Source organism: Oreochromis aureus, linkage group 22 (genome assembly GCF_013358895.1).
Source record: "Oreochromis aureus strain Israel breed Guangdong linkage group 22, ZZ_aureus, whole genome shotgun sequence".
Lineage (NCBI taxonomy): Eukaryota > Metazoa > Chordata > Actinopteri > Cichliformes > Cichlidae > Oreochromis > Oreochromis aureus.
In genome coordinates, this window is record NC_052962.1 from 29117110 (window position 1) to 29381459 (window position 264350).

The 264350-nt window shown below is 39.8% G+C and overlaps 15 protein-coding genes and 3 long non-coding RNA genes across 22 annotated transcripts in view; 12 read left to right on the forward strand and 6 right to left on the reverse strand.

Annotated features, from left to right (window-relative positions):
* Positions 1 to 6125, forward strand: part of LOC116326666 (cyclic GMP-AMP synthase) — an 11316-nt gene extending 5191 nt beyond the window's left edge. For both annotated transcript variants that reach the window (XM_031748030.2, XM_039605292.1), the window contains exons 6-9: positions 727 to 871; positions 3514 to 3613; positions 3816 to 3938; positions 5088 to 6125. In XM_031748030.2, the coding sequence (XP_031603890.1) occupies positions 727 to 871; positions 3514 to 3613; positions 3816 to 3938; positions 5088 to 5478 (759 nt within the window). In that variant the 3' untranslated portion in view covers positions 5479 to 6125. The remainder of the gene's footprint in view (positions 1 to 726; positions 872 to 3513; positions 3614 to 3815; positions 3939 to 5087) is intronic.
* A 1837-nt stretch (positions 6126 to 7962) lies between these two features.
* rpl11 (ribosomal protein L11) lies at positions 7963 to 11788 on the forward strand. Its single transcript, XM_031748029.1, has 5 exons — positions 7963 to 8176; positions 9011 to 9117; positions 9407 to 9538; positions 10909 to 11019; positions 11707 to 11788. The coding sequence occupies exons 1-5, from the start codon at positions 7978 to 7980 to the stop codon at positions 11734 to 11736; spliced, it is 579 nt and encodes a 192-aa protein (XP_031603889.1). The 5' UTR covers positions 7963 to 7977; the 3' UTR covers positions 11737 to 11788.
* Positions 11789 to 13180: 1392 nt separating this feature from the next.
* klhl43 (kelch-like family member 43) lies at positions 13181 to 27601 on the reverse strand. Its single transcript, XM_031748031.2, has 8 exons — positions 27429 to 27601; positions 19641 to 19772; positions 19231 to 19551; positions 18681 to 18829; positions 17909 to 18255; positions 16853 to 17152; positions 16459 to 16634; positions 13181 to 16143 (listed from the first exon to the last, which is right to left on the reverse strand). The coding sequence occupies exons 3-8, from the start codon at positions 19542 to 19544 to the stop codon at positions 15348 to 15350; spliced, it is 2082 nt and encodes a 693-aa protein (XP_031603891.1). The 5' UTR covers positions 19545 to 19551; positions 19641 to 19772; positions 27429 to 27601; the 3' UTR covers positions 13181 to 15347.
* Positions 17047 to 18057, forward strand: LOC120435710. The gene is made up of 3 exons (XR_005609855.1): positions 17047 to 17177; positions 17622 to 17781; positions 17916 to 18057. It is a non-coding gene; the product is annotated as an uncharacterized LOC120435710 (long non-coding RNA).
* Positions 27602 to 29036: 1435 nt separating the features above from the next.
* Positions 29037 to 46126, forward strand: eloa (elongin A). The gene is made up of 12 exons (XM_031748033.2): positions 29037 to 29152; positions 34876 to 34932; positions 35133 to 35245; positions 35440 to 35987; positions 38194 to 38525; positions 42210 to 42321; positions 42818 to 42970; positions 43723 to 43820; positions 44279 to 44459; positions 44620 to 44749; positions 44953 to 45095; positions 45199 to 46126. The coding sequence occupies exons 1-12, from the start codon at positions 29081 to 29083 to the stop codon at positions 45258 to 45260; spliced, it is 2001 nt and encodes a 666-aa protein (XP_031603893.1). The 5' UTR covers positions 29037 to 29080; the 3' UTR covers positions 45261 to 46126.
* A 3296-nt stretch (positions 46127 to 49422) lies between these two features.
* pithd1 (PITH (C-terminal proteasome-interacting domain of thioredoxin-like) domain containing 1) lies at positions 49423 to 57890 on the forward strand. Of its 2 annotated transcripts, none has more exons than XM_039605150.1 (6): positions 49423 to 49900; positions 51670 to 51713; positions 53069 to 53146; positions 53374 to 53478; positions 55301 to 55409; positions 57413 to 57890. In XM_039605150.1, the coding sequence occupies exons 1-6, from the start codon at positions 49679 to 49681 to the stop codon at positions 57512 to 57514; spliced, it is 660 nt and encodes a 219-aa protein (XP_039461084.1). In that variant the 5' UTR covers positions 49423 to 49678; the 3' UTR covers positions 57515 to 57890. The 2 variants fall into 2 exon arrangements, with proteins under 2 accessions (XP_039461084.1, XP_031603885.1); XM_031748025.2 differs by having other exon boundaries at positions 49433 to 49870; positions 57413 to 57882.
* Positions 57891 to 60630: 2740 nt separating this feature from the next.
* On the forward strand, positions 60631 to 81782 carry lypla2 (lysophospholipase 2). Its single transcript, XM_031748023.2, has 10 exons — positions 60631 to 60716; positions 69510 to 69602; positions 71862 to 71893; positions 74817 to 74882; positions 75136 to 75183; positions 75334 to 75404; positions 76872 to 76945; positions 77065 to 77166; positions 77335 to 77505; positions 79535 to 81782. Exons 2-10 carry the CDS (start codon positions 69525 to 69527, stop codon positions 79583 to 79585), a joined length of 693 nt encoding a protein of 230 aa, XP_031603883.1. The 5' UTR covers positions 60631 to 60716; positions 69510 to 69524; the 3' UTR covers positions 79586 to 81782.
* Positions 81783 to 84555: 2773 nt separating this feature from the next.
* sfpq (splicing factor proline/glutamine-rich) lies at positions 84556 to 104723 on the forward strand. Of its 2 annotated transcripts, XR_004199939.2 has the most exons (12): positions 84556 to 85479; positions 86071 to 86262; positions 86350 to 86651; positions 86773 to 86868; positions 87373 to 87569; positions 87678 to 87762; positions 87860 to 87971; positions 88058 to 88106; positions 89124 to 89227; positions 104121 to 104169; positions 104395 to 104514; positions 104626 to 104723. XR_004199939.2 is itself a non-coding variant. In XM_031748032.2 (10 exons), exons 1-10 carry the CDS (start codon positions 84697 to 84699, stop codon positions 92398 to 92400), a joined length of 2031 nt encoding a protein of 676 aa, XP_031603892.1. In that variant the 5' UTR covers positions 84556 to 84696; the 3' UTR covers positions 92401 to 92798. The 2 variants fall into 2 exon arrangements, 1 of the variants encoding a protein (XP_031603892.1); XM_031748032.2 differs by lacking the exons at positions 104121 to 104169; positions 104395 to 104514; positions 104626 to 104723 and adding an exon at positions 92290 to 92798.
* Positions 104724 to 112542: 7819 nt separating this feature from the next.
* Positions 112543 to 131081, forward strand: zmym4.1 (zinc finger MYM-type containing 4, tandem duplicate 1). 2 transcript variants are annotated; one of them, XM_031748024.2, is made up of 27 exons: positions 112543 to 112759; positions 114560 to 115283; positions 115682 to 115795; positions 116709 to 116785; positions 116935 to 117087; positions 118605 to 118831; positions 118986 to 119181; positions 119356 to 119559; positions 120032 to 120191; positions 120279 to 120394; positions 120494 to 120673; positions 120990 to 121140; positions 121232 to 121404; positions 121510 to 121654; positions 122950 to 123048; positions 123153 to 123190; positions 123429 to 123573; positions 124541 to 124653; positions 125239 to 125467; positions 126285 to 126512; positions 126670 to 126779; positions 127168 to 127345; positions 127472 to 127623; positions 127796 to 127910; positions 128003 to 128251; positions 128415 to 128544; positions 129751 to 131081. In XM_031748024.2, the coding sequence occupies exons 1-27, from the start codon at positions 112694 to 112696 to the stop codon at positions 129968 to 129970; spliced, it is 4692 nt and encodes a 1563-aa protein (XP_031603884.1). In that variant the 5' UTR covers positions 112543 to 112693; the 3' UTR covers positions 129971 to 131081. The 2 variants fall into 2 exon arrangements, with proteins under 2 accessions (XP_031603884.1, XP_039461715.1); XM_039605781.1 differs by having other exon boundaries at positions 112543 to 112610.
* Positions 131082 to 131468: 387 nt separating this feature from the next.
* LOC116326658 lies at positions 131469 to 155972 on the forward strand. The gene is made up of 35 exons (XM_039605168.1): positions 131469 to 131585; positions 133036 to 133159; positions 133632 to 133791; positions 133879 to 134071; positions 135187 to 135258; positions 135699 to 137592; positions 137702 to 137779; positions 140509 to 140622; positions 140882 to 141038; positions 141330 to 141522; positions 141715 to 141780; positions 142376 to 144230; positions 144410 to 144475; positions 144731 to 145267; positions 145363 to 145442; positions 145584 to 145733; positions 146570 to 146730; positions 147137 to 147290; positions 147542 to 147736; positions 147848 to 148004; positions 150021 to 150061; positions 150171 to 150418; positions 150675 to 150855; positions 151093 to 151296; positions 151999 to 152149; positions 152283 to 152353; positions 153215 to 153307; positions 153500 to 153732; positions 153895 to 154075; positions 154224 to 154418; positions 154788 to 154938; positions 155162 to 155277; positions 155462 to 155587; positions 155705 to 155855; positions 155944 to 155972. Exons 2-35 carry the CDS (start codon positions 133051 to 133053, stop codon positions 155970 to 155972), a joined length of 8562 nt encoding a protein of 2853 aa, XP_039461102.1. The 5' UTR covers positions 131469 to 131585; positions 133036 to 133050.
* Positions 155973 to 155980: 8 nt separating this feature from the next.
* On the forward strand, positions 155981 to 161544 carry LOC120435537 (zinc finger MYM-type protein 4-like). Its single transcript, XM_039605318.1, has 13 exons — positions 155981 to 156113; positions 156256 to 156391; positions 157074 to 157196; positions 157373 to 157410; positions 157592 to 157709; positions 157810 to 157925; positions 158186 to 158384; positions 159098 to 159180; positions 159261 to 159432; positions 159714 to 159865; positions 160931 to 161036; positions 161118 to 161366; positions 161477 to 161544. Exons 1-13 carry the CDS (start codon positions 156054 to 156056, stop codon positions 161542 to 161544), a joined length of 1620 nt encoding a protein of 539 aa, XP_039461252.1. The 5' UTR covers positions 155981 to 156053.
* A 2351-nt stretch (positions 161545 to 163895) lies between these two features.
* Positions 163896 to 164399, reverse strand: LOC120435490. Its single transcript, XR_005609765.1, has 3 exons — positions 164346 to 164399; positions 164038 to 164189; positions 163896 to 163938 (listed from the first exon to the last, which is right to left on the reverse strand). It is a non-coding gene; the product is annotated as an uncharacterized LOC120435490 (long non-coding RNA).
* A 20787-nt stretch (positions 164400 to 185186) lies between these two features.
* Positions 185187 to 188681, reverse strand: LOC120435486 (C-type lectin domain family 4 member M-like). Its single transcript, XM_039605169.1, has 10 exons — positions 188642 to 188681; positions 188463 to 188537; positions 187960 to 188070; positions 187463 to 187540; positions 187092 to 187160; positions 186855 to 186914; positions 186590 to 186649; positions 186282 to 186433; positions 185843 to 186170; positions 185187 to 185691 (listed from the first exon to the last, which is right to left on the reverse strand). The coding sequence occupies exons 2-9, from the start codon at positions 188491 to 188493 to the stop codon at positions 185865 to 185867; spliced, it is 867 nt and encodes a 288-aa protein (XP_039461103.1). The 5' UTR covers positions 188494 to 188537; positions 188642 to 188681; the 3' UTR covers positions 185187 to 185691; positions 185843 to 185864.
* Positions 188682 to 206152: 17471 nt separating this feature from the next.
* LOC116318649 (zinc finger MYM-type protein 4-like) lies at positions 206153 to 218984 on the forward strand (the record flags this gene model as incomplete). The annotated part of the gene is made up of 5 exons (XM_039605174.1): positions 206153 to 206188; positions 217471 to 217576; positions 217658 to 217906; positions 218017 to 218146; positions 218398 to 218984. Coding segments are annotated over 5 exons (711 nt in total), but the record flags the coding sequence as incomplete, so codon positions are not given.
* Positions 218985 to 219442: 458 nt separating this feature from the next.
* On the reverse strand, positions 219443 to 222995 carry LOC120435487 (C-type lectin domain family 5 member A-like). Its single transcript, XM_039605170.1, has 10 exons — positions 222958 to 222995; positions 222780 to 222854; positions 222292 to 222402; positions 221584 to 221661; positions 221255 to 221323; positions 221020 to 221079; positions 220675 to 220734; positions 220367 to 220518; positions 220132 to 220256; positions 219443 to 219982 (listed from the first exon to the last, which is right to left on the reverse strand). The coding sequence occupies exons 2-10, from the start codon at positions 222808 to 222810 to the stop codon at positions 219820 to 219822; spliced, it is 849 nt and encodes a 282-aa protein (XP_039461104.1). The 5' UTR covers positions 222811 to 222854; positions 222958 to 222995; the 3' UTR covers positions 219443 to 219819.
* A 9989-nt stretch (positions 222996 to 232984) lies between these two features.
* On the reverse strand, positions 232985 to 236159 carry LOC116318648 (lactose-binding lectin l-2-like). Its single transcript, XM_039605173.1, has 6 exons — positions 235982 to 236159; positions 235472 to 235582; positions 234358 to 234435; positions 233999 to 234150; positions 233775 to 233899; positions 232985 to 233339 (listed from the first exon to the last, which is right to left on the reverse strand). The coding sequence occupies exons 1-6, from the start codon at positions 236010 to 236012 to the stop codon at positions 233180 to 233182; spliced, it is 657 nt and encodes a 218-aa protein (XP_039461107.1). The 5' UTR covers positions 236013 to 236159; the 3' UTR covers positions 232985 to 233179.
* Positions 236160 to 240478: 4319 nt separating this feature from the next.
* Positions 240479 to 242259, forward strand: LOC120435489. Its single transcript, XR_005609764.1, has 3 exons — positions 240479 to 240727; positions 240801 to 240862; positions 241607 to 242259. It is a non-coding gene; the product is annotated as an uncharacterized LOC120435489 (long non-coding RNA).
* Positions 242260 to 251042: 8783 nt separating this feature from the next.
* Positions 251043 to 254895, reverse strand: LOC120435488 (CD209 antigen-like protein E). The gene is made up of 8 exons (XM_039605172.1): positions 254733 to 254895; positions 254234 to 254344; positions 253509 to 253586; positions 253223 to 253291; positions 253025 to 253084; positions 251777 to 251928; positions 251568 to 251677; positions 251043 to 251302 (listed from the first exon to the last, which is right to left on the reverse strand). Exons 1-8 carry the CDS (start codon positions 254761 to 254763, stop codon positions 251158 to 251160), a joined length of 756 nt encoding a protein of 251 aa, XP_039461106.1. The 5' UTR covers positions 254764 to 254895; the 3' UTR covers positions 251043 to 251157.
* Between the last annotated feature and the right edge of the window lie 9455 nt (positions 254896 to 264350).

Genomic DNA, 264350 nt, shown 5'->3' on the forward strand with positions numbered 1-264350 from the left:
TCCAGTTTAAGCTAGTGTTATTAAAATAGTATTTTCATTATCATTTCTTAATGGTTATTTTTAATAATTTCATGTTGCTTTTAATTTTTTTTTTAATTTTAAATCAGTCTTGTGTTTCTAATGTTTCCCTCTCAGTAACGTATAATTTTTAAGTCTTTTGTCAAACCTATCTTGTGCATCAACTTGAGACTTTTTGTATGGTTTGACAGTTTGAGGCTTGTTTTTTTGACTAGAAAAGTTTGCTGATAAAGTGAGACACAGAGCAGTGAGTTTAAGGCGTTTATTCACTTGCAAGGGAAGAAATGCCATACACATTTATTCTGGGAGCAGATAAGCTTCAAAAGAAATCAGTTTAGTCACCACAAGGAGTAACTACAGGAATATTTACTCCTTACCAGACAGCAACAGCACATAACATAGCCCCCAGTATGCACCTACATTTTTGTCCCACTACACAAAGGTCACAAAACTAATTTTGAGGGGATAGAATCACTTGGAAATCTAACAATGACATCTCCCAAAGGGCAAAACAAAACAGGCATCCCAAAAGAAGTTTGACAGAGGAATAACAACATCAGGATGCCATTGAAACCCACCAAAAAAATAAATATTAAACAGTGAACCGGGACAGTTACATGACACGTGGCAAAAAAGTTAACTGTGTTAACAGCAGCAGCACTTTTGCACCTGCTATGAGGTAATGTTCCTCCTTGTGTTTGTTTGTAGGTTCAAAGTTGGCCGGCTGCGGTTCGTAATGGCCCGGATGTAACCAACTGGCTGGGAAAGAAAGCTCTCCAGGAAATCCGAGGTTTGCCAGTGTATTTTGTACCGAAGAGGCAGAAAGGACGAAACCTCAGCGAGGACGCAAAAGGTGAGAGGAAGCTGACTCCTCTCCAGACCCCAAACTCAGAGAGGCGTTTCTGTGTGGTTTGTTTTTAAAAAGACTCGCAACGCAAAACACATTCATTTCATTTCATTTCAATTCATTTTTAGTTATATAGCGAAAACAGAGAAAACCAGAACAATCACATGACCCCCTATGAGCAAGATCTTCAACGACAGTGGGAAAGAAAACCTCCCTTTTAACAGGAAGAAACCTCCAGCATAACAGCCTGAGCGTTTGGCTCATGGTGATATAGTGATACATACAACCAGATCCAGTTTCATTTTCATATTAATGAGAGTTTGGTTCAATTGTCTACTCTCCACCTGATATTTCTGACAGTGCAATATCACATGCTCTATAGTTTCCTTTTCTCCACAGAAGGCACATTTCCCCGTATTATGTTTCCCAATCAAGAATAGCGTAGCATTCAACCCAGTATGACCAAATCTCAATCTCGATATGACCACCTCCTCTCTCCTGCTCCTTCCAGTGGTTCTCATTTCTCCTACCCCCCTTTGTATTGTATACAACCACCGTCCTCTCCTATCCTCCTCCTACTGCTTTTGCCATCTACTCCCCATTTCTTGCCGTATGATATTCTTTATTTCAGCTTGACCAAAACAAACAGCCAGGTCAACTGTCCCATGTTTTGTGGCTTGCTTCGCCACTCTGTCTGCCATTTCATTCCCCTTTATTCCATAATGCGCTGGAATCCATAGAAACACGACTGTAAGACCCATCATGTTAATTCTGAAAAGTGTCTGCTGAATCTCTGCTAGAATATCTGCTCTCGCTTCTGAGTGACTACACTGTAAACTAAGCAATGATGCTTTAGAGTCTGAACAAATGATAGCTTTTAATGACCTCATATCTTCCACCCACTGAACAGCCAACAGAATTCCAAGCAGTTCTCCAGTGAATACTGACAGTCTATCAGTGATCCTTTTTCCTTTTTCCCATGAACTCCGGGACCACAACTGCTACACCAATTTGACTGGCTGAATTCTTTGATGCATCTGTATATAATTGAACATAACCATAAAACTGGTAGGAGTTTAAAATAAATGCCCCATCCTTATTCTTCTTATCCAGTAGAGTGAAATCTACTATAGCTTCAGGAAGTATCCATGGATGTATTGCTGGTAACGGTACTCTCTGACAAATGTCTAACTGATCCAGTTTAAATTCTCTTGCTCTTCCACCCACAATCCACACAAAGCTCTTTGGATTTCCGCCTTTCTTTCTCCCAGCTAGGGTTGAGAACTTGTTGTGTTGGGTGATCCTGTCCATGGCCCTGAAGATTTGCCCAATAATTAAGTATAAGCTGTGTTCTTCTCAGTCGTAGTGGCATCTCCCCCATCTCCACCTGCAAAGCTGCAGTAGGGGTTGTTTTAAAAGCACCTGTACAGAGTCTTAGCGCCTGATGTCTGCAGCTGAATAGTATGCTACACACTCATAATCTAACACAGATCTGACCAACCCCACGTATATGGTTCTCAAAGACTTCCTATCTGCTCCCCACTCCCTCCCAACCAAACACCTCAATATATTTAATACTTTTTTGCATTTATCTACCATTTTCTGAATATGAACACCCCATGTCAGCCTTTCATCCAACCACATTCCCAGAAACTTAAATTGCCTAACTCTTTCTAACTCTAAACCATACAACGTTAGCTTAACTTCCTCACTAACCCTTTTCCTTGTAAAGAACATTGTCTTGGTAGATGTATTCTTGATCCAACACAGCTGATTTAAATGGCTAAACTACCTCCTCAACATGTCTTGAAGTTCTCCAGAGGCCTGGTAATGAACTAATCATTTGATTCAGGTGTGTTGACCCAGGGTGAGATCTAAAACCTGCAGGACACCGGCCCTCGAGGCCTGGAGTTCGACACCCCAACTGGACAGTTCAGCTAACAGTAGCTATATGACAGAAAATAAGGAAAAGCCTCATAGATTCACTTCAACAACAGCCAGAAAGTTTAAAAAATTATTATTTTTCTGTAAGATGATACAAATGTTTTGTTTAGGATAAAGGTCGGGGTGTTTCTTAGTGTTTTTCCAGCATCATAGCTTTAAAGATTCCCATTATGTTGGAAGCTTCTTCAGCTAGGTCCTTCAGTGTTTTAGGGCAAATATCTGGTGCTATGTGTCAGTGACTCTCAGGGGTGGAGCTCATGTTAACAAAATGATGGATGCTTGAAGTCACTAAAATATTTGGACATCCAGTTTATGACAGCAGGTTTGTATATGTGTAGAAATCACAGTTTTGCAGGTAGACGACTGTTTTATTTACATCTTCTCATGGACAAGACATATAATAATATTTAAAACAGTCCAAATCACGTGAATGGTTTCAGAGATATCGAAGTTTAAGTACTGGGGGGGGAAAAAATGAATACATTTTGATCCATCTTCAGTGTACGGGTATGAACGAAATCCAAAATAACAACAAGAACCTGACAACGGCTAAGAGCAAAGACAAAATATAAAATAAGACAAACTATGACAGGTCATAGATAGATTTTGAATCTCTGAAGCTTTATTGCACAATAGACAGTGCTCAGTTTTGTTGTGTGCTGTCTGAATACGTGGTGATATTATGTTTTGCCTTCCCTCATCAGAGAGCTGGAGGATCTCTTTCTCTCACATTGAGAAGAAAATCATCACGTCTCATGGCAACAAGAAAACCTGCTGTGAGAGTAATCCCACCAAATGCTGCCGGTGAGACATCTTCTTACACAAAATCTGATCATCTTGTAATCACAGGTCGGAGTATGAACAAATAACTGAGTAATGCACAGCTGGGATCAGCTCCAGCCTCCCTGTGACCCTACTCTGTCTAATTGGTTAATGAAGTGGATGGACAAATGTCACAGATTATAAACATTTGGATTGTGCCTTTCTGCCATATGTTTTCTTGCAGAAAGCAGTGCTTAATGCTCCTCAAATCTCTGATTGAGGGTCTAAAACAACGTTTTCCCGAAAAGCTGGATGACCTCTGCTCGTACCATGGGAAGACCACCTTCCTGCACACCCTGTCCACCAGGTATTTCTCAAAACTCTCATTTCAGGGGTAGGCTTAAGGTAGAGATAATGATGGTTGGCTTAAAGTCCTGATTTCTCCTGAAGTATGTGTGGGTGATAAATTCATGTAAAAAAGAAATGCGATGTACTGGTGGTAAAACTTCAACATAACTAGTTTCCATCTAACTTTAAGTGGACCCGTTATGTTTTCCCTTTTGTTCTGTCATATATATATAAACCCGCTTGGCTCCAAGTGAAGTAAATGTGGTGATCAGAGGGTGAGTGGGAGGCTCTGTGCAGCCACAGAGACACTACTGTGGAGGATCAGAAGAGTCACGGAAATGCTAAACGTGATAGCTGATCCAATAGTTAATCTGTTAGCTCATCTTTGTTGTTATTTGAAATTGAATTGTTCAATCATAAATGAATTTACTATTATCTAAATAAATTAAAGAACTACAAAATGAATTCCTAAATGAATTTGCTAATACCTATTTTCTTGCACAAGTCATTGTTGAGGCACAAAATCAGCATCTGCAACGGATTATGTTCCCAGCTGTGAGAAGCTCCTCCCACCTCCTGTTCAAACCTTCTGTTAGTAAGGGACAGCCAATCAAAAGAAGGTCTAATGCAGTGGTTCTCAAACTGTGCAGTGGCCCCTCTAGTGGCACACAAAGCCACTGCCAATGGGTTGCAGACACACATGCCAATAATGGAAAGACACTAAGCTGAATACAATAATAACATTTTTATTTGTTTGTTTTTTAGGGAACATAAGTACAGGAGAGTATTTGATGCTAGTGCACTGACTTTTATTTAACTAAAGTCCAGCTTGGTCCCTGGTTTTGTTGTTAAAATCAAAAATAAAAGACAAAATTGTTGCATGTGGGGATGAATCGTGGCTCGTGCAAAGCTACCAAGAATAAAAAATATGTAAAGATTAGCACAATTGTTTCCTTTAAATTGAATAACAAGCAAAACATTTCCTATTTAAAGCTCCGCAAACTATTACAATTAAGTAAATATAACAAAGTAAAACTGCTTACTACTAATTATAATAATTATTAGATAATAATAATGAGTGACCTGTAACCTGCCCACAAACTGATATGACTCTTAATTTACATACATGATTTCTCTGATGTTTTCCTCCCTGCATCCTGTCTTTCAGGTACGACGATGCCAAATGGGACCCTCGGAACCTTCCTGTCTGCTTCCTGTATCTTGTCCGGGCACTGGAGGACTATGCAAGCAGAGGCAACCTCCCTCACTTCTTTGTCCCCGAATGCAACCTCTTCTCACCATCCTCCTTCTCCCGTAAATCTCTGGCTTTCCTCGTCAATGCCCTGAAGGAGCAGATGAGGGAGGGCCTGCCCCTTCTGAAGCCTCCAGCTCTGGTGTCACCTCTGATACCCAGGGAAGATTTAGATGAAACCTGCAATGAGACATTTGAGGAAAGGTCCTTCGTACTGGTTCACTCTGTGGACGCAGCACTGATGAATAAACTGGGTGTCGCATTTGCTGTCGTGGTGGGTTTTGCCTTCTATATCCTGTTCAATTAATGAGAAATGTGAAGTATGATGCTGATTAAGTGAAACCCTGTGACCAAAAACTGATTTCAGACATTTGAATTGAAATGAAATGAACGTCATTGTAGATAAACATTTCATTATCAATGAGGATATAAATAAAATACACCAAACATGCTTGATTAGATATGTTTTTAACTGCATAAGGAAAAAATGTGTCTTTGATGTTATGAAGTAGTTATAAAAAAACATTTTACATCCTGATATTTTCTTTACTTAATATTAGCATTAAACTTCCAGGTGGACCTATAGTGCATGTCGTAGAGCTATTCCATGGCAGCCTTTCGATCCATGAAATAGTTCATTGATGTCATTAAAGGTTAGGTTGTGTTCACATTGTTTACCTTTATTATTATCATTATTATTATTATTATTATTATTATTATTATTATTATCATTATTATTATTATTATTTCCCGTTCACTCACTTTTTCTATCTATGTAGAATTTTAAATCTTTTTGGAATATTGTGTTTTTGTGAAAATCGGATTTAATGTGACTGCCTTGCAACCTAAAAAAACCAAAAATAATTAACTTTTTCTTCTCTCCTCGTATAATATTGAAAAGATGGCTGGTGGGAAATAAATGTATTTTATAGAAAGGTATTTAAAGTGTAATAAAGGAAAATAATAATAATAAAATACAAAAGATTTAGTTTGAGTTTTTTTGTGTGCATGTGGCTCAATTCACCATTTTAAATGTTGTGTTTTTGAAAAAATTAAGTGTAATATTACTCAGCTTCATAAACAAAATTATTAATAGATCAAAAACTCATGCAACAGCTTTTCCATTAGGTGTAATTATTGCTCAATTAAATAGCACTATATAGAAAAGATAATACATTGGACGATAATTATTGTAATTTTTTAATTAAATTGTCTTACTTTCACAAATAATTATAAAAGAAATGAGGAAGGCTTGCTTCGTCTTGAAATTGTTTTGTCTGGTAAAAACTCTGAAGACAAAAATATATTTAATTAACATATATTTATTAATTAATCCTGTAAACAGATATTTACAGGATGGTAGTGAGACCTGCTAGTGTTTGTTTGGAAAGGGTGGCTCTGACAAAAAGACAGGAGGCTGAGCAGGAAAGCACAGAGTAGAAGATGTTAATATTTCACTGGGAATGACCTGAATGGACAACATAAGAACTGAGTGCATCAGCAAGACAGCTCAGGTTGAGCGGTTAGAGAAGCGACGCTGAAATGGTCTGGACATGTGCAGAGGAAGGATAGTGGATATACTGGACAGAAGATGTTGAATATGGAGCTGCCAGGCAGGAAGGATAGAGGAAGAGGAGGCTTGTGGTCCGTGGATGCAGCGAGGAAGGTGGTGGAGAGGGTTAGTGTGACAGAAGAGGATGTTAGAGGGAGGGTGAGCTGGAGGCAGATGATCTGCTTTGGCAACCCTTAAAGGAAGTAGATTGAAGAGACATAGTAGTTAACAGTGATACAGAAGAAATACACATGAGCATCTTTCAATAAACTTGAAGCACCTGGCAGCCAGCATAAATGCCTCCTCCTGCCTGTTAGTGCAGTTATGTTGAATTTTGAAGCATTGCCTGAATTATAGTGGGCAACGGGACATAAAAAGCACTGTGTGTCAATTTATCAGTCAAAACTGATGATTTTACCTTTAAAAAAAATTAAAAACTTTTATGACGTCTAATATTTTAGCTCTATTGTCATTTTAACTTTTTGATATATTTTTAACTTTATAATTTGTTTTTGTTTTGTTTTTGTTGTTTTTGTTTTTTTTAGCTGTTATTATTATTTTACGTTACACGGAACCTTGGCTCTCCCCATCGATGTTTCCTCAAGCCGCGTTTCGGTGAACCCACGGCTATAAATATACGTCGCCGGAAACGAAACGCCCTCTTTTAGTGATCCAACATGGCGGTGAGTATCGTCTCACATCGTACTGTGGCGATGAAATGTGAAGTTACGATTAAAATCTGCAGTCATCGGAGCAGCAGGCTCATCCTGATGGCTGATCCGTGAACAGAGCCATAGACCTCACTGTGGCTGATCACACTGGGGTCGTATTTGTACATAAAATTTGGAGAAAAGTGATTAAAAGTAGGAAAGCGAGTAATGCTAACCAGCTAGCCGCTAACAGACTCTGTCAACCTGTGTGCTTCCGCTATTAAAGCTCAGATTGCAGAGACGTTCAGGCCGCTTTTTGAGCGTGTCTTTATTTAATCGAGGTGTTTTTAGGTAGTTTAATATGGTTGCCAAAAGTCAGGACGTGTATGATTCTTGTGTCAGTGCTAACAGTAGCATTAGCAGCGGGGATATGTACGGACATGTTCTCCGGCCGGCATGTGTTGATCTCAGGCTGAAGTAGACCAGATCATTGACAGGACTTAGGAGACTGAAGGAATAAACTGAAGCTCGAGTTAGGCTGGTTTGTTAGCGGAACAGGAGCAGCTAAGATGGTGTGAGGACTTTGGATGATGGTGGTTTTGTCATGTTTTATATTTTTGAGTTGCTGATCCTATGTGTTGTTCCCTTTCAGGACCAGGGTGAGAAGAAGGAGAACCCCATGCGAGAGGTCCGCATTCGCAAGCTCTGCTTGAACATCTGCGTGGGAGAGAGCGGAGACAGACTGACCAGAGCTGCCAAGGTGCTGGAGCAGCTCACAGGGCAGACCCCCGTCTTCTCCAAGGGTAGGTGTCTGTGTCTCACTTTAGGAAAAAACACAACTTTGTCACTGTTACACAGTACAACCAGGTTCAAAGGTAAATTTCCCATGTATATGATAAAGGACAGTACAGATGTACAACAGAAAAGTTCAATATGGACAGGTGAGGGTAAGACAAAACAGAATCTAAGCTATTGGGATGAAACGGTCTCTGAGGCCTGAGTATTGAAGACTGTAGCGTTGTCATTATTTGTATTTTACTTTGAAAAATCACTCATTGCCAATGTCCTTGCGTTGGCAATGCATACTTGCTGACAGGAGATGGTGACTGTAGTCCTCATTTGGCACACTGGAACATTAGTGATATTGTCGCCTGTTGCAGGTTCTAGTCGGTGTGGTTCAGTCTTAGTTATTAGTTATACTGTAATAAAGTATGCATAATTCACTTAACTAACTTCTACAACTGGTGCTGATGAGTGAGGGCAACAAGCCAGCAAATCTGTCGGTAACCGCTCTAGGTTATATTTCTGTTCTCGGTTTGGTGTAAGCCTGTTTCTTAAATAAATCAAGAAAACTTCTTTGAAAAGTGTATTTAGCTTTTGAAAAGTAAAAAACAAAAATGATGGTCAAATGCAAGCAGCTGAACAGAGGTTTTGAGTAACCGCAGCACACATCCCTCCGTGTTTGATGGGCCAATAGCAGCTCAACTTTTTAAACTACTTCCTGTAGCTCCTTGCTATGTGTCTAATCTTAAATGTGTACCTCATTGAGGAGGAATGGACTGCATTTTGGAAATATTTCACTCCACTTCGTGACGTTATGGGGACTTAAAGGTTGTTTTTGTTTCCTCCTCCTGCAGCCCGCTACACTGTGAGATCCTTCGGAATTCGCAGAAATGAAAAGATTGCTGTCCACTGCACCGTCCGTGGAGCCAAAGCAGAGGAGATCCTGGAGAAGGGACTCAAGGTCGGTGTCTCCATGTCACGTTTTACCTGCATCCATGTGATCTTTTTCCACTTTTCAACCCTTGGTGTCGCTTACCCAGACTGATAAATGTCAAGGTTTTATATTGTAGTGTTTAAAATCTGAGTAAAACGTAAAATGATAGAAAACGTTTCAATAAAAGTTTATCGGTCTTCGCAAAAAATATTTGTAGTAATGTGCAGTTATTCAAATTAAATATTCAGATTTTCTGTCGTGTTTTGGGGGAATTTTCTTGTGCTTTTGCTGTAAATCAGTTCTCTGCTGCTTCCAGGTGCGTGAGTACGAGTTGAGAAAGAACAACTTCTCGGATACCGGAAACTTTGGCTTCGGCATCCAGGAGCACATCGATCTGGGCATCAAGTACGACCCCAGCATCGGCATCTACGGTCTGGACTTCTATGTGGTGAGGAAGACTCAAATGCCTTTAAAAGTAGATAATTGTAGCGCTTATGGTTGGACTTGGTGGGTCAGTAACGGCTACTTGTCTCCTTTTGCTTTGATTGTCCGTGTGTGGGTGCTTGGTGCTGTTTGGACCTGTCATTGAAGGTTTTTGAGGGTTTTATGGTTTTAGATGACACTAAGACAATAAATCATAATAAATACGATGTAACAGGGATTTATTTGACTCGTTTAATCCTCGGAGCAGCTTCCTGCAGTATTAGCTTATGTTTACTAAACCTAAGCAGTGTTTTCTATTCATCTCAGTTTATTTGATGCCATCATTGTAGTGTGGCCTTGGCAGTGAGGCACAGAGCTGCCTGTTGGCCTGTGTGTTTCAGCAAAGACTTTGTTCTGATGTCCTTTCATTTGTGTTTTTTAATTTTTTTTGCTCATTTTATAACCACAAAAAAATATTTTAAGCTTCACTAAATTAAATCAGCGAGGGGGAACAAAAGTTCTTTACCTTTTAAAACCGAAACCTAAAACAAATTGCATATGGGGGGGGGGGATAAAATGGCATACATGAATGCTTAACAGGTTTTTGCTGTATAATAAGATAAATGAGAATTAAAGTCTTCAGGGCTGCGATATGCAGATTTTCAAGTTTCAGATTTAAGTACTTTTAATGTAAATCAAACTGACTGAGGTAGGCAATTCTTTTGAAATCCCAAAGAATAAAATCTGAAACCAGTAATTCCAAAAGTTTGGCAATTATCAGGAAATCGACAGGACTTCAGTATGAATTTCTACACAGTGTAACAAACAGCGCAGTCACACAAATATAAGTGATGGAAATAGTGTAGGCTTCATCGTACTCTCTACACAGAACGCATTAGTTTAAATTGAGCTTTAGACCTCCCGCCAGAGGAGGTGAGCAAAGACACGAAGAGAAAGTTGATTTTTAACAGAATGAGACGTCCTTTTAGCCTAGTTTAATTTTAAAGTGGTGACAGCTGAATGTGAAGTGCGGTGCAGCTGCATAGACTGTCATTATAAAGCCCACTCACAGCTGCATGCTGTGAACTTGGATGTGATGTCTGATTTAAAAATGACACACAAAGCTGATCGTCTTTAACTGAAGCAGTACATAAAAAGTTAAGCTGTGCTTTAATGGAGTTTACTTTCTACTATTGAAGTCGTGCACTGTGCAGCCAATTTGCTGATATTTTTGTAACATTCATAAATATTAAATGGTGATTTTTATTTTATAAGCTAATGAAGTTTTGAAAACTGTTTTGGGGGCTGTGCTGAGGTCAAAGCTTTGGCTTCACAGACGCTCATCCATGCTGCTCGGAGCCTTTTCTGAAGCACTCTCCTGTTTGTTGTGTTCAGGTTCTGGGCAGACCCGGCTTCAGCATCGCCGACAAGAAGCGGAAAAGGGGCCGCATCGGTTTCAAGCACCGCATCCGCAAAGAGGAGTCCATGCGCTGGTTCCAGCAGAAAGTGAGTACACAGATCCTGATTCCTGCCAGATTACGTGTCCTTTATGGAAGAATTACCCTCTGTAGCGCTACACTTTCACCACCAGGGGGCAGAGTTTCCCACTGGGTGTGCTGCTGATTTCTTGTAGAGTCTTGGCCTTTTTATAAGACCACTGTTAAGAACGAGAATGTGCTGTTAGTGACCTGCATGAGTGAAGGTTGGGTTGATTTGGTCATAGCAGGTGCTTCTTTACATTTTTTTTTTAATAGCTGTCGTTAATTTTGGAAGTTTTAAAACATTTTCGAAAGAAAGAAATTTAGAAAACGCTCCTTTAAAAGCGACAAAGAGGAGGAACAGGATGTTTGACTCAGTTTGAGTGTCATCGACCTTTATAAAGTCCCCAGTCTGACCAAATGTTAAACCTTTATTTTGAAGGGGAAACCCTGATATTTTTTTTGAACTTCTAATTCAAGTTAAATGCTGAACATGTATCATAAGATTTGGAGGATAATTTGCTGAAAAGTAGCTCCTTTTAATCAGAGGAGGCTGATTTTATTATTATTTTTGAATTATTGAAAAGGGTAATTAAACTATTTTTAAAAGTTTTGCAGCTTTTCAAAAATTCACGTCCTTTTTGAGTGAAACGCTGCTTCTGAAAATTCAAATTTCTTCATGTGTAACCTCCCATTCTCGTCTCCTCTCTTTCAGTACGATGGCATCATCCTCCCCGGCAAGTAAAGGACCACCTTTTGATCTTGTTTGTAACAAAGTAATAAAATATAAAAAATAAGTTTTTGTCTCGTGTTTTTTTTAATTTCTCAGATCTTTTAATTGATTGTGGGAGGGAAAAAAACTGACATGCAGAAATTTTGTGCCAATTATGAGGGAAAAATTTAAGTGTTAATTTCTGAAATGCAGCAGCATTAGATTTTACTTGCATACAGTAGTACTACTTTAATGTGCTCACTTTAAATGCAAACATGTTTAAAACTGGAATAAAATTCTGATATAAGTACTAACATCCTTCAGATTATCAACATTCGAGTTATTGGGATTCCGAGTTGCAGTTTCCTTATTTTGCTAATAGTTTTTATTATTATTTAAGCTTTATTTATGCAGGTAGTCCCATTGAGACTCAGTGTGTCATTGACGAGACATTAAAATTAAACAATAAAATGAGTTCTGCTTAACATTCTCACAGCAGTAGAAGAGGAACATGAAACTGCTTAAAGGCAACTTCTTTAAAATACTAGAGGACAGTTTAAATGTACTCCTGCTGTGACACCAGCAATAATTCACGTCATGCAAAAGACGCATTAATGAAAAATAAAAATTTTAATGCGTGTTCTGCAAAATGAGTCCTTCAGATAAATCACATGCTAAAGAAAATGATCCTCACTGTGTAACAGGAAGTGTTGAGATGGTTGAGAAGCAGAAACCATGGCAACAAAAGACAACCCGTCACTTTGCAGAGCTCAGGCAGCGCTCTTCCTATTTCTCCAAGCACAGAGGAGCAGGTACAACTCCTGCTGGATTAGTGGGTGGATCCACGAAGGTTTATGCTTCATAACTGGGTCGTGATCAAAGACACTTGACTTCAGTAGGATTGCGACTTATCCTTAAGGCTTTAAATGCCTGCAAAATACTCAGTACAATTTTCAGGCTCCTGCACAGTGCCATGTTGCATGTGATAAACCTGTGTTTTTGCACATGATAAATAATCTCCCTCTCTCTCTCTCTCTCTCTCTCTCTCTATATATATATATATATATATATATACATATTTATGCCCAAAATGCTGACTTATTTGATTATGTGTAAATTCTTCATGTAACTCTGTTACACAAGTGTGATGTAAAATGTAAATTAAAAAGGAATCTGGTCAAATAAAATTTAAATTTTAATGTGCTTGTTTTATACCAAGTGCATACATCTATATAAAGCAAATACATTTTTAATTTTATATTTTTCTGTTGCATTTTACTCAAAATTATTGTTTCATGTTTACGAGGGACAAGGATAGTGAATTTTTTAGGTTTTATTGAAATCGTGCACAGTCATGTTTCCTGCACTGATTTTCTGTCCTATATTCTGCCTTGAAAAGCAGTAAGTCGTTCGTGTCTCAACTTCTAACGTGACGTCTAGAAAAGAGTGTCCACAATAAACAAGAGGCAGAGTCGACTTGTTTTGATCAGATTGTCTTTATTCAGTGAAACTCCACAGAAACCACCCAAACACATGTTCAGCCAATCAGATGAAGTGCAGGATGAAGAGTATTTATCTGTGAAAGTGCTCCACAGCTGCTTTAACCTGCTGGAGTCTCACTGGTTCTGCAGTTTGTCTTAGTTTCAGTTAAAACAGGTGAGCTGTGACACCACTTAATTCTTTATTTGTATCATTTTTATCCTTTTATTCAGATTTTTATGCTTTTTTTATGTTTTGGGGAAACTTAATTGTTTAGTGTTGAAGCCAAGTTGCTTAACCTTTTTTATATATTTTTCCAGGCACTGCATCTGCATATTTTGTCTTTTTTGTTACGTTTAAGCTACACTACTTAAAATTAAATATTAAATAAATAAATCCTTGACTACATGATCGTTTGTTGCTGGTTTTCTTGTGTTGATCTTGAGTATTTCAAGTTTCCTGAAGATAAGTCGTCATATTTTTTGCAGTTTTTGTCAGTTTGTTGTTTTTTTTTTCGCTGTAGCGGACACACACACTCCTGCCATCACACTCACACACACATTCACGCTTGTTTTGACAGCCACGCGCCGGCTTAGAAACATCTTTGTACACAACCTCCGGATTCACAGCGACGTTTGATCAAACCACCCCAGACACAGATAACCTTTTTTCCATCTATCCGTCCTTTATCATCCACCTGTCGCCTCTCTTCCTCCACCGGCTCCACCTTCCCAAGCATCCGTTACCTTTTCTGTTTTCAATCCACCTTAAACCTCCTTTGGACCATGCAGTCTCCAATTTTTTTCTTTTCAAACAGCTCGGGTGCTGTGGTTGTTTGCATCATCAGTAAGGCTCAGATTCTAACTTTGAGTCATAAAAATGGAGGACACACACACGTGGACAGAAATGTGTCTTTGAAGACGTTAAATTGGACAAATACATGACTGGAACTTTGAAACTGAGTTTCAAATCAATTAATTTTAAATTTTTAAAACAATAAAATAGATTATAGCGTCTGAGTCCGTGATCTTGTGATCTTATCTTTTTTGTGTTTTGGTTTTTTTTTTCACTACTTTTTGGATAAATAAAGTATTTCAACTTCTTATTCTTACATACATGTCCTGTCACTTGTACTGGATATTGCATGTTTTCATGTTAGCTGCCTATAATTGCAAGTTTAAATGTTTTAATCTCGGGTCAGATTGTCGATTTGAACGAAGCGAAACACTCTGGAGCCCATTTATTACTGAACGTCCATCACAGGAAACGCTGAGAGGCACTTTTAGTTCACCTTAATCAGATCAGATATAAGTTAACATGCAGATGAATGGTGATGGCTCAAAGTGTGGGAGTACTAGTCTGTGAACATGGAGAAGATGTGCGACTGTCGATCAGACGTCATTATATAAAAAACAAAAAAACAAAGACGTGTATTTAACTCCTCGACTGTCTGTGGCCTCTGTCGTACCTGGAAGCAACGTCACCATGGCTGTTTTAATCATGTTTGCTGAGTATGTTCACTTCTGTTAATATGCACGATAAGTGTGACTTTACCATGTCTACATTCACATTTGAGTGTTTGAGTAAATGTTTTCTCAGATGTTTACATTTATTTTGTCATTAATTCAGCACTTGCGGCAGTTTAAAGGTACTTTTTGTAATTACCCTTTAATTAAACCTGTCACCAGCAGGGGGCAGCACTCTACTGATGTTTGTTGAGATTTTAATTTAGATGTTTTACTTTTGATCTTTCTTTTTAAGTACCCCCATTTCCTCGACAGGCTTTGCCTTTTTCCTGACAGCCACATTAAATACGTTTAAATTAATTAAATTAGTGGCTGGTTAAGTTACGCTGACTCGCTGCAGCACATCGTGTTATTACACAAAAATCTGGCCCGGCCCTAGTTTGCCTCTTACACACAGAACACAGATGCTTTGGACATAAAGTCATAGCAGCTTCTCAGAACTTTAGATCGTTTTTCAAAAAGATTTGGAACTTTTTTTTAAATGTAGTAATTTACAACATGTACCTTTAAGTTTATCTGTTTTGTTCTTAAATTGTGACGTTCAGTAAACTTTTCAGAAAGACATCAGACATGATCCAGATGTTGACCTGAGGTTGACCTGCCCCTGCTCTCCCCTGGTCTCTCTCCTCCTCTGTGTTCCTATGCGGTGGTGCTCTGTGATGGAGACGTGCTGCTCTCTCTGCTTCGGTTCTTGGCGGCCTGCTGCTGGTCTTCGTGACCCGGGGTGTTGCGGTGCTGCCGGCGCGGTGTTTGGCGATGCGGGAGCGTCAGGGTGCAACAGGAGACTCCAACCGTGGGTTCGGGAAGATCCTCGGCCATAGACCAGCTGTCTGTGGCCGGGTCGTATTTCTGCACGGCCGCCTTGTAGCGTTTCTCCGCCTCATTCCAGCCGCCCAGCAGGTACAGCTTTTCTGCCAGCGAGGACAGACCTGCAGTGCTCACACCAAGAGGCAGCGGGGCGGCCCGGCTCCACGATCCGCTCTCAGGAGAGTAGACCTCCACTGACAGCACATCCACCCGCTCTCCACCGGGCCCCAGCTGGCTTCCTCCCACCACGTACACCTTCCCTCCGACGGTGGCGGAGCAGTGCCAGCCGCGGGGGGTCTCCATGGGAGGCTTCTCGGTCCAGGTGTCGGTCTCCACGTTGTAGCACGCCACAGAGCGGGAGTAGGCACAGTTGATGTAGCCACCAGTCACCAGGATGTCTCCGGAGGGCAGGGTGGCGCTGGCGTGGCAACAGCGGGGCATCTCCATGGGGGCACGCATCTGCCAGGTGTTGGAGGAGGGCAGGTAGCTCTCGCTGGTGGCCAGGAGACCCTCCACGTTGCGCCCACCGATGGCGAACAGTCGACCGCCACTGGCAGCCAGGGAGAAGTGTGTGCGGCGCTGACGCATGCTGGCCAGGTGGAGCCAGGTGTTGAAGCGAGGGTCGTATCTGATGGAGGGAAAGGGACAAGCAGGGAGTCAGTTAAAGGCTCGTTCAGGGCAAAGTGGGGCTCTAATATATCTGATTAGGTAAAACCAAAGTAGCAGGGAAGGATTACTGATCTCAAGGCCCTGTTGATGTATTGGCTATAAATCTTTTTCCAGATGTTCTGCACTAATATTCTTTTTATTGCTTTAATATTTTCTGAGACGTGATTTTCTATCAAAGTCACCATGATATGATCAAAGAGCAGCATTATCCACCCTGTGAGCTTCACTACAGTCAGATATCTGATAGGTTCCTGCTGGTTGTTCCTGCTCCCACCTGCTGAGGGTGCTGACGGCGTGTTTCGCCTGGTTTCGGGCGTCGTTCTGGTCCTCTCCTCCCGCCACATACAGAAAACCGTCCATCACAGCCACGCACTGGTTGAAGCTCTTTGCCGGCAGCTGGGTGAGGTGACGCCAGGTGGCTCCTCCATCACGAGGGTCCCTCCAGAGCACCTAAACGCCAAGGTCAAAGGTCAGTTTGGCATTTTATTAGTTTTAACTGAATATAAAGAGTACAAAACTAGCAAACAGTGTGTTTCCTAAGAAAGAAGTCCATCCCAGCCCCAGGATCAAACTACATGTCCTGTCACTCATATTTCCCCAATGGGGGACAATAAAGGATATTTCTATTCTATTTCTATTCAGTATAGTCACACATTTTTAGCACCGACCTCCCGGCTCAGAGCTCTCTCGGTGAGAGACGGACGGCCTCCGACGATGAGCAGAGTCTGATGCCCGGCGCGGACCTGTGTGCGTCGGGACTGCAGGGTGTTTTGCTGGTAGGGCAGCAGGTGGTAGTTCATGGCGTCCACCAGCAGGCGGTGACACTGGGGGTCCTGCATCATGCGGGGCACAGGCTGGATCTGGCTCACCAGCTCGCTGGCCGGGATGGTCTCAAAGCGAACATGCGACAGAAGCTCTGCGGCGTGAACCTGACGGGAGGCGTCAAAGTCGAGCCACTTCATGGCGAGCTGGGGGAGGAGATGACATCACTGGGTATGAGAGATTTAAAGATTTAGCATCAACTCTCTCATTTTCCAGTGCTGCAGCGGCCATATTTTTTCAGGACACCCACATCTCCTGATTTCTGTTTGTCATGAAACAGTTTTCAAATGTCTTGTTTTGGCACTTATGATTTAGGTTTAATTAATATGATTTGTGATGATAACTCACCCTTTGGATTCGGTGTGTGCAATTTGTTGTGCTAATAAACCAGTCTGGAGATGGTACCAGTTTAATGTATCTACTGAGATATTCACAGACTCACATATGGTCCAGTTTATAAATAAAATCACTTCTTCTCAGCTGTTTGTCTATTTAAGTTTGTAATGCGGCTGTATATTAATAAACAGGCAAGGAGTTATACTTGGGGCCTTATGCTCACAGCCGACCTGCAGCTGACTGGTTTGGATTGATGGGTCTGTGCTGGGTTCTCAACAGCTGGTCTGGGGCCTGTTTTTAGTCCTGGATGAAAATAGAAGGAAGTCCCAGAGGGTCAGCAAGTTAACACTGCAAGTGTCAGGAGTCGCCTCCTAGAAGACCCGACACTTCTTCTCAGTGAGGACCTGAGAAGTTGATATTATGTTCCCCCAAATTCACAGTAAGAAGCATTTTAGTAGAATTTGGATTCAAATAAACTTAAGATTAAACTGCAGCTGTGATTAATTTGGCTGGAGGTGCAGGAATGATGTTTTATTAACAAATAAACACGATGTTTGACCTCTGACCTTGAAGGCGGTGACCTCTGAAGGCAGCAGCAGTGAGTCGTCCTGCAGGAAGGCCGAGATCTGCTCCAGGGTCAGCTGGTTGAAGAGCGGTGTCTCTGCAAACTGCACAAAGTTCTCCAGCACAAAGCGGCGGGCGGCGTCGCACACGGGCAGGAGGCCGTAGGCGGCGGCGATGTTCCAGATGTAGACACAGGTCTGCACGTTGAGCTCGGCCAGCAGGAAGTCCACGCACATCTTGAGGAGCTGCGGGATCTGCAGGGTGGCGGCGGCGGACACAGTGCAGCTGATGGTGTACAGGGACATGTGGACACGACCCAGGTAGGCAAAGGTGATGACGTTGGCCAGACCTGCAGACGGGGAGTCGCCACATAAACTGAAGAACTTAAGAAAGTTGTTTAAACAAGGAGTGTCATGCATCAGTAGGAGTAATAGATTACTGTTAACTTTTTTATTGCCATTTATACTTGAAAAACTGATTTTTTTCTGCTTGTTAAATTCATAGGATGTAAATAGTCTGCAGCACGAGGTGATTCAACAAAAACATATAGAAGACAGAAAAGTAAACTATTAATGTGCAATGTGTAGCATCAGTATTAGAGATGCCGTGACTGACCATTGGAACAAACTTGGAGGAAGAAGCTGTACATTTGGCCTGATAACCGTCATGAGGTGCATGAAGTCTGTGGCCAGAGGAGTTTGACTTATGTCCTAAGCTTTATTTAAAGGTTACATGTAACAATCTAAGCTTTGGCTTAACACGAATTGAACCTACCAAGAGGTGAAAGGGAGGGGAGCTCGAGGCGCTTCATGCTGGGATCTTTGGCCAGAATCTCCCTGAAGTACTGACTGACTGAGGAGATCACCAGTTTGTGGACATCGAAGGCTTTTGTCTTACAAGCCAACTCCAGATCAGTCAGGAACCTGGGAGGAACAAAGAAGAAGAAAACTCTAAAGTTGTGTAGTACTCAGTGGTAATTTTTCCAGGTTGTATCGTATCATAACTGAATTACTGATGCATTTAATTGAAAGATTCATTAAATGTGTGGGTTTTGTAATGCACTGAATCATAGTTGTAGCCTAAGAAAGTTATATTGTGTCATGCTGTATTGGCACCTACTGTAAAATGCCAATAAAAGTTTTTCAATTCATTGAAATTTTATTGTCGAAATCATGCGTGAATCTTAGAGGTTACAAAAACGTGACTTGAAATGACCCTTGTGTGCCTCAGCAGCCTGTAAACTTAAATTATTGCACAAAAAAATGATTCTATCACTAGTTGAAAGTGTTTTATAGTGCGATGCAGCAGTCAGCGTCAAACTAACTTCTCCTGGCGCATCTTGCTGAGCTCCTCCAGCAGGGCGTTGCCGTGCAGGGGGCGCGTGAGCTCGCTGCCCAGGCCAAGGCCTCTCTCTCCGGGCTTGATGACGGGTGGCGGCAGCGGGAGGTTGAGGCTGTTCAGCTGAGCGATGTCCAGAGCCGCCATCTGCTCAATCTTCTTCACCCCGCTCTCCATCACCACAACACCGTCGCCACGGTTCTCCACTTTCAAGGTGGCTGAAACAGCCTCCATGGCGACCTGAGAGATGGTTTCCACGGCAGCCTTCTTCGGACGGGAGGCCTTCTTCTTGGGAGGCATCGCTGGACTGTGGACAATGTTTTTTTTTTTCCTTTGTTTTAGTCGATCTTTACTTTAATGACTGAGTTTATTAAATTCACCCACTGAGTAACTTACCTTTACAATAAAATGCACAAACGCGTTGGTTTGATCTTCTTTAGGGGAAAATCAGTGTTCAGTGGAGCAGCCTTGGATCAGTGTAGATAGCTGGGTAAGTTGGAGGTTTCACTCTAACACAGCACACAGCACCTGGAAGAAAACAGAAACAGAAATTTGGAGTTCACCATCTTGTCCAAGCACTTTGATGTTCAGCCTGGGGGAGCTGGTGACCGACCCAACAACCGTCCTGTTGGTCAATGACCAACTTTACCTCCTGGGCCACAGCTGACCACAAGTTTACAGCAGCTGCTCTTCCTAGGTGCTCTCAAATTCAAGTGCTGACCAGGCCTCACTTTGTGGAAAAATGGCCCTCAGGTCCCTCCCTCACTACCTCGGCAAACACTTTGCTGATCAGTTTTTGGATTATGGTCGTTATAAGAGTCAGAACGGATGATCACCTGGGATACACTCATTCACTAACAACCAATCAAATCCACCCCTCAGTCTTCACATCTAGTTTTAAAAGTCCAGGATGGTGACTCAGCCTGAAGCTTCATGATGTGATTTCCCTTATCAATCGTGGTGTTTTCATCCATCTTTTATATCGTCTGTGATGTGGATCTTAAGTTTTTCACCACAAGCAGAAAACACTCCCTCTCTGGTGTAAACAGTCCTGTTACCGCTTGTCGGTTACTAGAAAGTCTTGTTATGGTCACAGTTAACCTTTTAGCCAGTTTCATGGTTGATCTTATTTTATTTTCAGTATTTCTGCTATTGCTGTGTACATTGTTAATATACTTATATGACATGTTGGACTGGTTTGGAGGTGAGTTTGCTTTGCTGACAGGAGATTTTTGACTTTACCCTCGTCTGCTGTGTGCATCCTCTGGGCCATTTTCCTGTGAATCCCAATTTACTTTATAGTTATTGTTATCTTACTGTTATCTGGTATTTCCAGTATTTTATTCTCATACATTTTTTTCATTATTGCTGAAATTTTGTTTAACATTGCAGTTTTTATCATTTGTACATATCGACGAAGCACTTTGGATCCACTTGTTACATTTTTTGTTTACCGTATCACAAAATCCACAAGCTTTACAAAACTCTCTGTATTATGGTGACTTCAGTATCACTCCCCGCCTACTGACAGAGGACCAGTACTCTGACACAACACAACACAACAAACACTGACTGACCATCAGAACCTTTTCCAAATCCCGCAGAGGCTCACACGAGGACAAACTACACGTCTGTAGCTGTGAATGACAGCTGCATGTGTCCTCCGGCTCGGCTCAGGGTGGTGTTTGCGGTTTATAGTGGCCCACTGCTGCACATCACACGCTCCGTATTTCACCCACAAAGCAACCGGGGAATCTTAGTCATGCTCACAATGAGTCGAGCTCTACAAACTACCAGAGCAGTGAGGTGACCGAGAGGAGGCGATACATAGATGTTAGAGGGTGTCTGAAATAAACAAAGAGTAGAAATGTTGCATAGGGGACGTCCTGCATATGCTGAAAGCATATAGGTTCAGTTGTGCATGAAGGATGGAGGGTGTCATCTCCTCTTTTTAGTTGAAAACAATAATATCTTGTATATTATATGCATAAATGCTTTTGTGCAACTGGTCTTCAATACAAATAATGTTCACTGAAAGCTTTCAGATTCTCCATGTTCTGGTTTGATTGGTTTGTATCTTAAATCAGGGATGACAAACTAATTTTACATCGTGTGCCGGATCAGTGACTCGCCCCTTTCTGTCAGTGTAAAGAAGTTTGACTGCACATTTAATCTCTGAGAATAATATAAGAAGAAGAAGTGCAATATCAACAGCACATCTCAGTTTTTCTGCACGATAAAGAAAAGCTGCCGTGGTAAAACAAAAAATGTATCTGCACGGAGCTTTGGGCCAAAATTGTAAGAAATAAATGTGAAATGAGAACTGATTATTTCTACAGTAGATAGTAAAAAAAACAGGAACCTTTACATCATTTAATCATTTATCTATTACTTAATAACTTTGGTATGAAAATCTATTGGGAGAAAAGAGTATAAAACTTATAAAAATACAGTTAAAAGTCCAAAATAAATGCCCTCATTCCAGTGAGCCTGGATTGGAGTTTTTACCAGGCCGATTCTGGACCCCGGGCCTCGCGTTTGACACCCCTGCCTAAAATGTTTTAATGATATTAAACTATTAAACTTAATGTTTTTATTTTACTGGGAGTAAATCTTTCAGGAGGGTTTTTCTTTCTCCAGAGCTTCAGAAACAGCCGACAGCAAGGTGGTAAAATGTTGTACTTATTGGCCACATTTTCATTGTCGCCTAAATAAATAAAGTAAAATATTAACAAACTTTATTGCAAAGAATCTGTCTGTTTGTGTTTTTTGTCTTTATCTGGCACTGTTTGGTTTACACTGACAAACCCTTCCTTCTCTGACGATGCAGGAAAAAAAAAACAAATTTCAAATCTTTTGATAAAACCTCATCTGAAACTCGGCGTGTCTGCTTTGTGCTTTATATGCTGTGATTTTCTACGTCAGCTGCTGCACTCGTGTGTGATGCAGTGAATGAGTGAAGGTCGCACAGACCCGGTTATAAATGTTAGTGACACAAACGCGGAGGCCTCCCTGCTCTGTTTGCAGAGTTTTAAAGTGTTGTGGACATGCGGCGATAAACAGAGACGGTGATCTTTGTTCCTGGCTCACAGTTTGTTGATAATGAGCTGAGCCAGATTCAAACATGACCTGAGCCCAAACTCTGAGCTCTGCCAGTTATAAAACCACACGACCTTGGAAATATCAGCTTTGGCCTTGTTGTCATTCCAGAACATGTTCAGTAAGACCGCATTTCCTTTGTTTAGTGAAGAACTGGGCACGGGTGTAGATTTCAGGAGGGATAAAGGCGGCCATTAAAGCATTAAGAAGCAGAGTTTGTCATTTTTGGTGTAACTGTTGCTCTCTTAGCAAAATATTCTGCAAAATTTATGAATGTGTGCTTGCACAACGACTAGTAAGGTTTAATAAGTTAAAATATATTAGCTTATTTCTAACATGTTATTAATGTGATTGAAGTAAATTAATGATGTGGTGTCTCTCTGCCTCTGTTATGTTTCTCATGCTTCCTTTGCTGCAGCATGCGGCTGATCTAAATCTTTAACAACATCCTCTGATGCGACCACCAGTGTTACTGTATCTGTAATCTGATGCTGTCAAACCTCTCAGCTCATCAAAAAGACGGCTCGGCTAACTTCTAGCCTCATGGAAAAAGTATTCCTACACCAACAACTCAAACATAACTGCAGTGAAACCACCGAGACCACAGACGTATACATGATTCACCGCTCTTTCCGCCCTCCTCCCTTAAATAGCACCTTTGGGCTCCACATAAGGACGGGCCGCGGGTGGGAGATGGGATAGTACAGGACGCAGCAGCAGCTGTTGTGGGTGTCATATGAAGAGGAGGAGCTCACAGTTACAAATGGTCACTTGGAGTGTTGCAATCCCTCCTGAAACAGTTGAAACAGTAGCGATTAGTCGGCTGCTAAGATGCTGTATAACCTCATACATCAGAAGAAGAAGAGTGAAATCACTCCACAGACGTTCGGATCTGTGACTCTAAACAGGGTTTCTGTGACTGTGACCTTGGCCCCTCCCCCTCAGTCTGATGGTAACAGAGATATGAAGACAAAACCAAACGTAAAAGTAGAAAATTGAAAATTTACAGCCTGATCTTAGAAAATATGCAAACTTTTAATTGTAGAAATTTCAAATAAAGTAAGAATTTCTTTTTCAGTCCCATAAAAATCGCATAAACATGACACAGAGGCCCCAAGGGATGCACGATGAAGTGAGATTAGTGGCTTAGCGGGCCCAAGTATTCACTAATTCTTTTATTTAAAGCATGATTTAAGTGCAATACAGATTCTTCAAGCTGGTAATCGGAACATTAATGAAACCTAAACTGTGCGTGAGTCTCTTTCACACAGCTGGAGCTGCAGCTGCCAGAGCTCAGAACACACACCAGGAATACCTGCTTCTGTATCTGCTGACAACCTAAAGTGATTTCCACATCTCCTTATCAGAGCTCTAAGCCTCAGACACAAACAGCAGCACTGAGAGCGCACTCTGCCATAACATAAATAAACAATAAAATGTTTATTTTACTGCTCAGTGTGATAAATCACCAGATTAACCATTTTCTGTGACTTAATCTATTTTTGCAACGATTCTCCATTTGACTGATTTTTATCACCATTTTATCTTATGATCATGTCATAATGGAAGCCTAACAGGGAGAGCTGATAAGCACTGTCATACCTGTTAACTCCAGCTGGGATTTTACGTTTTGTCAGTTAACACAAGGAAAGTCTGTCTGTGTTTATAGCATACCATAGTTCATGAATTCTAATGAGCAAATGTGAAGCCGACAATGCAACAGCTGGTTACTGTGCCCCAACAGCTGGGACGCCTGTCAGTGAAGGTGGCCACGCCCCTCAGAGAGAAACTATCCACAGAAAACTGTAAAAAAAACTGCTGTGAAGCTGGATGTTTTAACCTGAAAGTTTATGGGGACTCACTCAGTTTAGGAGCAAGCCTCAAGTGGCTGTAAGAGGATCTGCAGTTTGTTTGTTTTTTTTTTTTTTTATCACATTCAGGCTAATCAATGCCTGCTATTTAGCTAAATCTGATTAAACACCTTTTTCTTGGTGTACATAATTTCATGCTCATGGTTGAACACCGGACAGTTTTTGTTCTTCCTCATAGGACGATGCCTCAATCCTAAATCCTAAAGGGAAAAACGTCAACCGGTATTTTAACCTAATTAGCTTAGTTTAGCTTCAGTCTCTGCAGGCTTTGAATTCTTACTAAATTTCATTCCCTTTCAGAGGTTAAACACAGTGTAGTGATTTATACATCTGTCTACCATATGAAAGATCCCCACTTCAGTCCATGGAGGATACACAAATCCCCTTGAGGTTGAATCAGGAAGGGAAAATCAGCCAAATCCTGTGTGGTGACTCATTTGAAAGAGGAAGCAGCTGAAAGTAGCTTAATTTAAATGTTCTAGCTTTATTCAAATGCATGTTTTTCAAGCTTAATTTACTAAATGTGGCCTGTCACAAATATTATTAAACCCACTCTCTTTTATATAAATGCATCTGGAATAAAAACAAGCCACTAGCTGACGCTGTGCTCTTGTAGATTAAAAATAAATAAATCCATCTGTCATTTACTTTAACATGTAATAGATTTAAAATCAACTTTTCAGACAAACTTGCTAACGAAGTGATTCAGGGCTGTGAAAATAATCTTTACTCTGTGTGGCTCAGCTGTCACAAATATCTGGGACCAAGGTTAGAGGTGCGAGCAGCTGCTCCGTCATCCACCGTACTGGGAACCAGACCTCCATCCCCAACTCCAACCACCACCAACAACAAATATACCTCTTTCAACAACACGACTGAGCATTAATCAGTTTGAGCAAAGTTTGAGCAAGTCAAAGAGCTCAGGTGTTATCGTAAAAACTTTGAGAAGATCCTGCCTCCTGTGGTTAAATAAAAGCTCTAAAGCGGATCAGCCCATATGTGTAATAGATTACTCTGAAAGCTATTAATGTAAACATGCAGCCGAACACAAATAGAGTTCAGTTTGAATCGCTGCCAGTGATCACATGATCCATCTGTGGGCTGATTATTTTCTTATTTACAAAAATAAACATTTTTAACATTGTTGACCGTTTTGGCTTCAGCTCTGCTTTTCTTTGAATTTGATTATTAAACTTATGGAGCTGTAATGAACCTCACAGCTTCTTCTCTGCAGTCTAATAGATGTTTGTTTGTGTCTGGTGGGAAAGAAAAAACAGCTTAAATGATGTTGAAAACACTTTGTAACTGTGGATTAATTTGCTGTTGCCACTTGTGCTTTTTCACCTGGAGAAATAGAAACTGTTTTACTGTGAAATACAAGGAGGAGGCTGGTAATCTAAGCACTGGAGGTCCAGCTTCAGCTCTGAAACTTTATTTTTAAACCTCGACCTCTGTGCTCCTGTGAAGCTGCTTTGAGTGTGTCGCACTTTGCAAAGAAGCACAAATCTTGCCCAATAACTGTCACTCAGAAAATGAGCAGCGTCTTTTCAGTTAAACGTGCAAGAGCTGCACAACACAACCACAGTCTACAGATTCTGATTCACCGAGTGTGCTTATTGTTCCTTTTTGTTGTTTTTAACCTTGATTAGAGATGTGTTTTCAATCAGCAGAGTCAGGAGTGAATAACTACTTATGAGAGGAAAAAATCACTAATGTGCCAATTTTAAAGAAAAACTATGTGTTAAGTGTGAATTTATCTGCACCTGTCGATGAGGAGCAGCAGGACTCCTCACATCCCCAGTGAAGACGTAGAGTTATTCTCTCTGACATAAAGAGCAGCTTAAGTCAGCAAACCTTCGTTTATTAAAGTATAATTTTGAATTTCTAACAGTGTTCTCCTCTAACTGTTGATAATAACACAAATAATTTCATAAACATATTACTTTAAAACATAAACCTGTTTATATATAATATATATAAACGCTCCGATTATTCGCTGTTTGATGCTCAGCAGGAAGTGACTGATTTTAGAGCAATTTCACTGATCAGCTGCCTGCTATAGTCTGAAACATAGGCGTTATTTACAGAGTTAAAACAGGTCGTTGATATTGTTTCCACAGACAGAAATAGAAAACCATCTGATTCATACCTGAATTGTTTGGGAACAACCGTCACACACGGTCTTCTCCATAGTGTGCGTGGAGAGGATATCCCTAATGTGATGTTTATGTGTAATCTGGATTACACATAAACAACACCTTTATACAGACATCTACAGTGTGTCTGTGTGTAAATTCTGTCTCATTTGTTGCCGGGTAAACTTTTTTATCTGGTCTGTCACAGCCTTCAGCTCTCATGTGCGAATTATAAAGATTAATGTGAGAATTTCACAAGTTCATAAGTTTGTTATTCTTCTCACAAGCTAGAATCTTCTGTTTGTTTCACTTTGTTTGAAATCTTGATCACAAATTTGCCCGGCTGGAAAATCCAATCAAACTTTTTAAACCAAGAGTCTCTAGAACAGGTGGTCAGCTCAATGTAGAAATTGTTGCATTTATAAAGTTCGTTAAATAAAGAAATGAGTGAATAATGAAAAGATTCAAAGCTGCTGAGGCCTCACCTGAGCTACAGAGACAGGTGGGCTCATGTTGTTTTCATGCTTGGGCTCCACAACCAACTACAGGCTCACATACTGTAACAGTAATAATAACCCATAATAACTGTGTGCTATACTTTGTGCTATACTGCATTTACATCACCTGTACCTGTGCAGCATAATTCATACGACACAACAGCAGCTCCTGACTTCTATCACCTTTCACATGTGGCTGAATTCCTCTGCTTATCTCATACGGGTATTTATAGATGCTGACCAGCACAACAGGCGTGTGTGTGTGTGTGTGTGTGTGTGTGTGTGTGTGTGTGTGTGTGTGTGTGTGTGTGTGTGTGTGTGTGTGTGTGTGTGTGTGCTCTAACACCCCCTGTGGTACAGTAATATCCCAGCAGCAACTGGCAGCTTCTTCACATTGTTTCCACTCAACAGTTAAATATAAACATCAGAATAAATTCTAGTTTTTATGATGATAGGATAATTACATATTGAGATAATTTCATATGCATTTTGTTTTTATTTCACTTTAATAAAATCTCCACTAAAAAAAAGAAGTGTTCACCCTCAACACGCTGTTATGCACTGAAATGAAATGTATTTTACCTCTTTCTCTGGCCTCGCTCCTGCTCTTCTATCCTTCCTTTTCTTCTTCTTTCACCGTCTTTCTTTGTTCTGGGTGGTTGTTCTCTCACAGGTTCCTCTTAGCTCCGTCCCTCTGTCCTCTGTCCATCTGCAGCAGTGCTGTGTGTGTGTGTATGTGACTGTTTGTGTGTCAGTATCAGGGTCCCCAACAAAGCTGTAACGTATGATTCAACCCCCATCAGACCCTCCTCTTTCGTTTCCCTTCTCCAGCATCCACCTCCATTTCCAAATACAGGCACCTCCTCATCACCCCTCCCCTCCTAGAATAGAATCCATAACAGGCCTGCTCTCTTCTCACCACCCTCCCTCCTTTAGGGCCTCAGGGTGTCAGGTGTTAGACTTGGCTTCTCTCTTGTGTGTCTGTTTTCTTTGTTAGTTTGTTGCTCACCTTTTTCACACCAGCAAACAGGGTTAGCATGGCTCAATAGTTATTTTATGATTACTGCAAACATTAAGTTGTCTAGTGTTTAGTGGATAGTAATAAATGTGCCTGGAATTTAAATGCAACAAAAACTGACAACTGGAGTCATGCACGGCATTGACATAATATAAAAATATCACCTGTGTTGTCTCACGTAAACATGAACTCAATAAATATCAGAAATTCAAATCCAAACAAACCAGACAGCTACAGGTTTGTGATTCCTGATGAGATGCTTGGATAATGCAGTGGTTCACATATCACATAACAAGCAAATGACTCCTGGTTTGATCCCAAGAAAAGACACATATCATCTTGGCGTTATGTCAGGAGGGCATCTGGTGTAAAAAATCTGCCAAATCAAACATGTGAAGCTAACTGCTGTGGTGACCCTTTGTCAATAAGGAGGTAGCTGAAAGTAGCTTTCCTTTGTATAAAAGAAAAAAATTAACAGTAAGTCAACCAACACTCTAGTTTTAAGAATGAATCTTATGGCATAACTCTGAGGAAAACATCCAGCTCCAAGTTATCGCATAATCAGTGGTACCAATACATTTAACGTGAAAGACAGTTGTGACTTTTTGCACAAGCTCTAGGAGACGCTACAGTATATGCAAGTGCATTCAGAAATGTTGAAGCTGGTCCCCTGGAAACAATTGTTGATAGAGGAATTCAATGAATGGGTGTTCTTGTTTTAAAGTGACCCTTCCAGTCAGTCTGTGGTTGACAGCATCTCTGCTTTGTCTGTGCTTATGAACATTTTATTATGTTACTTTAGTGAAGCTAAATCAGTTTGGGGGTATGGTAGCCAAACTGAAGAAGATGGTGTGAGTTTACGCCGTAAGCTTAGTATTTTTTAGTAGATATGTTCAATTTTTTTTGTGGAAAAAAAACTAATAATTTTATAGTTAGTTCACTGTATTGTGTTTATTTTGCTTTCAGATTGTTTTTAAATCATTAGGAGTTAAAAAAAAATGCTAAATCTTAAATTAATATACGTGTTGAATTACGTTTGATTTAAGTTTTGTTTTGTTTGGGGGTTTTTTGTTTTTTTTGTTTTTTTTCTTCCTGCCACTGGGCTTTTATTTTTTAAACTTCGGCGTCCCAGGTACCGGAAGTCGCCTCGGTTCTTCCCTTTCTCTGCTCGGTCTGGATCAAACCGTTTCCGGGCGACAGGGTACCAGCAGTAAACATGGCGGAGGAACTGCTGGAAACAGTGGAGAGACTTCAGTCCCGGCTGCAGGAGAACCAGGAGCCCCGAAAGGTAACGGCCCAGCAGGTCGACACGGACATGTTTGGTGGTCAGCACCGATCGTTCCGCGAAACGTGACCGACAGACGTGACGAAGCCGCGGTCACGGCGACGGCTCCCAGAAAGTCGTAACGTTTTTTAAATGCTGCGTTCACGGCTCGCTCTCCGACTCTGTCTTCTCACATTTCTCGGTTCAGACTGTGATGATGAAGCATCAGCAGTTTCCTGAATTGGCTGCTTTATTTGAAATACAATGCTAATCTAATCTAATTCATTTGCAGAGTATTAGATTAGCATTGGGATATCTATATGATAAAGAAAGTGTTAAAACAAACATTAGGAGAATAAGATCAACAGTTCACATTTCTAATACTTCTCATCATTTCTACATGTTGAAATCATAATATAAACTATAGTTGTACTGTAAATATGTCCACCGTCTGTTGCTGTCTACAGCAGATGTTTGGGGTTATGATTTGGGTGTAATTTATTGTAGGGATAATGAAAGTATACACCAGGAAAATCATACCTGCCACTAATCTGACACTGATTCTGGGCATTGATGTGTTTGGTATATAAACAGTTACTCTTGCCTCCTTAAACCAATATAGCTAATAGGATTTCCATTTCTCACTCATGTGTGAGGCTGCAGCTTCAGCTGTTAACTAGGCCAGTGAGGAAGACTCACTCTATAGGTCACTATAATGACAGAGGGGGGGGGGGGGTCTGTCAGTCAATTCAACATGTTTTAACACTACAATGCTTATGGCAGTGTCAACATGGGCCTTTAGGGGAGAATGTAAATGCAGGCATGATTGGTCCCAAGTCTGCAGTTTCCTGTCTTTTTTTTATACGTAATAATTAAACTCCACCTAAGCAGGTTGTTACTAATGTTTTAAACACAGTGCTGGTTATTTTTCCCTTTAGTGTAAGAGTTCTTTTCTTCCCTCTTGCATAATAATAACCGGTCGTGTACTTCCCAAAACGGTTCGTCACTCATTCAAGTGAGTTCTTCAGTCACTCAGTGAAGCGGAGACTGAAGAAGTCACTTGGATGAGTGACAAAACATTTCTCCCACTGAAAACGTCACATCCAGATTATCAGGGATTTTCTTACCTGGAAGATTGAGCATGCATCAGGTCATTTACTTGTTAACAGAAGCTGCTTCTGTGCACATTTCTAAAAAGCAACTTATTGAGTAATAGATTAACAAAATTTTTTGGCATGGTGTCGTTCATATTTGTGATTTTGTTTTGATGGGTTTTTTTTACTGTGTCATGCAGAAAACACCAGATTTACTAAACAGCTCTGCATTTTTAAATCTTACCTCATCACAGTAAGAACAATTCACACAGCCTGTCGCCTCCCTGGATGTTTTAAAATCTGAATCTATTTTTTGTCAACCATTTATTTTCAGTTATAGCAAGTAATTGTAATATATTTGTATATTGTAATATATATTGTAATATAATTAAACCTATTTAAATTAGTCATACACATTGATTATATAAACTGAAAATGTCATGACCCTCTGTAGCCCACAGAATTATGGGATTCATTTCAGAGATAGAATACATTCAATTTAAAGTGTGAGTGATACCAATATCTGATTAGATAAAAATACAATATTCTTTTATACGTGTAGATATTTTTAATCTTTAAAACACACAAAACATAAACAAATTTCCCTGACATCAGCCACGTTTAATTATTTATTTACTTGTTTGTTGTATTTGTCTCCTGTTACCAGCAGGGAAGCTGCAGAGCGCCCTCTGGTGGACAAACTATTGAACATCACAACTCATAATATGGTTGAATGGTGTTTCTCCCATCTCTTTAGTTTCTTAACTCTCATTTATTGATCATTGTAAATTCAGGCACCGATTCAAACACTGCAAATAGCTGATATTGGCTAATGGATCAGCCAGGCTCTGGTTAAAATAGATTAAGAATAAAAAGCTGAACATCTAGTAAACCATAAATATGTAGCAGTGTTTAAATTGATATTTCAGGGACCTTTAGGGACTTAAATTGAAATGCAAATGATTGAATAAAATGTAAATACGTGTTATTTGGCAATTTAGCTGAATCATTTGGCCAGTTTGGACAAGAAAATATCTCTGTATTTGTTGCTAAATGACCATTATTGGTTATTGCATCAATTCAAATTGTAGAGAGGCATTTATCGTGTTTATGTGATTTCTTATTGTGTCTAAAGTAATCCTTTTTTTATTATTTCTAATAACAATAGTATTTCAGAAGGGCGTCAGCACAAACACAATCATTTCTTAGTATTTCAGTGTGTCCGACAGCCTGTGAAGGCACCGTGTGGGACGTCACAGTAATTAAGGGGTTTTAACTTGTTATAACGTAGTTGTTTAACCCTACAGTTTCAGCTCAATGTAACGCTTGTCAGCTCGTTGTTAGCACATATCGATTGATTATCTGCCGTTTATCGAAGCAGCTGCACCAAACACGACATATTTTACCCGAAAACCAAACTCGAAGCTAGAGCAGTCGTTAGCCGTTCAGCTAGCTAACGTTTGAAAGTAGTGACAGCTCAGCGGCGACAGGCCTCTGAGATTTACCCGATTCTGGTTAACTGGAGCTGGGCTCCTACTCATGTCCAAACGCGGAGTCTATTGTTAAAGAAAATTGGAGATAAAAGCGTGTAAATGGTGACACACGGCCTCTTGGCTTCGCCTTTGTTTACTGCTGGTGTGTAACAAAGCAGCGTGGATGCGTGTGGTCCGTTTGCTGCGCACAAACAAGCTGCACAAGTGAAGCTTTTACTGCAAAAGAAGACGCAAAAATCAGGAGGGCAGAGGTTTTCTAACAGCTCTGCCACGTTAGGCCACCTCATCCTTCAGCAGTGATGGCGCAGAGCTGAGCGCAGATAGTGTGAGTCAGGCAGCAGCTGCAAGTTTCATATAAAGCAGGTCCACGGAGCAGATGGAGCCTCTCTACCGAGAAAATCTCAGGGAGGAAATGCACGAAAATCTGCTTTAACGCCCTGTTCACTTTTCCAGTTTTAATATATAATGAATTGTAATGTACCAGTTGTTTAAGTGACTCGGACTTTGCAGGAGAAACATACAAAAACACAAAGCCTTGCCACTGGGTCCCAAATAATGCAAACCTAATAATGCAATCATGTAATCAAGACACACTGAATCTTATCCCTGCCTTTATCTCATCATGCCTGACTGTAACAGACTGATTGCCTTTAAGATAGTCACTCTCAGCTACATCTCAGACCTTTTTTGAACTGTTTGCAGCAGTACCTTGAAATCCTCGGGCAGAGGACTTGTCTTCTCCAGAGGCTCAACTGAAACCTCACAATCTGTTACTGAACATGGAAAACGTTGAAAATGGAGAGTTAGTTAATAAATTAATTTATTTCAGACATATACAAGTAACAGATAGACATTTTAAGAGGTTGCCGATCCAAATACAAAGACTCAAAAGCAGTCAGCTCGTTGCAGTCTGACTGGTCAGGAACCAGGCAAACTAAAGACGACAGAAGATTAAATATTGATGGGCGACAAAATGTTTTAAAAATTGATGAATTAGAAAAAATGAGAATAATTATTTGAAAATAACTTAGAACCTCATTGCATTTCATTTTAGATTATTTTGAACTGATTCCTGTGTTTTCCTTTACATAAACAGACGTTTTAACTCTAAACTGATCTTGGAAAAAGTGCAAATTGAGGCATAAAATGTAGGAAATTAATTGTTGAATGCTCAAAATTTCCTTGAGAGCACACCAGCTTCCCCGGTTTATTGTTTTTTAATGTAATGTGTTTAATTTAAATTAAATGTTTTCAAGATGTGTTAGTTGGTTTTGCTGTCGTTGAATGGTTGTGTAATAACTTTTTGTATTGTTCTAAGTGTTCAGACTGTTATTACAGCTACCGTTCTATGGGATAACATCTTTGGATTTCAGTAGGGATCCATCTGTAGATGTGTCGACCTTTATTTAAACTAGAAATAGTGCAGGACATTTTTAAGGCAAGCACAAAAGGATAAGTCATCTTTGTGTTGCTTGTGAAGACTCTGCAGAGATTAAAGAGAAAAGTTAAGAATAAGTATTTAAAAGTGACACAGGAAATATACCCTGCTTCTTCATTTTATGTTTTTCTTATTCATTGTGACAAAATAACAGGAAACAGAACAAATTTATGGATAAAAATTCATCACCCATGATACCTTACTCATTATCCAGATGCACTCATTCCAGTGTATGTTATATTAAGGGTGACCACATGTCCTACTTTTTACCTAGGCCTGTACAGCATATCAACCCCCCACCCGTCTAAGGTATTCAGGCAATGTCCCACATTTTAATTGGCTCTGCTGAGTCTCAAAAGGAGGTGTTCTGTGGATGGATCCCTGCTGAAACCTAAAGATTAGCATCTGAAACCTTTGTTTTTACTGCAAAATAAAATGAAAATACAAAAGTGTACAAACGCAAAACCCCCCACAAACTTTAGTTCTTGTGTATGTTCATAAGAAATTCCTCACATGGTCGATGCCAAACCAGTGCCAAAGAATTTTAGACTGCTAGTAAATACATTATACATTAACGCCTGCCTCAAAGCAACGCAAGAAGAGCAAATCTCTTCCAGTGTGGATTCAAATTTAGGCCTCTGAAGGTTCTTATCTGTATCACGTTACGATTACATTATGTTGCCTAGCAGTCACCTGTTAACGGGCCACAACAGTCCCAGCAAATTTACTGCTATTGTCACAGTTCCTTATAAGGATCGTTTTTATGACACACTTGTGTATCTGTTTAAACCACAGGTGTCATGCGGGCCACACACTACAGCTCAATTTAATGTCACGTGGGTCAGACCAGTTAAACAGCTGTATAAAAATCAGCCTTTATTTTAATGTAAAGAAGTTCTAAATACATTTAATTAGCTGTCTTGAAAAAAAAAGCCTTTTTATGTGTATTTTAGTACAAAATAATAAAGTTTGTGGTCTTTCCATTTTTAGTCTTCACACCTCACAGTGTTCACTGTCCAAAGCCATTCACTGGGCCAGTTTGGACCATAGGGTTAGTTGAGGATGAGCTCTTTAAGTGTTTGAAATTTTTAAAGCAGGTTTTATGTGTGAAAACAGTAACAGTGGGATAATTAGAAGCTTTAGTAAAGTTAACAGTTGTAGCTGATGAATAGGCGCAGCGTGAGCTGGTGGAAATCCAGCCTGGGCTCCTGCTGTGTGTCATAGAAGCACCTCAGGTTCAAATGGATCTGCTGGACTTTTCCACTGCAAAGCATGAAGCACAGCAGCAGCCAAAGTCACAGTGATAGTCATCATATCTTCACGTGTTCAGTATCAGGCTGAGCTCACGACCAGCGGAGCCCAACCGTTATGTAACGAGCACTAAATGTACCATCAGGTTATTCCTTTAACTGTACAACACCAACACGCCAACTCTTCATGTGGATTAATGGACTCTACCAGAGTAGCTTTTACACGGTTCTTGATTCAAATGATCCTAATTATTCTTACACTCTGTCTCACTTTAGTCCAACTTTCTTGTGATTGGCTGTGTCTCACAAACAAAGGTTTGAAGAGCAGGTGGTCACATCTGCAGTATTTGAGTCTTTGGCTTTGTCTAATATGAACAACCATCACTGTAACATAAAATAAGGAAAGGCTCTGCAGTGGATCGGGACTCTTTCTCCAAATGATAAATTTGTTTTTCTTTTCTTTTTATTTCAGCTGCTGAAGACTCTCAAAAGACTCGGGGAGCTTCCTATGACTGTGGACATATTGGTGGTAAGGATGTGTTGCTTTATCGCCTCCAAACTGTCGATGCAAAAATTAGAGGCAAAAGAGGGAAAATATTCCAGATAAATGAGTGGGACAGCAGGTTGACAGCTTCGCTCCTGCTGAGCCTGAACTTGTTTCTGGCCAATTAAATCGCTCGCCTGGAGCTGCCAAAGCATGACTGTTAAATCTGGGAATTTCTCTCGTAGGAAACTGGAGTGGGAAAGGCTGTGAACTCCTTCAGGAAACACGAATTAGCTGGAGAGATGGCAAAAAATCTCGTAGCCAAATGGAAGAAACTGGTTCCTCAGTCTGGAGACAGGTATCGGCTGCACACCTCTGCCTCGACATGCAGGAGTTTAGCTCTCATGTGTCTGTACGCTGTGTGCTCTGTTTCTGCAATGGTCGTATGTAATGACTTTTCAGGACAGAAGATCCAAACCTTTAAAATAAAACCTCAAAATGAAATGGCATCATCTGCAAAAACTGAGTTATTTGTCCATCTTTCTTCCTCAGACCCAACAGCCACGGCTCCAGATCTCACACACAGGCTCGAGGCCACGAGGCGAGCGGCAGAGGAGACCATAAACGTCCCCGAGAGCCCTCGCCCGAGGAAGACCGCTCGTACATAGAGGAGGAAGAGGAGGAAAGAGGCTACCACACCAACTATTCGCCCTCACCTCCTCAGCACGACCAGTACAGTCCTCCACAGCGAGGAGGGTATCACTCAGACGAATACGAAAGCCCTGAACCCGAGCCCGAACCCGAACCCAGCCCACCACCACCTCCTCCCCCTGTTTCCCGCAAAGACGTCCGCCACACCAAACCAAACAAGGAGCCGAGCAAGAACCACCACCACCACAGCGACCGAAACCGAGACGAGGAGCGGCGGCAACGCCACGCACAGACGAGTAGCGAAAGAGAAGGCGGAGGAAGTCAGGGGAAGAAGCGAAGCGGAGACCGAGAGAGACATCAGAGTCCGGTACAGAAGGCTGCCAAACACAGCAAGAAGTCAACCATGCATGACAGCAGGAAGGAGGAGAAGAAGAAAGGAGGAGATGAAGGTGAGTTCAGTACTTTATTATTAATCTCTATCTCTTCCACAGCATGTCTTTTGTCCTGTCTTCCTACCGGTTGCGGCAGATGGCCCCGCCCCTCCCTGAGCCTGGTTCTGCTGGAGGTTTCTTCCTGTTAAAAGGGAGTTTTTCCTTCCCGCTGTCGCCTAAGTGCTTGCTCATAGGGGGTCATATGATTGTTGGCTTTTTCTCTGTATATATTATTGTAGAGTCTACCTTACAATATAAAGCGCCTTGAGGCAACTGTTGTTGTTATTTGGTGCTGTATAAATAAAACTGAATTGAATTGAGTTTGCTGGTCCTCACAAGAGCTACAGCACCTGCCTATGTAGGCAGCTGCCCCCAACCACTACAGGAAATAATAACCAGCTGCTCAAGTAACTTATAGCAGTGGTTAATCTAAAGATAACAGAAGAAAAAAAAAAAATCTGTAGAATTATGAATAGTTTAAAACAGTTTACAATCAAAACATCTGCAGCTCGCTGAGACACGTTCCTGTTGCCTTGCTTGTGGGCGCGTACAGGTGATTACATCACTCGAGTCTCATTTGAATAACAAATTAACCTTTTAAAAGCAGTGGACCAGTCTTTTTAATCTTTAAAAGATTGTAGTCAAATATCAGGTTCACAGAAATAATTTTCATTTTCCACTCAAGATCCCAATTTATCTTAAGATACCAAATATGTCAGAATTAATTTGGAGGACGTGTATGAATTAGAATATTTCCCTTCATCAGAGGAGGGGGACTTTAAATGTATTTTAAATGTTACAAATAGCCTCCTCACTAAAAGCCTATAAATATCTTGCTGAAAGATAAACATCTTGTTGTACTGTGTAATGTTTTACTTTACTATGAAGGAAATAAGCCATGAGATTTAGGGGCACTTAAATAATCTTTTTTCTGTCATTTTACTCTTGATTTCTGTTGCTTATACCACAGCCAAAACAAGGTTAAAGGCAATCATTGTGGTCATTTGTACAGCTCTGTGCAACAGGAAGTTTGTGTGTGTTTTATCAGCTTGGATCAAGAAATATGGCCACAACACAGAGTGACATCCTGTTCTGAGGAACTGAGCGATCGTTGAAACAGCACGAGAAACTCCTCTGACAGGAAGTGACAAAGTGAAATTTTCAAACAAAATAAATGAAACTGTTTCCTTGTTTGGTTCATTAACCTGGTGTGAAGCAGAAGAGGAGTGCGTGTTGTTAAGTGATTGGTTAATTAGTTAGTCACTAGTAATTAGGAGTTAACAATTTTTATAATGTAATAATAATTAAAACTTCACCGATGACGAGGCTGTAACGGCGTGTCGATTTACCGGTCTGCGTCCTCACCCTCACCTATAGTCATGATCGCTGATGCAATCAGCAGAAACGAGTTTCATCTAAAGGATGCCTGGGGCTCTACGTTAGAGATCGGACAAGAAGACGCTGTTCCTCCACATCGAAAGGAGCAAGATGAGGTGGTTTAGGCATCTGACTGGGATGCTTCCCGGACGCCTCTTAGGTGAGGTATTCAGGCGTGTCGGTGTTGGTGATGTCACTTTTGGTGCTCTTGCAAATGGCGGTGCATACAAAAAATTATGGTCATGAGGTTATGTCAGTTTGTCATGCACCTCTCGATTTTTAGCTCATCTGAAACGCTTATGCTGTGGCGAGGCATCCGTCTGTCTGTCTGTCTATCCACAGTTCAGAAGAATCACTACTCCTCAGGTTTTAATCTAGTTTACACAGAGTTGTCACCTAATGGGTCCTCACAGACATTGTGCTCAAAGGTCCAGGTCATATTTGTTGTTTTGTGAGTAGTAACATGTGAATTGTGCTGCACCGTTAGCCAGATAGCCTACTACGTCATTCCGATTGTGGCTTGAACCTCCAGACAAGAAATCCTCTGATTTCTTTGCTTCCTGCCTTAAATTCTACTCTTACAAAAGTGCTGATGTGGACGTTTTTTTTCTGTGTGGTGACATTACAGTTGGCACGTGATGTAACCACTGCCATAAATATCTTAAGTACCTTAAATTAGGCTTGGATCACCTGACAGTTCACACTTGCTTTCTCCTCAGTGTGTTTACACACATCCATAAATCCAAAATAAAATCCTGACTTAAAGTCTTTGTTTTATATTTGTCATTTGTTGAATATTTTAAGAGAAATTAATGCAGTGTAATAAATTATGATATTCATCTTTTAGGGCGACCACGAGTGCCGAAGGACTCTCCACCTAAGGAGGAAGAAGAGGACTTCGAGGTGCCCACCATGTCCTTCGAGTCCTTCCTCACATATGACGCCCCGACGTCTGTGAAGAAGAAGAAGAAGACGACGCTATCAGCTTCATCTTCATCGCACAGTCGGCCGTCTCACTCCTCCTCGTCAACATCATCTTCCCATCGCACGCGAACACCTCCACCTGCATCCTCCTCTTCGTCCTCCTCTTCCTCCAAAGCGCGCAAGGCGAACGGCGCTCAGAGTACCAAGAGGACGCATTCGAGGACAGCGGTGACGACACCATCAAAATGCAAGGAGGTACCAACTTTTTAAAAACATGTTATTTGTCTTTTTATTTAGTCAACATAGAAAATCAGCAAAATGGGGAAATTTGTCAGGTCTGTGCTATGCCATGATCTGTTCAGCTATTGTAAAGAGTAAACAGTGTGAAAAGTTAAACTAGACCTCTAACAGGCGTTAAATCGTCCTTAAGGATGACTTGGAGAGTAGAAGAAAATGACTGCCAAAACCCAGAGCAGATCTCTGATAGCATCAATGAGCATTTTTTTAATTGTTTCTTCAAGCATGAGTCAGTATTTAAACTGATGACTCAGCTTTAGTTTTCAAGGTCTAAACGTACTTTTCTAACCTCGGAGTGAGCAGTAACTCAAGCTCCTTCTCTGAGCATCTTCTGCAGCTGTCAGAGTTTGTTCAGTGAGAAAAACTGCAGCTGACATTTGTGTAGGGTTCCTTCTCTTCATTGATAAAGACTGACAGCTCAGAGGGTTCATCCTCTCATTGTGACATTGAAGGTGCTGCAGTGATTGTAGAACTTGTTGCTTGCTGCCGTCGGTGTTGCAGTTAGAACTCTGATGGGGTCATGTTGGTGAAAACATCAGATCTGTGAGATGCCTTGAGCCTGGGCTGCGTTTTTTCACAGAAAGCTTAGTTTTGCTTTTATCTTGTGGGATTTTGTTTCCTAGCAACAGATGATAACTCCAGTGTCAAGGTGATGCCGAGAGAAGCACAAACTAGAAACACCAAGCACAGATTGCAGATACAACATAGGTGTAGCCTCTGGGTCTGAAACGTGAGGCCTGCAAAGGAATGCTTTAAATCTGCATTGTTCATTATAACAGCCAGCAGGGGGCGACTCCTCTGGTTGCAAGAACATGTTTAACTTTGTAAAAATCTGTGGGAAAATTACCTATAAGCCCGCATAGTTTATGACTTCAGTAAACACTTTTATGATTAATTTATGGCCTAAATCACTAGTTTACGGTCTTATTTAATAAAAAATGTTCCTCATTTTGTAAATTATGATGCAACTGTGAGAAATGCAGATGATAAAGCAGAGAGATGCAAACAAAGGTCAGTCCATGTTTATGCTAAGCTAAACTAACTGTGTACTGGCAGAGCTTCATATTCAACATAAACAAATAAGAGTGTAAAAAGCATCTTTTGCAAGTGTCAAATGTTGGACAGTATTAATACGATTCATTTCAAACTTACAGGGAGTGCAGAATTATTAGGCAAATGATTATTTTGTCCACATCATCCTCTTCATGCATGTTGTCTTACTCCAAGCTGTATAGGCTCGAAAGCCTACTACCAATTAAGCATATTAGGTGATGTGCATCTCTGTAATGAGAAGGGGTGTGGTCTAATGACATCAACACCCTATATCAGGTGTGCATAATTATTAGGCAACTTCCTTTCCTTTGGCAAAATGGGTCAAAAGAAGGACTTGACAGGCTCAGAAAAGTCAAAAATAGTGAGATATCTTGCAGAGGGATGCAGCAGTCTTAAAATTGCAAAGCTTCTGAAGCGTGATCATCGAACAATCAAGCGTTTCATTCAAAATAGTCAACAGGGTCGCAAGAAGCGTGTGGAAAACCAAGGCGCAAAATAACTGCCCATGAACTGAGAAAAGTCAAGCGTGCAGCTGCCAAGATGCCACTTGCCACCAGTTTGGCCATATTTCAGAGCTGCAACATCACTGGAGTGCCCAAAAGCACAAGGTGTGCAATACTCAGAGACATGGCCGAGGTAAGAAAGGCTGAAAGACGACCACCACTGAACAAGACACACAAGCTGATACGTCAAGACTGGGCCAAGAAATATCTCAAGACTGATTTTTCTAAGGTTTTATGGACTGATGAAATGAGAGTGAGTCTTGATGGGCCAGATGGATGGGCCCGTGGCTGGATTGGTAAAGGGCAGAGAGCTCCAGTCCGACTCAGACGCCAGCAAGGTGGAGGTGGAGTACTGGTTTGGGCTGGTATCATCAAAGATGAGCTTGTGGGGCCTTTTCGGGTTGAGGATGGAGTCAAGCTCAACTCCCAGTCCTACTGCCAGTTTCTGGAAGACACCGTCTTCAAGCAGTGGTACAGGAAGAAGTCTGCATCCTTCAAGAAAAACATGATTTTCATGCAGGACAATGCTCCATCACACGCATCCAAGTACTCCACAGCGTGGCTGGCAAGAAAGGGTATAAAAGAAGAAAAACTAATGACATGGCCTCCTTGTTCACCTGATCTGAACCCCATTGAGAACCTGTGGTCCATCATCAAATGTGAGATTTACAAGGAGGAAAACAGTACACCTCTCTGAACAGTGTCTGGGAGGCTGTGGTTGCTGCTGCACGCAATGTTGATGGTGAACAGATCAAAACACTGACAGAATCCATGGATGGCAGGCTTTTGAGTGTCCTTGCAAAGAAAGGTGGCTATATTGGTCGCTGATTTGTTTTTGTTTTGTTTTGAATGTCAGAAATGTATATTTGTGAATGTGGAGATGTTATATTGGTTTCACTGGTAAAAATAAATAATTGAAATGGGTATATATTTGTTTTTGTTAAGTTGCCTAATAATTATGCACAGTAATAGTCACCTGCACACACAGATATCCCCTAAAATAGCTAAAACTAAAAACAAACTAAAAACTACTTCCAAAAACATTCAGCTTTGATATTAATGTGTTTTTTGGGTTCATTGAGAACATGGTTGTTGTTCAATAATAAAATTATTCCTCAAAAATACAAGTTGCCTAATAATTCTGCACTCCCTGTATAGCATCAATTCCCAACAAGTCACCTCAGGGTGCTTTTATATTATAACTACCCTATGTTATTAGAATGAAAACTCGATAAACAAGCCAGTCCTCGAAAAACAAACACTTGGTGAAAGTGGGGAGGAAGAACTCCATTTTTAATTAAAGGAAGAAACCTGCAGCAGGGACAGTGAGAGGAAGGTATCAGCTGCAACAGCTGAAAGCTGGGTCTCCAGCTGGAATAAAGCAGTTTCCAATGAAAGAGTTCAGTTTCAAAGCTTGACGTCAGAGCATCAGGTCAGCAGCACAACCAGGAGGATGCTCTTGTGTTTTACTGACATTCACAAGGTTCTGCAACATGAGTTTGTCAGACTGCAATATTCTTGATTGTTTGAGAGAGAAGGTTTAGCAGAAATGACCTTAACCGTGGAAATTCTTGGCCACACAAACAATCTTTACCTCCTACTTCCCTATGAGTTCATCTATTTTCCCAAAATAAAAACAAAGTGGATGTTTTCAAAAGCTAAAGGATAAAGAGCAGCTCATGAAACCATCTGAATGTGAAGACGAAGACAACCTTAAGATTGGCCAAATCTTGAACTTCTTGAACTCTCCTTATTCTGAGTAAATCCCTCACTTTAATGAGCTGTTTGCACATCACTGCATCCAGTTACTGTGCAGGTTTAATATCCATCTCATACCACAAGACCAGCATTCATTTTAGAGTCGTGCTTCTTCTTCTGTCAAATTTAGATTTTCTTTTATTGAGGTCTTGACTTTTGTTTGTATTTTCTGTTTAATTGAGCCTCTTCAAAGTATTTTCTTACCTTTCTGAGCTGTTTTGTTCTGTTGTGGTCTATTTTACTGCACTAAGTTTTTTCTGATTAATTGGCTGCTATAAGTCATTTCCCATCTTTTGGGATAAATAAATTGTTTCTCATCTTGTTGTAGGTTTACGAAGCTGTGCCGACTGTTCCTGAAATCCAGCTGCCAGCGATTCAGCCCAATTACAGACCTCTGCCCTCCATTGACATCACACCGCTGTCCCCTCAGAGACGCAAAGGTAAGGCCCTCACCCCAATATCAAAACTTTTTCATTATGTTGTTTGTCCTTTAAGTGCTATGAGAACACCAAACTCTGCCATCAAAAAGCTGAACCCTTACATGAGTCTTTCTGTCACTGTATTTGTGCATAAATTAAGCATCTTAAAATGTTTTCTTTCTTTTTTTAAGTAGCTGTTATTATAACTTAGAAACAAATCATTTTAGCTAAACTTTGTGACATAACTTCTCACTTCATGTAGAAACTTGAGTGCCGTTGTGGCTGAGGAGCAGGTGAAGAGAGGAACTGTTTCTGAGATGCTTTCTAGACTTCTTTTCCTCATTCTGTATCTTTGCACTTCCGAATCAGGTCGCACATGTACCTGCAAGCGATTTCTCACATTCATGCACATTGCGATCTGATCTTGATTTTCTTGCCAGCATCAGCATATCTGCAAACATTCTTCCTCATCCTCTACATTCAGGCTCACTCTGACTTTCACTCGCTTCACTTTCAGTTCCTGTGTGCAATGAAGAGGATGATGCAGGCTTCACGGGGAAGCGGTTTAACTCCAAGATGGTGGTCTACTCAGGATCGAAGACCACCTACTTGCCCAAGATGATGACGCTGTACGAGCAGTGCATCCGTGTCCTGCAGAACAACATCGACTGTGAGTGGATACGCAGTATTTTTCTCAGTCTCTGAGCCTCCCTGCAGGGGGCAGCAAAGGGCCTGATGAGGCCACAGAGTTTGAACATGAATATTAAAGCAGATGAGAGGAGTTTAATTTTATCTGTAGCATAGCATGTCGTTTTTGAAGTTTAATTTCTGTGTTTTACTGCCTGCTGCTTTTAAACAACTGCAGGTTTTTACGTTTTAGGGTTTTTAGTTTCACCACAGAGGTATGTGATTGGTTTGATCTGTTTCCCTGTTTGTTAGCAGGATTACTCAGATGGCGATGGACTGATTTGCAGGATAATTTTAGCAATGTAGGTCTTGGCGCACCTTGGAACAGAATAGATTTTGGAGTCAGTACAGTTTCAGATCAGGGTTAGTTTTTGTTTATTGAGAAGTTTAGTTTCTCTTTCCCTTTACGATAACTGTAATAACCTTGCCAGAGACTCAGTTCATGAAAGTGGGGGGCAATTTCGTAGCCTTGAAGGTGCTCTTGTTTTGCTCTTCACTCACTGTGATGGTCTGTGTAGGTGCCAGGTGATTAGACTTGACAACAAAGGATAAAAGTACAGCAGAAAGTCTCCACAGTCTTTGAAAGTCAGTATCTACTCATCTGTGGTCCTAACCTAAACTCCACCCACCTGCTTTTTGTGTAGTCGAATATGAATGTGTTTACAGTCTGCAACTGTGCAAGCACATAAACAAAAAGTGTAATCCCACCCTGACGATGCCGCTCTGCTCTTTCAGCGATCGCTGAGGTGGGAGGAGTGCCGTTCGATATCCTGGAGCCGGTTCTGGAGAGATGTACCCCAGAGCAGCTGTACCGCATCGAGCAGAGCAACCAGGTAACATGTCAGACTTCAGTAAACCTTTTAATCTTAGAGCTTAATCTGAGGAAGGAGCGAGGAATCGAAAAATGTTCTTAAATCTTAAATTTTCACAGTAAAAATATAAGGTGGATGAATTTTTCAGCATCATTTGCTTTCTTTTTTGCAAACTTTGTTAAAAACTATCAAGCTGTATTTTATGAAACTTAGGAGGATGAACTCTTTGAATGGCTGCTACACATGTAACAATTTTACAAGCAGAGCAGTTATTCATCATTAAAGTTCATATTCCTCATTAAAGTCGTTCGCCTTCCTCTTTGTCTCCATCTTTTCTGTCTGGCGCAAGTTTACAGCATTCCAGAAAATATTATAAAATATAAAGTTTGGACGCTGTGAAAGTTGTATTAATGTCACTTTGCATCATGAGAAATATGGGTATACGCCCCTTTTTGAACTTTCTTCTCGCCTCCTTTCAGTGGTTCACAGAGGAATCAGACGAGCTGTGGATGCGTCACTGTCGGCGCGACTTCAAGCGGGAGTCTCCGCAGGAGTACGAGTCGTGGAGGGAGTTGTACCTGAGGCTGCACGACGAGCGCGAGGAGCGACTAAGGATGCTCACGCAGAACATCACGTCTGCGCATGCCAACAAACCCAAAGGTGGGACGAGCTTTTGCAGTTTTGTATAAATCGACACATAAAGTGCAAAAGAAAAGCTTTTTGGGATTTTTTGTTAGTTTCTGCAGTTATGATGTATGATTATTTTTTATATTTTTAAGGCTGTTGAGTGTTTGACCGAGAGTGTTGTTTCCTCTAACAGGACGTCAGGTTAAGATGGCGTACGTAAACTCTGTTGCCAAGCCGCCCCGTGATGTTCGCCGCCGACAGGAGAAGTTTGGAACCACCAGCGGTTCGACAGCCAGCTCCACAGCAGCTGCAGCTCCTATCAAGTGAGTACAGAATAAGATCAGGGGGAAACTGAGAGGATGTTTAGATATTTCCTGATAAATATCACAGACTGAATTTGAAATCACGAGGTGTAAGATCTTCTCTCCACATCTGCATCGTGTTTATCGATGCACACGGCTGCAGACAGAGCTGTGTGGGGGTTTTTTATTATTCACCACAGCGTCTTTCTTCCTGTGTCCTTCAGAATAAGACCGGCTACCACTGACTACTCTGGAGAATCAAGCCAGTCATCTTCCTCCCAAAACAACCCTCCTTCCGCTGGTTCATCCCGCTTCTCTGCACCGAGCGGAGCAGGACACGCCGCCCGGGAAAAACCTCAAGTCAAAAGTAAGTCTTCCTGAAAGCACCATTGAGGATTTCTTTTTTTCTGTGTGTGTATGTTTCTTTTAATCTAACAAATGACTTCTTCCTGTTTCCTTCATCCCCACAGAAATCGCCCCCATGATGGCCAAAACTATCAAAGCATTCAAGAACAGATTCTCCCGCCGGTAGTGTGAAAGAGACTGAATGTATTTTATGTGATTTTAATTACAGTGTAGCGAAATTGGACTGGAGACCCTCCAACCCTGCGCACACACTTTCAGCCCTGCAAACACATCACATGAACTTTGCAGTATTTGTGGGAAAATGGTTAACTTCCTTTTTTTTTTTCTTTGTTTTTTGTGGGGGGAGGTTGATGTTTTTTTTCTGTGGTGACGTCTGTTTTTAAATTAAGTATTTAAATCCTAAACGATGGTACACATGGTAGAAGGACACACACAAACACAGTCAGTCTGTTACTGAATCATGTTTTCCAGCAGACGGTTTTTAAAGAAAGAGTTTTTGGGGGAATTCTTGCTGCGAGGTTAGATTAGAGGATTTTTCTATCGCTTTCTCCGGCAGCATAAAGACTGGAAAGAGGGGAGCAGCTCGTTTTCAGCTGTAACAAAATCAGCCCCAACAGAACCTTTAATTGTCATTAATTTACATGTACATTTGTACACAGCCAAAACGTGCACAAAAAAATTTGTGACCTTTTCAAAAATTTGCCTCGAACCTGCATTATTTCTAATGGCCAGTAGGGGGCGTCTCTGAAATGATATTGTATAGAAGTCCATGAGTAAATTCTTCTAACATGATCTGTAAACTCAGTTAAAATTTTCCTGAAGAGTTTATGGACTCAGCTGCTAATTTTAAGTCTTAATGAATGAAAAATAAAATTAATGCTGTAAATTATTTTTGGTTGGCTAAGTCACTATGGCTACGTTCACACTGCAGGCGAAAGCGCATCAAATCCGATTTTTTTGACCCTATGCGACCCATATCCGATCACGGTATGACAGTGTGAACGGCACAAATCCGATATTTTCAAATCCGATCTGGGTCACTTTCGTATGTGGTACTGAATCCGATACATATCCGATGTTTTAGAAAGCGACTGCTGTTTGAACGGTCCGTCTTTTACGTCACTGACACGAGACAGACGCCAATTATCAGCGCCGGAGAAGCGCCCGAGAAGACATCGCGAACGCTTCCTGGCCATCCAGTGTAGATGTCAGTGAAACTGTTGGGAAGACAACGTTGGAGAAACGTGAACATTTTATTTGTACTGTATAATCTGCAGATTCTGACAGAAATCTGCAACTATCCTTTGAAGCACCGCTCCTCTAAAACAGCAATAAGGATCATTATTAGGTTATCTACATTATTATGTAAATAACAAAATAACTTAAAGCAAAAATTGGGAAACGTAAAGTCTTTATATTAAGGGCCATCAGTCAAACAATATTGTTTGCTCTGGGTCTAAACAGAGCGCGTTGTGTGTGACATCTTCTTTTGCGCATGCGGGCCGCTTTGAGCGTTCACACTAGAGCGCGTTTGCTGTCGCATTTTATTTGTAGTGTGAACAAGCAGACAAAAAAATCGGATTTGATCCAAAAATCGTAATTGAGCATTAAAACCTGCATTGTGAACGTAGCCTATGTTAGCCACCCGAGTTTTCTCTCAGACTCTCAAACTCTCAGCTCAGTGCTCCACTAATCAGTGTTTGATGTCATGATGGCCACATCCAGCTTTTATATACAGTCTGTGACTAATTGCACTAATTTGTTTCAAATTTTCATTTTTTTTAACCCCTCACCTGTAAAAGGCTGACAGTATACTGTCATCACTTGGGTGGCAGGGAGGGCAGCGTAGGATTTTGAAATTGATAGCTTAGATGCATCTACTAAAAATCTCAGATGATTTTAAATCTCAGTGACCTTGACCTCAAGGTCAGGGCTAGAGGTCAAGTGTATGAATGTGATAACTCAAGAAGGAACTGACCTAGGATTTTCACATTTATAGCATAGGTGCAGTATTTTTACTGCTGTGACTAGACATTGAGCATCAATGGCTCAACCTTAATGCAGTTAATAACTGAATCAAGTTTTCCTTTCATAAATAATGTGGGGAAAAAAACATTTGAACAAAGTAACATTTCTGCAAAAGCTCCCCATCTGGTCAGAAACGTTAGACTTGACATCCAAAATGTTAATATTTATGCTTGATTTTCTTTTTTCATAACAATTAAAGAGATTAAATTTGTTAAACAGTGAACTTAAACGTTTGTTTTTCTCCCTTGTTTCCTGTCTTTGTGCCAAGCCAAGCGGTTCGTATTTATCATATGAAAGATGATAGTTTTCTGTCTTCTAATCAAACTAGTAATAAGCATATTTCCCAAAGTGCAAATCTTCCTTGTAAGGGACAGAAAAAGGGCTCTTATTTTAAAAACAGTCAGCTGTTGTTTTCCCTTATGACCAAATGATACACTACAGTGGGAAACTTTTACACTTTTACTCTTGTTTTGTCTCTTAATCGCATGCACCGTGCACGTCCCGACACCCGAGACATCAGCTGGATGGTGGGGGACTTTAATCATGTTTTGCCTGGTGCATTTTTAAAAAAATGTGTTTGGCTAAGATGAAATCACAGGTGAGCGTGCGGCATCGTAGACTTATTTTAACCCTCTTGTGGCTTCAATTCATGTTTCCCTGCTGTCGAATGTGTGCTTCCCTGTTTTTATCTGCTTCACTGTGACAAACTGATTGAGTGAGGGGAGATTAGGAAGAAGAACCGTAATAAGTTGTCTGCAGCTGCAGTCCATGATGGTGATGATGATGAGGAAATGTATTTATTTTCAACACTGGGACCTGGCACCCCTCAACATGGGTCTGAATGGAAGTAGATTACAAATTGTAATTTTATTAGATTTTAATAAATGTTATATGGTCATTTTTATTAAAATTGACTTTTTTCCCTGAAGCTGTTTGTGTGGGTGTCGCTGTGTCAGTCAGAAAATCTTGCAGAGCAGGAGGTTTATAGAAGTGATCCATCTTACCAAAACTACCTTATATTAAACATAAATCTGTATATATTTTTCTACTGTTATTATTCTTAACGGCCAGCATCACTTTTAGTAGTTTAGCAATCACTGAGCTTATTACAGGGCTCAACATGACTAAATGAATGAGAGACAAAAACGTTTTGTTTAGCAGCTATCAGGAGCCTCCTTTATTTTTGTTTTCAACCTGTATAATAGTCACTTTCTTTTACACATAACTTCTCCAGATTCCTTGTAATGAACGTGTTTTTGATATGAGGACATCATTAAATCCATTTGTTTTTTGTACATTTTGCTTTATGCTGATGTCGCTTTTATTTTTACGTGACACTTGTAAACAGTTTGCGACACTACCTGCGTTTTGGTGGTAAGACTCGTGAGCCAATCTGAGAGCACATCGCTTGTGTTTTCTTCTTCGCTTCGTAAAGTGGCTACATTGTAGCAGATGACAATTTCCTGTGGGGAGCTTTTTCTTTTCAAAATAAAGTGTCTTGAAAACTCAAAGTCCCATTGAAAAATCCCTGTTTGCGGTGGAAAGCTGAACTCACTGAATATACCATTTCTTTTCTTCAAATTAAGACTATTAACCCTTTATTTTATAACAGTCAAAATAAAAGGCTCCAGATTCACATCTTATGCTGAAAATCTACAAGTTCAATTAAATAATCAGTTTACTTTAAATGATCTTTATTATTGGGCCAGAATACAAGGACATGCAACACATTAGATATCTTCTCACCTACAAAATGTACAATGCATAGTATCCGAAGCACATATGAAGCATTTGAATTAAATTCAAAAGTCTTTTATTCTGTTCACCTGATTTTAATTTTAAAATTAGCCTATTTTTAAAACATCTCAGTCTTTTAAGTCTCAGCTGCATAATTTGATGTTTTTCTCATGGTTTTTGGTAATTTGAAGGTTCAGAAAGGGAATTTGGTCCGAATGCACGAAAGGAATCTGAAATAATTCAGTGCAAAAAGGGTTTTTTGTTTAGTTTTTTGGATGTTGAAATCACTTCAGTAGTGATAATGAACTGTGGAACAGACACTTACAGACTGCTCATTCTGGAAAGAAAAAAAGGTTAGACATTATTTCAAATTTAAAGAAAGACAAAGTTACTGCTTAGAATGAGAAGGATCAGTCAAGAAACGAATAAGAAACTATTTTTAATGGTAATCAATGTGGGACAGGTGATTTCAATCACACGACAAAGGCGCACATGAGCCAATCAGTGAGTTTGAAAAAAAAGTAAAGGAGATGTAGAGATGTTAAAAAAAAGTACTTAAAAGATTTTTTTTTTTAAGGTATAATTCATTACCATTTTTTTTTCACTGAGTGATAAATAATACTAAACCACGTTTCGGATTGAAATCCTTTTTTGAAATCCTTGCACCGGAACTTACCTCGTGACTTCACGTAGCTTGACGCAGACGTCACTTCACGCTTCCAAGTGAAACTTGCTGAGCTCATTTCACTTTATAAAAACGCTCCAGCGTGAACGCTACGTTTTATTTCTACCGGCGGTGATTAACGGAAACCGACCACGATGTCCGGGCACGGTCATGGGCACGGGCACGGCTGCGGGTGTGAGGGTGAGCACGAGCCCGCGGAGAGGGGCCTGGAGTACGGACTGTATCAGAAGATCGACCTGGAGAAGCTGCAGTGTCTCAACGAGAGCCGGGACGGAGACGGCAAGCTGGTGTTCAAACCGTGGGACCAGCGAAACGACCGGGACAAGGTAACGCCTCTCCCCCGGGCAGGCGGCCAGGTAGAGCCCACACTGCGGAGCTGCGCAATATCCAAACTAAACTTGACCGAGCTTTGAGGTGCAGGTTCAGCCTGCTCATGGAGTCAGCAGCTTGACTTCAAGTCCTGTAACTTTACCAGATATTGATCTATGAAGGTAAAGTATTGATTTTAGATTGGTTTGTAAATGGGTCCACCAGGAGGAGGGCAGCAAACACGCGCAAAAGACACTGATAGAAACAAAACGGCCACAAAATGGTCATAAAGAGAGAAAAACATTACCACAAAATGATCACAATAAGAGAAAACGACCACAGAATTGCCTTAAAGGCAGAGAGAGCATCAAAATGGTTACAATTAAACAACAAAATGACCAAAGAGGTGCATAAATTATCCACAAATAATCAAATAAAGCGTAAACTCAGAACATAGAAGCATCATGATCACAAAAGACTCACATTAACTCAAAAACAAACACAGAAGAATAGAAAATGACCACAGAGACATATAATGTGACCCCTGAGCAATAAAATTGAGATTCAAAGAAACCACAAAAAGAAGCTCCAAGTTGCCTCAATGTAGGACAGAATAACATTATGACCATTATAAGCAAAATTTGGTGCGTAGTGACTTCAAAATATCCAAATGAAAAACAAAAGAAGTGCATAAAGGTTAAAAGCAAACACTGGTATTTATAAAATGACCAAAGAGTGAAAAGCGACCACAGAAATACCTTTAGAAACATAGAGAGCATCAAAAATGGTTACCACACAACTAAGAGGCAAAATGACCGCAGTCAGGTGCATAAAGTCTGCACAAATAATCAAAGTAATGGGTAAAGCAACCAAACTGAGACGTAAAACAATCAGTGCTCTGTAAAGTGAGCACAAAAGTTAGAAACAAGACTCAAAGCACCTGCACAGAGGCACAAGAAATAACCCCAAAAAAACTCGAAATAACCACAAATTTACTTAAAATGACCTCAAACAATCAAAGTAAGATACAACATGACCACAGAGACGCGTGACGGGATCACAAAAGTGCTAAATAACCATAAATGATCAAAGTCAGGCATGAAATTACTGCAGAGAGCAGCAGAAAAAATCACCAAAACTCTACCCAAATTGACCTGTAAACAGTCAAGGACCCTAATCTGGAGCTGAGGGGTTTTAAAGTTTTCAGTCTTTTAAGCAGTCGAGAATAAATGTGAGAAAAAAACTGCATGTTTTCCACCACAGTTAACTGATCGTATTTGGAGGTTTTTAAAAGAAGACATTTTAAAAATCATGAAAGGTGATTTAAAAAAATAAATAAAATCTAACTGTTTTCTGAAACAATCATGACAAAATTGGTCACATTTAAATGGAAAATACCTTAAAGTCTTAGAATTTCTCAACAGGGACTTTAATGAAACCTCCCACACAGTCTTACAGATCCAAAAACACAGTTGTTGACTTCAGATATGAAATATTTTCATGTCATTTATAAAATATTTTTAAAAATAAGCCACATTTGACTCGGCGAGCTTCACAAGAAGCCTCGGGACAGCTGAGGAGGGATCAGCTGACCTGCTTTGTGAATATTGTTGTTTATGATTTTACACGTCCCACACAGCTGTCTGCTTTTTTTCACCTGAGCACAGTTTCAGTATGAGACACTGTTGTGTCCGCTTTAATTTTAGTGAAGCTCTTAATCAGATTATAGGCCGACGTGAAAATGGTGACGTCATATCAAACATCTGCGGCTGCCTCTGTGTTCTGTAACCATGACGCCTTGTTTTTCTGCTTGCAGTTTGTGGACAGTGACGCAGATGAAGAGCTGCTGTTCAACATCCCGTAAGTCCCAAAATGATAATCATCATCATCATCATCATCATCATGTCTGTTCTTCTATTTCTGTGTAACACAAAAAACACTGTATGCGTCTTGATGTGATTTAGTGTATAAAATCTGCAGGCAGATACTCAATGCTAAAATACAGAGAAGTGTAGCCAGCCCAGTACTTTGATTTAATCTAATTGATTAAATGCCCGGAGGATCTCAGCAGTTTAACCTCTCTTGATCCATCTCCTCTTTCTCTACCATCAATTTGATGTCTCGGTTTTTAATTTTACATTAAATTTATTTTATTCCTTTTTTAAATTTACCAAATTAATTTACCAAATCCATCATCATGTCAAAGTTTCTGTTTGCACATCAGAAGTCTGTAGCATACTAACGCACTTGTTGCAGATGTGAGACATGACAAATGGCTCAAAGGAGGGGTGTCAAACATGAGGCCTGGGGGCCAGAATCAGCCCTCTAAAGATCCCACTACCCCACTGGATAAGGACCAGAGTAATTAAGTAATGGATAAACAGTTAAATGTTTTGACATCCTTGGTTTTTAAAGGGATTCTCTGTTAGTCATGGGGCGCGCAGAAGCTCGGGGTTCAGGCAGCTCTGAGTTTCATTAATGTGTTCATCTTCTACAGGCAGCACAGTTCTCAGGTGCCCCTCAGCAGCCTTCCTGAAAGTGGTCAGTTAGATGAAGATGGGCTTTTCAGGATAGAGAGGCTGTATCAGTCATTTAGTCAGAGCCTGTATTCACAAATATAAGAATCTTCTGACTTGGGCTAAAAATATCAGCATTTTAAATCAATCAACAATCAGCCATTCAGAATCCTCTAAATATGAATTACTGTGATTATGTGAACTACAAATTCTGCCTTCTCACTTGGAGGGGCTTTTCAGCAGCACTAGACTTTTTGTCTTCCTGACATTTTCTCCTTTAAGAGCCTCTTCAGCCTCTTCGAGTCCTCTTCAACACTTCTCTCAGTATTTATCTTAGGATTTCATGTAAGAGCTAAAACGATTTGTGATTATCTTTCATCTTTACCAGATTTAAAGCCCAACTATTAGAGGGATTCTTAGAAAACTTCCCAGTATTAACTTAGAACTTCACCAGGATCTACTTTGTGAATACAGGCCCAGCTCCAGTGGATCCCCTGAATTAAAAATATGGAGCAGCAAAGGTCCCCTTTCATCAGTTATATATAAACTTTTAGCCCTGACTCTTGTCATTTTAAACCAAAGCTGGTTCTAATTTCATTTCTTTGTTTTCCCAGCTCTGCATTTGTTTATCATGACAGCTCCTGCTTCAGCGTCTCTGCGTGCGTCTGCACTAAAGTAACCGTGTGTCATCTCTTTCAGTTTTACTGGCAGCGTGAAGCTAAAAGGCATCATCATCTCCGGAGAAAATGATAGCTCTCATCCAGCTGAGATACGACTGTGAGTGCCTGTCTCTATGAGTTATTGCAGGAAAACGTAGATGGAAACTGGAGGCGGTGCATCTACATCGTTTGGCCATCGTTTCCCACTTAGACATTATACTTTCTCTATTTAAGAAAGGAAAACATTAACATTTTAGCTGATTTGTTGTAAGTTGGCTTGATGGTGGTGTCTTTTGGCTAAATTGTTGGACTTTTGGGGGCTTTTTTTTTTTTTGGTCTTTTCAGCTACAAGAACATCCCTCAGATGTCCTTTGACGACACCGGCAGAGAACCCGAACAAGCTTTCAGACTCAACAGAGATCCTGCCGCTGAGCTGGAGTACCCAACAAAGTGAGAGCACGAACGCCAGTAAATGACAGCGTAATACCCAGTTTTAAAAAAAAAAAAAAAAAAAAAAAGATGCTCCTGCATTCCAGAAGGATGGATGTTAATCTTTCTGTGGAAGAGCTATAAAACTCATCACACTCACTGCTACATTAAGCATCCAGTTTAATAGCTGCAGGAAGAAAACGCCCACGCAGAAGACGCTTGATGTGTAAATCGCTCACTGCAGTGCACGTGTTAAACAGACATTTTCATCCAAGTTGAGAGATCATTATTTTCACTTTTCTGTGGATTCATGAAAAGCAAGTTTTCCCGTGTGTTCTCATGCCACACGTAACAGACTGCCTGCGTCTCTACATAATGCAGAAATTGTGTGTGTTGGTGTGTTTTCAGCCGAGGTTCAGGGAACTACAGTATGCAAACGAACCTCCTACGATGTTGAGCCGAATTCGCAGTACTGAGTTGGTCTGTTTGAGGTGGCTATGCAGAGTGACGGTTTAGGGTGTAGGACGTTCTTAATTAATGATCCCCACGCGCCCAGCTGGGGTGTTGAGGTTGAATGCTGACTGGTTGTTCATCATGGGAAGAATGGGCGGGGGGAAAAAAACAGTAAAGATTTTAAGAAAGCAGCGGTAGAGAGACAGACCGTTACTGCAGTGGACACGTTTCCTTTTTAGTTTACTTCACTTCAAAGACAGTGGCTGTGTCCAAATTCAGGGGCTGCATCCTTCAAAGGAGGCCAGGTCCTTTGAAGGATGCAGCCCCCGAATTTGGACACAGCTGTTATTTATATATTTGTATATTCTGACTTAAGTTGTCTGAACGATCAACAACGGCACAAGCGAGAGTAACCCACAGACTCATTTGCTCATGACACTTCCCACTAGTGACAGTAAACGGCTCCTACATGCTGGAAAAGTCTGGAAAGCTCTCTGTAGGCTCTGCTTGGGTTCAACACACAATCATTTCCAGTCATGTATGGAAACTTGTTTCAGCTGTTAAAAAAAGCCTTTTCTGAATTTTTGAGATACTATGTCAAAATTTCAATTTACTGGCTCGAACAATTGAGAAAACAACTTGAGAATTTGAGATAATAATCCAAAATATTGACGAACGGATGGCAGAACATGCTTGTTTGAGTGGAAGAAACAAGCTTGCGTGCGAATGCACTTTCCATTCATTTTCTTTTTCTTTTCCCCACTCACAGATTTCTTTCATTTTCACTCTGGTTAGGTGTGGGCACGAAAAACATTCACCCCAGCCTCTTAAAACTTCTTGGTTAAGAGTAGGAATAGAAGGTGAAGTTCAGTTAAAAATCACCAGTTGGGAGGTGGCCTGTGTTTAGTCGAAATTTAAATAAAATTAGTTGCATTTTTCAAAGGCTATGAAAGCCATTGTGAGCATTAATTTTGACTGAGGTGGTTTTATTTTGGTTTGGTCTTTCCTTCCTCTCTGAAACTTGCAGTTAAAGCTCTGACAGTCTAACGGCTTTCGTTGGGTTCAAGACAAGATGACTGATGCTTGTTGTGAAACTTAATCTGGCCGAAGAAGTGTTAAAAAGATGAGAGGAGTCAGTTCTTTCATTTATTTGCATGTCTGTGTTCTTTTGTAGCATTAACACGCTCATTATAGATGTCATGAACACGCTTACATCATCCCATCATCCTTAAAATTTCCACCACTCTGTCAGTTTCTTTTCATAGACTTGTATAATAATATATCTAAACTTCTCACACTGAGACCATATGATGGTTTTCCTGGAGTACATTTGCATTTCTGCTGTCTTTGTCTTTAACTAAAGGCTCTCTACTTCTCTCTCCGTGTCTAGAATCGCTCGTTTTTCCAACGTTCAGCACCTCTCCATCCACATCTCGAAGAACTTTGGAGCAGAGAGCACCCGGGTGTACTACATCGGCCTCAGAGGAGAATATTCAGAGGTCAGTCTCAACTCCAACAACGATGAAGAAAAGCAGTGTTGATGAGCTGCTTCCTGTGTTTGTCTTTCTGATCAACTGATGTGCTATAAGGGACCATTTCAGCATGTTAATTTGTCACGACTGTGGCTTTAGTTTTTTTGCCCATGTTTCACTGGTTCAGTCATAATTTTGAACCACTGTTATCAGTGACTATAAGAAGATTCTGATGTAGACGAACCATTCTGTTAGTTATTTTGTTTGTTTTGGGGGGGGTTCCCCACCTGTGTTTAAAAAAACCCCAAACTTCCACTACATGATGTTTATTTCTCGAACTGTCGCAGTGAGGCTGGTTCTCTAAAATCCACTGAGGCAGAATCTTCCTTCAGGGTGTTGTCTGCATTTCCACCTTTTCCCTGAAGGTCCTCTGAGAGCTTCGCAGTTCCAGCTTTAATGAGAACTAAATATTGGTAACCTCTGTGTGACTAATCTACAGCAACCACAACCTGCAGGATAATCATGTTTACACTTTCCTAAGAAGGGACATTTGCAGGACAATTACATTAGATTACATTAAATTAAGGTGGGTGCACCTAATAAACAGACAGGTACAGCTAGGTTGTAACCTATGCATCATGGAAACAGGATACAAGTGTCTATGGATGAGGCTGTTTGGCTTATTTATCATCTTATGTTCGAGAATCTATAGTCATGGATGTTTCCAGGAATCAGTTCTGATAACATTAGTTTTATTCTGGCATTTCAATGCTTGATTTTGCCGTTTGCTTCACATCATTAGTACACTCCAACAAGATTTATTTTTTTGTGACTTATCCTCAGGGAAGCAGATTCATTCCCGAGTATTTTGCCATCTTTCTGACGTTACAGAGTCTCTGTGTGTCTGTCACTTGGCGTGATCCTGTGATAGCACTTTACACACATTTCATATTATCAAGACAATACAGTCATTTCTGTCCTTTGTATTATTCCTAAACATTTGTTGCCTCCATGCATTATTTGGTAGACAGCATTATGTGTGCATCAAAGGAGTTACAAAGCACGCTTAAAGATCAGTTCAGCTGTGGCACCATCGGTTTTTTTTTTCTTCTTTTTTTTTTTTTTTTTTAAAGTTGATTTTGATTAAGATTAAAGGTGTCTTTAGCTTCCCGATCATCATTGAAGATCTAAACATTTAACTATCCAATGGAAATCACTGAAAATCAGTTAATGATTAATTCATCAGCACCTTTTGCAGACGTTACTCCAGTTGAAAGCATTTACAGGTGACTGGAGAGATGATGGCAGAGAAACATTTGCAGGCACTTCATGAAGTATTTAAAGCTCTTTGCTTTTTGCCCGCTTTGTGTTGTTCCTACAACACGTTGTTTATTCAAATGCATGGGTAATCGTACAAAACAAATGTTGGATAACTTTACCTGATCATCTCAGTGTCCTCAAGCTCTCACTGCTTGTTAGATCGCAGTGTATGTATGTCTCTATTTACCCTAGCTCCTGCTCAAAGGGTAAACCAGTCTGAACGAAACGGCACAAACAGCCTCACAAATACATTAATTATTAATGGCCTACGTTCTGTGTTTGCATGTCCTCCATGTATCCTCCACGTATCATGTTTAGCGTACGTCACCCGTAGAGAACTTAACGTTCATCAGCATTTGTATCTGTGACGGAGTCTTGTTCGAGTCGCTGCTAAAAGCAAAATAAAGACTTTGAAGAAGTCTTTATTTTGAGCTATGCAGGCCTGCATAGCTCTAAACTGAAAAACTTGTGTCGGCTGCTATTTTGTTATGTGAAATGCAAACAGTCTCCCTAACAAGTCTCCAACTACACATCACTGCTGCACAGACTCTGGGACCAGATTACATCATCTCACACTTCTGGTTTAGTTTGGGGCTTTGTTTCTTTGGAGTTGTTATGTTAACGTCTTTTTCTTTTTTCTTTTCTTTTTAACACTAAATCTGCAGTTTTAACACTGTGTGAATTGTTTCTTCTGGTTTGCCCCTCTTAAGGCTCACAGACATGAAGTGACCATCTGTAACTACGAGGCCACGGCAAATCCTGCAGATCACAAAGTGGAGAGCATCATCCCGCAAACCAACTTCATTTCCTGAGAGCTCAGAGAGATGGGGAGAAGAGGAGGAGGCTGTTAAGGGTTGTAGTGACATCATTCTGACCGTCACAAAGTCAAAGATGAGTTCAACGCTGCGTACTGGCAGGTTGGTCGAGATCGACCGGGACTGAGCACCGATGTCTGAAGACCAGTGGAGCTTATATGCATCTGGAAGTGCTAAGCTGTATGTCTGATTTCTATGGCAATAAAGTGTGAAGGCTTAATGTTGGCAAGCACCTGAATAATAAATGCATGAAACATTTCAAACTCAAACTCTGCTCTTCTCAGTTCAATTGAAAGATAATTACCTCTATAATAACATTACAGGAACTCAGAAATAAAACATTAAAACCTGAAAATTAAACCAAACAAAGTTATGTTTTGTATTTTATTAAAGTCCTGATTGCCATGTTTACACCTTGGTTGAAAAACTAGCCTCACACAATAAGGCTTTCAGGTATAAAACCTACTAACTAACATGCATAATAAACATAGATATACCGATTTTAAGTTATTGGAGTTGCTTAAATAATTTTAAAGACTTTTGTAAAGCCAGCAAATTGTTCTTTACCAAATGGAAGCTATTTTGTGCCATCTAGTGGATCCTTTTGTCACCTCAGGCATGTTTCACCAGTATTTAAGAGCCTTTTCTTACCTAACAAATTTCTTTCTCTTCCGTTTGTCTCTACAATAATATCACAGTGCTTGTTTGAGTGAAAGGAAGTTTATGAAATCAGGAAGGAAAAAAAGCTGCAGTCAGTATTTTAGTTCCTCTTTTTCTTTCACAGCTCTATAATACAATAAACGTGTCACATCCATTTTGCAGTTTCCCAGAGCTTTTCAGTGAATACTTATTTCTATTATACCATTAAGAATGAGCTATACAGTCTTCCCCTCCTGCAAATACATCATGGCACTCTTAGTAATAGTGTGCTAGTAAAAATAAGTTGAGTCATCAGTCACTCTGTGAGAGTCATTTACAGGAATGTGTGAGCTCGGTATGAATGGCTTTTTGTTAAAAAATTACCTTTTGGGTGTATGTTTATGTTAATGAGAAACTTATTCTTAAAAGACTGATGAGCTCATTTTAGGTCAACAAAGAAAAAAGTGTCAGTTCTTGTGATATGATATAAACTAATAACCTATACATGTGTAAACTATACTAGAGGCATTTTAAATTATGCATTTTTTAAAAAGCAATTTACATACAGGAAAATGTTTAAATTCTGAGAAGGAAATTCTTCCAGAAGGAAAATGCTCGATGTCACAAAGCTCAAATCATCTCAAACTGGTTTGTTGAAGCATGACAAGGAGTTCACTGTACTCAAACGGCCTACACAGTCACCAGATCTCAATCCAATAAAGAACCTTTGGGATGTGGTGGAACAGAGATTCATATCATTGATATGCAGCCAATAAATCTCTCGGGAATGCTTTCCATGAAGAATTAAGGCAACTCTGAAGATAAAAGGGAGATCCAGCCCAGTACTAGCAAGGTGTACCTAATATAATTTCCAGTTAGTGTATAGGCCTTAATTTTATTGAAATTGTCCACATATAGTCACTACATTGTATGTTGTGTGTGCAATGAACCATGTTAACAGACCTAGAGTAGCAAAATATACTGGTACTGAATATTCTGGGTGTTCTGCACAAAATATTTTAAATATGACATCTAAAAAGGCCAGAGCATCCAGCTATTAAACTGGATGCTCTGGCCTCTGCTCCATGGCAGCTGGGTGACCTCTCATTTGGGGCTCTCCTCAGCTCTTCCCAGGAGGGTGGCACGGTTGCCCCCCCGGTGGTCCTCCTTGGGTTCTCGTATTCTGGGGCCTCTGGATGTCTGGAGCCTGGATTTCCTCCATACCTGCTTCATGCCCTGGGGGACGGGGCTATGGCTCCCCACACTCAAAAGCAGATCGTTACATGTAGAAACCTTTTGAATATAGGCGTGCCGACCCACACAGGTGTACACACGGGTGTTCACAGACACAAACTACACCTTTCTTGGCTGCTACCTCAAAGCACATTGTGCACTGTCGATCTTGCGTACTGCACAATAACATGTAATATTTAGTATCTACTGTTATCTACTGTTAGCTAGTTTATTGTGATGGTGTTGTATTTATTATGTTGCTCTTTCTTGTTTGTTTTCTCTTCTGTTTTTTCTTATCTCCATACAGGTGATCCAGGTGTTTTGTTTGTTTTTCTTTTTTTTCTTTCCCCCTTTCTCACCATCTCTTCTCCCCTCTATTTTTCTTTCTTTCCCTCTTTTTCTTTCATTTTTTCTCCGTGTCCTATACCCCAGTCATGTCTGTCCCGTCTGTAACAACCGAAAATTAAATAAAATAAATACATAATTATAATAAAGGTCAATCAAATGGACCAATATGGCGAGGCCATGATGATCCAATTGGTAAAGTAAATCCACCCCGGATCTTTCTTGACCTTCAGACGACAATTCTGATGGCTAAAGATCCAAACGGGACAGGCAAAAAAAAAATAAAAAATAAAAACGAGGTGTTTATTTATATTGTGTTTGAAACAACAGCCTGGAAGTAGCAAAGGATATATTTAAAAAACAACCTGAATATTGACTTCACTTGAATCTGTGGTTGCAAAGTGGTGCAGTGTCAGCAGTTCATCTAGATAAATATTAAAATGACCCTAGCATACACTAATACACATTTTATTCAAACACATCTAGAGTTTTAATGTTTTATTCTAGTGACTAATGATGTTTGATTTTTTATAAAAATGATCGAAAACCATAGTTAATTAAATTGGAACATTTTAGAATATCTTTTATAGATACAGAAAAAAGTATATGTGTGTTAAATATAAGCATAGTCATTCAAAAAAGACGTTTGTGTAATAACGGTGTTAACAGTGTGCGGTTAGTAAAGCTATATATGCAGTTAATGGGATTATTTGTGAGGATTTTTTTTTAACTCGAAGTAAAAATATAGAAACGTTCATTTACTTACTAATTTTGATATAAATGTAAAACTGACCCAAAACGACAAAAATAAATAAATAAATAAATAAAAATAATAAAATTTTGACTAAAACCCTGAAGCAAGAGGATGCGGACCATAGTGGGCGTGGTTATATGATGACGTCTCCACGCACTGTACCGCCCCTTGCTTGTGAGCGGCCAGTAGCGGAAGTTCCGCTCCGTCGTGAACTGGGACAGCAAAGCGGTGAGTGTATGAATCTGTATTAGCTAGCGGGCCGTGGGTGTAATTTTAAATCATTTATCCTTACTCGAATTGGGCCTTAACGGGGTCCTTTTAGTGCTTAAAGGGTTTCCTAAAAAACGGGCGGGGTTTGGGGTCTGAATTTGATTTGTATCGTTTGTCCGAAGTAACCGAAGACAGAGACACACCGGTTGGAGACAATACAGTTAATGTGTGTGTGTGTGTGTGCGCGCGGCGTTAGCTAGTAGCAGCTGTACTCCCACTGTTCCCGGTTATTGTGTGTGTGTGTGTGTGTGTGTGTGTGTGTGTGTGTGTGTGTGTGTGTGTGTGTGTGTGTGTGTGTGTGTGGTCGGCTAAACCTGGATTAAACCCGAGCGCATGGTCGGGAGTCAGGCAGTGTGTGTTTTTGGGGCAGCAGAGGCTTTGCGCTGCTGAATGCCATCACTACTGAGGATGAGGCGCATATCAGTGCTAAGCTTCAGCCATTCATTGTCTCCTTCCTGTTCGACACCACCCGCTTCCTCTGCTTCACACACCCATATCAAGTCATTTTATCCGATGCCGTAAGGCGTTCTACAATTTTCACTTTGCCTCCTTTGACATCAGCTAGCCAGCCGAGCTGTAACCCTCCATCAGCAGGCGGGGAGCGGGGTTAGCTGCTGCTACTGCTGGTGGTGGAGGGGGAGTAGGATGGTGGGGTGTTTGGTGGTGGTGGGGGGTGCCTGTCACTCACTGCCGCATATTATCCTGTTGTTTGCCAGCCATCCGTAGCCACTGAGCTGAGTGCAGCAGCCTGCTCTCGTGTGTGTGTGTGTGTGTGTGTGTGTGTGTGTGAGTGAGTGAGTGAGTGAGTGTGAGTTTGACGTGCACACGCGCACACACTGCAGCACGCCTCTGGTTTTTGTGTTTGATTTAAATGTAATTGGAGTCACGCAGGATGGAGACTCGTGATGTCCAACACAGGCTACATTTTCTTTCTTTTTTTGGCCTGTTTTACTTAAAAGTAGTGGTGGGAGCTGCTGCTTTTCATTGAATATAGTTAATCATTCGGTCAGTCAGCACTGGAGTAGTGCTTTTTCACTTCATCACATTACACCCTTTAAAATGAGGGAAAGATGAACTAAAAATCGAGATACTATGATGTGATAATGCAGTGTGGTGTTACAGCATTAGTGGTTATATTTCCTGTCTGATTCAGTAACTTTTGAGTGTTCTGCATAGGCAAAAATAGCAAAATTATAGCACGAAATTGTAGTGATTTTGATCAATGGTGAGGTCAAATTTCTTTAATATGATATCCAACGCGACTGATGGAAAATGTGTATTTATTATACTTTAAGAAGAACAAACAAGTCTTGTTAACTCTTGAGACGAAGGTATTTTAGTGACTAAAAAGACAGTTTTTATATTTTATGTAGATGTACCTTTTATATAGAAACATTTTTTTGTCTACGAAAGATGTCTAAAATGTTTCTAATAACTAAGTGATTATGGTTTTTAATAATTTGTATGGAAAAATAAATTTTAAAAAATTATCAGAAGCAACTTTATTTATGCAGTCTCTGCTGCTCATTACAAACCTGTGGTTAGTCTTTGTTTCAATAAAAGTGGTAAAGAAAAATACATTTTAAAACAGAAAATATGTTTGAGAGTTTTATGTATTGGAATGTACTTGTGTTATTTTTAATTCCAAAATAAAGAACAGATGGAGTGGTTATTAAAGGAACAGTTTGATTAATAACACATTGCTAGCGGGGGAGTTTTTAAAAAAAAAAAAAAGTTTTATCCTTTACTACCAGGTGTCTGCATCACACCAAATCTTAACAAACATGTTGTTTGTAGATGTGTTGTATTTAAAACACTAATTCATCATCTCTTTGGACATCTGCCCCAAGGCTTCTACTGCAGCGCATGTTTTTATTGTATGTCTGTTAGTCATGGTTCACTGTAGTGAATAGAAGTGGAAAATTACAATCATAGCATTCAGTATGAAAAACATGCATAAATTATATGTGTGTATGTTACAAAAAGTACCTTTATGCTATCCTCTCCACATCAGTGTACCAGTTATTGTAAAATACTCCGAAGACACTGTGAAAAATTGCAGGAGAAATAGACTGATAAAGTTCATGGTAGGAATTAAAGGCATCACAATAGCACATATAAATTTACAGCTGGGTTCATAAATGACCACGCTTGGTCACTTGAAGTGTTTTTAATAGCGTTTTCTCACCTATAGTTTGTTTACTTGGGGGGGGAGCAGGAAAAGTGCTGTTTTCTTGGACTACAGTACGAGGTGGAGAAGTTAATTCACTTGGTTCATTTTACGGCTAGTTGTTTCAGTTTGTGTACTCCATACATCTATGGTACTCAGCCACATCCCAGGATGCTAGGATTTGACAACAGGAAGGTATTTAGCTCAAACTTGCAGCATTGAACTCTTCACTATAACGAACCTCTCTGGAGTTCTTTCGAAACGGACTCAGACTACCCCCTCCAAGCTCTTCTCGGTGCAGTTGCTTCAGTCTGTACCTGAGTGTGATTACCGTGTTCACATCTGCTCAAATGCACCACACCATGTGTGAAATAAACCACAGTTTGATTTAAACAGACTGAACAGTGACACAAAATAAACATGCTTTGAATTAAAGCATCTACTTCCTGGTGGGGAGTTAAGGTTTAACGAGAGATGAAATTAGAGGGAATTATTTCAAATTGTGATGGGGCACGGCAAATAATAAGAATTGCTCATACACGATTAAAGTAAGTATCTAAGTAAGTAAATAAAGTATCTTTTCTCTGAACGCAGTCCACTGTAGAATGGAGGGAAGCAGTTGTTTATGATGTTTAGCTTAGCTTAAACTAACAGGTTAGAAACACTGCCACCAGTTTTTGAAAATACAATGAAAACCTGTTTGAACTTTTTTTTAAAAACTGTTCAGAACCGGGAATGCTAGAATTTGCAGTCAAACAAAACAGTGAAAAAAAACAACAGATCCTCATTATTTTGGAGATAGAACCAGAAAGACTTGAACTGATGTAAATCTGAAATGCAATTTGGGATCATTTTTAATTGAACATCAGGAAACAGATCTTCAGTTTTGATGCTGAGGTGTTTGTCCTGGCTGTAAATTTTTGAGTATTGGCATGTTATTAGTGGTTTCAGCTTTAGTGTTTATGAGCTTTAAACATATAATCAAGCTAAACATTTAGTGTAAAGGCAACAAACTGGCCCCTGGAGCACATGATTTGTAAAATTTCTGGCATATTTTAGATGCCGTTCTTCTCGTCATTCCATAACTGGTTACCATTTGTGGCATGATGCATAAATATGCAGGTTTTGGCTGCTTTGTTTTACATAATTATTGAGTAAAGTGAGAGATTTTTGATGATAGAAACTGCAGAGTTAAATAAAACGAGGCTTGTTTCATTTTTTTAAGACGCAGCTTGAATTGGACTTGATGGTGGTACACTATTTTTAACCAGCAGCCTCCTCCAGAAGCACATAGAGAGTGAGTGAGCCGTTGTTTCTTGGAGCCTACTTTGAAAGCCCACACAGTGCTTTATGCTGGGTCTCTGGGTTATGGGTCATTGTAAATCTGCTGAACAATAACGGGTAGAAAAAACTGTATAACAGAGACTAATTGTTTCTTTGCTTATGCTACATGTTTCCTGAGCTTGTCCTACTTGTTTGAACAGATTGTCCGATTGTACCTGCACTCCTCCGTTTATCTTCTTATCATCTTTCTTTCTTTCACTTCTGCATTCATGCTGCCTGCTTTCACTCTGTCTCTGCCTGTTCCCTGTCAGCGTCTAGAGTGCAGCTAAATTCAGTTTGTTAATGCTGGATTAGTATTTATTTAAAGCAAGCTCTTTAATTGCATTTTTGTGTGTTTTCTTAAAAAACAAAAGAGCGATTCCTACTCAGTTTAAAATCTTTTGCAGAAGAAATTCAGAAATGAGGTCTGTTTTCCATTTTTACTTAACCAGGAGAAAAAGTTTATAAGACAAGGTGCACTATTTTATATTTGTATTTAGTTGCGACATTTTCATGTTTGAGCAGCCAAAATATGATGTAAAATAGCACAATATGTATATAATAGAAATGAAACAAAATGTAAAAATTGCTCAGGGGTTTTTAGATGTTCTTCTAGCATCATGATTTTAAAGTTTTTAGGGTAAATATCTGGTCTGTGAAGTTGGACTGCAGGAGTGGAGCTCATGTTAAGATGGAATGATGGATGCTTGAAGTTCCTGAAATATTTGAACAGATGGTCTTTGGCTTTTAGAGAATATTTTATTCACAGTTTCTTACATACAAGTCACATAATATTCTTAAAAATGGTCAGGTGAATGATTTCTCATAAATGAAGGCTTGAATATGAGGGGAAAAATAATTTTTATTCATCTTCAGTGTAGGGACTTGGTGGGGATTTATGCTTCAGATGAATGTCTACATCATAACTGGAAACCTCTCTGAAACCCCTATGCTATAACCCGACCTCCAGCTCTCTAGAAATGTAATGTAAATGTCACATTGACGCAGACCAAAACTATTGTGAGTGGCCTGTTCAGTACTGTCAGTTCCCCCAATAATAATAATAATAATGATGACTCCAAAAATGATGGCAATTCCTTGAACGGGATTGCTGAAGCTACCAGAAATGGATGTTAGGGAAATGTACAAGGAATCGGAAAAACTTGAGGGATAAATATGATTCACAGAAGGGGAAAGAAGCCCCAGCATTTTGTGTTTCTATTGAGTGTTGCTGCATATAAACATGACCACAAGGTAGCTGACACGTAATGCACTGACATGTAATGCATTACCACATGCGTTGGCCGCTTACGGATACTTCATAGGCTCTACACTGAACTTTTAGAGTCCATATTCGTGAGGCCATAGCACCAGTTAAAGTAGTTTTAAATAGAATTTAATAAAAATATTGAATAAAATGGCTGCTCAAAAATAATGTTAGTGGTATTTTTAGATATTTTTCTATCTTTATCTCTTGAGAAAAAGATAGATACCTGAATTTTTTTGAAATTCCCATTAAGAAGTTTATTTTTACCCTGGATTTTTTTCAGATAGTTAGGTGAGAAGTATTTGATGAACCAGCATGGAATGACCCAGAAGAAAGGAGCTTAATTACACTGAAAAATTCAAAAATGAAATTTGGGATTTTAGTCAAATTGCTTCCAACCTTGAGATCAAGACTGTTTTAACCTGTTCATCAAAAGTTAAGTCAAATAAGAAGTTTAGATAAGAAAAATGTCATTCTTTGATATTTATAAGTTGTAAGGAATGAGTTATTAATCTGGTGTGTGGTTGTTTGTTTGTTTTTTTTTTAGCATAAATAGTTCAGTGAACATATTATTTTGTATATTCAGGTTTTGAGAGCTAAGCAGCAATATTCTTTTAGTTTTTAACAAGTCGTTTGAATGTAGAAGTACTTTTTTCATGCATATTCACTCTGTACAAAAAAGCAGCACAATTTGTTGGAAAACACAAAATGTTAACTTTACAACAAATTTTCACACTTTGCCCTGCTAAACCTGTTTACTATTAAAAAAGGGGGTATTTCCTGCAGCTTGCCCATTCATTATTAATCTAGTACTCATTTATCAGATGATGCAAAAAACGAACAGACTTCTCTTGTCCACACTTCGGATTTCACCTATTTCGGCCGCAGATATGACCTTCAGCTAATGATTTGTCACCTGGTACAGACAGCACATGCAGCATTTAGCTGCTTGATCTCAACATCTGTGAAATTTTAACAGTCAAGGCGCTGAAGGTTTATACATTAACCTTTGTGCTTCCACATTTCCCCCTCTCCTTGTTGCCTGTTTACCAATCGGACAGTGTGCCGTCTGACCCACCCGTCCCGTCTCCCATATCCTGTCCGACAACATCAGGACGTTAGAGGCTTTTACTGCTGGACTTTACTGTAAAACAACAACCTGATCTCCTGCTTGTTATTGACGCTGAATCGCGCCAGCCAGCTATCCATTTTACAGTCAAGAGAGGGCATTTAGTTTATTTGATGAGTCTATTCACTTGCTGACTACAGAAACCTGCATGGCACAAATGCTTTTATTTACTGACTGCTTTACCTTCACCAGCAGCTTCATTATGTGTTTGCATGTGTGAGCAATATGTTGACCTTTGTTGTTCCCGTGTGACAAATGAATGGCTGCACTGATAATGAGGTTTTTATAACTGACAGAGAGAGCTGTTGAATGTCACCGCTGATGTCCAAATAACATCCAGTCCTTCTGAGCTACACGCAAATAACTCTCGACATGCGTCTGCACAGCCCCTGGTTTGAATAGGCTGTGCTCTATTTAAATATTTGAATACATCCTGGGGAGGTGAACATGTGGTATTGAATGAGCAGTGAAGCTTAGAGAAGGAGAAATGTAATGAACTTCATAATCCAGTGTAAATATAGCTCTACCAGCATGATTTCCATATATTGGCCTGTGTTCTTTATAATACAGTACACCCAACTCGGTGTTTTTAGTGATGTTCTTGGCTACTGATTTACCGGTCAGTTAAACAGGAGACGAAAATAAGAGTAATAGTTGAGTAAGAAAATAAGAAAGCATTCCAAAAGGAGGCTAAATTAACCCCAGTGTGCCAGTCCAAGTTCAGATATGTATGTACAGATAATGTGTGTTTATTTAAGAGCCTTTTCAAATCATTAAATATGTTTTTCAGTTATCAGATCATATTTGAAAGACTCATAAATTGCTTGATGTCAGATTAGTTAAACTGGATAACCTTAGCAATGCTACTAGCAGCATGTCTGTACATCTGTTTACTCTGTCACAGCTGAGGTAAAACAAACTTACAGTAAAACCAAGGTTACTTAAAAAACATCGAAACAGTCGGCGGCTGCCAGATGATTTCATTGAATTTTGTTTACAATCTGCAACCAACTGGAACTTGCGGTGAATAAATGGTTGCTCGCAGGTTTGAGGACATTGCACACTCATGACCACTTGCGATTGCACAGGTCGCCTGATAGGAGTCAACCTTTGTGTAGTGGTCACAGTCACAGTCTGACTTGGTTTGGAAATCATTACTAATTTATAACTGTTGTAGATTAAGAAAATATGAATAAGTAGTTTAACCATGTGAGATCTAAGAGATTTATGCTTCTGCGCTATGTCTGTGTTGTAGGTTGGTCATAGCTGCAAACCCTTCTGTTGCTGACTAGCAAGCAGAACTGTTCTGGTCGTGCATATCTCTAATTTTATTGCCAAATAAATTTACAGTTGCACATTATATTAACAGAACTATTTTAAGTTCACGGGACTCATACAGCACAGTTTGCTCTTAAAATAAGTTAGCGGTCATTGCATTGGTGGTTGGCTTCTCCACCTGTGATGATATCACAGCCTAGTAACCATTAATGCTGACACTGATGATTGCACGTATGAATGGCAACACTCATAAAAAAACACACATTCACAAACAGAAAGCTGTCTCTTCCTTTTTGTAATCTGACAGCATCTGAGCTTCAATAGTGATTTATCATTGAAATCGTAGCAAAGACTGACAGTAACGTACGCTCGCACCTTTCATCTCAGCCGAGCCTCCCAAGGTACAAAATCTGAGAGCTACAGAAAAAGCCCAAACTACACCAATGCGCAACAAGTATAAACTGAGCTCTGAGTGGACTGGACCACTAAAGCTAATGTTTTGTAACCTAGTAAAAAAAACAAAAACCTTCAAGTTGGTCACTTTCTTTTATTGTGAGTACATTTAAATTCTTCTGAAAACATTGTAGGAAATAACTGAATCTTCATCTGGTTCCTTTTAGTTTTTCCACATTCAGCCAGGTAAAATAAATCCTGCTGCAGTAAATCAAAGAAACCAATCAGCATGGTTTAAACACCTCACTTTGGTGGAGTGTGGTATACCGTGGGTAATGTCAGTATGAAGGCTGCATGTATTAAAGCTGACAGTGATTCAGACCTATGCCTCTGATTAAATTAACTATTAAGTTAACCTGGTTCATCTAGATTAATTTTTGTTAACTTGGTTCCAGAGAACATGTCAGAGTCCAAAGTTTAAGCCCTCCTCCTTTGTAATTTTTGTCTTCTGCAAAGCCATCCAATATGCCAGATCATGAGCAGTTTCAAGCCCCTGGGGCACATTCAAGATCCACAAGGAGGCTGTTGGATGACAATGACAAAGATAGAAAGAGAAAGTAAAAGCAAGAACTGCACCATCAGAGATTTCCGAATATAAATGAAACAGAAAAACTAGAATATGAATGAAGAAGGTACTTTCAGGTGCTCCCTTATTCGTGAGAGGTCACCACAACACCATCAAACTGATGATCTTTTGCTTGTTAGGCGAATATGAAAATGTTATATGATTAAACCAGTTTGATTTGAGATTAGAGCTGATTCTGTTGCAGTAAAGGAGCCGTGTGATATCCAGTGATTTCTAGTATCAAAAACATGTATCCTCCAGAAAAAACTCCGGAAGATTAGTGTCATGACTTAACTTCCTTCTCTGCTACAGGAATAAAAGAAGCTACGATGAACTTTGAGGGGATTTTACAGTTTTGATCTGCTGTGTAAGAAGTCTTAGAGTTAACGCGAAGGACTGAGAACTGTGAAAATGCTTAAATTATCTGAAAATGTGTGACTGTTAAATGAAGCATTTTTGTTTAGCTTCATTGCACATGACACCAGACTTTAAGTAGCTTCCCACTCTGCAATCTGCAGGCAGCTGAAATCTTCTTCTTTTTTTTCTGTTCTCGTTTTTGTCTCCAGCACCTCTTACAGTGTATGTGTGGCAACAACATGTCTGTGCCGCTGCTCGCCGAGGCTGTGACGGTGTCTGGGGTGGAGAAGGAGACCGCGGCGGTGAGTGAAAGCACAAAACCTGACATAACTTTATTTACCTCAAACGCTGCTGGAGTCTTTTTTATGGCCTTAATCAAACAGTGCTTTTAATTTTGACTTTGACTGCTCGGGCAACTCCGCCCAAATAGAAACAGAAAAACGGGTGAGACAAAGATTATGAGGTACTCAAAGCTGTCACTTGTGACACGAAGTTTGGCGTAAGACCGAATGGAAATTGTTTCAGAGTGGCACTTCACACTTCTGTGAAGTATGGTAATCCTTGGTGTCACATCTGTCCTGTGGAAACATTCAGGCTGACAAGACAGGTGTAATTTAAATTTCTAAAAAACATAACAGTCGCAAAAAAAATGGTGTTTATATACTTACCTAAAAGCAGAACAAGCTGCCGATTAAGTGCGGTTTTCTCATTTAATTTTTTTGTTTGTTTTTAGGATCACATTAAAATGTTATTTTTAAAAATTTTATTTATTTTACATACACCTGACTAAATGAGCCTAAATAAATAAGCCACTAAAATAAATAAGACTAAATAAGCCACCTACACAAAGACCCACAAAACAATACTAGCCCTCAGACGGTCGTGGGGACATGTACTTGGGATCACGAATGTCAGTTTGTTTTATATCTGACAGCACGGAAAAAACAAAAATGCATGCAAATCAGTGTTGCTGCCAGCCATTGACCCATCTGAGGGCCTAATAAAAACAATAAGATAAGATAAGATAAGATAACTCTTTATTGTCATTGCACAGTCATACATAGTACAATAGTACAATGAAACTGGAAAACTGTCCTACGTCGGCACTACATGTAACACAACACGACACGATACGACACATCACAACGCAACACAAACAACACAACACAGTATAATAACTTAGTACTAAAAAAGAAGAATAAGTGTATGTGTATTGCACACTGTTATTATTGCACATTAATTATTATTGCACCTTGTTATAAATATAAATATAGCCAGTCAGGTCAGCTATTTGCATTGATTAAGGCTATTGCCCTGTTGTAAAAGCTGTCCTTGAGTCTATTTGTTCGGGACCTCAGCAGCCTGAACCTCCTGCCAGACGGCAGCAGCTTAAACACCCGGTGTCCTGGGTGTGTGCAGTCCCGTAGGATGCTGCGTGCCCTCTTGAGACAGCGAGTGCTGTACAGGTCCTTCAGGGAGGGAAGAGGATGTCCAGTGATTTTTTTGGGCCATACTGATGACCCTCTGGAGTGCCTTTCTGTGTGCTGTGGTGCAGCTGGAGAACCACACACTGATGCAATATGTCAGCACACTTTCAATGGAGCAGCGGTAGAAGACGGTCAGTAGCTCCTTCTTCAGGTCCATTTTTCTGAGGATTCTCAGAAAGTGGAGACGCTGTTGGGCCTTCTTTAAAACCGCAGAGGTGTTAGAGCTCCATGCACATTTCTTGAAATGTAGTTAGAACAAATATAGAACTGGCGGGTGCTGGCGCCTATCCCAGCTACCATAGGGCGAGAGGCAGGGTACACCCTGGACGGGTCGCCAGATACAAATTTCCACCCAGCACTGTGATTAATATCAAGAAATTGGACTTTTTGTACTTTACTTCTGTAGCCATGCTAGTCCTGTTTTATGGCTCACCTGTAGCTTCACCTGCAGCAGCACATGTAACAAGTGTTACAGCAGAGTAATCAGGCCCATTGTGTCAACACTTAGCTGGAACTCAGAGTGAAAATTAAACAAGTCTCTTATCAGGCTGTTACTGGATACCGTGCAGGGTTTTGTTAAACATCAGGATCAAAGCTGACTGTTCCAGCTCTGAACGCTGCATGGAAGAAAAGTGTTTTGATCTGCGCAGAGAGCCACTTCTCTGACTTCTAGCCAACAAACATCGAGTTGCCAGTCTTCTGAACTGTCATTAGTCCCTTTCATGGTTTCTCTGCAGGGAGTATCATGTGTGGAAACTTGCAGTGAGAGTAGATCTTGGCAGGAATGTAAGACTGGCACCTGGTTTTCTTCTGCAAACTTGTAGCTGTAGCACTCTGTGTCCAGAAGGCTGGTAAATTGTATCGAAGATCAAAGAGAGTTTTTTGTTTTTTATCTGTGAAGTGCAAGATGGACTTGAACATACTGTCCAGATCACAGGAAGCAAAGTTTCTGTTACCAATCAGTACTGGAAACAGATAAGGCCTCTGTGTCTGCATTTAGAAGGACGTGTTTCCCATTTATTTGTGAAACCTGTGTAAGAGAAAATAATTCTGCTGTCTCCATCTGTCCTGCAGGTGATCTTCCTTCATGGTTTGGGAGACTCAGGGTGAGTAACTTTTATTTCTGTTTTCTGTGAGGTGCAGTTAAAAAGTTCAGTTTCAGTTTGCAGTTAAAAAGTTTCTGATCATACCTTGAAGGATATCTTCTTGTGCACCTTTGGGCCACTTTCAGCATAGCTGTTTTTTTTTTTTTTTGTAGATCGCCCTGTTGGAGTTCTGTCTGACCACTTGTATTTTTACCTCTTTTCTCAAAACAGTCATTTACCTAGATTTGTATTTTGGGCCAAATCTGAGGGAGATGCTTTTGGTGAATAGGACAGGTGATGAGCAGAGATCACTGTGGCCTCAAATGCCATCACCTACAGACCACATAATTTCTGGTTAAAGGTTTCCCTTGCACAACTCAAAATATTACAGGGACAAATTCAGAGTGTATGGTGGAGGAAAAACCCAAAAGCATTCATGTAGGAGCATAAAGGCATAACAAACTTTCAGTGAGTATGCTAGGGCGCGCTTGGGTCAGAGGGATGCAGTTTTCATTATCGAATGGTGAGTGTTAGGCTCTCTTAGTGCGGATTCATCTCTGGAGACACTACACAACAGTGCAGCAATTGTGAATACAACCTACAGGCATACATCAAGCAAGCTGCTAAATATAATGCCTGCTTTAACCCCACAACACTAACGTCCAGTTTTCTAACACTATCACTAATGCTGGGTATATTTTTATCCGATATAATATACCCAATAAAACAAAGAAATGATGAAACTGGGAAGTTGTTTTTCTGTCCACTCACTCCTGGGACATGTGAGCCTTGTCAAGTAAAGGTGCATTCTCGCTGAATCTCTGACATCTGTGGGAAAGATTTAAAAACAAAAGACCAGCTGATTATAAATGTTTTACCATATGAATTCCCTTGGAAATTACCACTAAGTAATTTTTATTTAACACTTGATGAAAATCACGCGACATTAGTGTTCTAGGGTTAAGAGGCGTCCACACAGGAAACAGCTAGCAGTAACATGGAAACAATGTAGAAGGTCAGCGATATTCAGCGATTTCATGTGATGGCAGGCAAACATGAAGCGAGTCTGCAGTTTCTCAACTTTAAGGCGAGTGATTGAAGTGACTACCACTGAGAGCAAAGATTACCACTGATTGACATACCGTATTATAGGGTAGTAAATATATTAGAGGGTTGCCTAGGCAACCAGAGCCTGAACTATCTGCTAGCAACCACCTGTCAGCTGCAAAGCAATTTGCAAGTGAATTGCTTTCTCTGTGGACGCCTGTTCAGGCATGGACACTGTGAGCTCTGCAGGATTTACTGGTCACCCTGCATTCCTGCTCTCACCTGTGGACACAAACTGAGTCGCACAAAAAGAATTGAATGGCAGATACAAGTACTTTTCTCCAAAAGGGTGTCTGGACTCTCTCTTAGAGGTAGGATGAAGAGCTCCATTATTCAAGAAGGGCTCAAAGTAAGAGCCAGTTGAGGTGGTTTGGGTATCTGACCAGGATTCCTCCTGGGCGACTGGGCACTGCAGGCTCTTCAGCTGAAAACTGCTGTGTTGTGGTTCAGCTCATCACCAAGACTCTTGATATGTGCATAATAGTTAAAACCTTTTGCATTTCCATTTATGGAGTATAACTAGAACAGTTTTCCAGTGGGCCTGCAACAAGGTTCAAGCATTATTCAGTTCAAAGAATTTCCAAAACCTGCTTTTGGAGAAATTTGAAAACGATGGCTGATAGTGTGTGTGTGTGTGTGTGTGTGTGTGTGTGTGTGTATATATCTATAGATATATATATATATATCTATAGATATATATATATATATATATATATATATATATATATAATTTTTTTTTTTTTTTTTTTTTTTTTCTCTTTTGTGGGGCAAGTGTATGCAAGTGCAAAGGGAAGTGGGTGTGCTGATGATCATGGTAAACCAATAGAGTGTTGAGCATGGGGTAGGGATTAATATTTATGTACAGGCTCCTTCCTACTCCAAGTCGGACATTATGATTAAATTGTTATTTCATGTCACATAGATTTTGTCGATTTTGTATGCACACATATATCTGTGTACATCTATATGCAGATATGTGTGTAAATATAGGTATATTTTTTATATGTCCAAAATAAAAGGTTATCATCATCATCATCATCATCATCATCATCACACACAAACTGTGTCACTTTGAAAGAGAAGCTGAGGTCTGTGATGAAGTGGTCAAAACAGGATTTCCAGGGAGCGATCTAAAAATGGGAGCCAGGCTGAAAGCAGGCCAGAGATGGAAGAGAAGATGAACTGATTCTTAAAAGCTGCCCAAACCTTTTGGATCACACTTTAAGCGGCACCTCATTGATTTTTTTCCCTTGTAATTGTAGTTCACATAATTTGAGTTGTCTTTCCCTTTTTTTGTTTAAATGTTTGTTTCATTGGGCTGAATGTGAGCAGAAAATTCACAGGAGAAACATTCCTACAAGTAAAAATCATTACATAAACAGCACAGTAGCAGAGGGTGGTGATGCAGAGTTAATCACAATAATTAATTTTAAAATCCTGCATTTGGCTCTTGCTGCTTTTGCACTTGACTTTAATAACATGCATTCAGTGGCCTTTATTCATGTGTAATTGGTGCCAACATTCATGTGGTTGAATTTCATAAAGCAGCACTTACGACATTATGAATGTCTAATTTAAAAAACTACTTAAATCAGTACATGATGACAGCTTGTCCTCAGTACAGTTTTAGTGCTCCTCCGTAATGGAGATGAAAAATCATTTCACTCGTGCTGATCGTTATACATCAAGAGAAATAATTTTCTACACGCGTTACTTCAGCGTAGAAGTGACTTTCACGGACTTGGTTGTAATGCTTTTGGGGTAGATGTACTGCATATTAGTGGTTTTACTGTAGCTTGATTAGGAACAAAGAGCTGCTCTCTCTGTTTTCTGTCAGGCATGGGTGGGCGGATACTTTGACGGGGATCCGGCTGCCTCACGTCAAGTTTATCTGCCCCCACGCGTAAGTCTTTTTTTCTCATGTCACGATTTGATTTATGCCTCTAAGAATTTTGTTTGTCGGGACTTATGTGGATTGATTTAACAAAAAAAAAAGACTTGTAGGCAAATAAATGCTCTGTAATGTTTATTTTGTGCATTTTAAGCCAAAGTTTTTCCAATCATTCAAGTCGTTTTGAGTTAATAATGTGTTACTGTAACGTAGCTCCTGGCTGCTGTTTTCCCGTCATGTTTTCATTGCCTCTCCTCCGCTGCAGGCCCCCCATTCCCGTTACACTCAACATGAAGTCGATGATGCCCGCGTGGTGAGTTGGCGTGATGAAAGAGGCGGCCTTTTAGCTAAACACTGGATGCCATTGTTTCCCTGGAAACCACAATAGCCTCCCATATCGCCATTGACAATACTGCAATTGTATCCATTCATTTTCCTTACGCTGGGCTTTACTTGTGTGCAGGTTTGACCTCATGGGTCTCAGCCCCGACTCTCCAGAGGACGAATCTGGAATCAAGAAGGCAGCAGAAAACAGTGAGTTTAATGTGTTTAAATATCGAACAAGGGCCACGTGTGTGGGTTGATAATAGCAGGGAAGCACTAATACGCTGTCATTAAACGGTGATTGGAAAGCTTCCAGACTGCTGCAGCTTCAATTTGGTTTTACATCCCTCTATTTAATGGTTAGTATCTTCTCTTGTATGCACCTTAACTCCTTGAATAATGGCTTAAGCTAAAGAGGGTGCTTACACCATTAAATGTATGAATGTGAAATACACTAAGTGCACCTATTATACTGATTTCCAGCTCTACTGCAATACATTTCTGTCACTAATAGCTCAATATAATCCTCTTTTATGTGATACTGGGCCTTGGTGCAGCCTTTTAGATCACTCTGAAACGAGCTGTTTTAGCTCCTCCACCTTAAGACAACTTTCTTCTGATTGGCTGCCCCTCACAAGCAGAATGTTTGAGCATCAGGAAGGCCGAGGTTCTGTAGGCACAGCTAGAGCTGCATGCCTGAGATGACCCTATAAATTATCCCCTCTTTATGACATTATTAACAGCCAAGTTTCGAAAATAAGTCTGTGGATCTGAAAATTTTAAGGGGAACTTGAGGGCAAAATGTTTAATGGTCATAAAAAAGGTAATCGGATTGTTCTTGTTCATAGACACAAATTGTCCCACCAGAGATTTGGGTCTCCTTCCAGCCTCCAGATTTGAGACTTGAGAATCTTTAGAAATGCTTTAAATGCTTATATCATGCATCTCTCTGCTGTTAAATAGATCAAAAACTCTGTCAGAGATTTTTGCCTAATGAGATGATCCTGTGTTTTTTGTGAGTTCTAACCAGTTTCTTGTATTGACATGTATTGTAGTGCTACACTGCAAATAAGTCAAACTGCTAAAATTTAAGGTTTAAAACCCCCCCACAATTTTTCTAATCATTTAATGAACATTTAAGAATACAGCACTTTGAGTCAACTGTAGTTGTGATTTGGTGCTATGTAAATAAAATTGAATTCAATTGTAAGACTATGAGAGGCTTGATTATACTTAATAGTAAGATTAATGTTATGTAGGCGATTTAAAACAGATGTTCTTGACACTGTGATTAGTTAGTTTGTGAAAGTGTTCACACTCTTGCATATGTACTTGTCTGTTTAAAAAAAACAACAACAACAACAACAAAAAAACAACTTCAAAGAGAAAATCCCTAAAGGTGTGTGCTATTATCCTCTTATTTAGACTGTTATAAAATGTCACTGCTCTGTATGAAGACTGTCTTCACCCTCTTCAGAGCAGCTGTAAAAACTTTTTTCTTTGAATATCCACATGCCAAGTATGGATTACATTTTTTTAAGCCAGCTGCAAAGTTGACAGGAAGTCAAGTGGAAAATTTTTGTTGGAAATTTGCCACATCAGACTCATTTCTTCTTTCTTCTGCGCTACCCACCCCTTTGTTTGGCTTCACTAACGGGTTATTCTTGCTTCTTAAAGTCAAGGCCATAATCGAGCACGAGGCCAGAAATGGGATCCCTCCAAACCGTATAATACTTGGCGGTTTCTCTCAGGTGGGTTTTTAATGTCTTGGTGTTACATGTTGTGAATTGCATTTACATTATTATATATACAAGATAAATATTATAAATGGATCTATTAAAGATTGTCTGCTTCCTGTGTTGCTCCTCAGGGTGGGGCCTTGTCCTTGTATACCGCCTTGACCTGCCAGCACCAGTTGGCTGGTGTTGTGGCCCTCAGCTGCTGGCTTCCACTTCACAGGAGTTTCCCATCGGTACAGTCACAGTTTCACTGCAGAGGAGAAACATCCTTCTCCTGCCTGCTCCTCTTTTCAACACAATGCTGATACCCTTATATGATTCTTAACATGTCACACTGCCAGAAGGTTTTAGTGAGAAAGCTAAGCTCAAAGCTAAATTCTACTTTTATGTCTGTCCCACAGGTGTCAAGTGGCAATAAGAACCTCCCAATCCTGCAGTGCCACGGTGAGATGGACGCCATGATTCCTGTGCAGTTTGGTGCCATGACGGCAGAAAAACTCAAATCCATAGTCAACCCTCAAATGATTACCTTTAAAACCTTCCCAGGGCTCCCTCACAGCTCCTGTCCTCAGGTACTGTTGTTCACAAATCACACTGATGACTTCTTCTTAAAAGCTTGTTTTACTTTTTTCAAGGTTGAATAAAATTTGTATTTTTTATTTTATTTTTTTAACATTTTCGTGACATCCTGATTACATTCACCTAAACAAAAGCATTGCATCATACACCTGGGTGAATAAGGCCATGTTAATTAAACTGATGTTAATTAATTTTCTTTATCTTTATTTCAAGAGAAAAATCTTAGATTTAAAGGGAACCCCAAAAATGAGGTCAGCTGTACAAGCTGTGAGCCAAATTCTCAGGTTTCAGAGTTGGTAAAAATTTGGGTCTCGCTGTTTCTCCTCTTGCCCTCTTGGTTTTGTATGACATCCAGGAGCAGGAATATACCTTATACTAACATCTCAGACACACCATTTAGCAGTGGTGGGAAGTAACAAAGCACAAATTATTCTGCTTAAATAGAATTTTCAGGTATCATTACTTTATTCATTATTATGATTATTTATTTTTCTGGCAACTTTTTACTCTTACTCTCTACATTTTAATGCAAGTAACTGTACTTTCTACTCCTTACATTTACAATACAGACTCATTATTTAGGTTAAGTTGATATCACTGCACTCCTAACATTAAACCAATTTGTGGTATACTAAGAGGTGTACTTTATGTTCTTTATGTTATTCTGAGGTTGTGTTAAAATATTGTGCAGTTTAATGGAGGATAAACATGTTAGCCTGGAGGTGAAGACATATTTTTATTCCCATGTACTAATATTGTTTTATTATTATATTACTATAGCATGAAGTTCAGTTAGCTTTGCAGAAAGATAGCTGGTAGAAATGTCCTTTAAATATCTTCTTTTTACTTTCTTACTTTGAGTACCGTACATTTCAGAGCCCGTACTTTATTCAGTGTTTACTTAAGTAAAGAAGTTGAATCCATACTTTAGCTTTTATTAGAGTATTTTGTTTTAACGGTGCTTTGACTTAAGTAAAGAATGTCCTTACTTTTGTCACCTCTGCCACTTTGGCTATAAGTACAGCAGTTTCAGGTTTTAAACCTTCTGTTTGTGAGTGGCAGCCAATCAAAAGAAAGATAAAGGGAGAGGAGCTAAATCAGTTTATGGGTGGGGATCTCCAGGCCTCAAGGGCCGATGTCCTGCAGGTTTTAGATATCACCCTGGGTCAGCACACCTGAATCAAATGATTAGTTCATTACCAGGCCTCTGTAGAACTTCAAGATAGTTTGAGGAGGTAATTTAGCCATTTAAATCAGCTGTATTGGATCAAGGATGCATCTAAAACCTGCAGAACACCAGCCCTTGAGACCTCGAGTTCCCCACTCCTGATTTAGAGGATAAACTCTAAACAAGGGGTGTTTTTTATCCATGATGCATTCTTCCAGCTGAAACTTTGCAGTTAGATCAAAACAGAACCGCTCAGGTCTCTGGTACAATTTTTATTACCAGTGGTTTTAAAGTTTCAGATTTGCTTCTAAAGCTGTTCTTTCAAATGTAGATGTCTCTAAAACGCTGTGATTTTAACAGTTTGACCCTTGAATCAAAAGAAAAGTCTTAAAGAAGGTTCGCAAATCAAACGTTTATACACATATATATGTAAAAAAAAAAAAAACAGGGTTGTAGGAGTTTACAGAACGTCCTTCTCTCAATAATGAGGTCTGTGGGATATATGCGAGTCTCCAGCACAGCTTGTTAAGCTTCCTAGTGTCACGGGCTCTGATGTTGTTAGCTCAGCAGATGGCTAGAAAGAAAATTGCACTAGCAACAGAAAAAGTGCAACATTTTGCTGCACACATTTAAAAAAAACAAAAACCCTAAGCTTCCTGAAGGAGTAGAGTCTGCTCTCTCCCTTCATGTGAACAGCCTCGGCGTTCACATGAAGGAGTAGAGTCTGCTCTCTCCCTTCATGTGAACAGCCTCGGCGTTACATTTCCAGTCCAGCCTGTTTTTCAGCTGAGATGAGTCCTGAATCATCTGTTCAGCTTCTCCACTGTACCAACATTTGGTTTGCTCTTTTGCAGGAGATGGCAGCTGTAAAGGAATTTATCGAGAAGCTTTTGCCCCGGATCTGACCTCACCTCATCCCCACTGTGACCCCCTTTGAGACACTGACCTTTCACCCCTGTTCTGCCATTCTCCCACAGGAAACAGCCATGAGCACCCCCTCCCACACACATCCACGAGACAGCAAACATACACGAACACGCACATATTTAGTAACGACGATAACGATGATTTGACCCACACTGCTAAACCAACCAAATGCTTCTCCTGCGATCCAGCAACACTCATACCTTAAACAGATTTGTCAAACACACTGATTTGAAGTGCTTACACTCACACGTCTTAGCCTACGGAGGGAGAAACACTGAAAACTCAAACATTAAATTTCTGTTTGGCTTCATTTTTACAACTTCTGTCTGTTGCTTCATTCCCATTTCCCCTCATTTTTACATCATTTAGCTTCTTTTTCCCCACTCATTGCTACACTTTCCCTTCTGGCATTGCTGTGTGACTTTGTAAATCAAGAAAATCAAGATTAACACAGAGCAAATAAGCAGGTTAACACTCGCCTGCAACTCTCTGCAAACACACCGCTGTTTAAAGGTGCAGTCAGACCAGATTATGCGTCCCAATTTTTTTTTCTGCTGTTTGACGTGCCTTCTTAGCTTCACAGGTGGAATCGCGTAAAACTTTGATATGTGATTGCTCTCAAGGTGCATGAGTTTGAGGGGAAAAAAATGTGGATTTGGCTTCTTATTCATTCTTGCTTTATGACTACAGCCTAAAAGTTGGGTGCATGAACATAAGCAGTAGAAACACAAATAAAATGCTGCATAATCTACAAGCTTGTGGAGGCCTGCCATGTAATTGCCCCATTTGTTTATGCTTGCAATCCTACCCGCCCTGTCTCCTGAACCCTTCTGTTATCTGGTCTGACTGCAGCTTGACTCCAGTGTTGGGTACCCAACAGAGTTTGACTCGGGGATAGTGAACGCCAACGCATCCATTCCAATCATGACTGCGGCCTGTCCAGGTCTTGCATCGTTAACAGCAATGGCTCTTTTTACTGAATCTTGCACACGAGGCTGCCATGCTGCTGCTTCTTTTTTTTTTCTTTTTTTTTAAATGTGATCAAACATGATGGAAGTATATGATCAGAGTCCAACAGAAATAAAACTAATCAGTGGATACTTGTGCTACCCTGTGCTGTTTCTTTCAAAGCGTGCAAACCTGCAGGTTGATCTGCTTTCTATGAATCTGTATGTGAAAGTACCTCAGTTTGTTCCTTTAGGCTTAAAGGCAAATGACTGATGATGGCTGCAGACCTGCACAGACTGCACACCATGACTGGTTTCAGCAGCAGTTCACCCCCACTAACAACCTCCTCCTCCTCCTCCTCCTCATCATGAATTCCTGTTGATTTCCACTATTTATTTGCTTTAAACCTCTGGTAAAACACACTTCCTCTACATTTTCTTCCATAACACCAACACAGTCCCGCTCCCTCCTTTGGGTCCCCACTAATAAAACATGAAAAGGTCAGCAACACTATTATATTCCACTTTAGAAAAAAAATGGCTATACAAAGGGAGCACTTTGGCAAGAAGATGGTCCAACATAATTGAAGGGTGAAAAAAAAAAAAAAAAGTTAATCTTTGAACAACTTGTGATCTTTGGACATAGGAGTGTAACTCTGAGGAGTCGTGTGTGTGCTTAAACATATATATATATATATATATATATATATCAGGTGTTTTACAGTTTTTCCTTTGTGAATGTTGATTTTGCTCTCCTCTTAATTTCCTGTTCTGCTGTATCGCTGTTCACAACCTGATTTTAAAACAAAAAACCAGTAGAGAAGGACGAAAGGCATCTGTTTTGATTGTTGTTCACAACTCGATGAATGTGTCTCTCATCTCCTCGGCTCCTTGTGTATTTTTCTTTATTTTTTCGCTCTAATGCGGTCCGTTATCTCCTCTTTGATACGTTTTCCATGTTTTCTTTCATCATTCCACTTGTTCCTCTCGTCTCGTCTTTTCTCCTGGGTTGTATGCTGTGGTTTGTTTTGGGGGTTTTTTTAATCTTTTTTTTTTTTTTAATGTTGTGTTTTGTCACTGTTGTCATCTCATCCTTTTTTGTGTTGGTTTATAATGATGAGCATTAAGGAAACATGTTCAGGTGAGGCTGAGGTGGTCTCTCCTCTTTTTTTTGTTTTGTTTCCAAAACACCTGTATGCGTAATAAAAAAAGAAAAAGGTCCATCTGAGTTGGGCGTCACTCTTTTTTTTTTTTCTTATGTGTATCTGCAGATTCATACACACTCATTCAAGGGGTTTCCATATTTTTACTGTCTTCTACCTTTTGAAAATAATACTTTAACAGTCATGGGCAGCGTTTCAAACACTTGATTATTTTGAATGTTTCTGTAATATAATAAAGAGAGATCAAAGACTTTTATTGATAAATAAATCACATCTATGCAGAGTCAGCATTAACCTTTGCTGACATGCTGCACACCAGCTTCTGGGTCGAATATTGATTGATGGTGATCCATTCCTGCCCTATCGGTGCTTGAACTTGATCATAGTTTGTGGGCTTCTTTATCCACTTGCTTTTTAAGGATTAACCATGGATTTGCAATCGGATTAACATCTGAGGAATGTGGCCTTGGATTCAAAATCTGAATTTGATGATTTTGCAGCCACAACGTTTGGTTTTTTACTCCATCATGTTGAAAAATGCACAGAAATTACACCTTGATCATTGGTAAAAGTTGGTCTTTGAGGATGTTTTTAGTCTGGTCAGTCCGTCAAAGATGTCTCCTTTTGCTCTAAAGAAAAGCTTTGCCCACTGAAGCCAGTTTTGAAGGAGTTCCCACATACTTGGAGCACATGTTGGTGGCTTTTCCTTCACATGCCTTGCCAGTTAGGTTAAGGGTGGCTGTGACTCAGGAGGGAGCCATGTGTGATGGAAAGAAGCTTAAAGACACTAAATGAAGTGCTTTATGACTAAGACTGGGTGACTGCAGGTCATAGTAAACACTGGATTCATATGTCAGTTTGTATAGATTCAGATCACTTTATTGATCCCAAGAAGAAACAATCTGTTGGGTTTATCTAGGCACAAACCCCGCTGGAACACGAGACCAATAACTACACGACAAAACAAGGCAAGAAGGCACTCTCCGTGTTTTCCGTGTTTCCAAAGTTGAGGAAAAGATTCCTTCACCTGAATTCAACCAATTTCAACTGATTCCTTCGCTACAGCCCTTTTTATTGTCAGCAAGCAATCATTCATGAATATGCAATTACAAATACATATGACATTCTTAAGCAGGCATATCTGAACAACATCAGTGTCTGTAAGCTAAATGATAAGAACAGGAACTTGCCATAGGTCATGTCTCAGACGAACATTTCAAGGTATGAAGTCTTGCACTTAAAAAAACAGAACAGTCTGATTTCTAAAACTATAATGGAAACTATAACGTTGAGGCTGCTTCCTCTCATCTCATGGTACACAAGTGCACACAGAATCTTATCAGACCTAATAAGGATATGATTTTTATCAGCATACAGATGATTATATACTTCTAAGCATAAATGATTATAAGTTTCTAAGCACAAATGACAATATATAAAAAAAATCACTCTTACACAATAATTTTAGCTACCCTACAAACCTGAAACATTAATTACAAACACTGTTACATGTCAAGTTACAGATCAACAAACACTGAGGTGAACAGACAAATCACAATAAAAAAAAAATTGTCTAAATGACACCTACCAGAGTTGTGTAATCTAATAGCCAAGGGACTGAAGTGGTGCAGTACTTCTATGGCACTTTTCTACTTAATTTGAGCACCCACATTTATTTAAGTGCTTTTTTTCATGCCTAAGCACTTTTAATCTAACAGCCACATTGGATACATCAGGGGAAACATGAGGTCTAGTGTCTTGCCCAAAGACATTTCAACATGCAGGTGAGTGACTCACTGAGCAGAGGTCTTTTTAGTTTTTTAGCAAGATTTTAAAATGTGTTTTTCTTCCTGGAAATTCTACTTATACCACCATGTTTGCTGTTGCACAATTCTCCCATAGAATTCAGTCCAGGATTTGTTGACTGCCATGTCTCTCTCTTGTGATGGTTTTTGCTTAGGTGCTTGTTGGTCAGACAGCCCTTACAGAGGCTGGACACATGCTAAAAGCAAAATAATTTCCCACTAAGGCAAACCCCAATGTCACTGCAGTGTGATATGAACGAGCAAGTTAAGAGTTACCTTGAATTCTCTTTAAATTGTTATGCCATACGTTTACTAATAAATCTAAAAATCAGCCTACTGAATTCTAAACAAGTCCTTAAGGATTTTTTTTCCTCAATAGTTTTCTCACTAATGTTTTTTTAAGCAGTTTCACTATGAAGGACTGATTAACACAAACCCCTACAAACAGCTGTCTGTTTTAAATGGGTCTGAAAGCTTAGTCTGAGGTGCTGGTAACTGTAAATTTATAAGCCTGATGACTTTTATAAGCTTCTTCTCTGTAGAGGAAAAACTTACTCTTACTTTCATTGGACAGTGCTCACTGGTGACCCGTTTAATCAGTGTTTGATTGTTTCAGTGACTTTTGACTATTTGGAGCAGGAGCGTGTCAGTTTCAGTAGCAGCCACACAGTGAAATGAAAATCACATCAAGGGCCAAATATATTAAGTGTATTCATATGCTTTAATTTAAAGTGAAATGCATATAAAAAGGATTCCCTTCTTATGCACAATCTGGGTCATAAAGTCAGCAATAGTCACTGAGGGCCTGCTCTACTGGGCAGGCTACAGTACCAACCAGATAGCTATGTGACACAGATTTCCTTGAGCAATGATGGAGTATTGTTTAACAGCTCTTTCATCAGAGCCGCCTCTTTACATACAAATAAGAGCAGAATTGGTGACTTCAGGACTGGCTCCTTCGAAAAACTCTTACTCCGCCTCCTGGGCAACGGACCAATCAGTGGGACCGGGCGGAGCCAGACGTCTGCGTACTGGAGAAAGAAAGACAATTCGTTGTTTAACTGTTGGTCGCCATTTTGAGAACCTGCGAACAGCCTTTGGAGGTGGTTGTTGAGCAGCAGGACCTTTAATTCTTTTGGTATTTTAAAAATAATTTTTGCCTATATTAGGACCAATGTCTCGATTCAACAATAATCGTGGCGGCTTTGGAATGAATCATTTCCAGCCGCGCAGAGGTGGGCCCGGCGGCCCCATGCGAGGTGGGCTTATGGGAAACCCAAATTTTAGGAATAATCCTTTCCAGAATCAAAATCAAAACCGAAGGGGGCACAACTTCAACAGACCACCACACCAAGGATCGCAGAACACTCCCCAGAAGCCGCAACAGAACCAGTCGCTACCCATCATCCCTCCGCCGACTCCAGGCCCGGCTCTCACGATGGAAGGCCCAATTAAGCAGCAGCAACAGCAGCAGAAACCGGCGCAAGAGCAGCAGAAATCCACAACCCCTGGGCCCCAGCCGAAGGTTCAGTCACCACCACCCAAACCTAACGTGACCTCCCCTCAGCCAAACCAGGCAAACAAGAACCTGAACCAGCAGCTGAAGTCACCCGTGGCAAATGCTAACGGACAGCAGCAGAAGCCGACTCCACACCCAAGCCCGAAAGCAGTTGGGCCGCAGCAAGGTCAGAAACCAAGCCCTCAACAAAGCCAGAAGCCAGGACCCCAGCAGGGCCAGAAGCCAGGACCCCAGCAGGGCCAGAAGCCGGGACCCCAGCTGGGCCAGAAGCCGGGACTCCAGCAAGGCCAGAAGCCTGGACCTCAACAAGGCCAGAGACCAGGACTTCAAGGCCAAAATGCAGGGCCACCGGCCATGAAAGTCAAAGTGGAGCCCAGTCAACAGTCACAAGAGACCATGAACACTGACGCAAGTCGGTCAGAAGAGAGCCAATCTAAGGTTTGCTTTATTTAATTTTATCTTAATTTTTATAAACGCCCAAGTGGCGTCGGCAGTCGCTATCTGCTAACACTAGCCCAAGCAGCCGCGTGGTGCTCGATATGACACTTTAAACAGCCCTGGCGGGCGGAGTTGTTTGTGTTATCCTTACAGTTATTAGGGAAGCCGTCGGGCGCTCGCTACGGCGGGCAGTCGGGGTGCATAAAAGAGCACATCCTTCAACGTTATTGCTTTTAGTTAGCGGCCATCTTGTTCAAGTATAGAAATTAGTTCTGTCTTAACGCTTTTAAAAGGACAAATATATTTTCAGTGATGGGTTTCATCTGTTAACCTGAACAATTTTGGATGAACTAGTTTGTCGACAGTGGTATTTCATATTATTTTCCGTGTTGGATTTTTTCTTTTACTACACAAAGCGAGTGAGGGGGATGGGCGAACGGACATCGAAATACGGACGCGAGCACAAGTCAAAACATAAAAATCATCTGAAAATGACAATCTATTGGGCGTAAAATATTTGTATAGTTTTTTCTTTTCTCTATATGTGTATATTTCTATGAATTAAAATTTGAATGGCGTTTTTTTTCTTAGGCTGAGTTCAAGGCGACGCTGTCCATGTTGCTGAAGCCAGGTGAGAAGTCCTACACACAGCGGTGCCGCTTGTTTGTTGGTAACCTGCCCAACGACATCACAGAGGACGATTTCAGGAAGATGTTTGCAAAATATGGGGAGCCCACTGAGGTCTTTATCAACAAGGGGAAAGGCTTTGGTTTCATCCGACTGGTAAGGGCTCACACACTTGAATTGAAACAGGTTTTTGTTACTGTAATAAGTAAAGGGACTCTTAAATAACATTTTTCTTTTTTCTAGGAATCTCGGGCACTTGCAGAGATAGCAAAAGCTGAGCTGGATGACACACCGATGAAGGGCAGACCCTTGCGTGTCCGATTTGCTACACACTCTGCAGCGCTGTCTGTAAAGAATCTGTCACCATTTGTATCCAATGAACTCCTAGAGGAAGCTTTCTCACAGTTCGGAATGGTAGAGAGGGCCATCGTGGTTGTAGATGATCGTGGACGCTCCACGGGCAGAGGAATCGTTGAATTTGCCTCCAGACCTGCTGCCAGAAAGGCTTTAGAGCGGTGTAACGAGGGGGTCTTCCTGCTCACTACGTAAGTCGAATTATATTAGTTGAATAGAAGGGGTGTATGTAAGTTGGAAGATATTTGTAAAAGGTTCTTGAAGCCCTTGCTCTTTTTTTTTTTTTTTTTAAATGTATTTCACCTTCTGCAGGTCTCCTCGGCCTGTTGTTGTCGAGCCTCTGGAGCAGTACGATAGTGAAGATGGTCTTCCAGAGAAGTTGGCGCAGAAGAACCCCAAATATAAAACGTGAGTACTGGTTTGTTCTTCTTGGTGTAACATCATGCAGATGGCAGTGAAAATTTTATTTTGTCCTCAAGTTGCACTAATCATACTAACACCACCATAGAATAGCCAGTAGGTCTTGAAGCAGGTGCATTTTGGTCTCTTGACGCAATCATCTTTATTATGCAAATTACTTTCTTCAGGTCATTAGGTCATTGTTTTGTGAGTAGCAGATGGTGGGATGGGGAAGGTGGGGGTGGTGGATTCAGCTGTTTAAAGGTCAATCTTCTCTGAGGCTCTGCAGATGTTAACCTAAGTGAAATCCCACATTGGCAAACAACAGAAAACCAAACCATTGCCTATAGTATAAAATTGAATTATTGTAATTGGGTAGTAAAGCTAAAGTAAAGTTTCACTTTGCATTCGTTTTATGTTAGATTTTCCAGTGGCATTTTTAGTAACTGAGGTGAATGCAGACATGTGCCTGTCAATCTAATCTACTCTACGTTGTGGTCTTTGTGTCTTCAGAGAGCGTGAGGAGCCTCCTCGCTTTGCCCGTCCAGGCACTTTTGAGTTTGAGTATGCAAAGCGCTGGAAATCCCTTGATGAAATGGAAAAGCAGCAAAGACAACAGGTGGAGAAGAACATGCGCGAGGCTCGTGACAAACTCGAGAGTGAGATGGAGGATGCTTACCATGAGCACCAGGCCAATCTGCTCCGTCAAGGCAAGTTTAGATTTGGAAGACCTGCAATTCTCATGATTTGTTATACATGTCACTCATTAGATGTGGGTTATCCTACTGTTGTAAATGTAATGCATTGTTTTCATCCAGATCTGTTGAGGCGACAGGAAGAGCTGAGGCGTATGGAGGAGATGCACAATCAGGAGATGCAAAAGAGGAAGGAAATGCAGCTCAGGTATTTTATGTCATTAAATTGCAGCTGGTTGTTGTTGGGAACGGCCTACTGAATTCTCATGGACCACATTTGACAAATGATCTGCATTTTTAAACAGACAAGAGGAAGAGCGGCGCAGACAGGAGGAGGAGATGCTTCGGAAGAGAGAGTTAGAAGAACAGATGCGCCGTCAGCGTGAGGAGAACTACAGGATGGGCAGCTTTATGGATGTTAGTTAAACTAAACTTTGGGATCAAAAACATCAGTTCAACAGCTAGTTACTGCCTACATTAATCTTAATTTCTTTGTTTTACAGAGGGACAGAGAAATGAGAATGCATCCTGGTGGAGCTTTGGGCATGGGTGGTAAGTGTCTTTTGTTTAAATTACAAAATTGTGACAGAAATCCAGACACCACAGTGGCTATAAAGTTGACCCAAACATTTTAAGCATTAGATGATGAAATGCACAGTGTTGCATAAGTTGCAAAAAGACATTTCCAGCCTATTCCTTCTTTACAGCAACCGAAGTATTAAACATTCTGTAATAAACATTCTGTAATAAATTAGCTTCTTATTTTAAGTAAAAAGTGAAATAAAATAGACAAAATAGTCCATTTAATAATAAATAATGACACAAAGTTAGAACAATTCCATAAGAAGAAAAAGTAAAATAAAAAAAGCGCTAAAACAATCAAATCTAAATGTAAAGTAGGAAGGAGCTCAACAAGTAAGTCTGTGTTAAAAATAAAAAATAAATAAATGTACATGTGGAGATATCAGGAAGGGTAGACTTGTTTTTGTTAGACCAGATTTGGTAGGAAATGTACAAACAACCTCGGGGGTGGGGGGGTGTGTGTGTGGGCGCTTGTCAGTAGTGTTACAAAAAAAAAAAAAACTTCTGCAAGCATGTAAATAGAAGCTGTTGGGGGTAGCAGGTGTTAAACGGTTCTAAACTGGTAGTTGCTTTGGTGTCAACTTCATTCGTGTTACATTACATTTCCCCCTAGCAACTAAATGACAGCTGGCTATATTAGCTTGTAAAGCTTGCTGTTAGCGGAGTCAAATATTAGATCAGTGCGTTCCCAGTTTCTATGCAAGTGTTGTATAGCTATTGAAATTCTGTTGAGCCAGCTTTACCATCAGCAGGATGCGCCTGAGTTTTTACTCCTCAGCTGTAAAAGACTGGAGGTTTATTGTCATCACGCAGATGGGCAGGCAGCATGGACTCAAGTCCTACATTGGAGACGTACGATTTTTGAAATGGATAAATAGGTGTGTGCAGTAGAAGGCTGAGGGGTAGCGTTGGTATTTTTAATTCGCAGGTATTTTTTAATTCATGTGCTGTATGAATACCTAACATGTTTTCCTGTTTGCTCTTTAGATATGTCCTTTGGTGGATCCTCACAGAAATTCTCTATGGGCGGACTTGGGTTTGAGAGTCAGCAGGGAATGGGAGGACCAGGAGGCCTGATGGGCAACGAAATGGTAATGTATCCCACCTGTGGGAATTTCAGTAGTTAATGTAGTTTTATTTTTGGCTTTCCCTTTGGTTGGAGACTCCTGGCCGTGTTTTTGATTTTTTTTCTTTCGTCTTCCTTTCTTCCTGTTAACACGATGTCCAGTTGTCTAAGCAGGATGGCAGAATGAGTGATTTGTGTTCCCAGCTATCACTGGATGGCTTTCTGGTTGTTGAATGTGACACATGCTCACTGCTTTTATAGGGTTTGTTTGTTTTCTTTTTTCCAGTAGCAAGCCAAGCCCCCTCAGTTAATATTCCCACAAGCCATTACTGCTTTTAAGCTATAAAACCGTCAGCTTGCACTAAATGATCATCTCAGTGTGTTTCAAACAGCTGTAGAAAAACTTCGCTGGCTCTGCTCACTCCTATCACGCTGTTTGTGTAGTGGACTGCTATTGCAAGCCCTGTCTTATGTGAGCTGGACAGGCACGTTTTCTTGATTGAGGAGAGCATTGGTATCCAGTATTATTTTTATTTGTATTTTTATTTATTTTTTTAATTTTCACATTTTTCTACTACCAATTTCATGCCTCATTTGTCTATCAGGAGAACTGAAGTTGTGTATGAACAGGCTTCCTTTTTTTCCCCCCTTAAATCTATTTAGTTATATTTTTGAGGGCGTGGGGCGGGAGTGTGGTGGAAAACTTCTGGACCAGCAACCTTTACCTTCTCATCAGTATCTCTTTTTGTAATTGAGTTTTCAAACTTTGTAACACTTTTAGTGCCTGATGACGGTGTAAAGCTTTGAGTTTGACAAAGATTACAGCATGATTAACTGATGGGGGCTGGCGTAGCCTTGTGACTTTGCTTAGATGATATCGCTGAAAACTGGACCGAGCCTGGGATTTTTGTTTCTGGCAGGATTTAGACCTGAAGTCATTTGCTTCTGTATTACAGTTGACGGATAAAAAGGTTCTATAGTCCTGAATAAAAAGTAATGCTTGAACTTAGGGTTCAAATAGGGTTTCTGTATTATTAAGAATTTTTACAAAAAATAAAAAAAGTCTTAATAATATTCCATTAATTTAGATCTTAAGGCAGGGGTGTCAAACATGAGGCCCATGGACATTTGTTTTTTATAATGGGTAGTTCATGTGTAGTTAAGCTAACTTAGACTGACGGAAATAGGAGTCTCTTGGTAAGGCCAACTTCAAAGTGGGTTATGTGGCCCATGGTACAAAATGAGTTTGACATACCTGCCTTAAGGCATTTTAAATACACTTTAGGAATTGCTTGCTTCATGGAGTTCATTTTACTTTTATAAGGTTATGCAATTTTGTTTGCAGCAAACCCACCTAACTTGGGTAGGTACACGTTCAGAGGGTCGGGTGTTTGATGTCTGATGGGAAATTAGAAAGGTGTAAAGCTGCCATTTAAAAATGACATGACCCACCCTGCACTAACTAGTTGAAATGGTTATATCAAATGAAGACTGTCAGTACTAGAGTATGTGAAGTTGGGAATCTAATGGTTTTTACCTAAACAGAAATGGATTACCCACTTTTTAAGAACAAGTCAGCACACCTGGAGAGTGGGCTCTGCTTAAGCTCTGGCCATCTCAACTTTTTTTGTATTTGAGAGTGGCCTAGTTTTGGAGATGAACAACTGGCTTCTCTTCTGCAATTAGAACTAAACACTTGGCCTGTGCTCAGAGAGCCAAATTTTTATTTTATTTTTTGAAAAACTATGCAAAACTTCAGAGCTGTATTGCTATCTTATTCTGGTTAATGGAAAAAGACTTTCATTTTGGGGGGCGTGGGATACTGTTCCTTTGAAATTCCTTAATTTGTGTTGTTAACGACAAAAAGCACAGAAATCAAATATCTATCAGACTTTATTCTTGGATAAAAAATTTTTACTCAGAATCTTGATACTTTTTTTGCTCATAGTTGTAAAATGGGTTGTAAAAGAAATTCTTTGTGCTTAAAGACATCTTAATTTTGACTTGAAATCATGAACCTTTACTTAATTTATTGTCTAGAAGATTATTTACTTTTTTAAAATTTAGAGCACAATTTGCTTTTGAATAGTTTTTAAAGACCATAAGTTTGAGTTTTAAGCCTGTTGGAAGTGACGCTGACAGCCCAACAGTTTTACAGTCTTTTCAGTTTGGTAAAATGAGCAGGAAGTTCATACACTTCAAGATAATAGTTATATTCTGCAATCTGACTACCTCACTTTGTTCTTCTTACCTTTGTTGTTCTTTGTAGCCTCATTTTGCAATTGAAAATTTCAGCTATTCTGCTGGATTTCTACAATGACACTCTTAGTTTCACAGAAGTTGTCTGAATTAGCATTGATGTGAATATTAATGAACTGCTTACTTATTGGGAAAATGTTTTACACTTCGAATATACTCATTCTGTCTGAGAGACCATACATTTCTGGTAGTTCCTATACTTTGTAGTCACATTTGGGAACGTTTAAAAGTTACCATACCCTTTTGTGATACCTGGGCAGCAGATTTGTAGATATGTTCAAGATGACTCTTTAAGTCATACAGTTTACAATATAAGTCATGATGCCATCAAATTGTATATATATTTGCAACATTTTCTAAGGAAATCTGACAAATGACTAGAAATATGAGGTTAAACCTCATGTTGGAAATATATTTTTAGCTTCCTATTTTCATGCCGCCTCTCAGAAGTTTAGGCATGTAGCTGTTGCCATTTTCATTAACTAGTAGATACGGCCAGCTGTCATTAATGCCCGGCTTAATCTTGGCATGCACTGGAGAAGAGACCACACTAGGTAGGCACTGACTAACGAAAGCATTACCCTCTCTTCCTTTTCTGTATGTTACCTGTGGCACCTGTGGACCTTCATATTGGAACGAACGGTTTCTCCGGATGTGTCTCCTGCTGGTTCTTTTGTTAACCACTCACAATATAAAACAAATCACACCTGTGCCATACCTTTTTTACACATCTCCATATGGACATGAACTATGTGCTTATGCACTGACCCTTCCCATACCTTATTACCACCCTCCTGTCTGCCTCCTTGGCACATTGACACCCAACAGCGCAATGAGCGCTTCACTCCGGGTGGTGCGAGGGGAATGGGTCCTGGTAACCCCGGGTATGGCAGGGTCCGCGAGGAGTTTGATGGTCCTGCTAAGAAACCCCGTTTTTAAACGCTGCTCTTTTGATGCTTCCAGCAGCACCATTTGTACAGTTTTTCTCTAAAAACAAAAATGTTGATTCAAATTTCTTGTATTTAAGTTTAAATTGTTACAACATTTTAGCCAATTTACTCAGTTATTGAAAGTCAATATTTTCATTTTTTACTTTGTCTCTAGTCTGAAAAGAGAAGTTACTCTTAGGTGATCCAGTTGTTCTTTTTGACCATGTATAATTTTCTTTCTTTTTTTTTCTTTTTTTTTTTTTTTTAAAGATGTGTTATGCTCTGTGAGTCGTCGTGAAGTGCTAACTGTAACATTTTTTCTGAACTTCCTATGGCTGTGTTTTGTGCCATGCATTTGGAGTCAACGCATGTACTATAATAAAGAGACATTGGTTCAATCAGGAAAAACCTTTAACCTTTTATTCTTAAAAATGAAACGTGTAGTACGTTCAGAAAGCAGCAATGGGCTGTTTGCGGAAATTGAATAATGTGGTTACCTCTGCCACATTAGCTCTTAAAGATTCTATGTGTTATTTTCTCAAGTCCTGCCCACTTTAGTTCAGTGATGCGTGCACAGTCTGAAAAGAATTAACTCATGGTATGACAGAAATTAGCAGCAAGTTTGACATGGCTTTATCAGCAAATTCCCACATTGATGAATAAGTATTTTTACAATATACTTCAAAGGAATAATCATATTTTTAACACCTGCTTTAAAAGACTAGACTGGGAAGCAGTGTTGAACAGGGTCCCCCAGATCATTGAAAAGTTAATAAAAATAAGATTTAACACATTTTAATATTTTTAAGTTTCCTGTAAATTAGCGATATCATTAGCAGGTATATATATTTTTTAAGACCAAGTTGTTAAGATTCATTTTTATAAATCGGTTATTAAAATGGTCTGTCTCGTTTCAAAGAATTTTATTTATTTTTAATAATGCAGGGTGGCTCTGATATTATAGCCCTGTTTTCAAACAAGTTCGCTTCCTTTTATTTTTTGAACAAGGGGAACTTTTAGGTTTTTTTCTTGGTTTTTCGGAGAGGCATTTTGTGAGTAACTCTGGTTTTACAGTCTTGCGTCTGGACAGAAGAAATATCACACATGGAACCTTTAAGAAAACCTGTGTAATACTGTGTGACTAACAGTGGTCTTACAGAAATCTAGTGCTGAAACCACACAGTCTGACCTAGACAGGCAAAATCCACTCAAGTGTGTGTCCTTGTGTGCATGTTTGGAAGCTGGAGTTATTGACTACATTTACATGCAGGTCATTCTGTTATTACTAGCATTTCAAGCACTTGTGAGGCATTCTTTCAGAAGGATAACTGTCATAAAAAAAATGCACAAAGCAATGCTAATTATCTTTAAAAATGGATGATGTTGTTAAATTGCGATGAATATCGTTATGTAAAGGATTACTTTTGATAATAATGAAGTTTTCGATAAGGGTGCACTGATGTGATTCTGTACTGCTATAGGTGCTTTAAGGTGTTTAAGTTTACCTTAAGTGGTAGTAGTGCAAACAGCACCACGTTTCTGCAGTAGCTGAAGTAATAAAATCGTATGTAAATGTAGTCAATAACGGTTATGGACGGACTTGAGGCATATTATAGGTCTGTAAAATTTTGTGTAAAATGTGTCTTTGGGGAAGTCCAGTGGCAAATCTTGACATCAGATATGCCCATACTATACTTAAACGCCTTGGAAGATCCATACTTGGATACGTATGTCAAGTCTTAGAATTTCTAAAAATCAAGTAACTAAGGACCAATGGTTCTTATCATCAGAGATCTGACTTTTCAGGCTGTGACGTTATAAATGACTGAGTCACTGTTGGATTTTGGAAAAGGATTTTCAGTTATAAAGCTCTAATTTTGCTAGAGCTGCACGAAGACAATAAGTCCCTTTGTAAGAGCGCATACGGTGCCCTAGTTTTCAAAACCGCATGGATGTGTGCAGTGGGGTTAAACGACAGTTTGATTTGCATCTTTTCTATTTCACATTTGCACTGATATGTTCTTGTGTATCAGTTAACTGTTGAAAAACCAGCACTACTGTCTCATTTAAAACTAGAGAGTCCAATGCTATTGTATCAACTTTGTCAACAGGGCTCATGTGCTGTTATTTTCCAAGGACCTGCCTTGTTTGTAGTAAATTTGTCACTATTCCCTTCTCAGACTGACTTGTATGACAAATTGGGTAACATTCAGGAGAACCCATTTTCCATCTCTGCAGAAATGTTTAGCTGTATCTGCATTAATGGCCTTAATGTTACTTGCCATTATAATGACAATAATATCCTGTACTATAGGGCTGTGCGATATGACCAAAATCTCATATCCCGATATTAAGACATCTATTGTCCGATAACGATATAAAATCACAAAAATGTAACATTTTCTGTAAATTCTGTGAATCTCGGGCAGCTCGACTTGTGTGAAGTGTTTCCAGCTGGGCGTCGCGTACCTGGAGTCGAGTGTTTTAACTGATGCATGAAACGATACATTTTTAGACATAAGTTGTTACGGCTGCTGTTTTCTTTGTGAGTATTTATTACACAGCGTGCTGCGGGGAAAAGCCTGTTCTAACCTTTGAGGCTAACGTTTATTTTTTAGCACCTGACGGCTCTTTTTTGCTTCTCATCCGTAAATACTCTGCATCTTTCACGTGATTCAGTTTATTTTGAAAAGTCTCAACAGGATCTTGAGCTTTATTGTGAAAGGTTTATGTGGAAAATAAACAAGCGGACACGAGGTGGTTTTACCGTCGTTGTTGCTAACGACAACGCATAAAAACAAGCGCGTGTCCGTCTGTAGTGTGGTTATATTAAATATAAGAGAGAGAACTTTAGGAAATTAATATATCAAAATAATGAAAAAATATTGCCGTAAACAGTTTATTTTGCGACACCACGAAACAAACGATAGCGTAAAATGAAACAATAGACGTTTTTCTACCGTCATCCGATATATATCGTTATATCGAACAGCCCTACTGTACTATTAGGATATTAACATTATGTCCAAACATGGCATGAGATCTAATTATTGGCTTTTTCATATAAAGAGAAATGGTCTTTGTTCTCTGGAAAAACATTTGACAAGAAGTCCAAATATTTGTTTTGTGGGACTTTGAGCGGTTTATTTTAAAATTTAACAAACAGTAATAATTAAATATTAGTTTACAGTTGATTATACTTTAAATTCTTCTTATGACTTTTCAAGATCCCATTGAAACTTTCCTTTTCACTCTGGCCCAACCAAAATTGAGTGCCGTAATTAAATGGACACCTTCCTCCATTCACAAGCCTACCTTTACAAGCTTTTGTCAGAGTTGTCTGGTAAGAGATGGCCTGAAAAGTGAATGTAAGTAATTTTAATCTTTTAATAATTTCAACTTTTGTTATTAAGCAGATTTTATTTTTTGCGTGTAATAACTTGGCTGTATTCTATTCCACTAGCTTTAACATTGACATTCTGTGAATGTGAAACTGAAAGTATTTTTCATTCGACATTAGTTACAATTTTGTAGTTGGTGAAAGCTGGTTAATTGCTGACCTTGCACAGCAACTAGCTGATCATTGTAGCTTTTTTTTTTTTTTTTTTTTTTTTTTCTTCATGTAGAAGAAAATGTCATCCATTTAACCATGGATTACATAAGACATCAACAATCAAATATTTTTAGCGCACCTGTTAATGTCCTTCACATAATCAAACATACAATGAAGGTAAGGATTTTAACTTAAATGTCTTCTCCTACCATGTGGCATCCCAGAATCCCACAAAACACACCTGAAATGGCCACAGAACAGAAGATTTGGATGTCTGGATGCATTCAGTAATGGAGAGGATATAAAGGAGTGTTTATCTCAAATGTTACGTGTGTTTGTGTTATGTACATTTTTTCTTTAACAGGTATGGCCGGCTTTAAAGATAATGGACTGTGGCTGAAGTGTGGCTGGGTAGTAAGGACTTGGAAAAGCTGTAGCTAAGAAACTCAAACGCTGGATCTGAAACTAGTGAAAGTAGTGAGATATAATCCCTATTTAATCATGTACATACTATACATGATTTCCTTCCAAGAGAGTAGTCTAATGAGGTACATTACTTAGATGCTTGTCATTGTGATATGGTAGTCAAACCCCTGGGAAGTCAGCTGGATTGTGATTCTAATCCATCCTTGTAGCATTCCTGATGAATTAAAAAAACTTCTTATTTTATCTAATATTTTGTACTTGTACTGTAGGGCTGCACGATTAATCGTTAGAAAATCGCGATCTCGATTCATACTTATGTGCGATCTCATTTCCAAATGACAACGATTTTAAAAAAAAAAGAAGAAAAAAAGACAACGATTGTACCGCATTTTGATCCGGGACGTAATCTGCATGAAAACAAGCGCTCACTCTTCCTGCTCAACAAATGACAAGGGCGGAGCCTTATACCATGTGATACAGAAGCTGTGCCGTGATGCTCAAATTGGCAGGAAAAAAACAACGGAGAACACATCAGGGATGACGAGAAAGTGACAGGAGGAAATCTGTCCCGGTCAACCACCCAAACATCAATAACGGGAACCTTATATAGCGCTTCCCTTTACACGTCGAACTCGAAATTACGGAGGCTATTACTTATCACCTAACCAAAGATATATCAACACTGTGCAAAACGAGGGATTTAGGAAAATGATCAACACCCTAGACAAACGCTACACAGTGCCGTCCCGCAACTATTTTTCTATTGTTGCACTACGGTGGAGACAGAATTTCAAGCAGTACATTTTGCGGCAACCACAAAATGTGAGGCATTTATTGTTTTTATGTGTATATATTGTTTTTATGTTCAGTTTCAACTGTTACGAAGTTGATGTGCAGTTAATAAGTGCAATAAATATTTATATTGGAAAAGAAAATCGTGAGAGAATCGTGATCTCAATTCTAAGCAAAAAAATCGTGATTCTCATTTTATGCAAAATCGTGCAGCCCTATTGTACTGTATATTTAGTGTATATTTTCTTATTCAATTTTGAAAAAAGTTTCAAAAATTCAGTAATAATAATTCACAATGGAATGCAAGAAATGCACAGATTAATATCTATAAATACACTTAAAGGCATTCAAAAATATCATAACTCACTGATTTGATGGTGGAATGGAAGTTAATGCCTTTAAAGTCCACAACACTAAATTTGTGTTGGTTGGTTATTTCTAAATATTCAAAAGAATAATGGTATAGGTTTAAGGCACAAATTGTTCTTTGCACCATCAGTGCTTTGAGTATAATTTCCACATAACAATCCATAATTAAGGTGTAGTGTTATGCCAGCTTTTTTCAAAAATATATTTTACAAAGAGACAGCCTGTCTACATGGTTTATACGCTTGTATTAAATGGTCGATTTTGGATGAGCAATTTTCATTGTAAAATGACCAAATCCTATAACTAATAGTTATTTGTAGAGATGTATTTGCCAAATTCTTCCTCATTCTTTAGAGGAATGATTCATTTTTTAGCACAGTGGCATGCACTCTGAATTTTTCTTTGACTGTATGCACAAATGACTGGATTTTCAGATTAAAATAAACGTTCCTCAAAGTAGTTGTGACATAACTGAAAAACCGAAAGGATGTTGGAAGTCAGATAATCTCCAACATTTAGGAAACAGTTTAGATCTGCAATCAGAGGTATGTAGGTACCTTTAAAATATGTCCTTTATACATCGAATTCCTTTTAGGTAAAACATTTAGAAATGCATAACTGCTTTTAGATTAAATTACATTTTACTGGCTTAAACATAGTTCTTTTATTTAATAACATAGTGTGCATTTTGAACTTTGTAACGCTGTCTGTGTTGTGTACAACTTGTTTTTCTTTAACAGGTTTGACCATCTGTTAAGGTGTTGGACTATGAAAAGGAAGTTGCCAAGCCAAGACATTAAGAGTCTGTAGCTTCTGTTGGAGCGGTTTTGTAAATAAAACTGTCACTCTAAAGGACCAGAGTGATCAGATAATAGTGGCTCTATAGCTTGGACTGTAGGTTAGAATATTTGGGGATTTAAATATTTGGCTATTGCTCTCGCACAAGTACATTTTTAAGGAAAATTCTTATATTTATGTCTATTGTATGTTTACAGTTGCTATACTATAATGCAGAAAAAAAAATCCCTTTCTGCCATTTTGCCATGAAAATAAACCCTTGACGTTCTTAAAGGGGCCCGGTTACCCCCTCCATATTTTTGTTCCACTTTGTCTTGTGCATATTATACGGACTCTTTTTGCAGCCATGCAATTCACTCCATCTTCAAGCTAGGTCTTCTCTTTAAGGTCCGTTTAAGAGTCCTTAGATTTTTCTTTATCCTTATTTGCCACCTTCTGGAAGGACCTTGTGGTTCTTGGTTGTACTGGTCACAGATGATAGATTCCAGATAACAAATAAAATGTGACAGAAGTAGAAAATATTCTGTAAAATGTATTGAGGGCCGTTTGAAGCATTTGACTCTGATAAATTAATTCTAAAATTTAAGTTTTAAGAAGAGCATGTGAATTTGTTACATTTTTATATATGAAAGAAATAACGGAACTTGTTCTAGTTCCTCTTTAAGAGATTAAGAGACTTTCAACATTTAACTCAAAAGATGGTAATTACTTAGGCCTAAAACTGTGAACTGAGTTTGATATTGCCTACGTGTTTTAATGTATTAAAGTAAAAATAGCTGTGATGCTTGCTTATACAGCACTATCAAACCAAAGCAAGTTACATTACACAAATACATGGATTACATGTTGTAAAAATGAACAGCTTTGGCAGTGGAATTATAAAAACAAAACAGGAACACATTTACTCAACATTCGAGTTCTGAAATCGATGTTTATAGATGTTTTTGACTGGAATTGTGGTGACAATGGAAAGCTTGGACGTTCAAGTAAAGTCGCAGCCACAGGCAAGTGAAACATTGCAGTTAACAGACTGTTCATGAATGGGGATCAAACTTTTTGACAGTCATTCTTAACAGCTTTAACAATTGTGTCTAATGATCACACAGCACAGGTAACAGACAATATAGCAACTAATTAAGATTCATGGTGGGAAAAATGACCTGCTGCCTTCAAGGGTTGTAATGGTACGTGTGTGACGTTAAGTGCTAACATGTATATGTTTCTCTGTAGGAGGAAAAAGACTGCCCGTACCAGTGATATCCACATACAATCTTACTTTTACTGCTACATACTTTAGGTTTGTTTGGGTTTTTTTTGCTTAATAGATAAAAATTAACGTCATCTGTTAGACAGTGAGCTGAATCCAGAACCAGTTTTAAGTATTACTCTAGTGACAACTTTCTAGGGGCAAGTAGCTCACAGCCTCTAACCTCATGTTTAACTCATGAGTTGGACTAAAATCCAAAAAATCTCACAGTGTACTAGTTACACTTCGACTACATGTAGCTCCCATGTTTCACAGCTCACTGAGCTCAGCTTTTAACATCTTTAGAAACTTTTATTGTATTTGTGCAGTGCAATCCAATCCAAGGTCTTTTTCTTGGTTCAGTAGAAAGGAGTTTGTTTTTTTTTTTCTTTCTGATGGCATTGACCGTCACACCATTAGGATTTCTAAATACACTCTTATAATGTGATTCTGCTTAACCTGTTAAGGAGCAGAAAGTCATTTTCTTTTCCAGAACATGTTTGCTTTACACCAGGTATGCATTGGCCATATACTCTGGTAGGAGTATTTTTGAAAGCTCAGCCAGTTTTAGAAGTCTTCCACTGGCTGAACACGACATATTTTATATTTAAACATTATATTTAACTGAAACATGAGTGCTCACAACAAACAATACCTATTCTTTTCAGGAGTTTTTTTTTAATTTTTTTTAATTATTGCTAGTTTTTATACCTTTTTGCGATGAAATCATTCCCCAAATATGGGAAAGTATTTCTCTTTATTCTCAATTGAGTTTCTATTGTTAAAGTAAGAATTATGGCCAACTTTTAATCAAAAAAAAGAAGAAAAAAAAAGAAAAGAGGCTGCTCATAGGATAATTTTGACTTTTGTCGGTCTTTTGTTGCCTCTGCCAAAAATATACCACACTGACTCTAAAACTCAAACACATACCAAACTGTTTTGTACTGTTACATCCCCACTCCCCACACTTACGTTGTGACTCAAGTTTTATGTAACAACTTTTTTTGTACTCCAGCACATAATCTCATCAGTTCTGTCTGAATTCTGACCATAATAAGAGCTACACCAGCAGACCGATCAAGCTCACATACCTGAGTGAGGCAGGAAGTTCGATGCCGTCTTACGGTTGAAGAGGCAGCGGCTTGTTGTGCCTGTCTGGTTGTGCGTGTTTCATGTCTTTGGGTAAAAGAGGTGCATTAGCTGCTGTCAGCCAGCTTGTCAAAGACGGGCTGCCCCAGTCCACAGTAGAGGCTCTTCTCTGCAGTTGGGTTACATTGACGATGAGTAGTTCTGCAGATGTCAGTGGACAGTAAAGCCTGGACTTGTTTGCACTGCAGCCAGAGGTATGCTTACACAGATCAGCTGAACAAGTAAGGTAAGTGTCCCATCCATGTTTATAATGCAAGATGCACAGTTGTCCCATGACTTAACTCTTCTGTCTTCTTATTCCACGTCACTGCTCACAGTGATGTCTTCAGGGCTTCTGGCATCACACTTTCAAAGAATGGCATCACAGTGCAGATCTCTCTTCTTCATACTTCTTGGCAATAGATTTGCTGTAGCCTGTGGAGTGTGTGTGTGGTTGTAGTACTTTGGCTCTTCTGTATGTGTGCATGAAAACAAGTGTTTGTGTGGATTCAAATATATGGAACACAGCGCTGAAATGAAAGCTATAGTCAAGTGAAAGGTGTTCTGCTTTTTTTAAGTATTGCCTGGTATATTTAAGCTCCCAAGTGGAAAAAGCAGAAGTCTTGTATACAACTGTACATGATGTTTTGCATTTTGTTTCGTTTTCTTGAAAACTTTCATATTTGAAAGTGATTAGTTTGGAAAAAGGCAGGGTGTTTGCAGCAACAAACTGGGGGGGGGGGCAACCAAAGCCCAGCTCTACCAGAGGCAAAAATACTATGAGAAACTGTTCTGTTTTGGCCATAACTTTGTTTTTTATGTTTTGATTGCTTTCTGATTGCAGTGAATTTATTCCTGCTTTGATAAAGTAATGGTTCCTTCTAAACACACAGTGGCCTTTCATCAGCACATCCTCAGTCAGTCACAATGCAGTTAAAATCAGTCATGAAGAGTACTTTCATACTGTGTAAGCAGCACTTTTATCTTTGAACCTTCTATCAGCACTACTCCTGACCCCCTTGCCCTCTCTACCTGTTTGAAATGACATACCGATTGTATTGGTACTGGGTTGGGTCTTTGAAGCATTGAAGTTACTGTACAGAATGCTGCGGTAAGACTTTTAACTGGCACTAAACTAAGGTCACACATCCCTTGGGTTTTGGCTTCTCTTCATTGATTGCCAGTAAATTTTAGGTTTCGTTTTAAAATTTTAGTTTTAACTAAACTGCTCTACATGGTGAAGCTCCCCAGTATATCTGACCTATTGAAACATCATGCTTCTTCCCGGTCACTTAGGTCTTCGGGTCAGAGGTTACTGTTTGTCCCACATATTAGGTTCAAAACACGTGGGCATCTGGCTTTTTAGGCACTGGCACTAGGTTGTAGAATTCTCTTCCACTGTCTTTACGCTGTACACACTCCACTGACTATTTTAAAAAGCAGCTGAAGACATTTTTATACAAACAAGCTTTTAAATTTTTTTTCATTGTTTCATATTATTATATTTATATTTCAGGCTTTATTGTGAAGCACTTTGGTTTTTATCTGTGAAAGTGCTATATTTAAGATGTCACATACTGTTCGGGTCACTTTTACAATTTTGTGCATAAATAACTGGTCAGACTTGTGTATGTGGAGGAAATAGAAACGGAAATGTGCACTGTTTTTACAAAGGACCACTCATGTTTCAGTAATCTGTTTTAAACAGAACAAGCATCAAAGTTTTTACTGTACCATTTCATCATGTAGAGCATTTGGGCTTTAAGTTACATAGTGCTTGTAGTCAATCTGATTTTAATTGCATCAAGACAGTGTTGCTGTTTCTCGTCTGTGGAATGCATTCAGTGTAAAACTAGTGAGAAAACTGTTGGTTTGAAGCTGTGAATTTGAACTATGAAATGACACATCACCATTTAAGCTTCTGAAACGGCATGAAGGCTAACCGTAGATTGGTTAGTAAGGCATGTCTGTATTCACTGTGAAATTAATCGTGATTCTCTGTTTTGCAAACAGTATTTTAAACAATGTACTGGCAGGGTGAAAGCTGAGCTGAACATCCCACTCCTGGGTGTCTTTTATTGTATTTGTTTGCTGAATAAAGACGCTTTTAGGCGAAGGACGCACTTAACATAAGACATGGGTTAATCTATATTTAAATCAAATAAAACACACATACTCAAAACGTTAGGGCACATCACCATATTCTTCTTTGATTAATGTACTTCAAACTCGCAAGGAAATTATTTGCTGAGGTCATAAAATTAGGTGCAGTATCGTTTTCTTGACTTCCATTTAGTCTGGCTTTTGTAATCGGGAGGATTTAAGCGGATTTAATTCACTCCCATATTAGCTTCACATTTAAAAACAATGCTCAGTCCATTGTGTATATATACAATCTGTATTCAAACACTGTTTTTAGGAACAAACTGATGGTTGTGTGGTTTGTCTGAGGAAATTTGGACAATTATTTTAAAGAGTGTGACCAGTGATCAGCTTCAAATGGAACTTTTCCTTTCTTCTCTCAGTACCTCTCATTCCTCATTCCTTCCTGTAACTCATGAATGGCATGTCATGCACTGACCAGCCAGCCATTTGAATAAATGTACACGACATGAAGACTGTGGCAGTTTTGTATGTTGCTTGTATTTAGATCTCTCATCTCTGTAGGGCTCCATTGCCCTTGGACCTCTCGAACTCTGGCTAGACTGTGTTCAGCCAATGGCGGCTGTGATGATGTCATCTCTGCACTGTGATCCATTTTCTAACCACACTCTGAGTCCTGATTGACTACAATCCCTTCTTATATCCTGTTGGAGTGTGATGCCAGAACTACCCTTCAGTCCTGTAATGGCCTCTTCAGAAAGGGCCTTGCCCAGAGTCCGAAAGACTGACACTGAAAACGACCACGGCTTTGTCAGTGCTAGGTTTATAGTGTAGCTCCAGTTTGGGGTACCTTTGCAGTAAAACACCTGATGTGTCAGTATGAAAGTCCAGCTTCACATGGCTTTGTAACAGATGGACCAACCTACCTCTCAAGGATTGCAACGGATTCGAACATTGTCATGAATTTGTCTGTCCTCCCTGCAGTTTCTAATAAATTATTCATCTTCTGGGTGCTGAGATGCCCTTCAGTAACAAACACATGCATACACGTGCACACACTTCATTCATTCACACTTTTTACTTATCCTCACACACGATTTACTTCTAATGAATGTTATAACTAACTCATTTTATTTTGAAGCTCTGTCACATGACATACAGCACATACAACACATGTACACACACCTACATATCTACACACACACAGGCTCTCACTTTTGTGTGTTTATGCATTGCAACCACAGTGAGTAGTGTTTGTGAGTAAACCTGGTGATCAGTCCACTGTCAGGCTCTCATTGTCTGTCTCTCGCTGCAGGATCCTCGACCATTAGAGGGAGGCTGAGGATCTGCACGGATTTACCACGGTAAGTGTCGGAGAAATGCAGTGTGTCTGCTTAACTTCCAAACATGTAAAATATCATCTGCAGCACTGTAATGCATCTTATTTAGAAACTTACCTTTGAGTGTTTGACATTTTGTTATAATGTTGGTTGTGAGGCTGCTATGACAAAACTCCTGAGTTACTTTGTTTGTCACATGACACAAGTCGAACATCACTGATATTTTTTTTGTTTGTTTCTGTGTTGTAGGGAAAATGAAGATTGTCTTGTAAAATGTCAAAGCTGGAGGAAGCTCGCTGTAACAGGATGCCAGGATGGCCTCCAGGCTGGCTCATGTGCAGCTCATCCTTCAAAACATGGATGTGAAATGTGCGTGCGCAGTTTTTTTTTTTCTTTTCTTTTTAAACATTTGAATAGAAACCTACTGTGAAATATCCTGTTTGCAGCACTTAAGTCTAATAACTCATTACTGTTTCTCAGGTGGCAGAGCAGTACCAGGACTCATCCAACAGAGGGCAGTCTGCAGTCCAGAGGAGGGATGCACTGTTTTCTCTTAATAATAAAAGATATGAACCTGAGTTTTGTTTCCATGTCTTACTTTTCACCTGATGACCACCTGTTTTGTGTAGGTTAGTTTCATTTAAGCGTTACACTAAATTTAAATTGCATATATTGCATTAAATGAGATGTCAAACTGTGTTTTTCTCTTTAGATTGAGGTTTGGTGCTCTCCACCAGCACTGGAATGTAGGTCATTAAAGTCTTTAGGCTTAATTTAACCAAGTGTATGGTACATGTTGCTCATTGAATGCTTGGAAATGTCAGAAAACTGTAAACTAGTAATGTTTACTTGGTAGACAGGCCCCAGAGGTTGATTCAGAGCCAGGAAAAACCTGCAATCACTCATCAAACTCACTAAACTCCAGCTGGACTGAGCAGCCTGCTTACTTGCTAGATTCAGTGCCTCGGCTGTGAAGCACCCTGGTAGGAGTCCAGTCCAATTACAATTAAGGGTAAAGGTGCAATGTTTCCGCTGCTGGCCCACACTTGCATCTCAAGTATTGGCTGTCAGTCTTGGAGCAGGTCCAGCCGAGAAGCAGCAAGATGATCCGGAGCAGTCTGAAAGCACGATCTGAGTATGTGTCGGATCGTTGTTGTCTGACCTGAGCTCCACCCTGGCTCAAAAACAGGCTCCTAACGGCCAAAAACACAAATTAAAGTGAAAACTAGACTTAAATTAGTGGTAAAGTGAGTCACCTGAGCTCAACCTGCCAGAGCATCTATGGAGGGTTAAAATATGTCTTACAAGCAACTTTGGGCAAGCCGGTGTGAATGAAACTCAAAACCAAACAATGACATGGTCCAGTGTGATTTAATCCCCCACAAGGTCAAAAACATGCTGTCCTCTTTTACCCTGAGGTTGAAAGTTCGCTATGTGGCATTATGTCAGTGCGGTTTGGTGCTGGAAGACTTTTTTTTTTTTTTTTTTTTTTTTTTAACTTTCACTAATGGATGTCAATTTTCAGAAATGGACCCATGAGCGTGAGTTGTAATGCCACAAAATAATCAATACATGCCTTTTTCCCCACCACCCTGCTACTGATGCCCTAGGACCGCTCCCATGCATGGTGCTGAGACTGCTGGGCCTAAAGCTGGAATCAGTGGTCATGTGAGGAGCTAGCAGCACAGTATTTAACGTACACGAGGGTGCTATGATAATGTGAATAACTCACCTTTTGTCTCACAACTAAGCTTGTGTAATGCACGTTACATAATTCTGTGATTTGTATGAGGGAGAAAGTGTTCTAGTTTATACTGATCGATTTAGATTTTGGTTAGCATTCACCTTTAGATGCACAAATATAATAAGCAAATCAGCGGTTTGTGATCTTAAGCATTTGCACAACACAAAAGGAAAGCTGCATCTCAAATATTAAAGATTAAGTTAAATTTTAACTAAACTACTGCAGTATAAATTCACTGTATTAAACATTATGAAAATCGTGAAATTGCTAAATTACAGTCCAATATATTTACTGACCTCACATGTAATCAAAAATAAGTTGTTTTTTATTTCAAAACCATCAGTCAAATGAATAAAAGTTACTGAAATAACTTAAAAGCAGAAAATGTTGTGATGCTTAAATCCTGAGATGAAGTAAACAATGATTAAGTGATGCCAGTTAACTGTATATACACTTGGGTTTATTCATTTACATCACAGCTTCTTATTTTCTAAGCAGCTCATGCTTTCTGTATGAAAACATCTAATAAATATAAGCTGTCAGATTGCTGTTGTGCAACTGAAGCTTAAAGTTTAATTAAAAATACCACACATACAAAGACAAATAAACAGCCAGTGAAGGAGCACCATTTTCCCAGAAGGAGTTAGTTTTTGGATAACGCTCAGACAGACATGAGACTGTTTAAAAAAAATAATAATAATATTCAAGTGGAATTTCTCTTGGATGCTTTAAATCCAAGAGAACAAATATTAACAAACCTTCATTGAGAACAAATAACAGGTTTCACATACATGTAGGGAACTAACAGCGGATAGGGGATTGTTTAAATAAAAAGTTGTTTGGATTGTATGGAATATGGTTTGCTGTGCTGTGTATAAATAGCAGGATCACTTTGTTGTTGTTTTTTTGTTTGTAAAAAGTTAATAATTATATTTCTGAAAGAAGAGCTTCCTGTTTGGGATCACCACTTAACCAGGGTCCCGGTTTATTCTCTCACATGAACGTTTCCTGGACACTTCCTCACCTACCACCTGCTCCCTCGACTGTAAGCCGACCTGGTGAAGAGGGAAAGGGAGCGAGGGAGAGTCGGTAGTGTCCACCTGGCCGGCTCCATTCATGCATCATTAATGGGCCTGCATCATTGATGCGGTCCGCTGCCCACAGATAGAAGTGGTACAATGTCCTCCTCATCCACCCCCTGCAGCCTGTAGACAGGCAGGCTATAGATCCAGGTCTTTAGGTGAAGCCATATCTGCCATCCACCTCGTGACCATGCTATCACTTTCACTAGTCTTCATGTGTTGCAGCAGAAATCAGTGTCTGGATTAGTTTTGAGAGCATATTTTCAGGTGTATTCTCCTGCAGGTGTGACACACTCACAGATAAATGAGCGGCACTGCTGGAGCTGCTCCCCCGACAGCTGTCCTGGGTTTGGACGCCGGCGGACCGTGGCGGCAGAGAGGCGCCCAGAGGAGCGGAGCTTTGGTCCAGACCTACCTGCTCACAGGCTCCATGCTCCCTCCACCTTCAGTGGTGGGAAACAGGGCAGCTAAAACCCCCCTGAAGCTGCCCTCGCTCGTAGCTGGAGCCAAAGCCCCCCGCGGGCGAAGCAGCATGGCTCGTCTCAGGTAAGTTCAGGCTGCTGTTGAGCATTAAATGATCTGCTGCTGCTTTGTTGTGTTTTCATATGATTTGATAGATGGATTTGAGTTACAGCTATAATTAATGAAGGCAACCAGTGACTGAAGCTCAAAGGCGTGGTGGAGGAGAAGTAAAGAAAAAAAACTGGCTCCTTTTTTTTTTTTTTTTTAGTAAAGCAGAAGTAGAAATAACTTAAAATTTTCCTGACTGTTGGTAAGATCAGAAGTCTTAGGCTGATTTCTTGATGCATTCTGACAGGTAACAGTCCATACACTATTAAAAGACAATAATGTGGAGAATAATTCAATAATTAATAAAACTATTTACTGATTAATACATGAATTAGATTGTTACACATCTCTTCTGTGTGTATCATGTTTTTGGAGGAGGAATAATCTCACTCTGCTATTTTGTACCCAGTTATTCTGATCTCAGCCTCTCTTTAGTTCTGTGTCAGTGACGCCTGCAGTGTTTTTCCTCATGAATGAAAAGAATAAAATCAACATGAAGTCTTAAACATGTTGTTTTTTGTTGTTTTCTGGGTTGAGCTGTTTAAATAAATTCTGGCTGAAATTTATGTTATCAGCATTAACTCACATTATAAGTGACTGATTTGCTTTCCTGATTTTCTGTTACAGACATTATATGCATACTGCTACAGTGGTGGATGATCATATTGAAAATATCCAAATAATGAGGTCTGCATATGTACAAGTACAATCAAGCATGTCTTTGTTTTTGTTGTGCAGTCAGCAGAAATCCCACAACAATAAAGCTAGATGTAATAAATAGAAAATAAATATACAAAAAAAAGCAACTTTAAAAATATAAGTCAGTTGTTTAAAAGATCACAAATTAGTTTTTCAGACTGTAGGTCCTGCATGATGGCATCCTGTACCTACGACCAGATAGAAGCAACTTTTATCAGGGATAGCTCAGTAGGTAGAGTGGTGGCCCCATGATCAGGTTGGTGGTTCAAATCCACTGAACAGCTACCCTTAGGTACCCCTGAGCAAGGTACCATTCCTACACACTGCTCCCCGGGCGCCCAATGGCTGCCCATTGCTTCACTGAGTGAATGGGTTAAATGCAGAGAGGAATCTCCCCACGGGGATCAATAAAGTATACATTATTATTATTTAAACTCTTCTAATAAGGGGTGGGTATCATCCAGGAGAGACTGGGCCTTCTTCAAAGTCCTGACCTTACACAGGTGAGGACAGTCACTCAGGGTTAGTCTTGCAAATTTGCTGCACACTGTGACTAAACCTTGAAGTGTACTTTTGTTTTTTTTTAAGTTCAGATTCACTAACCTACTCTCATAAAACTGCTGCCGATGTGACCATATTTTCTGCACACCTGAAGCTCAGTGGTCAGCTGGTAAACCCTGTGAGCCTAAAGCTCAGGCTTCAGGCTGCTCTGAACACACAGTTGCACACTTTTTCCCCCCCTGATCTTGGCTCTCTGTGATGTCGGTGAGAAGGGATGTACCTAATGTAGTCATCACAAGTGGACAGCTCTGGCTGTGAGAAGCTCCACCCACCTGCTGTTCAAACCTTCTGTTTGAGAAGAAAAGCCAAGACCCAATGTATGAGAAATAACAATCATTTTAACTGTGAGTCATGCAAGACTGGTCTAATAGAGTCCAAGAATAAAAATATGGAGCTGTGAACGTAGGATCGGTAAGGTTTATGTGTTTTCTATGTATGGATTCTTATCTAAACCCAGCATCTAATGATACAAATGGTATGTGGTACTAAAGATGTGGACCCCAGGTTGAGAATGAAGGCTTCGGTTATTTACAGTATATACTCAGTTATTAACGCAGTATTATTATCCATCAGTCAGGTGAAATCCTATGGAAAAGGAACATCAGGCGCATTAATAACATAAACACTAAAGCCGTCATGTAAATGATACCAGGATGTCCTGGTAACTCACTGACCTTCAGCACCAATCATGCAGCTGTGGCTTTGAAAGTGATTAATCCCGCTGTGTGTGTCATCTCCACTATTCACTTTAGCAAAAGTGCCTGTCAAAGGGTGGAGTGGATGCTTGACTGGAATTACACCGGAATTGTTTCCTCTCAGAAGCGACCCAGTTTGATGGCTTCATGTGGGCCGCAGCCCAGTGTGCCATAAATCTCAGGCGTGGAAACTGATCTACCGCCTGATGCAGCACCCAGTGGTGCTTCGCTCAGAGGAGGGCGAAACCTGAGTGAGACACAAACACACACTTCAGGCTCTTAAACACACCTCCCTCACTGTCCAGCAGAGTATTTGATGGCATCTGCTTACCCAAGCAGAGCAGGTTTTGAATAACCACCGAGTAAATGAAGAGGAAGTTCGTGTGTGTGTGTGTGTGTGTGTTGAATCCCTCTGAGAAAAATACATCTTACTGTGTATAAATGAAGCAGTAGAGTAATGAGGATCCCTAATAGAAGTAAAAGAGTGCGTTGGTCAGTGCAGCACTTTGATCTGAGTGAAATTAGCACACCAACACATGAAAGTGGTGATAAAACTGTAGTTTTACACACTAAACCTGACTATGTGAATCTTTGTTTTACTTTCCTTTTATTTAATTTCTTCTTCTTTTATTTTTTATTTTTTACAGGCCTTTTGTTTTAATTAGTACCTTTTAAAATTCTGCTTCTGTTTTTGTTTCATGGTAAGTGCTTAAGTTTTGCTTGCTTGCATGTCTGCTGCAAACTGTATACAAACATCTGTTGTCCCCAGAAAATCAATACTTATGTGAATTTTGTTGACCCTCTATTTTTATGTTTATGTTTTCATTCCTTTGGTAAGGAGATCACTGTTTTGCCCGTATATAGACTGTAAATAAAAGAAAAAAGCAGCTTGTGAGAAACCTGCATTTTCTTTGCCGTGCCAGCAGGGGTCTCACCCCTTTTAGCAAAAGGGCAAAAAATGACTCACCTGCTCATTGGATTTATGGCACCAATAAACACTTTTAAGATGAATTTATGGCCTCAGCTTCTAGTTTGTGTTCTGTTTGTGAATCTATTGTGAATAAAATCAGGGTTTATGAGGTTTGCAAATCATTGCAATCACTGTGTTGAATAGATGATCTTCACCCTTAATCAGTGAGCCTGGTTCTGCTGGAAGTTTCTTCCTGTAAAAAGGGAGTTTTTCCTTCCCACTGTCACCAAGAGCTTGTTGACAGTGCATATATTAAAACTCATATATGCACATTAATGTTTTAAAAAACAGTAAATTTGAATTTTTCTGCAATTATTTCATGGTTCAGGCTTTAGGATTTATTGGCACACCTATTAAAAACAGTTTTGATGTCTCTGTTTTATTATTTTATTCGTAATTTAGTGCCCGTCTCACTTTGTCACTCATTTTTGAATATACTCTCACAGGGCTACTAACATGGCTGAAGACTCTTACTCTTGTTAGTAATATGCATTACTGAAAATTATTTCCTCTTTTCTTTCCGTCTGGTTCCACAGTTTCAGTGAACCATCCCTCTTCACCACAAATGAGAACCTCCTGTTCGAGGGACTCTCTCTGAACCGTCGCCCCAGTGTTTTACAGAAACGACCACCACCGCCTCCTTCATTCAGCAAGTCGTCCTCCGTGTTCCCCTATAAGACCAGCCAGCCCCACCAGGAGGTCCCGAGCTGCAGTCGACCGACCTTTATTCACTTCTCTCACGCCATCCAGCCGAGCTCGAGGCCAAGACCAGTGAGACGCCACTCACACAACCCGGCCCTGAGCTCAGACATGCTGCATGGTGACTTCAGACCTTCAGCTTCACAGTATAAGAAAGAGCCTTTGTCTGTGGTTGGGAAGCCTTGCCTTCTGACCTGCAGTCAGCGCCCGGCTGCTGGTCCTGCTCGCACACAGATTCACGTGTTTCTACCCAGCGAGGCCGAAGGAGAGGAAGCAGACAGGGAGTCTGTGGACGAAGGCTTCATGGATGAGCTCGACAGCAAGATAACCTCTCTGAAGCTCCAGCAAGAAGCACCAAAGACAAATACACCCCACTCATGACATGAATGATTCCTCCATTGTAGTCCAAAGGCAGCCCTGTCTGCATTATTATCAGTTATTTTTTTTACTTAAAGGTCTGTGGCTGATTTAGTTCAGATTACCTTATGTGGATGATCTATAGATTGTCCAGGTTTCAACATAGTAATAACCCATGAAGAGGCCCAGTTTTTCTCTTTGTTATGTGGAAGAACTGGACAGAGAGGTCTGACCTCCGACACCTTCAGACTGAACTGTACATCAGTGTTGGACATGACTGAGCATGACGAAGTTTGTAGATAAACTAGGTTTCTATGATTTGATGTCGGCATAGGTTTGGTCATGTTTACATTTTTTACACTCTTCATTTCTTCTTCTTTCCAAAGATAGCATAGAAAAAAACATGCATGAAAAAGTAAGGTTTTGCAGATTAATGAGCCACTAACAGAAAACAAAATGTAGTTATGCTGGTATATATTGATGGTTTTATAGCATATAATCTTGATCATGCTGATACAGTAATAGATTCTTTCTTTCAAAACTATAAGACAGACTGCATAACTTTAAAAATAAAAACCTTTGTGCTCTTTATGCAAATTTGTGTGTTTTTACATTATTCATATGAAGGCACAAAGTGTAATTACCGCCCTGTTTCTGTTAAAGGCAGAAATTTGCTGATAACAATGTAAACTATGTTGTGTATTGATAAAATGACTTTTACTGGCGTACAAGATTGGCGCTTAGTTAAAACCAATTTCCTGAACTGTTGTTTACTTCAGAAATTTCTCACTTACTGTAATGTTTTACCTTTCATTGGCCTCGTTTATGTTATTTGGTGTTTATTTGGTTATTCCTGTGAAGACGTTTTAAATGTGTAACATTTGAAAAACTGTACAAAATAAAGTTTATTATTATAATACTAACAAATACAAACAGCAGCTGTTCTATTTGAGTGAGATACATATTATTTTGGCTCGCACCATTGTAGTATTTTCCTTGCCACTAGGAGGCGGAAAAGCAATCTAAAACATGGCGTAGAGCTTGACCGAAGAAGAACTGGGACTGGTAGCAAGGGGATGCATTTTGAGGTGTTTTTTGTTTTAGAGTTTGTTTACCATTGCTTAGTCGCATTTTATTGATAAACTCAAAGAATTGGTGATTTGGGACCACCATGGCTGATACGGAAACTAGCGACGGATGCGAACATCTGACCACCAATCAAGTGACTCCTGTGCAGGTCGGCGCGGTAATTCTGTGCACGTTGTTACGGCGGTGAACTACACTTTTTAAAATCATATATCTGCATCCAAAAGAATTATAAACAGAGCGGGTATTTAATATTTGCAGATGTTATTTATTGCGTGGTGAAACACGCACACGTGCAGCTACGACTAACCGCAGTCCTAGCTGCATGGATCTTTAAGCAGGCTAGCGTTAGCTTAGCAAAGGCTGAGCTAGTAGTTCTCTATTTACAGGTCTGGTAATTAATATATCAAAAAACATGGCTAACTCCAAGGAAGTGACTTGTACAGAGGCAATAACACCCATTACCTACAGTCTAACTGAATATCACAGCCATTTGTCAAACCTCTGTGCAGCAGCCACGCTGTAGTAAGCTAACTTGTTATGGTGTTGCTGCACGCCTTAAACAGAAATTAAACCTTTGCATTGAATCTATACTGAGTGTGTGTGTATATATATAATATATATATATATATATGTATATAATGTGTGTGTGTGTGTGTGAAGCACACACCCCGTGTTTATTAAATGGTCACTGATAAGGTACATCTATTGCAAACTTAGGCTGCTAAACTTTGCATAAATCCGTGCTGCAGAATTTAGCTTCGCAAAATGCGGTCGGGTCTTTAACCTGCACCAAACCTGAACGCTGACTAGCCCCACTGATAGTTTTAAAGGCTATTTAATTAATTACACCATGCAGTTAGTGAAGCGGACACTGCTGAGGTTGATCCTGCTGCACATGAAAGCAGTTCATTGTGTTTTTAGTGCTTCAGATCACCTTATGGTAACGCTTTTATATCCCTAAAATGAGGTTTTATCAATGTGGTATGCACATCCCTGCGGTGTGACCATTTCTTCCGCTTGTGTTGCAAACACCTCTGTTGCTTAGTTTGAAGAGTGAAGCATCATGGGCATTATGAGTCTTCAGGAGAATTCAGTATCAGCAAAGATGGATATTTTAGGTCTAAGACAGACAGCTTTTTAGTCTTTTTTTTTTTTTTAACTGGTGTTTGGCAGACGATTCTGTACTTTGTTTTGATTTTAGAGCTTTATTATTAACTGCACAAACAACCACCTTGTTTAAATTTGGCTACAGAGTGGTGGGATGTGTTTCCTGTTGTACTTAGGTTTTGTGCAGCTCATATTTCACAGCCCTGTGGTTTTGAAACTCTTAGGCACAGTCATGTTCGGTCTTGAGTGAATATCTAAAAAAAAGAAGCATATCTGACTGAGTTGCATTAGCGTAGCTAAGTACAGATTTTAAATGTATCTGTAGTGTTTTATTATTTTAAAACCCCACCATACATGAGAAGTGACAGAAATGTTTGGGTCCTTTAAAAGAAGAGTCTCTTTTCAAAACACTAAAACGGACACGGCAGAAGATACTCACAGCTATGCAAGAAGTGAATAAATAAATGTTTGATTTCTAAAATGTGTTTTTATTGGTCAGCTTTCGTCTGGTCTTTGCACCGCACACTTCTGTTGTTTTGTATTCTTTGTTTCTGTATATCTTGCTCTTGTCTTTTCTCATTTATGTTGGCTTTTAACCAGAACCTGAGTGCAAAATTTACTTTTACTGCCTGTAAATACATCTGTTGGAATGACAATAAAAATAATTGAATTCTCACATTTGCAGTCGTTGCTGCATATCATATTTTATAGAAGTGCAAATCTAGAAAAATTCAGAACTAATTGTTCTGTTTTTGTCCATAGTGGACGTTAGTAATTGGCTTAGTACACAGGGCAGAGACTTCGTTCTGTGCGTTCTGTAAACTCTCTGTTGTCCCCATAGGTAACCGAGGGGACAGATGGAGAGGCTGTGGAGGCCGTTTCAGAAGCAGCAACATCGGTGGACGCTGGAGAAACGGAACACGTTCATGAATCTTCCCATGAACTTTCCAAAGAGAGGGAAGAGGATAATGATGCTGCTCCTGCTGAAAAAGATATGGAAAGTGAAGAAGCAGAACTTAAAGAAACTGAGACCGAGGTGATCCACTCTGTTGGTTCTACATCTCCATCACAAGCTTTTTCTGCAGAGGAGACAGAGGAGACCGTTACGGTTAATGATGGTGAGCCAGGTAGCACCACAGAGCCCCAAGAAGAGGCTCCTGAGGTGAAATCTGACGAGGGTCTTGAGGTGATATCTGATGAAGGGGTTGAGTCAAAGGCAGAAGATCTTGCAGTGAAAGATGAGAGCCTAGAGGAAAGCCCTGCAGTAGCAGATGTCAGTGAGGATACATGCATGGACGCAGCTCCTGATCATGAGGAGGAGAACGAAATAAAAAACACTGATGAAAACATGGACACAAGGAATGACACTAAGGAGGAAGTCTGCACAGAGCAGGAGTCATCCATCGGCTGTAAACCAAAGGTTTTGACAGCAGGCGATGAACTCGATGAGATGATGGACATCGGTACAGTGGATCAGGTGGAGCAGGAAGCTCAGATGAAAGAGGAGGAACAGAACAGCTTGAAGGATATGGAAAGCAGCCGCTCACCTGACGCTTCAAATACAGGTATAAAGATGCTCTTTGATTGGTAGATTTGTAGATGCAAAATAGAATCTTTATGATCTTGTAGGAAATTATCTAAATAAATAAAACTTTTAATATCAGCAAATATGAGAAAACATCTACTCTGACACTCCTTCATCTGCTAAAGGCCAAAAATGTATTTCCTAAAAAGTGACCACTGCAAACATTTTGTAACTTTTAAACGCAGACAGGCTTCTCTAAAAAGACTCTTTGACCTTTGTTACCCTGCAACCTTTGTCGAGTCCACGTCAGAGCACACTGAGCTGTAGAAATGCTTTCACTCCTCCTTTAAAGACAGCATGGCAGAACTGTGTGTTCTCATTTGGAAGGCGTAGTTTTTGTCATCCCACTAAATCCTGTGTTTTAAAATTCCCACACAGCCTCAGTGGCGGAGGACAGTAACTCTGTTACGGAGGAAGCTGATGTGAAACCCACAACTTCAGACTTGATGCAGTCCAGCTCGTCTCCATCGTCTGAGGCCACAGGAAGTACAGGTGGGTGATCTCAATGCCAAACTACAAATAGTATGAAATTATAATCTCATTATGTGGAAAATCTTGGCAGCAGAACAAACTTTTATATTAATATTTTCATTAAATTTGTAATAAATAAACAAAAAAAACCCCTAGAAGTCCACATACATAAAAAATTGTATATAACAAGACTAAAATGGTACGGTTCACATGAAACGACTATCCTGACTGAACCTTTGTGAAATACAAATGCTTTATTAGAGTCCAAAGATCTTTTCAAATTTGGCTGAACAAACCCGATTTTCTTTTTTTTTTCTTGTTATTGATAGAAATTAAAATGCAGATATATAGATCAAATAAGGTAACACAGATCTGCTGTTATGTTTACACATGCAGTCATCTGCCAAAAGGGAACGCGCTAATAAAGGAAGTATTTGTCCCTTCTGAAATGGTCAAAGGCAAACAAGCATCTCAGCATTTTGGCTCTTAGTTGGTTAAAAAGGTTGTAACTGTGTAACTAAGAAAACATTGAATAAAATTTAACATTACTGAATATTTTTTAGTTTAATGGCTCACGCTCAACATAAAGCTGCTTTTTGGCTGCTCTGTTATTCACGAGCACGTTTGATTTGGGGTTTTACACCATGTTCCCTTCCTGAAGCAACCTTGGAGGTATTTTTGTCTCCTCCCAGGGTTAAACGAGGGATCATTGACTGGTTAAATGAATGATTAAACCATGGCACTAAAGAGCCACTAAAAACACAATCTTTTTTTAAAATATCTTAACACTCAGACCGTGGTTCAGTATGAATTTTGTTTTGTCTGTGACACAGTGACAGTTGTTGTGAATGTTTGCATTCATTCATGTTCTTCGTGTTTTTGTGTTCACTTCCTTTTACACTTTTGCTCACACGTGGCTCATGTGTTCTTGTAGGAAGAGACAGCTCGTCACCAGCGATGATGTTGAACGGCATGAAAGTCGTCAAGCTTTCTATACCGAGATTAGATGTTGTAAGTAGAAGTAAGATAGAATTTGGGTTTCAGGCTTTTCGTACCTGCTCTATTAATATGCGTGAAAGTTCATCGAAAACTATTGATTAGGCTGTCACCATAAGCTTTCCATCAAAATAAACAACATATACATGTACTCCTTGTTCTAGGAGAGGCTGCGCACTGCAACCCAAAGTGTCAAGTTGTCTCCTTCACCTCCGTTGGTCACTGTGAAGGACGAGCCGGTGGATGAGGAATATGAACAAGCTCTAATGTCCAGTTCCTCTACAGCAAGTGTGAAAGATGAGCCTAATACTGCAAGGGTGAGACACACTCTGCTTAAGGATTTGTGGAGTTATGCTATTAGATTTGGCAAGCGTATGCAGAGCTGTCATGCAACGATCAGGTGTGGAGACAGTTGCAGAAACTTTGGGAGATTGAACAGCAGTTACTGAAATGAAATATTTGATATTCAAAACCCATGTAGTGAACAAAAAGGCTGGAAAGGAAGAGGCACATGATGTCTGTAGTGCAAAGGTGTAAAACAAAGAGTCCCAAGTGGCTGCAAAAGAACACTTGACACGAGCTGGGAGTATGATGCAGTGGTCCCAAAAAAAGGTGTAAGTTACGACAATGACAGAGGGCGAACAGGCCTGCATCTATGAAGGCTTTCTAACGATACTCAGTGATGTCTCCAATATGGATGTGCTTTGTTTCTGTCATTAGAAATCTAATATTAGAGAAAAAGAAATGAAATCAAGGAGGAGAATTTTTCAGAATCTGAGAATTTGAGATGGTCTGGGCATGTCCAAATGACCAGACACCCTGCAGTGGACCCAGAACACTGAGAGTGGTTGTCCTCTGGCTTGCTTGTGAGAGATGGAGGGGGTAACTTGTATGAATGGACCCAGTCTGTGAGCAGCAATGATACCAAGACAAAAAAAAAATAAATCTGGGACAAGATCAGGTAGACTCGCACATCAACTTGCATATTTCAGGATAATTACTGGTTTCTTCGTTTCATCAGTTCTTTATTCCGGCTGTTATATACTTGGCATGACCGACATTGAGTCTAATAAACCAGGGGTGGGGAACTCCAGGCCTCAAGGGCCGGTGTCCTGCAGGTTTTACATGTGTCCTTGATCCAACACAGCTGATTTAAATGGCTAAATTATCTCCTCAACATGTCTTGAAGTTCTCCAGAGGTCTGGTAATGAACTAATCATTTGATTCAGGGTGATATCGAAAACCTGCAGTGCGTTCCCCACTCCTGTAATAAACCAGAGTGCAGGAAGAGGTTCAGACTCACAGATCTGTACCTCAAACTAGACTTCCTGAAATATCCAGTAGTTCCTAAAGCAACATATTTCTACCAGTATTACACCATTGCCATAAAAGATGGTTAATTCACTACTTTGCAGCATTAAAAGCTTTTCACACCTGAAATCTGGAAATTGAAGGAGGAAGAGAATTATTCTTTCTTACATGGAGTTAACAGCAGCAGGAAACCAGCTGCAAACATATGATTACTTGTGTAAGTGATAAGTTTGGTGGCAGAACATGACATGTTGTCACATTTGGACTTTGCAGGTTTAAAACTGTTTAGTGTCAGATCTCAGTAGCTTGGACATTTTCATTGTCACGTGGATCTCCTTAGCTGATGTCTAGAAAAGTCCACAGCTGTGGGAAACCCGAGGAACACCAAAGAGAAAATCTTTTGCTGCTATTATAATATAATAATATATAACATCATCAGACAGGATCTGGTCTGGGTCCAGTGTTTTCTGAGAATGAAGCCTGAATTCCTGAACCGTTACTGACGTTTTTCTCATGTTGAAAGGAGGACCTGAGGATCGGATCCGTCTATTCTGAGAGTTCTGAAACGCAGACGCTGCCCATCATCAGCCCGCCGTCTTCGCACATGTTCTGCGCTCACTGTAAGAAGAACCTGATGAAGGGACAGACGGCTTTCCAGAGGAAGGGCTCTCCAGCGCTCTTCTGCTCCACCACCTGCCTCTCGTTGTCTCAGGTCAAGGGAGTCACTAAAATCTGCCACAACTGCCAAAAGTGAGTTCTGCAGACTAGAGTAGGCTTAGTACTGTTATTACTACTGTTTGATGGGTGAAGTAATGTCACCCAGTGATATACCTGAAAGTAAACTGCATTGTAGTTTGACTGAATTTGGATTTCTTCTTGGCCTCTTTTCCTCCCGTCCCTCTAGGTTGATAATTCGGCCTCAAGACGTCATCCTGGCTCCGGATCTCAAAGGACTCATGAAAGAGTTCTGTGGCCAGATCTGCCTGACCTCCTTCAACTACAAGAAAACTGTCTCCAACTTCAGGAAAACTGCTGTTGCTGTGAAAGCTCTACAGACTGTACCACAGTCACTCTGCAGCATGTGCACCAGATACTGTGTCGTAAGTCGAACAAAACAGGACTGTCGCTAATGATTATTTCAATTATTTAATATAGAATTATCCAAACCGTGTTTAAAATGTCCTCCTTGTCTCATGCAGTATTTATACCATATAAAACTATGCAGATAGTGTGAAAACTCTTCACCTGTGCTGCTCTTTCCCGTCTCTCTGCAGAGCAAACACGAGGTGATCCTGAGCGGTGCTGTCCACAAGATGTGCAGTGACGCCTGCTTTAACCGCTTCCGTACAGTAAATAACCTTGCGATGGCGGGCTGCGCCAACTGTGGCTCGTACTGCCACAGCAAACCACTCATGCTGAAGCTGGAAGAGGGCAGCAAAACCGTGTGCAACCTGGATTGTTTGGGGAAATACAAAGAGGTATGGAAACGGTTCTATGCTTTCTCTTATTGTTTTGACCCTAAACATGTCATCTGTGAAACCTTGATGCTGTAGTCTGATAACACGCTTATGCAGAATTCATTGCAGATACATTTATTTTGAATTAGTCTTCATTTGAACTCTTGAAAGCCCAGTTGGAGTAACTCCGAAGGCAGAGGGTGGCCTCTGCCTGTAGAGCTACCCTTTGAAAAACCTGCAAACTTTATTGGTGGTGTCCAAACTGTTCATTAAAAGAACAGAGGGGGTCTATAGATTTCGTCTCTATGGGGGAAAGGGTTAAAGAAGAGATTTTTTTTAGCACTATTTTAAAGTTGCATGCCCGCAGTGAGTGTCAGCACATGTGGGAAACAAAGCCAGTTAACTTTCTCGCCTCCTCTTTCTTACTCTGAGAGCTAAAACTGTTGAGGTTGTTTGCAACATGCCTCTCATTTTTTTTTTTATAAATTCACAGAAAAGCAAGATAACCAAGATGACCCAGCCGTGCACAATGTGTCGCACCGCCCGCTTTCTGGCAGAAATGGTGGACAGCAAAAACAGTGATGACTCTGTGGATCTTTTCTGCAGCAGCAGCTGTGTGATGGCGTACAAAGTCCAGACTGTTAGTTCTTCAGGTACGCGACAGCAGCTTCACATTGAAGATTAAACTTTGTACTTGTTTTTGTTAAATGATTGTTTATGATGGATTAATTTGGTCTCAGGTGCTCGGATAAACTGTGATAACTGTGGCAAAAACAGTGTGCCGTCCTACCACCTGGCCATGTCAGATACCTCCATCAGGAATTTCTGCACTCTCCCGTGTGTCATGGCTTTTCAGGTATTTACTTAAAGTTATTTAAAGACAAACCTAAGAAAGATTTTTGAAAAATGAAAGCTGGTATTTCAGACTTCTGTTGTTTCTTTTTCTGCGCTTTAGGAAAAATTTAAGCAGTCGCAGAAGCAGGTGAATGTTTTTACGAAGCTGCCCGTGGGATCGTCCCAAATTCAGCCCGTTAGTACAACGCCACCGCAACAGGAGGCGAAAGGGTCCCAGAAACTGAACTGCTTCCAGTGCTCCCGCATCATCACTTTTAAACCTGAGCTCATCCAGATTAAGGTAACTCGCTGTGTGTTGGTGTGTATTTGGAGACATTTAATGAACAGGCAGTTTTAATCTACAGTTTCTAATGGAAACAAATAAATTATGAGTGGAAAGTTTTACATTTAGAGATCAGTAATACCACTACAGTGTTCCTGTGGGCTTTAAATGAAAGTCACTGCAGTTTGTATGAGGGCCTGAAATGCTTTTGGTCCTCACGGGTAAAGTCTTGTTAACACTTTCAAGACTGTCACAGAAAATGACAACAGAAAATAGCCCTTGTCCGTTCAGGCTGACATTTCTCATGATTTGTACCATCTGTGTGTGCGTGCAGGACAAGATGGTTTTTCTGTGCAGCGCGGACTGTTCTCATGAGTTTAAGAAAGCCAACAACGTGACGAGTGTGTGCGAGTACTGTATGATCGAAAAGATCACCAGAGACGTGAAGAGAGTCAACAACAAAGACTGTTACTTCTGCAGCGACGGTAAGGAGTCGTGGAAATCGACTCGTCAGCTGTAAGAACCTGATTCTGCTCTGAAATCTGTATTTATTTTAAGGCCTTTCTGTGTGTCCAGGCTGTAAGCTCCTGTTCAGACACGACTTGAGTAAAAACTGGGGGAAACACTGTCATTCCTGCGTTTACTGCCACTCCGTCTCAAAGAAGCTGGTGACGGCACAGTACGGAGGCTCGACGGAGGAGTTCTGCTCGGAGGAGTGCAGGTCCAAGTACACCATGCTCTTCTGCCACGTAAGCAAACCGCAGTAAAGATATTAAAATCATAGTTACACCAAAGCGGCCATCTCTGTGAGCATGATCTCCTCCTCCAAGTAAACACATTGCTTTTCCACTCAGGTTGCAAAGTGCGACACCTGCGGGCAGAAAGGGAAGCTAAAGCAGAGCCTTCCCATGCTCGGGGAAGTCAAACACTTCTGCGACCTCAGCTGTCTGCTGCAGTTCTGCTGTGAGAAAGTGGCCACGCAGGGTGAAGTCGTGAAAGGTGCATAGCGTTGTTTTTATCCCTGTTTGAATCTGTAACTTTATCTGATATATTTATTTTTTAATGATGTAGTGGTTAGCACTGTTGCCTCACTGGTTTGAACGGCATGTGTGGAACCTGTGCGTTCTCCCAGTCTCTTTGTTGGCTTTCTCCTGTTTCCTCCTGTTGTTTGACTTAAATGTTGGGATAAATCTAAACTGGTTTCAAGAGTATGAGACTCTGAGTCAGCCCTGTGATGGACTGGCATGCTGACTAGGGTGTAATTTGCCTCACCCTGTGACAGCTGGTATAGGGTGAGGCTTGTTCAGACATGTTCAAAGTTTAATTAATGACTTTTGAAGCTGCTGCTTTTGATAAAATCAGTTTGGGTTTGATGAGTTTGGCTAAGCTCTCCTTAGCAGTCTTTAAAACTGTAGTAGAGTGAAGTATTACTTTCTTTTGATTGAGTGGCTACAAAACATGAAGGGGGTCACATATAAGCCAGTTTGATGTTAAGGGCTAGCGCAGAGAGATGTACAGTCATTTGTGGTCATGTTGACACCTAAGGCCAATTTAGAATTACTATGTAACATAACATGCAGGTCTCAGGACTGTGGGAAGGAACCTGCACCTGGAGAGAATCCACACAGATACATGGTGAACATATAAATTCCTCACAGAAAGCCAGGATTTAAACCCACAGAGCTCTTACTGTGACCCCACACCCTTAACCACTGTGCTGCTGTAAAGACAGACCATCAAGAAATGCTAATGTGGCAAATCAAAGAGGCACCGAGGCTTATTCAGACTGTGTTGCGGACACAGACAGCTCGAGACAACACAGCTTCACAGACTTCTTTGAAGTCCACCGCATGCACAGTTGTTGCAGTGTAATATATAATCTCCATGAACGAGTCAATGTGAAGTTGGCAGAGATGTGGATGGCACTGACTGTTTCGTTCATCATCTGATGGCAACATCTGCATTGCATGCAAGTCTGTAAAACTGAGCTGCTGCAACACTGGACTGCATGTTTGACACCAGCTGTTAACTGTCGTTGTTCATTAATAAAATATGAATATTTCTGGTACTAACTATTAAGGCAACAAAGCTAAATGTTTACTAATCGTGCACAACTCGAGATTTCCTTATTCCTTAATTGATTTAAATTAATTCTTAAACTAGAAAAGCTTAAAAGATGTTTTGCAACTGGGTCACAAAGTAAGACCAAGAATGCCTCTCTCTGAGGATTTAGGAAGGAGCCGGGAGCGACTTCCTACTGAGATGTTTTAAGTTTGTCGCTGTTTTGCTTTCAGCCAGCACAGGAGAGGCCACACCTGTGATCGCCAACGTCATCTCGCTCGCTGGCACCCCAAAAGGAAAACCTAACACTTCTGATAGAAGTGCCCAACAAAGTACAAAACAAAAACAAACACACGCAAGAGATTAAAAAGAAATCATTTTGTACTCTTAATGATCAGGAGCTGCACGAGTTTCATATTTTGCCTTTTTTCTGCAGGCACAGCATCAAACTCTCAGTCAAAGACCTCCGGACATGTAAGTACATTTTTTTAATTCATTTATTTTTTTTTGTATGCAGGTGTATTTTTTCCAATTTTTTTTTCAGTGTAAGTTGTGTTTATGAAAAATATATTTTTTGGGTGAAATGATGCACTTGTGCTTTTAAAGGAAGTCTTTGGGACATTTAGTTCAGATAACTTTAACTAGAAGTAGCCCATGTAGTGTTACAGCTGAGTAACTTTACAGATGTTATTGTCATTTTTCTGTCCTTCAGATCAGCATTCAGACAGAAACGGTAAAGACTCATCCTCCTCCTCCAACTAAAATCCTGAAGAACAAGGCTCTGCTCTGTAGACCGCTGGTGCAGAACAAAGGAGTCTCCTGCAAAACGCAGACGGTTGACGTGGAGGCACAGACGGGTAAAAGAAGCACACAGGCAGTGTCTCTGTCAGGGCAACACCTTCGCTTTACTCTGTGTTTAAAAAGCTTCAAATAGCTGTTCAATCTGATTGATTACTGCAACTGAGGCTACGTCCACACTAGCCCAGATAGATTTGAAAACGGCGTTTTCGTCTGAAAACGCTCCGCGTCCACACTAGCGTTTTCAGTCGTTTTCACAGAGTTGCGTGTCCACATTGAAACAACCGAAAACGCTTACGTTCCAGTCCTGCGCATGCGCAAAAGCGAGTGAGGATTAAAGAATTTGAAGAAAAGCTATCTGGAGCATGTACAAACTGATATTCATCTTTTTCAGGGATGTTAAAATTGAGAGCAATCAAAACAACTGCTGTATAATGCACTCCGCTATCTTTGTTTAATTGGTCACAATGACTAAAATGCGTCATTGTTTTAGAAAGTCTGCGTTTTTCGAGCATCCACACTGCGACGGGACAGCTCCATTTTGAAATGTATGCGTTTTCGAGAGCGTTTTCAAAGCGCTGCGTTTTTCCTTGAAGAAAACGCTGTTTCAGTGTGGACGGGAGGCCAAAACGGAGAGAAAACGATGCGTTTTCAAACGAAAACGCATTAGTGTGGATGAAGCCTGAATTACTGCTGCTAGCTGCACTTCAGTGTTTAACGCTCAGGTCACAAACACAGGTTAAAGGGTAAGGGTCATAATCAGCTGAGTTTATGTTGTTATGAAGACAGTGAATGCTTGTGGAGAGGAATCTTATTCAAATGCTTAACTATTGCTTTGAAGTTTGAACTTTCTGTGCAGAGCACTGATGTATACTCATGATTTTACAGACAAGACTAAATGTAAAGTATTTGTTTGTCTTTGCACATTGTGCATGTTTCCTCTTTAAACATATTTACTGGAGGAGCGAACTCTGCGCCATGTTCTTATCTAATCACACCTACTGTTCCGTTTTTTTCTCTCTGTAGATGATATCTTCCCAAAAATGGTGATCCTGCCTGTTCCTGTGCCGGTGTACCTTCCTGTACCCATGAACATGTACAGCCAGTGCACTCCCAAGCCTGTTGGCCTGCCGTTACCTGTATGTCTAACACTGCAACCACCTTAGAACTATATTATTTCTAATTAGTTCAAATTTTTCCCATGACTTTATTTCTTACAATTTACATTTTTCTTTTTAAGGTTTATTTAGAATAATAAAAATGAGGAATATTAAGATCAAGGTGGATTTTATTTGGGAAATTGTAAACATGCTTGTGACAAAACCACGCACTGTAACAATAGAAATAATCTTTAGAGAAAAAAATCAACAGCAGCAATAAATAAAAAATGTAGCTCAATGAACAGGCATATATATTTACACATGACCCATAGGCGTGACCCCGTGACCCAAAGCATTTTGATTCAGACAGGATGTTCAAATGATAGAAAAAAAAGAATCTTATAAACAAAATTTCAAAATAAAATATATTTAGTATATTATAGTTAACCCTGTGACAGATCGGTGACCTGTCCAGGGTGTACCCTGCCTCTTGCCCTATGGCAGCTGGGATAGGCTCTCGCCATGGATAAATTACATTACACACTCTGGAGCCTTTAATCTTCAGCTTTGTTTTTGCCCTTACTAAGGTCCCACTCATGAGCTCCTTCTTTCTTTCTACCTCAGCTTCCTGTGCCAATGTTTCTTCCTGTGACGATGGACAGTGCTGAGCGCATCGTGGAGACCATCCAGGAGATCAAACAGAAGATCCCGTCCGATCCGTACGAGGCAGAACTCATCCTCATGGCGGAGATGGTGGCCGAAGACGACGAGAACAACGACAAGCCGGAGACGCACAAAGAGGAAAAAGCGGTGAAGAAAGCGGCTGAAAAGCAAGAAGCACCCGTCACAGATGGTGAGACGAAACATTTAATAAAGCCATGAAAAGATGAAAGGGAGAGCGTACTCAGAGCATTAGGCCATCAAGTTTGTGCACCAGTGGCTCTCGAGGGAAGTTGTATTGACATATTTGACCATACTGACTAAAACTAAAGAAAAATTGTCATATTTATAAGTTAGTTTTGTAAATGCATAATTAATGTCAAGAGATTTATTCTAAATGACACTTCTTCAGCTGAGAGTGAAGAGACACACTGTAGATCTTTACTTGCAAGGGCGGTCACAGAACGCTCACAACAGAGTGGGGGCCCTGTGATCAGCGCTCTGTTACCGCTCTGGTCTTTATTTATATACAAAGCAATACAACAGTGAATACGTCTATTCATAGGCAGAGGAATGTTAGTGCGTAGGGAGTGAAGATAAGAGTGGGTCAGGTGTATGTGTGTGTGTGTTGTGAGATTTCAGAAGGACGCAGCCCCTCTTCTTGTTAAGGAGCGCAGATAAAAGTGTCCAGCTCTCCTCTTCCTGCTTGTTCAGCTATTATCGCTGTGAGAAAGAATTTATAAAACAGTCTTGTAGTGGACAACAGTCTAAGTCATCAGAGGTCAACATACAGTATTCTATCATATGCAAACTTATATCATTAAAAGCTTATACTGACTACTAAGTACAATTTTCCATTGACAATTAATTAACTTTAATAACCTCGGTGTTCATTTGAATTATCTGTCAAAGTTGCACCATTTTATCCCCATACAGATATTTTTGGTTTTTGGTGTTATTAACAGTGTATTCATGCTGTACTAACAGACACTGTGATGGTTATTTTGCAGACCATGTCAGTAACTACAGTGATGACTTGGACACCGACGAGCTGGCCACTTTCCTCAACAGCTGGGAGGATGCCTCCTCGGACGCGGGGCCCTTTTCGCCAAGTAAAAGCTACGCCAACGAGAAGCTCAACTCAGTTTTAGATGTATCAGTGGGCATGCCCAGTGAGCCTGAGCCCGCATCACCTCCTGGCCCGCCTCCCATGGACATCGAAGCTGACTTCACTGTTGGTGAGATGATAGGCATACATCCATAAAGCTGAATCTTCAGGGAGTTTATCTCCAACTTTATATACATTTATGTGGACATTTTTACTTTAACCCCTTCAAAGATCTGCTCTGGGCTTTTGTGCATTTAGTCTCATGTTTGATGTCATGTCATTGCCAGAAACTCTGGAAAGGATGGCCCGACAAAGAGAGCAGTGCAACAAGTCCCCAAGCCCCCCGCCTACTGCTCCAATACGACGACAAGCTCACAGGAAAGCCAGAGAGAAGAGGGTAACTGCTGCTTACATATCTAAAGCTGGATTATATGCAACAAAACATTAAAGAAGGAGATGATGTAACAAAAAGATGGTGTTGTGTGACCCCTCCACCCATAATTATGTGTCAAAACAGGAAACATAGTAGTAGTAGTAGTAGTAGCAGTAGTATAACATAGTAGGTTTTCAACCTTTTCCTTCTTCTTTTTTTTTTTTTTTTTAAATGAAAGTTTTAAGTGTCTCCCTCGTTTAGATGGGGGCTTAAAAATAACCAGCATGGTTTAATCGAAGAAGGCTGCAGAGCTGCAAGACTTGTTACTTGAATGGCTTGAATGACTTTGGTCTGTGTTGTCTAAAATGTCCCCATTATATCCATAATGCATCCTCTCTATATGTTATCACAGGGTCGTAAGCCACAGCGTCAGTCTAAGGCTGCTGAAACGTCTTCGGCAAATAGTACTTCCAAAAAGCCCGTTGATGTAGAAATCCCCAAACTGAAGAGTGAATATGGAGTAGATGCCTGGAAGCGATGGATCCAGTGGAGGCAAACTCAGCCCAACCTGGAGAATCCACGCTTTGGCTGTAAGTCTGAATATGAAATGCATTCAAACACTGCAGCACTGCAGACCGCATTTCCTGCTTTCTCTGCCTTTTCTGTCTCTGTTGAGACTTTATAATTAAAAAAAATGCTTTTAATCTTGATGTTAGCGCGTCCTCTGGAGCTGAAGGAGGATCTTCTTCGCTGCACCACCGCTGAGCTCAGCTACGGCCTCTGTTGCTTTATCGCTGAGGTGAAACGACCAAACGGAGAGCCGTACTCGCCCGACACCATGTTTTACCTCTGCCTCGGCATCCAACAGGCAAGACATTTTTCTCAGAGAAACTTAATAAATTAACAGTTAGGACCTCCATGTATTATAAGTGTAAATATGGATACACTTAAATATGTCATCATATTTATAACCATTTTCTAACATAGTCCAGACTTCCTTTACTTTCCTGGTTCTCTAAACTTTTTGTCTTTCTCTGCAGTATCTGTTTCAAAACGGTCGTGTGGAGAACATTTTCATGGATCGCTTCTATAACAAGTTCTCCACTGAGTTCACCAACTTGCTGCGAGGTTTCAAACCTTCAATCACACCCAGCGGTTAGTTACCAACACCACCTTTGTCTCTGTGGGTGTTACACAAACAAACGTCCGTTTGCTCAGATTTACAGCGGGTCACTTTTCCTCTGCAGGTTATATCCACTCCCGTGTGGAGGAGGAGTTTCTGTGGGACTGTAAACAGCTGGGGGCGTACTCCCCCATCGTCCTCCTCAACACTCTGCTCTTCTTCTGCTGCAAGTACTTTGGCTTCACCAAGGTGGAGCAGCACCGTCAGCTGTCCTTTGCACATGTCATGCGCTGCACAAAAACCAATCCAAACAACACCAAGACCACATTCCTGCGCTTCTACCCGCCGCTGTCTGGAACTGAGGCGGAGTCAGGTACCAACATGCAGAACGCCAGAATTAAACACACAGAGCTAAAAACATTGATTTTGCATTTAAGAGTCAACAGTCCACCTAACATTCGCAGTCAAACAGATTCTGACTGTTTTCATGTACAAATTATGCTGAAACTTGCACTGTCTGTATGTGTCCTCTTCAGATGCAGAGGGTGGCCCAGCGAAGAAGCGGAAGGAGGAGGAGAGTAAAGAGGAAATCCTGGAGATGATGGAGAACACGGAGAACCCTCTTCGCTGTCCCGTGAGACTTTACGAGTTCTACCTCTCAAAGTGGTGAGTGTTGTACAACCACAGGCGCACTCGCGATGGATCTGTGGCTGGTTGGAGTCCGCTTTCAGCTTTCAGCACATGAACTTTGTGAAATAAATTCCCTTTCCCACATAACTGCTATGTTCAGTGTAATTTAAATAGGTATATTTATTTAATCTTTCAGTGTCTAGTTTGTATTTTCTCTCTGTGCCTGTGTAGGTTTCCTTCCAGAGTCCAAAAACATGATTGTTTGCTTCTTCTAAATTATGTAGGTGAGGTTAGTTATCTGTGTTAGGCCCGTGACGGACTGGCGACCTTTGCAGGGGCCTCTCAGCCTGCAGCAGCTAATTGGTTAAAAAAAGGGATGAATGCAGCTCCTGAGCTACAGTCGCTTCTTTTGTGGCACATATATTGTTTGTTGTCAGATTTTGAGACCTAATATTACAGGAGTAGTTCACAAAACTGTCTAAAACCAGTATTTTAAAAAGTACAAATAAAAACTCACTCAGTGGGCTCAGTTAAGCACAGAGACTTTTATCTAAAACCAGCAGAAGAGATCACATCACTTTCAGCATCGCGACAGAAGCTCCAGTTTTATGTTTGTTTATGTAAGAAGGATATTAACTAACACAAATGCATCATGTTTTTGTGCTCAGACTGGACGTATTCCTCTGCTAAACTTTCAGGGCACCAAAGCTCTGAAAGGATCTGCCTGAGAAGTTTAGACTCGGCACTTAACTACCTTCTTCTCATTCATGTCCTCAAATTTTAGCTTAACCTCTGAGTTTTCTTACTTGTGACATCATATTGTTTAATTTGTGTTAGACGAAGAAGGCTTGTTGGGAGTTTTTAAAGATGCGGTGCCAAAATGTTTTACCAGTTGGCCAAATACACTGATTACGTGACTTGAAATATCTTTTTTTAATGTTAATTTTAAATTTTATTTCATTTAAAGTAATAATAAGTTATACTTGAAATATTACATAAGCCTCGTAAATTTAAACAAGCTGACATTTTGCCACTTGCCTGATCTGCACTACTGCACAACTAATAAAAGGTTGATTTAAGTGTTTTAAATGTCAGTAAAGACTCTGAATCTGACACTTATTGATTCTTTTAAAGTTTTATTTCTTGTTAGGATGTGCAGGGCTGGATTGAGATGGTCCTCAGGCCGACGCTCATGTTACTCTGACGTTAATCTAATTGTTTGTTCCCGTGTCTTCCGCCCAGCTCGGAGTCGGTTAAGCAGCGCACCAACATGTTCTACCTGCACCCCGAGCGCTGCTGTGTCCCCAACAGCCCGCTGTGGTTCTCCTCCACCGCTCTGGATGACACCACCATGGAGGCCATGCTCATCCGCATCCTCACCGTCAGAGAGCTGCATCTCGATACAAAGCAGCAGACGAGCGATGACCCGCCATTTATACCCGAGGAGGAGGATTCAGAGTGAACGTGAAGTGACCTTTTACCGGAGTTGCAGCTAGTGATGTAAATGTTTGGATATTAACGAAAATGTTCGCTGAACATAAACGGACAGGAAAAAAAACCCATTCACATTCATAACTGCAGCGTGAAACTGCAAAGAGTCATATTTCAAACGCACGTTTGGGCAGAACCTCCGATTCACGGCGCTTATGTAGAGGTGAGGCTGAGATGCTGGACTCAGCTCAGCATTAAAGACTGTTTACTGCTCAGCAGGGCACGCAGCTGCCCTCCTGTGTTTATGTGGTTGTGTCTTATGGAAAATACTACTTTTATCTCCTTCCATGCGTTATGATTCCTGACCTTCCTGTGCACACTGGACTTCCAAGTTTTTCTAAAGCTAGCCCTTCATCTCAGAGTGATGGAGGTCCTGAGTAGAAAGCTGCGTATTGTTAGTTTCACTACATTCACACCTCAGAGGCCAAAATGAACACGTCTGTGTTTGCAGTAGTTAGAATATTTCCTGGGTCAGTACTTTTGCACACCTCAAGAATTGTTGCAATCTCACTTTGAGAAATCACAGTTTTAACATCTGACTGGAGATTTTACCTGAATCATGATTTGATTGATTTTTCTTCCAGATTCCTGTTTAAGTTGTAATGCTAAACGTTGAAAATGTACACAATTCACACTGTGTTTTGTGGTTAACAGATAATCCTCAGATACTTTAAAGGATCTTATCAATCTTTAAAAAAATTACTCGAACAATGTAAAAATCATCATTGGTGCCTGATTGAAGGGATTAAAGATTTTGGAAGTGATTCAATTACATTTTAAGAAATTAGAGATTTGAATGTTATGTAGCTGCTATCCCTCATTATGACTTTCAAGCAATCTGAGTAAAGAGAAAATCCTACAACTCTAAAGTTTTAAGCTCATTTTGGGATTCTGTTTCATACTAAACAAACCTTAAAGCAGTGAGTTTTTGCATAATGAGCTCTGGTATTATATGAAAGCAAATAAAGCTGTCCGTTTGTGTATGTCTCGATTATTTTAACCCCCTTAGAGTGTGGCTGCCAAGGTTCTCTTGAGTGTTTTCTATTATATGTTCATTTTGAATAAAAAAACTCTTCAAAACACTTGTTTTCTTTTGAGACTCTACAATTGCACCTGTGGGAGAGGTCTGCCTCTTAGTCTCGACAGAATCTGTAATGTGATTTGATTTCAACCCAAACCATGATCTTTTAGTGAACCTAACCAGGTAGGTTTGTTGCTTAAATCGAACCAGGGTGAAACCTTAAGGGGTCACCACAGTGGATCATCTTTCAGTATCTCATCCTATCCCTTCCATCCTCCTCTATCACACTAAAAGGTGCCAATATAACTTTCCATGTCCTCCTTCAGTACATCCTTGAATCTCCTCTGTGGTCTTCCTGTTTTTTCCTCGATGTTCAGCATTCTTCATCCAGTTAACTCTTTCCCTCCTCTGCGCATGTCCAAACAGCCAGCTTCGCCTCTAACTTTTGTCTCCAGGCTGTCCTCGTTTTTTATCCAGTTCACTCCCAGTGAACCAAACTAAACAGAAGTAATGCATAAATGGTCTCCTAGCAGAGAAACTTGGAAGGAAAGCTCTCTGAAATAAGGTGAAACTTTATTGATTCACTCGTTAAAGCGGCTCAAAAGTAGGCGAAAATGTGATGAATGTGATTTCCAGTCGGTGTGTTTTACTCGGATTATGAGGACGCTTAACGCCGACGGTACTCGTCCCCGCCATGTCCTCATAAACTGCTCATTCCACTTTCACGGTTCTTCGCTGCTCCTGGTGGCTGAGACGGTCGCGACCGCGGATTCGCTGCCGCTGCAGTCAAACGGTGACGTTACCGCCAGTGATTGGTCAGAGATACCGTCGCTCCTCCCAGATCGTGCCCCTTTATCGTCACGTGGTCTCTCATTAGCCATACAAGAAAGATGGCTACTTCTATGCTAGCTACACTTGGAGCTCTTCTTGTTTTTTCTTGTGGACACTAAAGCGGAGGTAACTGTTGTTTGGTGTGAAACCGAAGTAGTTCTTGAAATACATTTAGCTAGGTCTAAAACAACGGGTAAACAGCTCAGAAACCACTACTGGTTCGTTTCTCACCTGCTAGTTAATGCAAGGATGCTAGCAAAGCATGTATGTGTACAACTAACTGAATGTAAACATTAGCCAGATACAGCTGCAGCTGTCCAGATGCATGGGTTTTCTGCTCAGTTGTATAGTGCCTGGTACAACTGAGCAGAACAGACACATTTATCCAAGAAGTTACAGAGGAAAGTGGAACAAACTTCTACATGCAGCGCCGCTCAAGTACTTTAGCACAAGTTTGAGGTCTGTGGAAAATCTACTCTAGTGCCAGTTTGTTCATTCTGCTTCACTACAAATCAAGTGGAAATACTTATTATTATAAGTAATTACATTTAGAACTTAGTGCATTCATTAGTTCAAAGTAGTATCATTTCTAATTGAGGAATTATATTTTTTTCTTGTAATTTTTTTTTTACTTTATAAATAAAATGAGATAGTTTAACTTATTTTCCCAATTTTTTGGACTATTTACATTTGAGTGACCAAATATTAGAAATATGAGCTTCTTGATTTTTTTTTCCTACCAAACACACACATACATTTATTGAAACTAAAAAGTTACAGTTGTTCTGATTAAGGTTGGCAGCATGTGTTGAACATATTGTATGCAAGTACATAAAAGGGATGAGTGTATTGAAAGTATACAATCTACGATACTTATGCAACCTGGATTTATGCAGGTGTACTTGGGGAGAGAGAGACTAAGCAATTCATTTGGGCCAGCTTTTATAGCCAGGAAGGTCAAGGTGAACTGACTAGTTGACAACCCTCCTATGTTAGTCAATTATCAGTAAGAGCAGGCCTGGACTTCCTTTAATAGTGGGTGGGGCATAACATTATTTTTAAGCACCCCAGATGTGTTTTGGCGTGCATTCGCACACTGGAAACACACCTCAAGCCTCAAACCTTGAATATAAATAAACTGTCTGCTGCAATATTTACATTGCTATAATTGTTGTGCTCAGCAGATTTTTCCAGCTGTCATGGAAAACCGACACAAGCGAGTGAATCCAGAGCAAGATGCTTTGGTGCACATTGTGGCTTGCAGAGACAAACCCTTTCTGGAAGAAAGGTTCATAGACTCCTTTAAAGGTATGTGGTGTATATATAAGACTGTGATATCAGTCTTTTATATTGGAACACGAATGTGTGACAAATTAAAGGAAAAATATTCAACCTTGGTAGCTCCAGTGAATGAATCTGGTGGTCCCATTAAACTGTAGGGAGGCTTAGACTTTCAGGTAGTGTATTTCTGGTCTTCAGAAGTAAAATTAGACATACTTAAACACATTTTATTATTGTATATGATGAGATAAAAATGTGAATATTCCTTTATAAAAATATGTCTGGGAAGTTGTGGACTTGTCAATAATCACAGCCACAGTTGGTCTGAAAAGACTTAATTCTACTTTTGCTGGATGTATTTAAAAGGATGATGTCTTATTTGAATGCACAGAGTGCTATATTTATTGCCACAGTCATGGAAAGTCATGGCAGTTCCAGTGTTAACAGTTTATAGTGAAATTGTTGAACCTAATTTTTATGTTCTTAATTTAATTTTTAGGAAAAGGTGTCTTTACAAACAAAACCATTAAAGCATCTGCCTTTGTTGTCGAGTATCGTGGGAAGATCTTTCCTCGCAAAGACGGGAGGCCTAAGGAGAGAAGCGGTGATACTTTGAATGGTTTCTTATATGAGTTTACATGGAATGGAGAACAGTGGTGGTAAGGTGTTTGTTTTGCATTTTTAAAGTGTTTTGGACGGTTTATATACAGCTTTCTTTTATTAAGGTGTCACTTTTGTATGTGCAGCGTTGATGCTTCCAAAGAGGACAAGACCCTTGGAAGGCTTGTGAATGATGATCACATAAGTCCAAACTGTGAAATGAAGAAGATTGTTTATGAGGGGAAGCCACACTTGTGCCTCTTTGCAGTGGGAGAAATACCTCAAGGCAAAGAGATAACTTACAACTACGGCAGCTCCTATTACTCGTGGCGTCCCAAGGTAGGTTTATATTATTAAAGAAGCCTTTCTTTTGATTTTTATATATTCCACTCACTCCCTCTGAACACACCAGAACAGTTCTCTGTTCTCATTCAGAAGAAACGGACATCTATAAGTGTAAAATAGCATTACACTTAGAAAAATCTAGAACTAACAGTGTTTGGAGGAGGTGCTCTCAGTCTGGCTAGTACCAACGAATGGTCCAAATGTGGTCAGAATGAGAACCCCAGAGTGGCTCTTTTATGATGAGATTGTGATCCGACCTTGGTTCTGATCCTTCTACCAGTTTGAGATTGATGCCTTTCTTTAACCTGGTGTGCTTTGTTTTCTGGGATGTGGCAGGGTGCCATTAGATGTGCAAAGTAAGCAAACTGTAGCAACCAGCTTTAAAATGAATGTAAATTATCCAGGTCATCCATTAGTACACAAAGTAAGAACAACATCTTCACATACTTTATTTTGTTGCTTCCACCCTAAACACATCTGAACACTAAGGGGGGTAAACATTCTCACGTGATTCATGGACCAGAGTGAACAAACTATAGGAGTGAAAAAAAATTTAGAGTGTAGCTGTCAGTCATGTTAGGAACTTCATGAGAATAGCTGTGGGAATTCTCCAGCATTAGATTTAATTAGCTTAGTCCTGTTAGAAGCAGTCAAGTAACTAACGAGTCTCCACTGAGCATAAACCCCAAGAACATCTCGACTCACATCCCGTAATCATGAATAAAGTAAGCTCATTCAGCCAGCCACTGTCCATGTCCTCTTATCTTACTACAAAAGGAACAACCCTTATTAAAAAAGGGGGATTATGAAAGACAAAACTTTCTTTCTTTCCAAACATACTTAAAAAAAAGTATATTTTAGAAAGATGTACTTTAAACCAGCATAAAGTAAGAATAAAAAATGATAAACTGAATTTTAGTGTTTTATTTAGCTTTAACTTTTTTGAATTCTTTTTAAGACAAATTAAAAATGTTTTGTAATAGTAAGAACTCAATCAAACCAATACACAAGTATGTCCAAATTTACAGTTTGGTATGCCAAATATTACCAAACATTTCCAAATATTAACGTTTATGATCAGTTTTTTTTGTCTTATTTCACATTTACAGGAGTCATGTGATGGACCAACTACTTCAGACAAAAAAATGTATCCAATTTCATCAACACCCAAGAAAAGAAGAGTACGTAAACAAACATCAATTTGGTGGATTTTGTTTTGGAGTACTACAGAAGGTTCCTGGTTCGAACCTCATGGTCTGTCGGGGGCTGTGGTGTTTGGAGTTTGCATGTTTTACCTGTGCGAGATTTTATAGTCCATGCTTTTTAGGTATATTTCTAAATTCTACATTTTCTGGAGGTTGTTTGTCTGGAAGGCGTGTAGTGGTCTGTCGCTCTGGTTTTGCACAGTACCTCAAAGCTATGCGTTTGCTTCTTTTGTACTAGTGATGTTTAACATCTCATTTTAACAATGAAATATTCATGCCTCAAACAGTTCCTCTGATTATTTGATGACACAGTTGCAAAACAGTACTGCATGATTTTTAAATGCATATAAAAACATATAAAGTATCTCAGTAAACCAAATGTAGTCTGTCAACATGCTCTTAATTTGTATTTTCAGTTTGAAGACTCGGATGATGACAGCGAACTACCCGGTCCAAGTCATGACAGTGACCGCTCTGCTGATCTTGGAAGGTCATCCAGGGACAGTTCGCCACATTCTGAGTTAGATTCTCAAGAGACAACGAAAAACTTCAGGAGAGTGTCATCAATTCAGGAGGATGACACTTCGAGTTCTGATGATCATGACTCGGACAAAGACAAGAGATACAAAGAAGACAGATACAAAGGAGACAGATACAAAGGAGACAGATCCACTAAGGCTGGACTAAAAGGCGGAGGAACATCTTTCACAAAGAAAAATTACTGTTATGTTTGCGGGAAAGGTTATCACAAAATTGCTCGGCATCTTTCAAGGCACATCGATGAAGACCCTGAAATCGCTGAAATCTTTGCTTTACCCAAAAACTCAGCAGAACGTAAAAGTCTGCTGGCCAAATTACGAAAAAGAGGAAACTACAAACATAATCAAGAGGTTCTGAGGAGTAACACAGGAGCGCTAAAAGTGGGAAGACGATCATCCCGCTATGTAATGACTGCTGAAAATTTTGTGCACTGCATTTATTGTAAAGTAATGCTTCATAGCAAAGACCTATATAGGCATGTAGCAAAGTGTGCTAAACAAACAATAAATGCTGCAACACATGGCGAGACGAGCATCTTGGGGGACGTCACCGAGTCGGAGTTCTCTGAAAAGTTTCCGTCTGAAGTTTGGGAGATACTTTCAGTGATGAAACAAGATGAAATTGTATTTTTAATTCAACACGACTACCTTTTCATGAAGATGACCCAGAGTCTTATTGAGAACACTGAAAATACTCCGACAAACCAAGAGCGCGTCAGACAGAAGCTGAGAAAAATAGGAAGGCTCTTAATAGAGCTCCATGATAAGGGAATAGTGAGTTTTGAAGCAGCACTTAAACCCAGAAGCTTCTACAAAGTTGCCGCTGCTGTCAGAAACCTCGCTGGTTTTGATGAAAAAAAGCAGAAGTACAGCAAACCGAACCTTGCCTTGTTTTTTGGAAATGCTCTGAAAAAACTGGGAGAACTTGTTGTCACACAGAGCGACAGCAGTAAGGAGGCCGTGAGAGATGCTAACACATTCATGACGCTGTGTGCGAAGGAGTGGAAGGAAATTGTCCCTCACAACGATGCACCTTCATCAAGTGAACAGAAAGTACACAGCCCCTCTACGATACCGTTCACACGTGACATACAGGCGTTCTACACACACCTGGAAAAGACTTCTGCTTCTGCCATTGAGTGCTTTAAGAAGTATGAAACCCCTCAGATGTACAATGCACTTTGCAGAGTCATACTTGCACAGGTGTCAGTCTTAAACAAATGTGCACCCGAGGTTTCAAAAATTACCCTTAAGTCATTCCAGGAGCGGGACGAGACTACCCAGGTGTTGTCCAAGCACTTTATCAGGATTAATATTGCAGGCAAGACTGGGCAGAACGTTGCTGTTTTGTTGACGTCTCAGCTCGTCAGCGCGTTAACGCTGCTTGTGAGCAAGAGACCAGCGTGCGGCGTACACAGAGACAATCCTTTCTTGTTTGCAAAGCCAGACGGTTCATCTACAAGCCTCTACCACGGAGGCCACTGCGTTCGGGTCTACACAAAAATGTGCTCTGCAGAGAACCCAGAGCACCTCACGTCCGTACATTTTCACAAGCACATTGCAAGAATTTTCCAGATTCTTAACTTGGAGAATGACGAGCTACCTCACCTTGCTAAACTGCTGGGTCATGACATCCGGATGGACAGGGATTATTATCGGCTGCCCGAAGCGGCTGTTGAACTCGCAAAAATAGCTAAACTGCTTCTGGCAATGGAAAAAGGCTCTCTTGAAAGATTCAAAGGAAACTCTCTGGATGAGGTTGAGATTGAAGGTTTGTGTCCAGTATTATGCAGACATAAACACACATCAGCCTGTCAGTGCTCATCAGATTTTCTTTTAAAGAGGTGTGAATAAATGGCTGTCTGTTTTGATCGTTTAAGATGAATTGGAGCCAGATACGGAGCAGGGCAGCTCTGTGGTGGACTGTGAAGAGTCAGATTTTCTACTTCAGCAGAGCGGTATGTTGCAAAGATGAGCCTTTCTGTACTTATTAACCTGGAGTGATTATTCTTGTGGACTCCTCAAATGTCTGTACTGTTCTTGTGAACACAATGAATCTGGAAAACTCCAACTTCAAGACTCTAAGGACTCAAAAATTACCTGAAGACATGGCTGGAAGGGTCAAAGAATTCATACACTGAACATGATCAGGTTTCACACAAATGTTTATTAGGACAAAATGAAGTGATGCCAGATCCCAGTAACCTTTTTAATACCACTTTAAATTTTGTCCAGATGTGTTTATTAATGCAACTAGAAAACCAAAATATTGTTTTTCTAAACGGGTTCCCGTTCTCTCGGGGCCTGCAGGCCTAAGTTGCCCCTACAAGGCTATAATCAGGGGATATTTGTATTTTTAAGCTACAACTTTTAAGTTTTCCACTATATTGAGTTAGCTGTCATGAACAGTACTTGCACAGAGAAAAACAACCTTAAAAGGTTAATGAAGTTATGAAGGATTTTAAAAAAGAAAAAAGAACTAGACAATATTGTTTATGTATTTAATCTACTTACATTCAATAATGACTGGCTACAATATTCATCATTCTGTGAGCCCATTCAAAGCCTTTAAGATCTACCCAAACAAAATTTTAAAAGATTGCCAAAGGTGAGGACATACTCACCCTCTGTATCCAGGGCATGCACATAGTTTGCCTTCTTCCACAACATGAATGGTGAATAAACTAAAAAAGATGTTTAATAATCATATTCTGTATTATAAGGAGTGTATTAATCAAACAAAATCTGCTTAGTACTCCACCATTATCTGTTCAAATGATGACTCAACCAAGATACTGGTTTCACTGTTCAACTCTTCTTTCAGGTCACCAGATCTTTTACCTGCTCACCTTTACTCATCTTCCTTCTGTGATTCTCTAATGTTGTTTTTCATTGAGAAAATTCACAAAATACACCAAGACCTGGTTTCCGATGTTCCATGTAGCTCTTCCTTTGTTCTTCTTTTCACTTACCACTGGAACTGTTCCTGCTTCCCTGAAAATTGCTGCCATCACCCCAATATTGAAAAAAACTGGTTTAGATCCCAATAATTTTGATAATTTCCGTCCTATTTCCATCTACCATTCCTTTCAAAAATTCTTGAGAAGATAGTTGTCACACAACTCCACTCACACTTAACTAATAATAATCTGTATGAACAGTTCCAGTCTGGTTTTCGCCCCTCCCATAGCACTGAAACAGCGCTTATAAAAATAACCAATGATCTTCTTATGGCAACTGACTCTGGTTTACTTTTCATTCTTATTCTCCTTGATCTGACTGCTGCTTTCAGCACCATTTCTCACTCGCTTAGTAGGTTAGTCTCCATCGGTCTCTTCCATACTCCGCTAGCCTGGTTTAAATCATACTTGTCTGATCGCACTCAGTTTATTCGACTCAAATCCTTCACTTCTCAGTCCTTTCCTCTGATCACTGGCGTCCCCCAGGGATCTGTCCTGGGGCCCCTTCATTTCATTATCTACCTTCTTCCGCTTAAACACATTTTTTGTAAATATAATATTCAGTTTCACTGTTATGCTGATGACACCCAGCTTTATCTGTCCATTAAACCTGATTCTGCTCATCCCCCATCCTCCCTCACCCTCTGCTTAGCTGAACTAAATTCATGGTTCTCTTCTAATTTTCTCAAACTCAATAGTAATAAATCCGAGCTTCTCTTGGTCGGCTCTAAATCAACATTATCCAGAACCAACAGTTTCTCTATTACTATCAATAACTCGCCGGTCTGTGTTTCTTCCTCTGTGAAAAGTTTGGGTGTCATCCTCGACAGTACTCCATCTTTCAATTCACACATTAATAATGTCACTCGGTCTGGATATTTTCAATTGCGCAGCATTAATCGTCTCTGTCCTTTTCTCACTCCACATGGCACTGCCATTCTTGTTCACAGCCTTGTTACTTCCCAGATCGATTTCTGTAATTCACTTCTTTTTAGTCTTACTCCAAAATCCGTCCACAAGCTCCAACGCGTCCAGAACTCTGCTGCCCATATTATCACCAGGACCCCTTCTATCCATCACATCACCCCTGTCCTGTAGCAGCTTCATTGGCTCCTGGTCAAATATTGCATCAATTTCAAAATACTTTTGTATACATTTAAGGCTATTCGTCATCTCTTCCCTCCAAATCTCTCTGATTTGGTTTAGATCACCATTCCATCTCAGTGTCTCAGATCTTCTTCTTCTCTTTCTCTCTCTGTCCCCTCCCCTCGTCTTGCCACCATGGGGAGCAGAGCGTTCATCTGCTCTGCTCCTCGACTCTGCTCCTACCTCCTGATTTAAGAAATATCACTTCCTTCTCTCTTTTTAAGTCTAGACTCAAAACTCACTTGTTCAAAATAGCTTATCCCACATAACCTTTCCACTCTGCTATTTTAAATTTGTTTTATGTCTTATGTTTTTATGATTGTGTAAACTGCTTGCTTTTATGTTGCTTTTATTATTCTGCTGTGTAGAGTGTCTTTGAGTGTTCTGAAAGGCGCTTTCAAATAATATGTATTATTATTATTATTATTATTATTATTATTGTTAAGATGAGAGAAACTGCAGCATGCAATTATTTGTTTGAAAAAGAATGGTAACACATCTTCATCTTTACATCACAGATCGTTTATGTGAGAACTGTGTTAATGATGTTTGTGTTTCAATAATATTTTTGGACTCTTCAGATGATGTGGATCAGCAAGGCGGACAGCTAACTCCTGAGCAGGATGCCCTGCAGCATATAAAGGCATGCAAGGACAAATCCTTCCTGAAGGAAATGTTTATTAATCCCACTAAAGGTTGGACACCCCTTGTAGCTGTTATGGTTGTTTTTGTAAACTGGCTTTTAGACTCAGCCCCTGTTGATTGTTGATATAAGATACTGAAAGATAATCTTATAATAGATCATGTAAAGATGGAATACATCAGGAAACTTTAGTACTACACTTTTTGTAAATACTATTTGATTACTATTGGTCTAGTTACCATGGATTGGTCTTATGACTACAATTAGTAACTGAATCAAACTTTTTTTCTTTTTTTTTTGCATATTTGTAGGGAGAGGTGTGTTCACCAATAAAGCCATTGAGCCATCCACCTTTGTTGTTGAGTATCGGGGGAACGTCTCAACCTGTGGAGAAACCCGTACAGAGAAATGTGTAGACACCCTAAACAATTTCTCGTTTGAGTTTTCCTGGAACGGAACAAACTGGTGGTGAGTTTTCAGCAATTTAAGGACTGTTCTTGTTTAAAAATGTCTAAAAGCTCATATTTAATAGAAATCCCTTGTGTGTCCTGAGAAACGTTGATATCAAGTCATATCCAGTTTTTTGTCTTCATTATGTGCATGAAACATGCTTTTCTCTAACATTATCTTTATAAGTAGGTTGAGTAGCTTGAATGTGCAGACACTGACTGTCCGTCACCACCATCAGTCCCAGTCACTGTGATAAAATGCATCATTTTAACAGTGGTTGAAGGTTCATTGTGAGCATTTGCCCTGCAGTATTGATGCTTCTGCAGAGGATGGGACTCTCGGACGACTCGTGAATGATGATCACATAAGCCCCAACTGCAAAATAAAGAAAATCGCTCATGAGGGGAAGCCACATCTGTGCCTGTTTGCTCTGAAGAAAATATCTCCAGGCGAGGAGATAACTTACAACTATGGGCAGTCCTCTTATGCGTGGCGATCAGCAGTAGGTTTATTTGGTTTGGTATGATGTTGTTTTACGGGGATGGACTTCTTTGTTCTTTGTCCCTGTGTGTAAATTTCTTAACATCTCCTACAGATGTGTCAACCTCTGTTCATAACAGTATATAAGAATATACAGGAAAAAAATATTTTTGAAGTTTTCTTTTTGACTTTTCTATCTTCTTTTTATTTACAGGATCAAAACAAAGAACCACAAACATCAGAAATGGAGACTGCAGCGTCGTCGACAGTGGATGAAAGAGTAGGTGTTGAACAAGATTTGTTTCATATTAAACACCAGCACTGTAAACGTGGGTGCAGACTCGGGATTCATCACTTTATGATGACTGGTATTTACAAAAGGGTTAAAAGGGTTTAACTTTCCTAAGAGTCCATCGGTAATCTTAGCAGCACAGTCTCTTCTGCAGACCTTGTGCTTATAATGACTCCTGTGAATGAAAAAAGGCACTAAATACACAGTAGCAGTCATAATGCTGTTAATTCTGAGTCAAAATGCTTTGTTTGCAATATATGCATCCAGTGTTGTGGGTGGTGAAGACAGGGAGGGATTTGATGCCGCTCTTTAATAACTATGATTCAAATGTAAAGTTCTGTTGAGGTTATTATAAGTGTTTAAAATCCATCCAAACAGAATTTTAAGTCTAAATATGTCGGCCAAAGACGAGGGAGTACTCGCTCTGAACTAAACTAAGACAAACGGAGAGAACATGGGAGTCTGGACTGTCAGCATGAGTGTTAAGTGGATTGTATATTGTAATGAAAATCAGAGTGTAGTTAGATTTGTGTGTTGGGTTCTGTTATGTGCATAAATGTGCCTTTTTCTTAATTAATTCTAGGTTGAAAACTCAGATGAGGAATTCAGTTCTGCTGAATGCTTCTCTGATGAAGATTATGTCTTTGACAATGAACCAAGCAATGATGACAGTTTTACCGAAAACGATGACCAGGATCAGGAATTTGGAGAAAATGCAGATGACTCGAAGGCCGGTTCTTCCAAAGGGCCAAACGATATGTCGGACTCCGATGAGTCTGACTATGATGGAAAGTCTAAAGACACTTCCTTCACTAACAGAAATTACTGTTACGTTTGTGGGAAACCTCAAACTAAAATTTCTCGTCACCTTTTCACGCATAGAAAGGAAGAACCTGAAATTGCTGAAGTGTACGCAATGCGCAGGAACAGCAAGGAACGCAAAAAGCGTCTCGAGATGTTGCGAAACAAAGGAAACTACAAACACAACCAAGGAGTCTTGAAGGCTCGCAGAGGAAAACTGAAAGTGGAAAGAAAATCAGTGATGTCCACACTTAAAACATTCGCAACTTGTGTATATTGTAAACGCATGTATCATCGTAAAGTGGTGTGGCATCATATGCAAAAGTGTCCCTCAATGGCATCCAATAAACTTCCAGAAGGCTTTCAGAGTCAAATCTTAACTTTGGTTGCTGCCACTGGACTAACGGACCCTGAACAGATCTCAACAGGTGTGAAGAAGATGTTGAAAAAAATGAAGAAAGACGATATTTCCTCTGTAGTTTGCGAAGATTCTTACATATTACAACTGGCACAATGTTGCTACCACATGAGAGAGAAGAAACAGAATCAGGGATACGTCACTCAGAAGCTGAGGCAAATGGCACGGATCCTGATGACGTTAAGAAAGAAGTCAATAAACAGCTTCGAAGATGCAGTCAAGCCCCAAAACTTCAGCGCCGTTGTAGAAGCTGTTGGGGAGATTGCGGGCATCAAAGAGGGGTCGAAGTCGTTTGACAAACCATCTCTCGTTTGGAAGCTTGGAAATTCGCTGAAGAAGATCGCTGACATTAAATACGCCAGGGCTTTGAAGGATGGTGATGAAGAGGTGTTAGAGGAAGCTGAGGCATTTATTAAGCTGTGTACGAAAGAATGGCCCTCCCATGCAAAATCACAACCAAAAACACCCTGCCAGCCAACCTTACAGTTTACACAAGATGTGATGCTGCTCTACAAGTGCCTGAACAGGACAACAGCTTCTGCAGTCCAGAGCCTGATGATGTATGCAGTAACACCGGTCTACAATGCGCTTCTTAAAGTGGTACTTGCATTCGTGTCCTTCTTAAACAAAAATATTCAGGACGTTTCAAGGATGACACTCCAGTCATTCAAGGAAAGGGCTTCCACAGAGCTTCAGGAAGATGCTGCTGGTTCACAGAACCAGTTGGAGCAAATTCTGTCCAAGCACCAAGTCACGATCAGTGTTGGTAACTCAAATGGAAAAAAATTTGCTCTTACTTTGAGCCCTGATATGCTTTCTGCGCTAACAGTGCTTGTGGACAAGAGGGACACATGTGGAGTAGGTAAGGACAATCCCTTCTTATTTGGGAAACCTGGTGGCAAAGGGTCAGACTTTCACAAGGGGCACGCATGTATCAGGATGTTCGTTAATCGCTGTGGTGCAAAGAACCAGGAAGCTCTCAGGTCTCAGTGTTTTCGTAAGTACATAGTAAGAATTTTCCAGATTCTCAGCCTTAAAAATGACGAACTCGCTCAGCTGGCTAAGCTGTTGGGCCGTGACATTCAGACAGACTGGGAGTATTATCAGATGCCCGACGCAGCTGCTGATGTCGCAAAAATCTCAGAGCTGCTGTCGGCACTGGAGAATGGATCTCTTGAACGATTCGAAGGAAAGACTCTTGAGGAAATTGAGATTCCAGGTATGTGACTTAAATCTCTGTTCACTCAATATCCTCCCTCAGCATATTTGCAAAACCCATTAGGAATGTTTAGAAACCACGATTTCCATGCATGTTTATTTTTTCTTGCTGCGTTACCGCCACTTATTGGAATAATGTTGAACCACTGCCGAGTTCCTTTTTTCCTCTTTCCTTTAAAGATGAATTGCAGCCAGTCGTGGAGCCTGTCACCCCCAGAAACAGCGATGCTGAGGAAGATGATGAAGGTTCAGAAGTTTCCTTTGATGTGTGATATAATAGTCGTGCCTGCAGTTATTTTTTGAGTGGTATTCATGTTGATTATGGCAGATGATTTACCTTCCATATTCCTCAACTGATGTATTGGTGGGACGATATTAGCTATTTGCTTATTTCCGAAGGGTGTTTCTTTAATTAAAAAGTGAGCTGAAATGTTTAAAAATTAAATAGTAAAAAAAAATGCAGATATTCTTCTTACAGATCTGTCTTTGTCTTTTCCACAGGTAAAAAAAGCAAAAGAAAGCAAAGCCAAAGAAAGAAAAAGAAGAAGGAGACTGAAAAAGAGCAGCCGGAGCCAAATGAAAATGAAGCCGTGAACACAGAGAAAGAAGACAAGGCAGAGGACATGCCAGTGAAGGGTGACATCAGCAAACCTGTGGAGAAGAAATCTTTTAACACAGCCCTTGAGCCAAGTATTTATTTCAGTGACGATGATGAGGACATGAATGTGAATTTTGACATCGACATAGACACTGATGACGACGATGATAGAAATGAGGAGATTGCTGCAGATGGTTGCTCAAACAGCTCAGGTGCAAAGCCCAAGGTAACGGATGAAGATACAACAACAGAAGTCAAGAAGAGCAACAAGGATGGTGACGGAAAGCAGAAAAATACGTCTCCAGACGAGCACAGTGCTGATGAAGAACTCGCAGAGGCAATGGATATCGACACAGAGAACCATGTGGAGGAGGACTATGATGAAGATGATGACTGGATGGATGTGGACAGTAATGCTTCTGCTCCCACTTTAAATAAAGGTAAACTAAATCTGGTGAAAAAAAGGGGTTTATGTTCTGTTAACTGGGAACTGTGGAGAGGTTTGACCCACTAAAGTGGAAATGTGTTTTATTAGTCACAGAAAAGAAGACCAACCTATCAGTGGCCATGACTCTGATGAAAGAAGTGAAGATAGTTATCCCAAAACTAAACATCGTGAGTCCAGTTTCTTGTTATGTTTTACAACCTGCTCTGGAAATTACACTTTTAAAAAGTTGAACAAATCTGAGGTCTGTAAGCATCACTGCATTCTTTATAAACTATTTGACCTTTTTTTCTTGTTTTCTTTAAATGTAGGAGAAGGTGCAGCGTCCCATTCACATTTCCCAGTTGTCATCTTTGAGTAACAAGCAGCCAGTGGAAGATAAACCTGTCCATGATGACAAGACGCAGAGTGCAAAACCTTCCCCACTTACAGAGGTCACAAACAAACCCAGCTCTGCAAAGGTGGGAAAACTTTCTTCTCTTCCAACCAAGTAGTATTTGTCTGTAAAACATATTTTTTTGGTGAAATCATCTGAGCTGAATGCATGAAATGTCAGATATTAGGCTTAAAGAAAGGTGTTTTCCCCAATATATCTATCTATCAACTACAAGGATTAAAACGTTATTGTTGTAGTAGTCAAAGTGCCTTGAAGCAACTGTTGTTGTGCTTTGGTGCTATATAGATAAAATTGAATTGAACTGAATTGAAAATCATCAAATCCATAAATGTTCTGGATGCCTTTTAATGTTTTTAGAGACTAAATGTCCATTAGTTTTATTTTTATAACACATAAAATCTTCTTAAACCCGACAAACATGCCAGTTGATTTTCTTTCATCGTACTCTCAGATTTTTTTTCCAGTGAAAACTTTGATACCATTAAAGGGATTATTTACCACTTGGATCATGAGAATAGCTCTAGTAGAGGCAGAAGTGTTGTTGATCAGCTGGAACATTAACACAGTCTGTACAGTATTGGGTAGATCTCTCTTGTGCTGTCAGAACAGCTCAGACCCATCAGGGCGTGGTCACAGGATCTCTAGAGGTGTGTTCAGGTGTCTGACTCTGGGAAATTGGTAGCTTGGTCTGTGGATTGAAGGTGGTTCTCACTAGTGAGTGGAGACCAGCTGAACACCTCCTCGTGCTATTGCTGAACTGTTTTTGGGGCTGTGTCAGAGATCCTCTTTAACGCACCGAGGCAATGGCAATCTGTGTTTTACACGTTTGGGTTTTAGTGGTGTAGCTCATCAGTGCATAAAATGCCGTAAAAATGTGTTTAATCAACTCTTACATTTCAGGCAGTGCACATGAACTGCTCCCGCTGCAAAAAGAGCATGACGAAGGGACACACTGCTTACCAGAAGAAGGGCTTCTCAGACATCTTCTGCTCCAAAAACTGTCTGTTTGAGATGTTTTCTTACAACAAACCGGCCACCAAGACCTGTCACCAGTGTCATAAGTGAGTGTTGTTGAAACTTTGCTCTGTTCTCGATGACTAACAGGCACGCACTGTTTTAATTTATTTCTATTAAAGACTTTTATCCACTTGGGGGCAGCATAACCAAAGAGTATATACAACAATATGACATTATAATGACATTATAGTTGTAAAGTTTAAGTTATAGACTGCATGACGTCACTTTGTTAGTTAAGCAGCCACCAGATGATTGCTCTCAGTTTAGCGCCATGTTTCGTAGCAGCTCCTGATGGAATTATCTACCTGTTAAGCTGCTGAATGAATCACTTTGTCCAGCAGGTGACGATTATTTAATTAATTTCTCCTGTTTGTTGCTGAGCAGGTAGGATGGTTCCAGGATATGTAAGTGTCCGTGTTAAGTGCTTGTCCTCCTCTCCCCTTCGATCAGGGCGATATCGCAGCCTCTGGACCTCATCATGGCTGCTGTGGACACTAAAGGAACTATGAAGGACTTCTGCAGCCCAGCCTGCTTGAGCTCTTTCAAGTCTGCATCCACCCAAACACGAAAATCAGTCTGCAACATATGCAAAAAAGTCTGCAGTGTAAGCACATTTTTCTTTCTTTTAATACCTGGGTGTTCAGAGTTTTTATTTTTCCCTTTCTTATGGTTAAAAAAAATTGTATTTTTTGCCTTTAATTACGTATACATGCACATCACAGTGTCTCCTTTAAGAGTTGTATGTCTTTATTATCCTGTTCAATGGCATTTTATTAATATTAATAACTAAACAAAAAATAATGTTTTTTATAACCCATAATCTTATGTCCATGGCTCCTTTCTCACCAACTTCAGACCAAATGTGAGCTGACCCTGAACGAGGCCGTCATCAGGTTTTGCAGCCACGCATGCTTAGATGATTTCTGCAAGAACAACATGGGTATCTGTGAGAATTGCAGCTCTGTGTGCCGCAGCCAACCGCTAATGCTGAAGCTGGAGGATGATACCAAAACATTCTGCAGTGGTGGTTGTCTGAAGCGGTTCAAAGAGGTGCGGATACATCAGAGAGAGAAAATGCAAAGATGTGGGACCAAAATGTTCTACTAATCTACACAAAAACCCAAAGATCTCTTTTTAAAAAAAAAAACATTTATTCTGCAGAACTCCAGGATGCTCCAACGCTGCACCATGTGCCTCTCTTCACGACCTGTCTCGGACATGGTCAACTTGAAAAACGATGAGAACGTGGTGCAGCTCTTCTGCGGCCGCTTTTGTGTGAAATCTTACAAGCTGCGACCGACAGATGAGATGGATCAAGGTAATCCACAGTGAATCTGTCAAACGTCCATTTTTCACTTCTTTTTACTGGATCTTCAGGTCAAAATCAGAGACGTTATAAAAGACATATAGCACTTACTTTTTAAAACCAAACAATTTAAACTGTTTTTATCACATACAAGTTATACTCTCACCAGACATTTAATTAGGTACACCTTGCTAGTACTGTGTTGACCCCTTTTGCTTTCAAAACAGCCATAATTCTTCATGTTATAGTTTCATAAATTTTGGTTCATGTTGGCATGATAGCATCACACAGTTGCTGCAGGTTTGTCAGCTGCATGTCAGCAAATATCCTGTTCCACCACCTCCCGAAGGTGCTCGACTGGGTTCTGGTGAGTTCTGTTTGAGTGCAGTGAACTCATCGTCATGTTCAAGAACCAGTTTGCCATGATCTGAACTTTGTGACATCAGAAGATGGCTCCTTCCAGCTCCTGTGGCAGAGGTTTTGGGCACATTGTAACCAATGAATTGACCAAAACCAAAGTATTCTAGAGTCAAATTTGAGTCCATCTCTCTGACAGCCAAAGCTTGGCTGAAATCAGGTCACAAAGGGATGGAATTGGTCAGCAACAGTACTCGGGTAGGCTTTGGCATTTAAACGGTGCTCAACTGTGCCAAGAAATGATCTCCTGCATTGTTACGCCCCCACCAATCTGAACTGTTGATACAAAGCAGAATCGATCAGATAAGATAAGATAACCTTTATTAGTCCCACACGTGGGAAATTTGTTTTGTCACAGCAGGAAGTGCCTTCATATTGTTCTTGTCAGATTCTGTCCATACCATCCCCGTATCAGCAGACATTAAGATTAAGTAATCAGACCAGCCCACATTCTTCCAATCTTCTACTGTCTAATTTTTATGAGCCGTGTGACTTGATGCCTCAGTTTTCTTAGCTGAAAGGTGTGGTTGGAACAGCATTATTACCCAGAGAAATGCTGCTCACTGGATTTTGTTTTCCTCTCTAAACCCCAGAGATGGTTCTGTGTGAAATTGTAATATAATTAAATGAATGAATTGCCTTGTTTGTGCAGTTTTTATCTGTGTACTTGTGGAGGAATAGGATATGAGGAAAGTCTTGGGTTGTCATAGATTTCATAAAAAAATAGGACCACAGTGCACTGATGCCTCATCTAAAAGGTAAAATAAAATCATACTGTGCCACGAAATGCCACAGAATCCAGCAGCGAGGCAGTGTAACTACTGCAAAAACGGTTCAGCCTTTTAAGTGGCACTCCTCACTCTTTCTCTTCCTTTTCATTCTTTTGAGGTTTCCTGATATTCAGAAGTGATAGTGTTGTGGTCAGATTTTCACTGTCACTATTTCACAACTAACAGACTACTGAATGATAACTTTTTCACAGGAAAGTATTTACCAGTACTCAAAAACTCTTATTTTGTAATAACCATGATGTTGTTATATGATGATAAGACTATTGATGTGTTTGTTAACAAACATGTCATGTTGACACTGCTCTATAAAGACAAATCTAGTGACAGAAAAACATAGAATTCAAATACTGTTGGTAGAAGTCTGTGATGTTGTGACTAGTTGTACTTTTACTTGCTAAATCCAAGCAATCACCTTAACTGTAGGTAAAAGGCTCGTCTTACAAATCTCTGCATCCTGTCTTTGCTTTTATTCTGAAAGTTTTTAACAGAAGTATCGATTTCTTTTCCCTTTATTATAATTATCTTCATTCGTCTTGACATCTTCTATTTAAAAAGTGTCCATATGCCTCCAACATGTGAGATAAATCCAGTAAGTGTTTCTTAAGTGTGTCCCAACAAGCCTTACTTTGACTTTGTGTGGAGGAGGAAAATTTGGATCATATTTAATGATTTTATCTGTGTGACTCCTAAAAAAAATTTAGAACAAGTTAAGGTGAAATAAAACTGTCAAATACAAAGTAATAGTTTATTAAAGGTTATTGATCAAGTCATGAACAGCAGCTGTGTTTTCAGTAATAACATGTCTGTTTTCTCCCTTCAGTGAAGAGAAAAACCGATAACCAATCAAAAGAGACGAACACTGTGAGTATGCTTTGTTTCTTTTTCCGATTCAGTCACAGAAAACAGAGCTTACATTCAAGTCTGGGGAAGATTTCTAATCCCTATATACTAACTGAGGCTCTTCCCACAGGAGGATGTGAGGATGTGTTCGCCCTCCTGCGAAAACGATGCCTCTCCTGCTGCTGTCGAACCAAACGACACAGTGTTGCTCATTGCCGACGCGTGCACGCTCTGTTTCCACTGCAAAAAGAATTTGTTGGAAGGAGAGACACTTTACAAGCCAAAAGACACAGAGGAGTTTTTTTGCTCCATGGCCTGCTTACATGAAAAGCATCGCGAGATCAAAATACCCATCAAAAAGTGCCACAACTGCTTTCAGTAAGTCTGTATTTTAATTCTCCATTTAAACGAGCGGCGGGGTTAAATGCATAAAAACAAACATTCTACAGATTCAACAAGTTTGTGAATGTGGTAACTTCACATGCTGATCAACAAAAAATTGAATCTCAGTGACTCAGAAATGTATAAAGATGATTGTTTTTAATGAATAAACAACATTTCTGAAAGTTCAGGAGCTCCATCATCAAATCTTTGCCTGGTTGTAAATTTGATCTCTTTCCTCTTATTTCTTCAGGGTGATTGCACGGCCTCAAAACATCATCCTGGCTCCGGTGGATGATTCAGGAACTATGAAGGAGTTGTGCAGCAATACATGTCTCTCCTCTGTCACATCCAAAATGAAAAAGGCTGCTACTAAGCCTCCATCAAAACAGGGACCTAGTTCACTGTGCAGGATGTGTGCCAGATGTTGTTATGTAAGGAAAAAAATTAAGTAAATTACTCTGAACTCTGTTTTATATGCACTGGGGATTGTAGCGCATTTGTCATGAACTGTTTAAGGATCCTTAGACAACGCTGGAGGCGAGTGTTTGTGACAATTAAAAAACCTGCAGAATATCTCCATCCTTTTGATTTAAAACTTGTTATTATTATCACGTTCATAATATATTTTTGTAATAACTACTCTTAACACGTTCCCTTTCCAACCTTAGTGCAAATTCACGGTGATCCTGAATGGCGTGGTCCACAGACTTTGCAGTGACTCCTGCTTCATGAGCTACCGCAAAGTCAACAACCTGCGCTTGTCTCTCTGCAACATGTGTGACGCCGTCTGCTACAACAAATGTCTCATGGTGAAGATGGAGGACGGCAGTAAAGCCCTCTGCAGTGATGAATGTCTGGTCAAGTTTAAAGAGGTGCAGAAATTTTAAAAAACACTCATTATCTCCATATTTGACAAAAGCACTTGAATGTGCCTAAAACAACACATTCACAGTAGGAATGTAAGGTTGTGAAAGCATGACCGAAGGTGCTCTAAGTGAGCAAAGTGCAAAGGAAGAACTCCTTTTTAACAGGAAGCGATCGCTGGCAGGTGGCTAGTTGAGAGGAAAGAGAAAGAGGAGCATGTTTTATTATTTTTAGTTATTAAAACTGTTAGTTACTAATCATAATCAAGCAACCATGTTTGTGGTAAAGTAGCTATGTGCAGGTAACATGAGGCCATCTTTTATATATTCCCTTGATGTGTTTGTGCTTAATGTACCTCCATCATATCATCCAGACAAATAAAAAGAAATCAGGGCACATTTAACACACAGAGCATCCAATAATTTAAATGTGAACAACAAAATAATAACAGGTCATCACCAGGCTTTGTGTTTCATGTGTTAAACAAGACATGTGCAGCTTAAATGCAAACAGCAAAATGTTATAACTCCTGTTTAAGACATTCAGACACACAGCTCTGTAGCAGAGCTGAGTTTTTTTTTAAAGTTCACAGTTTTAAAAACCATTACGAGTCTCACCTTCACAAATGTGCAGCAGGCATAATATTTTACAACATATGTCTAAGGTAATGCTGTTCTTCATCTCACATTTTTCTCTCGTTATCTTTGCAGAAAGTTGACACTCGTCAGCTCTGCCCCATGTGCCAGACGTCCCATCAGCTGTCAGACATGATTGAAAATAAAAACGACGAGGGCAGGCTGGAGTTCTTCTGCAGCAACAGGTGTATGATGGTGTACGAGGCCCAGACCTTCACTGTGACGGGTATCTACAGTCATATTTCAAACTGCAGAGAGAGCATTTGTGCAGTGCTGTGCTGAATTTTGCAGTTGGATAGCAGTTTTTAAGTTTTTAGGTGTCAAAAGCAGAAATCTTGTTCGTGCTTTTGTCTTTATAGAAAAGAAAAGCTCTTTATCTGAAGTTTGTGAGGTTAAAGACGTGAAGCCATCTGTAATACACCTCGACTGCGTAAGTTTTATGTTAAAAATGTCTTCTTTAGTAGCCGTAATGTATGAATATCTTAAACCTAGTTTGGATTCAGTGACAGAATAAATGTTATTACCAACTGAATGATAACAGCAATTTATGATTAGAATAAATTCTGTTTATTAAATCTCTTTCCAGTATATTACCACTTAAGTTAGGCTACGTTCACACTGCAGGTCTTAATGGTCAATTCTGATTTTTTGATCAAATCCAGTTTTTTTTGTCTGCTTGTTCACACTACAAATAAAATGTGACAGCAAACGCGCTCCAGTGTGAACCGTTCACGGCCCTCAAAGCGGCCCGCATGCGCAAAAGAAGACGTCACACGCAACGCGCTCTGTTTGGACCCAGACCAAACAGTGTTGTTTGACTGATGGCCCTTAATATAAAGACCTGTTTCGGACTTTACGTTTCCCAATTTTGCTTTAAGTTATAAAGTTATTTTGTTATTTACATATGGCCTAATAATTATCCTTATTGCTGTTTTAGAGGAGCAGTGCTTCAAAGGATAGTTGCAGATTTCTGTCAGAATCTGCAGATTATACAGTACAAATAAAATGTTCACGTTTCTCCAACGTTGTCTTCCCAACAGTTTCACTGACATCTACACTGGATGGCCAGGAAGCGTTCACGATGTCTTCTCGGGTGCTTCTCCGGCGCTGATAATTAGCGTCTGTCTTGTGTCAGTGACGTAAAAGACGGATTTAATGCGACATGACATGATTTGATGTGCTTTCGCCTGCAGTGTGAACGTAGCCTAAGAGTACTCACAGTGCTGCACATGTAGGCCTTTAGTATAAAACTTATACAATATATCCAAATCTCTCTTGCCTGTTCATCAAGATCAAAACAGAGCCCATCGATGAGGGGTACAACCAGAGTCTCACAGCCTCAGTTTCTCATCAGGACGTCAAGAAGGAGCCAAATGTAGTAAAAGTAAGATACTCTATCATTTTCCCCTTTACATTATACAGTAACGTCTTAATTATTTCAGTTAGATATTAGTGCATACAATGATGTCATTTGTTGTAATTAGAAAAACATAGATCATAAATCATCTAAATATTCAGGGGATCATTTAAGCAGCACTCCACCAGCGCGCATGGTCTCCTGTTCTGGTTTTCACAGGAGGACTTAAAGATTGGGTCGGTTTTCTCCTTGACCGATGAATCCAAACCTGCAGAGCCCTCACTCATCAACACGGATGTGCCTGCATCGTGCTCCACCTGCAAACAGGCCCTGATGGATGGAGAGACAATTTACCAGAGGAAAAACCACACCGGTGTATTCTGCTCCACTTCCTGCCTTCTGAAGTTTTACCAAAAGATACCAGTTAGGAGGACGTGCCACTTCTGTCTTCAGTGAGTCTAACAGTCCCAGTCTTTGATTGCTGGACCTCTAATTATTTATTTTTTCTTTATAGGCTCATTCACAGAATAACTGATGTCCTTTAACTTAGTTCAACTTTATCTAAACTTCACTCTATTGAATTTTTTAAATCTTACCGTTCCTCGTTTTCTCAGAGTGATAACACAGCCTCGGGACATCCTCCAGGCCCCGGTGGATAACGAGGGGACAAATAAAGATTTCTGCAGCCAGACCTGCCTGTCCTCCTTCAACTACAAGAAACAAGTGTCCACCAAAATACCCGTGGCTCCCGTCTCATCACACTCACAATGTAGCATGTGCAGCAGATATTGCATTGTAAGAGACTAGAGAACAGTTTCTCTAATCTAATTACATGACACTGCCTGCTATAATAGTTACATCTCTCGTGGATTAAGTTGCAGTTTATTTGTTAGCTGGATTCGTGTGTGCTAAATGAGCCTGACTTCTGTTTATTTTCTTGTAGAGCAAACACGAGATCACGAAAGAGGGCGTCATCCACAAGATCTGCAGTGAGTCGTGTTTTCTGCGGTTCTGCGGCATGAACAATATCACCGTCTGTGCGAACTGCCGCGCACACCGCAAAACACCCCTCACGCTCAAGATGGAGGAGGGCAGCAACAAACTTTGCAGCGCAGAGTGTCTGGCCCAATTCAAGCAGGTCCGAAGGATACAGTTTGCTTTTCCTGCTGTTGTAAATGGGTTGTGGCAAATATTAAACACATCGAGTATGTTAATAATGAGCCAAAAACCCAGGATTCAGGTTGTTTTTGTCACTTAGTGTTAGACAGCTGGGTCTGTATGACATTAAGAAAAGAGGGCATTACTACACTCATATGAGGCACGCAGCTTTGGCTGCAAGTTTGCAAGTATAAGCAGGTTGCAACAAAGCTGGATCAAAGGAGGTTCATTTATCATGTAAGATTTTAGGCAATTTCTAAAAGCAAAACTTTACTTTTTCCTAATCTTCAAAAAATGACACGAGCTGAATTTGAACTGAGTTCAGTCTTTGCTTTTTGTTGTTGCACAGAAAATCCAAACCCCACAGCCGTGCACTATGTGCCGTAACACTTCTCCGATATCAGACATGGTTGAAAACAAAAACAGTGAAAATGTTGTGGAGCTCTTCTGCACCAAAGGCTGCGTGTCGGCATTCAAGATCCAGGCTGTCAATTCATCAGGTACGGGACGGATGCTTTGTTCAGATTCTGTTTGTCTTATTTTGTTCTGTTTGTAACTCAGAAGCTTCAAACTTTCATCGTGTGTTGACCATTTTTTATTTAGAAGAGTAAAACCTGGAGATGAAGCATTTTTTAAACTGTTATATGAAAAGACTTCAAATTCAAAGGTGCAAACATAAATCTGCTTCATGCTTTCCTTGATTAAACCTCCCCTTCTCCTTAGGTGCCTCATTGAATTGTGACCACTGTGGTAAGACTGCAGTGCCAACCTGTCACCTTGCCATGTCAGATGCCTCCATCAGAAATTTCTGCACTCTTAAGTGTGGCATGGATTTCAGGGTAATGTATTTAATATATGCTAATAAAACAAAGCCCTCGATTGCCACCCAAAAACATTTAAAAGCACCTAAAAGTGGGAATACTTTCTTTACAGCGTGCTTCAGTTGTAGATTTTGTTTTTCACATTTCTATCAGAAGTTTTGAACAATGGCCCGTCCATTTGTTTCTTTTTTCTGATCTACAGGAGAGCCAGAATCCTGCAGGAGTCCCCGATAAAAGTCAAAGGGATTTCCTCCATCCACCACTGAAGCTGCTATGTGCCCAGTGTCAAAGCATCGTATTAACTACACCCAAAGTCATCCAGAGAAAGGTACCATTCTCCCGTCCATTCTTTAAATGTGGAGAACCACAAACACTGTAAACTGCCAGAAACATCCATGTTTGTGTGGACTGATTTGTATCAAAATATAACCGTGTTTATGTGCAGGAAAAAATATACTTCGCATGTAGTGTGGCCTGTTTTCAAGAATTTAAGAGGGTCAACAGCATCACGGCTACCTGTGAATACTGTAAGAATGAAAGAATCATCAAAGACGTCAAGAGAATCGGCGGCAAAGACTGCTGCTTCTGCAGTGATGGTAAGGAGAACATGTCAGTGTAGTTTGTTTATGGTCCATTTCACATGATCAGGAAGTTTACTGGAGCCTCACCTTTCTCTTCTTGCAGCCTGCAAGACGCTCTTTGCCAAGAGCTAAAAGGAAGTGGGTAAACACTGTCGCTCGTGCAGTTACTGCCAGTCGATATCCAAGAGTCTGGTGACGACACCGGGTGAAGATATGGACATCGAGTTCTGCTCTGAAGCCTGCTGCTCAAAATACAAAATGCTCCTCGGACATGTAAGTGAAGGGTGATGCTCACACTCTGCACAGTCTGTCTGATGCAGATGAAGGTTTTTTTTTCCTTTTTTTACCCTTGAATATAATTTGCATAAAGACAATTCAATCACCAATTCTCCTCCTAACTGCTTTTTATCCTCAGGTGGCAAAATGTGACACCTGCAGTCACAAAGGGAAACTAAAGCAGAGTCTGCCGCTGCTGGGAGAGGTCAAATACTTCTGTGGCATGAAGTGTCTCCTACACTTCTGCAGTAACAAGGTTCAGATGCTCGACGGAGGTATGCACAGTTGCTGTTTCATAATGATTATAATGATGTGGGACAGAACCAGAGCAGCATTTGTTGGATTTCTTTGGGTTTAAGGTCATGTAGAGTTAGAGGGGTCTTTATCCAGCCCCTAACCAGCTAAAACAAGCTTGGATCTAGTTTTAGGAAACAATTGTTCAAGGTCTTCAGTTTACACTTTACATAATACCCTTAGTTGAAACATGTGGTGCAACTTTAAGATCGAACTTTAAGGTCCTTTGTGTACCGATTCAGTTATTTTGGTTATTTCTCCTGAGCTTTGCTGGTTTTAGTGAATTCAGGGTGTGGACGGAAGCTGCTGTCGTCTTTTAAAGTTTCCTTTTTTAATTTTCAATGATGATGTAAACGCTGTGGTTATTAAATAAATATTTGTAACTATAAATGAGCTTCACTACTTGGTTTAGAAAGCGTGTGAGCTGAGGGCTGTGAGCAGAAATTGTGTTCTTGCATATCTTGCACAATTTTCTGAAGGTAAAGATGAGTAATTTTGGACGGGTCTGCCCTGTAAATAAGATTTGCTCTTGATGGAGCTTCCTGGTTAAGTGAAGGTGATAATAATTCGTTCTCGAGTCCTGGTTCAGTTACAGGCTTTATAAATCTCTGCTGCAGTTTAATCAGTTACTAGCACCACTGACTGGCTCTCCTCTCTTTCCAGAAGTCTCTTCATCTCTGGTATCTGCAGCACCAGCAGAGTCCTCTCCTGTCATTGGGAATGTTATATCTTTGGCTAATGCTCTGACCAGGCAGCACAGCACCTCAGCAGCCTCTCCACAGCTTGGTACATGCACACACAGACACATTATTTATTAACACATTTTAAAATTTCACCCAGGTAATAAACTGAGTAGTAATTGTGGGAAATTGTGATGCTGTGTGTGTTTTGTTTTAGCTGCTCTGACTACAGTTTTTACCTTTGTTGCCATGTTTTATTTTCTGACTATCATTTCTCCACAGGCTCCATCACTGACATTCAAACAAAGGTCATTGGACATGTAAGTCTACAAAGATGTTTTAATCGACGTGCTTCTATATAAACTTATGTTTTCATACATTAGAAGTGGCTAAATTTCAGAATAACCTAATAATATGATCTGTGTAACAAATGAAGCCAAGTTGTGTTTGTCATTTTGATTTGATCGTAGTTGGTGTTTTTGTGACCTGTCTGTTCTTCAGGCCAGCGTTCAGACTGTCCCAAAGGAGCTGAAGAACAAGTCGATCATCTGTACTCCGCTGGTTCATAACAAAGGGGTCTCCTGTACAGAAGAGGCTCTTAAAATAGAGACACAAAAAGGTAAAGCACATAACATGTCTGTTGTGAAATATGAACAGGTACCATCTTTTCAGAATTAACAGTTTTGGTGTTTACTCAATTTTTTCTTTTCTGTTGTTAGAAGACCGTTGTGATCCTAAAGTCGTGGTCCTGCCTGTCCCAGTGCCGGTTTATGTTCCTGTGCCTATGAACATGTACAGCCAGTACGCTCCACAGCCGGTGGGCCTGCCCTTACTGGTAAGTAAAACACATCTTTAACCTAAATGAATATGAATATTTTAAAAAACCCTTTAAGTTTGTTTCTGTTTGAGGAAAAAAAATATCTGAATTCTGTTTCATTAAAAAACTATGTGAATTTGTTGAAAGCTGTTTGTCCTGCTGCTTTTAACTTTGTTAAGTACATTTGTCATTTGCTGCATTTCAACCTCTAAAATCAGTCCTCATATAAGCAGTACAGCCTCACAGAAACCCGAGTCTTAAGTCTGTGTTTCCCACAGCTGCCTGTGCCCCTGGTCCTCCCTGTGAAGAAAGATGGCTCTGAGCCAACGGTGAAATCCACAAAAGAGAGTTTGCATCCTGAACACTTACAGGGCGAGCTCATCAGGCCTGAGACGGAGATAGAGCAGAGAGAGGAAGGGCAGAAGCATGGACAGATGATAAAAGAAGAAGAAAGACCCAAGCCTTCATCCGTGCAGGGTAAGAATTGTTTTGAATTACATAAAATAATTACAGAGTTATATTTTTACAGGGACAGGACAACCTGTAGTACTTGGGTAAGAAAAATGAGTTATCAACATTTATGAACACATGAACCAAACTGAGCCAAACAGCTGCTTTTATATAAATCACAGCAGCAATGTCTGTTCCCTCTATTTGTGTCAGTGTTATGGTCTCATCAGTCATTTATAACTTAAAGTTTCAGTTTACTTTGGATGGACGTGACAGTCACAGCTGTTTCGAAGATCCTTTGTCACCAGAGATTTCCATTAAACAAACACACCTTAGTATTACCTGCTAATAATATTAATACACAGGATAATATTAGCTTCAACAACACTTAGATACAGTGTGTTTTTCGGGTTAGTAATAATAACAGCTGGCTCTACTCCATTTAGGTGCAGTTGTTGAACTTGCTGGTTTTATTGCTTTGAGCTGTCAGAATATTTGCTTTGTACAAGGTCTTGTGACATGAATTATAGGTCCTGTGTTCCTGTAATAAGTGCATATTTTTTCTCTAATAATAAAAAATATCAAGGATAAGCCCACTTTTGACAACCAGCAGGATTTCTTTGATACCAGTGCTGGGCCGGTCACTCAGCCGCGAGGCCACAAAACCTCCCCTCCAGTTTCAGATGAATACATGGCCAGCAGTCCTATTCCTGACCTCCCACCTCTTTCTCCTCCTTCAGCTCTGGAAAGTCCTCAGAGATCACCCGTCGCTCCTCCTGCTCCAATTTTAGTACCACAAACTTTGGACAAAGACAAGAACAAGGTAGGAAACCAGCTGAGATGGCTGGTTAGAAGCTGCATGATGTTTCCTTTCTGTGGTTTTGACACTTCTGTGTGTCTCAGGATTGTAACCTGGAGCAGCTTTCAAAGAAAGATGAGCAAGACACTCCTGAAACAGACTTTACTCAACTTGTGTCTTCAAAGCAAAACACCCTGAAGAGTGAGTGTGGAGTTGATGCCTGGAAGAGATGGACCAAGTGGAGAGAGTCACAAACCAACCTGGAGCCCGTTTCTTGTATGTTTTGTAACATTTTTTTACTTGTCTGTAAGTTTTAGATTGTTTTCCTCTTTGAAATGAACTGAAAAAATTCAGGTGGAAAAATCCCAGCAAACACTACTATAGTCATAAAACATGCTGTTTTCTGCTTTGACATATTCATAAAATTCACAAATTCATAAAAACAGAGCAGATGAATACACTTTGAGTGTAACTTTATTTATTATTATTTGTCTCATGAAGGCAATGATGTCAAAGCTAATCCACCAAAACCTTTTCATGACTCTTTCATCTGTTAGCTCATGTACTGACGCTGAAGGCGGACCTCCTTCGCTGCTCTGTGGCTGAACTGAGCGACTGCCTGCTTTGCTTCATCAGGGAGGTGAAACAATCGGATGGCGAGCCGTACTCCCCCAACAGGCTGTTCTACCTCTGCCTCAGCATTCAGCTGGTAAGACAAGAAATAACAGTATATACATTTATATTTAATGGCAAACTGGCTGCCTGATCCTGCTGGTTCTTTCTAACTTGGCTCTCTGGCTCCTTCTCTTCCCTTTGGCTTTTTTGCCCCCCATGCATTTTGTTGGCCTGTGTGGTGCAGTGCTAGGGTCCTCCCTGCGTGCCTGTCCCTTTGCCCGGCTGTCTGAGTTGGGATGGGTGGCTCTTGCTTCCGAGATTGATGGGGGTCCAGAAGTGTGGGGCTTGGGTGGGTTCCTTTTGGGGCTGCTGGTTGTCTTGTGCCTTTGGCCATGGTGCCTGGGTTGTGCTGGCCAGCGCCCTTCCTGGACTTAGGGTCTCTTTGCTGTCCCTCGGCTTCTGTGGCGTTCTGGGGCCTTCTCTCCCTTACTATGTCTGCTGGCTGACTTATACTTGATCTCCATGGTGGCTTTAGACACTGGTGTGGACTTTCATGCATGTTTTTCACACAGCACGCTGGTGTTGTCGGCCTCGTGGTCTTTGCGTCATAAAGCCCAGAATCTGGGGCTTCTGGGCTTTATGACGTTTGTGTTTTGGTGATTTGGGCGAGCTCGATGGGGGTGGACTTGTTTTTGCAGCACAAGTTTCCACAGTACCCGGTGTTATCTATACTAGCGTACTCACCCTTGCCTGTATGTTTGGTTTCCATGTTTGATCAGTGTGCAGAGGTGTGGTTATTCTGAAGATTACTGGTACAACTTCAGAAACCACACACACACACACACACACACACACACACACACACACACACACACACACACACACACACACACACACACACACACACACACACACACACCCCCCGCCACACACACACACACAAAGAGGTGAAAACAAAAAAAAAAGGAGGGGGTGGCTGATGATAAGATTTAGAGGCTGGGAGAGTGTCATGGGGCTTTCATGCTGCTCTGTGGGCACAGTGATCGAACACTGAGCGATTGTTTATTTTTTCTGTTAATTTGTCATCCACCTGTTTGTCATAACCATATCCTGTGTTTAGTGTTTAATGAGCCATATTTGTGTTTGTCTTTCTCTGTAGTTTCTGTTTCAGAACGGTCGGCTGGAGAACATATTCAGTGATCTCATCTACGACAGGTTTTCCACTGAGTTGACCAAGATCCTTAAACCTTCAGTCACAGGCGGAGGTAAATTATCTTCAGCAGCTTATTTTTTTCCTGTCTTTGATATTTTGATCAGGTCCATCAGCTGCCTGTTGTTTTCGGCAGGTTGTGTGCTGTCCTGTGTGGAGGAGCAGTTTCTGTGGGACTGTAAACAGCTGGGGGCGTACTCCCCCACTGTCCTGCTCAACACGCTGCTCTTCTTCTTCTGCAAGTACTTTGGCTTCACCACAGTCGAGCAGCACCGCCGGCTGTCCTTTGCAAACATCACACTCTGCACCAAAACCAGCAAGAGCAACACCAAGACCACCTTCCTACGCTTCCACCCACCTACTTGTACAAACCAGGAAGAGTCAGGTACCAAACGGCTGAGGGGCCAAATGAAGTTCATCTATAGTAAATTGTATGACAAGGTAGTTTACATTTTTACTTAAGTCTTGTTGTTGTGGTTTTTGTGTGTTCTTCAGACACGTATGACGCGTCCCAGCTAAGAAGGTTAAGAAAAACGAGTCTGAGGAGGATTTCCTGGAGATGATGGAGAACCAGGAGAACCCCTTCGTTGTCCAGTCAGACTCTCACGAGTTCTACCTCTCCAAGTGGTCGGTGTCTCTAACTCCTTAGGGATTTATGCCTATCACCCTTTATCTCCATCTATCAGCTGTATTACTTCTCCTAGTTAGATTTGCTAACCCATTTAATGCATAAGAAACTGAAACAGTTCTGTATCAACACTAAAATAAGGTACAAAATGTATTAAATGTATTTACATTTAGAGCTCTCTAACTTTAATGACCTCAAATTATTATTAATGTTATTTTTAAAAAAACACATTTTCTCCTATTTCATGTAGTCCAGCATCGCTGAGGCAGCGCAGCGATCTTTTCTACCTCCAGCCAGATCGGAGCTGCCTTCCCAGCAGCCCTCTGTGGTTCTCGCTCGCCCCTCTCAATGACAGCAGCGTGGAAGCCACGATCATCCGAATCCTTGCTGTCCGAGGGCTGCAGGAGTGGGCGAGAGAGGGTACATGTATGGCCCCGTAACCACTGGATGACCCATCATTTACACCTGATCAGGAGGACTCAGTGTTTGAAGGACTTTTTAATAAGTGCATCAAGATTGATTCAAAAATATATACATAGTACAAACATGAACATGATTCAATGAAAGATGGCTGTTTAAAAACACACTGTTTATGAACAAGTGGCAGCAAGACACCAGATGTTTCTATCAGCAGCTTTTGGAAGCTAAAAATAGAGCTAAATGAGACTTTAGAGATTACAATTGAATTTAAAACTGTTTCTTAAGCTGTAAATAAGAGTTTCATTATGCCAGCTCCATATGTCAATACTATATCACCAGTTTGCCTTGAACTTTGGCTGACCAGTCAGTCAGCAGGCGTGTGAAAGAAGAAACCTCCCAGCAATATAAAATCTGAACAGAAACCCGCCGCACATCTGTGCCAGTGTTCCTGTCATAACTCGTTCCACATCAAGTTGTCAGCAATGTTTTGTTTTCTCTTCATGCTGCTGATTGCGAGAGCTCTGCGTTGGTTAAAAGGCTGATCTGAACCCTGCAGACCAGCAACAAATGTCTCTGTTACTGTAAAAGTTCCCCTCAAGTTTCCAAAATTAAATGTCAACTGTTGGTAAATGGCCTGCATTTGTATAGCGCTTTTACTCAGTCCCTAAGGACCCCAAAGCACTTTACACTACATTCAGTCATTCACCCATTCACACACTGGGAATGGCAAGCTACATTGTAGCCACAGCTGCCCTGGGGTGCACTGACAGAGGCGAGGCTGCCGGATACTGGCACCACCGGGCCCTCTGACCACGACCAGTAGGCAAACATGGGGTTAGTATCTTGCCCAAGGATATTTGGAGCAGCCTGGGGTCGAACCACCGACCTTCTGATTAATGGCTGACCTGCTCTGCCACCTGAGCTACAGTTGGTTTAAACTGTCTTTTGTCTCCCTTGAATATATTTACAGTCTGGAAAGTTTTTATATTATTTTAATAAAACAGAACAAAGCGTATTTTTATAGCCTTTAGTTATATAACTCCTCTGTGAGGTCAGACACTGATGTAAATTCTTAAAAGTTACGACAAAAAAAGGCGGTTTTAGCACATAATACACACATTAAAAAAATCAGGAACAAACTAATTATTAACATTTATTTCATTTTAAATGGTATATATATCTTTTCATGAAAGGAAGCTTTAAAAGTTTGCAGCATTAGCTTTTGAAAAACGGCCTCATTGTGTCCTCTACTTCCATCTTTACTTCCTGAACTGAATTTAGTCACACAGAGCCACAGCTGGTTTCTCACAAATGCTTTTTTGATTTAATTTGCAGGAAATATCAAACCAATGCGTTTTCTCCATGCTCGCACAGTCCTCTCCACCAGGATCTTCTCCAGTCCAATCATCTGGCTCATGAGAGAACCAAAATGTCAAACTAAGGGATGAAGAACAGAACGGGCATTAGCTGTAAAAGCTAAACTTTGATTCTGAAAATGAACAAAAACAGTTTGATTATTTGTTCAGTGTTTTTTATATGCCAGTACTGCATGTCATCAAATCTGGTTCCTCTTTCTCACTGTTTGTGTTTTGTCGCGGTCGTTCTAAGCCCTTCTCTTTCTGCTCGCCACCTCACTGTCACTGAGTACCGCTGGTCTGTCTTCTTTCTGTCTTTTCCTTACAGTATAATCCAGCTCTAAGGTGACTGTTATTGTGACTAGGCAAACCCTGCAGTACATTTCATATGTATGAAGTGTAGTATAATGTAATTGGACTGAATCAAACCCTTCATTCAGCGGTGAGCCGTCCACCCACAACCATCTGCCCTCTACTGCTGAGTCTGTCAGTCCGATCCAGAAAAAGTCGTCATAGCCCTCGATTTTTTGTTGAATAGCTATCCTCAAGAAGCTCTAAACAGAAAAAAATGATTAAGTTACTTTGTGAAACTTTCAGTCCTGGGATGATGAAACATGAGGGTGAGAACATGAACCTGCAGCAGTGGTTTGTACCTGCTCCTCACTGCTGTCTATCTTAACCAGGTCTCCTCCTTTAGTGATACATTCAGTGCTGCTCTCATTCCAGGATGATTTGCTTGTGGAGAAAAAATAGCACTTTCCTCCATGTTGCTTCCAGCCATCTTCACATTTATAACATGGATCATCTTTGAAGAGATTGCATCAAACACTTCAGTCAGGTGGAAGAAAACATGTTTATGATTGTGTGATTTGGAGTCTAATGTACTGATTCTGTCAGTCCATCCTTGTTTCTTTAATCAGAGGATTACAAAAGCACATCAAAGACAAAATATAAAACTTACCCGTAGTTATAGCAGGAGGTTGTGGGGTTGTAGGCGGTATCGTGCTGTACGATTGTGTTACTGTTATGAAAAAATACACAGATTTTCATAAAATTTCAGCAGAAACACAATTTGTTTTTTAAATTTGGCTATATATAGATGTGTGTGTGTGTGTGTGTGTGTGTGTGTGTGTGTGTGTGTGTGTGTGTGTGTGTGTGTGTGTGTGTGTGTGTGTCTTGGCGCACACACACATGTGTGTGTGTGTGTATATATATATATATGTGTGTATATATATATATATATATATATATATATATATATATATATATATATATATATATATATATATATATATATATATATATATATATATATATATATATATATATATATATATATATATATATATATATATATATATATATATATGTATGTATGTATGTATATATATATATGTATGTATGTATGTATGTATATATATATGTATATATATATATATATATATATATATATATATATATATATATATATATGTATATATATATATATATATATATATATATATATATATATATATATATATATATATATATATATATATATATATATATATATATATATATATATATATATATATATATATATATATATATATATATATATATATATATATATATATATATGTATATATATATATATATGTGTATATGTATATATGTGTGTATATGTATATATGTGTGTATATGTATATATATGTGTATATGTATATATGTGTATATATGTGTATATATATGTGTATATATATATGTATATATATGTGTATATGTGTATATATATATATATATATATATATATATATATATATATATATATATATATATATATATATATATATATATATATATATATATATATGTGTATATATATGTGTATGTATGTATATGTGTGTATATGTGTGTATATATGTGTATGTATGTGTCCATGTGCACTTTTTTTGTAAACAGATAAAAGACCACTTAAAACTTACGCATGATTATTTCAGGAGGTTGTAGGGTTGTAGTTGGTATTGTGCTGCACGGTTCCGTTACTGTTATGAAAAAGAGATTAAAGAAAAATTGACATTCATAAATCTTTCATCTTATTTTTGATTTGAGGGACGCAGGATGCTCCCTGGATCCTGCAGCTACATATTTGTTTATTTGATCTCTTTCTGCAGATACATAAATCATAAATAAATGTGTCAAGTTTAAAATTCATAACTTACTAATTTTTACTTCAGGCTCTGGACATGTAGGCTGCACTGTACTACATGGTTTGATTTCAGGCAGTCTCTCTAATACAGCGGTCCCCAACCTTTTTTGCGCCACGGACCGGTTTGTGCCCGACAATATTTTCACGGACCGGCCTTTAAGGTGTCGCGGATAAATACAACAAAATAAAACTAGTACCGGTACCGAAAAAAAGAAGATTTATTCATAACACACGTGAAAAGACCCAGGAAAACCGAGTTAACGAAAAAAACGATAACAAAATAACGCTGAAAACCGATAAAAACCCTGAAAACCATACATTTCACACCAGAGTCTCAACTCTCGCGGCCTGGTACCAAATGGCCCGGGGGTTGGGGACCGCTGCTCTAAAACACAAACCCCACAAAACAAAACAAGTTGAAAACCAAACAAATTAAAAACAATAAGATTAAAAATAAATTAGCAGTTATTCATCAGGATCAATTATAAGTATGGAACTATTTAAAGTCTTAAAATGCTGGAAAAAAAACAATAAGCAAAGTTTATTATTATTACTATTATTACTACTACTACTACTACTACTACTACTACTACTACTACTAATAATAATAATGTTGATGATGATGATGATGCTGATGATAATAATTATAATAATAATATCTGTGTGTTGTGTGATTAAATTCCAGAGGTCACAAACAAACAAAGGTTTATTACAATAAGCAGGAGTCTCATATTCTTACCCGCGACATTGGTTTGTACAGTTCCCTGCTTTAGCTCAAGGTTTCTGAGCATTTCCCTGGTTGTCAAAAGCTCAAACACTTATGAAAAAATAAAAATAAGATAAGAAAAAATAAAAATCATACAGTAATATTTTTTAAATATTTTTTCAGATATTTTACTCTTTGTAAAGTATATTTTTAAGCCCTTAAACATATAAATTATGCCAAAAACAATGTGTCAGGAAACATCTCTTCACCAAAGAGTAAAACACATTTATGTTTATGGTTGTGTCCAGCATCCAACTAATGAAACATGTCATTACTCAAGTTATCATGCTGTAAGTTTATGACAGTTTTATTAACTTTAATAAATCAATAACAGACTGTAATAAACTGACTATATGTTGCATAAGACACAGCGCTAGAAGCAAGGACTTGACGCTCATTGCCAGAGGAAAGAGGTGATAATACAGTAAAATAAAAAATACAGTATATCCTAAAATAAAATGTATTTATTTGCTAAAATTTATTAATGAAAATGCTGGACAAATTTGTCTTGAAGCCTATTAGAAGTTTTAAATAAAAGTATTTCATTTGATGCAGATGAATTAAAAAGTCATAAGTTATGTTTTTATTCACAATTTTATAGTAAACATTCTGATTCTCATTTAATTTACAATAAATCAGAAAGTTATTTAAGTAAAGCTACACAAATAAAACTATAAACTCACTGAGATAAATTACCACGAGAGCCGATACCAGGAGAACACAGACAACCAGCACGGCCACTCTGAGCTTTAACGCATTGTTTGATTTTTCACGTTGAAAGTGAAGAACTTCACCTGATTTAGAGGAGACAGAAAGTGAACACACAAGTACATAAACATTTAATAAATAGTTCTAACTCTACTGCAGTTGAGCAAAGATGTAAAGATATGTCACTGCTTAATAGAATTCCATTGTTTTCTGGTATAAAACCTTAGACACAGCTGGATTAGACTAAAGGGAAACATGACACAGTGTATATTACATAACAATATCACTGACTTTTTAAATTTTTTTCTTCATAAATGAGGTATTTCATATATTCATATGACAAAATTGTAAGTAAGGTATTTAAGATATTTTAACTAAAACGATATTGTTTTGTTCTATGAAAACAGCATTGTTCATAAACAGTGTAGATTTTTCTCCTCCCTGTTGATTTACCACCACATTAATGTTCTTACCTTCTATGTATTTCTGTGGACGGCTCATCATGCTGAGGCTTCACGCTCCTGACTTCAGAGTTAGTCCACCTGTGTCTGAATCACAATAACAAAACAGCAAACTGGTGCAAATTATTTTAACCAATTCCTTCAATATTTACTGAAAATTAAGCATCAAGCTTCACCTCTGCGACCCTCACCTCAGGCTTTTCAAAGAGAAGTGAAACACACCTTTCACAGCTCTCTGTTAAAAAAACAACAACTTCCTGATGACTTTAAAGGATGGGGAGGAGGGTCTATCTACAGCACAGCTCATCTATTATTAGATTCAAAGAGATAGAGCAGAAAAAAATATTAGTGCCAATGAAGCTTCTCAAACAGCAGTTAAAAAAACCTGCTCAACACTAATGAGCTGTACGAAAACTGATTTCAAACATGACAAATATGATCATTAACACATCAATAGTTGTGTTTATTTACCTTAAACATTAAAATGTAATAAAGTGTTTCATCTGATCAATCTAGTTAAATTGTATCAGTGTTATTCATGCATCTTTATGGGAAATGTTTCTATAAAGACAGAACAAAACAGAAAGACAAAACAAAGCTGTTGGTCAGTCTTGACTAACTCTGTAAAATCACTGTTTGTTCTCATCAACGTTGTTACCTGTGATCTCATCATTAACCCCTGATGGTTTCATTTAATTTCACTTGAAAATATATAAAGTGGAACAGGAGAGTAGTTACTGTATGTTTAACAATAAGAGTACATTTTATGGCTGTTTTTGAAAAAATGTTTCTGTTTTGCTTGCTAAACATTTAATATATTCCTAACACAGTGCAGCTTTGTGCAGCTACAAGAATGTCAAATGTTTTTGTCAATTACAGTTTCTCTCACTGTTTTCTCACAGCAGTGTCTCACAACGCCGAATGCGAGAAGCAGAGCCACAGGAAACAAGACATTTTGTAATAAGTGACCACACATTAAAATATCACCTAATAGTGATAACAGTTGGTTCCTTCTTTTCTTCTGACTTTTTTCTTTCTTGGTTTAAGTGTTATTATATACACTGATATGTGTCTCAAGTTTTATGCACAGATATTGTTTTATTCCTGCGTTGATTTAGCACCACACTGATATATCAGACCTTATATGTAGCTCTGGGGATGGTTCATCATCTTTTTGTGGTATTTATAGCTATTTCATAAAACTTCATGAAATGTGACACACACACACACACACACACACACACACACACACACACACACACACACACACACACACACACACACACACACACACACACACACACACACGCATGCATTACACCTTCGCTTACTCTCTCTTATGTGCAGTATTACTGAGTGCAATTTATCTATATATTTTTACAATACAGATGTCCATATTTATATTCCTAGAATTTATACTGGACCTTATTTCAACTGTACATTTGAACATTTTATTTTACACTGCCTGTAATATAATGTTTATTCTATTTTATTTTGTTCTTTTTGATTGTTTTTATTAATTTTTGCTGATCTTAACTTTGTACTGTCCACTTTCTGCTGTGACCAAGCAAATTTCCCACATCTTATCTTATCTTATCTTATCTTATCTTATCTTATCTTCATGAAAGACAGATGAACATCGAGACTCACTTTAAATGTCTCTTTAGGATTTTCAGAAAAACATTTGTAAGTTGTTTTTTTCACTGTTTTCTAGTGAAACAATTTCCTTTACATTCTATAAGGTGAGGATTAGATGTTATCTGCACCGATCCTTCAATAACAGTTTTATTTTTCTTTAATTTAAAACTATGAAACTTTATATTTTTCGGTATCATCGAGGTCACTTAAGTTTTGCTGGTGCATTTTTCATTGGTGTGATTTAATGGAGTCAACATTTCAGATCTTGAATTGCTGAAATAATTTGCTTATGTGTGCCATCTGTTTATCTATTTCTAGGGTTTTATTAATGTGCATTTATCTCTAAAAACATTTTATAGATGGATATTTTTTTATTATTTTAAACAGACTAAAACTAAATTTCAATAGACTCAAGGCTGGTAAAAGTACATTGTTCACTATAATTTCTCAAACTGCACTCCTCCCTGTGTTCTCTGCTCAGCTTATTTTACAGTTTTTTATGAGAGAGAGCAACTGAGATCAGATTTGGGGAATTTGGAGGCCAAGTCAACACCTCAAAGTCGTTGTTGTGCTCCTCAAGCCATTCCTGAAGTATTTTTGCTTTGTGGCAGGGCCCATTATCCTGCAGAAAGAGGCCACAGCTATCAGAGAATACGGTAAAGTAAGTAAAAATTTATTTATATAGCACCTTTCAAGATAAAAATCACAAAGTGAAAACATAAAAATCAAAATCAACCAAAAGCAATTTTAAAAGATGAGTTTTCAGCTGTTTTTAAAAGCCACCACTGAGTCCACAGATCTCAGGCTCAAAGGAGAGAGTTCCACAATCTGGGGCCACAGTTAAAAAGCTCTGTCGCCTTTTGTTTTCAGCCTCGTGTGTTGGACAGCCAGCAAGTCCTGATCACATGACCTCAGGGACTTGCTGGGAATGTATGGATGTAGAAGTTCACTGATATATGTTGGTGCTTGTCCATGCAGAGCCCTGAAAGTCAAGGTCAAAACCTTAAAGTGGATTCTGAATTTCAAGGGAGCCAGTGCAGCTGAATCAGCAGGGGTGTGACATGGGAGTACTTGGAGGACTTGGTCAGAATCTTTGCAGCAGCGTTCTGAACAACTTGTAGATGCTCCAAAGAGGCTTTACATAAACAAGTAAACAAAGAATTACAATCATCCAGACGAGATGAAACAAATGCATGAATGACAATTTCTAATTCGAGCGCGATACAATGGGACTCAGCTTGTTGTGATAAAACAAGTGATAAAAACAGGAGCAGACCAGAGATTTAACATGAGCGTCCAAAGTCAGAGCTGAGTCAAAAGTTACACCAAGGTTCCTGATAGAAGGTTTGGCAAATGTAACAAGTGGACCCAAGTTTTCCATAACACTTGGTACAAATTTTTAGGAGCACAAACAAGGACTTCAGTCTTCTCCTTGTTTAGTTGAAGAAAGTTTTCAGCCATCCAACCTCTAATGGAGTCTATGCACCTATGCAAAATCTGTAGCCTGGAAACATCTTGGGGCTTAAAGGAGATATATAACTGAATATCATCTGCATAGCAGTGACACAAAATGTCCTTCAAAGTGCTCAATAAGTGCTGAAGAGGAAGTAAATACAACAAAAACAATAAAGGCCCCAAAACTGAACCTTGTGGCACACCATAGGCAAGAAAAGTAGAAGAGGAACTGTACTTAGAGGTAGCCACAGAAAAGGATCGTTCATGCAAATAAGATTCGAACCAGTCCAAAGCAGCCCCTGATATACCCACCCAGTGTCTCAGCCTATCTAGCAGAATATGATGGTCCACAGTGTTGCGCAGGTAACTGGACGCACATGCACCTGGCCATCCATTTAACAGCAAATGACAGACCACCTTCTTCTAATACTTTGTGATCTGATGATCACATGCCCATTTGTTTGTGCTTTTGGCAATGGGAGGGGTCAGCATAGGGACCCTGACTAGTTGCTGCTATGCAGCCCCACACACAGCAAACTACGATGCACTGTTCCTCCTTTATGGAAAATCAGATGCGGAAACCATAGCTGCATTAACCAAACAGGAAACAACAACAAAGTTCACAAAAGAAACCACACGTTGAAGTATTAGCGCCTCCTTTTCTTGTTTGTTTCTTCTTTGTTGAACTAAATATAACCAAATACACTGATATGTTAAAGGACTGAATGTGTACTATAGTTTAGTCTTAATTTATGTGGAGATAATATTGTTTTATCCTTGCATACTTGTTTTAACCTCTAAATATCAGTTTTGTTTTTCCGATTTGACTCTTTATCACCACATGAGTGTTCTTACCTTTTACATACCTCTGTGAACAGCTTGTCACACCCAAGCATCAACATCCTGACCTCAGTTAGTCCTTCTGTTTCTGTTTCTTTATTATTTATTTATATTTAATGTTTTGACAACCAGTAGAAAAACATCTTTGTACTATCTAACAAACAAACAAACAAGCTTCATTGGTCACATAGTCAATCATACAGAGTACAACATGCAGTGAAATATTTTGTCCGAGCTGCAGACAGGCTGCAGACGTAGCCGTGCCGTATCTGCAGGTATCACCCGAGTCTGAACACTTCTCTTCTCTTAATTATTTTCAGAAAGAAATGAAAGCTGCTTATTAAGCTCAGCAAATAAGCTCAGCATATTTTATAGTTTGAACTGATTTTCATACACAGATTTGTGATGTCCAATCACTGCTGGTTTCTCACAAATGCTTTTATGAGCTACTTTGCAGGATCTATCAAACTAACACATTGTGGCTGGAGCGTATGTCTCCCCATCCTCACAGAGTCCTCGCTATCAAACTTTTTGTCTGTCCTGCCCTTACATTAAAATTAATTTCTGTATCTATACGTTTGTTCATTTTTTTTTAATCATCAGAAGATAAAAAAATCAAAAGTTAAATTTGATTTGAAAAAACGAGGAAGAGGTTAACCAAAAATTAGCTTTTATCGTGGATGACAATGTTCAGAACACAAACTTAACAAAATTCACAAAAGCACAGAAGAAAAAAAAGACACCAACACAGTATCACGCAACAAAGGAAACAGGCAAATTTAGGCTATAAAAATTACACGAGGTAATGAGGGAAGTGGAAACAGGAGGAAACTAAAAACAGCTGAACACAATAAAGGTGAACGGACAGGAAATCAAACTCAACACAACGCATGGGAGACCAGTTCACTCATATCAATGCTTCTGTTTAGTTCCTTTTTTTTTATTAATAAAACAGGAACTAAACAGAAGCATTGAAGATGAGTGAACTTAACACAGGATAAAGAGAAGAAGGGAAACTAAGAGATCAAATCAAGTCTAATACAAGCAGAAGCCAGAACTAAGAGCTAGGGACTCTAAATAAAATACTAAAGAAGTACTAAAAGAATACGTGCATAAATTAAAGTAATAAGTGAACTAAAAGTCAAACAGAATACTCAGAAAAATTAAAATCCAGAAAATAAAACCCTGGGTCTGAGACTCAGGACCACAACACCATTTACGTACACATTTTTCTTTCAGGAAGCTGTGAACACGCAGACTATGTTGCATAGTTTGATTCTACTCTCTGTTAAAATAAAGGATAATCAGTCATTCAGCAAGTTCAGTTCAGACCTCTGAAATGTGTCACACAACATTATTTGACAAGACCGATTAAGCAATGCCAAAGAATAACAGCCGCCTGTCTCCAGATTAAATTCCTCTGATTGTCCAAGTTCAATCCAGTTATGAAACATGAACTTCACTTCAAGGTTTTTGACTGTTTCTGTCATTTTCATGAGCTCAAACATGTTAAATTGAAAATAAGATGCATATAAATACTTACTGAGTCAAACGGTGATTGTAGAGAAGACACCTGTTTATACATTTGGGGTTTAACTGGGAACAAAATGTTTGGTACTGTTCAAGTTGCATGTAGTGCTAATTGTATTCACCAAAAACATTTGAGCAGGCTGTGGCTGCATGCAGGAAAACAGTGTGAAGTCCGATATATGAAAAAACAAACATTTGTCTTGTAGGTTTTCTTCATTTTTTCCAGTTAAACTTAATTAAAACACTGAAACTATAAGTCAGCCATGATGTTTGTGCACACAGTAAATTATTTTACTGTAAACATTCTCTTCCTCTTATTTATGGTAAATCAGATCGTTGTGACAAATGCTGCTGCATTAACAAAACAGGAAACATGACACAATGTGTATCAGACAACAACATGGTTGACTGAGGTAACCACACGTTAAGTTATCGCATAATCTTAAATTAGCACGGAAAGAGGTAGCCCCTCCTTTCTTTTGTGTTTCATCTTTGTTGAACTAAATTTGATGAGATACAGAACATTGTAAACTCATATGGCAAAACACTGAATGCAAAATAACTTCCTGTTAACTTTCAAAGGCTGGGAGTTCAGCTTGAATAACAACTTTGATTGATTTAGATTTAGTAGTTTTTGTAAAGTCTTAAATTGATAGGTAGAACTATCTAGGTAGATCTCTATTTATACAGATTTATCTCCATTTATCTTGTCTTGAAATTGTTTTGTAGCCTCATATCAAAGTCAGACATACACAGATTTATGGTATCAAGTCATTTGGTGTTGCTTCTGGTTTGTCAGAAATGTTTAAATATTCATCTGATAACTCATGAAAAGTATGTTTTGACATACTTGATGAATATTATTATTGTGCCAAGTAAACATATATTCTTTATCACACAGTCCTCCTCTGTATTAGGATTATCTGTTGGCCTAACATATGGTCCTCATATGAGTCAAAGACTAAGAAAAGATGAAACAATAACTGTAAGAGTTGGTCAACTCTGGAAATGAATACACTACGAGACATTAAAAACACAATATTTTTGTATATATTTGATAAGATTTATTACAGATATGTTTCATGACTTATGGAAGATCACACACACATTGTAGATGTCAGAAGTTTTAAGCTTCACAGTTTGACTTCCTTTAACATCAGTAGTGTGCGTGTCTAGCATTGATGCTAGGAGTGCCTGGACCCTGTCTGGCCTTAAGGTCACCACTTAAGGTCACCACTGTGACTGTTTGCTGAGGGTTGACTGAATGTTCAATCCCCCTCCAAAAAAAGTGGTGGCATAGCTTCTTTATCTATTATTCTCACTTAGTAGTACACCCTTTTGTGTTCCAGCCTAACACAACAAAAAGGAGGACGGCACCACCTTGTGGCACTATTCTGCAATTGTAATTGACAAAGAGGCATACAACCATGTCTACTGTGACATTATGTCAGAAACTGCATGTTCAAGTGTTTAATACCAGTTTTTAAGGCAGAATGAGATGGTGGGTCACTGTGGTGTCCAGTCTGGCCTCAGTCCAACACAAGAGACAAGAAGAGAGCGTTTTTTTCTTTTATGCCGTGCCACCCCAGCCTCCTGTGTCAGCTTGTTTCCCGGTGTCTGCTGAGTTCTCAACGCTGCCACCTGCTGTGGGCTCCACACTGCCAGCGTCTTTGTTCGAGCCTATGCCTGCTGTCTTGTGCTGAGAATCAGCCACCACCAGAGCCTGCTGTGTGCCCTGCACAGCCCCACCCTGAGCCAGATTTTAGTGGGACCATATTTTTGGTCTTTTAGTAACAAACAGAATTGAAATCAATTAATCAATGCACACTCTTGTACATGTGCATTCGAATGTGCACATGAAAATGACACCCAATGCACACAATCACCACTCTGGTTCTTTTCATCAGTGCAGGTGAAACCTTAACTTTCCATGACTGGGGAGGATGGGGTAAAAAACCTGTCAGTGGTAGCACGGTGCATTTAAACATGCCTAAATAATTTTCAGCACTTTCAAATTTTTGTACATACATAAATCTGTATATCTGCTGTGTATATACACACATGAAAAAAATGGGCCCTTTAAAATTGACTTTTACTTCCTACAGTAAAACCCATCACCCATGCTGAAAACCTATTTCATGTGTTTACTTCTAGGCTGGAAATTGTAATCCATTATTATCATGTTCTTCTTAAAGCTCACTGAAAAGCCTTCATTTGATCCAGAATGCTGCAGTGAGAGTACTGATGAAGTAGAAAAATGTGCCTTATTTTCCATATTAGCTTCATTTTTTCCCTTGGACTCTACAGACAGAGGGCTCTGCCAGTAGTCCATGGTTAAATCCAGAGTTGTGAAAAAAAATAGCAGTGTCACGGTCTGCCACGCAGACCGTAGGGGATGGCGAATGTAGGACCCAAAACGCAGGACTCTGCAATGCCACAGTGCACTTTATTTACAGTGGAATAGACAGGCAAGTCCAACAATTAACTCAAAAATGCAATTTGTCAACAGTTCTCGTCCCCTTGCTCCCAGTGCGTCCCATGCTGTAGCTCCCTTAGTGTGTGTGCTCCCCAACTCGCTTCTCTGCTCGACTCTCCTGGAGGAAGAAGGAAAATCCACAATTAGCCACACGCAAGCCGACTACCAATAACACACGTCTCGCACAGACTATACCAGTCAGGAGTAATAATCCCACGTCGACTGTCGCTGCGAGTCCAGGTTAAATACCTCCGTCTAGCCCGGGAGATGATTACCAACCGCTGACCAGGTAATCTCCTGCAGGTGAGCCGGCAACAGCGAGGAGGGATTCCCGATGACGACAGTCGCCAGTTCACGCCTTTCCCACGGCGCACTTCCGTAAACAGCCCCCCCCGAGGACCGGGGGGAGAGAGAGAGAGAAGCAGACAGACATATGCACACATACTCTACATACAAATTTGGACAGAACAGAAGACGACAGCCCCCAAATAGTAATCATCATCATCATCATCATCATCATCATCATCATAATAATAATGATCCCCACTGCTCACGGACCCCCGAGTCCTCCAGAGCCAGGTCCGTGACAAGCAGTGCCTAACTGGTCAATGAGCTCGTTGGCGTGGGGAATGGGATAAGCATCAAATCTCATTTACTTTGCGGTAGTAGACACAGAACTGTATAGACTCATTTTTCTTCATCACAGGAACTATGGGGCTACACCACGCCCTGTGTAACTCTTTCATTACCCCCATTTTCAGCATTTTAGCCAATTCTCTCTGAAAAATTTCCCACAGGCACAGCCCTACAGACCCTACAGGTTAGACCAGGGATCTCCATCTCCATCTCCAGTCCTTGAGAGCTATTGTCCTGCAGCCTTTAGAAGCATCCCTACTCCAACAAAGCTGATGGTTGAATTAGCTCTTCAGAATGCCATCAAGTTTGGCAAAGGCCTGGTAACAAGCCATTCATTTGATTCAGGTGTATTGAAACAAGGATGCATCTAAAAGCTGCAGGACAGTAGCTCTCCAGAACTGGAGTTGGAGACCCCTGGTCTAGACCCTCTGTTGTACAACCGCTTGGTCTTGGGCCTGCAGCAAATTTTCTTGTGACAACATCCCCAAAGTGTGTAGCTTTGCTCTCAGATCCACAAGGTATTGAGTCTCATTTTTTGCTGAGCTTAGACCTTCCTCCCAGGTTTCTTTAATTAGGTCCTACAACCCTTGCGGCTTCTGGCCAAACATTAACTCAAAGTGTTAAAAAAACATAAATTACTGAACTTCAATAACTTAATGAAACTTAAAAGAGTCTGTTTAATATATAAAGTCTTACACTCCCTTGCTCCACCACCACTAAAGCAGTTCATTAGGCATAAAGAAAGCTCAGACAGGACCACAACCCGAGGAGACTTGTTTATACCTCACAGACGGACAGCATTTGGGCAGAACGTCCTCTCTGTCAAGGGTGGCCATCTGTGGAACAGTCTTCCTCAACCCATTAGAGAATGCTCGACTTTCAATTTGTTTAAGGCAAAGCTTAAAAACTGGTTATGGACAAATCAAGTGTGTGATCATGTATGAGTTGTATAGTTTTAATGTTTTATTTGGGAACAGAATGGTGTGTATGTGTAAGTTTGGTGATGGAGTTTTTATTATAAATGAATGATGAATTTTTATGAATTATTATGTCTATTTTTTTTATGTTTAAGGACAACAGATGGAAATTAGCCTTTGGCTATAATCTGGCATGTTTACATTCATGTAATTTGTTTTTATATTTATGTTCATTAGCATGCACTGTCCTAAATAAATAAATAAATAAAGGGAGAAAATCCCACGGAGGCCTGGGGAACCTCCCGCATTGCAAACAACAGAGGGTCTAACCAGCCATCCCAATTGCGTTCGTCCTTGTGAATGAATTTATGAATCATGGACTTTAAATTCTGATTCAGCTGCTCCACCAGTTCATCCTCTGTGGTCTTCTGCCCGCTTTACCATGATATCCAGGCCAGATGGTGGCAGTGGACCCATTCTGGTGTCTGCCAGGAGCCCTTCCACAAACTGTTCGAGCACTGCCATATCCAGCAGACGAGCCTCTCACTCTGTGGGACCGGACTGCAGCCACCTGGCCACTGTGTTGTGCAGCTGCCTGGTGTAGGCAAAGGGCAGATCCTCTGACCCCATCCAATCTCCCCAAAAATTGCGGCAGTGGTCTGCTGGGGAGAGCCCCAGCCGTCTTTAACACCGGCCCTTGCTGTTGCCGGGGGGTTGAAGGCCACCACCATGAAACCGACCAATTTACATTAACTCAACCAATTCTGCATAAAAGAGTGGTCAAATATCAAACCACAATTAAAAAAAACCCTGCAGAATATCTTCATCCTTTTGATTATGTTTTTATTATCACGTTCATAACATATTTTTGTGACAACTACTCTTAACACGTTCCCTTTCCAACCTTAGTGCAAATTCACGGTGATCGTGAATGGCTACCGCAAAGTAGCAACAACCTGCGCTTGTCTCTCTGCAACATGTGTGACGCCGTCTGCTACAACAAATGTCTCATGGTGAAGATGGAGGACGGCAGTAAGGCCCTCTGCAGTGATGAATGTCTGGCCAAGTTTAAAGAGGTGCAGAGATTTTAAAAAACATGCATTATCTCTATATTTGACAAAAGCACTTGAATGTGCCTAAAACAACACATTCACAGTAGGAATGTAAGGTTGTGAAAGCATGACCGAAAGGTGCTTTAAGTGAGCAAAGTGCAAAGGAAGAACTCCTTTTTAACAGGAAGAGATCGCTGGCAGGTGGCTAGTTGAGAGGAAAGAGAAAGAGGAGCATGTTTTATTATTTTTGGTTTAGTTAAAACTGTTAGTTACTAATCATAATCAAGCAACCTTGTCTGTGGTAAAGTAGCTATGTGCAGGTAACATGAGGCCATCTTTTATATATTCCCTTGATGTGTTTGTGCTTAATGTAACTCCATCATATAATCCAGACATCCTGTTACTGTGTCAGTATGAGGAAAACATGCAAAAATTATTAAATGTTCATTAAATGTTATTTCAGGATCGGATGTTTGAAAACTAAGGACTTGAGAAATAAAAAGAAATCAGGGCACATTTAACACATAAAGCATCCAATAATTTAAATGTGAACAACAAAATAATAACAGGTCATCACCAGGCTTTGTGTTTCATGTGTTAAACAAAACATGTGCAGCTTAAATGCAAACAGCAAAATGTTATAACTCCTGTTTAAGACATTCAGACAGACAGCTCTGTAGCAGAGCTGAGTTTTTTTTAAAATTTCACAGTTTTAAAAACCTTTATGAGTCTCACCTTCACAAATGTGCAGCAGGTATAATATTTTACAACATGTCTAAGGCAGCGGTCCCCTACCTTTTCGCGCCACGGACCGGTTTATGTCCGACAAAAATTTCCCCTGACTGGCCTTTGAGGTGTCACGGATAAATACAACAAATAAAACCAGTACTGGTACCCAAAAAAAGAAGATTTATTAATGACATACAGAAAAAGACCCAGGGAAACACAGTTAACGTGAATAACAATAAAAAAATAACACTACAAAACCGATAAAAAACCCTGAAAACCATAAGTTTCACACCCGAGCCTCAACTCTCGCGGCCCGGTACCAAATGACCAAGTTTGTGAGGTTAAAGACGTGAAACCATCTCTAATAAATCTTGACTGTGTAAGTTTTATGTTAAAAATGTCTTTTTTAATAGCTGTAATGTATGAATATCTTAAACCTAGTTTGGCCCCGGAGGTTGGGGACCGCTGGTCTAAGGTAATGGTGTTCTTTATCTCAAATCATTTTTTCTCGTTATCTTTGCAGAAAGTTGACACTCGTCAGCTCTGCCCCATGTGCCAGAAGTCCCATCAGCTGTCAGACATGATTGAAAATAAAAATGATGAAGGCAGGGTGGAGTTCTTCTGCAGCAACAGGTGTATGATGGTGTACGAGGCCCAGACCTTCACTGTGACGGGTATCTACAGTCATAGTTCAAACTGCAGAGAGAGCATTTGTGCAGTGCTGTGCTGAATTTTGCAGTTGGACAGCAGTTTTTAAGCTTTTAGGTGTCAAATGCAGGAATCTTGTTCGTGCTTTTGTCGTTATAGAAAAGAAAAGCTCTTTATCTGAAGTTTGTGAGGTTAAAGACGTGAAGCCATCTGTAATACATCTCGACTGCGTAAGTTTTATGTTAAAAATGTCTTCTTTAGTAGCCCTAATGTATGAATATCTTAAACCTAGTTTGGATTCAGTGACAGAATAAATGTTATTACCAACTGAATGATAACAGCAATTTATGATTAGAATAAATTCTGTTTATTAAATCTCTTTCCAGTATATTACCACTTAAGTTGGAGTCCTCACAGTGCTCCACATGTAGGCCTTTGCTATAAAACGTATACAATATATCCAAATCTCTCAGGGTCAACAGCATCACGGCTACCTGTGAATACTGTAAGAATGAAAGAATCATCAAAGACGTCAAGAGAATCGGCGGCAAAGACTGCTGCTTCTGCAGTGATGGTAAGGAGAACATGTCAGTGTAGTTTGTTTATGGTCCATTTCACATGATCAGGAAGTTTACTGGAGCCTCACCTTTCTCTTCTTGCAGCCTGCAAGACGCTCTTTTGCCAAGAGCTAAAAGGGAAGTGGGGTAAACACTGTCGCTCGTGCAGTTACTGCCAGTCGATATCCAAGAGTCTGGTGACGACACCGGGTGAAGACATGGACATCGAGTTCTGCTCTGAAGCCTGCTGCTCAAAATACAAAATGCTCCTCGGACATGTAAGTGAAGGGTGATGCTCACACTCTGCACAGTCTGTCTGATGCAGATGAAGGTTTTTTTTTTCCTTTTTTTTACCCTTGAATATAATTTGTAAAAAGACAATTTAATCACCAATTCTCCTCCTAACTGCTTTTTTTCTCAGTTGGCAAAATGTGACACCTGCAGTCACAAAGGGAAACTAAAGCAGAGTCTGCCGCTGCTGGGAGAGGTCAAATACTTCTGTGGCATGAAGTGTCTCCTACACTTCTGCAGTAACAAGGTTCAGATGCTCGACGGAGGTATGCACAGTTGCTGTTTCATAATGATTATAATGATGTGGGACAGAACCAGAGCAGCATTTGTTGGATTTCTTTGGGTTTAAGGTCATGTAGAGTTAGAGGGTCTTTATCCAGCCCTAACCAGCTAAAACAAGCTTGGCTCTAGTTTTAGGAAACAATTGTTCAAGGTCTTCAGTTTACACTTTACATAATATCCTTAGTTGAAACATGTGGTGCAACTTTAAGATGTCCTTTGTGTACCGATTCAGTTATTTTGGTTATTTCTCCTGAGCTTTGCTGGTTTTAGTGAATTCAGGGTGTGGACAGAAGCTGCTGTCGTCTTTTAAAACTTCCTTTTTTAATTTTCAATGATGATGTAAACGCTGTGGTTATTAAATAAATATTTGTAACTATAAATGAGCTTCACTACTTGGTTTAGAAAGCGTGTGAGCTGAGGGGCTGTGAGCAGAAATTGTGTTCTTGCATATCTTGCACAATTTTCTGAAGGTAAAGATGAGTAATTTTGGACGGGTCTGCCCTGTAAATAAGATTTGCTCTTGATGGAGGTTCCTGGTTAAGTGAAGGTGATAATAATTCGTTCTCGAGTCCTGGTTCAGTTACAGGCTTTATAAATCTCTGCTGCAGTTTAATCAGTTACTAGCACCACTGACTGGCTCTCCTCTCTTTCCAGAAGTCTCTTCATCTCTGGTATCTGCAGCACCAGCAGAGTCCTCTCCTGTCATTGGGAATGTTATATCTTTGGCTAATGCTCTGACCAGGCAGCACAGCGGCTCAGCAGCCTCTCCACAGCTTGGTACATGCACACACAGACACATTATTTATTAACACATTTTAAAATTTCACCCAGGTAATAAACTGAGTAGTAATTGTGGGAAATTGTGATGCTGTGTGTGTTTTGTTTTAGCTGCTCTGACTACAGTTTTACCTTTGTTGCCATGTTTTATTTTCTGACTATCATTTCTCCACAGGCTCCATCACTGACATTCAAACAAAGGTCATTGGACATGTAAGTCTACAAAGATGTTTTAATCGACGTGCTTCTATATAAACTTATGTTTTCATACATTAGAAGTGGCTAAATTTCAGAATAACCTTAATAATATGATCTGTGTTACAAATGAAGCCAAGTTGTGTTTGTCATTTTGATTTGATCGTAGTTGGTGTTTTTGTGACCTGTCTGTTCTTCAGGCCAGCGTTCAGACTGTCCCAAAGGAGCTGAAGAACAAGTCGATCATCTGTACTCCGCTGGTTCATAACAAAGGGGTCTCCTGTACAGAAGAGGCTCTTAAAATAGAGACACAAAAAGGTAAAGCACATAACATGTCTGTTGTGAAATATGAACAGGTACCATCTTTTCAGAATTAACAGTTTTGGTGTTTACTCAATTTTTCCTTTTCTGTTGTTAGAAGACCGTTGTGATCCTAAAGTCGTGGTCCTGCCTGTCCCAGTGCCGGTTTATGTTCCTGTGCCTATGAACATGTACAGCCAGTACGCTCCACAGCCGGTGGGCCTGCCCTTACTGGTAAGTAAAACACATCTTTGATCTTAAACGAATATGAGACCATTACTGTAAGACAAATGCTCTCATTCTTTAAAAGTACTGAAATGTTGCTTTGTCACTTCTAGGTTACATATTTTTTAAAAATCCTTTAAGTTTTTTTTCTGTTTGACGAAAAAACATTTCTGAGTTGTGGTTCATTAAGAAATGATGAGAATTTGTTGAAAGCTGTTTGTCCTGCTGCTTTTAACTTTAAGTACATTTGTCATTTGGCGCATTTCAACCTTTTAAAATCAGTAGAAACCCGAGTCTTAAGTCTGTGTTTCCCACAGCTGCCTGTGCCCCTTGTCCTCCCTGTGAAGAAAGATGGCTCTGAGTCAACGGTGAAATCCACAAAAGAGAGTTTGCATCCTGAAAACTTACAGGGCGAGCTCAACATCAGGCCTGAGATGGAGACAGAGCAGAGCGAGGAAGGGCAGAAGCATGAACAAATGATAAAAGAGAAAGAAAGACCCAAGCCTTCATCCGTGCAGGGTAAGAATTGTTTTTAATTACATAAAATAATTACAGAGTTATATCTTTACAGGGACAGGATGACCTGTGGTTCTTGGGTAAGAAAAATGAGTTTCCATCTGTAACACGCGGCGACACTAAAGCGGTCGCACCAAAATGCCAAGCTAAAAAGAAAGATTCTTTAAAATACAAGGGGGAGCAGGCGAGTCAGATACCACGGGCACAGAGATGAAGCAGGTCTCATCAGAAACAGTTTATTACTAGGCCAGGGAGCACAAATAAAAACACCCTTAAAATGTACGTAATAAAATGTTGTCCCTCTACTAAACCCAAGTAACACAATTCTAAAACCAGTAAAACTATAGTCTTCTACATTCACTAAAAACCCCCTGCTATAATCATGCCACATGTTCATTATGGGTCCATCAGCAGGCCAGGAATTCCTTCTTTAGAGCGGAGTCCACACCAGCCCCGCCTTCGGCAGGCAAGGAAGAGCCTCCCATCTTGTCCTTCCACGGGCCCAACACATCCCAGCTCAGCTTGCGTTCTGCACCCGAATCCATCATGCAACCACCGCCACAGCTCCCCTTGCGTCGGTGTCCTGAAAAAAACAAATAGGGGCCAGAACAATGGTCCCAGAAGCGGCCCTGGCTCATGGCCATGGCGACCCTCTCCCAATCCAGCTGCACCCAGTACACAACAGTAGAGACCCTACTCACAAATGCAGGCAGAGGTAAACCTCTGCCCTGCTGCCAATCACACGCGTTGTCTCCTACTGTTGCCGTTCCATGAGGTCAGGACTGGGTCACCGTGTCACGCTGGCCATCTAGCATTCACCTTCCAGTCTGGGGTCTCTCACTCTTTCAGTGCTCAGCTAGCCTGCTTTTAAAAGGTCTTTACACAGCTGATAGGCCACCTCTGGACACACCCATGCCTCAGCAGGTGGTCCCTATCAGCTAATTTGTCCCGTGTAGCCAGTCCACAGTGGATTAAAAACTATGTCACAATAAGACACTAAAAACCATGCAATAGAAACAGAATAAAACCATGCAAATAAAACGACACTCATAAATAAACACTAAAAATCAGAATGAAAACAACACACAAGATAAACACAAATTTCCACTGTGTGACACATCATTTATGGACAGATCAACCAAACTGAGCCAAACAGCTGCTTTTATATAAATCACAGCAACTATGTCTGTTCCCTCTATTTGTGTCATTGTTATGGTCTTATCGGTCATTTATAACTAACTGGTACCAAACAGAGAGAGCATATAACCACAGTTTTAGCTTCTTTACACTGGCTTCCTGTCTCCTACAGGATCCAATTTAAACTTTTACTTTTTGTTTTTAAGTCGCTTAATGCCCGAGCCCCTCCTTACCTGTCTGAGCTCCTCTCTGTTTATGCTCCAGGAAAAACCATGAGGTCTAGCTCAAAAGTAATTGATAGAGCCTTCTCTGTGGCAGGTCCCAGACTTTGGAATAGTCTCCCCCTAAATATTAGATCTGCACAAACACTTGAGCAATTTAAATCACTACTAAAGACACATTTTTACGCCCTGGCTTTTAACACACTATGACCCTGGTCTTATTTTAAATAGTTTTAGTTATTGTTTTAGTTCTTTTATTGTCCTATTATTGTTTTATATTGTTATTATTGTATTACATTGTTGCTTTTTTTTTTTTATATTGTTAAGCGCTTTGTGCAGCATCGGCTGTCTGAAATGTGCTATATAAATACATTTGACCTTGACCTTAAAGTTTCAGTTTACTCGGGATGGACGTGACAGTCACAGCTGTTTCGAAGATCCTTTGTCACCAGAGATTTCCTGTAAACAAACACACCTTAGAATTACCTGGTAATATTGTTAATACACAGGTTACTATTAGCTTCAACAACACTTAGATACAGAGTGTTTTTCAGGCTAGTAATAATAACAGCTGGCTCTACTCCATTAGGTGCAGTTGTTGAACTTGCTGGTTTTATTGCTTTAAGCTGTCAGAATATGTGCTTTGTAAAAGGTCTTGTGACATGGATTATGGGTGATGTGTTCCTGTAATACAGTGGTTCCCAAACTTCTTTTGCTAGGCCCCCCATTATTTTACAAGAAAAATGTTCACCCAAAAACATAAACAACTGTTGGATGCTGTTTGTCCGTGATGTAGACAGGGGGAACAAATCGTGGCAAAATCAGCCTGATATTATTCGTATCCCGCTGTAACTTTACTGTATAAAGAGCTAACATCTCCAAAATGTCAGGAGTAGTTAGTCATTACAAGAAGTGTTTATGAACTAAAAATCAAGAATGTTGGATACTGTTTGTCCGTGATTTGGGGAGCCCAGCGCGTGCTCCCGATGCAGGGAAACTAATTTTGCAGGGGAGACCTACCTTGGCACTTGTGCAGGTGAAGCCAAAGGGAAGATATGCATTTGGCGATGCTTCATCTCCTGCTTTGCGTTTATGTGGGAGCCCCGTCAAAAACCTGTCCACAGTGTCCAAGCGCTCTTTTTTTTTTCTTTTTTCTTTTCATACCGCGCCCCCCCTGCAATGGCTCTGCGCCCCCCCTAGGGGGCGGGCCCCACACTTTGGGAACCTCTGGTTTAAACTCTCTTTCATCTCCCTTGAGTCTATTTACAGTCTGGAAAGTTTTTATATCATTTTAATAAAACAGGCAGAACAAGGTTTATTTTCATAGGCTTTAGATATATAACTCCTCTGTGAGGTCAGACACTGATGTAAATTCTTAAAAGTTACAACAAAAAAAAAGCGTTTCACTGGTGACATTGCAGTTTTAGCACATAATACACACATTAAAAAAACAGGAACAAACTAATCATTAACATTTATTTCATTTTAAATGGTATATATATCTTTTCATGAAAGGAAGCTTTAAAAGTTTGCAGCATTAGCTTTTGAAAAACGGCCTCATTGTGTCCTCTACTCCCACCTCTACTTCCCGAATTAAATTTAGACACACAGAGCCACAGCTGGTTTCTCACAAATACTTCTAATATTTACTTTGCAGGAAATATCAAACCAATGCGTTTTCCCCATGCTCGCACAGTCCTCTCCATCAGGATCTTCTCCAGTCCAATTATTTGGCTCATGAAAGAACCAAAATGTCAAACTAAGGGATGAAGAACAGAACGGGCATTAACTGTTAAAGCTAAACTTTGATTGTGAAAATGAAAAAAACCCCAAAACAGTTTGATAATTTGTTCAGTGTTTTTTTTATATGCCACATGTGCATGTCATAAAATCTGGTTCCTCTTTCTCACTGTTTGTTTTGTCGCGGTCGTTCTAAGCCCTTCTCTTTCTGCTCACCACCTCACTGTCACTGAGTACCGCTGGTCTGTCTTCTTTCTGTCTTTTCCTTACAGTATAATCCAGCTCTAAGGTGACTGTTATTGTAAATAGGCAAACCCTGCAGTACATTTCATATGTATGAAGTGCAGTATAATGTAATTGGACTGAATCAAACCCTTCATTCAGCGGTGAGCCGTCCACCCACAACCATCTGCCCTCTACTGCTGAGTCTGTCAGTCCGATCCAGAAAAGGTCGTCATAGCCCTCGATTTTTTGTTGAATAGCTATCCTCAAGAAGCTCTAAACAGAAAAAAAATCATTACGTTACTTTGTGAAACATTTTTACCAGCCTCAGTCCTGGGATGATGAAACATGAGGGTGAGAGCATGAACCTGCAGCAGTGGTTTGTACCTGCTCCTCTTTGCTGTCTATCTTAACCAGGCCTCCTCCTTTAGTGATACATCCAGTGCTCCTCTCATTCCAGGATGATTTGCTTGTGGAGAAAAAATAGCACTTTCCTCCATGTTGCTTCCAGCCATCCTCACATTTATAACATGAATCATCTTTGAAGAGATTGCATCAAAGACTTCAGTCAGGTGGAAGAAAACATGTTTATGATTGTGTGATTTGGAGTCTAACGTACTGATTCTGTCAGTCCATCCTTGTTTCTTTAATCAGAGGATTGAAAAAGCACATCAAAGACAAAATATAAAACTTACTCGTAGTTATATCAAGAGGTTGTGGGGTTGTAGGCGGTATCGTGCTGTACGATTGTGTTACTGTTATGAAAAAATACACAGATTTTCATAAAATTTCAGCAGAAACACAATTTTTTTTTAATATATATATATATATATATATATATATATATATATATATATATAGATGTGTGTGTGTGTGTGTGTCCGTGCGCACTTTTTTTGTGTGATTTGGCGACAGCAGGATCGGAGGATAAAAACAGATTAAAGACCATTTAAAACTTACGCATGTTTATTTCAGGAGGTTGTAGGGTTGTAGTTGGTATTGTGTTGCACGGTTCCGTTACTGTTATGAAAAAGAGATTAAAGAAAAATTGACATTCATAAATCTTTCATCTTCTTTTTGATTTGAAGGACGCAGGATGCTCCCTGGGTCCTGCAGCTACATATTTGTTTATTTGATCTCTTTCTGCAGATACATAAATCATAAATAAATGTGTCAAGTTTAAAATTCACAACTTACTAATTTTTACTTTAGGCTCTGGACATGTGGGCTGCACTGTACTACATGGTTTCATTTCAGGCAGTCTCTCTAAAACACAAACCCCACAAAACAAAACAAGTTGAAAACCAAACAAATTAAAAACAATAAGAGAAAATAAAATAACAGTTATTCATCAGGATCAATCATAAGTATGGAACTATTTAAAATCTTAAAATGCTGGAAAAAAACAATAAGCAAAGTTTAATAATAGTTTAATAATAGTTTAATAATAATAATAATAATAATAATAATAATAATAATATCTGTGTGTTGTGTGATTAAATTCACGAAAGAAAAGGTCACAAACAAACAAAGGTTTATTACAATAAGCAGGAGTCTCATATTCTTACCCGCGACATTGGTTTGTACAGTTTTCTGCTTTAGCTCAAGGTTTCTGAGCATTTCCCTGGTTGTCAAAAGCTCAAACACTTATGAAAAAATAAAAATAAGATAAGAAAAAATAAAAATCATACAGTAATATTTTTCAGATATTTTTTCAGATATTTTACTCTTTGTAAAGTATATTTTTAAGCCCTTAAACATATAAATTATGACAAAACCAATGTGTCAAGAAACATCGCTTCACCAAAGAGTAGAACACATTTATGTTTATGGTTGTGTCCAGCATCCAATTAATGAAACATGTCATAACTGCATAAGTGCTGGACAAATTTGTCTTGAAGCCTATTAGAAGTTTTAAATAAAAGTATTTCATTTGATGCAGATGAATTAAAAATTAATAAGTTACGTTTTTATTCACAATTGTAAACATTCTGATTCTCAGTTAATTTACAATAAATCAGAAAGTTATTTAAGTAAAGCTACATGAATAAAACTACAAACTCACAGAGATAAATTACCACGAGAGCCGACACCAGGAGAACACAGACAACCAGCACGGCCACTCTGAGCTTTAATGCATTGTTTGATTTTTCACGTTGAAAGTGAAGAGCTTCACCTGATTTAGAGGAGACAGAAAGTGAACACACAAGTACATAAACATTTAATAAATAGTTCTAACTCTACTGCAGTTGAGCAAAGATGTAAAGATATGTCACTGTTTAATAGAATTCCAGTGTTTTCTGGTATAAAACCTTAGACACAGCTGGATTAGACTAAAGGGAAACATGACACAGTGTATATTACATAACAATATCACTGACTTTTTTATTTTTATTTTTTTCTTCATAAATGAGGTATTTCATATATTCATATGACAAAATTGTAAGTAAGGTATTTAAGATATTTTAACTAAAACGATATTGTTACGTTCTATGAAAACAGCATTGTTCATAAACAGTGTAGATTTTTGTCCTCCCTGTTGATTTACCACCACATTAATGTTCTTACCTTCTATGTATTTCTGTGGACAGCTTGTCATGCTGAGGCTTCAAGCTCCTGACTTCAGAGTTAGTCCACCTGTGTCTGAATCACAATAACAAAACAGCAAACTGGTGCTGATTATTTTAATCAATTCCTTCAATATTTACTGAAAATTTAGCATCAAGCTTCACCTCTGCGACCCTCACCTCAGGCTTTTCAAAGAGAAGTGAAGCACAACACCTTTCAGTTCTCTCTGTTAAAAAAACAACAACTTCCTGATGACTTTAAAGGATGGGGAGGAGGGTCCATCTACAGCGCAGCTCATCTATTATTAGATTCAAAGAGATAGAGCAGAAAAAAATATTAGTGCCAATGAAGCTTCTCAAACAGCAGTTAAAAAACCTGCTCAACAGTAATGAGCTGTACGAAAACTGATTTCAAACATGACAAATATGATCATTAATACATCAATTATTGTGTTTATTTACCTTAAACATTAAAATGTAATAAAGTGTTTCATCTGATCAATCTAGTTAAATTGTATCAGTGTTATTTGCACATCTTTATGGAAAAAATTTCTATAAAAACAGAAATAAAAAAACAAAACAAAGCTGTTGGTCAGTCTTGACTAACTCTGTAAAATCACTGTTTGTTCTCATCAACGTTGTTACCTGTGATCTCATCATTAACCCCTGATGGTTTCATTTAATTTCACTTGAAAATATATAAAGTGGAACAGGAGAGTAGTTACTGTATGTTTAACAATAAGAGTACATTTTATGGCTGTTTTTGAAAACATGTTTCTGTCTTGCTTAGCATTTGCTAAATATCTAATATATTCCTAACACAGTGCAGCTTTGTGCAGCTACAAGAATGTCAAATGTTTTTGTCAATTACAGTTTCTCTCACTGTTTTCTCACAGCAGTGTCTCACAACGCCGAATGCGAGAAGCAGAGCCACAGGAAACAAGACATTTTGTAATAAGTGACCACACATTAAAATATCACCTAATAGTGATAACAGTTGGTTCCTTCTTTTCTTTCGACTTTTTTCTTTCTTGGTTTAAGTGTTATCATACATACTGATGTGTCTCAAGTTTTATGCACAGATGTTGTTTTATTCCTGCTTTGATTTAGCAGCACACTGATATATCAGACCTTATATGCAGCTCTGTGGATGGTTCATCATCTTTTTGTGGTATTTATAGCTATTTCATAAAATTTCATAAAATGTGACACACACACACACAAACACACACACACACACACACACACACACACACACACACACACACACACACACACACACACACACACACACACACACACACACACACACACACACACACACACACGCATTACACCTTCGCTTACTCTCTCTTATGTGCAGTATTACTGAGTGCAATTTATCTATATATTTTTACAATACAGATGTCCATATTTATATTCCTAGAATTTATACTGGACCTTATTTCAACTGTACATTTGAACATTTTATTTTACACTGCCTGTAATATAATGTTTATTCTATTTTATTTTGTTCTTTTTGATTGTTTTTTATTAATTTTTGCTGATCTTAACTTTGTACTGTCCACTTTCTGCTGTGACCAAGTAAATTTCCACATCTTATCTTATCTTATCTTATCTTATCTTCATGAAAGACAGATGAACATCGAGACTCACTTTAAATGTCTCTTTAGGATTTTCAGAAAAACATTTGTAAGTTGTTTTTTTCACTGTTTTCTAGTGAAACAATTTCCCTTTACATTTTATAAGGTGAGGATTAGATGTTCTCTGCACCTCGTATTTCAATAACAGTTTTATTTTTCTTTAATTTAAAACTATGAAACTTTATATTTTTGGTATCATCGAGGTCACTTAAGTTTTGCTGGTGCATTTTTCGTTGGTGATTTAGATTTTGGAGTCAACATTTCAGATCTTGATTTGCTTAAATAACTTGCTTATCTGTACCATCTGTTTATCTATTTCTAGGGGTTTTATTAATGTGCATTTATCTCTTATTGATGGATATTTTTGTATTATTTTAAACACACTAAAGCTAAATTTCAATAGACTCAAGGCTGGTAAAAAGTACATTGTTCACTATAATTTCTCAAACTGCACACTTACAGTTCAGAGTAATCGCCATGAGTTTTTTGGGAGTTTTTTTTATTGTTCACAATTATTTTATTGTTTACAATTATTTTAATACATTTTATTTTTTATTTTATTTTTTTTTACTAAAAACTTTATGAATGGAAGCTTTGCATCTTTGAGCCACTAGCTTTATAAAAGTATCCTCACTGTGTTCTCTGCTCAGCTTATTTTACAGTTTTTTATGAGAGAGAGCGACTGAGATCAGATTTGGGGAATTTGGAGGCCAAGTCAACACCTCAAAGCTATTCCTGAAGTATTTTTGCTTTGTGGCAGGGCCCATTATCCTGCAGAGGCCACAGCTATCAGAGAATATGGTAAAGTAAAGTAAGTAAAATTTTATTATAAAAATCACAAAGTGCTTCACAGAAGCTAAAACATAAAAATAAAAATCAACCAAAAGCAATTTTAAAAAGATGAGTTTTCAGTTGTTTTTTAAAAGCCACCACTGAGTCCACAGATCTCAGGCTCAAAGGGAGAGAATTCCACAGTCTGGGGGCCACAGTTAAAAAAGCTCTGTCGCCTTTTGTTTTCAGCCTCGTGTGTTGGACAACCAGCAAGTCCTGATCACATGACCTCAGGGACCTGCTGGAAATGTATGGATGTAGAAGTTCACTGATATATGTTGGTGCTTGTCCATGCAGAGCCCTGAAAGTCAAGGTCAAAACCTTAAAGTGGATTCTGAATTTAATAGGGAGCCAGTGCAGCTGAATCAGCAGGGGTGTGACATGGGAGTACTTGGAGGACTTGGTCAGAAGCTTTGCAGCAGCGTTCTGAACAACTTGTAGATGCTCCAAAGAGGCTTTACATAAACAAGTAAACCAAGAATTACAATCATCCAGACGAGATGAAACAAATGCATGAATGACAATTTCTAATTCGGAGCGCGATACAATGGGACTCAGCTTGTTTCTCAAGTGATAAAAACAGGAGCGGACCAGAGATTTAACATGAGCGTCCAAAGTCAGAGCTGAGTCAATATTAACACCAAGGTTCCTGATAGAAGGTTTGGGAAATGTAACAAGTGGACCCAAGTTTTCCATAACACTTGGTACAAATTTTTTAGGAGCACAAACAAGGACTTCAGTCTTCTCCTTGTTTAGTTGAAGAAAGTTTTCAGCCATCCAACCTCTAATGGAGTCTATGCACCTGTGCAAAATCTGTAGCCTGGAAACATCTTGGGGCTTAAAGGAGATATATAAGTGAATATCATCTGCATAGCAGTGACAAGAAATGTCCTTAAAAGTGCTCAATAAGTGCTGAAGAGGAAGTAAATACAACAAAAACAATAAAGGCCCCAAAACTGAACCTTGTGGCACACCATAGGCAAGAAAAGTAGAAGAGGAACTGTACTTAGAGGTAGCCACAGAAATGGATCGTTCATGCAAATAAGATTCGAACCAGTCCAAAGCAGCCCCTGATACACCCACCCAGTGTCTCAGCCTATCTAGCAGAATATGATGGTCCACAGTGTTGCGCAGGTAACTGACGCACATGCACCTGGCCATCCATTTAACAGCAAATGACAGCAAATGACACCTTCTTCTAATACTTTGTGATCTGATGATCACATGCCCATTTGTTTGTGCTTTTGGCAATGGGAGGGGTCAGCATAGGGACTCTGACTAGTTGCTGCTATGCAGCCCCATACACAGCAAACTACGATGCACTGTTCCTCCTTTATGGAAAATCAGATAGCTGTGGAAACCATAGCTGCATTAACCAAACAGGAAACAACAACAAAGTTCACAAAAGAAACCACACGTTGAAGTATTAGCGCCTCCTTTTCTTGTTTGTTTCTTCTTTGTTGAACTAAATATAACCAAATACACTGATATGTTAAAGGACTGAATGTGTACTATAGTTTGGTCTTAATTTATGTGGAGATAATATTATTTTATCCTTGCATACTTGTTTTAACCTCTAAATATCAGTTTTGTTTTTTAGATTTGGCTCTTTATCACCACATGAGTGTTCTTACCTTTTACATACCTCTGTGAACAGCTTGTCACACCCAAGCATCAACATCCTGACCTCAGTTAGTCCTGTTTCCGCAACAGAAAAACATTTGTTCTTTATTATTTATTTACATTTAATGTTTTGACAACCAGTAGAAAAACATCTCTTTGTACTATCTAACAAACAAACAAGCTTCATTGGTCACATAGTCAATCATACAGAGTACAACATGCAGTGAAATATTTTGTCCGAGCTGCAGACAGGCTGCAGATGTAGCCGTGCCGTATCTGCAGGTATCACCTCGAGTCTGAACACTTCTCTTCTCTTAATTATTTTCAGAAAGAAATGAAAGCTGCTTATTAAGCTCAGCAAATAAGCTCAGCATATTCAATTCAATTCAAGATTCAAGATTCTTTATTTGTCACGTGCATGGTTATACAGGTATAACACGCAGTGAAATGTGACCTGATACGCTCCTTGACTGTGCAAAGAAAAAAAGAGAGACAGACAGAACTTTATATACAGTGAATGAGTATATATAAGGCGGACGTTATGTGCAGCAAGTAGGTGAGTTATGTACATTGCATAAATAGAAATAAAATAAAATAAAACAATCTGGAAATTTACAGCTTGTGTACATTGCGTGGGGAGGGTGTTAAAGTGTCTTGTGCTATAGCGAGGCCAGAAGGATTCAGGATTCATATTTTATAGTTTGAACTGATTTTCATACACAGATTTGTGATGTCCAATCACTGCTGGTTTCTCACAAATGCTTTTATGAGCTACTTTGTAGGATCTATCAAACTAACACATTGTGGCTGGAGCGTATGTCTCCCCATCCTCACAGAGTCCTCTCTATCAAACGTTTTGTCTGTCCTGCCCTTACATTAAAATTAATGTCTGTATCTATATGTTTGTTAATTTTTTTTAGTCATCAGAAAATACAAAAAATTTAAAAGTTAAATTTAATTTGTCAAAAAACGCAGGAATTAGCTTTTATTGTGGATGACAATGTTCATAACACAAACTTAACAAAATTCAGAAAAGCACAGAAGGAAAAAAGACACCAACACAGTATCACGCAACAAAGGAAACAGGCAAATTTAGGCTATAAAAATTACACGAGGTAATGAGGGAAGTGGAAACAGGAGGGAAACTAAACACAGCTGAACACAATAAAGGTGAACGGACAGGAAATCAAACTCAACACAACGCATGGGAGACCAATAAAAGTGGAACTAAACAGAAGCATTGAAGATGAGTGAACTTAACACAGGATAAAGAGAAGAAGGGAAACTGAAGCCAGAACTAAGAGCCAGGGACTCTAAATAAAATACTAAAGAAGTACTACAAAAAATATGTGCATAAATTAAAGTAATAAGTGAACTAAAAGTCAAACAGAATACTCAGAAAAATTAAAATCCAGAAAATAAAACCCCTGGGTCTGAGGCTCAGGACCACAACACCATTACGTACACATTTTTCTTTCAGGAAGCTGTGAACACACAGACTATGTTGCATAGTTTGATTCTACTCTCTGTTAAAATAAAGGATGATCAGTCATTCAGCAAGTTCAGTTCAGACCTCTGAAATGTGTCACACAACATTATTTGACAAGACCGATTAAGCAATGCCAAAGAATAACAGCCGCCTGTCTCCAGATTAAATTCCTCTGACTGTCCAAGTTCAATCCAGTTATGAAACATGAACTTCACTTCAAGGTTTTGACTGTTTCTGTCATTTTCATGAGCTCAAACATGTTGAATAAATAAGATGCATACAAATACTTACTGAGTCAAACGGTGATTGTAGAGAAGACATCTGTTTATACATTTCACTGTAAAAAAGAAAATGTTGAGAAAACTTAAAATTTCAAGGCAACATGATGCAAGAGATTTTTGAGTTTTCTCAACTTTTGCCAACTGTTGTTGACTCAACTAAGATTTACAAGTTCTGCCAACTTGGATCTTCTTGTTCACCTAATTAGGATAATCCTGGAAGTCTAACGAAGAAATTCTGGTTTCAATGCCATGTATTTCTGCCTTCACCAAACACAGATATTCTTGTTGAGTAATCATACAATTCTTACTCCAGTGAGTTGAAAATTTACCTATATAAACAAAGGAAAATGTATGTTGTTATTATACTTGAAAAAACACTTAATAAATAGATATAGAATAAAACAAAGCACAATTCAATGTTATCTAAAAGCTTATTTATTTTGTTCAACAGTCTTTTCAGTACATTTCAGAATGTCATGGGTAGTAGGGGAATTTCTGTTAAAAAAAAAAAAGAAAGAAAGAAAAGAAATAACAAACAAACAAAAACGTGTTGCCAGTTTCTTTTGGGTGCTTTGAGCACCCCAGCAGAGACGTTAAAATTCCAGAGTCCAGAACCAAAAAAAGAAAAGTGTCCAGCAACTTAATAATTCATGCACACACACACACACACACCCTGACCGTCTTGTAAAAGCTGAACATAACTATTGCACATTAAATAGGGTAGTGCCACAAACGATTGCCTATGCACCCAGACATTGACATTTTACACAGGCTTACTATGATGAACTATGGAAGTTAAAAGGTATTAGAAATGTTACCATCAATGAAGAGGAAACTAACACTATAACAAATCTTTTAAAATACTACAAGACAAATTTTCACCATATATTCTCAACAATACAGATTCATCTGACTAAAATTTACATTTGAATAATGATTTATCCACTTCACCTTCATATTGTCCGACCAGGCCAAAATAAGATGGCCTGAATTGCTTCAAAGGTAAAACTCATCTGCTTTGGGTAATCAATGTTGAGGGCATACAGAAGGCCAAAGAGGTGTGCCAGGGCAGTAGAGAGATCTGGAATGTTATGTAGCACGATGTCCCCTTCCAACACAACTGGATGTTCTCGCACAGACGTATCAGCATCGTCATCTTGTAGGATGGTGAGGATGGCAACTGATGCACCGTTCAACACTGGTTCCAAAATGTCAGTGTCCTGAAGAAAAGTAAAATAAGAATTATTGAAAGCTAAGAAAACTAAAGACAAAACAAATTTCTAAAGATTTTAACTTTAACCTCTATACCATGCTGGTCGTTTGACCCATGGAGGTTTTAAGAAGAAAAAGCTTATTTTTTTTTAATTAATGCCACCTTGTGAGTTTTTTGTACAAAAATATTTTCTGCTATGGAACAACCACTAACAATGCCCAGCAGCTGCTCAGCAGAAAAAAAGGAGTGAGAGTTATGACAACTGCAATCCCCACTAATTATCTGGACTGCACTGAGAAAGTGTACATTTCCATTTTGGATAAACTCATCCTTTAAAAACATCTCATAGCAATTAGTTTTACTTGCATTAGTTTTTTGTACTTACTAAGCACTTCAGGAAAACCTCTGTTGCATCTTGTCTTGAGGAAAATGGGCAGGCCTCTCAGTGCCCGTTGGACACAGTGTTGGATGTCTAAAGAGTGTTCAGTGGAAAACAAAAATTTCAATTAGTGAAGTAACATGGTGTACTATACACAATGCAAAATCAGAACTCTCATAGTAATGAGAGTAAAGCACAGGTCAGACCCAGCAACACGCCAAATACAACCCCCCGCCCCAAAAAAAACAACAACACCACCATGTTAACAATTTTACTTTCTTTTTACAAATTAAATAAAATACTGCCAAATAAGAACAAAGCAATGACTCATGACATTCATTTTACGGACATGTCCACTGATGTGTTTTATTTGAAGCCAACATCTTTTTCAGTTTCTGTTAAGAGAAAAGTATACTCTCTTCTGCAAATGTCAGATAAAGGAGCACTTCACTCACCTGTTCATCAAGTTTATCCAGGAGGTCTTCCATCTCCTCACCAAGAGCTCCCTTCTTAGACCAGTACAGTTTCAGCAGGCCAGGCACAACTTTGTCAAGGGATGCATTGAAGGTCCCCAGGAGGTCTTTGCTTGTGATCCGATGAAATGTTCAGATATCTAAACAATACATTCACCAAAATATTGTCATTTACTCAGCACAGAAAATTCCTGGGTAGCTGTCTTGGACAGTCTGCACCATGTTATATGCCTGACTGTGTCATCAACAGCAAAACCTACCTACTTCAAAATCTCTCATGAATACGTCTTTTGCACTGGAATAGAAACACCTCCCACAAAACCCAGTATCAATATGAAAATACATATTATGTTCTAAGTTGCACCAAAATCTGTGACCAATCAGATTCTGTGACCTGCCTTAGTATTCTTTCCTAACAATCTCAGACTATAGAAGTCCTATTTCTAGCACAAAAAAAAAAATACATGCTAAGTCAAAATTATGAGATTGCCTTTCTGTTTCACAATTTCGATTTAGCATGGGGACTCTTGTACTGGCAGAAATGTTCAGGGTAAGGATTTCAATATAACACTGGCAAGGGCCTTGACTGGAGTGGTAGCACAAGATAATAAAGTTGGCCAATGCATTACCCCAGCAAATACCGTACTGCTTCAATATAAGTATAAATCATGCCCAATTTGAATAATAATTAAATTATAAATAAATTAGGACAGTCTTACCTCCTCAGAGGAAAACAGCGCAGGTCATCTCTCCTGGACCTCAGATACCATAGGCTGACACTCCACGACCTCTCTCCGCCTGAGAGAAAATGTTTGCAATAATGAAACATTTCAATATAATGTAGAAAAAAAACGAGAAAAAAAAAGTTACGGATCGGACTCCACGATCCTTACTGCGCACGTGCAAAGTCGGACCGTACAGATCGCGTCTACCCGTGGAATTGTACATAAAATCAATACTTAACTCCACCAACAAAAAGGCTCTCAAAACAATACAATACTTTCCACAGCTTTGAAGGATGGGTCAGGTGTATCCTTTCGTGGCCCACCCTATGCCAGAATTCATAGCGCGGCCCAGCCGATTCTAGTTTCAAACAATGGCGGCAGCCACTTAGTTTTAATATTACTCTTATTACTCTTTCTGGGTCACAAAGTAAACTTTTAAGGTATTTTCAGGCGAGAATGTAGCTGTGTAAATTTCAAATATCTGCTCAGTTTATTAAGACAACACATTTTTGCAAAAATGCTTCTACGTTTGGAGAGGCGTCTGTTACCACCAGCTTCGATAGCTAGCTGGGATTCAAGGCTCGCTAGAGCAGCGAGAACAGCGAACTCCTGGCATATCATTTTCAACCCCCAGCGGTCCTTCGCTAGCTTAAACATGATATATAAGTCCCTTAGATGACTTAAATATGTTATTGTTTGGCTTTTTTCAGTGCTTTACTCGTTCCACCCTCCTGGGTCCTCAGGAGGATGCAGCCTAGCGCTTGTAGAAAATCCTAATAACAGATGTCGTTAGCTTACCTGCTAGGGCAAATGGCGGCAGCTCCCGCACCTGTCCAAAAATGGTCAAATAATACACTCCAACTTCAGACCAGGTAAAATCTGTAATGGTCGAAAAATTGTAATTTTCATCCAATTTTGGCCACGTTTGTTCAAAGTTTCTTAGCAGGTTTTCAGTTCAGAACACATCGACAAACCACTATCACACAGTCTGCTCAGACTCGTTTGGTCTAGTTCAAACTTATTCAGACCACGACGTGTGCCAGTCACCCACGGGGTTTCCACGGTTCCCAACAACTCGACTCAAAAAATCTACTCAAAAGTTGATAATCTTTGTTATGCTCGCTAGAAAATCTTAGTTAGGACAACAATGGAAGAAATTTGTTGGGCAGACAAGCTATTTTAGGTTGTAAATGGAAAGTTTTATTTCTAAGTCAGTTTAATTTGAAAACTTTACTCAAATCAACAATTACTAGTTATCGTTTTTACAGTGTTGGGGTTTAACTGGGAACAAAATGTTTGGTACTGTTCAAGTTGCATGTAGTGCTAATTGTATTCACCAATAACATTTGAGCAGGCTGTGGCTGCATGCAGGAAAACAGTGTGAAGTCCAATATTTGAAAAAACAAACATTTGTCTTGTAGGTTTTCTTCATTTTTTCCAGTTAAACTTAATTAAAACACTGAAACTATAAGTCAGCCATGATGTTTGTGCACACAGTAAATTGTTTTACTGTAAACATTCTCTTCCTCTTATTTATGGTAAATCAGATCGTTGTGACAAATGCTGCTGCATTAACCAAACAGGAAACATGACACAATGTGTATCAGACAACAACATGGTTGACTGAGGTAACCACACGTTAAGTTATCACATAATCTTAAATAAGCACGGAAAGAGGTAGCCCCTCCTTTCTTTTGTGTTTCATCTTTGTTGAACTAAACTTGATGAGATACAGAACATTGTAAACTCACATGGCAAAACACTGAATGCAAAATAACTTCCTGTTAACTTTCAAAGGCTGGGAGTTCAGCTTGAATAACAACTTTGATTGATTTAGATTTAGTAGTTTTTGTAAAGTCTTAAATTGATAGGTAGAACTATCTAGGTAGATCTCTATTTATACAGATTTATCTCCATTTATCTTGTCTTGAAATTGTTTTGTAGCCTCATATCAAAGTCAGACATACACAGATTTATGGTATCAAGTCATTTGGTGTTGCTTCTGGTTTGTCAGAAATGTTTAAATATTCATCTGATAACTCATGAAAAGTATGTTTTGACATACTTGATGAATATTATTATTGTGCCAAGTAAACATATATTCTTTATCACACAGTCCTCCTCTGTATTAGGATTATCTGTTGGCCTATCATATGGTCCTCATATGAGTCAAAGACTAAGAAAAGATGAAACAATAACTGTAAGAGTTGGTCAGCTCTGGAAATGAATACACTACGAGACATTAAAAACACAATATTTTTGTATATATTTGATAAGATTTATTACAAATACGTTTCATGGCTTATGGAAGATCACACACACATTGCAGACGTCAGAAGTTTTAAGCTTCACAGTTTGACTTCCTTTAACATCAGTAGTGTGCGTGTCTAGCATTGATGCTAGGAGTGCCTGGACCCTGTGTGGCCTTAAGGTCACCACTTAAGGTCACCACTTTGTTGATCCTCGAAAGGACTCTGATCCCACATGGCCAGTAGTGCATGTTGGTGCATATGGTGAATACTGGGTGGGTGATCATACTGGCCTATGTGCAAAACCAGAATGTCCTGAAGGTGCATAATGGGATTCATCTAAGGCGAGTAAGGAGGCCGGTCTAATGCCACGATGCTGTTAATGTTTAAATGGCTGTAGGGCCATGTGAAGTTAACTAAAATACTGCTCTTGTATATTTGTAATATGTTTTATTTAATAGTTGAGTTTTCACAGTATTTGAACCTTGTGTTCAGTGGTGAGCCATCAGTCTACAACTATCTGCCCTTTTCTGCAGATTCTGTCAGTTCTTCTCAAATGTCACAAAGGAGTCAAAATGTTATATCTCACAGGAACATTATCTGAAAAAGATTTTTCAAACATTCTTGATCATTTGATTAAAATGTTTTCTTGGGAAAAAAAAGTGCCAGTGTTATGGGGAAGTTTGCTACTTGCGGAGAGTGCAAGGGAACCTTCAGGGAATGTTCTGTGACTGTTTGCTGAGGGTTGACTGAATGTTCAATCCCCCTCCAAAAAAAGTGGTGGCATAGCTTGTTTATCTATTAATCTCACTTAGTAGTACACCCTTTTGTGTTCCAGCCTAACACAACAAAAAGGAGGACGGCACCATCTTGTGGCACTATTCTGCAATTGTAATTGACAAAGAGGCATACAACCATGTCTACTGTGACATTATGTCAGAAACTGCATGTTCAAGTGTTTAATACCAGGTTATAAGGCAGAATGAGATGGTGGGTCACTGTGGTGTCCAGTCTGGCCTCAGTCCAACACAAAAGACAAGAAGAGAGCATTTTCTTCTTTTATGCCGAGCCGCCCCAGCCTCCTGTGTCAGCTGGTTTCCCGGTGTCTGCTGAGTTCTCAACGCTGCCACCTGCTGTGGGCTCCACACTACCAGTGTCTTTGTTCGAGCCTATGCCTGCTCTCTTTTGCTGAGAATCAGCCACCACCAGAGCCTGCTGTGTGCCCTGCACAGCCCCACCCTGAGCCAGATTTTAGTGGGACCATATTTTTGGTCTTTTAGTAACAAACAGAATTGAAATCAATTAATCAATGCACACTCTTGTACATGTGCATTCGAATGTGCACATGAAAATGGTCGCATGACACCCAATGCACACAATCACCACTCTGGTTCTTTTCATCAGTGCAGGTGAAACCTTAACTTTCCATGACTGGGGAGGATGGGGTAAAAAACCTCTCAGTGGTAGCACGGTGCATTTAAACATGCCTAAATAATTTTCAGCACTTTCAAATTTTTTGTACATACATACATCTGTATATCTGCTGTGTATATACACACATGAAAAAAATGGCGCCTTTAAAACTTGACTTTTAATTCCTACAGTAAAACCCATCACCCATGCTGAAAACCTATTTCATGTGTTTACTTCTAGGCTGGAAATTGTAATCCATTATTATCATGTTCTTCTTAAAGCTCACAGAAAAGCCTTCATTTGATCCAGAATGCTGCAGTGAGAGTACTGATGAAGTAGAAAAATATGCCTTATTTTCCATATTAGCTTCATTTTTTCCCTCCCTTGGACTCTGCAGACAGGGGCCTCTGCCAGTAGTCCTTGGTTAAATCCAGAGTTGTGAAAAAAATAGGAGTGCCTAACTGGTCCATCAGCTTGTTGGCGTGGGGAATGGGATAAGCATCAAATCTCATTTACCTTGCGGTAGTAGACACAGAACTGTATAGACCCATTTTTCTTCATCACAAGAACTATGGGGCTACACCACGCCCTGTGTAACTCTTTTATTACCCCCATTTTCAGCATTTTAGCCAATTCTCTCTGAACAATTTTATCTCTGAACAATTTCCCACAGGCAAAGTCCTACAGACCCTACAGTTTAGACCAGGGGTCTCCATCTCCATGTCCAGTCCTTGAGAGCTATTGTCCTGCAGCTTTGAGAAGCATCCCTACTCCAACAAAGCTGAATCAAATGGTTGAATTAGCTCTTCGGCATGCCATCAAGTTTGGCAAAGGCCTGGTAACAAGCCATTCATTTGATTCAGGTGTATTGAAACAAGGATGCATCTAAAAGCTGCAGGACAGTAGCTCTCCAGAACTGGAGTTAGAGACCGGTCTGGTCTAGACCCTCTGTTGTACAACCGCTTGGTCTTGGGCCTGCAGCAAATTTTCTTGTGACAACAAGTGTGTAGCTTTGCTCTCAGGTCCACAAGGTATTGAGTCTCATTTTTTTTGCTGAGCTTAGACCTTCCTCACAGGTTTCTTTAATTAGGTCCTACAACCCTTGCGGCTTCTGGCCAAACATTAACTCAAAGGGAGAAAATCCCACGGAGGCCTGGGGAACCTCCCGCATTGCAAACAACAGAGGGTCTAACCAGCCATCCAAATTGCGTTCGTCCTCGTGAATGAATTTATGAATCATGGACTTAAAATTCCAATTCAGCTGCTCCACCAGGTCATCCTCTGTGGTCTTCTGCCTGCTTTACCATGATATCCAGGCCAGATGGTGGCAGTGGACCCATTTTGGTGTCTGCCAGGAGACCCTTCCACAAACTGTTCGAGCACTGCCATATCCAGCAGACAAGCCTCTCACTCTGTGGGACCGGACTGCAGCCACCTGGCCACTGTGTCGTGCAGCTGCTTGGTGTAGGCGAAGGGCAGATCCTCTGACCCCATCCAATCTCTCCGGAAATTGCGGCAGTGGTCCGCTGGGGAGAGCCCCAGCCGTCTTTAACACCGGCCCTTGCTGTTGCCGGGAGGTTGAAGGCCACCACCATGAAACCGACCAATTTACATTAACTCAACCAATTCTGCATAAAAGAGTGGTCAAATATCAAACCACAATTAAAAAAAACTGTCTGCAGAATATCTTAATCCTTTTGATTTAAAATGTGTTATTATTATCACTTTCATTATATATTTTTATAATAACTACTCTTAACACGTTCCCTTTCCAACCTTAATAATGGATTGGATTTCATATAGCGCTTTACAATGCCACTATTTATTCACTCTCACATTCACACACTGGTGGAGGCAAGCTACTGTTGTAGCCACAGCTGCCCTGGGGCAGACTGACAGAAGCGAGGCTGCCATATCGCGCCATCGGCCCCTCTGGCCAACACCAGTAGGCGGTAGGGTAAAGTGTCTTGCCCAGGGACACAACGACCAGGACAGAGAGCCCGGGGATCGAACCGGCGACCTTCCGGTTGCAGATACGCTTCCCAACCCCCCTGAGCCACGGTCGCCCTAGTGCAAATTCACGGTGATCCTGAATGGCGTGGTCCACAGACTTTGCAGTGACTCCTGCTTCATGAGCTACTGCAAAGTCAACAACCTGCGCTTGTCTCTCTGCAACATGTGTGACGCCGTCTGCTACAGCAAATGTCTCATGGTGAAGATGAAGGACGGCAGTAAAGCCCTCTGCAGTGATGAATGTCTGGTCAAGTTTAAAGAGGTGCAGAAATTTTAAAAAACATGCATTATCTCCATATTTGACAAAAGCACTTGAATGTGCCTAAAACAACACATTCACAGTAGGAATGTAAGGTTGTGAAAGCATGACCGAAAGGTGCTCTAAGTGAGCAAAGTGCAAAGGAAGAACTCCTTTTTAACAGGAAGAGATCGCTGGCAGGTGGCTAGTTGAGAGGAAAGAGAAAGAGGAGCATGTTTTATTATTTTTAGTTATTAAAACTGTTAGTTACTAATCATAATCAAGCAACCATGTTTGTGGTAAAGTAGCTATGTGCAGGTAACATGAGGCCATCTTTTATATATTCCCTTGATGTGTTTGTGCTTAATGTAACTCCATCATATAATCCAGACATCCTGTTACTGTGTCAGTATGAGGAAAACACGCAGAAATTATTAAATGTTCATTAAATGTTATTTCAGGATCGGATGTTTGAAAAGTAAGGACTTGAGGAATAAAAAGAAATCAGGGCACATTTAACACACAGAGCATCCAATAATTTAAATATGAACAACAAATTAATAACAGGTCATCACCAGGCTTTGTGTTTCATGTGTTAAACAAAACATTCAGACAGACAGATCTGTAGCAGAGCTGATGTTTTTTTAAAGTTCACAGTTTTAAAAACCATTACGAGTCTCACCTTCACAAATGTGCAGCAGGTATAATATTTTACAACATATGTCTAAGGCAGCGGTCCCCTACCTTTTTGTGCCACGGACCGGTTTATGTCCGACAATATTTTCACGGACCGGTCTTTGAGGTGTCACGGATAAATACAACAAATAAAACCAGTACCAGTACCAAAAAAAGAAGATTTATTCACAACACATGGAAAAAGACCCAGGGAAACACAGTTAACGTTAAAAATGATAAAAAAAAATAACACTAAAAACCGATAATAACCCTGAAAACCACAAGTTTCACACCCGAGCCTTAACTCTCGCGGCCCGGTACCAAATGACCAAGTTTGTGAGGTTAAACACATGAAACCATCTCTAATAAATCTTGACTGTGTAAGTTTTATGTTAAAAATGACTTCTTTAATAGCTGTAATGTATGAATATCTTAAACCTAGTTTGGCCCCGGGGGTTGTGGACCGCTGGTCTAAGGTAATGGTGTTCTTTATCTCACATTTTTTTTCTTATTATCCTTGCAGAAAGTTGACACTCGTCAGCTCTGCCCCATGTGCCAGAAGTCCCATCAGCTGTCAGACATGATTGAAAATAAAAACGATGCCATGTCAGATGCCTCCATCAGAAATTTCTGCACTCTTAAGTGTGGCATGGATTTCAGGGTAATGTATTTAATATATGCTAATAAAACAAAGCCCTCGATTGCCACCCAAAAACATTTAAAAGCACCTAAAAGGGGGAATACTTTCTTTACAGCGTGCTTCAGTTGTAGATTTTGTTTTTCACATTTCTATCAGAAGTTTTGAACAATGACCTGTCCATTTGTTTTTCTTTTCTGATCTACAGGAGAGCCAGAATCCAGCAGGAGTCCCCGATAAAAGTCAAAGGGATTTCCTCCATCCACCACCGAAGCTGGAACGGTGATAAAGGGCAAAACACCCTATGGTACACCCTACTGGTCTTCTGGATGCCGTGTAGCGTGCCCACCCCTAAGGTCCTATATGTATGTGTTATGAGAGTGTCAGTAATGTGAATGTCTAAGTTGTGGGATAAAATTGAGGCACAGGCAGCCAGAAGGAGGGGGGGGGGTTCTTCCGCTCCCCCGCTGAGAAAACTGCACCCACCCCGTCATCCACTCATCTTCCAGACTACACAAGACAATAGACGCCCAGGCTGAGTTCTTCCTCCACCTCTTCTATATCTCCCCCACCTGCAAAGTGAGTTCCTGGAGAGAGGAGACCTCCTGCAAGATGTAACAGCCTCCCCCACCAGTTGAAGAGCCGGTCAGGTGGCTTGATGCACTGGAGGCACCCCGCGCCAGGGCTGAGCCCCCATACACCCACCCGCCCACAACCCCGGCGACATACCAACCAGGACCCAAGCCCCCAAGGCCCAGCCAGGGCCCCAGCCTGGAGACGGAGCACCCCCAGAACCCCACGCCCGCCCTGGACCCACCCAGGGGCAGCCAGGCTACCAGGTCAGTAACCCACGTCCGTCAGCACAGACCCTCCCCTAGCCCCGCTGCACGTAGCCACGAGGAAACCATCACCTAAGAGCCAACAGAGCCCTTAACAGGCCATGACCGCAACCCTGGGTTGAGCCCTCCAGGGAAGATGCTCCTGGGGAAGATGCTCCTGGGGAATCCCCCGATGCCCCAAGCCTGTCCCTAGCCCCACACCAATCACAACAGCGAAGGTGGGACCAAACTATGACCCCCCACCCCCACTAGGTGATGGAGCTGATCAAAGGAGCCCAGAGCAATTGATCTGATGTGGTGGCAGGTGTATCAAGAGTAATGTAATCTAATAGATAATTTCTATATTGGTTAGAATTAAGATTATTTTTATTTTTCTTGTTATTATTTTGTTATTTATTTTTCTGTTTTCTTGGCTATGCATAGGGCAGTGAAAACCATATAGGCTATATTCTTTTCTGTAGTGACATTATCTAAGCTGCCCAACAAACACACTAAAGGGGAAGTTGGAATGTTACATTTCAGACACTTTGATAAGTTTTCACATATCTTGCGCCAAAACTTCTGAACCGGTGGACAGAACCAAAGAGCATGGATATAATTGTCCGGTGTATTGGTTTGGCAGTGTGAGCAGTTGTTGGAAGACGTAAAGCCCATCTTGAACATCCGATGACCTGTATAGTGTACTCTATGTAGTATTTTGTATTGAATTAATTGAAGACTGGGATTTCTAATTAAATGAAAGGTTTTTATGCATATCTGAGACCAGAAGTTTTGGTCTAAGTTAACTGATAAATCCGCTTCCCATTTTGCAATAGTAAGTGATATTGATTCATCTGTTTTAGAAAGCATTCTGTATATTTTGGAAAGTAATTTTGGGGTTTGCATCCTGAACACTTACAGGGTGAGCTCATCAGGCCTGAGATGGAGATAGAGCAGAGCGAGGAAGGGCAGAAGCATGGACAAATGATAAAAGAGGAAGAAAGACCCAAGCCTTCATCTCTGCAGGGTAAGAATTGTTTTTAATTACATAAAATAATTACAGAGTTATATTTTTACAGGGACAGGACGACCTGTATTACTTGGGTAAGAAAAGTGACTTTTCAACATTTATGAACACTCTTACCAATAATGCTCTGAGGCAAGGCACACAGCAACAGCCACATGTTACCAAAATAGCTGTAAAAGTAGATAAAGAAACCAAAATAGACATAATAAAACCCTTCCATTGCCATTCCATTACGGGAATGAAATGCTCGTGCATGGTGTTGGACAGGGTCTTCAGGCCTTCCAACACTCTGGTCACAGATCCTTCAGGGGCTGCATTATTAGGAATAAAAGTGCAGGACATATCGCCAAACATCGCGCAAGTGCCCCCTTTCTCCACCTATGACATTATAATGGATGTAATTAATACGGTCCACATTCTTATTTGGAGTAATTGGGATAAGCCCTGCAATCAAAGGCAAATTCTCAAAGCCAGCTGCAATTGGGTTAGCCAACTTATAGTCGACCGGCACTCCTCGGGCCACACCAATGCAATCTATATACATTGGTGAACCTGAAGAAAGGTCAAATAAGCTCGTCGAACGCTTATTCAACACATGATGTCTATGTCTCGCTGTTAGCTAGGCAGTGCTGGGTTTACCCAGTCGCACCCTCTTTTCACCCACTAGTATTAACGGGGCCCCCAGCCGTACTAAGGCGCACAAGCCAGAGGTTCCCCTTGGAATTCTCACAAACAACCGATATTCTCCACAATAATAATACAAACCAGATCGTGCCCATGAACCAATATATGTGTCTTTCTCCCGTGAGGCGTTCCCTCTGGCCGGAAAGATTTCTACACACCAGTCAGTTGGAACTTCGCCGGCGTCATGGTTGTGGCTGGAAGGTTCAGAAACAGTAAAATTAAAACAGGTGTAATTCGCTTTTCTCGGTGTGAACGGTCCCATTGCCGTTTTATTATCAACTGGGGGAAACAGACTGGCCAACAATGTGCAGTTGCTCTCCGAAACTGCCTCCCTAGTTAGTCTAAGCATGCATCCCAGCGGTCCTCTGGATACAGGGGTGCCAGTTCGGTGAATAAATGTGGTCTAGCCGCCGCACAGGCCACACAACTAGACACATTTTGCTCTTGGGAGTTTTGAATCAACCAATCTAACCACACATTACTATCCTTTTAGAGAGTCGCCATAGAGATTAACTGTCTGGGTTTTAATTTAGTGTAATCCACTTCCATAATCCCTGTAAAATTTTCAAAAAGTGGTGCCGGGGTTGGGAACAAACCTTGTAATGAATTTCTGAAGTTCACCTTGACCACTCCATATGGGTCATTCCCGACCACATCCACTCCTAGGGTAAAATAAACCGCCCTATTTGCGATTCCTGTGGGTGGAGCTGTCCAGTTCCTCAATGACAGAGTCAATAGATTCTGTGGGGTCCTAAAATCTCGCTATAAATACAACCTGCCCCCCCAACTTTCTTGATTCTGGCTGTGTGTTTTCCAGTTTCCAGTGTACCCCACCACCTGCGACCAGGCACATCTCCCGCTTAACCATGTCCACCCCTGTTGACAATAACGGTTGAATGAGAGTTGATAACACACGCAAATATCATAAATTCTATAATTTCGGCCTCCACAATTCATGAGTGCAAAGAGATCAAATGTGAACGAAGTCGTGGACCATGTAACGTAGTCCAACTCTATGCCACCGTAAGAATTTAAACAGGCGTCGCTTTTACCTGATGTGCTGCGTTTGGTTATTCTCACCGTGGCCTGGAATGCTGGAGGCTCTGGCGTGGTCTGAAGTCTGTCCCCGGGCAACTCACATGCAAGAAAAATCATGGTTACAGCAACAATAATAACAACCCCTACAACTCCCATCACTCTCCAACTTTCCCACAACCCCTCTTACTTTATGCCTAGACTAGAACCTCTGTCTAAGGAGAAGTGACCTTTATCTTCCTGGTTGGGTGATTCTCTGCTCCTCTTCTTTCTTCAACGTCAGGGGTTAGACTACCCTTCAGTCCGTTGCATAGATCAGGTGATTATTCTGCCCCTATGTCAAAAGATCTATGTTTTGGGGGTTTCAGCCGAGTCCCCCTTCTTACAGAGCCTTTCGGACCTCCTATGCTCCTCTGCCACAGCGCATTGACTCCAGTGATACCAGGTTTCACCTTTCCCTCTCAGTTGAACTGCATGCGAAGTCCTGGTCACCACTTCGAATGGACCTGTCCACCTTGGCTCGTTCCACTTCCGCTTGTACACCTTCAGCCACACCCACTTCGCCTCCGGCACCGTCTGCTCCTGTCCTTGATCTGCTTAACATATTCTAAGGAGGTACCTCCTCCCTCAAAGCTGGGATCCCTGCGGTGGGCCCAGGAAATTGTCTTCCCGTGAACAACTCATAAAGAGTGAACCCGGTAGACTGATTGACAGAGCATCTAATGCTCATCAGGGCTATTGGGAGTGCAACAACCCAATCCGTTTTTGTCTGTGCACAGAGTTTTGCTTTTGAAATTTTGGTTCATTCTTTCCACCCTGCCCCGAGATTGTGGCTGATAAACCGTCCCAAACTTATATTGGAGTCCCAACATAGATTCCACCACCTGAAGGTGTTTATTTTTAAAATGAGTCCCATTATCTGATCTGACTCTTTTGGGGAAACCATGCCAAGGAATGTAATGGTTCACCAAACACTTAATCACTGTCTTACTGTCTTCTCTCCTCGCCGGCCATGCTTCTGGCCACCCCGTCAGACTATCTACACAAACCAGCAGATATGTGAACCCCTTTGCGGACATAGCCATGTCCGTGTAATCGATTACAATCTCCTGCCCTGGTCTTTGGAGCAGGGGAAACTTACCCATCTCCGGCTTCACTGTTACCTTGGAGTTGTACTGTCCACAGATCAGGCAAGTCCTCACATGCTCCCGCACCATGTCTTTCAAATATGGGTGCCACCAGTGACAGAGATTCCTCTCCATCTGGGTCACCCCCACATGTCCTAGGCCATGAGCCTCTCTGATCTTCCTCTCTGCCAGACCCACAGTTAGGACCGGTCTCCCTTTGGGTCCTCTCCATATTTCCTCCACTTTTCTGGCCCCCCTTTCTTTCCATACTGATTTCTCCTCCAGCGGGGCCTTCTCCTGCTCTTTAATGATGTCCTCCTTCTCCAATCCAGGATTTTCCTCATCCTCCATACCTCCATCGGTCTCACTCCCGTGTATCCAGCCGCCCTCTTTGCCGCCTCATCAGCTACTCTGTTTCCTCTCGCTACCCATGTGTCTGAATCATCATGACCTTTGCATTTGATGATTGGCACCTCAAAGGTCCTTTTAGAGCTTCCTCCAGCTCTTCCATTTCCTTTCCATGTTTGATGGGCTGTTGTGCCGAAGTTCGAAATCCAGCCTGTTTCCACTGGCCCAATTCCACATGTGTGTCCGTGTAGATGTTCACTCTTTTCCCTTTCCCCAATTTCAGGGCCTCAATGACAGCTCTAAGCTCAACACGCTGAGCAGACTGCTGGGCCCACAACACTCCCTCTTTTTCAATCCCCAGTCTCCCATTTTCTCCTCTCACTACTGCATAACCTGCCTTCAGTCCCTCTTTCTCATCCCTAAAACAACAGCCATCTGTGAAGAGGTCCTCCGCGCCCTCCAATGGCTCTGCTTTAAGATCTGGTCTAGTCTTTTCTTCCTTCCAGACCACCTGGGCACAGAGATGGGGTTCTCCGGATCCCATTTGGTCTGCCATATTGACTCCTTCATGTGTGAATGTCAAATTAGGGGCTTCCAAGACTACAGAGTCTCTGCTGTCTCAATGAAGTCATAGTAAAAGCCTCTGAATTCACATATGCCACCACGCTGTGTGTAGTCAACACTCTCAGCGGATGCCCCCTGACAATGTGAGCGACCCTTTGGATAGCTTTAGCTGCTCCTGCCGCATGTTGTGTGCATGTCGGATGCCTCCTCTCCATGTTATCTAGTGCAATGCTAATATACATAAGCACATGTCTAGCTCCCTTTTTTCTGAAACAAAACTCCATTCACTACCCCATCTGTTTCAGAAACATCTAAAAAGAAATCTCTGTTGTAGTCTGGAACCACAAGGTCAGCGGTGCGTGATAGATCTTGTTTCAATGAAATGAAGATCTGTTCTGCTTCAGTGGTCCAATTCAACTTACCAGTCAGGTTTTTCATACCCTGCTGCTTGATTAGGTCACACAGGGGTTTGGTACGGCCTACATAATCTGATATGTAGTGTCGACTGTACCCCGTGAGACCCAAAAAGGAAAGCATGTCTTTCACTGTTTCTGGTCTGGGGTGGGATAATATGGTACTTCTGTGATTGGCCAACATCCCAACCCGATATTGCTGGATTTCTTTTCCCCAAAATGTGACCTTTGGTCTTACCAGCTGTAGTTTGTCTCTACTTACTTTAAACCCTGCTTCCGCCAGTCTCCCGAGCACGGTCACGGTAGCTTGGAAGCAAGCGTCGGCCGTGGGAGCCGCAATGAGCAGGTCGTCCACATATTGGACCAGGGTGCACTTCACTGGAAGTACACATGGCCCCAGCGTCTGTTTCAATACCTGATTGAAAATTCCTGGTGACAGAGCGAACCCCTGTGGAAGCCTGGTATACCTGAGCTGGCGACCCTTATAAGTGAACGAAAAAACATCTCTCAGGGAGTGGTGCAATGGCACACAGAAGAAAGCATTAGCCAAATCAATACAGGTAAACCACTGTTGTTCAGGTAAAAGATTGGTGAGAGCTGTGAAAGGATTAGGAACAGGAACAGTTTTAGTTTTCAAGATATCATTGATGGTCCTTAAATCATGCGCCATACGATACTTTCCCGTGCCGTGCTTTCTACAGGCAAAATCGGAGTGTTCCAATGCGAGGTTGAGGGTTCTAACACCCCCACCTTCAATAAGCCCTCTATGGTCTCTGCAATATCCTCCTCCGCCTCAGGTCTGTGACGGTATTGCAGACGCCAAATCGTGACCTCCGTCTTCGGCTCAAAAGTCACAGAGGAGCACGTGGTCAAGCCAACATCTGTAGGCCCCTGTGACCACAGAGTGTGTGGTAGGGCCGCCAAGCCTTTAATGGCTTCTGGGTGGTCCGTCAGTTCCCTGCCATGAGTTCTCCGAATAGGGCGGTGTTCTAACACCCCCTCGTCCTTCTGGGTAGTAGAAATTCTATACGTGTTTGTGCTCGGGGAGAAGGAGATGTCAGGGATCTGAGTGTGTTTCCAATCGGTTGCTCGGGATGCCACCCATATCATAGGACCCAGGTCCTTCGCCTGGTGTTCGGAATACACTGCCAAGGACACATGAGGGACCAAATTGTCGCCCATTCTGAACCAGCTCTGTTTATCCTCCGGTAACCGGACCAGGGCTGCTACACCCTGAGGTCCCACATAAATGTCTTCAGAACAAACCTCCCAAGATTTGCCCTGAAGAAACTCAAAAAACAGATCTTCATACTACTCAGTTTTATAGCGGTCATAAAAGAGCGTCACATGGTACGGGTCAATGGGAGGAGAGTAAACATCCAAGGCCATTATCCAGGGGCGCCAAAGCCAAAAATGAGCCAGGATGCCGTCAGACGTAGTCAGCTGGGCCCAATAGATGTCAGCTGTTTGCTCAATGTCCTCAGACAGCAGCCATTGACCTCTGGTCCCTGTCGAGATGCACGGAAGCTGAGTGCCATCTCGCAAAGTCACTGTCAGTCCGTCAGCCCCACACATGATCACCGCTCCAAGTTTGACCAACAAGTCTCTGCCCAGCAAATTTACCGGGACTTGGGCTAAAATCACATATGGATGCATCACTGCTTGGATTCCAAGTTCAGTCTTTAAAGGTGTTGTGACAGGCAGCGTCATTGGAACCCCAGAGAAGCTGACCACACTGACTTCGTCCCCAGATAATCGTGTCTCTCCTGGGGCCTCACAAATGGTAGAATATGTGGCTCCAGTATCAACCAGGAACGGCAGAGTCAGTCCATTCACTGTCATTGGGAGCAAGGGATCTGCCTTTCCCCTGTCTCCCCGGCCTCTCTGTGGGGCGTGTCACTGCATCCACTGCTGCCCGTCCCAGCCAGCCTCCCAGGTTGGGAATTGTGGACGTGGTCCGGGTGTCATGTGTGGGTTAGGTGCTTGATACTGGGGTCCCCCTCTACCCCACTGCAACTGACCAGTGTATTGTTGAGGCTGCTGATAACAGTTTCTGGCCCAGTGCCCTGGCTGACCACAAATCCAACAAACATCACGCCACCCACGTCCCGCTCCAGGTGCTCCCCTCCCGTAGCCAGGTGCCCCACTCACACCCACCGAGCCACCACGGCCTCTTGTCTTGCCCCTACCGGGCCCCATATTCCCACCCCAGCTGGGCATCGGTGCGGCTTGCAGTCCGTCATAGTGTCCCGGACAGGGATTCAGTGGATAGTTATTGGAGCAAAAATCAGGGCAAATAGAGTCAGGTGGGCTTTCCCTTCTCTCTTTTTCCCTACAGCCTGGTGCTTTGATTCTCCCACTTTCAATCTCAAGAGTTGTTCTTCCAGTTCCTCTAGATCACCTTTCTTTTTCTCTTTCTCCAGTTTATACTTATCAAGATGGTGCACCAAGTGTGTCTCCCAGCGATGTGAATCCGTCCCCTTTAAATCAGGGTCATCCAAAATTTTCTCTCTCACCTCCTCTGGAACTCCTTCTAACACTGCTTTCCTGAACCACTCTTGATGGAGACCCCTTGTAGTTGGGTTGTGGCCAGTTTGCTGCAGCCACTTCTCCTTGCTCTGCTCTACATAGTCTCTGGAGTTCTGATTAGATTTCCACTCCAGTTTAGTAATTGCCGCAGCATTTGGGTTTGGGTACATCTGCCTAACAGCATTCTCTACTCTCTCCTGCACACAGCAGTAAGGTGTGGCATCAGGAAGATCCACCACCCTTGCTATCATCTGTACCTCTTCTAACGATGTTATAGTGATGCATCTCCCAGCTATGGCCCTGAAATCTCCCAGAGCCAGTTGGGTGTCTGAAGTCACTTTATCCAGTTGTCGCAGCCACGCTGCCCCTCCCTCCGTCATGGGAGGCAGCATCTGTACTAATCCAGTGACATCCCCCACATTAAAAGGCTTGTACCTTCTATCCCCGCCACTCATAGCCACAATGGGGTACTGTCCAGGACCCTTACTCTCGGTGTCCCAATGGACCTTTCCCCCTTTGGATTGGCTGCGCAGGCACATACGACAACCTTGCTCTTCTTCCTCACGTAATTCTCTCTGTCCTCGCCTATAAAATGCTTCATACTCTTCAGGTTCTTCAGTCTCACTAAAATTCAATTGTTTTGTAGGATTCTCATGATTCTCATTCTCTTTCTCGAAACTGAACTGGCTCTTCTCCCTCTTCACTTACCTCTCCTTGCGAGGCCTCCTCAGGGCCCCCTCCTGTGGCCATTCCCACTGTGGCATTGTCCGGGCGAAGAGTCAAAGTCGTTGGTGAAATTTTAAACAGAGTTCTGTTCAAAGGCCTAGGCCGCTTAGTGGGCTCATAATCACAGTTGATGGTCCCCGAGTTGAGCTTCACCACTGTGCCGTCCTCTTTCTCCCTACTTCCGTCTATAACCACGAAAGTTGGGAAATTTCCTGAACACACTGGCAGGGGACACTCAACAGAGGGCGCAGTGGGCCGGGGCGGTGGAGACGAGAGACCCTGCTTACCTTTTTCCTCCATCGGCTCCCTCATTCAATGCTCCACCCCCTGACACCAAACTCCCCATTTCATTAGGTTAGCTCTTCTCTCCTCCTCCTCCTCAAGTTGTTTCTTAATACTCCTTTTCTTCCACACATTTTCCCCTTCCAACTCTTTTCTCAAATTCTTTCCTTTTTCTTCAGAAATTCTTGCAGCTTTTAACAGCGCTTTGGCTAGTGGGCAGCGCGTATCATCTGTCAATCCCCTTTCATCACATATTTCTTTGATTTCTTTCCGCATTTCCCATATTTCCCCATCCTTACCTGTATTATATCTAGAAATCATGCTCCTCGGAGCTTTTCCCAATTCTTCTCTCTATTTTTCAGTGGTTTTCCATATGATTCCATCTCCTGTTTTAACCCTAGGCTCTTCTCTAATCATTTCTCTTAAATCTGCCATTTTATTTCACAAATGTAATACTTACCCCCATCCACCAGATGTCATCCTTGTTCTCGCCTGTCCCCCTTAATGCTCCTCCTCAGTTACACCCTCACGCTCAAATCCACCCCTCTGAGTTGGGCTGCTCACTCCTCCCAGTGTTGCCGACTTAGTGACTTTGTTGCTATATTTAGTGAGTTTTCAGACCCCTTAGCGACTTTTTTTCTAAAAAGCGACTAGCGACAAATCTGGCGACTTTTTCTGGTGTTATTGGAGACTTATTTATGATGACTTTTTGACGTGAAAGCGCGTATCGCTTTTACTCTCAACAAGCAGTGTGTGCTGCCGTGGGCACCTCGCCCGTTCCAAAGCGCTCACGGGTGGAGGATAGTCCTCTCCCAGCTGCTATCAGGGCAGGAGATGTTCACTGTGGTCGCAAATTTTGAAGCCATTCTGATAACCTTCTCCCACCAACGATGTGGAGATCCAAATCCAATTAAAATCAAGAAACTCAAAAAGATGCTCTGTAAAAGAGTAGAATTCTTGGAACAGAGTTTAATACACTGAATCATATGAACAGCAGGAAAAATACATACAGACATTTAGCAAGAAAATTACAGAGCAGAAAACAAGCAAAGCAAAACCCCGGGGTGTACAGCCTTAAGCACAGACAGCAGAGCAACACAGAGACGGACAGGTAGCAGCAGCAGGAGGAAAAAAGCTCTGGGGGTGTCTTCTGGTCCCCTAATATAGGGACCAGTATCCCCGCCCCCTGCTGCTGGGTAACTTTCCCACACGCCCAACACAGCTGCAGGGGTCAGGTAGTGGCCAAGGTCTTGGCCAAAGGCCAGTCAGGACTCTGAGTACCCCTTGCTCTGGTTTATCACAATAGGTCATGACACGGTCAAAGGTCACACATTAATCCTAATTATTAAATCTTATACAGCAAGTGGCACAATCTTATAGGTTACATGCTTTCTCATATATAAAAACACTTCAGTTTGGGTTCAAAGTGTGTGTGTGTGTGCGTGTGTGTGTGTGTGTGTGTGTGTGTGTGTGTGTGTGTGTGTGATATTTTATCGTGATGTGTTCAGGATCTCTATTACAATGTTACTGTTTTGGTTGTGCTGCGTTAAAGACGTTGAGTGTGTATTAGGAAAGGTTAGTTACCGGAGAGTAAATTATTCAGGAGAACTCTCCCCTTACATTAACTGCCCTGTTAATGTACCAACTTAATAAACCTCGGTGAAGCAAAAATGTCTTGTGCTTAAGACTCTACATGAAAGTTAAAATATATATGTTCAGTGCACATAGATATATAGAGTATATAGTTACATAGTTATGCATATCACACCACATCACACCTATGCGTCTAAACTGCAAAAGAATCGCGCATAAGCAAAGCCGCTGCTCTGCACTGACTATAACTCAGTCAGTTCATCTTTTACTCTTATGCTGTTTTGTAACTCCTATTTCGGGTCACTTTTGCCGGTCCAAGCCCGGGTAAAGGAGCAGGGTTGGAATTGTGACATTAAAAAAAACAATAATTGCTAAAAGAAATTTAATTTGTAGTTCTAAGTAAACTCTAAATGCATTTAGGACGTTTTTTATTCACTTTATGTCTCTTCCACGATGTTATTTCTCTCTCCAACAACGTAGGTAGGTTACAATTACATTAGCATGACCAATTATGCAAATTAGGCGATGATGTCATTTAGCGACTTCTAGCGACTTTTAGGACAGCCAATAGCGATTTTCAATACTGAGGAGTTGGCAACACTGACTCCTCCTCCTTCTATCAGTCTGCTTCACTCTGCTATGGGAGACACTTCCTTCTCCCACACACTCAACACACCACACAGAGTGCGTCTCGCTCTGCAAAACCCAAACACACAGTTTTAGACGCAAATTCAACTTTAAGCCTAATTTACTAACCCCAAATTTAACCCAAACAGTCCCTAGGCGCTACAGCGGCTAACAGACTCAGCTCGGAATTTTACCGGCGAACGAACTCAGCCCCACCGTCAGGCAGTGTGTCAACTGCAACAAATTATTTTAACTTTTATACACACTCACAATCTAAAGACACTGTAGCAGGAATCTGGAATCTCTGACTCAGAATCTAACCGGCTAAAGAACTTGGGCCCACACTCATACAGGCTGTAAACTGTGGGGAATTTAGCCACTCGATTTCAATCCAGACACGAGACGCAACCTCTCGCGCTTCGCACACACACACACACAGCTTAGAAGCGCTGCTGCAGAGACTCTGCCTCTCTCCCCTCCGCGGCCCATACGTCCCTAGCGGAGTACGTGGGGGGGCCTATTCTCTTACGCACTTCAACTGTGACGAGGATGCTCACACCTCGAATTAGCTATTCGGGGGTCCTCCACCTCCCCCAGGTCGCCAGCCTAGCTCCCGTCCCACGGGTCTCGCTTCGCGTCCAAAGCGAGTGGGGCGAGCCACGCCTAAGGATAATTACTCTTACTCTCTTTCAGCCGTTCTCGGCAACAACCAATTCATTTATTCAGCGTATTACACCTCAATTTAGTTGCTCTAACGCACTGGGAAGGATGATGCTCACACACTGCCTCTTTGTCTACTGCTGCAAATTGACACTGAGAATTCAACCAACTTGGCGAACAGACAATTTAGATAAACTCTGGGGCTTCTGGGCTTTATGACGTTTGTGTTCTGGTGATTTGGGCGAGCTCGATGGGGGTGGACTTGTTTTTACAGCACAAGTTTCCACAGTACCCGGTGTTATCTATACTAGCGTACTCACCCTTGCCTGTATGCTTGGTTTCCATGTTTGATCAGTGTGCAGAGGTGTGGTTATTCTGAAGATTACTGGTACAACCTTAGAAACCTCACGCACACACACACCCACCCACACACACACACACCCACCCACACACACACACACACACCCACACACACACACACAAAGAGGTGAAAAAAACAAGGAGGGCGCGGCTAATGATAAGATTTAGAGGCTGGGAGAGTCTCATGGGGCTTTCATGCTGCTCTGTGGGCACAGTGATCGAACACTGAGCGATTGTTTATTTTTTCTGTTAATTTGTCATCCACCTGTTTGTCATAACCATATCCTGTGTTTAGTGTTTAATGAGCCATATTTGTGTTTGTCTTTCTCTGTAGTTTCTGTTTCAGAACGGTCGGCTGGAGAACATATTCAGTGATCTCATCTACGACAGGTTTTCCATTGAGTTGACCAAGATCCTTAAACCTTCAGTCACAGGCGGAGGTAAATTATCTTCAGCAGCTTAGTTTTTTCCTGTCTTTGATATTTTGATCAGGTCCATCAGCTGCCTGCTGTTTTCTGCAGGTTGTGTGCTGTCCTGTGTGGAGGAGCAGTTTCTGTGGGACTGTAAACAGCTGGGGGCGTACTCCCCCACTGTCCTGCTCAACACGCTGCTCTTCTTCTTCTGCAAGTACTTTGGCTTCACCACAGTTGAGCAGCACCGCCGGCTGTCCTTTGCAAACATCACACTCTGCACCAAAACCAGCAAGAGCAACACCAAGACCACCTTCCTACGCTTCCACCCACCTACTTGTACAAACCAGGAAGAGTCGGGTACCAAACGGCTGAGGGGCCAAATGAAGTTCATCTATAGTAAATTGTATGACAAGGTAGTTTACGTTTTTACTTAAGTCTTGTTGTTGTGGTTTTTGTGTGTTCTTCAGACACGTATGACGTCCCAGCTAAGAAGGTTAAGAAAAACGAGTCTGAGGAGGATTTCCTGGAGATGATGGAGAACCAGGAGAACCCCCTTCGTTGTCCAGTCAGACTCTACGAGTTCTACCTCTCCAAGTGGTCGGTGTCTCTAACTCCTTAGGGATTTATGCCTATCACCCTTTATCTCCATCTATCAGCTGTATTACTTCTCCTAGTTAGATTTGCTAACCCATTTAATGCATAAGAAACTGAAACAGTTCTGTATCAACACTAAAATAAGGTACAAAATGTATTAAATGTATTTACATTTAGTGCTCTCTAACTTTAATGACCTCAAATTATTATTAATGTTATTTTTAAAAAAACATATTTTCTCCTATTTCATGTAGTCCAGCATCGCTGAGGCAGCGCAGCGATCTTTTCTACCTCCAGCCAGATCGGAGCTGCCTTCCCAGCAGCCCTCTGTGGTTCTCGCCTGCCCCTCTCAATGACAGCAGCATGGAAGCCACGATCATCCGAATCCTTGCTGTCCGAGGGCTGCAGGAGGGGGCGAGAGAGGGTACATGTATGGCCCCGTAACCACTGGATGACCCATCATTTACACCTGATCAGGAGGACTCAGTGTTTGACGGACTTTTTTAATAAGTGCATCAAGATTGATTTAAGAATATATACACAGTAAAAACATCAGCATGATTCAGTGAAAGATGGCTGTTTAAAAACACACTGTTTATGAACAAGTGGCAGAAAGACACCAGATTTTTCCATCAGCAGCTGGTGGAAGCTAAAAATAGAGCTAAATGAGACTTTAGAGATTACAATTGAATTTAAAACTGTTTCTTAAACTGTAAAAAAGAGTTTCATCATGCCAGCTCCATATGTCAATACTATATCACCAGTTTGCCTTGAATTTTGGCTGACCAGTCAGTCAGCAGGCGTGTGAAAGAAGAAACCTCCCAGCAATATAAAATCTAAACAGAAACCCGCCTCACATCTGTGCCAGTGTTCCTGTCATAAATCGTTCCACATCAAGTTGTCAGCAATGTTTTGTTTTCTCTTCGTGCTGCTGATTGCGAGAGCTCTGCGTTGGTTAAAAGGCTGATCTGAACCCTGCAGACCAGCAACAAATGTCTCTGTTACTGTAAAAGTTCCCCTCAAGTTTCCAAAATTAAATGTTAACTCGTTGGTTTAAACCAGGGGTCTCGAACTCCAGGCCTCGAGGGCCGGTGTCCTGCAGATTTTAGATCTCACCCTGGGTCAACACACCTGAATCAAATGATTAGTTCATTACCAGGCCTCTGGAGAACTTCAAGACATGCTGAGGAGGTAATTTAGCCATTTAAATCAGCTGTGGTGGATCAAGGACACATCTAAAGCCTGCAGGACATCGGCCCTCGAGGCCTGGAGTTTGAGACACCTGGTTTAAATTGTCTTTTGTCTCCTTTGAGTCTATTTACAGTCTGGAAAGTCTTTATATTATTTTAATAAAACAGACAGAACAAAGCTTATTTTTATAGGCTTTAGTTATATAACTCCTCCGTGAGGTCAGACACTGATGTAAATTCTTAAAAGTTACAACAACAACAAAAAAAAAGCGTTTCACTGGTGACATTGCAGTTTTAGCACATAATACATACATTAAAAAATAAAAAAATGAAAAAACCAATCATTAACATTTATTTCATTTTAAATCATATATATATCTTTTCATTACAAATTTCTGAAAGGAAGCTTTAAAAGTTTGCAGCATTAGCTTTTGAAAAACGGCCTCATTGTGTCCTCTACTCCCACCTCTACTTCCCGAATTAAATTTAGTCACACAGAGCCACAGCTGGTTTCTCACAAATACTTCTATGAGTTACTTTGCAGGAAATACCAAACCAATACATTGGCCCCATCCTAGCACAGTCCTTTCCATCAGGATCTTCTCCAGTCCAATCATCTGGCTCATCATGAAAGAACCAAAATGTCAAACTAAGGGATGAAGAACAGAACGGGCATTAACTGTTAAAGCTAAACTTTGATTCTGAAAATGAACAAAAACAGTTTGACAATTTGTTCAGTCTTTTGCCACTATTGCAGGTCATAAAATCTGGCTCCTCTGTAATTGGATTGAATCAAACCTTTCATTCAGCGGTGAGCCGTCCACCCACAACCATCTGCCCTCTACTGCTGAGTCTGTCAGTCCGATCCAGAAAAGGTCATCATAGCTCTTGATTTTTTGTTGAATAGCTATCCTCAAGAAGCTCTAAACAGAAAAAAATGATTACGTTACTTTGTGAAACATTTTTACCAGCCTCAGTCCTGGGATGATGAAACATGAGGGTGAGAACATGAACCTGCAGCAGTGGTTTGTACCTGCTCCTCACTGCTGTCTATCTTAACCAGGTCTCCTCCTTTAGTGATACATTCAGTGCTGCTCTCATTCCAGGATGATTTGCTTGTGGAGAAAAAATAGCACTTTCCTCCATGTTGCTTCCAGCCATCTTCACATTTATAACATGGATCATCTTTGAAGAGATTGCATCAAACACTTCAGTCAGGTGGAAGAAAACATGTTTATGATTGTGTGATTTGGAGTCTAACGTACTGATTCTGTCAGTCCATCCTTGTTTCTTTAATCAGAGGATTGAAAAAGCACATCAAAGACAAAATATAAAACTTACCCGTAGTTATATCAAGAGGTTGTGGGGTTGTAGGCGGTATCGTGCTGTACGATTGTGTTACTGTTATGAAAAAAATAAACACATTTTCATAAAATTTCAGCAGAAACACAATTTGTTTTTAAAATGTGGCTATATATAGATGTGTGTGTGTGTGTCTTGCGCGCGCACACACACATATGTATATATATGTATGTGTGTACATATATATATATATGTACACACATACATATATATATGTGTATATGTGTATGTGTGTGTATGTTTTTGTGCATGCGCACTTTTTTTGTGATTTGGCGGCAGCAGGATCGGAAGATAAAAACAGATAAAAGACCATTTAAAACTTACGCATGTTTATTTCAGTAGGTTGCAGGGTTGTAGTTGGTATTGTGTTGCACGGTTCCGTTACTGTTATGAAAAAGAGATTAAAGAAAAATTGACGTTCATAAATGTTTCAAATTTTTTGATTTGAGGGACGCAGGATGCTCCCTGGGTCCTGCAGCTACATATTTGTTTATTTGATCTCTTTCTGCAGATACATAAATCATAAATAAATGTGTCAAGTTTAAAATTCATAACTTACTAATTTTTACTTCAGGCTCTGGACATGTGGGCTGCACTGTACTACATGGTGTGATTTCAGGCACTCTCTCTAAAACACAAACCCCACAAAACCAAACAAATTAAAAACAATAAGATCAAATAAAATAACAGTTATTCATCAGGATCAATCATAAGTATGGAACTATTTAAAATCTTAAAATGCTGGAAAAAAACAATAAGCAAAGTTTAATAATGATAATAATAATAATAATGATAATAATAATAATATCTGTGTGTTGTGTGATTAAATTCCAGAGGTCACAAACAAACAAAGGTTTATTACAATAAGCAGGAGTCTCATATTCTTACCCGCGACATTGGTTTGTACAGTTCCCTGCTTTAGCTCAAGGTTTCTGAGCATTTCCCTGGTTGTCAAAAGCTCAAACACTTATGAAAAATAAAAATAAGATAAGAAAAAATAAAAATCATACAGTAATATTTTTTAAATATTTTTCAGATACTTTACTCTTTGTAAAGTATATTTTTAAGCCCTTAAACATATAAATTATGCCAAAAACAATGTGTCAAGAAACATCTCTTCACCAAAGAGTAGAACACATTTATGTTTATGGTTGTGTCCAGCATCCAATTAATGAAACATGTCATTACTCAAGTTATCATGCTGTAAGTTTATGACAGTTTTATTAACTTTAATAAATCAATAACAGACTGTAATAAACTGACTATATGTTGCATAAGACACAGCGCTAGAAGCAAGGACTTGACGCTCATTGCCAGAGGAAAGAGGTGATAATACAGTAAAATAAAAAATACAGTATATCCTAAAATAAAATGTATTTATTTGCTAAAATTTATTAATGAAAATGCTGGACAAATTTGTCTTGAAGCCTATTAGAAGTTTTAAATAAAAGTATTTCATTTGATGCAGATGAATTAAAAAGTCATAAGTTATGTTTTTATTCACAATTTTATAGTAAACATTCTGATTCTCATTTAATTTACGATAAATCAGAAAGTTATTTAAGTAAAGCTACACAAATAAAACTACAAACTTACAGAGATAAATTACCACGAGAGCCGATACCAGGAGAACACAGACAACCAGCACGGCCACTCTGAGCTTTAATGCATTGTTTGATTTTTCACGTTGAAAGTGAAGCGCTTCACCTGATTTAGAGGAGACAGAAAGTGAACACACAAGTACATAAACATTTAATAAATAGTTCTAACTCTACTGCAGTTGAGCAAAGATGTAAAGATATGTCACTGTTTAATAGAATTCCATTGTTTTCTGGTATAAAACCTTAGACACAGCTGGATTAGACTAAAGGGAAACATGACACAGTGTATATTACATAACAATATCATTGACTTTTTTATTTTTTTCTTCATAAATGAGGTATTTCATATATTTGTATGACAAAATTGTAAGTAAGGGGTTAAGATATTTTAACTAAAAGGATATTGTTTTGTTCTGTGAAAACAGCATTGTTCACAAAAAGAGTAGATATTTCTCCTCCCTGTTGACACATTAATGTTCTTACCTTCTATGTATTTCTGTGGACGGTTCATCATGCTGAGGCTTCAAGCTTCTGACTTCAGAGTTAGTCCACCTGTGTCTGAATCACAATACAAAACAGCAAACTGGTGCTAATTATTTTAACCAATTCCTTCAATATTTACTGAAAATTAAGCATGAAGCTTCACCTCTGCGACCCTCACCTCAGGCTTTTCAAAGAGAAGTGAAACACACCTTTCACAGCTCTCTGTTAAAAAATAAACTTCCTGATGACTTTAAAGGATGGGGAGGAGGGTCTATCTACAGCGCAGCTCATCTATTATTAGATTCAAAGAGATAGAGCAGAAAAAAATATTAGTGCCAATGAAGCTTCTCAAACAGCAGTTAAAAAACCTGCTCAACACTAATGAGCTGTACGAAAACTGATTTCAAACATGACAAATATGATCATTAACACATCAATAGTTGTGTTTATTTACCTTAAACATTAAAATGTAATAAAGTGTTTCATCTGATCAATCTAGTTAAATTGTATCAGTGTTATTCATGCATCTTTATGGGAAATGTTTCTATAAAGACAGAACAAAACAGAAAGACAAAACAAAGCTGTTGGTCAGTCTTGACTAACTCTGTAAAATCACTGTTTGTTCTCATCAACGTTGTTACCTGTGATCTCATCATTAACCCCTGATGGTTTCATTTAATTTCACTTGAAAATATATAAAGTGGAACAGGAGAGTAGTTACTGTATGTTTAACAATAAGAGTACATTTTATGGCTGTTTTTGAAAAAATGTTTCTGTTTTGCTTGCTAAACATTTAATATATTCTAACACAGTGCAGCTTTGTGCAGCTACAAGAATGTCAAATGTTTTTGTCAATTACAGTTTCTCTCACTGTTTTCTCACAGCAGTGTCTCACAACGTCGAATGCGAGAAGCAGAGCCACAGGAAACAAGACATTTTGTAATAAGTGACCACACATTAAAATATCACCTAATAGTGATAACAGTTGGTTCCTTCTTTTCTTCTGACTTTTTTCTTTCTTGGTTTAAGTGTTATTATATACACTGATGTGTCTCAAGTTTTATGCACAGATATTGTTTTATTCCTGCGTTGATTTAGCACCACACTGATATATCAGACCTTATATGTAGCTCTGGGGATGGTTCATCATCTTTTGTGGTATTTATAGCTATTTCATAAAACTTCATGAAATGTGACACACACACACACACACACACACACACACACACACACACACACACACACACACACACACACACACACACACACACACACACACACACACACACACACACGCATGCATTACACCTTCGCTTACTCTCTCTTATGTGCAGTATTACTGAGTGCAATTTATCTATATATTTTTACAATACAGATGTCCATGTTTATATTCCTAGAATTTATACTGGACCTTATTTCAACTGTACATTTGAACATTTTATTTTACAGTGCCTGTAATATAATGTTTATTCTATTTTATTTTGTTCTTTTTGATTGTTTTTTATTAATTTTTGCTGATCTTAACTTTGCACTGTCCACTTTCTGCTGTGACCAAGCAAATTTCCCACATCTTATCTTATCTTATGTTATCTTCATGAAAGACAGATGAACATCGAGACTCACTTTAAATGTCTCTTTAGGATTTTCAGAAAAACATTTGTAAATTATTTTTTTTCACTGTTTTCTAATGAAATAATTTCCCTTTACATTCTATAAGGTGAGGATTAGATGTTATCTGCACCCCGTCCTTCAATAACAGTTTTATTTTTCTTTAATTTAAAATTATGAAACTTTTTATTTTCGGTATCATCGAGGTCACTTGAGTTTTGCTGGTGCATTTTTCATTGGTGTGATTTAATGGAGTCAACATTTCAGATCTTGATTTGCTGAAATAACGTGCTTATGTGTGCCATCTGTTTATCTATTTTTAGGGGTTTTATTAATGTGCATTTATCTCTTAAAAACATTTTATAGATGGATATTTTGTATTATTTTAAATACACTAAAGCTTAATTTCAATAGACTCAAGGCTGGTAAAAAGTACATTGTTCACTATAATTTCTCAAACTGCACTCCTCCCTGTGTTCTCTGCTCAGCTTATTTTACAGTTTTTTATGAGAGAGAGCAACTGAGATCAGATTTGGGGAATTTGGAGGCCAAGTCAACACCTCAAAGTCGTTGTTGTGCTCCTCAAGCCATTCCTGAAGTATTTTTGCTTTGTGGCAGGGCCCATTATCCTGCAGAAAGAGGCCACAGCTATCAGAGAATACGGTAAAGTAAGTAAAAATTTATTTATATAGCACCTTTCAAGATAAAAATCACAAAGTGAAAACATAAAAATAAAAATCAACCAAAAGCAATTTTAAACAGATGAGTTTTCAGCTGTTTTTTAAAAGCCACCACTGAGTCCACAGATCTCAGGCTCAAAGGGAGAGAGTTCCACAATCTGGGGGCCACAGTTAAAAAAGCTCTGTCGCCTTTTGTTTTCAGCCTTGTGTGTTGGACAGCCAGCAAGCCCTGATCACATGACCTCAGGGACCTGCTGGGAATGTATGGATGTAGAAGTTCACTGATATATGTTGGTGCTTGTCCATGCAGAGCCCTGAAAGTCAAGGTCAAAACCTTAAAGTGGATTCTGAATTTCAAATGGAGCCAGTGCAGCTGAATCAGCAGGGGTGTGACATGGGAGTACTTGGAGGACTTGGTCAGAATCTTTGCAGCAGCGTTCTGAACAACTTGCAGATGCTCCAAAGAGGCTTTACATAAACAAGTAAACAAAGAATTAGAATCATCCAGACGAGATGAAACAAATGCATGAATGACAATTTCTAATTCGGAGCGCGATACAATGGGACTCAGCTTGTTTCTCAAGTGATAAAAACAGGAGCGGACCAGAGATTTAACATGAGCGTCCAAAGTCAGAGCTGAGTCAAAAGTTACACCAAGGTTCCTGATAGAAGGTTTGGCAAATGTAACAAGTGGACCCAAGTTTTCCATAACACTTGGTGCAAATGTTTTAGGAGCAAAAATAAGGACTTCAGTCTTCCCCTCATTTAGTTGAAGAAAGTTTTCAGCCATCCAACCTCTAATGGAGTCTATGCACCAATGCAAAATCTGTAGCTTGGAAACATCTTGGGGCTTAAAGGAGATATATAACTGAATATCATCTGCATAGCAGTGACACAAAATGTCCTTAAAAGTGCTCAATAAGTGCTGAAGAGGAAGTAAATACAACAAAAACAATAAAGGCCCCAAAACTGAACCTTGTGGCACACCATAGGCAAGAAAAGTAGAAGAGGAACTGTACTTAGAGGTAGCCACAGAAAAGGATCGTTCATGCAAATAAGATTCGAATCAGTCCAAAGCAGCCCCTGATATACCCACCCAGTGTCTCAGCCTATCTAGCAGAATATGATGGTCCACAGTGTTGCGCAGGTAACTGATGCACATGCACCTGGCCATCCATTTAACAGCAAATGACAGACCACCTTCTTCTAATACTTCTAATGCACAAACCATTTGTTTGTGCTTTTGGCAATGGGAGGGGTCAGCATAGGGACCCTGAATAGTTGTTGCTATGCAGCCCCATACACAGCAAACTACGATGCACTGTTCCTCCTTTATGGAAAATCAGATAGCTGCAGAAACCATAGCTGAATTAACCAAACAGGATACAACAACAAAGTTCACAAAAGAAACCACACGTTGAAGTGTTAGCGCCTCCTTTTCTTGTTTGTTTCTTCTTTGTTGAACTAAATATAACCAAATGCACTGATATGTTAAAGGACTGAATGTGTACTATAGTTTGGTCTTAATTTATGTGGAGATAATATTGTTTTATCCTTGCATACTTGTTTTAACCTCTAAATATCAGTTTTGTTTTTCCGATGTGGCTATTTATCACCACGTGAATGTTCTTACCTTTTACATACCTCTGTGAACAGCTTGTCACACCGAAACATCAACATCCTGACCTCAGTTAGTCCTTCTGTTTCTGTAAAAGAAAAAAAAAATTGTTCTTTATTATTTATTTACATTTAATGTTTTGACGACCAGTAGAAAAACATCTCTTTGTTCTACCTGCAGGTATCGCCTCGAGTCTGAACACTCACTATAAAATTGCTCTTTCTCTTAATTATTTTAGAAAGAAATGAAACTGCTTAATCAGCTCAGCAAATAAGCTCACCATATTTTATAGTTTGAACTGACTTTCATACACAGATTTGTGATGTCCAATCACTGCTGGTTTCTCACAAATAATTTTATGAGCTACTTTGCAGGATCTATCAAACTAACACATTGTGGCTGGTGCATATCAAAACTTTTGTCAGTCCTGTCTTTACATTAAAATTAATTTATGTATCTAGTTTGTTCCTTTTTCTAATCATCAGAAGATACAAAAAAATTAAACGTAAAATTTAATTTGTCAAAAAATGTGGGACGATTAGATCCAGATGCAGTTTGCAGTGACAGAGTGGAGGTTAACCAAAAACGTGCTTTTATTGTGGATAACAATGTTCAGAACACAAACTTAACAAAATTCAAAAAAGCACTGGAGAAAAAAAAGACACCAACACAATAACACGCAACAAACAAATGCAAAGTTACACAAGCTAATGAGGGAAGTGGAAACAGGAGGTAAACTAAAAACAGCTGAAAACAATAAAGGTGAACAGACAGGAAATCAGACTAGACAAAATGCACCCGAGACCAATAAAACTGGAACTAAACAGAAACACTGAACATGAATGAACTTAACACAGGATAAAGAGAGGAAGGGACACTGAGAGATCAAATAAACTCTAATACAAGTAGAAGCTGCAACCAAGAGCTAAACACTCAAAATACTAAAGAAATACATGAATATATTTGAAATACTTTACAGCATGAATTATAACAACCTCAATCAGGATTTTGTTCTTAAGTATTTTTATTCATCTTTAGGCATGGAAAAAAAAGACTTTTGATCTTCATCTTTAAAAAAACTTTTCAAAAGAGTATTTTTACATGTCCACTTAGGTGGACAACGTCACCTGTGGAGTGGGTGGCAGGATATGAAGTGACACATCAGTGTCCAATGTAGTGGTTTATGTGCAAGTATACCATCAATACTGACACAAATACAAGAAAACAGCCTTTGAATAGCTGTTCACTGTAGTGACCACTATGCGTGAAAGGGGTTAAAGTAATAAGTGATAATCAATCATTCAGCAAGTTCAATTCAGACCTTGGAAACGTGTCACACAAAAACATTTGAGTTTGGAGTTTAACTGGAGACAAAATGTTTGGTACTGTATTGTATTAACCAATAACATTTGAGCAGGCTGTGGCTGCATGCAGGAAAACAGTGTGAAGTCCGATATATGAAAAAACAAACATTTGTCTTGTAGGTTTTCTTCATTTTTTTCCAGTTAAACTTAATCAGAACACTGAAGCTATAAGTCAGCCATGATGTTTGCACACAGTATTAAATTATTTTACTGTAAACATTCTCTTCCTCTTATTTATGGTAAATCAGATAGTTGTGACAAATGCTGCTGCATTAACAAAACAGGAAACATGACAGACTGTGTATCAGACAACAACATGATTGACTGAGGTAACCACACGTTAAGTTATCACATAATCTTAAATAAGCACGGAAGGAGGTAGCCCCTCCCTTTCTTTTGTGTTTCATCTTTGTTGGACTAAATTTTATCAGATAGAGAACATTTTAAACTCATATGCCAAAACACTGAATGCAAAATAACTTCCTGTTAACTTTCAAAGGCTGGGAGTTCAGCTTGAATAACAACTTTGATTTCCTTTGTTTTCAGCATCACTGAGGTCATTTAAGACCTTGATGGTGCTGACTTGCTGCACCCTTCTGTTCCATCTCTGTCTGTCTGTTTGCTTTTTAAAAAATTCACTGATGTACATTTGTTTTTTTTAAAAACAAAAACAAATATTATCGTATTATATAATATTTGTTTTATTAAATATCATAATATTTGAAACACCATAGAGAAGTAAACACAATTTTAGAGTTACAGTTGAGAGTTTTTGTAGTAGTTTTTAGACACACACAACTCTGGAAATGAATACACTATGAGACATTAAAAACACAACAATATTTTTGTATATATTTGATAAGATATATTACAAATATTTTTTAATGGAGTATGGAAGATCACACACACATTGCAGACATCAGAAGTTTTGAGTTTCACAGTTTGACCTCCTTTAACATCAGTAGTGTGCGTGTCTAGTATTGACTGCTAGGAGTGCCTGGACCCTGTTGGGCCTTGAGGTCACCACTTTGTTGATCCTCTAAAGAATCTGATCCCACATAGCCGGTATTGTATGTTGTTGCACATGGTGAATACTGGGTGGGTGATCATACTGGCCTATGTGCAAAACCAGAATGTCCTGAAGGTGCATAATAGGATTCATTTTAGGTGAGTAAGGAGGCCGGTCTAATGGCTCATTATTGTTTAAGCTGGGAATACAGTGTGCGATTTTTTCAGTCGCGTTATTCACCTTCTGCTTAAACTGCACGATTGGCTCGCAGGGGTTAGAAGTTCATAAGTCACGATGCACATTGTGTGCCCAGCATTGTTGTAGGGCCGTGTGAAGTAAACTAAAATATTGTTCCTGTGTATTTTCATATGTCTTATTTAATATTTATTAGGTAAATTTTCACAGTATTTAAACCTTGTGTTCAGTGGTGAGCCATAAATCTACAACTATCTTCTCTTTTCTGCAGATTCTGTCAGTTCTTCTCAAATGTCACAAAGGAGTCAAAATATTATATCTCACAGATATCATATCATCATTCTACAACTATCTGAAAGATTTTTCAAACATTCTTGAACATTTTAGTAAAATGTTTTCTTGGAAAAAAAAGTGCCAGTGTTATGGGGAAGTTCCAAGGGAACATTCAGGGAATGTTCTATGAGTGTTTGATGAGGGTTGACTGAATGCTCAATCCACCCCCACTAAAAAAATAAAAAATAAAAAAAATATTAGCATAGCTTATTTATCTATTAATCTCTCTGAGTAGTACATCCTTTTTTATTTCTGCCTAACACAACAAAAGGAGGACAGCACCACCTTGTGGCACTATTCTGCCACTGTAATTGACAAAGAGGCATACAACTACATCTACTGTGATGTCATGTCAAAAACTGCATGTTCAAGTATTTAATACCACTTTTTAAGACAGAATGAGATGGTGGGTCACTGTGGTGTGCAATCTGGCCTCAGTCCAGCACAAGAGAGAAGAAGAGAACATTTTTTTCTTTTATATATTCTGTGATCATGACCTCCTGTCATTCATATTGAATGATTGGAAGTCAGTGGGAAAAATGGAAGTCAAATTGGAAAGATTGAAAGTCAGCCACCTCCTCTTCCTGTGTCTCCACTGCTCTTTCAGTGTCCTCTCCTTCTTTTTTGCAGAGGAAACAACGCTTCCTCACGCCTCAGAATACTGCTCTGGGGTGAGTGACAACAACCTTTCTCCTTATTATCTCCCCAAGCTGGAGAAAATGAAAAGAAAGACTGTTGACGTTTCCCAGCCTGCTAACCCAGAAACTCTTAACTCTTAATTATGGTCATTACATTTGCCTTTTTTGAGTCCTTTACAAAGACTGTTTATTATGTCCCCTAGCTCTCCAAATCTGAGGCTGTTGGATGTGCTGCTAACCTGGTTTTGCCAAAGAATGAAACTCTGTAACAGCATACCCCAGAGACTTAGTTTGAGGCCCCAGCCAACCCTGGGCACCCTGAGGGCCGTGGACCAGTGCCGCCTACTGCATCAACTGGGGGCTCAGCCAAGCCGCCCCAGCCTCCTGTGTCAGCTGGTTTCCCGGTGTCCTCTGAGTTCTCAACGCTGCCACCTGCTGTGGGCTCCACACTGCCAGCGTCTTTGTTCGAGCCTATGCCTGCTCTCTTTTGCTGAGAATCAGCTACCACCAGAGCCTGCTGTGTGCCCTGCGCAGCCCCAGCCTGAGCCAGAGTTCAGTGGGGCCATATTTTTGGTCTTATAGTCACAAACAGATTTGAAATCAATTAATCAATACACACTCTTGTACATGCGCATTTGAATGTGCACATGAAAATGGTCGCATGACACCCAGTGCACACAATCACCACTCTGGTTCTTCTCATCAGTGCAGGTGAAACCTTAACTTTCTATGACTGGGGAGGATGGGGTAAAAAAAACCTCTCAGTGGTATTTAAACATACCTAAATAATTTTCAGCACTTTCAAAATTTTTTGTACATACATACATCTGTATATCTGCTGTGTATATACACATATGAAAAAAATGGCGCCTTTAAAACTTGACTTTTAATTCCTACAGTAAAACCCATCACCCATGCTGAAAACCTATTTCATGTGTTCACTTCTAGGCTGGAAATTGTAATCCATTATTATCATGTTCTTCTTAAAGCTCACTGAAAAGCCTTCATTTGATCCAGAATGCTGCAGTGAGAGTACTGATGAAGTAGAAAAATATGCCTTATTTTCCATATTAGCTTCATTTTTTCCCTCCCTTGGACTCTGCAGACAGAGGGCTCTGCCAGTAGTCTTTGGTTAAATCCAGAGTTGTGAAAAAAATAGGAGTGCCTAACTGGTCCATCAGCTCGTTGGCGTGGGGAATGGGATAAGCATCAAATCTCATTTACCTTGCGGTAGTAGACACACAACTGTATAGACCCATTTTTCTTCATCACAAGAACTATGGGGCTACACCACGCCCTGTGTAACTCTTTTATTACCCCCATTTTCAGCATTTTAGCCAATTCTCTCTGAACAATTTTATCTCTGAACAATTTCCCACAGGCACAGCCCTACAGACCCTACAGTTTAGACCAGGGGTCTCCATCTCCATGTCCAGTTCTTGAGAACTATTGTCCTGCAGCTTTTAGAAGCATCCCTACTCCAACAAAGCGGAATCAAATTGTTGAATTAGCTCTTCAGCATGCCATCAAGTTTGGCAAAGGCCTGATAACAAGCCATTCATTTGATTCAGGTGTATTGAAACAAGGATGCATCCTAAAGCTGCAGGACAGTAGCTCTCCAGAACTGGAGTTGGAGACCCCTGGTCTAGACCCTCTGTTGTACAGGCGCTGCTGGGCCTGCAGCAAATTTTCTTGTGACAACATACCCAAAGTTGGTAGCTTTGCTATCAGGTCCACAAGGTATTGAGTCTCATTTTTTGCTGACCTTGGACCTTCCTTCTAGTTTTCTCTAAATAGGTCCTACAACCCTTGCGGTCTCCGGCCAAACATTAACTCAAAGGGAGAAAATCCCATGGAGGCCTGGGGAACCTCCCGCATTGCACACACACTCTTTGCAGAATAGATGCGCAGCAGCACTGCTTCGGGATGTTGCATTGCATAATCTACCAGCACTAATACAAGGCGATATCCCCGTGGAGTCTGGTGAAATAGTCTGATGAGGTCCATGCTAGTGTGCTCAAATGGGACCTTCATTAATAGTAATGGGTGCAAATTTTCACATCCGTTCGAATGCCTGACCAATAAAATTTGGCCATTATTTGCTCCAGAGTTTTATTATATCCCATACACCTCGCCATGGAAAATCAATTCCCGGGGGCTTTTTGGCACCAACAGCTGGGTGTGTTCCTCTTCCGTGCAAGTATCATGACTCACTCGATGCAGGCCAACTCTGATCAATACGAAATGCAGGTAGGTAATGGGTAAATGGTCACATGGTGCATTGGGATGCACCATGTGACCATCAATTTTTATTATATGGTTAAAGGTGAGGGGTTGAAGACCACCACAATGAAACCAACCAATTTACATTAAATCAACCAATTCTGCATAAAAGAGTGGTCAAATATCAAACCAGAATTATGACAGAAGCTTGTTGATGGCTACCATAATTATCTGGCTGAGGTTTAACTTGCTAAGGGACATTTAACCAAATATTAGTATGTATATTTGAGCCTAAATGTATACTTTTGAGCCTGTGTGGATTCGAGAAAATCCAGGTGTAGTACTTTTCTTTTATATTTATATACAAAACATATCCAGTTTCAAAAAATGGGCAGCAGGAAAAGGTATAATGACACCCCTATAACTTCACACCACAGAGAAACAGACTGAACCTGTTTTGTTTCACTTTATAACAGAGGAAATTATTTATGTAAATTCTTAAAAGTTATTAAATAAAAAGAAAAAAGAAGGCTGGTGATGTTGCTGTTTTAGCACATAATACATGAATAAGAAAATCAGACACAGAATAATTATTACAATTTAGTTCATTATAAACAGTGTATATAATATTTTTTTCATTAAACATTTCTGGATGTCTTTAAATGTTTGCAGCATTTGCTTTAGAAAAGCCTCTTGTATCGTCTGCTCATACTGTTGTTCCTGAACTGAATTTTAGGCACACAGAATCAAAGCTGGTTTCTCACAAATACTTCTTTGTGGTACTTTGCAGGAATTATCAAACCAATACATTGGCCCCATCCCCACACAGTCGTCTCCATCGGGATCTTCTCCACTTAAATCATCTGCCTCTTGATCCTTCCAAAATGTCAACCTAAGGGATGAAGAACAAAAAGAGCAGCCACAGTAAAACCTGATAACTTTGATTCTGATTTGATTTTTTTTATGCCACTACTGCATGTCATCAAAATTTGTCTCCTCTTTCCAGCTGTTTGTGTTTCTTTTATCTCTTCTGTTTCTGCTTACCTCCTCACTGTCACCCAAATGTCGCTAATAGATTGTCTGATTGTTGGATAACTTAGTGTCTTTTCCTTACACTATAAAGCACCTTTAAGGTGACTGTTATTGTGAATATATACATATACATATATCTCTCTCTCTCTCTCTCTCTCTCTCTCTCTCTCTATATATATATATATATATATATATATATATATATATATATATATATATATATATATATATATATATATATATATATATGTATGAAATGTAATATATAATATCATGTAATTGGATTGAATCAAACCTTTCATTCAGTGGTGAGCCATCCACCCACAACCATTTGCCCTCTTCTGCTGAGCCTGTCAGGCCGATCCAGAAAAGGTCGTCGTATCCTGCAATTTTTTGTTGAACATTTTTCCCCAAGAAACTCTAAATGGAAAAAAATGATTCAATTATTTTGTAAAACTTTCTGCTTTGGGATGACGAAACATGAGGGTGAGAACATGAACCTGCAGCAGTGTTTCATACCTGCTCCTCTTTGCTGTCTATCTTGACCAGGCCTCCTCCTTTAGTGCTACATTCAGTTTTGCTCTGATCCCAGGATGATTTTCTTGTGGAGAAATAATAGCACTTTCCTCCATGTTGCTCCCAGCCTTCTTCACATTTGTAATATGGTTCAACTTTGAAGAGATTACATCAAAGACAGGCAGGTGGAAGAAATCATGTTTACGGTTTTAAGTATGAAAATATTTCCTGCTTAGGATGTTGTGAAAAAAAAACCAATGAGCAAAGTTTATTAATACTAATATTTTGTGTTAGTGATTAAATTCCAGAGGTCACAAACAAATAAAGGTTTAGTACAATAAGCAGGAGTCTCATATTCTTACCTGTGACATCAGTTTTTACAGTTACCTGCTTCAGTTCAAGGTTTCTGAGCATTTCCCTGGTTGTCAAAAGCTCAAACACTTATAAAAAAAATACAAAAAAGAAAAAAATGCAAATCAGTCAGTAACATTTTTGGTTCCATCTGCATTTAAGTTTGCAGAGTCTATAGCCAAGAAGAAGATCTTTGTTACTAGAACTTCTCTTATGTCAGTAAACCTGTCCTAATTTTTATCACATTTGAGGAGGTTTTGGTAGCATGCAGGTAAAAAATATATCCATATAAACAGAGAGTAGAGTAACTTGGCTCAGAACTGAACGCACAGCACAACCATTTAAAAACTGTTTCATGATAAAACTGTATAGTAAAATGATGACTTTAAATGCTTTATTTATAATTGAAAATAGCTGTTATATATATGTCTGTGAAGGTTCTCTTATATATATGCCAATACTGAAAAGTCATATATTTAATTTGTTTAAAAACAAATGTCAGACATTCTTCTTCCACTGATGGCGACAGTGCAGCACACTAAGACTCATAAAGAAGAATATCTGAACTGCAGTTTAATTATGATTTTTTATTTTTAGGTTACAAATAAAAATAATTAATTACATATATTTAACATATGAATTACAAAAAAACCCATTGTGTTAAAAAGCATAGTTCCACCTCAGAGTAAAACACATTTATGAATGACTTTCCCATACATCCAATTTATTAATGATGTTATAATTCATGTCATGTTAAGGTTTTATTAACCTTAATAAATAAAAAATTAACTGTAATAAAGTGCACGTGTTGCTTAAGACAGAGCGCTAGAAGCAAGGACTTGATGCTGATTGTTATAGAAAAGCAGGTGATTGTATAGCTCACTGGACTTTAACAGCTAAATTACTGTTAAAATTTATTTTCTTTTCAATTAAAATTCTGGACAAAATTTGTCCTGAAGCCTGGATTTTAAAATAAAAGGATTTCATATGATGCAGATTAATTAAAAAGTCATAAGTTAAGTTTTTCTTCACAATTTTATTGTAAACATTCTGATTGTCAATCAATTTACGGTAGATCAGACACTTATTTTAAGTAAAGCTACATGAATAAAACTACAAACTCACAGAGATAAGTTACCACGAGAGCCGATACCAGGAGAACACAGACAACCAGCACGGCCACTCTGAGCTTTAACGCATTGTTTGATTTTGCATGTTGAGAGTGAAGAGCTTCACCTGAATTAGAGGAGACAGAAAGTGAACACACAAGTATATAAACACTAACTCAAGTGCATCTGAGGACACATGTAAAGATATGTCTTTGTGTTTGTCATGTTTAAAATGATTTTTTTTTTTTTTTTAAACAGGTGAGAATCAGAGCTGGATTAGACCAACGAGAAACATGACACAGTTTATATTACATAACAATATGGTTGACTTTCTTATTCTTTTTCTTCATAAATGAGGTTTTTATATTTTCCTATGATAAAACCCAGAATACAGGCTAAAGATATTTCACCTAAAAGAGTATTGTTTAATTTCAGAACACGTTACGTTCTATGAAAACAGCATTGTTCATAAAAAGTGTAGATTTTTCTCCTCCCTGTTGATTTGCCACCACATTAATGTTCTTACCTTCTATGTATTTCTGTGGACGGCTCATCATGCTGAGGCTTCAAACTCCTGACTTCAGAGTTAGTCCAACTGTGTCTGAATCACAATAACAAAACAGCAAACTGGTGCTAATCATCTAATCAATTCCTTCAATATCTATAGAAAATTTAGCATCAAGATTCACCTCTGCGACCCTCACATCAAGCTTTTCAAAAAGAAGTGAAACACAACACCTTTCACAGCTCTCTGTTAAAAAAAAAAAAAAACTTCCTGGTGACTTTAAAGGATGAGGAGGAGGGTCTATCTACAGCGCAGCTCATCTATTTCAAGACAAATTCAAATAGATACTAGAGCAGAAAATAATATTAGTGCCAATGAAGCTTCTCAAACAGCAGTTGTAAAACCTGCTCAACAGTAATGAGCTGTACAAAAACTCATTTCAAGCATGACAAATATGATCATTAACACATCAATAATTATGTTTTATGTTAATTATGTTTATTTACCTTAAACATTGAAATGTTTCATTTGATAAATCTGGTTAAATTGTATCAGTGGTATTCACCCATCTTTTATTTTTCTATGAAGACAGAAAAAAACGGAAAGACAAAACAAAGCTGTTGGTCAGTCCTGACTAACTCTGTAAAATCACTGTTTGTTCTCATCAACTTTGTTACCTGTGATCTCATCATTAACCCCTGATGGTTTCATTTAATTTCACTTGAAAATATATAAAGTGGAACAGGACAGTAGTTACTGTATGTTTAACAATAAGAGTACACTTTATGGCTGTTTTTGAAAACATGTTTCTGTCTTGTTTGTTTAGCACTATACATACATTTAATATATTCCTAACACACTGTAGCGTTGTGCAGCTGCAAGGACATTAAATGTGTTTTTCAAGTATTACAATTTTTCTCACATTATCACATAGCAGTTTCTCACTATGCCAAACCACAGCCACAGGAAACAAGACCTTTTATAGATAAAGACCAGATGTGAAAATATCACCTAATCTAACAGGTGGTTCCTCCTTTTTTTTTCTTTCTTCTTTTTTGGGTTAAATGTTATCACATTCACTGCTATGTTGAAACATTGAATGTGGCTTTAGGTTTTAGGTTCAGGTATTGTTTTATTCCTGCATTAATTTAACACCACACTGATATTCATACCTTATGTGTAGCTCTGTGGATGGCTCATTATGCAGATGTGATATCATTAAAATATATTTATTCTCCAAATATTCATGTTTTGAGCTTCAGAAAAATGGCAGAAAAACATCTTTTTGTGGTATTCTTAAATATTTCATGAAAGTCTAGTAGACAGTTTCTTTATAAAAACATTTATTTAGTAAATAATGTAATAAATGTTTTTACTTTTTTCTAATAAATTAACTTCCTGTTAAATTTAATAGGATGAGGATGTTTCAGTAACAGTTTTTTTTCTTTCATTTAAAACGATGAAATTAATTATTTTCAGTATCATTGAGGTCATCTAAGCTATGTTAGTCCCATATTTAGATCTCAAATGCTGATTTATTTAAATAACTTGCTCATCTGTGCTATCTGTGTATCTTTTGGGGGGAGTTTTGAATGTTTTATTAATATGTATTTGTCCCTTATTTTTTAAAATAGATGTATGTTTTTCATTATTATTATTTTAGACACGCCACATCTTTCATTTCAATAGATTTCTCAAACTGCACATCTACAGCTCACAGTTGTATCCATGACTTTTCTGGAAGTTTGCATACACAATTTACAAATATTGTTCACAATTATTTTATGATATTTTATTTTTTATTAAACAGTTTTGGAAGGAAGGTTTAAATTGTACTACTCAGCTTATTTTACAGTTTCAACTGACACATACAGATTTATGATGTCCAGTCACTGCTGGTTTACCACAAATACTTCCTTTTTGAGACTTTTTAAATTTGCAAAAAGCATTTTTTTCCAGACTGAGGGTTGAAGTGACTACTCAAATCTGAATGAAGCTCTCTCTTTTTCAGGTTCCTGTTGATTTATCACCACATTAATGTTCGTACCTTGTATGAAGCTCTGTGGATGGCTCATATTGCAGAAGCTTCAATATCCTGACTTCGAAGGTAGTCCAGACGTTTCTGCACCACAAAACATTTATTCTGTAAACATTCATGTTTAAATTACGCTTTGACAAACAGCAGAAAAAAATGTCTTTGCATTTTTTAAAATAGATTCTTCAAAAGTCTTCATCATCACTTCATTTTAAATAGTAGTCTTATTTTTTTATTTTATTTAACATTTGCTGCCCAACTGGTGTGACAGCTCAAGGCATGAGCTCCACTAGACCCCTGAAAATTTGCTGTGGTCTCTGTCACCAAGATGGTAACAACAGCTAAATTGGGAGGCGGAGCCTCTATGAATTGGACTTAATGGTCCAGCACATCCCACAAATGCTTGATTAAATTGAGATCTGGGGAATTCGGAGGCCACGTCTACCTCAAATTCATTTTTGTGCTTTTAAAATCTTTGCTGAACTATTTTGGCTTTGTATCAGGGCACATTATCCTGTAGAAAGAAGTCACAGAACTTTCATTAAAGGGTGTACATGGTCTGCAGCAGTGCTTAGGTAGGTGGTATGTGTCACAGTAACACCCACATGGATGGCGGGAGCCACGGTGTCCCAGTAGAACATTGCCCAAAGCATCACACTGCCTCTGCTGGTTTGTATTCTTCCCATAGTGAATCCTGGTGCCACATGTTCCCCAGGTAAGCGATGCACTTGATGTAAAAGAAAATGTGATTCATCAGTCACCTTTTTCCATTGCTCTGTGGTCCAGTTTTGAAGCTCACATACCCACTGTTGGTGCTTTAAGTGGATAGCGATCAGCATGGTACCCTGACCGGTCTGTGACTATCCAGACCCACACACAACACACTGCAATGCACTCAGTATTCTGACACCTTACTATCAGAATCAGCATGCATCCTACAAGAGCTGCAGTTTGGAGATATAGTCATCTAGCCATCTTGCCCATTTTTCCTGCTTCTAAATGCATGTTGTCATGTGTCAGTTGACCACCTCTCTGGTCATAATATTACGCGTGATCAGTGCACATTCCCTTTAAACATGGACACAACGTCCTTCAACGTATTTATCCTTGTGAGCCAGATGGTCGACTTAGTCACACGAAACAAAAAGTGAGTGTCTTCCTTCCTCCTAAGTACACTGGTCCCAGCGTCTCAGGTCTCAACAGGAAAAAAACAAAGAACAAAAACCCTGATCCTCCCACACAGAACCTTAAGTTTTAAAACATGCATGACAGAATAGTTTCCCTGAGTGCAAAAACAAGAGAATGTACCCTCATCCCATTCCCTACCAGTTCTAAAGCAGTAGGTATGCAACATTGTCTTAAGAGTTTGGTGGAAGTACTCTAGTGCCTCCTGGCTTTATGGATGATATGCACTAAAGACTTGATGCTTCACAGCCAGGAGCTTCAGTATCTAATCAAATACTTCAGACATAAAGTCAGTACCTTGGTCTGTTTGAGTAATCTTGGGCAAACCAAAAGTAGGACCAAATGTTTACTATTATATATAGAAAGATTGTTACTGTAATCTATTGTTTTTTTCTAGGAAACATGGAATGTGGGATGAATCTTCAAGGAGATCACTTAAATGAAAAGCTGCAGGATTGTCAATTTTCCCAATGTCATTTGGGCCAATGAATCTTTGACTTAGTTGCATAGAAAGAAATTTCCAACCTTTCTGACCCAAACTATTCTGTGAGGCGGAGACTTCAGCTGATCAGCCAAACTCCAATTCTTCTCAGATGTTTGGAGGCGCGCTGCTTTGGTTTGTCTACAAAAATAGCAGCAACGTCGGACATGATGCTGGATGCAGATACAGCCACTTCTCTTTCTATTAAAGGGGATAATGCTGGTTGATAACCCAGAAAGGCCTCAAAAGATGGCAGTCTGGTTGCGGATGAAGTGAGTGTGTTGTGTGCATACTTTATCCAAGGGAGCTGTGAACACGAAGCAGGATTAGTGGAAACAACGCAGCAGAAAGCACCTCAAGTTTTTGATTGACCTTCTCAGTTTGAGCCTTAGACTGTGAGTGAAATCCAAAAGACGACTGACTTCTCCTTCCAAAGCCCCAAGAAAAACCTTATTTGCAATATAAACTGGGGTCGGAGACTGGAGTCTATGTCTACAGGAATATCATGGAGCTAGAAAACACGTTTAATCATTAGTAGCGCTGCAACGACTAGTCGAGTAATTTGAATAATTCGATTATAAATATCTTTGCTTCGATGCTTCTTTTAAAGCACGGCAGATGTGTTAAACGATGTAAACACGAGTGCTTCACCCACATTTGCGACTAAAAACAGACGTGCAATGCAAACGTGTGAATAAAAAGTCTGACAAAAATAACCCCACAAACCCTCAAATTTTAAACAAAACAACTGATAACACAACGATGATGGGTTATGGCAGTGACGATGACGCTGGCACAGCTAAACGTGGAGCCGGAGTCTGTTTACACACCGTAAAGAGCAAAGAGGCGGACCCTTACCGAGACGCTGAGCTCAGGCTGAGTGAAAGAAAACGTGTTTTTAGCGTCCAAAACAGCAGCGTGGTTCCTGTAATCATCATTTAAATCTTTACTGGGGAAAACCGAGCGTGAGTCCTTCATCAAAGCGCCTGATCAGCACACTCCGACGCGAAGAAACTTTACACTGCTCCATCCACCGCCGTTTGTTTTATATAGAGAAAAATCTGCAGTAAGTCTCCCGAAGTTGTATTAAAATATGCAGGTGAACTGTTAACTGATACCAGACTGGTTAAATTATACAGCTCGCTGAAGGCTGAGGCAGCCGTTCTATTTTACATGGAAGTGATACCTGCAGCAAACAGGGGTGAGTCTAAAGGGGGGCATGGGGTGTACTAGGCCATATTAACTTAAAGGGTTTTGTAACATGTTTTGAATTGAATGTGAAATAATATAAAATATTTTATTAATTAAATTGCATTAATATTTAAAATATAAAAATAAAAGCTTTTTTTCACAAGCCAATAAAAATGTAAATGGGCCAGTAAAACCCTGAGCCACTGACCTGAAGGCTGTTAAGTTGGACGCTGAATTATTATTAATATTAATTAATGTCTGCACCATTATAACATCTTTTTTTTTAGCAGCATAAAAACCTCCTATCAATATCAGAAAGCCTTCCAAGAAGACAGAGTAAAAGTACATTTTTAAAGCCTTAGTTTAAGTTGCTTATGCATTTTATTTTATTTGACTTTGACTTTTGACTGTACTTTAGATTAGTTATATATTTTTGCATTTCAGAAAATGTTTTCTTTAAAAAAATTTAATTTCAGTATGGCACGTACATACAATCGAAGGGTTTAGTTTTTGTTTTTTTTGACAGATGTTGTATGCAGTTAAACTTTAAACACTGCAATTTCTAAAATGGAAACCAATGAGCAGTTCATTTTGAAAGACCTGTGTTTTTGCCCTTTTGAATATTTATTATTGGCTCATTGGGAAGACCATGGGCAGCTAGGTATACACAGTAGCTGTAACAGGCTTGAGACTGGCTGAGAGTTGCTCTTACTTCTTGTGCAAACTGAGCATTCTGGATTGTGTTCCTTTATAGCCTTGCCAGAGGATGAAAAGATGTGGTTTACTCCTGGATGGCAGGTAAAGTTGATGGTGTGGACCTAGTGGATAACTTGTGAGTGGACTGAAGACAGGACATACAGTTGGTTTGTGAAGCTGATTCTGGAATCATGTTCATTCTGCTGAGCCTGCTGAATGACATCTTCATTTTCCCAGGTCAGCCCTACAGAAATACAGGAACCAGAGCGGTAAGCCATTGTGAATTTGAATTTGCCAAAGAGCAATTACAGTCTAGGTTGCCTGGAATTGAGATGTTGTAGGTGACTGAAGATATGACAAATTTGGATGATTCTTGAAAGCTAGTTGAACTGCTAGCAGATCACTATGAGTAGAATGTGCACGAGTGTAGTTTACCTTCTGGGTCAGTAAGAAGAGTACTGTACAGTACAGCACTGTAAGAAGATTGCCCCCACCCCAGAGTCTGAAGCATTGACCTTTACAACAAACTATTAATGGGGGTGAAGGCTGGGGTGAAACTGGGACTGTGATGGATCCTTGTTGTATCTCCTGAAAACCTTCTTGAAACAGAAGTGAAGGTGATATAGATCCTTGAAAAACAGTCATAGTATTGTCAAGGTAAAACAAAAAGAAAAAACAACCACATTCAGGAAATTTCTGAAGACATCATTAAAAAAGGCTTAGAATACTGCAGGTGCATTTGTTAGACTAAAAGATATTACCAAGTACTCAAAGTGTCCTCGTGTTTATTAAAAACTGCTTTTCACTTCTTGTTCCTCTAGCGATCTGATTTAGTCAAATACATGGTCTAAGAGTTTTATCTTTCTACTCAACAAAAAGCCAGCTATAGTTGCTATTGCTCACGGTACTACTCAGGATTAGAGACAGATTAGGTGACTCACATTCAGCAGGCCCAGAGACTGAGTTAGCAGGGCTCACTGTAAGTGGTTTGACTGGAAAAACAAACTTCAGCTTAGTTCTTTCTTCCGACCAACTTATATGTGGGTTGTGTCCTTCTAGCCAGGGATTCCATAGATAATGAAATGAATGGGCTCAGTCTGATGTGTAATGGTAGCCAGCTGTTGTCTGTTTAGGGCAAAGATTGAAAGATGAGTGGTTAATGGAGTGCTCTGTTTAAAGTAGATGGTTGCAGGCAGTGATCAGCGAAGAAATAACTTAGCCTTTGAACCACCAACAAGTATCCCAACCTCTACTGCAGGCTGTTCTGTTTTGGCTGCACTGGAAAGGTGTCCACAGTAAAGCAACACCTTAGCCTCAAACCATCTGTCTCTCTGCCAGGGATAGTTTTGCTCAGTTGAGCTACATCAACACATCTGGATAGAGAGGAACAAGCAGGGTGACTGAAAAAGCAGTGGTCGTTGTTCAGGATTTACTTTTTGTTTTCTTTTCACAAGCTCTTACCCTAAGGTGACTGTCAGCTTTAAATGCTAGGGAAAATAATGCAACTATAAAAGATGGTTCATCACAAGTAGCTGACCCTGAGATCTCTGGATTGGGTGAGTTCTTTTAAAAAGAAAGTAAAAACTCATCTTTTTAAACTTTTGGCTAACATTTTGTTTTGATGTTTTAGCATTTTTATTGTGAAGCATTTTGTAATATTTATTCTGAAAGCTCTATATGTATTTACCTTTACTTTAATCAGTGTTTCTTTAATAATAATAACAGAAAACAAATGTTGTATAATTCTCAATCATGATTACTTTGGGAAGCTGTGAACATGTGGGCTATACCATGTTGCATAGTTTATTTTAATAGAGAGTGAAATTAAGTAAAAAAAAAGAAGAGGAAGTAAATAACAAAGTTTTTTAAATCAGTCATTTAAAAAACAAGGTGAATTTAGAACTTAGAAATGTGTAGCATTTTTTTTTGACAAGATACAGCAAGCATGGCATGGTAACAACAACTGTGTGTCATCAGAATAGATGTACTGATAATCCAAGTTTAATTCAACTTTGCAGTATATGAGTCTCCTATCCTTACCTGTGACACTGCCTTATGTGATTTTCCACCTCAATTCAAGTTATTTGAGTGTTTCATAAAACTACAACAACAAAAACAACAATAAGGCAGTCTGTTTATTTGTAAATGTTATCTTAATTAATAATAAAACAAAGAACACTAAAAGTGAGGGCTTGACATTAATTGACATTGTTATAGTTATGTAATTAAAAAAACAACAACTTTATCTTTAGATGCCACAGTCACAGCTGAATCAGTCGCCCATAGTTTTTGTATACGCAGTATTCACAGTCATACTGAAAACATTCTCCTCCTCTAATTTATGGTAAATTAGATAGCTTTGGCAACCGCAGCTGCATTAACCAAACAGGAAACAAAGCAAACTGTGTATCAGACAACAACGTGGTTGATGGAAAAAACCACACATGAAATTATCACAAAATCTAAGCGTCAACCCCCCACTGTTCTTGTTTGTTTCTTCTTTGTTGGACTAAGTATTACCAAATACACTGATATGTTAAAGCATTTAGTCTGGTCTAAAGTTTTGTTTTAACTTAGGTGTAGATAATATTGTTTTATCCTTGCATACCTGTTTCAATCTGCAAAAAGAAGTTTAGTTTTTCAGATTTGACTGCATCTCCCTCTTTATCACCACATGAATATTCTTACAGTCTATGTACCTCTGTGAACACAGAGGCTTGAACATCCTGACCTCAGCTAGTCCTGCTGTTTCTGCATCACAAACACACACATTTATTCTTCATTATTTATTAACATTTAATATTTTGACAAACAGCAGAATCTTTTTGGTATTATCTGCAAATATTTCTTCGACTTTTGGTAGACAGGTAAGCCTTAAAACTGTCTCATTGCTTTTCTTAGAAGAAACATTTGTGACAGGTTTCTTTTTTACAGGATTACATTAAAAGAACTTTCTGTTAAATTTTAATGGATGGGGTTACACTTTATCAAAACTTTATGTTTATGGTAAAAAATATCTATCTATATCTATCTGTCTGTAAGTCAGTCAGTCAGTCAGTCAGTCAGTCAGTCAGTAAATTCCCCTCTCTCCCCTGTGGGGTTTTTGCAGGATATATCAAGCTAACACTTTCTGACTGGAGGGTATATTTCTAACTTTTCCTCCACCCAATCATCTGGTTCATCGCCTCTTAAAAAATGTAAAACTAAGAGATGAAAGATATCTTCACAACAAATCACTGTTCATGTTTGTATGTTTACATGACTTTACATTACATCCAAATGCAGTCTACTGAAAAAGACTAGAAGTTAACAACGATTTGTCTTTGTTGTGGCAAACAATGTCCAGAACTGAAAAACAAAGCAAAAAAGAACTGGAGAAAAAAGAGAGGAACACAGTATGAGGCAACACGACAGGCAAATTGAGGCTTTAAAGTCACATGACGTAATGAGGGAAGTGGAAACAGGAGGGAAAATAAACACAGCTGAACACAACAAAGGTGAACAACAGTCAGGAAATAAAACCAGACACAATGCATGGGAGACCAATAAAAAAAGGAACTAAACAAAAACAATTAAGATCAGTGAACTTAACACAGGATAAAGAGATCAAATAAACTCTAATGCAAGTAGAAGCTGGAAGTAAGAGCTAAAGACTAAAGATACTAAAGAAAACACTTCACTATAAAGTAGTACGTTCACTCTGTTAAAATAAAGGATAAGCTCAAACATGTTAATGTCATCCTGGGGAAGAATAGGTTGTTTTTGGTTTTGTATGACTTTTTCAATCTTTGACAGTAGAGTCATTTATCTTTTATAGTGTGCTTTTAATTTTTATAGCTATGAGTATTATTGCATGCTTTTATTGTGAAGTTTGTTTTTAGTTTATGTTCCCCAGGCCCCCCCACCCTGACTACTAATTTTCCTCACCTGGGAGAGTTCATGCCCTGGAATGAACCCGCCATTAACCAATGAGGGTGAGCCTTTCAGCCACCAAAGACCAATAAGAGGGTCTGGCGGTAGGGATGAAAGGTCAGTCCTGATAGCAGCCATGAAAACACCAGTAATGGACAGAAAGAATCAACCATGGTGATGATGATGATGATGATGATGATGATGATGATGATGATGATGACGACGACGACGACGACAATGACGATGATGTGGACACGGAGGAGACACAGGCAGATGTTATTGAGGGAGGTGAAGCAGAGGGACACCTTTGAGTGGAGCGTCTGGACGTGCCGGGAGATCGTTTTGGTTTCGGCTAGTGTTGCGCTAACGGCTGCTGACAAGTGGAGAACAGTGGCAGACAGAGTTCTGAGCTCTGTACCAACCACCGACTAAATCTCAATTGTCGGGCCAAGTACCGACCCAGCCAGACAATTTTTATATTTTGTTCCTGTATATTAATTTTTATGCCCCCTGGCCAAGGCTGTTCTTACTTGTTTTTCATTTTTTTTAGCTTTCTTAAAAAGCGCCTCGATTGCTTCTTGGTTAAACACTGCTCTCCACTCAGTCACAAGGGTCTTCCTTCTTATTGGGACTTTTCCTTCTACGTGAAATTGAAATCAAGACAAATACAAAGGAGTCGGTAACATTTTGGTTTCACTTAATATTTTTAAAAAGAAATCTCTATAAATTTGGAGTTTACCCGGGGACAAAGTTTTTAGTACCGTTCTAGTTTCTGTTTTCATTCTGCCTGTTGAGCTAATTTTATTCACCAATAACATTTGAAAAGGTTGTGGTTACATTCAGGGAAACAGTATGAAGTATGATATTTGAAAAAACGCAATCAAAAAACCCAACGCTATTTTCTAACAACATTTTGTGAATTCAGTCAGCTTTGACTGAATTTACTATATTTAACAAACGATTTGCTTTATTTAAAAAAGTAAATCACTTTACCTTCAACATTTGTATCTTCAAGTCCAGTAAGTTTAAGATACAAATGTCTGAACCTTTCACAGAAAACTATAACAAAAAAGGCAACCTTTTAATTATAAATTAGGTCTTAAGTCATAATAAAACACAATCTACAAGGAGGGGTTGGGATTCATTCCTATGTAAACTCAGTTAATAGTAGATATATATTTATCTTTATGTAGATGCTGGACACATTTGTGTTAGAGGCTGTCTTTTTTGAGTTAGTGTTGTTTTGCTCAACTGAATTAAAACAATGAAGCTGCCCTTGATGTTTATGCACACAGTGTTTTACAATTTTATCGTAAACATTCGCTTCCTCTTATTTACGGTAAACCAGATAGCTGTGGCAAACACAGCTGCGTTAACCAAACAGGAAATGGCACACTGTGTATCAGACAATAACATGGCTGACTGAGGCAACCGCAAGTTAAATTATCACATAATCTAAGAGTTAACCCCTCCTTTTCTTCTTTGTTCTTTGTTGGACTAAATGTTCAGACACTGAATTGGTTTTCAAGTATTGCTTTAATTTATGTGCAGATAATATTTTACCCCTGCATACCTGTTTTAATCTTCGAAAAGCACTTTTGTCCAGATTATTGGCTGTTTGATCATCACTCGGATCTGAATGAAGCTCCTTCCTGTTGTTTTTTCAGTGCATGAATGTTATTATCTTCTATGTAGTTCTGCAGACGGCTCCTCATGCCGAAGCTTTGGCATCCTGACATCACAATTGGCCCAAAGAAAGACATTTGTTCTGTAAAATTCATTTTTCACTCAAGCTTTGACAAACAGAAGAAAAAATCTCTTTGTATTATTGCAGATAATTCCTTTGGTAGACAGATGAGACTTAAGACTCTAAATATTTGTTCTGTTTCTGTAAATTTAACATGGAGTTATTTATACAAAACAACTTTCTGTTCATCTCCAAAAGTTGAATCTGTTCATCTGGACGTAGCGTTTTGTGGGAGAAACATTTCGTTACTCATCCAAGTGACTTCTTCAGTCTCAGCTGACTGCAGGTTTCCCCAAACCTTATAAACAGTACATTTGCATAATGACTGAAACCAGCCCACTGAAGGAACAATGGGCTGTGAGGTCAGTTCCTTAATCATAATTATGCAAATTCCATGACCATTGATCAACAATCACTGACCAAAACCCACTGATTAAAGACCACTGATCAATGGCCATGAGTACCATTCACAGAGAGTTGGGGAATGGCTGCAATCACAGCATTGTAAGATGGCGAAAGATGTACCCTTAGGCCCCCTCCTCGATTCAGAGATGGTCTTTCCCTTTTCACGTAAATGGCCTCCTTGACTCCACGCTCCAACCAGCGTTCGGCTGGTTTCAGTCATTATGCAAATGTGCTGTTTATAAGGTTTGGGGAAACCTGCAGTCAGCTGAGACTGAAGAAGTCACTTGGATGAGTGACGAAACGTTTCTCCCACAAAACGCTACGTCCAGATGAACAGATTCAACTTTTGGAGATTTACTTTCCTGGATGATTGAGAATGCATCAAGACGAAACTTTCTGTTCAATTTAAAAGTTTTGTAATTTAAAGGATTGCGATTTGACTTGAACACTTTTAGTTTCCTTTCATTTAAAACTATAAAACCAATTACTTCCAGCATCATCAAGGTCACTGAAGAGCCAAAGATTTTCCCCACCCCATTTGTGTCTGTGGAGGGTTTTTTTTTAATAGATGTGGTTTCCATAGATTGACAATTTGATTATACTTTCCCCCACTGCACAAACTACATAATACACTTTGGCATTGAAATATTTCAAACACCAGAGAGAAATGAACAGACTGAAACTGTTTTTCCCAATAAACATATAAAGAGACACCCATGATTATGTGTCTCCTTGTAATTGTGTTCTAGGCTAAGCCTCAGCTGAAACTGTACAGTCTGATTTGTCAAACTAAAGAAAAAAATTGTCAAGGACAAAAGCAACATAGCTTGCTAACCTATTAATATCTTAGTAGTACACTCTTAGGCTCTCCAGCTTAACACAACAAAAAGGAAGAGGGCGCCACCTTGTGGTGCTTTTCTGCAATTATGCTTAATTCACAAAGGAAGGAGGTGCTGAAAGGGGAGAACCTAATGGGGATTTTGAAAAAATTCTGAGATCTGTTCATTAAAGTTGGAAGTAAGTTAATGTTGCATAAAGATTTATAAGGAAATCGGTGAAGGAAATCGTTGACTTCTGTTTAGGATCAGCTAATGCCTGATATCACCACAGGTTCCTTCATCACTATGTTTACCCCCCCCCCCCCCCCCTTTTTTTTTTTCCCTATGCATGGATCTTCTATATGTAGCTTCTTTTGCATCCTCTACTTGACTGTACAGGAGGGAAGTCAGTGATGAGTGGACCTGGAAAGCAGGATGGCAGCTTTCTGCCTTAAATCAGTGCAGAGATAGTGCTGGTGTGAGCTGGGGGGAACCAGCCTGTGCCCTGTTGAGGATGGCTGGAAGATGGGGCTACATGTTCAACTTTTCCTGACAAAATCTCAAGAGCTGAATACTGTCGGGACTTCTACAAAAAGCATGGAGTTTTTAAGTACTTGCATATCTATATTATTGCTAATATATATTGTAATATATCTATATCACTAAAACACTTCTGGATGGATGCAAACTGCATTTCGTTGCCCTGTACCTGTTCATGTGCAATGACAATAAAGTTGAATTCTATTCTATTCTAAGTACATGAATGGATGGGGGGCCTGGAAGTGGGGCTTTGGGTATGGGAGGAACCTGTTTTCTCAAACAGTTTTCGGTTCATCACAATTTGTTTCTGTGAGCTGGAAACAGATTTATGAGGACAGGTGTTGGCAAAGCATCTGTCATCTGCCTGAAGGGACAAGGTAGTGAGACACCAAAGGAGTTCAGTAAGCTGACTGGGCTTACAGACTGGGCTTAGAGTAGTCCAGAAGGCTCTATCGGAGTTGGTGAGGAGCTGTACAGTAGTGTCGCAGGAGGAGGCTGCTGATTTTCCTCAGCTGATTGTTTTGAAGCACTGCAAGCGGAAGCGAAGTTGCTGTCCATGTGAACTGCACGCCTGGGATAATTTAGGCAGCTGCGGGATAAAGCCTTGTACATGGCCTGTGTGAAGGTGAGTATCGCGGGGTGTGGTTTGTAGCTCAGCTCCTGGGAAGGGTTGGAGCGGTGGGTTGTGGTTTTTAGAGTGTTGTGGAAAAGCGCGGAAGGAATGGAGCATGTTTGGAGATAGGCACCGAAAGGAGAAGGATTATTCACCATGGACACCGGGAGAAGTCACAGCATGGGAGCGGGAAGTTTAGTTAAGAGTCTGTTCATAGCTCCTCAATTTTGTAGTTTTACTGTTCTTAGTTCCTAGCTTCTAGTTTTGTTTTCTTTTCCATTGTTTGTATTATTCAAGTTTGCTGACACAGCATTAAAGGTGCCTCCCTGAGTTCACTCCTTTATTTCTCCTGAGTTCTGCATTTGGGTCCTTCATCCTGCCTGCCACAGCACTAACCATGACAGGGGCTGTTTTGCTACTACTGGTACTAGTAAACTGCATAAAGTGGAAAGAGGAGGACTACCTTAAAAATTATTCGATTTCATCTCAAATCAACAACTAGATGGTTAAAACTTGGCTGCAATGTTCCAGCAGGGCAATGACAAAACCATTGACCTGCAGGAAAAGCTGTGCCATGAAACTAACCAATTTAAATGAACGTTACCGATTCTGCATATGAGAGTGCTCAAATATATAACCAGAATTATGACCAAAGCTTGTTGATGGCTATCAAATTTTCTGGTTGAGGTGAAACTTGCTAAGAGACATTTAACCAAGTATTAGTGGAGGTGTATGTCTATATTTGAGCCTGGATGTATACTTTTGATGTGGTTTAGAGACAATCCACCCAGTTCTTTGTTTTAAAGTCATTAAAGATGGATGCTGTACAATTGTTCCACAGTGGAAAAAGAACAGTTTAAAGAAATAATTACACCCCCCCCCCAAATTAACATGATATCATGCCAGTGATGAGTGTATGTAAACTTGACCACAAATTCTAAAAAGAAGTCTCGGCATGGTGAGCTGTTGTCTATCCTCAGTCATTTCAAAAATAATTAATTGTGAGAACTTCATGTTTCAAAGTTTTCTGTTAAATTTTGAAGGACAAATAGGAGATTTTATCTACAATGTAAAATGCATTCTTTAAATGTGTTTTATTGTAACCGGATTCACAAAAACACTACTTGTTTTGACTAATGTGGATGTCTGTGCAGTTTAATTTTCTTACAGGCAAAATTTATTTTAGATGTCGACATGCAGCGTCCATCTGCCTCATCTGTGTTTGTTTTTTTACTCCAGGCTCATTTGTCTTTGGGTGTAATACCTTTCCTTAAGATTTATACACAAAACATATTTAGTTTTAAAAGAGTGTGCAGCAGACTGAAGCTTTATTTTTTTCCCACAACACATTTACCAGGAAATCAAGGAATTTCACTGGTCATATTATGGTTTTAGCACATAATAATAAAATCTGGCACAAAATAATAATTCACATTTATTTCATTATAAACAGTGTCTATATTTTTTTTCTTTAAACATTTCTGAATGGAAGCTTTAAATGTTTGCAGCATTAGCTTTATAAAAATTGTCTCAATGTGTCCTTTACTTCCACTGTTTTTATGCTGAACTGAATTTTAGTCACACAGAACCACAGCTGGTTTCTCACAAATACTTCCATGATTTACTTTGCAGTAATTATCAAACCAATACATTCGGCCCATCTTCACACAATCCTCTCCATTCCAATCGTCTGGCTCAAGAAAGGACCAAGATGCCAACCTATGGGATGAAAAACAGAAAGGACATTAATTGTAAAAGCTGAACTTTGATTCTGAGAAAGAACAAAAATATTTTCATAATTTGTTCAATTTTTTAAAACACATATGCCACTACTGCATGTCATAAAATGTGTATCCTCTTTTCCATCGTTTGTGTTTTGTTATATCCAATATGAATACCCAAATGTCTTTTCCTTACATTATGATTCACATTTAAGGTGACATTTATGAGAAATGTAATATAATCTAATTGTACTGAATCAAACCTTTCATTCAGTGGTGAGCCGTCCACCCACAGCCATTTGCCCTCTTCTGCTGAGTCTGTCAGTCCGATCCAGAAATGGCTCCCATATTCAATTTTTGTCTTCAAGAAACTCTAAAAAGGAAAATTTGATCAAATTAGTTTGTAAAACTTTCTGTTCTGGGATAATGAAACATGAGGGTGAGAACATGAACCTGCAGCAGTGTTTTATACCTGCTCCTCACTGCTGTCTATCTTAACCAGGTCTCCTCCTTTAGTCCTACATTCAGTTCTGCTCTGATCCCAGGATGATTTTCTTGTGGAGAAATAATAGCACTTTCCTTCATGTTGCTTCCAGCCATCTTCACATTTATAACATGAATCATCTTTGAAGAGATTACATCAAACACTTCATTCAGGTGGAAGAAATCCCTGTTCATGTTTGTGTGATTTTGGAGTCTGTCCTACAGTTACAATCTAACGTACTGATTCTGTCAGTCCAATGTCTCGTTAATCACAGGATTTAAAACAAACAAAAACAGCAAGAAAAGCAACCACAACAAAAAAGCCATGACAAAGACAAAATATAAAACTTACTATTATTTCAGGAGTTTGTGGGGTTGTAAGCTGTATCCGTTAGGGTTCTTAGCCCATTGACCCAGTGTTTTGTGTTTACTGTGTTTTGGTGTCTTGTTTATTCATTATGTTCTCTGTCCATTTTATATTTCCTAGTTTAGTTTGCTTACACCCTTGAGTTCATTCAGTACTTCTAGTTTAATTGACCTGGTTGTTATTTCAGACAGTTTATGTCTTTGTCTCGTCTTTGTGTCCTTCCTTCAGCTTTCCCGCAGTTAGGTCAGTCTTCATGTTCGTCTAATTGCTGTTTCCTGTCTCTGTGTGTCTGTCTGGTTTCTCTCGCCCTCTCTATCCTCCCTCTTTTTTTCAGTCTGCGTCTCAGTGTGTGTGTCTCGTACTTCCTGTTTTAGTTTGAAAGTCTCTTGTTCTGTGTGTACCATGTTCAGCTGTGCTTTCTTTGTCTCGTCAGTTGATTGTTTTCATCCGTGTTCCCGGGTGTTTCCTCTTTGCCCTTAATCCCTCTAATGCATTTTTAGTACAAACCTCCGTCTAGCATTGCGTTATCCTTCATGCGCCGCTGTGTGTTCTGCCTGCTTGTCTAGTGTCAGTTCCTTACAGATTGGTTTCTGTATTGTTTTAGTTCAGCAATAAAGCTGCCTTTGAGCTTAGCTTGCCTCCCCGAGTCTGCATTTTGTGTTTTCCATTCCTGCCTGTCTCACACAGCTTATGACAGAATCATGCTGTAAGATTGTGTTACTGTTATGGAAAAGAGACGTTTTTCTTCATTTTTTCAAAATTTTCAGCAGGATCATCTACTTTTGATTTGACAGCAGCAGGATGCTCCTTTGATCCTGTTTCCTTAATCAGAGGATAAAAAACACGTCAAAGACAAAATATAAAACTTACTCATGTTTATTTCAGGAGGTTGTGGGCTTGTAGTTTGTATTGGGCTGCACGTTTGTGTTACTGTTATAAAAAAGAGATTTAAAAAAATGATTTTCATAGATTTTTCAGGCAGGAGGATGGTCCTTGTGTCATGCAGCTGTATATTTGTTTATGCAATTGTTTTTGAAGATACAAATGTGTTCAAAATTCATAACGTACTAATTTTTACTTCAGGCTCCGGGCATGTGGGCTGCACTGTACTACATGGTTTGATTTCAGGAGGTCTCTCTAAAAAACAAAAAACAAATTAAAAAACAGGCTTAAAAAGAATAATTATTCATCAGGATCAGTTATGAGAATGAACATAAATTAAATATTAAAATGTTGGAAAAAAATGCTAAGCAACATTTAATAATATTAATAATAATGTGTGTTATGTGATTAAATTCCAGAGGTCACAAACAAAAGTTTAGTACAAAATTACAGTGTAGTCTCATGTTCTTACCTGTGACATCAGCTTTTATAGTTTCCTGCTTCATCTCAAGGTTTCTGAGCATGTCCCTGGTTTTCAAAAGCTCCAACACTTATTAAAACAATAAAAATAAAATAAGAAAAAATCTATCAGTAATATATTTAGTTTCACTTTATATCTGTATCTGAATGAGATTTTCCAGAGTCTAAAGCCAATGAGAAGATTTTTGTTACCAGAACCTCTTGTTTCAGTACACCTGTAGTCTTGATTTTTTCACATATGAGCAGGCTTTGGTAGCATGCAGGTAAAGAATATGTGCATATAACCAGAGAGCAAAGTAACTTTCTTAATCTTAAAATCATTGGCTATTGACCTGAATGCGTAGTGCTACCACTTCTAAAGTTTTTATAATAAAACTGTATAGGTAAATGAAGCTTTTAAATATTTGATTTTTTTAATTGAATATAATTTGTATATATGCTAATATTAAAATTTAATAAATTTAATGTTAAAAATAAAACGCTAGCCAGGCATTCTTCTTCCACTGACGGCTGCGGGTGTGTTGCATGAGATTCATGAAGAAGAATGTTTGAGTCACAGTTAAATTATGAGTTTTAACTTAGCTTACAAATAAAATAACATAATAAATAACAAGTTTTTCTTCACAATTTTATAATAAACATTTTGATTGTTAATTAATTTACGGTAGATCAGACACTTATTTAATTAAAGCTACATGAATAAAACTACAAACTCACAGAGATAAGTTACCACGAGAGCCGATACCAGGAGAACACAGACAACCAGCACGGCCACTCTGAGCTTTAACGCATTGTTTGATTTTTCACGTTGAGAGTGAAGAGCTTCACCTGATTTAGAGGAGATAGAAAGTGAACCACAAGTACATAAACATTTAATAAATAGTTCTAACTCGAGTGCATCTGAGGACAGATGTAAAGATATGTGTTTGTCTTGTTTAAAATGAAAGAAAAAATTAAAACAGGTAAGAATCACAGCTGGATTAGACCAACGAGAAACATGACAAAGTGCATATTACATAACAATAAGGCTAAATCTTCAAATGACCTTTTTAATATATTTATATTTTAAAATTCGAAGTAAAAGGTTAAGATATTTCAGTTAAAAGAGTACTGTTTCATTTCAGTACACGTTACGTTCTATGACAGTGTTGTTCACAAAAATGTATAAAAAGTTTTTCTCCTCCCTGTTGATTTACCACCACATTACTTTTCTTACCTTCTATGTATTTCTGTGGACGGCTCATCATACTGAGGCTTCAGTTGACTTCAGAGTTAGTCCAACTGTGTCTTATTATTTTAATCAATTCCTTCAATATTTACTGAAAATTCTGCATCAAGATTCACCTCTGCGACCCTCACCTCAGGCTTTTCAAAGAAAAATGAAGCACAACACCTTTCACAGCTCTATTAAAAAAAAAACTTCCTGATGACTTTAAAGGATGGGGAGGAGGGTCTATCTACAGCGCAGCTCATCTATTTCAAGACAAAATCAAAGAGATACTAGAGCAGAAAAAATATTACCGCCAGAGAAGCTTCTCAAACAGCAGTTAAAAAAACAAACCTGTTCAACACAAATGTTTGAAAACTCATTTCAAACATTTGCTTAGCTACATGCATGACAAATTCTATTATTAACACATCAATAATTTCCATCTTTTATGGAAAATGTGAAATGTTTCTATAAAAACAGAAAAAAAGACAAAACAAAGCTGTTGGTCAGTCCTAACTAACTCTCTACAATCACTGTTTGTTCTCATCATTTTTGTTACCTGTGATCTCATCATTAATCATCATGCTAATTAATTTCATTTCAGCTGAAAATATATAAAGTGGAACAGGAGAGTAGTTACTGTATGTTTAACAATAAGAGTACATTTTATGGCTGTTTTTGAAAACATGTTTCTGTCTTGCTTAGCATTTGCTAAATATCTAATATATTCCTAACACAGTGTAGCTTTGTGCAGCTACAAGAATGTCAAATATTTTTGTCAATTACAGTTTCTCTCACTGTTTTCTCACAGTAGTGTCTCACAACGCCGGATGCGAGAAGAGGAGCCACAGGAAACAAGACATTTTGTAGTGACCACACATTAAAATATCACCTATAATTGATAACAGTTGGTTCCTTCTTTTCTTCTAACTTTTTTCTTTCTTGGTTTAAGTGTTATCATACATACTGATGTGTCAAGTTTTATGCACAGATATTGTTTTATTCCTGCTTTGATTTAGCACCACACTGATATATCATACCTTATATGTAGCTCTGGGGATGGTTCATCATCTTTTTGTGGTATTTATAGCTATTTCATAAAACTTCATGAAAGACAGATGAGCATTAAGACTCACTTTAAATGTTTCCCAGCTCGTCTCTTTAGGAGTTTCAGAAAAACATTTGTAAATTATTTTGTTCACTGTTTTCTAGTGAAAGAATTTCCCGTTAGACTTTATAAAGTGGGGATTAGACATTATCTGCACCCTGTGCTTTAAACTTTAAAACTATGAAACTTTTTACACTAGCAGTCAAACGTTTGAACACATTTTCTCATTTAATGGTGTTTCTTTATTTGTATGATTATTTACATTGTAGATTCTCACTGAAAGCATCAAACTATGAATGAACACATGGAATTATGTAGTAAACAAAGTGCAAAGTAACTCAAAATGTTTTATATTTTAGATTCTTCAAAATAGCCACCCTTTGATTACTGCTTTGCACACTCTTGGTGGAGTCACTGGAAAACAGTCTTGAAGGAGTTCCCAGAGATGCTGAGCACCTGTTGGCCCTTTTGCCTTCACTCTGCGGTCCATCTCATCCCAAATCATCTCAATTGGGTTTAGGTCAGGTGACTGTGGAGGCCAGGCCATCTGGTCCAGTACTCCATCACCCTCCCTTTTGGTCAAATAGCCCTTACACAGCCTGGACATGTGTTTGGGGTCGTTGTCCTGTTGAAAAACTAAATGATGGTCCAACTAAACCCAAACCAGGTAGGATTGCATGTTGCTGCAGGATGGTGTGGTACCCATGCTGGTTCAGTGTGTCTTCAGTTTTGAATAAATACCCAAAAGTGTCACCAGCAATGTACCCCCACACCATCACACCATGCATGTAAAGACCATCCGTTCATCTTTTCTGTGCTGCACAAAGACTCGGGGGGTGGAACCAAAGATCTCAAATTCCTACTCAGACCAAAGCACAGATTCCACTGGTCTAATGTCCATTCCTTGTGTTTCTTGACCCACACAAATCTCTTCTATTTGTTGCTTTTTCTTAGTCGTAGTTTCTTAGCAGCTGTTTGACCATAAAGGCCTGATTCACACAGTCTGCTCTAAACAGTTGATGTGGAGATGTGTCTGCTACTGGAACTCTGTGTGGCATTTATCAGGGCTCTAATCTGAGGTGCTGTTAACTTGGGATTGGTGACTCAGATGAATTTGTCCTCAGCAGCAGAGATGACTCTTGGTCTTCCTTTCCTGGGCCGGCCCTCATGTGAGATGGTTTCATTGTAGCACTTGATGGTTTTTGTGACTGCATTTGGGGACACATTCAAAGTTTTAGCAATTTTCCGGACTAACTGACCTTCAGTTCATAAAGTAATGATGGACTGTTGTTTCTCTTTACATAGCTGATTGATTCTTGCCATAATTTAAATTCTAACAGTTGTCAAATAGGGCTGTCAGCTGTGTACCAACCTGACTTCTGCACAACACAACTGGTCCCGACTCCATTAAGAAGACATTACACAAATGAACCCTGACAAGGCACACCTGTGAAGTGAAAACCATTTCAAGTGACTACATCATGAAGCTCACTGAGAGAAGGCCAAGGGTTTGCAGTGCTGTCAACAAAGCAAAGGGTGTCTACATTCAGGATTCTGAAATATGAACCATATTTAGAGTTCTGTAGCAAAGAGAAAAGTTGATAATTCTGTATATCTTGCTTCATATATTTGATGTCTTTCTATATTGTAGATACATACTAAAGTAATAAAAATAAAGGAAAAAACATTAAATGAGAAGGCGTGTCCAAACTTTTGACTGCTGGTGTAGTTTCAGTATCATGAAGGTCACTTAAGTTCTGCTGGTCCAGCAGTAGTTGGTCTGATTTAATGCAGGAATCATTTCAGATCTTGATTTGCTTAAATAACTTGCTCATCTGTGCGGTTTATCTATTTATAGGGTTTTTATTATTGTGCATTTGTGTCTTAAAAACATTTTATAGATTTATATTTTTTATCATTTTAAACATACTACAGATTTAATTTCAAGAGACCCAAAGGTAAAAAAGTACCACGTTGTTTATTATAATTTCTCAAACTGCACATCTACAGCTCAAAGCAATATCCATTCATTTTCTGCAGTTGTTTTTTTTCTTGTTATTTTATTACACTTTTTTTGGATGTAAGCTTGATAGTTTGAGGTGTTAGCTGTCAGGGTGAGCTGTGTGGTAAGACCCAAAACACAGGACTCAGAGATGTAATAATTAGGGCAGCTTCATTGGCTGTGGAAAAAAAAACCCAAACAAAAAATAACAACAAAAATCAAAAAAACAAAAAACAATTTTTATTTATTTATCTTATTTATTTTTTTAAGTGGCAGGTAATTTCAAATGGAATATTTCTATCAGCCCAACACACAAAATGTTTGTCACGCAGTGTGTTGCTAACTAAAGATCGAGTTGCTGTATTTCACAATGAGAAAATAAAGAGCCAACTTCACTCAGATATCAAGAAAGATAAGAAAGACAGGACAGGAGAAGAAGAAGAGAGGTTGGATTTAAAGGTAAGGATTGCTCAGCGGGGTTTGATAAAGTGCAGATTTAAAGCTTGTAAGTCCTCATGTGTTGAAATTAGATATTGGGTCTCTACATGTGACATTATGTTTTTTCAGATTATGAAACATGCTGCAAATCAGACTGAGGTAGACTAACTGTTATTTAAAGGTCTCATGAAAATCCTCTGCAGGTTAGTGCAGGATACACAGGTTAGTTTGCTGTACTATGACGGATTTAAAGTAACGAACAGTGTGCGAGTTGTACAGTGGCTATGGTTTCATTTTCAGAGTTAATCTCTATTACGCTTGATGTAACCTAACATGAATTTTTGCTGTTGATGCTGAGATTTATTGACTGAATTTCATCTTCCTACCAACTTTATACAGCCTAGAAAATAAGACAGCATAAACAGCGTAGTGTCAGTGTAGAGGATTGAAATCAGCCAGGACAACTCATGACGCATCTGGTTACAATTTGTCGAATTCTGTTGTGTACATCCACAAAGAGCAGCTGATCACAGCCTGTACACCAAGGAAACCTACTGGAGCTCTCACTAGAAACTGTTATTTGTGATTCTTTTACCCACACCGAGCCATTACAACTAATTCTAGGGCTCCCCCACTTGCTGAGACTGTACACATTTTCCTGTTTAGAGGCAAAAACACCATCTACAATGTAGGCAATAGAAAATAAATATAGTCTTTATTTTCCTTCTTTTCCTTTAGATTCAAGCTGAGTATAATTAGAATAAATGAAGGTTAGACTAAAGTTTGCATTCCTATCTACTAATATTATGTTTTTATTTTTGGACAAAAATAGAAACGTCCTCCAAAGAGCTAATTTTTACTTTGAGTACATTTTAGAGCTTGTAATTTTCCTTGAGTAAAGAAATTGAATCATTACTTCAACTTTACTGGAGTATTTAACAGCAGTATTTGTACTTTTACTTAAGTACAGAATGTCTATACTTTTGGCAACTTTCTTTTGTTACACAAAAACAACAAAAACTTTATTTCTGGTTGCTGTATGTAGTCTTGTAGATTGTCTTCACATTTTGAAAGTTTTTTTCATTTGTCACAGTTCAAACAGTCAGCCATAGTTCTTGTGTATAGTATTTTTAGTCTTACTGTAAACATTCCCCTCCTCCTTTAAATTATGGTAAGTCAGATAGCTGTGGAAACCATAGCTGCATTAACCAAACAGGAAACAACAACAAAGTTCACGGAAGAAACCACACGTTGAAGTGTTACACCCCCCCGTTTGCTTGTTTGTTTCTTCTTTGTTGAACTAAATATCAAATATACCAAATACACTGATATGTTAAAGGACTGAATGTGTACTATAATTCGGTCTTAATTTATGTGCAGATAGTATTGTTTTATCTTTGCATACCCATTTTAACCAGCAAAAATCAGTTTTGTTTTTCAGATTTGACTCTTTATCAGCACATGAAATGTTCTTACCCTCTGTGTAGCTCTGTGAACAGCTTTTCACGCCTTGGCATCAACATCCTGACCTCAGTTATTCCGGTGAACAGAAATGTGAACAGAAACAAGGGCTTGTCCGGAATGGCTTCACCTATGACATATGAAAAACTTTGTGAATCTTCATGTTTTTAGGAAGGTTCAGACGAACAGTCACTGGATTAATGACAGACCGTACCTCAAACGGCCCAATGAACCGAGGAGCTAGTTTCTTTGATTCAATTCGTAGAGGTACATACTTGTATAAGATTCAGACTTTCTGGCCAACTTGATAGGTGTGAGCTGGAACAAGCCGACGATTTGCTAGACGTTTATTCTGTTCAGCTGACCTGCATAGAGTGCCCCGTGTGGTTCTACAAAAACTGTGACAGTGGCACATGTTATGCTGCATGAAAGATACTGCTAGTATCCCTTCAGTGATGGACAGTGCAGGGGTAGGTTCCCCTAGGAAAGCCTCAAATGGAGAGACTCAAGTGGCTGCAGATGTCATTAAATTGCGAGTGTACTCCACCCATGCCAACTGGGAAACCCATGTGGACGTTTGACGAGGCCACACACCAAAGAACCGCCTACAGCTCCTGGTTGGCCCTCTCTGCTTGGCTGTTGGTCTGCAGATGAAACCCAGAAGACAAATTGACTTGGCTCACTATTTCCATACAGAATTCCTTCCACACACACGAGATGCGAACTGGGACCCTGATCTGACATAATATCTTGAGGAATGCTGTGTAATCGAAAAACAAGGTCTCTTAACAATGTAGCAGTCTCAAGAGTGGTGGGCAACTTGGGTAAGGCAACAAAGTGGTTGTTTTAGAAAAACAATGATGGTTAGAATAGTGGTGTTACCTGATGGAGGTAAGCCAGTAACGAAATCCAAAGCTGTGAGACCTTGGCCTCTTGGGCATAGGAAGAGGTAGAAGAAGGCCAGCGGGACAGCATCTTTTACTAGAGATGGCCACCAAAATAGACGTTTTGAAAATAGATGTTTTTTCCGGGTGACAGACGAATCTGTCTGTGTGCGCCCAGTGCATGACTAAAAACACGAGGAAGTATTCTGGTGTGTTGCATGTGTGACTGGCAGCTTGTGAGCTGCAACCACAGTAAATAAAATGGCTCAAAACAACACTCTCTGGACCACACCACACCACAGTGGTGCCGAAACCCAGGAGGCGGCACGGTGGGTCCTTACCGGAGCCAGGGAAGGGAGGAGCTGCCCCAGATGTTGGCTGAAATGGCGGCCACCCAGCGGGAGCTGGTGGCGGGGGCGCCGGCGGTGGAAAGAGCTGCAGGACAGGACTAGGCTGAGCGCCACCTGGGGCGAAATGCGGAGCGGTCGACACCGCTGCCGCCAACCACACCAGTGGAAACTGGTGGTGGGGAAGCGGTGGAGGAGCCGTGTGGGACACCTCGGCAGCCGGAGGTGGTAGACAGGGCACACGGGGTTCCGCGCCTGCCGAAGGAGGGGGAACAGCTGGGTGAAAGGATGCTCCTGCTGGGAGTGGTGGAGGAGCCTCTCAACCGGAGGCAGCGGACAAGGTGCGCAAGGGTCTGTGCCGGCCGGAGCAAGAGGGGCAGCTGTGCGAAGGGCTGCTCCAGTCAGGAGCGGTGGAGAAGCCGCTCCAGCTAGTGGTGGACGAGATGTGAGAGGGTCTGTGCCCGCTAGAGGTGGAGGAGCCACTCCAGCCGGAAATGGAGGAGTTGCACGAGGATCCGCTCCAGCCGGGAGCGGTGGAGGAACCGTGTGGGGAGATGGAGGTCCCCGTGCCAGGGGAGCCTACTCGATCTAGGTCCGAGATTGAGGCGCAAGATGCTCCGGAGCAACGGATGCCGGCCCATCTGCCCGTGAGCAGGGGCTCACAACCGTGCTTGCAGGGTTGTGCTGGCTCGCCAGGTGACCGTGGGCGGCGTCTGGAACGGACACAGCCCTGTTGCCGAGGTCGGAAGCCGGTTGGGGAGAGTAGGTTTGGCCAGATGGCTCCCTGGCCTCAGTCGGGCGATGGGGGTGTGTGGTGAGTCGTGGTCAGCGGTGCCGTGCGGACGTACCTGCACGGCTTCAGCAATCACGCCCACCGTGTTAAAAACACGGGGAAGCAGAGGTTGTTGGGTATTGTGGTGTGTTGCATGTGCGGCTGGCAGCTTGTGAGCTACAGTTGTGGTAAATAAACAACACTCTCTGGACCCGCTGTGTCTCTGTCACACCACATTGGGCTTCTCCTTTTCTGAAGCCTCATGATGTGGTGGGAACTGGTGTGAAAGAGCGTCTGGCTTTGTGATCCAAGATCTGACTTGATGGGCATTCGGGCGCTTGGCAGCTTGTGGGCAAGTCAGGTTCTCATGATCCATCCAGATGAGCATTGGGTGTTCATTTCCCTCCCTCCACTCTTCTAGAGCCAACTTGACATGATCGCCCATGTCATAGTTTTGCTCTGATCAAGAGAGATGTCGAGAGATAAAAGCACATGGATGCAATTTGCCTTTGGTGCATTCTGAAAGGACAGCCTCCACGCCAGAATCAGAGGCGTCCACTTTCACCACAAACGGTTTGCTGAGGTCTTGCTGGACCAGGATGGTGGAGGAGAAAAGCTGCTTGAGTTGATCAAAAGTGTGTTGCGTGGAGGGTGACCACTGCAAAACAACTTTAGGTAAGGTGAGTTGCGTTAGGGGCCCAACGACCTTGCTGAAGTCCCTAATAAACCATTTATAAAAATTGGCAAACCTGAGAAACCTTTGTAAATCTTTCCGAGTCTGGGGCTCAGGCCACTCCACCACGGCCCTAATCTTGGCCGGGTCTGCCCGGAGCTGGCCCTGCTCCACAATGAAACCCAGGAAAGAAACTGTTTGCATGTGGAAATCACACTTCTCAGCTTTGACAAATAGGCAATTTTCCAGAAAGCGGTGTAAGACGAGACGGATGTGGTTCACATGGTCGGAGTGAGTCTTGGAAAAGATGAGAATGTCATCCAGATAGACAAAAACGATATGGTTAAAGTCCCTCAAAACATCATTCACCAGAGCTTTGAAAAGAGCAGGTGCATTGGTCAAACCAAATAGCATGACAAGATACTCGAAGTGACCTAGGTGAGTGTTGAAGGCAGTCTTCCATTCCTCACCTTTTAGGATTCTGACCAAGTGGTGGAGGTCCAGTTTAGTGAAACTGGTGGCTCTAACATCCCGATGTTGTTATTGTTTAGACAGTTGTAGGGCCATGGGAAGTTAACAAAAATACTTTTCTTGTATATTCTTAATGTGTCTTATTTAATATTTATTAGGTAAATTTTCACAGTATTTGAACCTTGTGTTCAGTGGTGAGCCACCAGTCTACAACTATCTGCCCTTTTCGGCAGATACTGTCAGTTCTACTCAAATGTCACAAAGGAGTCAAAATGTTATATCTCACAGGAACATTATCTGAAAAAGATTTTTCAAATATTCTTGAACATTTGATTAAAATCCCAAAAGGTTGATTCTGTTCATCTGGATGTAATTTTCATTGCAAGAATTTGATTAAAATGTTTCCTTGGAAAATAAAATGCCAGTGTTATGGGTATGTTTGCTAGGAGAGTGCTAGGTGACATTCAGGGAATGTTCTGTGACTGTTTGCTGAATGTTCAATCCAACCCCTACCTGCAAAAAAAAAGTAGTGGCATAGCTTGTTTGTCTATTAATCTCTGTTAGTAGTACACCCATATGTGCTCCAGCCTAACACAACAAAAAGGAGGACAACACCACCTTGTGGCACTATTCTGCAACTTTAATTCACAAGCAGGCACTACGTCTTCTGTGATGTTATGTCAAAAACTGCATGTTCAACTGTTTAATACCACTTTTTAGGGCAGGATGAGATGGTGGGTCACTGTGGTGTTCAGTCTGGGCTCAGTCCAACACGAGAGAGAGGAGAAAGCACATCTTTTTAAATATCAGCTCCAGTTCTTGAGGGCCGGTGTCCTGCAACTTTTCCTTGTGTCCCTGCTGACACTCCCAGCAGGACACGCACTACTGGCAGACATCTGTTCAAATGGCAATAAAATCAAAGCATTATTTGCTCCTGTCACAGTACTAGGTCTGTGACCCAGTATTTGTATTTCATTCTTTGTGATTATATTATTTGATGATTGTTGATTCTTGGTTTTGGTTCTCTTGTTTTCTGTGTGTTATATTCTTGGTACCTTGGATTTAGGTTTCTGTTACTTTGCCTTCCCCGTGTCCCATGTCTGGTTACTCTTGTCTCCATGTTCCTTCTGCCTCCCCAGTCACTCGTGTCTTTTGTCACTCCTGTCACTGTGCCACTGTGTTGTCTTTGTTCAGTGTCAAGTCTGCGTCTCTGTCTTATACTTCCTGTTTTACTTTGATGGTCCCTTGTCTCATGTCAGTGTTGCTAGTTTTGCTTCCCCTTGGTGTTGTCATGTTTGATTACTCCCAGCTGTCCTCTCCTCCTGTGTCTCATTCCCTTGTTATCCCTCAGTGTATTTAAGCCCTGTGTTTTCCTTGCTCTTTGTCGTGTTGTACCCTCATTTTGCTGTGTGTTTTTCCTCCGTGTTTCTTATTTTCTGGTTCTTGAGTCCAGTTTTGTTCCTAGTTT

What these genes read in the sequence shown, in the direction of transcription:
- LOC120435488 (XM_039605172.1), bottom strand. Translation starts at nt 254,763, where the DNA reads ATGATGAGCCGTCCACAGAAATACATAGAAG. An exon ending in ACCTCCTGAAATAAACATGA is followed by an intron (nt 251,929 to 253,024) that starts GTAAGTTTTATA and finishes ATCTCTTCAAAG; the next exon opens with ATGATTCATGTTATAAATGT. An exon ending in GGCTCACCACTGAATGAAAG is followed by an intron (nt 251,303 to 251,567) that starts GTTTGATTCAGT and finishes TTCATCCCATAG; the next exon opens with GTTGGCATCTTGGTCCTTTC.
- klhl43 (XM_031748031.2), bottom strand. Translation starts at nt 19,544, where the DNA reads ATGCCTCCCAAGAAGAAGGCCTCCCGTCCGAAGAAGGCTGCCGTGGAA. An exon ending in AGCAAGATGCGCCAGGAGAA is followed by an intron (nt 18,830 to 19,230) that starts GTTAGTTTGACG and finishes TGTTCCTCCCAG; the next exon opens with GTTCCTGACTGATCTGGAGT. An exon ending in CCCCTCCCTTTCACCTCTTG is followed by an intron (nt 18,256 to 18,680) that starts GTAGGTTCAATT and finishes CCCCGTCTGCAG; the next exon opens with GTCTGGCCAACGTCATCACC.
- zmym4.1 (XM_031748024.2), top strand. Translation starts at nt 112,694, where the DNA reads ATGGCTGATACGGAAACTAGCGACGGATGCGAACATCTGACCACCAAT. An exon ending in TGTGCACCAGATACTGTGTC is followed by an intron (nt 119,182 to 119,355) that starts GTAAGTCGAACA and finishes GTCTCTCTGCAG; the next exon opens with AGCAAACACGAGGTGATCCT. An exon ending in CCAGACTGTTAGTTCTTCAG is followed by an intron (nt 120,192 to 120,278) that starts GTACGCGACAGC and finishes ATTTGGTCTCAG; the next exon opens with GTGCTCGGATAAACTGTGAT.
- pithd1 (XM_039605150.1), top strand. Translation starts at nt 49,679, where the DNA reads ATGTCCGGGCACGGTCATGGGCACGGGCACGGCTGCGGGTGTGAGGGT. An exon ending in CATCCAGCTGAGATACGACT is followed by an intron (nt 53,147 to 53,373) that starts GTGAGTGCCTGT and finishes TGGTCTTTTCAG; the next exon opens with CTACAAGAACATCCCTCAGA. An exon ending in GAGCTGGAGTACCCAACAAA is followed by an intron (nt 53,479 to 55,300) that starts GTGAGAGCACGA and finishes CTCCGTGTCTAG; the next exon opens with AATCGCTCGTTTTTCCAACG.
- LOC120435537 (XM_039605318.1), top strand. Translation starts at nt 156,054, where the DNA reads ATGGACATCGAGTTCTGCTCTGAAGCCTGCTGCTCAAAATACAAAATG. An exon ending in CGGTGGGCCTGCCCTTACTG is followed by an intron (nt 157,926 to 158,185) that starts GTAAGTAAAACA and finishes TGTTTCCCACAG; the next exon opens with CTGCCTGTGCCCCTGGTCCT. An exon ending in TCTGCCTCAGCATTCAGCTG is followed by an intron (nt 159,866 to 160,930) that starts GTAAGACAAGAA and finishes CTTTCTCTGTAG; the next exon opens with TTTCTGTTTCAGAACGGTCG.
- eloa (XM_031748033.2), top strand. Translation starts at nt 29,081, where the DNA reads ATGGCGGAGGAACTGCTGGAAACAGTGGAGAGACTTCAGTCCCGGCTG. An exon ending in GCATCGAGCAGAGCAACCAG is followed by an intron (nt 43,821 to 44,278) that starts GTAACATGTCAG and finishes GCCTCCTTTCAG; the next exon opens with TGGTTCACAGAGGAATCAGA. An exon ending in GGAAAAACCTCAAGTCAAAA is followed by an intron (nt 45,096 to 45,198) that starts GTAAGTCTTCCT and finishes TCATCCCCACAG; the next exon opens with AAATCGCCCCCATGATGGCC.
- LOC116326658 (XM_039605168.1), top strand. Translation starts at nt 133,051, where the DNA reads ATGGAAAACCGACACAAGCGAGTGAATCCAGAGCAAGATGCTTTGGTG. An exon ending in GTTTATTAATCCCACTAAAG is followed by an intron (nt 140,623 to 140,881) that starts GTTGGACACCCC and finishes GCATATTTGTAG; the next exon opens with GGAGAGGTGTGTTCACCAAT. An exon ending in ACCTGTCACCAGTGTCATAA is followed by an intron (nt 146,731 to 147,136) that starts GTGAGTGTTGTT and finishes CCCTTCGATCAG; the next exon opens with GGCGATATCGCAGCCTCTGG.
- LOC120435487 (XM_039605170.1), bottom strand. Translation starts at nt 222,810, where the DNA reads ATGATGAACCGTCCACAGAAATACATAGAAG. An exon ending in TCTCGTGGTAATTTATCTCT is followed by an intron (nt 221,662 to 222,291) that starts GTAAGTTTGTAG and finishes ATTTTTCATAAG; the next exon opens with TGTTTGAGCTTTTGACAACC. An exon ending in TGTACAAACCAATGTCGCGG is followed by an intron (nt 221,324 to 221,583) that starts GTAAGAATATGA and finishes TTTGTGTTTTAG; the next exon opens with AGAGAGTGCCTGAAATCACA.
- rpl11 (XM_031748029.1), top strand. Translation starts at nt 7,978, where the DNA reads ATGTTTTATATTTTTGAGTTGCTGATCCTATGTGTTGTTCCCTTTCAG. An exon ending in GACCCCCGTCTTCTCCAAGG is followed by an intron (nt 8,177 to 9,010) that starts GTAGGTGTCTGT and finishes CTCCTCCTGCAG; the next exon opens with CCCGCTACACTGTGAGATCC. An exon ending in TCCTGGAGAAGGGACTCAAG is followed by an intron (nt 9,118 to 9,406) that starts GTCGGTGTCTCC and finishes TGCTGCTTCCAG; the next exon opens with GTGCGTGAGTACGAGTTGAG.
- lypla2 (XM_031748023.2), top strand. Translation starts at nt 69,525, where the DNA reads ATGTGTGGCAACAACATGTCTGTGCCGCTGCTCGCCGAGGCTGTGACG. An exon ending in AAGTTTATCTGCCCCCACGC is followed by an intron (nt 74,883 to 75,135) that starts GTAAGTCTTTTT and finishes CCTCCGCTGCAG; the next exon opens with GCCCCCCATTCCCGTTACAC. An exon ending in AAGTCGATGATGCCCGCGTG is followed by an intron (nt 75,184 to 75,333) that starts GTGAGTTGGCGT and finishes ACTTGTGTGCAG; the next exon opens with GTTTGACCTCATGGGTCTCA.
- LOC116318648 (XM_039605173.1), bottom strand. Translation starts at nt 236,012, where the DNA reads ATGATGAGCCGTCCACAGAAATACATAGAAG. An exon ending in TCCACAGAAATACATAGAAG is followed by an intron (nt 235,583 to 235,981) that starts GTAAGAACATTA and finishes CCTCTAATTCAG; the next exon opens with GTGAAGCTCTTCACTCTCAA. An exon ending in TCTCGTGGTAACTTATCTCT is followed by an intron (nt 234,436 to 235,471) that starts GTGAGTTTGTAG and finishes TTTTTTTATAAG; the next exon opens with TGTTTGAGCTTTTGACAACC.
- sfpq (XM_031748032.2), top strand. Translation starts at nt 84,697, where the DNA reads ATGTCTCGATTCAACAATAATCGTGGCGGCTTTGGAATGAATCATTTC. An exon ending in AAGAACCCCAAATATAAAAC is followed by an intron (nt 86,869 to 87,372) that starts GTGAGTACTGGT and finishes TTGTGTCTTCAG; the next exon opens with AGAGCGTGAGGAGCCTCCTC. An exon ending in GGCCAATCTGCTCCGTCAAG is followed by an intron (nt 87,570 to 87,677) that starts GCAAGTTTAGAT and finishes GTTTTCATCCAG; the next exon opens with ATCTGTTGAGGCGACAGGAA.
- LOC120435486 (XM_039605169.1), bottom strand. Translation starts at nt 188,493, where the DNA reads ATGACAAGCTGTCCACAGAAATACATAGAAG. An exon ending in AGAGCCTAAAGTAAAAATTA is followed by an intron (nt 186,915 to 187,091) that starts GTAAGTTGTGAA and finishes TTTTCATAACAG; the next exon opens with TAACGGAACCGTGCAACACA. An exon ending in ACCTCCTGAAATAAACATGC is followed by an intron (nt 186,650 to 186,854) that starts GTAAGTTTTAAA and finishes TTTTCATAACAG; the next exon opens with TAACACAATCGTACAGCACG.